General features: G+C 46.9%; 2 protein-coding genes and 1 long non-coding RNA gene across 4 annotated transcripts; 2 read left to right on the top strand and 1 right to left on the bottom strand.

Annotated features, from left to right (window-relative positions):
* Positions 1-2306: 2306 nt before the first annotated feature.
* On the top strand, positions 2307-9718 carry CENPA (centromere protein A). 2 transcript variants are annotated; one of them, XM_030311475.1, is made up of 5 exons: positions 2307-2552; positions 7613-7722; positions 8241-8318; positions 8636-8789; positions 9151-9718. In XM_030311475.1, the coding sequence occupies exons 1-4, from the start codon at positions 2459-2461 to the stop codon at positions 8768-8770; spliced, it is 417 nt and encodes a 138-aa protein (XP_030167335.1). In that variant the 5' UTR covers positions 2307-2458; the 3' UTR covers positions 8771-8789; positions 9151-9718. The 2 variants fall into 2 exon arrangements, with proteins under 2 accessions (XP_030167335.1, XP_030167334.1); XM_030311474.1 differs by having other exon boundaries at positions 8636-9718.
* Positions 9719-37872: 28154 nt separating this feature from the next.
* DPYSL5 (dihydropyrimidinase like 5) lies at positions 37873-140294 on the top strand. The gene is made up of 13 exons (XM_030311472.1): positions 37873-37953; positions 83308-83572; positions 111170-111328; positions 114188-114367; positions 115214-115282; positions 117766-117810; positions 119601-119676; positions 120623-120779; positions 126511-126652; positions 128283-128425; positions 129916-130123; positions 135234-135402; positions 137281-140294. Exons 2-13 carry the CDS (start codon positions 83312-83314, stop codon positions 137364-137366), a joined length of 1695 nt encoding a protein of 564 aa, XP_030167332.1. The 5' UTR covers positions 37873-37953; positions 83308-83311; the 3' UTR covers positions 137367-140294.
* LOC115511030 lies at positions 55547-68365 on the bottom strand. Its single transcript, XR_003967927.1, has 3 exons — positions 68241-68365; positions 61398-61515; positions 55547-55631 (listed from the first exon to the last, which is right to left on the bottom strand). It is a non-coding gene; the product is annotated as an uncharacterized LOC115511030 (long non-coding RNA).
* Positions 140295-209117: the final 68823 nt, after the last annotated feature.

The raw sequence follows: 209117 nt of genomic DNA, 5'->3' as shown, positions 1-209117 counted from the left end.
CTTCTTCATTAGGAACACTTGTCCAAGAGTCTTTAGTAAAGGATTACTATCCCAGAATTTACTGAACTGTGTTGAGAACTGATGTGCTCCAAGGACTGTGGGCCCATGAAAGAAAACAGGAGATGAATGTGGAAGGAAAGAATTCCAGCACAGCATGACGTGCATAAGAGGCCTTTGAGATACAGAGGAGGCAGTACCACTTGAGCTGGGTGTTACAGAACGAGCAGGGAGTCTCCCAGGCCTGTGGGGTTGGAGGGAGCGGGTATTCCTGGAGAAAGGAGAAGCTTGTAAAAAGCATAGAAACATGCAAGTGATGTATTCAAGAACTGTAGGTAAGGAGACCAGTATGCCTGGCAATAAGCACGCAACACTAAAAGTGGCCAGAGTCAAGGTCAGAGAGGTGGGCAGGCGCCCAGATGGTGCTGTACATTTTAGACTTTGCTGAGGGATCGGAACTCAATCTGTAGACCGTAGAGTACCATGGGGAGTTTAGGCAAGGCAGTGACATGATCCAAATTGCTGTTTGGAAAGATCACTAAAGGTAGAGACAAGTAAAACAACATTTGATTATAATTAGAGTCTGAACTAGAGAAACGGTGGAGAGGATGAATACAAGAGCCAAAGAGTAGGCTCACATTATAGAGCCCTTGGCTCTCGGATCTTCTGTCGCACCACCAAAGAGTGGGTCTTCTAGACCAGGCTGTTCACCCCATTCCCCCCACCACCAGTGGACCCACTGAGTATCCCCAGGTACAGCTCCTTCCCTTTTCTTCCCTTCCTTACTTTGCTCCTTTTCCTCCCCCCACCCTTTTTTTTTTTTAATTAAGTAGGCTCCATGCCCAATGTGGGGCCTGAACTCACACTCCTAAGGTCAAGAGTCGCACGCTCTCCTGACTGAACCAATCAGGTGCCCCCTTTTGTCCCTCCTTTTAAAAATTGTGGTAAAATACACACAACCTAAAACTGACCATTTTGAGCGTTATTAAGTGTTCAATGGCACTGAGTCCGTGCACATTGTTGTGCAGTATCACACCATCTCCAGACTTCCTCATCTTCCCAAACTGAAACTCCATACCCATCAAACACTAACTCCCCATTCCTCCTTTCCCCTGGCCCCTGGCAACCACCATCCTACTTTCTATGAATTTCGTGAAAGTGGACTCATGTAAGTGGAACTATACAGTATTTCTCCTTTTGTGTCTGTTTTACTTTGCTTAACATAATGCCTTCAAGGTTCATTCGTGCTGTAACGTGTCATTTCCTTTTTAAGGCTGTATAATATCCCATTGTATGTGTGTACCACATTTCGCTTATCTATTCATCTATTTGGACATTGGGGGCTGTTGTGGGTAACCTTGCTGTGAGCATTAGTGTACCAATACCTGTTCAAGTCCCTGCTTTTGAGTGTATACCCCGAAGTGGAATTGCTGGATCATATGGTAATTGCACATTTAGTTTTTTTGGCCAGTCAACATACTGTTTTCCACTATGGCTGCAGCATTTTACATTCCCACCAGTGAACAAGGGTTCCATGAAATCACTGATTTTATAATGACATTTTCCCCTGATTACAGTTAACTGTAGAACGTTGAGGAAATGCAAGAAAACGTGTGTAAAATAAAAATTCCCTTTATTCTAACTACCCAGATGTACATTTGACCTGAATGCGTACTATCCTCCATAGTAAAGGGAAGGGAAAGGGGTCGTTTCTCTAGGAGGATTCCATTGCAGCGCTGGAGAGTGTGATCCAGAGCCCGGATCCTGGCTGCCCCGCGACCCCAGTCATCAATAACGTCCATGCAGTTAAACTGGCTTCTGAACCATTTTCGTGGGGTGTTCCTGGGAGGGTCACAGGGGCGACATGTGGTTGTCACATTCTCGTGTGAATCTGCCTCTTGTTTAAAAGCCACCTCAGGGGTGATAGGGCAAAACATAAAATGTCTGAGCAAAGTGATTTTTCTAGAGAAACGTGTTCTACTAACTCACCGTCTCCATCTTCAGAATAGAGCTTTCCTTTTTGGACCATTGGGCACTCAAAAATGAGCACCACTACAAGCAAGCAGAGGGCGGGAGAAGTTCCCGCCTCCTTTCATTTCTCCAAGTTCCCATTGGCTGATTCCTACCGTCGAACCGCCACAGCCCCGCGCTCTCCTCTTATCACCGCGCGCGCAGCTAGCCTTCCGTCCTGTGCTCTGATTGGTCCTCTCCGCAGTCGCTCTGCGCTAGGGGCGTTCCAGAGGCAGCCACTGAGAGTTGCTGAATTCGGGTTTTAAAAAACGCCGCCAGTGAATCAGTGGTGCGGGAACTTGGAACCGCGGAGGCGCCGGTAGCGGCCGAGCACGCACCCCGTCGGGGCACGCGGCCAGGACGCTCCCGGGCTTCTCCCGGACGCCAGCCTCTGTCCCCGGACCCCGAAGGCCGAGAAGGAGCCGCGGGGCAGCCACCCTCCGCGCCCGCCATGGGCCCGCGCCGCCGGAGCCGCAAGCCCGAAGTCCCGAAAAGGCGCACCGTGAGCCCGACCCCCAGCCCCCCCCGGCGGGCCCCCTCCTTAGGTAACCGGCCGCGGCCCCTCGCCCCCGAGCAGCCGGGGTGAGGGGTGGGCACGGCCGCATCCGCGTGCCCATTTCACGGAGCAGAACACCGAGCTCGCGGGCGGAGTCCGGGGTGCGAGTCTCCGGCTGGCGCTCCTCTGCGGGCGGGCACAGCCGCGCGGCCGGCGAGCATCTGCTCGGGCCGGCCCAGTCCAGGCCCAGCGAGGAACCGGGGAAAGCAGTTCCGAGGGGGAGAAAGGGCTGGCCCAGGCGGCCTGGCTCCTAATATTAATTCTTACTACTAGCATTTATGGAGTACCTACCACCAACTAGACCTTGTGTTCAACTCTTTACGTGAATTACCTCAACTTTATAGTGTGCCCATTTTACAGACGAGAAAACTGACGCGCGGGCAGGCCGGGTAACTTGAACAAGGTCACACACGGCTTGCGCCAGCAGACAGGAGTTTAAAAAAATAAGTGTTTGTGCTTTTTTAAATTGCAAAGTTCTTGTCCGCTTTTTGTGACCATTTCAAAGAACTATTGTACTTTTAGAAGGTGCCCTTCCAGGTATTGTATGTATTTTTGTTTTTTCTTCATTGAGGGCTGTGTTGGACCTTAAGTAGAGTGCTCTCGCCTTGTTCTCTTCCTGAGATCATGGGCTGGGACGGAAGACTGGTCTGTGGTCCTGTTTCTGTACTGAGGTCTGGTGGGTGGCAGACCCACGGGGCGAGAGCTGTGCCTTTGTGGCAACAACTGGTTTACTTGTCTTCTGCCACATAGTTAAGAGCAGGGTGAAAAAAATATATTCTGGGTTATTTTCTTTCCTGAACGTTAATAACCTTTGCATCCAGGCAACTTGCTGACTTCTCTCGTTAGTTCTAACTAGCGTTCAGTTACTTCAACTGAAATGTTTAAGTAGGCTATTATATCACCTGCAGATAAGGACCTCTGAGTCTCCTTTTTCATTTTTACACGTTTTATTTCGTAGTGTATTGTACTAAGGAGGCCCTGAGATTAGTATTGAAATACGAGCAGCGTTTTGACCATCCTTGTCCCGTTCCTGATTTTAACGGGGTGCTCTTAAGTGTGTTTGCTGTTGCTTTGTGATATGGAAGCATCCTGCTATGCCTGGTTTATCTCCACGCTTCCTAGCAGTCCCCCTGCACCTGTCTGGCAGTCCGGCTCTTCCATTCTCCCCAGTGACTATTCCACACCTTTGTTTTTCTTCTTGAAATTCCTACAACTCCAGCCGCCCCCTGTCCCACTCACGCTCAGCTGATGATGACCTGGTCTCATGCTTGCCTCACTGAGGAAATAAGAAGCCTCCAGACTGGATTCCCTTGTCTTCTCACAGCAGAGAACCCACGTATCCCCTTCCTAGTAAAAACCACTCCTCCTACCTGGGCTTTTGGTCATATTTTTCTCTCTCCGTCCCTGGGCTTTCTCTTATCCTCTCCACCTGCATTTAGAATTACATTCTTACTCCCCACATTGGCATTCCACAAATGCTCTGTCTAAAGAAAAAGGGCAGGGGTGTTTCCTGCCCCTACCTTCCCTGCCTCTCGCATACTCCCCATTTTTCTCTACTGCCTTTCATAGCTACCTTTTTTAGAAATAGCCAGATGTAAGAGTACACACACGTGTGTCTCCCCTCTTCCCAGGCACCCTTGAACCCATTCCAGTCTGACTCCCCCACAACTACTTCCCTCCCTTCTAGTGCACTTGAAGTCCTCTTGTCAGGGTCACCAGCTACTTTAGTGTTGCTAAATCCAATAGACATGCCTGTGTCCTTTTCTTGCTCCGAGAAGCATTGGACACAGCGGGCCATTTTCTCCTGGAAACACTCTATCCCCTTGGCATCCGTGACCCACACACCCTGCAGTTCCTGCTTGGTGTATTTTACTGTCTGTGTCACCTCTTTAACAACTTGATGTTGGACTTCCTTGCTGTCCTGTTCCTTTCTCCCCACCCCCCCGCCCCCCGGCCCCCCATGTGGTCTCATCCCATCCTGTGGCTCTGCATACCACCCCTACAGACGGCGCTCACATTTACGTGTCCAGCCCAGATCTCTCCTCTGACTCCACATCCCTGTGTCCAGCTGCCTTTCTGCCTGAGAGCTCGTGGTTACGTCTGGCGCAGCCTATCTGAAGCCGAACTTTTGATTACTCCCTTCCAACCTCTGCATCCCTGGTTTTCCCCATTTCGGCAAATGGCACAGGCACGTTCCCCACCTGCAGCTGTTCAAGCCAGAACCCTGGGAGACGTTCTTTTCTCTTGTCCCCGTATACAAGTAAGCTCCAGCAATTCTACCTCCAAATCACATCCTTAATCGCACCACTTGTCATCTCTGCTCCCACCAGCTAGTCCCAGCCACCAGCACCCTAACCTGACTGCACTCCACTTCCACTCTTGTCTCTTTTCAGTTCTTTCCTTACACTGCAGGTGGACTCCTCTTTAAAATGTAAGGAGATCACCTCTCCGACTCCCTCAGCTCCCTGTTATTTAGGATCAAATCCCAACTCCTTATGTTGGCATCGCCAGACCCAACTGTTGAATTTTTTTTTTTTTTTTTTTTTTTTTTTTTTTTTTTTTTGAAAGTAGGCTCCACGAAGGCACCTGGGTGGTTCAGTCAGTTAAGCATCTGACTTCGGCTGGGGTCATGATCTCGCGGTTCATGGGTTTGAACCCCCATCGGGCTCTGTGCTGACAGCTCAGAGCCTGGAGCCTGCTTCGGATTCTGTGTCTCCCTCTCTCTCTGCCCCTCCCCTGCTCATGCTCTGTCTCTCTCTGTCTCTCAACAATAAATAAATGTTTAAAAAAAAAAAAAAGTAGGCTCCACACCCAACAAGGGGCTCAAATTCACAACCATGAGATCGAGATGCTCTACAGCCAGAGCCAGCCAGGTGCCCCCCAACTACTGAATATTTAATCCCAGTTCTTTCCCATGATCTTTAACCGCTTAAAGATCATGGGATCTTTCCCATGATCGTTTTCATAACCGCTTGTTCTGGGTCATAGATTACATGCCTTCTCTTACCCCTCTGAGGTTATTACATATATGGCTCTCAAAGTCTTTTTTCTCTATTCACTCAGATTCCTCCAGCATTGGTTATTTGTTGAGCTCGGTTCCTCCCGCGGTGTTGTCCTTCTTGCACGGGTGATACCTAGTTGTGCTAATCTTTCCATTCTCTGCGACTGCTGCGCCGGTCTGTTAAAGGCTGCCTCCAGATGACCGTGGATTGTGGACCAGTGGTCGGGAGAGGCAGATGCCAGCAGCTTGACTCCTGAAGTTGAGGCCTCCCTCTTTCTCCTAAATGTCCGCAGTCCCCTGGACACTGCCCCTGTTTCTCTGACCCACATTCCCCACCACCAGAGATAAAGTCTCCAGGGCCAGCTGTGTGGCACAGGCGTCTCTGGATTGTCTCACTGGCCCCATCTGCTCATGCAGCTCTTCTAACACTTTGTAATTAGTTCACTATGAAATCCCTTCCACAGAACTACTTGGTTTGCTTCTCTCTCCTTGACTGGACCTTGAATAACATTTCTTTTTTTTTTTAATGTTTATTTTTTGAGAGAAAGAGACTGAGCACGAGGTGGGGAGGGGCAGAGAGAGAAGGAGACACAGAATCTGAAGCAGGCTCCAGGCCCCACCCTGTCAGCACAAGCCGGACGTGGGGCTCGAACTCACAAGCTGCGAGATCATGACCTGAGCCGAAGTCGGACACTCAACCGACTGAGCCACCCAGATGCCCCTTGAATAACATTTCTGAAACAATTTTATCCTTCAAAATGTTCATTTTCATGGTTTTGTTTCTTTTTTTTTTTTATTCTTTGTTCAGCTTATGAGAGGTTCGTTCATTTTTGTTGGTCCTTGTTTTTATTGACCTAGCAACAGTATTGTTTTTTATTTTTTTTTCATTAATTTATTTTATTATCTTGAATATTTGGTTGTCTTCTTTTGGTTTATTTTAATAATTCTGTTGTTAACACTTGAGTTGAACACTTAGCTGTCTTTTAACATCCTTGTTTTCTAATAGAGAATCAATCTGGAGACTGTACATTTTCTTCTAGTACTATTTAGCTGCATCTCATAAGTTTTGAGATGTAGACTTTTGATTCATTTCTAAATAGTCTAATTTCAGGGGCGCCTGGGTGGCTCAGTCCGTTGAGCATCCGACTTTGGCTCAGGTCATGACCTCATGGTTCATGAGTTCGAGCCCCGCGTCGGGCTCTGTGCTGACAGCTCGGAGCTCGAAGCCTGGAGCCTGCTTCGGAATCTGTGTCTCCCTCTCTCTCTGCCCCTCCCCTGCTCGCGCTCTGTCTCTCTGTCTCTCTGTGTGTCAAAAATAAATAAACATTAAAATAAATAAATAAATAAATAGTCTAATTTCAATTAAGTTTCCTTGAGTTAGAAGATTTTTTTTTCTTGTGTTTTTAATTTCAGATCAGAGAGTTTGGCTTTTTGACCTCTACTTTGGGGAATATTTTAAGATCTTTTTTCTTTTTTGTTGTGGTTGGAACCAGGCCAAAGGCTCTGGCTCCATTAGCCCAGTGACCCAGCACTGGCACTGAGTTATGCCAAATCTGAGGTCCCTCCTTGGCCACACATAAGCTCTAGCTAATTGTCTTCACCTCTCCGCCTCAGGGTAACCGAGACAGAGAGTTGTGCTAGATAACCTCTCCAATTCCTTCCAGCTCTAAAAATAGACCTGAACACAAAATCACTGAGTTTCCAACCTAGATGGCAAAGGTAGAAGAGATGCCCAAAGTACCAGGGGGCTCAGAGGAGGGAGGTAACCTATCATTTTGGAAGGGACTGGGAATCAGGAGAGGCTTCATGTAAGAGTTGGCGTTTAAGAGAATACCCTCAAAGGATCACGCGTTCATTGAACAAATATTTGTTTGGCATCTGACTACTATTTCTAGTTGCTGAAGGTAATGGCAGGAAATAATGGACCAGAATGCCCGCTTCTGTGGAGCGTATTACAGACTAGTGATTTGACAGTTTGCCTATCTCAGGCAGGCTGCGAGGCCCCACCTACTGACCACTACACTCTATGACCGAACTTTTTTGCTCAGGCGCTTCCTCCCGTCAGCGTGGTCCCCGGAGAAGTCGGGTTCTGAAGGAGATCCGAAAGCTTCAGAAAAGCACAGACCTGTTGTTAAGGAAGAGCCCCTTTGGCCGCCTGGTGAGCTCCACCAACCCCCGTGCTGCCTTCTTCTTTCTTTAAATCCCCCAGGTATTGGGGACCTCATCATCTCTTGTCTGAATGGCTAGGGGTCCTCCCCTCCAACCTGGCAGAGGACTCTTCACCTTTTGAAAGCATGAATCCGCCAAGGGCTCCTTATGGTTCTTCATGGAATCAATTTCTAACCCTACCACCTCTGAAACCGTGTTCTTGGATTATATAAATAGGAGCCCTCTCATCCATCCCCGCTTTGATCCCTCTTCCTGCCCTGGGAGATTGCCTCCCCCTCTCCCCACCACCGATAGGAGACATACCAGTTCCTAAGCTCCCAGGAGTTGACACCGGCTACTGCTTAGGTTCTAAGATTAAGGGGCAGGAAGGTGTAATAGAAGTGAAGATTCATGGAAACTCATGGAGAGAGTCCGTCTTCGCTTGAATCTCTCTTCTTTAACTCTTCACTCCTCCCCACACTCCCCTTCTCCCTTACCCCCCCCCCAACCATCCCCACTCCTTCACAGGCAAGAGAGATATGTGTTAAATTCACTCGTGGTGTGGACTTCTACTGGCAAGCCCAGGCCCTGTTGGCCCTACAAGAGGTAAGAAGGGGGGCCGAGGTACAGCTGGGTGACGATGGGAGAAAGGCACTCTGGAAATCCACGGGGCTGCCCGAGGAATGTCACGCGCTGACTCTTGCCTCCTGAGAGAGAGCATCACGGAACGCCTGGGTTTGGAGGCCAGATCCTCATTTGCTGGTAGCAGGATTCCCAGGCAGGGTTCCCCCTCGTTCTGTGACGGTCTTTCACACAGTCCCGTGAGCCCTCGGAGACAAGGTGCAGCAGGGCTCCAAGAGAACAGCAGCACATGCCCCCTCCCTCCCATGTGGCAGTCTTTGGACTTGTCTTTCTGCCCCCAGGCTGCAGAAGCATTTCTGGTTCATCTCTTTGAGGACGCCTATCTTCTCTCCTTACATGCCGGCCGCGTTACTCTCTTCCCGAAGGATGTGCAGCTGGCCAGGAGGATCCGAGGCATTCAGGAAGGGCTTGGCTGAGCTCCCGCCACCTGTCTCTGTAAGCCTTTCCTGCTTGCCAGAGAGAGCGCTCTCTGGGGAGGAAGCACCCAGCATCGCCGGGATGGGAGTTGCTCTGAAGGAGTTTCCATCCTTGGTCCCTTGCTGTCTCACCTTCCCTTTGTTCTCTAGGAAAGGTTTGACTTGGTTTTAGCTTGAGTGCTTGGGATTCTATGGCTCATGCGCTTTTGTACAACGTTGAATAAAGATCTTTATCTATTTAGTAATCACCAGGCGACATGAATCTGTCAGAGTTCAGCCTCTATCTCACAAGGACCAGATGACTCGTTTTGATTAAGAAGAGGTTTTCTTAACTTTTGAAAATGTCTTGTTTGGTGTCAAATGTGATGCCTGAATTTCAGGGATGATACCAGGGACTCTGTCCGGAGCCAAGAACCGATCCACGAAGTGCAAGGAGATGCCTGGACTTGTTTCGGAGAGGGGTACATGTTGCTTTTGTAACTGGTTGTTTTAAGAAGGAGAAGGCTACGTGGCTTTCCTCTGTAACAGAGGTGATCTGTGAGAAAATCAACATCGTTCCAAATGACTCAGTTCTTTTTAGCTAATGAGACTCCAAGGTTCACTTCGGTTTGCAAATTATTCACATGACTGCTGAATGATTTTGAAGACCTTAGATTTTCTGGGTTATGGGAAAAAAGGATATTTCCTTATGGTTTTAGATCTTCCTGTACCGTTTAAATTTTTTGCCCGATGTGTATTTACTTTTCTTTAAAACATAAGGGAAAAAAATAAAAGCCAACCGCTTCCATCGGTTGCAGGAAGAGCCGGGCACACCTAGTGCTTACGTCCCTGTCCCTCGGTTACTGTCATCATTAGCGGCGGCGGCCAGTTCTCATGTGAGCTTCACCTGTCCACAAGTGTGTAGCTTTTTAAAAACCCAATTCAGGTTAAAATAGGAAATCTTTAAGTTCTGACAAAGACATTCAGAAATTCTAGCTTTGCAGGTTTTATTTTATCCTTCTTTGTGAATCATAGAAGATGTGTCTTCATTTTTATACTTTAGAATTTGTCGTTCCAGGATTGTAAAGCGCCTTTTCAAAGTTTTTACAAGTGTTTCTTATAATTACTTTGCGGAGAGAGAATAAAAATTAGACTAATTCTTTAATGGCAAAAATGTAAAGCAAAGTTTCAGTTACAGCGTATAGAGATACTACGTGTCGTATGTGTGAATGTTCAGTTCTTCATTCGTACGCTGTTTTGCAAGTAGCCACTCCTTAAACAAGAGAATTGAGGGGTGTGTTTTTGCCTCCCGTGGAGTAGAGTATGTATGAGCAGGTAAAAACGTTGCCCTTCCGTTGTCATAACTGAAAGCAGTGTAAGAAGTTTGCAGAGAAATGGAAAGCGCCACCAGTAGGCTTTTAAGATTTTGCGTGTGATGGAAATGATTAGCGAGGGTGGACTTCTGACACGGATATGCCTGGCAACCAAATTCCAAGACTAGCGGAAGGGAAGGACCAAGTTCTATCATTGAATAAACTTTAGCCCTTTGGAAAAACTTCTTCCTGTTCGACATCAATTCCTATTTATGCAGACATCTGAATAACGCTTATCTGTCAATGAATATATTTAAAATGCTTGTCAGAGTATTATTAATTAGAAGACTGTCTCCTCTCTTAAATTGTACTTAGCAGGGTTGCCTGACTGGCTCAGTCAGCAACGCATGCAACTCTTGACTTTGGGGTTTGTGAGTTCAAGCCCAGGTCAGGCATGGAACCGTTTTTCCAAAAAAAAAAAAATTTTTTTAAATAAATAAATAAAATGTACTACCCAGGACACACATGCAACACTGGTCACACGCCAGGCAGGACCCACCAAGTAGTATTTACAGGGTAACACCAGAATAAGTAATTTAAATCATGATAATGTTATATAATAATGTTACAGTTTACTATAAACAGTACTTAACATTGTTGGAGTTCTGCGTTTGTTTTTCTGGGTGATTCCATCACCATCTTTAACCTTTCCGTTCGAACCTTCCGATTTGATCTCTGCTTTCACATTTTTAATGTCTAAGTACTCTTAGTTTTGTAAATATTTCTTTATTGTAGCATCCCAATCGGTGTTCCCTCAAAAAAAAAAAACAAAACAAAAAAACCCAGAAACCAACCTGGATATTTCCAACAAAGAAGAACTTAGTGGAAAGGACTGGATAAATAATACCAGGAGGGCTGGAAGAGCTGCCGGGAAGAGAGGATACTACCCAAAGATCAGGAAGCTGTTGGCATCCACAGCCCCCACCGCGGGTGCTCTGCCGGAAGCACCCCCACCAGCACCGTGGAAGCCGCACCTGCTGCCTACCGACCAGGAACTCGGGGAGCCCCTGCTCCATCCGGTGCTGCTGGAGCCACCACTGACCCCAAGGATGCCCTTCTCCTCTGCTGCTTCTGCCCCAGGCCCCGCCAAACCGCAGAAGAAAAACCTCCCCTTTTTCCTCCCACCTTCCAGCCCCCACCAGCATCTTCCACTGGCAACCAGAAGCAGCTGCAGGAGAGCCTGGGAATACAACTGGCCGCCTCCTAACCCCTCTGTGGTTCAGAGAACTCAAAAGGGCAAGAAGGAAGCTTGGAGCCTACAGAGACCTCATCTGCACAACGTCCCAGTCTGGTTTTGTGGGTGTAATGCCCACGTTCAAGATGCAATATTTTTGTTACTGGTTTTTGTTTTGCCACATGGTCTCTGATTCTTTCAGGTTGATTTTTTTTTTCCCCTCCTCTTTGTTCTCGTCTCTCGCGCGAGGTTTTCCTTTAATGTTTAACAACCCTTGCAATGAAGAATGGCACACGAGGAAGCTACTGGGGAGTCTGAGTGTGCAGACAGACCGGCCCGGCAGCCGTGCGGCAGGGGGGCGGTCGCCCGGGCCCTTTTTGAGCAGCCCTGTTCTCTCAAGCTCACCAGCAGCCCCCGGGAGCGTCCTCCAGCCTGCGGGGAGGAGGCAGGCCTAGCTGGGTCTAGCTGCTGGCTGCAAGAGGTGAGAACATCCATATTTAAAATCCGCTCTGCATACACTTCCTTATTCTCCCTGGCCTTGCCTCCCATTCCCCTGGGGTCCAGAGACCCTCATTTCTTTCTTCTCTTGAGAATGAGTCTCCAGGCTGGTGCTGGGATGGGGGGAGAGAGTCACCCAGTGACAGTGCTAGGAGAGGAGCACCAGGGGAGCTGCCTCCTGAACAGTGCAACCAGTCCTCTCTGCTAGCCCACCCCGTGCACACCGCGACGCAGAGGGACCCGGTGCCCCCGGTTGTCGAGCCTTAAGAAGATTCTGCTGTGTGGGTTGTGATGGTCCTGACTTTCCCCACTGCTGGCTTGGGGATCCCGCTCTCGTGGGCTTGTGGGGGCAATTTCTGTTGTCCATCTGCCTTCTGGCTTTTAGGATTGTGTTAGTTTTCCTCTCTCCTCATCTCCCCATCCCTTGAGTTCATGTTGAGGTTCTGACTGTAGAGAATTGTAGGTCGACACCTATTTTCTCTCTTCGCATGAGAAAGCCGATTCCGCTGTTTTCTGGGTTCTGTTTCTGCTGTTGAGAAGTCAGCCAGCCGTCAGTCCGACAGTTGCCCCTTTGAAGCCAGTGTTATTTTTCTGACTTATCTTTCCTTAAAAGATTTTTCTGCGCTTTTGGTATTCTGCGATGTCATTATGGCCTGTCTTCTGTGTGGACTTCCTTTTATTTATCTAGCTTGGCATTCATTGGGCTTCCTGGATAGGGAATGATGTCTTTTCATCAATTTTGGAAAATTCTCAACCGTTACTCTCCAAATAATGCCTCTCTCACCATTCTCTGTCTTCACTTTCTGGGTCACAGGTTTTCTGCCTGCCAGACTTTATCACCACATCCTCCAAGTTTCCTTCCCGCCTCTGCGTTTCATCCTTTTGTCTATCAGTGCTGCACACCTCATTGTTCCTTCTGCCCTAACTTGGAATTAATTGATTTCCTTTCAGTTATGTCTAATCCACTTTTAAAGCTGACCGATATCTTAATTTCAGTTACTGTATTTTTCTGTTCTAGAATTTCTATTTGGCTGTTTTTAAAATTGTGATGTCACATTGTATTTTATTTTTAAGTAGTCTCCACACCCAACATGGGGCTCAAACTCCAACCCCAAGGTCAAGAATCACATGCCCTACCAGCTGAGCCAGCCAGGCTGTCATGTCACTTTTCATAATGGTTCCCGGTTCCCTGCTGAAAATGTCGAGCTTGGTTTTTATATCTTTTAGCATAGTAAGCACAGTGCCTTGCAGACTGTGTCTGATAACGGGTCCCTGTGGATCTGTTTCTATTTGTGTTTTCTGTTGATGCTCACTCATTGCTTTTTTCTCTTTGGTGCTTGATTACATTTGATAGTATGACTGACACATCTATATGAGGAAATAATCTGAAACTTAGAAGGAGATCTTTCTCTAGAGAGCATTTGTTTTTTGTTTTGTTTTGTTTCCTACCAGGTGCCAAGAGGCACTAAACATTTAGAACCAACATATTCCATTTCAGAGCTTGAGATTTTCTGAAGCACCCAGATGATTCAAAGCCAAGGTCTATCTCACATCTGAATTTCTTCTCATTCACCTTATTCCCAAGGTACAACCAGTCCGCTTATCCTGCTTACCTTGGTAAGCTTGTACTTCACCTTTTGCCTCCCTAACCCCCAAGGCTGTCAAAAGCATGGCTCATTTCTTGGCTACTTCTTTTAGGACTGGCAAACATCCCCACGAGAAACAGTTAGGCCAAAGCTGCTGTTAAGCTCATCTCTAGATTTCCAACCTCTCTGATCTTGGATCAGTAATGACTAACAATCGCTCTCTTGTTAGCAGTTTAATGCTTTTAAGAAAAAAATACATTTGTCCATTTTTTTTTTTTTCAGTTATCTTCAGTAGGAGAGTGGTTCAAATGACCACTGGCATAAAGACAGACAAACCAATGAAATAAGATACAATAGATAGCCCAGAATAAACCCTTCCATATATGGCCAAATGATTTCCAACAGTGGGGAAAAGACAGTCTCTTCAACAAATGTTGCCGGGAAAACTGGATATTCCCCTGCAAATGAATGAAGGTGGACCCTCACCTAACACCATCTAGAAAAATCAAAACGGACCAAAGACCTAACAGTAAGAGCAACAATTATAAAATTCTTAGAAGAAAATGTAGGATAAAATCTTCATGACATTGGATTTGTGATTTCTTGCATATGACACCAAAGGCACAGGCAACAGAAAAGAAAAATAGACAAATTGGGCTTCATGAAAATTCAGAATTTTGTGCATCAAAGGGCACTATCAACAGGGTTAGAAGGCAACCCCCAGAAAGAGAAAATATTTGCAAATCATATCTGATAATGGGCTAATGGACTAATAGAACACACAGGGAACCAAAACTCAAACACAAACAAAAAAAAAATACCTTGATTCAAAAATGGGCAAAAGACTTGAATAGACATTTCTCCAACAGCGATATTATTAATGGCCAATAAGCCCATGAAAAGATGCTCTGTATCACTAACCGTTAGAGAAATACCAACAAAAACCACAATTTACCACCTCATGTCCGTTAGGATGGCTACTAGTAAAACAAAACAAAAACAAAATAACAAGTGTTGGTTGGACGTGGAGAAATTGGAAGTCTTATGCACCTCTGGTGGGAATGCAAAATGATACAACTGCCATGGAAAACAGTAAGTATAGAGGCTCCTAAAAAAAAGTTTAAAATAGACTGACCATATGATCCAGCAATACCCAAAAGAATTGAAAGCAAGATCTCAAAGATTTGTATACCCATGTTCAGTGCAGTCCTATCCATAGTAGCTACAACGTGGAAGCAACTTGTGTCCATCAACAGACGAATGGATAAGTAAAATGTGATATACACATACAATGTTATATCATTCGGCCTTAAAGGGGAAGGAAGTTCCGACACTACAATGTGGGTGAATCTTGAGGATACCATGCTACATGAAATAAGCCAGTCACAATGAGACATACTGTATGACTCCACTTATATGAGGTACTAGAACACTCAAAATCATAGGAACAAAAGTAAAATGGTGATTGGCAGAGGCTAGGGCTTGGGGGTGGGGGGGAGGGAAAGGGGAGTTAGTACTTAATGGGTACAGAGTTTAAATTTTGTAAGATGGAAAGAGTTCTGGAGATGGATGGTGGTGATAATTGCACAACAATCCAAATGTACACCTAAAAATGGTTAACTTTTATGTTATGCATATTATACCACAATTTAAAAAAAGGTTTTTTAAATAGTATCCATGAGCCAGTTTATATTGTAAGCATAAATTGAGCCTCCATCCAGCAGAAGGCGCCAGGCACCTGAAGAGACCTAACAATGGAACCTGCCTGCTGCTGGCAGATAGGGTGCGTCTGTGGTTCCACTGGGCAAACACCCATTGTCAGCTGTCTGCAGCGGTGGAATAATGGCTCCGGATGCCAGCGGAACACCACCCCTTTTCCATGGTCCTAAGATGGAGACAGTCACAGTTATGTGACAAAGAGACCATATTTGCCACTCTCTTCACCAAAAGAGTTGGGTAACACCTGTGCCCTGGGAAGCCTTAAATGCATTCTGCATTCAGTAAATGCAGAATTTTAGAATCTTCATAATCGGAGCTTAGAAGCCATCCTGCACAGCCTCTCTATTATAAATCAGAAACTGATGGGCGCCTGGGTGGCTCAGTAGGTTGGTTGAGCATCCAACTTCGATCCAGGTCACGATCTCACGGTTCATGAGTTCGAGTCCCGCATCGGGCTTACTGCTGTCAGCCTGTCAGTGTGGAGCCCACTGGGATCCTCTGTTCCCCTCTTTCTGCCCCTCCCCCATTGCACTTTCCCAAAAATAAATAAATAAAAATTAGAAGCTGAGAGGCACCTGGGTGGCTCAGTGGGTTGGGCATCCAACTGTTGATTTCGGCTCAGGTCACGATCTCCTGGTTTCTTGAGATCAAGCCCCACATTGGGCTCTGCACTGGTAGCATGGGGCCTGCTTGGGATTCTCTCTCTCTCTCTCTCTCTCTCTCTCTCTCTCTCCGCCCCTCCCTGACTCGTGCACATGAACACTTGCACTCTTCTCTCTCTCTCTCAGAATAAATAAATACATTTTTAAAAAATTAGAAACTGAGCCACAGAGAGAGGAAAGAGCTTTTCTTAGCTTTTCTTCACTCACAGAGCTGGCTGGTGAGCAACCCTGCTGGCCTCTGAGCTCCTGGAAAACAGAATCTCTGTCATCCCTGTCTCCGTGTCCCCACTTCTTAGCCCGGTTCTCAGCTTAGAATAACTACTTACTGAGCCAACAAATGAATGAGGGAGTGGATGAAGGAATGAGTTGTGGCTACAACCCATATTATATTACAGATGTTAGAGATTTTGAGACTACCTGTCTGGGCATCTATCAGCCTCTGGAAATTTCTCCAAAGTCCAAGAGGTCTAAATGAGGCAGATTTTTGGGTGCCTGGCTGGCTCAGTTGGTAGAGCATACAACTCTTGATCTCAGGGTTGTGGGTTCGAGTGCAATGTCAGATGTAGTGATTACATTAAAAAACAAAATCTTGGGGCGCCTGGGTGGCGCAGTCGGTTAAGCGTCCGACTTCAGCCAGGTCACGATCTCACGGTCTGTGAGTTCGAGCCCCGCGTCAGGCTCTGGGCTGATGGCTCGGAGCCTGGAGCCTGTTTCCGATTCTGTGTCTCCCTCTCTCTCTGCCCCTCCCCCGTTCATGCTCTGTCTCTGTCCCAAAAATAAATAAAAAACGTTGAAAAAAATTAAAAAAAAAAAACACAAAATCTTTAGAAGAATAAAAATAAACTAGGCAGGGGCATCTAAGTGGCTCAGTCAGTTAAGCCTCTGACTCTGGATTTCGGCTCAGGTCATGATCTCACAGTTTGTGACCCGAGTTGGGCTCTTCACTGGCAGTGTAGCACCTGCTTAGGATTCTCTCTCTCCCTCTGTCTGCTCCCCAGCTTTTGCTCTCTCTCTCTCTCTCTCTCTCTCTCTCTCTCAAAATGAATGACATTACGAAATATATATATTAAAAAATAAACTAGGCAGATTTGTTTCTAAATTATGAAAATTATGATGTCTGGAACCCAAAGTAACCAAGAGAGGACTGAAGAGGTGGGTGTGGACAACAATACGTACTTGCTTCTATGGTCAAGCAAGTTATCCATTACAGAAGACCCATAAGCAGAGGGTGCCAGATCATAGCGTGGAAAAAAGAAATAGTGTTGACTGTCCCCTGTTGGGAACAACAGCAATCCATAGAGAAAGTAGACTGGATATCCAAAGGGAAGCCTACAGCCCCTGTTCTTCCTCTCCCCACTCACTTCCCACTCACTGCCTCCATGAAGTTTCTCCATCACCACCCGTCTCCACACCACCCCCAGGTGCATCCCACGCAATTCCATGAGTTTGCCGGGACTTACAAATCTACTTTGCTACTGTTCTTTGGGTAGTATGAGAGCTGTCATCATCTTCATCACATTAGTATTCTCCTCTCACTCAGGTACCCTTCATTCATGACCTACCTCCAAGTGTCCAATTAGCCACCGTTGCTGCCTGGCTGGGCCATAAACCAGCTTGTGGAGAGTCCCCTGTAGACTGTGGCTCTGTGGCCCTGAGTGGTAAACCCTCAGGTTCCCAACCGGGAGGGGAAGACACCTGAGCCATAGATGCAAGTATGAAAAAAGTGGTATTTTATTGTCTGTTATTCATATTTTCCTAACCAGCAGAAAAGCTGAACGCAGGTTTATTGGCCATTTACGTTCCCTCCTTATAAACCCTACGTATTCTTTTCCTACTTTCCTTTATCAGTTTATAGAAACATATATATTAGAGATACTAACCCTTACTAAATCAAATACATTGCAAATATTTTTTGACTTCTGGGAAGAATTTATTTGTGTATACATGGTATGAGATAGGTGTCTAATTTTATCTTCTTCCAGATGGCCAGCAAAATATGCCTGCATGATTTATTAAGTAAAGTGCCTATTGAATTTTCCTCTATAGGATGAAAAGGCCTCCTTTACTATATATTAAGCTCCCAAAGATACTTCCATTTATTTCTGCTCACTCTTTATTCTTCTGTTAGTTGTAACAAAAAATGGGAAATTACCTGAATGTTTAAATAGACCATCGTATATCCATACAATGAAATATGGTATGCCCATATACCCATATACATATTACCTATGTAGCTATTAAAAGTAATAAATAAAACCTATATCTATTGGTCAGGAGGGACTTTCGTGATATAATAAAAAGTAAAAAAGGAAAATTACTAAGTATTATGGATAGACATGTGAAACATAGTATTTATTTTAAGAGGTAATAAAACTATCGTGTGTGGGTATACAACTCTGTGAATGTACTAAAAACCATAGAATTCTGCACTTTAAAAGGGCGAATTGCACAGCATGTGAATTATATCTCAATAAAGCTGTTTTCTTTTTTTTTTTTAATGTTTATTTATTTTTGAGAGAGTGAGACAGAGCATGAGTGGGGGAGGGCCAGAGAGAGGGAGACACAGAATCCGAAGCAGGCTCCAGGCTCTGAGCTGTCAGCACAGAGCCCGATGTGGGGCTCGAACCAGGAACCGTGAGAACATGACCTGAGCCGAAGTCAGACGCCCAACTGACTGAGCCACCCAGGCGTCCCAAAGCTGCTATTTTCTTTAATAAGTTTATTTTTTTTTATTTTATTTTTTTTAGAGAGAGAGATAGAGTGCACAGACGAGGTAGAGGGGCAGAGGGAAAAAGAGAGAGAATCCCAAGCAGGGGCTTGGGGCTCAATCCCACAGCCCTGGGATCATGACCTGAGCCAAAATCAAGAGTTGGACACAACCAGGTGAGCCACCCAGGCGCCCCTCCTTAATAACTTTAAATTTGTGTTTGTGCATGTTTGCAAGGGTATAGAGAAAACGTAGGAAGATCCACCCCAAGCTGTCCATATGGGGTTGGGATCAGGAAAGGAAGAGGGGATAGTTAACTTTCCTTTATACACCTCTGTATTGTTGAATATTTTGCACAGAGAATGTTAGTTTTGTCATTTTAAACATTCAATAAAATAGCTTTCCAAATTTTGTACTATTACATCTTTCCAATGGGAGAAAAAAAAAAAAAAAGACTCGGGCCTCAATGTTTATATGTTTGAATCCCTGCTGATAACAGCTGTTGTTCTTATTGGCTAAACTGATGAGAATGTACAACTGGTTCCAAATGCCCAGCCTCTAGAGGCGTCCAGAAAGAACCAAATGCAGTTCAATCCAGCAGAGAAACAAGAAACTTTCAGAGTCCCCAGCTGAGCTGAAGAGAACTCACAAGATGGCTCTCACTGTACATTCACTAAGTTCTAGACAGACCGCACACCACTCCAGACCCAGAGGCCCACGTGGACACCCTCTCTAGTCTTACCGTCAGCTTGCGTGGAGGCAGGGCTCATCAGAGCAGAAGGCAAAGGGCCATATGCTGAGATGCCAGCCAAGGCTGTGGAGAGAGAACTGTAATTCAGTCCACTGTAAGATGAAACCATCCCTGCATGTAACAAGTGTCTCTCCAAGCCTCTTCAATCTTTCAAGCTTCCTCAGTTTCCTCAGTGTACAAGTATATGTACACGGGGCACACCCTGTGTGTGTGTGTATGCACTTGCTTGCTGAGTGTGGAGCCCGTTTAAGATTCTCTCTCTCTCTCCCCTCTCTCTGCCCCGCTCCCCCGCTCCTGGGCTCTCTCTCTCCCTCTCTCTCAAATTAAAAAGAAAAAAGAAGCACAATCCAAGTAAAACTTACACAGAGGTGTCCCAGGCATATTAGTAATACGTACGACAGTGAAGAGATGGCCTGGTAATTTGGTGTGCTGATGAGCAGGCCGTACGTGGGTGACCCCCATGCTAACTGCTGGACCAGGATTATGACACACCAAACCCAAGGTCACCAACCCCAGAAGGCTTACTGGGGAAGAAGGAGCAGCTAGATGGGTGGGTCGGCACACCCAGCCCCAGGGGCCGTTAGCGGTAACCAGTGTGCCCAGCCCCAGGGGCCGTTAGCGGTAACCAGTGCGTCTCATTCTCTCTCCCAGAACCTAGACCGACGGGGAGAAGCCAGTCCTGCAAGAACCCACAAGAGATTTCCAGGGGTCACATAGGCCTGGGGCCTCACTGGGCTCTCCTCCTGGGGCCTCTTCCAGCCTCCCCATTCCACAGCCAAGGAAACAGAAGCCCAGGGAGCGTAAGTGAATTCTTGGGCAAAGAGTTTCTCCTGCCTGAGGTCAAGGGGACTTTGCAGGCATGAGGTGGGACAAGGGAGGGATTCTCAGTCCTGCTGCAGCAATGGGGACGACCCACCAGGGAGACAGGGAGGGGAGAGAAGTGACAGAGAAAAGAAAGACAGCATTAGACTATGACATGAGTCAGCCCCCAATCACCCTGCCAAGATCCTAGGGGATCTTGTGTTCCCCAAACCGACTCCCACCAAAAACAGAGTCCAACCCTCCTGGGGCCCCAGGGAGCACTCCAGCCCCTGGCCCTCTGTGAGGAGAGAAAGAGCTGAAGCCGTAGCAACCACCAGGTACTGCAGAACAAGGCAGGAGTCAGGGGACCTTCCCAGTCCCCTCCCTGCTGCACTGTCCTCACTTGTGCAAGATTCTGACTTCGGAGATCCCTCTAAAATATCCCTTTGGCCCTTGCTATGGACTGAATTATGTGTCATCCCCCCAGTTCATTTTTTCAAGTCCTAACCCCGGTACCTGGGAGACAGGGTCTTTAGAGGTCATTAAGATAAAATGAGGTCATTAGAATGGGCCCCAAGGCAATGTGATTGGTCTCCTTATAAGAAGAGGACAAATGGACACAGATGGGTATAGAAGAAAGATCAGGCGGAGGTACAGGGAGAAGGCGGCCATCCGCAAGCCAAAGAGAGAGGCCACAGAAGAAACAGCCATGTTGGCACCTTGATCTTGGACTTTCCACCTCCAAACTGTGAGAGAATATGTTTCTGTTGTACCCCCAATCTGTGGTACTTTTTGTTGTGGTTTTAAGTAAAAAAATTTTAAGCCATCTCTGATGAGGGACCATAAGGCAAGCTGAGGGCAAAGTACAGGCTAAAACCCCACCACCACCACCCCCCGCCCAGGTGGGATATGGGCGATATTCCTCAGGCACTCCTGGCTGCCCAAAAACAAAGGGGAGGAAAGGAAACAAATGAGTAACTGATAGAAATCACAGTCATGCAGGACAGGAGTCTCCATCAGTTTACAAATATCTTAGTAAATTACAAGAAAAAAGCAATCTTATCAATAGCCTCATCTCCAGAAACGTATAGACTCAATTTCCTGGAGCCCCAACATCACCCCTCCATAGGCAAGAAGGAAATGGCACGGTAAAGTTAAATTTCCTAATAACCTGCAGCCCATTGACAAATACTTGAGGCAAATACAGAGTATATAACATTTCTCCAGGAACCCCCTGCCTTCACAATGTTAATGTCTTACTAAGAGGATAAACAACCTCAGCTTGAAGTAGCAAGGCCTCAGGTATCTTAAAGGATCCTCTTTAGCATATCAAAGTCCCTCTGGAGGCCTCCCTTTTGTCTTTACCTCCCAATTCCATAGTCTATAACCAATCACTCTTTACAACCCCCGGGCACCATTTTCTGCCCACCAGTCTTGTCCCCGTGCTTGAACAAAATCACCTTTTTTTGCACCAAAGAGGTCTTCAGGAATTCTTTCTTGGCCGTTGGCTCTGGACCCCCACCGTCACCCCAAAACTTCATCAATCTCTACACCCAACATGGGGCTTGAACTCACAACGCTCCACCGACTGAGCCAGCCAGGCAGGCGCCGCCGAGTCTGTGGTACGTTGTAAGTCAGTCAGCCCTGGCAAATGAAAACAGCCCTCATCTGCCGCCCGGATCTCACTGTTCTAGGGGCATCCACAAGAAGACAATCCAGGTGTGACAACAGGAAGGGACCCTGGGCTCACTACAGAGAGCGGAGTATGTAGGCTGTGGGGTGAGAAGGTGAAACGTCACCATGGCAGACATGTGGCGTGGGCTGTTGAGGGCAGCAAAGTGGGGGTGCACAGAAGAGCATGTCCTGAGTGGAAGGAATGGGTCCCTGCGTGCTCGGGAGGGAGTCCCAGACTCGTCTGGGGCCTTTTCCACTGGAACCCGCAGGCAGAGAACCTTGAGTAGGAAGAACTGTAGAGCTCATGGTAGGAAGAGAAGCCTGCCACCCCTCAGCTCAGGTGCACCTTCTCTGGTGGCAAGAGCAGCAGACCACAGGTCCAGGGGGAAATCTGAAGGAAAATAAGCCTCATTAGACCATCCCACTGGCGACACCTGTGCAGACATTGAAATTAGAAAGTGATTATAAAAAGGAGAGGCAGACCACATCGATAAAGAACTTTCTATGTTCCGAGGGCTTTCACGTGAGCGGATATGCACCCATTCCTCCTGACAGGCCTGAGAGGTGAGCGTCGGGATCTCCGTCTTCCATCCAAGGTAGTAAATGACCAGGAGAAGGGAACCGAAGCCTGGCACGGGACAGCCCCAGGTTTGGACCCCGACTCTGGCCGCAGCTCCGTGACCCAGGCAAGTAGCTCATTCCCTCTTAAGCCACGGGGATGAGAGATCCTTCTCGCTGGGGTACTGTGAGGGTTGAACACATTGATGTGGGGGAAGCGTCTGCCCCCAAAAAAGGGTAGCTGCTACTATTCTTGGGATTCTGCCATACCGCAATCCCACACGGACGCGTTTCGCGAGGCTGAGGGGCCGCGGCAGGAGTGGGGCTGGAACAGCCGGCAGACCCAAGTCCCAGGAACGACCACCAGGAGCAGACCCCCTGGTACCTAGTGGTATGATGTGAGGTCCGGGAGTGAATGACCAAGAACGAATTCTTGAGATGTTTTCAGTTGGGTGGGGGGGGGGGGTGAAGTGATGTTATTAAAGCACAGGGATGGGACCCCTGGGCAGAAAGAGCTGCATTGGGATTGTGAAGGATATACTTGTAAAGTGGGGGGAGGGGTGGGTAGAGACCGAAGGAAGTTTCCAAATCCCCAGAGGATTTTCATATGTTAAAGAAGACTTACGAGATCCTGGAGGCCTGGCTGTTGTCAAGCTAAGGGTTGTTTTTTTTTTGCCTCTAGCGAAGCATTAACATGAAGACACTTGGGAGTCTGGAGGAATGTCATACACTAGTGGCCTCAAGTATTTGTCAATGGGCTGCAGGCTGGAAGAAAATTTAATTTTATCTACATTTCCTTTTGCCTTTGTTCTCCACATCACCAAGCAAGGAGCACAACCACACAAACGGGGGTGCTGGCCTTTGAAAGTCCTTCAAGGGTAGCCCCGGACCCTATTTCAGGATGGCTATGCAAGGCTGGCTCAGAGGAGAGCAGTCTCAGAGGCTAGGACTCGGTGGGGCTCAGGGGTTTTAAGCAATTCTGAAAGGTTGTCACCAGCTATTGAGTAAAATTGGTCACCCTCAGCTCCACAGCAAAGAGACTAATCTGCCATGACATCTTGAATTTATTCAGTGCTTTTCTGCCAAGGAGATCAAAGTACTTCAAAATAATTTCCGCTAAACATCTCTGAGAAAGAAGCCAGTGGGAAAAAAACCATTTCACCTATGAGCTGTGCTTGACATCAGTCATAGTCTCTGAAGTTTTATAATTCTTCATGATTTACAAAATGCCTTTGTATACAATCCCCAGTGGCACTCTGGGAAGTAGACAGATGGGTGAGATTGACCCCACTTTACAGGTGGGTAACTGGGAGCCCAGGGAGCTTGAGCGCATCTCCAAAGTGAGGGCAGCACGTTAGTATTGAGTTCCACGCAGATCCCAAGCAGGGCGCGGTTCCTGGAAGGCCTTTGAATCTAGCAGCTGGGAACAGTGCCGGAAGCACCCACTCTCCGAATCCCGAGAAGCCAGTGCTGGATAGAGTGGAAGCAGCCATCTGCAGTGCCTGATGGGGGTGGAGGGCCAGAGCCATCCTGGCTGCAGGACCCTGGGACCCCAGCCAGTCCCACACTGGGAGGTATCTTCCAGGCATGGCCATGTTTGCTATTTTCTCCTTCCCAGGGTGCCCCCAAATCCCTCCCATGTTGTCAACCCGGCCCTCTCTCCCCTCCCCACAGGACTCACCTTCTCCAATCCTACCCCTCCATCTCCCCTCTGCTTTTCGTTTCTTGCTCTTCACGGGACATTTCTCCTGGTCTGTGGACTTGGCCAGGGCCACGTCCTGAAGCTGGAAAGAACCTTCCCCGACCCTGCTGGCCCTCGCCTCAGCTGCTGTCTACACCACCAAGGCCATTTCCTCTCCCTGCCAACTTTCCCCTGGCCCCGAGACAGTGCTTGCATCCATTGTCTCCCCACCTACCCCTGAGCCTTCGAGGGACCTCCACCCTCTCCCTGTACTGCGACTGCTCACCTCACACCGTCACGACGGCCTTCTACTAGGGGGTCTCCCACTGCGGGTGCTGTGCCAGCCACCCTGAAACTGACCTTGAGAGAAGGGTCCAGGCGAGGCAGCACAGGCTCACTCAGCTCAGGGCTGGAACTCAAAACCACTGTGGCTCCCTGCTCCGCCACAGCCCCACTGGTTGGGCCGTGTGTGTGCTTGGCCCAGGGGAGGCCTCCCCCATGTTAGAAAAAAAGCCCACTGACCCAATCAAAGGAGGGATGCGGAGACTGGGAGCACAGTGAAGAGAGGCTTTAATCAACATTCTTGGAAGAGCAGGTGACGGACAGGCACTGTCCTGGGCAGTTACAGCAGACAATTTATCTCCTAGCATGCAAGTCCCTCCCCTGGTTCCTCATTGGCTGAGTGTTACAGAGGTTACAGCCTCACCCAGATGTGGCCTATGCCCATGTAAGGCAAAAAGTAGTCTGATCGGAACAAATGTACATTCCCTGAGGAATGAGACTTTCAGTCCCTCTTCCCTTTGTTCTTTGGCACATGCTCATTGCAAAGCCTGTGAAAATAAGCCCACTAACCAGAGAGGGGAAACAGAATCAGGAAGTGCAGTGTCTAAGGCTTTGGGACTCCATTGTGGGGGGTGGGGGGTGTACACATTTCCAATAGGTTGTAAACCTATTGTTAATTAGCACAGCTTTGATTTGGTATTTCTGAGAATGAATCATCTCCCTTCTCACACCCCACCCTCAGCAGCTTCCTGTCTCCTGCCTACCTGGCCTGCTGCAAGTGTCCCAACGTTCCTCCTTTGTCCCTTTGCACTCACTCCTACACTCTCCTACACTCTCCCAGGCTTCAGCTGAGGGCTCTCTGCAGATGGCCTCTGAATGCTCCGTTGGCCTCCCGGCACCTCCTAGTTCCAAATCCTTGAGGTTACAGCTCCTTGGCTGCTCAACTTCCTGAGATCGTGCAATATAAGGTCTCCAAACCTAGACTCCTCCTCTTCCCCTCAAAGCCGTCTCCACCTTGCAACTTCTCCACTTCTGCCAGGGATGCTGGAATTCTCAGTCATTTGGGGCTTTTGTACAAGCCGGGCCTTTCCACAGGCCTGGCCAGTCACATATTCCTTCTCCCTGTAGCTCCTCAAACCACGGCTTCTTTATTCACTTCACTTGCTTACAGCTGATCTATGGTCACCTTCCCACTGGCCTTGCCTACGCCTGGGAGACCCCCAGCCCTGGGCCCCCCAAGTCTCCTGCACATGCCCTGGTTTTTTAAAATCATTCTAGTATACATAACGAGGTCAACCCAGGAAAGGGCCAGGGAAAACCCAGAAGCTGTGGTGTCTCAGGAGCTCCACATTTCCCAGCACAAGCTAAAAAGCAAAATGTTGGGGGCACCTGGGTGGCTTACTCGGTTAAGCTTCTGACTCTTGACTTCAGCTCAGGTCACGATCTCACAGTGGTGGGATGGAGTCCCACATTGGGCTCTGCACTGAACGTGGAGTCTGCTTGGGATTCTCTCTCTGTCAAAAATAAATAAATAAACATCTTTTTTTTTTTTTTTAAGACTCATCATTTATTTTTTTTAATTAAAAAAAATTTTTTTATTCTTAGAGAGAGGCAGAGTGCAAGCTGGGTAGGGGCAGAGAGAGGGAGGCACAGAATCTGAAGCAGGCTCCAGGCACTGAGCTGTCAGCACAGAGCCCAATGTGGGGCTCAAACTCACAAACTGTGAGATCATGACCTGAGCTGAAGTCAGTTGCTTAACCTACTGAGTCACCCAGGCCCCCCAGATAAATGTTAAAAAAAAAAAAAAAAAAAAGGCAAAATGTTGGCCTCACACCTGCTCAGACTTTAACCTTCTCCCAAATCCAAACACTCTGACGGTGTTATAGAATTTAAACCCCTTCCTGAACTGACTTCTCCAGGGAGGCACAGGATTCAAAGTCAGGCAGACCTCAGCCTGAAACCTACCTGCCCCACCCACTTGCTGCATGACCAGTAAATTGGTAACTTAACTTCTCTGAGCTTCAATTCTCTCATCTGAAAATTTAATCGAGTTGTTGAAAGGATTAAACTTAAACCGAGTAATATGTATAAAGCATACTTCCTGGCACCTCACTCAGGAAGTAGTGGCCTCTGTCTTTACTGGAGACCAAGATATACCCCAGCCGCACCCCCGCTCCCCGCTTCTACACTCTATGCCTCAGCCTTGGAGACTTCCCCCAGTGCAGGAAGGGCAGACATGGCTCCTCAGGAGTCATCAGCAAGGGGAGAGCATGTGACAGAAAACACCTTGATTATTTTGTTTACGTTTATTTATTTTGAGAGGGGCCAGGGGCAGAGAGAGGGAGAGAGAGAGAATCCCAAGCAGACTCTGCACTGTCAGAGCAGAGCCTGATGCCGGGCTTGAACTCACAAACTGCAAGATCATGACCTGAGCTGAAATCAAGAGTTGAGTGCTTAACTCACTGAGCCACCCAGGCACCCCCTTAATATTTTCTATATCAAAACTCTTCAAAAAAAAAAAAAAAGCTTTATTCTTTTTTTTTTTTTAAGTTTATTTTGAGAGAGAGAGAGGGAAAGAGCATGCACGAGGGAGGGGCAGAGAGGGAGAGAGAATTTCCCAAGTAAGGCTCCGTGCTGTCAGTGCAGAGTCTGCTTGGGTCTCTCTCTCTCGCTCTCTCTCTCTCTCTCTCTCTCTCGATGAATAAATAAACTTAGGGGGGAAAAGGGCTGGAAAGCCATTCTTAAAAAAAATAATAAAGCTAAAAAAAAACCTCTTAGAAGTATGAATCCCCAACAATCCTGCCATTTGGTTTTCCTTAATGAAATTAGACAAGAGGGGCGCCTGGGTGGCTCAGTCAATTAAGCATCCAACTTCGGCTCAGGTCATGATCTCACAGTTTGCGGGTTGGAGCCCCGCATTGGGCTCTGTGCTGACAGCTCAGAGCCTGGAGCCTGCTTCAGATTCTGTGTCTCCCTCTCTCTCTGCCCTTCCCCTGCTCATGCTCTCTCTCTCTCTCTCTCTCAAAAATAAATAAACATTTTTTAAAAAATGGAAACAATTAGACAAGGATACCCAGATAGCTGTTCACAAATGTTTGTTCTGGGCTGTTTATAATAGTAAAAAAATGCAACAACCTGGTCCAAAAATAGTCTAGTCTATAGGTAGAGTTCCTAATTGCAAGCAAAAGAAACCATTTCTGGCTGATCTGGGTGGAAAAGGGATTTATTAAAAGGATATCACATAGCTCTAGGTATGTAGCCAGGAGTGGTCGATGATGTGGGAAAGCAAAGGCAAATGAAAAATTAAATTTCCTTACTGCCTACAGCCCGTTGACACATCCTTGAGACAGCCAGAGTGACCTTCCTCTAGGGGCTCAGCTGCCTCGATGATGACACTTTGCTAAGGACAAACAAAAAGGAATCCTAGCTTAACATTCTTCTGACCCCTCAGGATCCTGTAAGTCTACTTTAACATATAAAAATCCCTTTGGAAACTTTCTTTATCTCTACCCCCCCAAGATATACATTGGCAACCATACTCTAAGCCTATGGCACATATGCTTAGATATACATATACAGCTGAAGGGTCTCATGACTACGGTTTTACTAGACAGTAATAAGTGACCTTTTCCTAACAATAACTAACCCCCTCAAGGTCCTGGATACCTTGCTTCCAAAATTCCTTAGAAACTTATGCTCTCCCTAACTCCCTAACCCCCTCCCATCTTGAAGCTATATAATCAGTCACCATTCACAACCCAAGTGCAGCTCTTTCCGCCCATGGGTCCTGTTCCCATGCTTTGGTAAACCACCTTTTTGCACTGAAGGCTGCTCAAGAATTCTTTCTTGGCCATTGGCTCAGAATCCCAACGCTTCAAACGGCATCAGTGGGTACCTGGGTCATGGGCAGAACTGGCACAGTGGGCTTACCACTACATTTCCAACCAGAGAGGTGCCAAGTTCTAGTCATTACCACCAGCCACTGCTGTGGGCTGCCCAAGCAACGCGCCGTCTTGCTGAAGAGTTCCTCCAGGGCCTCTCTGCTTTTATGCCACCAGTTCCTAGTTCAAACATGGGGTGGATGTGCCTGATGGGCAGAATCTGGATCCCATGCTTGTGCCCCACTGGCAAGGGAGCCTGGGAACCAGTTTGGGACTTTTGGTTTCTATAGAGGTAGTCTGGCTCTGTTTCTCCTCACCCTGGAAGGGAATTTGGATGCTGAGAGACCAAAAAGATTGACACATGTGCAGCAGATTAGGAAATGGGTAAAATAAATGATGATGCCTGAATAGAAGAAGTGGGATACTATGGTGAGGGGGCTCAATCTAAATCTACAAACTTTAGTTTCCTAGCTGAACTTGATTCTTATCACAAGTGCCCATTCGGTGGGGGTGAGAGAAGCAATAGTAAATTAATCTCAGAGAATTTATGGCTCCTCTCCTGTGGAGTGTGTTTAAATTCTGGAGGCTTACACAGAGTAACAGCAAACACCCTCTGCTCTAATTTTTTTTTTTTCAACGTTTATTTATTTTTGGGACAGAGAGAGACAGAGCATGAACGGGGCAGGGGCAGAGAGAGAGGGAGACACAGAATCGGAAACAGGCTAAACACCCTCTGCTCTAGATTCTCCGTGTCATTTGGACAATCTCCCATCCCCCCCATTGGCGCGGGGTACAGGGAATAGGCACCCTCTCTTTGGTGTCCACAGAGGCTGTGCTCAGCCCTTGTCACCTTCTCTGTCGCTCTACTCAGCCCAAGTCTGGAAATATTAATCCAACCTCCAGAGCATGAATAAGACTTATTCAGACTTCTGGGGCTCCTGGGTGGCTCAGTCAGTTAAGCATCTGACTTCAGCTCAGGTCATAATCTCACAGTTTGTGAGCTCGAGCCCCACGTCAGGCTCTGTGCTGACAGCTCAGAGCCTGGAGCCTGCTTCGGATTCTGTGTCTCCCTCTCTCTCTGCCCCTCTTCTGCTCTCTCTCTCTCAAAAATAAATAAACTTTAAAAAAATAAAAAAAAAAGACTTACTCATACTCCTATATTCTTCAAAATCTATTGATGATGCCTCAGTTCCTTCCTAGCCTGAGGGCTAGGCTTTGGAAACACTAAAGGCAGGAATTAACTCCTTTTTTATGCTTTCTGCTTTTCCTGAAGCAGTGAATGTTGAGTCCCCTAGCTGACTGAATGGAGAAAGAACCAAGGAAATATGTAGAAATATCCCTCAGTAGACATTTCAAAACAGTCCCCCTTCACACTCTGTACTTACTGATCTCTTTTTCAGAAAGGTAAAATCAGGGATGCCTGACTGGCTCAGTTGGTAAAGCATGAGACTCTTGATCTTGGGGTTGTAAGTTTAAGGCCCACATTGGGTCTTTAAAACTAATTAGTTAATTAATTAATTTAAATAAATAAATATTAAAACAAAATATTTAAAATAAATAAAATTTAAAAACAAAAATAATCTAAGTAATGAAAATATGATTAAAAAAAGAGGTAAAATCATGACACAAACAAATATAAAATGAAGATATGTTCAAATTTTTTTTAACTCACTTATTACTGAGAGAATTACTGAGCTTATCAGCAAGCTATAACAATTATTAACAAGGAGAATCCAAATAACAGAGAGAGACATCTATAGACAGGCTGCTGATATGAATTTGCTAATAATAGAGGCAAGACTGTTCTCTTTCACTGGATGAAATTGATTGCATCTTTACTGGAGAAAATGTATTTACATGTCTGTAAATAGGAATCATTTACAACTACCATCAATTCTTTACATTACATTTTATTCTAGAGAGTTACAGAATGATCGAAGATGAAAGGCACAGACACGATAGAATTGGGTGAGCCCAGAAAGGTCCAAGCCTGGCCTTCCATAGAAAGGAAACTCTATTAATTTCCTAGGGTTGAGTACCACAACCCTAAATGGGTATTATAGAACAATGGAAATGTATATTTTCCCAGCTTGGGAAACTAGCAGTCCAGGATCAAGTTGTCTACAGGGCTATGCTCTCTCCAAAGGGGCTAGGAAAGAATCCTTCCTTGCCTCTTCCAGCTACTTGTGGTTCCTGGCAATCCTTGGTGGTCCTTGGCTTGTAGACATCACTCAGCCTCCATTGTTACATGGCATTTTCCCTGTGTATCTGTGTCTAAATTTCTCCCTTCTGTTTTTTTTTTAAATGTTTATTTACTTTTGAGGGAGAGAGAGAAAGATCATGAGCACTAGCTGGGGAGGGCAGAGAAGGAAACAGAGGATCTGAAGCATGCTCTGCACTGACAGCAGAAAGCCTGATGAGGGGTTCGAACTCACAAACCATGTGATCATGATCTGAGCCAAAGTCAGACACTTAACCGAGTCACCCAGGTACCCCTAAATTTCTCCCTTCTTAAGAGAACAGCAGTCGTATTGGATTAAGGCCCACCCTAATGACTTCATCTTAATTTGATTAAATCTAAACACTTATATTTCTCACAGTTCTGGAGATTGAAAGTCCAAGATCAGTGTGTCAACAGGGCACATGGTCTGGTAAGGACCCTCTTCTAGCTCTCCTGGGCCCCTTTTATAAGACATTAATCTCATTCATGACAGCTCTGACCTTATGACCTAATCATCTCCCAAAGGCCATACTTCCTAATACCATCATATTGGGCATTACGATTTCAATATATGAATTTGGGGGAAACACAAACATTCAGCCTGTAGCAGAGCCCAGTCATAGAGGGGCCCTCACACTTTCATGGGTTTTACCTCCAAGAACCCCACCAGTTTCTCATGATAAAGAGTAGAGAAGATCCCCTTAATGTTTCTGGCATGGTAACCATTTTGAAATAAACCCAGAAGATTCTCCCTAATAGGGACCTCCAAGGGAAACCTTACCAGAACCTTCTCTTACCTGAAGGAAGAACAATTAGCCAGCTATGACCATGTCTAGCCTCCCTGTCTCATGTAAGAGAAGGGAGAAAAAAGGCTGAGAAATCCTTCTGAAGGTCAGAGCCCAGGGGCTCAGACCTGCTAAAAACAATGAGATTTAATCGTAAGATTATGAAACACTTCTCTTTCCAACATCTTTCCACTACATCAACAGGCTTCAGGATACTAACAGTGGATTACCTGGGAAAGCTGCATATCACAGAGTCTATCTAAGAAGGAGTTCTTAGGGAAACCCAAAAATTACAGAGGAAGAAAAAACAAGGAAATTAGAGGAAACAAGCCTGTGGCACTCAGAGCCACAGCAATTCTTAAACACAGCCCAGCTCCTGCCTAGAATAACACAAAGCAGGTTAACACAAAAGTAGGTTTTTAAACCTACTTACCTCAGTTTCTCTTACCCAGTTTGTCATGTCTAGCTTTCAACAAAAACTTACAAGGCTTGTTTAAAAAAGCATGAAAGAGGGGCACTTGGGTGGCTCCATTGGTTAAGCATCTGACTCTTGATTTCGACTCAGGTCATGATCTCACAGTGTGTGTGTTCAAGTCTCGAGGAGCCTGCTTGGGATTCTCTCTCTCCCTCTCTCTCTCTCTGTCCCTCCTCTGCTCATGTATGCATTCTCTCTCTCTCTCTCTCTCTCTCTCTCTCTCTCTCTCTCAAAATAAATAAATAAACATTAAAGAAAAAAGCACAAAAGAGAGGCGCCTGGCTGGCTCAGTTGGTGGAGCATGCAACTCTTGATTTTAGGGTCATGAGTTTGAGCCCCATTCGATGTTGAGATTACTTAAATAAATAAAACTTGATTTTAAAAAAAGCACAAAAGAATACCATCTGAGGAGACAAAGCAAGCATCAGAACCACCGTCAGCTATGACATAGACTTGGAATGATGAGATAGGGAATTTAAAATAACAATGATTATTATGTTAAGACTCTGATGGAAAAAGTAGACAACATGCATGAATAGATGGGGACTTCAAGCAGAAAGATGGAAACTCTAACAAAGAATCAAAAAAAATAAAATAAAAAAGAAGGAAGAAACACTGTAACACAAATGAAGAATAACTTTGATGGGCTCATCAGTAGACTGAACACAGCTGAGGAAAAATCAGTGCGCTTGAAAATATGTCAATAGAAATTTCTCGAACTACAAACAGAAAAAAAATGAAAAAAAAAAAAAACCCAGAATATGCAAGCATGTAGGACAATTCCAAGTGCTCTGAGATACCATAACTTTGAACAGCAGGATACAGGCTCTCTGGGTACCTCACAGAGCACCCACATGGGACTTTTCATTGTGAAAGTCAGGAGGCAAGCTAATCAAAGTCAACAGAATCGCCAAAGTGGATGGGATGGCCATCACTCTGCAAATTACAGTATGAATCCCCCCAAAAAACTAGATTTGCGAATAACACACGGTGTGGTCTAAATGAACAAATATGGATCCTGGAGTCAGACCTAGGTTTTGATCTCTCTCTGCCCCTTTGAACTGCTTGACCTTGGCACGTTACTTGCCTTTGAGATCCTGTTTCCCCCTTTCATAAAGTGGGCGTCATACCTTTCTCACAAGTCTGCTGTGAGGATTAAATGAATCCTATGAATAAAGTATGCAGGAAATTGGGGCGCCTGGGTGGCTCAGTCGGTCGAGCGTCCAACTTCGGCTCAGGTCATGATCTCACGGTTTGTGGGTTCGAGCCCTGTGTCGGGCTCTGTGCTGACAGCTCAGAGCCTGGAGCCTGCTTCAGATTCTGTGTCTCCTTCTCTCTCTGTCCCTCCCCCACTTGTGCTCTGTCTCTGTCTCTCAAAAATAAATAAATGTAAAAAAATTTTTTTAAAATTTAGAGTATTCAGGAAATGCAGGAAATGCTCAATAAATATTCACTTTAATTCCTATTGAGATAAGTTCTGATTAAATGCAACTGAAGAGGACAAATTAGCTGAACTAGGGCTGGCTTCAGGGGCACCTAGGAGGCTCAGTCAGTTAAGCACCTGACTCTTGATTTCAGCTCAGGTCTTGGTCTCAAGTTCGTGAAATCGAGCCCTGTGTCTCCCTCTCTCTGCCCCTCCTGCTTTCTTTCTCAAAATAAATAAACATTTTTTTAAAAAGAAAGCCTTTATAAAATAATATCAGGAAAATTCAAATGAAGGCAGTAATGGGAGTTTTTAGTGTTGTTTTCTTTAGACTCCTTTTATAAATGAAAATCCAACTTGGTGGCAGGGTAAGGGGACTCTTTCCAATATTCTCAGCTTCCCGGCCCACTCATCCAGGGTTTAATAAAGCATTGTGCTGTGGAGTGTGACAGGTGGGGAACAAAAAGATGATTAAAGATGTGGCTCTTAGAGTAACTGTTTTGTTCTCTGAAGGTGGTTGTATATATTTAAGTTGTGTTTCTTGCTGTCACTATTATTCTTGCTAATGCCCAGATGAAGTGTATTTGTTAAGGGAGAAAAATGTCTTAAAACAACACCTCCTTATCCTTATCTATAAAATGTTGACATTGTGAGACTATGCAGTTTATAGGTTCCGTTAACTTGGAGAATGTGTGTGTGTGTGTGCGCGCGTGTGCGTGTGTGTGAAAGAAATGCAAATTTCAAATTGTAGATTTCTGCCAAGGGGCTAGAGCAGCTGGAGTCATCCAGCGATTCTTCAGGTTGGTTTGTGGCCATTCTAGTTCCAAGAGAAGACAAACTTTTATTTTAAAATTACACTTTGAGGGGCCCCCTGAGTAGCCCAGTCAGTTAACCATCTGACTCTTGATCTAGGCTCAGGTCATGGTCTCCCAATTGGTGAGATCAGGCCCCGGAGTCTCAGGGGAGCTGCTTGGGATTCTCTCTGCCCCTCCCCCTCTCTCTTGCACACACATTATTCTCTCTTTCTCAAAATAAGTAAATAAACTTAAATAATAAATAAATAAAATTAAACTTTCAGACTTAAAAATAAAAGCAGAAAAAAAAAAAAAAAAGGATTCCTAGGCCAAAAGAAATGATTTAAATTTTTGGAGAGCTCATCAGCATTTCAAGAGCAGTGATAAGCCACTGGAATTTACTTTGATGTTTTCAGCTCCAGCACAGCCACCCCAGCGTCCCTGGGTCCCCTCCCCTGTGTCTCAGCATTGGCTGGGTGACCACAGCACATGGGGACCTGAAACTCTCTTACTCTCATTCCCCACTGCCCTTGTTTGTGTATCTGATTAGCTCTATGCTTTTTTTTTTAAAGATTTTAAGTAATCTCTATACCCAACATGAGGCTCAAACCCACAACCCTGAGATGAAAAGTCCCACACCCTGCCGCCTCAGCCAGCCAGGCACCCTTAGCTCTATGCCTTAATTCTTCTAGAGGCTTCCTCTGTTCAGTCTTTCCCCCAATGTCCATTTGTCCATCCTCCTGACTCCTTTTTTGGTTCCTGCTCCGTGGCACTGACCTGAATATAGAAGTTTGACTGCCGGCTCACAATTGTTTTAGTGACTAAGAAGACGTCAAAATGTGTTCTCCACGCTAAGGTTGTCATTGACTTAGGGGGAGGTTTGGGGGGAGAATGGTGAAAAGAGAATACCAAGGAAGAAATCTAATACACGACTCAGGAATGCTGGAGAACACCCCTTCTCAGAGGATGCCTTCAGGAGGTACAGGTTGAAACTGCAGAAGAAGGGACATAATTCCTAGAGAGTCACTCATGGTCACCACAGTCCCTGCACTGGAGAGTCGGCCTTCTGAAAGACTTGTAGGGGAGAGCATGCCGGTGTAGAAGGGCTCTGCTCTGCATCAGGCAGATGTGGTTTGGAGCCCTGATAATGATATTTACAGCAGGGTGACTTTCTGGGCAGATCACCTGACCTCCTCATCTGTAAGACATGTGGAGTTGTAAAGATCCGATGTGTTTCCAAAACACCTACTAGCCTTTCCCCTCTCCCCCTCTTATATGATACTCCTTCACTTGCCCCTTATTCAGAAGCTTGTCGTTACAGCGATTTGGAACCCCAAACACATTTACTCATAAAAGCCAGTAGCCCTGAGCTTCATGAAGTCTGGCCCCAACACCAGCCTACCTTACTATCCTCTTTCTCTTCCCACCATCCCCATTCACGGACTTGACTTTCAAGTCGTGATGGGTTCCTCAGGTGCCTTCCAAACACTTCTCAGCTTCCCCACCCACAAATTTATACTCCTTCCTCCTGGAATCCCAGACCTTTGCTTAGAATCATCTAGCAAATAAATATGCAGGTGAAATCCAAATCCAGCTCCTCCATTCCCCGATGATCTGTTCAGACCAGATTTCTCCTGCATGGGAATTCCTATTCTATTTCATCTAAGCTGGTCGTATGAGCTTTACAATAAAAGTCACAGCATATTGCTTTTCGTAGCTGTCATAATGGAAATCTTGTCATATTCTTGTTTCCCCTCACACTGTTCCGTGACCATTTGTTGTTGAATAAGTTAATGATAATAGCTACATTTGTTGAGTGCATGCTATAGGCCAGGCAGTGTGCTATGCCCTTTACGTGCGTTTCCTTATGTAATTATCACAGCAAATTTTTTTTAAAAATTAAAAAAAAAATACCATGATCCTCACGTTCTGTGGGGAGCTAAGGCTCAGATGGCATAAGTAACTTTCCCAAAGTCAATTATCCAAAAAGTAGAGCAATGATTCCAACCTAGGGATGTCTGACTCCATGCCCTATGTCCTTTCTACTTCCCAGGAGAGATAGCCTAGATTAAAAGTATATGAATAAAACTAAACTCAAGTACCGGGGACATTTACAACCCCCAGGTCTAAGGTGTGTGACTTTTCAATGCTCCAGGCAGAGAGATGGCCACTCTTTCTCTTACCAGGGGAGGTAGGTCCCAGAAAGCAAAGAAACAAGATTCCAAATTTGAGGTCCACAAAATGCTGCAGAAAACATTTCCTGCCACTAGAGGACTCCCTTCCCCTTAGGCAAAAAGCGCAGCTTCCGAGGAAGATGGTACTCGGGCGATCCTGCTGTTGCTGGCCTGCTGGGGGCTTCCTTCGCCTCCCTGAGGCTCAATCCATTTTGCCTAAAGCCCTGGGTCCCTGCAGAACCTGGCCAGCCTGTGAATCCATAGGGCAGTGCCCCAAGCTGGAGCGGTGGGAGGACAAATCATTCCTGAGCTCCCTGGATTAGGGATGCTTTGGTGTAGGCCCTAGGCTCATCTGGGGGCTCCTTGCATCCGCTCAGGACGTGTGAGGCAGAGGGCAGAGTAGTAAACCTTCCTCCCTGGAGAAGCAGAGACGCAATGTGAGTCATCAGCATGCATCCCGCCTAAAGCCAGCCTGGCCTGCTCCAGGCCCCGAACCCGCGGCAAAGGACTGCAGGGTAAGTGGTCCATGGACACCCCACTTCGGCAGGCTCTGCAGGTGGGATGCCCCTGTAGGTTTTGCTAAGAGGAGGGGAGCACCCTCGGGAATAATGAAGCGCTATATTGGTTGAAAATAACTTGCAGAGAGGCGTGAACTACCTCTCTGGCTGCGACTGTACGGCCCGCTCGCCTGGGAGCTCCCTTGCCTTCCCCCCACCTCTCCCAAGCTGGGAGGAGAGGGGTTTCTGCAGTATTCCATTGGGGTTCCCCTCCCCCCCTCCAGGGACCGTGGGATGGGGTGGGAGGGGAGGACTCAATGGTGCATTTTAATCAACAGCAACACCTTTGAAGTGGCATTAAGTGAAAAGAGGCAAATTGCTAAACCGTATCTAAGCTATTATTACTACAACGACATAAAATAACAGATTACAGCAAAGGCTTGAGAGAGGTTTAGGGAAGTGGTACAAAGAAAGGCCTGATGATCCGCCCTCTCCTTTTTCAGATTTGTTTAGTTCAATTATGCGTGTGTTTAAAACGTGAAGAAAAAAAGGTGAGTAAATGTGAATTGAGTTTTAAAACATTTCCAAAGGCTTCACCGTGTCCTGAAAGGAGGTGTCCAGAAATAGGACAGGCGGCTGGACCTGAGAGCTCCGGATGGAGAAGCCCTAGCTCAGCGCAGCTGAGAGAATGAACTCCAGGTTCGAGCCCCCAGAGCGGACAGACGCGAACTTAGTTGGCCCCGAGTGTCCGTCCACTGTGTACCGTACGTCAGAACATTTCGCTATAACGACCACCCGGTCCTCTCCATCGTGCAGTCCCGCCGAGCGCCCACTTTAGAGGCCTCACACTGGGTCTTGGAGGGAACTGGGCGGCAGAGGGCAGGCCCGGCAGCGGCCGGGGCATTGTTTCAACCCCTCGGGTGGGATCCTGCAGGGAGGGGGAGGGGAGGGAAGGCGGTGTATCCTAGGGACCCGCCCCGTAGCCCTCCCAGGGGACTCGTGCATCAGCGCGTGTGAGCGCTGGGGCTTTGTGAAGTGTAGTGAGTCACCATGGAAACCCAAAGGAACGCGGAGAAGGGCGCGCGGGGGGTCGGCGGGTTCTCCGGCCTCACTCTCCTTCCCCTCTCGGACCCCGGCCCTGCAGCAGGGCCTGTCGGGAGTTGTAGTCCCAAGGCTGCGGCCGCGCGCGGCGGCGAAGATGCGGGGCGCCGCCTGTCCCCGCCTCCCCCTAACCTGCTAGCGCGAGGTGGGGGAGCACTGGGGAGGAGACGTCGGGTCGGTGATTGGCCCAGACCGCCTCCAGCCCCCACCCACGTCCCCTCCCCAGCCCGCGGCTTCCGACTCCAGCGCCCCGCGCGCCAAGGCGGCGATCGAGCGAGCGCGCGTGCTGCCGCCGCCGCCCCGAGCACCCGCAGCTCCTGCGCCGCGTCAAGACCGAGGAGAGACGGACCGACCGACGGACCCTCGCAGCCGCAGCATCCCGGAGGAGTGCGTGATGGCGGGGCGGGCGGTGGGCTTATTCTCCCTGGGCTGGGACATCCATCTCATGGCCTCTGTTTTTCTGGGAGGCGCACAAAAGGGCAGGGATAGGGGTGCGCCCAGGGGCCCCGCTGCAGGGGACGCGGCGGGAGGTGTGGTTTGGGATTGGGGTGGCCATCGGGGCTACACTGAGGCCGGAATGGGGTCCTCTTTGTACGCCCACGGAGCGCCGTGCAGTGCCTGGCTCATAGTAGGCGTTTCATGTGTGCTTGTGGGATTGCAAAGAACTGAGGTGAGGAGACGGCTCGGTTGAAGGGATTTCACTCTTAGCACATAGTAGGTGCCCAGCCTCTCTCGTCGAGGTGCAGTGAATGGCTGGAGGCTGGGCGGGGGCTTCTCTGGCTACCGGCCCGTCCTGCGCGAGTCCCTAGATCGGCGCTATCTCTGGCCCCCCATCACCACCGGCACACACACCCTGCGTCCATCTCGCCTCCGGGTTGGGATTTGCCCAGCCTGTACCAGACCCGACGGCTTGTTCCACTCGACTGGCTAACGCAGCGGTCGCCTAAGGACGGTTCGCCTGCCGCCTCCGAGGCACCTGCCTGAACTACAAAGGCCGCCTGTGGCTGCCCGCCCCAGAGCGGGCGCCGAGCTGGGTCCCTTCGCTGGAGCCCATTGCGGGATCTCTCCCCGCAGCATCGATCTTGGTGGGCGACAGACACCGACGCCCCAGGCCTGGGGAGGGGCAAGAGCCCGAGCCTGAGAGAAGCTGGAATGGGGAGAGGCAGACGCGGGGCCTCCGTCTGGGCAAAGACGGGGAGATGGGGAAGCTGGGTGGGGACAGGTGACTGGGTCTGGGTGGAGGGGGAAGTAGAGACCAGGGTTGGAGGAGGAAAGAGAGAGGGGGCGGGGGGCGGGTCTGAGGCGGGAGGGAAGAGTGCGGTGCAGGTGGCGCGAGGCGGGGCGAGTCTGGGACTGAGGAAGAATGAGGATGGGAGGGCAGACGCTGGAGGGTGGAGACCGCCGGGGTTGAAGAGGGTAGACGCCGGGGAGGAGGAGACCCGCGCCGGCCGGGGGAGGGCCTCTCTGGGGAGGGAGGTCTCCCAGGGGAGGAGGGTCTCCGGGGAAGGGAGGGGGTGGGCGGCTGGGAGGCGGGTCTCGGGCCTGAAGACCCTCTGCTCCAGGCGTGGAGCATGGGGATCCTGGCGGTCCAGGTGGCCAGCTGGGCGTGGCCCTTGGAATGGCAACCGACCTAGGATGGCGGATCCGAGACTGGGCTGAGCAGTCCCCACTAGGAGCTTTGTCTCCCGGCCTGACACAGCCCGTAGGGACTAGCTTAAGGTTTTGCGATAATCCGCAGCGCCGCAGGCACACCCTTTTCTTCGCGGAGCTGAAAGGCTTGGTCCAGTGGCAGATGCTGGCAGGGAGGCGGGATGGGGGAAGTCTCCCGCCGGAGAGACCCGGAGAACAATAGCCGGCACTGGTATCCACGCGACTCCGTACCAGCCCCCCCCCCATCCCCAGAATTTCAAGTGTTCAGTTTTCTGGTGCAGAAAATGCTCTGGTAGAAATCTCAGGGCGTGCGCTCGTCTTTTGGGGTTTGCGTTGGGGACCAAGCCCCGCTGTTAATTCCCTGGTGCGAGTCGCGCGTCCCCCCAGACTGTGAGGCGGGCTGAAAGCCGCCGCCACCGGCTTTGGGTGCCTCCGCGCCGCCGCCTGCCCCTTGCTATTGACCAGGAGCCCAGACCTGGAGGTTGCCTCCGTGCACAGCGAGCCCCCTTGAGCAGTCGGCTTTGTCTGCGGGCTCACGTCTAAGGTCTGCTGTGTGTTCATAGAAGGAGCAGTCAGGATTGGTGCGGATTGTGGTTAAAAACAAAAACAACAAACAACAAACCAAAAAACGGAGAAGTGGCTTTTGGAGACTACCCGCCAAGGGTGCGGCTCTTGGCTTTTACAGCCTGCAGCCTGGGGACCAAAGCTTCCCATTGCCAGTGACCACACCCAAGCCAGTGTGTCCATCCTTTGCAGATTTTGCCTGTATTGTCTGCTGACCTAAGACAGGGACGGCTCTGTGATAGGAGGTGGCTGCTTGCCCATGGGAAAGCGGATGAACAGAAATGGAAGCACAAACCAGGGCTCAGCAGACCTTTCCATGCGCTCATAGTCTTGCTGGCTGTGTAAGCATCTTTCATGCCAGGCTGCAGCATCTTGACATGTGAAAGGATTACCCAATCCTAAAATTTCATTTTATAGGTTTTATTTAATCATTGTTTCGCTTACATTAGAGGTGACTCTTTGGCATCAGGCTTCTACTTTTAAATTGTCATTCATTTAACAAAAAAGATGTGTAGGGAGGGCAAGGCAGAAGGGTTGTTTTCTTTTATTCATATTTTATTTTATGTAGAGTGAAGGAAGCTTGGATAAAAGACAGAGCATCCTAGGACTCAATCATTGTGACTTGTATTTGCCGTTAAGTTAACTGATGAGCCTTTGGCTCTCTCTAGCCTTGAAACCCCAGGATTTTCTTTCTTAACCAGGTTGATGCATAAGGTTGGTGCATAAGGCTGTGATATCACTGTTGGCTCTTGCCCAGAATATTCGATAGTTGCCAACCCGAAAGCCTCCTATTTGGGCAATACCGAGTGGCCATAGGAAAGCAGCAGTCGGCTGTATCTTGCTGGTTTTCAAGGATGGTGTTTTTAAGAGGTGCCTCTCAGAATTTACAAAACTGGTCCGAAAGGATTAATTGGAATGCTGTTCACTGAATGATTTAAACTAAGTTAATAGACCTGTCTATCTCTAGAGTAGATGAAAACCAGGAATCTTAATATTGGAAAACCTACAATCTGACACAGAGGTTTTCTTCTTATGAAAAAGCTCCAGGGGGAAATGTGTCTTCATGTCGTACCCAAGGGGGAAAGTTTCAGAAGGGAATGTTTTGTTGGTTTATTCTTTTTGAAAGAATTTTACGGGTTTATTTAAAGGTGTAAACCTGTTGAGCCCTGTGTGAACATCCATCCCAATAGTTTCCTCCTGGAGAGTCCACAGATGAGGAAGGCCAGTATCTGTATGACCAGCCCATTTGTATAGGGAAGATGGAGAGAAAGCAGCATCCTTCTCCTACCTCCTGTGAAAATGTCTGGGAGACAGGGCGCAGAGGGAAGAATCAGGCGACCCCAGAATTCCGGGGTGCCATTGTTAACTTCCATCTCCCTGACCTCGGGGACCTTGGCTAGGTATATACAAGATGTTCATAGGACATGAACCTGACTGTTTTCAGCATAGCCCCTCCAAGATGGAGTTGTAAGCCAGGATAGTTTCAATATGCTTTATGCACTGTGCGTTTCCTCCTATGGGAATGGTTACGCAGCAAGGCGAGCATACACAATTGGCAGAAGTTAAGTTTGGGGACTTGGTGTTGACTTCCTCTGTGGTACCTCCACACCTCTCTGTCCTTCTACCATGGATACCTGGGAGTTTTCCCTCCTTAATAACCACTCCTCGGGGGCGCCTGGGTAGCTCAGTCAGTTAAGTGTCCAACTCCAGCCCAGGTCACGATCTTGTGGTTAATGGGTTTGAGCCCCGCATCGGTCTCTGTGCTGACAGCTCGGAGCCTGGAGCCTGCTTCGGATTCTGTGTCTCCCTCTCTCTCTGCCCCTCCCCCACTCGCACTAGTCTCTCTCTCTCTCTCTCTCTCTCAAAATAAATAAACATTAAAAAAATAATAATAACTGCTCCTCTGACCCAGGATTCAGCATGATCCTACATAAAGAAAACTCCAGGGAACTGTAGGCTGAGGGCCATCACAACTGGCCACATCTCTGGAGTAAATGAGGATTTAGATAATTATACAGAGCCAGAGAAGTCGGTATTATTATTTTTTTAAGTTTATTTATTTATTTTGAGAGAGCATGAACTGGAGAGGGGCAGAGAGAGAGAGGAAGAGAAGGAATCCCAAGCAGGCTTCCCGCTGTCAGCGCAGAGCCCAACTTGGGGCTCGAACTCACAAACTGTGAGATCACGACCTGAGCCAAAACCAAGAGCTGGACGCTTGGTATCTAAGACCCAGGGTGCCTGGCCGGCTCAGTCAGTAGAGCATGCGACTCTTGATCTTGGGGTGGTGAGTTCAAGCTCCACTTTGGGTGTAGAAATTACTTTAAAAAAATCTAAAAACCTGTCTATCTTGCTGGTGTAAAAATTAACCAAATTCTGATAGAATCTGATCCTGTTCATTTTTGTTTTCCGAGCTATAAGAAAATAATTTCAGAAACGCCTTGTGAGACTTAGTACACAGGAACCTATAGGAGAACAATAATACAGAAAATCTTTGTCAGCATGAAAACCTGTAGGAAGAAGTTGGCATAATGTGAAATCAAATGAGAATAACAAGTAAGGTGTTTGATTTTATTGCACTTCTAGTGAATAAATGAGAAATAATTTTAGGATCACTTTGCCTTAATTTTTTTTTTTTATTTTATGTTTTAAGTTTTTATTTATTTTTTTTAACATTTATTTAGTTTTGAGAGAGAGAGAGAGAGAGAGAGCACAAGCAGGGGAGGAAGAGAGAAAGAGGGAGATATAGAATCTGAAGCAGGCTCCAGGCTCTGTGCTGTCAGCACAGAACCCGACGCGGGGCTTGAACCCAAGAACCCTGAGATTATGACTTAAGCCGAAGGCGGATGCTTAACTGACTGAGCCACCCAGGCACCCCACGTTTTCCCCCATCTAATCTTTCATTGCAAGGGGCTGGGGCAGGCTGCAGTGGGGTATCACCAGTGGGAACAGAAAGAATGATTAGGACCACTTCATGAACCCCCACCCTTGCAAATAGTAGGAATAGCTCTGTGCTGAGTCGGAGCTTCTTTAAGCACAGCTGTTGTCAGCAGCTGAGAACTTGTAGTTAAGAATGTTCCAGAAGTGCTCTGATTCCAGCTTTGCCAAATCATCACAACACACAATGGTGTTGGCCTGGCATTTCACCTGCCCCTTCATCATCTAGAAGATCAGGTACTGGTGAGGGGCTGTTGTTCCAAGGCTGTTCTGGTTTTGGTGTGGGAAAGAGTGTTCATGTTTGGTTGATGGTAATTGTTGGGAATAAAAATATCTGCAGTTTTCCAGCTAAGAAATAAACTCAGCATCACGGAATTACTTATTTAACAAACACTTTCCAAGCACTTACTCTGTGCTAGGGGTTGTTCTAGTGCCTATGAATTAAGTACTATTATTATCCCCAGCTTACAGTACAGAAATCACCCAGCTAGAGGAGTCGCAGAGCCAACCTTCAAACCCCAGGGGTCTGCTTAGAGTCTGTATAACTTGCGGTTCTCCAGAGAAACAGAACCAGTAATGGTTATCTTACATGATTGTGGGGTCTGGCAAGTCTGACATGCCTAGGGCAGGCCAGCAGGGTGGAAACTCTCAGCCAGGAACTGATGTTGAGGTCTAAAGACAGAATTTCTTCTTCCTCAAGGGAACCTCGGTTTTTCTCCTAAGGCCTCTCAACTGATTGTATGAGGCCCACCCATATTACTGAAGAAACCTCCTTTCCTTAAAGTCAACTGATTGTAGATGTTAACCACATCTACAAAATATCTTGACAGCAACATATATAGATGGTGTTTGATTGAATAACTATACTATACTACACCATACTATACTATACTATAGCTTAGCCAAGTTGACATAAGAAACCAACCATCACAGAGTCCATGCTTTATTTATTTATTTATTTTTAACGTTTATTTATTTTTGAGACAGAGAGAGACAGAGCATGAATGGGGGAGGGACAGAGAGAGAGGGAGACACAGAATCGGAAGCAGGCTCCAGGCTCTGAGCCATCAGCCCAGAGCCCGACACGGGGCTCGAACTCACGGACCGTGAGATCGTGACCTGAGCTGAAGTCGGAGGCTTAACCGACTGAGCCACCCAGGCGCCCCTGCTTTTTTTTTTTTTTTTTAATATTTATTTATTTATTTGCTTACTTAGAGAGAGAAAGAGTGTGTGAGCAGGGTAGGGGCAGAGAGAGAGAGAGAGAGAGAGAGGGAGAGGAAGAATCCCAAGCAGGTTCCGCACAGTCAACGCAGAGCCCGGGGCTGGGCTCCATCTCACAAATCGTGAGATCATGAACCGAGATGAAATCAAGAGTAGGACGCTTAACCGACTGAGCCACGCAGGCGCGCCCACAGAGTCCAGGCTTTTGAAACACCACTCCAACCAAGAACCTTACCTGGTGGGTGTAAGGTTTACAGTCAACGAAAGAATTTAGCAATGAGCTGTTCCATGACAAAATGGTTCTCCCTCCTCTTGTTTAAAATAATATCTGGACCTCTTTTTCATCCACATAGCTTCCAGCACGAAATACTGCTCAGAGTGAGCATTCAGTAACGTTGAAAGAACGGCTGAGTGAATGATCTAGATGATGTGTTACAGGATTTTCCAGCCATTGAGACCTCTGGCTCCCCATTTAAATTGAAAATCCTTTGGCTCAAGTGAAGCTGAGGTTTTATGAATGAGGAGATTCTCTTGAGAAAAGAAGAGTATCTACGTTCTGAACTGAGTGTTGTGTCCTTCCCCACCCCCAACATCTGTCCGTTTTCATTGGCAGCAAAGTTTTTCGGGGTCTGTCACTGCCTCAACTCCCTGTGAATGTGTCTCCCACACACCAGCAGTGCCCAGTACTCAGTCACACCATCTTTGTGTCACTTCAGTGTCCATTGACAGGCAGCCCCTTTGTTGATTTCAAATCCGCCATGGGCTCATTCTAATTTCTCAGGCTTTGGGTCTTTATTCTCCCTGCTTTTGTCTGGTCCTGCCCTTCCCTTTGTCCCTCTGCGGGGCATGATCCACTATTGATGGAGAGGTCCCCTCCTTTCTCATTTTTACCACTTCATCCAGATTTGTCTTTGTGGATTGATAGGTTCATTCTGTTATAAAATTCAAATATAGCCTCCAAATTTTTTTCATGCCATGGTTTTTTTAGCCGTGTTTGCAATACATGTGAAACTCAACTTGGATTATTCTAAGTTCGCCCGATTGCCAAGGGTGTGGGCAATACGTAGGCTTAAGATGGTGACTTTGGGAGGGTGGGGTGAGGGTGTATTTTGGAAATACTCTTGTTTTTTAAACTCTTTGGTGAATTATAACAGATACCTAGAAAATATATGAATCATAAGCATATAGCATAATGAATTTTTGCAAACTGAACATACCCAGGTGATCAGCACTAGGCCAAGAAATAGATTACCAGTACCCCAAAGCCCTTCGCCTCCCCCTCCCTTTTTAAGTAATCTCTACGCCCAGTGTGGGGCTTAAATCTACAACCCTGAGATCAAGCGTCATATGCTCCACCAACTAAGCCAGCCAGTCATCCCCCCAAAGTCTCCCTCTTAAGTCGCCTCCCAGTCACTGTCCTTCCTCCAGGGTTAATAACCACCCTCCTGACTTCTTACAGCACAGATCAGCTTTGCCTGTTTTTGAACTGTTTTACAAATGGAATCCTTACAGTGGAAACTTTTTCATGGGTGGCTTCTTTTGCTCAACGTTATGTTTGTTGCATTTTCATTTGCTCATTTTCATTGCTATATATTGTCCCATTGTGTAAATGTACCGTAGTATCCATTGTGTTGTTAATGGGTATTTGGGTAGTTTCCAGTTTGAGACTATCATGAATAGTGCTGCTGTGAATATTCTAGTACGCGTTTTGTTCGTGAACATATGTGTGTTTCTGTTGGGTATAACCTTAGGCGTAGAACTGCTGGGTCGAGGGTTTGCATATGTTATTTTTTAGTAGACTGTGCCAAATAGTAAGATTAATGGTGATTAAAAACATTTTTAAGAAGAGTTTTTTAAAAGACATTCTGAGGGATGTACTGCTGTGATTAAACCATTTTTAGAAATCCTAGAGGCTGGTATAATGTCGTGGCTTGATCAGAGGTTGGTTTCCAACTCTCATTCTTCAGGAAAAAATAGAACTTCAAGCTGTGCCTGATTCCACAGTAGCTGAAATGAACTTCTTTTTTTTTTTTTTCTTTCTTTTTTTTTTTTTTTTTCAATTTGAGAGAGAGAGAAAGCACAAGCAAGGGAGAGGGGCAGAGGGAGGAAGAGAGAAAATCTTAAGCAGTCTCCATGCTCGGGCTTGATCCCACGACCCTGGGATCATGACCTCAGCTGAAAACAAGAATCAAGAGTCAGACGCTCAATCAACTGAGCCTCCAGGTGCCCCTGAAATGAGCATTTTTAAACTAAGGGTTGTGTTTCAGCCTTAGTCTTGCTACAGCGATTTCCTTACTCCTGTTTCTTAAGGAAAAGATGAGAACAGATTATAATTGCAACATGGGTCCCCAAATCATTCCAGAGATGTCCTATCAGCCTTGAACAGGATTAACAAGTGATTTTTTTCTTCTGTTAACTATTTTGCGTTTCTCACATCAAATTGCGATTTTGAGTTGTGTCATTTCTCTGGCTTAAAAAATTCCTCAAAAGGGGGCAGCTTGGAATCACAGAGTTCAGATTTCTTACTTGGGAATTCGAATTCTAGCATAGATTCCCCCCCACCCCCTTTTTTTCGTGGGTTTCTAAAAAAGACTTAAAACGGACATGATTCTTACAACTGGATTATAATGGGACAAAGCCTCTGCAACTACTGAAACCCAATAAAGATGAGGCACAGAGCTAGAGCAACAGCCTTCAGATTGCGGATATAAGGCAAACCCATTTCATCGCCATGGCTGATCTTCACCGTTGGTCTAGGAGAGGTGGCAGTGATAACATGGCCAGTATAGATCAAGGGCGGCAGTTTAGGTGTGATTACAGGATGGTGGTAATGAAGCCTATACTACCAAGGGAGCATGACAAGGTCGTCACGAATTCCTAACCCCTCAGGTTTTTCTTTAGGAGACCCATTCACAGAGAGAAAGATTTTTTTCCTGTCACGTGGCTTGCCACGTCTGTATCCATCCTCGTACAGGCAAGTGAGGGAGACAAGATTTATCCTTGCCTAAACACCTAGGTTTACTGCTTAGACTCTGAGTCCCTTAAGTGCTTAGGCAATACTATAAGATTTAATTTGTACTGTATTTTTTTAAGTGTTTATTTATTTTGAGATAATTTGTACTTTAAAATGTGTAGGGGCGCCTGGGTGGCTCAGTCGGTTAAGCCCTCAACTTTAGATCAGGTCATGATCTCACAGTTTGTGAGTTTGAACCCCGCATCAGGCTCCTTTGCTGTCAGCATAGAGCCCACTTCGGATCCTCTGTACCCTTCTGTCTCTGCCCCTCCCCTGCCTATGCTCTCTCTCTCTCTCTCTCTCGAAAATAAAATAAACATTAAAAAACATTTTTTTAATAAAATAATAAAAATAAATAAAATGTATAATATAATATTCTAATACCTAATCAGTTATAAACCACCCATAGACCATTTTGCTAATACAGCTAACGTAATGACTGCTTGTTTCATCAAAGCTTTGTCCATATGCTCACATAATTTTTTTTATTATTAAATATAATTTATTGTCAAATCAGTTTCCATACAACACCCAGTGCTCATCCCAACGGGTGAATTTTTACAGAATTATGACCACAACATGGATACTATTGGTATTCTGTTGTTTGACATTAAAAAAAAAAAGCTCTTTGGGGTGCCTGGGTGGCTCTGTCAGTTGAACATCCGACTTTGGCTCAGGTCATGATCTCACGGTTCGTGGGTTTGAGCCCCGCCTCGGGCTCTGTGCCAACAGCTCAGAGCCTGGAGCCTGCTTCAGATTCTGTGTCTCCCTCTCTCTCTGCTCCTCCCTGCTCATGCTCTGTCTCTTGATATCAAAAATAAATAAACATTTTAAAAATGTAAAAAAAAAAAGCTTTTTTATGTCTCTACCTAATTTAGAAATGTGAACTTTTATATGGCTATCTACCATTCCATTGGAAGAAACACTGTCGTATTTAAACATTTACTTATTGAGGTGCCTGTGTGGCTCAGTCGGTTAAGGGTCTAACTTCAGCTCAGGTCATGATCTCGTGGTCTGTGAGTTTGAGCCCCACATCGGGCTCTGTGCTGACAGCTCAGAGCCTGGAGCGTGCTTCAGATTCTGTCTCCCTGTCACTCTCAAAAATAAACAAACATTAAAAAAATTTTAAACATTTACTTATTGGTGAACATCTAGATTATGTCCAGTTTTTTCTATTATCTTAAATATTGTTCACATCTTTATGAGCGAACATCACATACATGATTTTATCACCGAGCTGATAATGTTTTTGAGAATTGGAATTCCCTTAAAAGGAATTTTTGGTGTGGGGGATGCAGTTTTAATCATAATACCTGATATAGTTCGCACATAAAGACAAATTCATGAGTGTATGTTAATTCCTTGACTTAAGGACCAACTTCACAAAGTTCCCTGATTGCTTTCTCATCCGTCTTCGTCAGCAAGTTGATCATCAAAGAATTTGTGTAGGGGCGCCTGGGTGGCGCAGTCGGTTAAACGTCCGACTTCAGCCAGGTCACGATCTCGCGGTCCGTGAGTTCGAGCCCCGCGTCAGGCTCTGGGCTGATGGCTCAGAGCCTGGAGCCTGTTTCCGATTCTGTGTCTCCCTCTCTCTCTGCCCCTCCCCCGTTCATGCTCTGTCTCTCTCTGTCCCAAAAATAAATAAACGTTGAAAAAAAAAAAGAATTTGTGTAAATGTAGGAATAAAATTGTCTGAAGTAGTCATTAAAAACAGGGCTACAGTGGAATGGATGCCTGTGTGTCTCAGTTGAATGTCCTACTCTTGATTTGGGCTTGGGTCATGATCCCAGGGTCATGGGATGGAGCCCCATGTCAAGCTCCATGCTGAGTGTGGAGCCTGCTTGAGAGTCTCTCTCTCTCTCTCTCTCTCTCTCTCTCACCCTCCGCCTCCACTCCTCTCTCACGCTCTTGCACTCTCTCTATATATATACATTTTTTTTAATTAAAAAAATTAAAAATAGGGGCGCCTGGGTGGCTCAGTCGGTTAAGCATCTGACTTCGGCTCAGGTCGTGATCTCACGGTTTGTGAGTTCAAGCCCCGTGTCGGGCTCTGTGCTGACAATTCAGAGCCTGGAGCCTGCTTCGGATTCTGTGTCTCCCTCTCTGTCTGCTCTTCCCCTGCTCATGCTCTGTCTCTCTCTCCTTCAAAAAAAAAAAAAAAAAAAAAAAAAAAAAAAAAAAAAATTAAAAAAAATTTTTAATACAATAAAATAAAAATAAAAGATAAATTAAAAACAGGACTGCCGTAATAACTTGGAAGGCAAAGGGCTGTAAGTAAAGCCAACTTTCATCAATAAGTTCTGTAAAAGTCTGCCGTTTCTTAATAGCAAATAGCACCCAAAGTTGGCCACTGTGAAAGACATTCTGTGGTCTCCGAGTTGTGTAGGGATCACACAGTTATGCGGAACACTCAGTATTGAGTTAAATTCTAAATACCTGGGTGGAATGCAAATAGCCAGGAACTGGAAATGAGGGTTGGAGCAGCGTGGCAAGTGAGAGAGGGTTACTAACCATCCAATGGCTGGACTTGGCTTGCATTGAGCTGTCATTTGAGATGGCCATGAACCTCCACTCACGTATTTCCTCAGTGTCTGCAGGGGGCCAAGCAATTTCCAGGAACGAGCTTGCTCATGGGAAAGAGGTGGGTTTGAATCCAGACTCTGCTGCTTTCTAGGTGTCAGAGATCTCAGGCAAAGTCCATCTCCCCAAGCCTTGGTTTGGTGATCTAGAGGAATGTTAATATCTTCCTCACAGGTTTGTAGGGAGGACTACTGGCATTCACGCACGGAGCCTGATGCGTGTGTGGGAGATACTCAGTAAGCGGAGCTAATGGTATTCCCTAGGGGCTGAGTTTGGTGGATATGTAACGGTATATAAAAGTATGCTCCAAGGCACATGACTGTCAAATGAATAGGCTGGACTATATGGTCATTGGTGCAGAGATAATAGCACGTGAGAAATTCGGTCAAAACGGTTTCGTTCCCTCTGTACCATGAGGAAGCGGAGACTAGATGCTATCTGACAGCTTTGATGTTCTGTGACAGCCATGCTGTGTCACTGCTGGGAGTGTCGTGTCGCGATGCCTTACCAGCTAAAACCTGCAGACTGCAGTGGGGCACTATCTGTCGACATTAAAACCGCACATACCCTTTCGCCCAGCAATACCACCTCTAGCAGTGTACCCTAAAGGTATGCAAACAAGTGCACAATGAAAAATACCAAGGGCTATTATTGCGGCATGATTTATACTAGCCAAAAATCAGACCCAACCTAAATTCCCATCATTGGAGAGCTAGTTAAATACATTCTCATCCTTACAAAGAATTATTATGCATCCATTAAAAAGACGAGGCAGACACTTGTTTTTTTAAATGTTTTTATTTTTATTTTGAGAGAGGGACAGAGAGTGAGCAGGGGAAGGGCAGAGAGAGAGAGGGAGACACAGAATCCAAAGCAGGCTCCAGGCTCTGAACTGTCAGCACAGAGTCCCATGCGGCGCTTGAACCCATGAGCTGTGAGATCATGACCTGAGTTCAAGTCGGACACTTAACCGACTGAACCACCCAGGCGCCCCTATGTTCTGATATAGAACAAGGGGCCAATTTATATCACAACGGAAAGAAAGCAGGCAGAGCGATATTTCATGCATGCTGCTATTTTGTGCAATACAAAATAGATAAGTATATGCTTAAATATGCATAGGTTGTCCATGCAAAGAAACACGGCAAAACCTGTGATGGTGCTTATCTCCAGAGGAGGGGACTATTTATATGGTCTTAAATGTTTATCGTGTGTATATTTTACCTGTTCAAACAGTAATAACAGTAATTTGGCAGCTTTTCCTGGCTCTGGCTCACCTTGGAAGGGATTCCAGAAAACTTGAGAAGAGTTGAGTTCTTGGCCCCATGCTCATGGCTTCTGTTCTCAGATGGTCTCCCACATGGAGGACCCCTAAAAATAAGACACAAGCATGCAGAGTAGGGCTTTCGAGCCGCTGAAGAGACAGAATGTGTAACTCCTTCAAAAAAGAAAGGTGCTGGGACCAGGTAGACTAAGGATGAGCCATTACGACAATTAACAAATAGCATCTAGTATTTTCCCTTCCGATCATTTTTATTCAGGAAAATTTGGTGTAAATCTTAGGATAGAAGATGAGAAACACTACCCGGACATCACGATCATTTTTTAATCTTAAAAAATGTCTGCATTCTAATGTGTACAGGTGCTCATTCCTTTATCCCTTCCTTTACGGAAGAGGTGCTATTGAACACCTACTGTGGGCCAGGTGTCATCGTAGGACATCGGAAGAACCTTAGACAACATCTCATCATTTCACAGAGAAGGAACCTCCAGGGCAATTTAACTTCCAACGAGCTATATCAGTGCAGAGAAAGCATCTGGTGATTTTTGCCCTCTTTGGTCTCAAATGACAACAGGTTAAGAAGCCTCCAGATCATCCTGTAGAATTAGTTCCATTCTGCTTTATGGTTTGGTTACTTGCGGGCATGTTTTCTCTGCAAGGATTGTGAAGAGGGACTCTTGGTGTGTCCCGTGCCACGATGCCCAGCTCCTGACGTTCACACCTCTGTGTAATGCTTTCCTGGGACTTTTTTTTTGTTTTTGTTTTTGTTTTTTCTTTAATGTTTATTTATTTTTTTTTTAATTTTTTTTTCAACGTTTTTATTTATTTTTGGGACAGAGAGAGACAGAGCATGAACGGGGGAGGGGCAGAGAGAGAGGGAGACACAGAATCGGAAACAGGCTCCAGGCTCCGAGCCATCAGCCCAGAGCCTGACGTGGGGCTCGAACTCACGGACCGCGAGATCGTGACCTGGCTGAAGTCGGACGCTTAACCGACTGTGCCACCCAGGCGCCCCTAATGTTTATTTATTTTTGAGAGAGAGTGTGCACGTGTGAGCTGGGGAGGGGTGGAGGGGGGTGGGGAGAGAGAATCTCAAGCAGGCTCCGCATGGTCGGCTCAGAGCCCTACACGGGGCTCGAACTCAGATCACAACTTGAGCCGAAATGAAGAGTCGGACGCTTACCCGAATGAGCCAGCCAGGCACCCCTGTGACTTGTTTTTAATCAATAGAAGATGGCAGAGGTGACAATGTCATTCCCCTGACTATATGATACACGACCTCATCTGGCTAGCAGACTTGCTCTAGAGACTCTCCTTGCTCCCTTGAGAAGTAAGTGGTTACGTTGGGGAAGCCCACTTGGCAAGAAATTGGGTGGCTTCTTGGAGCTGAGAGTGGCCCTTACCTGAAAGCCTACAACCGTAAGGAAATGAATTCTGTCAACAACCTGGGGAAGCTTAAGGCAGGTTCTCGCTCATCACCTGAACGTCTTTTTACTTTTTTTTTTTTTTTTAACATTTATTCATTTTTGAAAGGCAGAGAGAGACGGAGCGCGAATGGGAGAGGGGCAGAGAGAGAGGGAGACACAGAAACAGAAGCAGGCTCCAGGCTCCAAGCTGTCAGCACAGAGCCCGACGCGGGGCTCGAACTCACGGACCGCGAGATCACGACCTGAGCTGAGGTCGGCCGCTTAACCGACTGAGCCACCCAGGCGCCCCACGTCTTTTTACTTTCATACCAAGCCAGCCACCTGCATTGCCCTTGTTCCATCCCACCCCTCCGTGCTCAGGTCTGGCAAGCAATGCTCTCTTTACACCCTTTGGCGCAGCTCCGATAGGGGCCGCAGACCTACTCCAGAAACTGGGTCCATGCTTTTGGTGCCCTCCTTGCTTTACACTGGTTCCGTTTCAGTTGCTGACCCGGAGCCGTGGGGACATTACTTGACACTTCCCCTCAGACCTATACCCCAGATGCCCTCCTGGGGACCTGTCTCTTGACTTGTAGACCTGCCTGGAGTTTCCATTCTTTCCTGTTACTGCTTCTCGAAACTTAGAAGCACCCTGATGCAAGTCTGAAATCTTTGAGGCCTTGCTGACAACTTTATGGAGGTATAATTTACGTACCATAAAGTTCACGCATGGAAAGGATACAATGCAATGGTTTCTACTGTATTCATAATTGTGTAACCATCACCGCGCTCTTATCTCAGAACATTGTCATCACCCCAGAAAGAAACCCCTTAGCCATTAGCAGTCACTTCCCATTCCCGCCACCCCACCCCCAGCTCCTGGCAACCACTAATCCACTTTCTATCGATTTGCCTGTTCCAGACATTTCGTGTAAATGGAATCATGTATAGTGTTTCATAACTGTTCTCATTTTTTTAATGTTTACTTATTTTAGAGAGAGAGAGAGAAAGAGAGAGACAGAGTGCGAGCGGGGGAGGGGCAGAGAGAGAGGGAGACACAGAATTGGAAGCAGGCTCCAGGCTCCGAGCTGTCAGCACAGGGCCCAACTAGCGCTCAAACTCACGAACTGCGAGATCGTGACCTGAGCCAAAGTCGGACACCTAACCAACTGAGCCACTCAGGGCCCCTGTTCTCATTTTTTTTTTTTAAGTTATTTATTTACAGAGAAAGAGAGTGTGAGCAGGGGAAGGGCAGAGAGTGAGGGAAAGAAGGAAAATCCCAAGCAAGCTCCACCCCAGCTGTTCTCATTTTTTAATCTTAAAAAAATGAATGCAAGGTCTACACTCCAGTTCACAAAATACCAATTTTTTGTGTGTTCACATGAAATTGTAAAGAATTTGGGAGGGGGGCAGTGCCTGGGTGGCTCAGTAGGTTGAGTGTCCAGCTCTTGATTTCAGTTTAGGTCATGATCTCACAGTTGGTGAGATCGAGCCCTGCGTGGGGCTCCTCGCTGTTGGCTTGGGATTCTCTTTCCTCTCTCTCTCTGCCCCTCTCCCAACACACACACATGCACGTGTTTTCTCTCACTCTCTCTCAAAACAAAAACAAGAAACAAAAAAACACTGAACCCCAAAATTTAAAAAAATAAAAATTTAGAAAAAAGACGAATTTGGGGAATTACCCACCGTTAAAACGTTTAACCCCACCAAAGTGCTCCAGGAAGTGGCGCTCCAGGAATGAGCCCCCAAGGCTCATTCATGCCACTGTCTTTGGGCTCGGGTCTGAAAAAGTGGGCCTAGGTAATTCTGACAGCATCTAGATCTTTCTATCCAGAGCAGATAAAAATCCAAAAGTTGGATTATTTGAGTGGATGCTTTAAGGGGAAGGTGATTAACGTTCTGTGTGCATCTGCCTCTAGCCAGGCACCATGCTAAGTACTGCGGGAAGAGAAAGGTGGAGGGAGGCCGGGCCTTGCAGACTCTGTACCCTCTGTGCAGTGGCAGAGGAGAGCTAAGGTCTCCCTCGGGCTAAGAGAATGGTCCTCGCCCTTAGGATACATCAAAAGCCTTTTCTGACAAGGTGTTAGGGCAGGATTTGGGGAAGAGGACATTAGGGCAGAGGGTTTGGTGTAGAAGCTGCAGGATGGGGCCAAGGAGGTAAGGGGCTGTGCTGGTTGGTGTCAGAGCGGGAGGCTCGGACAGCAGGGGGAGGGGGAAGACTGAAGGTCGTTAGGGGCAACTGAGCACATCCCCCCACCCCCACCCCCCACCCCCGTGCGTCTGTCCCTTCCTGGCTCTCCCCCTCTGGGGGTCTGTGTGCTCAGTGTTGTGACAAAGAGGGGGCCCAGAGGGTGTCAAATGAGGCCTTGTCTTTATCTGCATGAGTTTACACAGACTGACCAGTTCCCTGGGCCCCCAGACCACCCGCAGCGATTTTTCTTTCCTAATGAAAATCAAGGACAGTACAATGACAAGTTTTAAAATATGTTATGTTTAGTGTGTGTGTTTAAAGTAAGAAATTCGTGTGCATAAACGCAATGCCTTTTCTCCTCCTCGGGTTGTGTTAAAATACCCTCTTTTGTTCCTCTTTTATTTTACAGCCTTTTGTTCACGTCCTTCATGCTCCAAATAGCCAATAAATAGCACGGAAAATGTGCTCTTTGCTCCGAATTGTAGAATCCTCTGTTCTCAGCTGTGTAAATAGGTGTATGTTTTTCTTTTTTTAAGTTTATGGTGAGCTTGGAGTAAGCAGCGGATTATCTTGTGTAAGAATTTAAGGTAGGGGCGCCTCGCTGGCTCAGCTGGTAGAGCATGAGTCTTGATCCCAGGGTCATGAGTTCAAGCCCCACCGTGGGCGTGGAGCCTACTTTAAAAAAAGAAAAAAAAAGAATTTAAAGTAATGAACGCAGCTCATGAGAAAGATCCTGTGTGTGAAGAGAACATCAAGAGCATGGAAAACACAGCTCACGTCTTTTCTTTTGTGTTTTTCAACTTTTTTTTTTAATGTCTTTATTTTTATTTTTGAGAGAGAGAGAAAGAGAGAGAGACAGATCACAAGCGGGGGAGGGGCACAGAGAGAGAGGGAGACACAGAATCCGAAGCTGGTTCCAGGCTCTGAGCTGTCAGCACAGAGCCCCATGCGGGGCTTGAACTCCTGAACTGCAAAATCATGACCTGAGCCGAAGTGGGAAGCTTAACTTGACTGAGTCACCCCGGGTGCCTCTGTGTTTTTCAACTCTTAAGTAGCAGTCAACGGACCTGAACATTAGAGATCTGTAATGCACAGTCCTCACCCCTCCGCCCCCCCCCCCCCCGGGTGCTGAAATGCTAACAGGGAGGTAAACTTGAGATTCTTGAAGGCAGAGATTCTGTGGAGCTCATTTTGAAGACTGCCGTCAAGGACAGCGAGGGACTCCTGTGGGGGAAGGACACATGGGTTAGCCAGCCTGAAGGTACACGTCCTGTGACCGGTACAGCCCATACTGAGAGAGTGCAGTGCAGAGGCAGGAAAGAGAACGCATAGGAGTTAAATCTGGGTGCAGATCTTGTCTTCCAGACTTGCTAATAATCTGTGTGATGCCAGGCAAGCTGTCTACCCCTTCCTGAGCACCATTATCCCGATTCCTTGCAGTTTTGCTTCGAGGATTCGAAATGGAACACATCTGGTACAGCGCAGGGCACGAAACAGGGGCTCCGTAGATGTGACTGGCCTTCAAGGTCGGGTGGGTACATTTTCCTTCAGTGAAAGTGATTTTGTTGCTTTCCCCTTCCCCCGGTTTTTATGAATAATACATCTTCACTGTGAAAAACTTAAACAATATTTAAATGTCAATGAAATAAAGTAAAAGTCACCTGAAATCCCAGCACCCTCAGGCAGCTACCGTTAGCATTTGGGTGATCATCTTTATGACACACACACTCGTACACACACACACACACACACACACACTCTCACACACATGTCCATCCTGTTTTACTTGTTAACGTTTTTCTTTCTTTAAAAAAAAAAAAAAGGAAAAGACTTTTCCCTTCTCTTCCACTCCTCTGCAACTAAATGCTCCCTCCTCACCCTCTGGTAATCAGTGTAAACAAATGGATGTTTTCACCCATATTTTGCTCTCTACACATTATCGTGTATAAATAAGATACAAAGATATTTTTTGTCCTTGCACATTTTATCAGAATGGGATCCTATTATGTCTGTGTCTGTGTGTGGATGTCATGGATTACATGTATTGGAGTTCCATTTTGGTAAAATACATTATCTCTACAACTTGTCTTTCTTATCATTACATCTTGGAAGAAGCTTTTTTTAATTTTTTTTTTAAGATTTTATTCTTAATTAATTAATCTCTATACCCAACGTGGGGCTCAAATTTACAGCCCTGAGATCAAGAGTCTCATGCTTTACCGACTGAGACAGCCAGGTGCCCCTGGAGAAGCTTGAAAGCAATTAGTATAGACTTAACTTTTTAAAAATTGCATGCTAGGGGCACCTGGGTGGCTCAGTCGGTTAATCGTCCGGCTTCGACTCAGGTCATGATCTCATGGATTGTGGGTTTGAGCCCCGCGTGGGGCACAGCTCAGAGCCGGGAGCCTGCTTCGGATTCTGTCTCCCTCCCTCTCTGCCCTCTCGTGCTCTGTCTCTCAAAAATAAATCAACACTAAAAAGAAATAAAAAATAAAAAATTGCATGCTATTCTATGGCATGGATAATGCAATACTGTGATATAATAATAAATCTGTTATTTGGTCTTCTTCCCCAGTTCTGGCACAGAGCTCCTACAACCCTTGTAACTTCCAGATTGACCGGGGTGAGGAGAGCGTCTTTTGTTATTCATAATAAGCCTCTAACACCAAACCTGAGTTATGCTAATGAGGTGACTCTCCAGATGGGTGCTAGTTGCCACGGGAACCAGCCAGGTGATTAGAGGGTTGAACTTTCAGCCCCAACCTCCCACCCCTCCTCCTGGGAGGGAAAGGGGCTGGAGATTGAGTAAATCACCCATGGCCAATGATCGAATCACTCTTGTCTTGGTAATGGAACCACCAGAAAAACCCCCGAAGAGAGGCGTTGGGAGAGGCTTCCAGGTCAGTGAACACCTCAAGGTGCGGGGAGGGTGAAGGCACGGCAGCTCCACATCTCTTGCCCTTACGTGGCCCCTCTTCCGTGTGTCTTGCCCTGTCCCATGGGTCTTCCTGTGTCTCTTCCACGTGGATGATCCTGACTTGTAATAGTAAATAAAGCGTTTCTTTGTGAGCCGTTCTAGCAAATTATCAAACTTGAGGAGGGGTTCATGGGAACCTCTGATTTGTAGTCAGGTCGTCAGGGGTAGAGGCAACAACCTGGGCCAGGTGGCTGGCGTCTGCAGTGGGGTCAGTCTTTTGGGAGTGAGCCCTCAGCCTGGGGGGTTTACACTAACGCCTGGTGCTTAGCATCAGAAGTGGCTAGAGGAACACTATTCCTTTATTTTTTTAAATGTTTATGTGTTTATTTTGAGAGAGAGCGAGAGAGTGAGGGGCAGAGAGAAACCTGAGCAGGCTCTGAGCTGTGACCTTGGAGCCCGACATGGGGCTCGAACTCACGTACTGTGAGATCATGATTACTGTGAGATCATGATGTGAGTCTTAAGAGTCGGCTGCTTAACCGACTGAGCCACCCAGGCGCCCCAAACAGTTTTCCTTTAGATAGTACTGTTCCCCATTGATGGGCATTCAGTTTGTTTCCAGGTTTTTGTTGGCTTATTGTCCTCCCCACGTTGCTGCAATGGGCCTCCCTTACCTTCCATCTCCTTATGTTCTCTTGCTTCTGTTTCTATGGATAGAGACCTGGGAGTGGGCTTGCCAAGTCACAGAGCTTTTCAAATTTTAATAGAGGGCTTTTCAGACTGTTCTCTAAAAGCGCGCGATCATCCATATTTTCAGCAGCAGCGGCACCCTCACAACTACCCCCAACCCACTCCCTCCCCCAAGTCCTGTCAAGGTCAGGTATCACCCTAGAATTGTTGCCAGTCTGATGGATGTGGAATGACACCTCACTGTGACTTTCATTTGCATCTTCTTGATTGCTAGAGAGATTGGACATCTTTTCATATGTTGTTGGTTATTTCAATTTGCTCTTCTGTGTCACGCTTATGGATGAGCCCATCTTTCTCTTGGTTGTATTTTTCCTATCGGTTTGTAAGACCTCATAGCTGCCATATGCACTGCGTATGTTCTCTCAGGATATTTTTCTATTTCTTCTTCTTCTTTTTAATGTTTATTTATTTATTTATTTATTTTTTAATTTTTTTTTCAACGTTTATTTATTTTTGGGACAGAGAGAGACAGAGCATGAACGGGGGAGGGGCAGAGAGAGAGGGAGACACAGAATCGGAAACAGGCTCCAGGCTCCGAGCCATCAGCCCAGAGCCTGACGCGGGGCTCGAACTCACGGACCGCGAGATCCTGGCTGAAGTCGGACGCTTAACCGACTGCGCCACCCAGGCGCCCCAGGTCTGGGGATTTAATGCATAACATAGTGACTATAGTTGATAACACTGTACTGTGAAACTGAAATTTGCGAAGAGACTAGAACTTAGGTGTTCTTAATAATAAAATATGTGAGGTGATGGATGTGTTAATTAATGCAAGCTGGGGCAGGGGAGGGTGGGCAGAGTGGGAGACAGAATCCAAAGCAGGCTCCAGGCTCTGAGCTGTCAGCACAGAGCCCGATGTGGGGCTGGAACCCATGAACCGTGAGATCATGACCTGATCCCAAGTCGGATGCTTAACTGACTGAGCCACCCAGGCACCCCTGGCTGTTTTTTTGTTTCTATGATATCATTTACTTTACCAATTTTTTAAACTCATATAAAGTCAGAAATGGGACTTTTCTTTTATGGCTTCTGGGTTTCCAGACTGAGTTAAAAGGGCTTCCCCACTCCTCAATTATACAAGTAGTTTCCTGGGCTTGCTTTTAATATTTTTATTGCTTTATGTTTTACATTTAAATAAATTCCAGATGGATTACAGATTGGGCTATAGGTAGGGAGCCGACTTAATTTTCTTCCAGACAAAGAGCCAGAAATGCCGGCCCCATCTATTAAGTAAATCATTTATCTCCTCCAAATTGAAATACCACTTTTGTTAAATTTAATTGAAATCTGTTACCAGGCACCTTCTTCTTCTCCTTTCATCTTTTGTCTAATCATCTGCTGACACCATACAGTTTTAATGACAGTAATTTCTTATAGCATCTTTTAATATTCCTAGGACAGTCCTTCACCTACCCCATAGTATTCCTTTTCATAATTTTGTTGACTCTTCGCAATTCCATTATTTTCCATTTCAAAATAAACGCCTTATGAATTCTAATAGGGGGCACCTGGGTACTCAGTTAAGCGTCTCTTGATTTCAGCTCAGGTTATGATCTCAGGGCACTGACAGTGTGGAGCCTGCTTGAGATCCTCTCTCTCCTTCTATCTCTACCCCTCCCATGCTCATGCTCTCTCTCTCTCAAAATAAATAAACTTCAAAAAAAATTTTTTTAATAAAAATAAATAAATAAATAAATAAATAGAATCAAAAAAATTTTTAATAAAAATAAATAAATAAATAAATAAATAGAATTAAAAAAATTTTTTTACGTTTATTTTTGATAGAGACAGAGCACAAGTCGGGGAGGGGCAGAGAGAGAGGGAGACACAGAATCGGAAACAGGCTCCAGGCTCTGAGCGGTCAGCACAGAGCTCGACACTGGGCTCGAGCTCACACACTGTGAGATCATGACCTGAGCCGAAGTCGGACGCTTAACCGACTGAGCCACCCAGGCGCCTCTAAATAAATAGAATTTTGAAGAAAGAGAGCTCATGATTCAACACCATTTTATGTCCAAATATGTATACCTTCTAAAGCCATCTGTGCACACTTTCCTCAATTGTGAAACACTAGGCTGAGGGGAGAGGAAATAAAGGACCACAAATTTGGCTTAGGTGACGGCTGGGGTTGTAGTGTTCCCACTAGAGGGGCAATATTTTTTTAAAGATTTAATTTTGGGGGCGCCTAGGTGGCTCAGTCGGTTAAGCGTCCGACTTCAGCTCAGGTCATGATCTCACACTCTTGAGTTCGAGCCCCGCGTCGGGCTCTGTGCTGACAGCTCAGAGCCTGGAACCTGCTTCAGATTCTGTATCTCCCTCTCTCTCTGTCCCTCCCCCGCTCATGCTCTGTCTCTCTCTGTTTCAAAAATAAATAAAAACATTAAAAAAAAAGATTTAATTTTAAGTAATCTGTATACCCAACGTGGGGCTCAAACTCACAGCCCCGAGATCAAGAGTCACCTGCTCTTCTGGTTGAGCCTGAAAGGCACCCCTAGAGGAGTACTATTTAGACACCTTCCTTCCCATTACCAGTTAAAGGATGGAAAGGACATGTTTGCATTCTCTTTATAACATAGGTTGGAGCACCGGATAAAAGCCGATAATTGGACTCTTTTACTTTAACGCCTTTGGACTCTTTAACACTTTAACACAGAAATGTCATCTCTAAGTAAAAATTTAGTGGTATTTCTTCAGCCTTTTATTGATGTTTGCTCTATATTAAAAATGGCTTGGAAAAATATTTCTGCACCTTCTGCAAAATTGCAGTTAAATATATCCGTCATGTTTCTTACTTTCCTTAGAGAGGAATCCAATAAATCCCTTCTAGAATTATCTACATAGAGAGCAGATCTGCTTTCTCTAAAGCGTTCTCTTAAATGTTCAGTTGGATGGAGGGGAGCAATGAATTATTTGGGATTCAAAAGGCTCTTCCTGGTGGGTAAATCAGGGCCTCCCTTTTATCCAGTTATAGAAAGTTTTTCCTTCCCAAACCATTTCCACTTCTGCTTGGACTGCCAGGAAGCTTAGCACTAAATGTAATTCCTATTAAGTTCTGTCTTGTTTTTTTCTGATCCCCCTTTAGCAATTCTCTGTTAAATGTGTTTTGGTTTTGGTTTTGATTTTGGTTTTGTTTTAAGTCAGCTCTATGCCCAGTGTGGGGCTTGAACTCACTTCCCAAGATCGAGAGTTGCATGCTGTACCGGCTAAGCCATCCAGTTACCCCTTTCGTTTGTTTTTCAGTCAGCTTTGTTGGGGTGCAATTTACATATGGTAGACAGCCTCTTACAGTATACATTTCAAAGGGTTTGGATATACTTACATACCTGAGTCATAGGGACAGGAGTCCACACTCCAGGTCGTGTCACCAGGAGAGCGTTGGTGTCAGGAGAGCATGTTAGCAGGTGGAGAGGCCTCAGATGTGGATGGGCAGGCTTCCATTCCCTGGAGAAGGTGACAGGCAACAAACAGGAAGCGTGTGCCAGCCTATTGGCCACGAGATAGTAGGTCATTTACCAAACAGGGAATCAGGTACCTGATGTGCAGTCTGGGGTCCAGTCCTCAGCAGGACACTTATGTATACAAAATCTCACTTATATATACAAAAGTTGATGCTCAGTCAGGGCTTGTCAAGCAAGCACCAGGTGTCCTAATCTTGAGCATGTTGGGCTCCAGTCTTTATTTTTTTATTTTATTATTATTATTATTATTATTATTATATGTATTCAGTTTACATCCAAGTTAGCTTATAGTGCAACAGTGATTTCAGGGGTAGATTCTTTAATGCCCCTTACCCATTTAACCCATTCCCCATCCCACCACCCTTCCAGTAACCCTCTCTTCGTTCTCCATATTTAAGAGTCTCTTCTGTTTTGTCCCCTCCCTGTTTTTATATTATTTTTGCTTCCCTTCCCTTGTGTTCATCTGTCCTGTGCCTTAAAGTCCTCAGATGAGTGAAATCATACGATATTTGTCTTTCTCTGACTAATTTTGCATAGCATAATACCCTCTAGTTCCATCCACATAGTTGCAAATGACAAGATTTCATTCTTTTTGATTGCCAAGTAATACTCCATTGTGTGTATATATACATATATATATATATACATATATATATATATGTGTGTGTATATATACCACACCTTCTTTATCCATTCATCCATCAGTGGACATTTGGGCTGTTTCCATACTTTGGCTATCGTCGATAGTGCTGCTATAAACATGGGGGTACATGTGCCCCTTCGAAATAGCATACCTGTATCCCTTGGATAAATACCTAGTAGTGCAATTGCTGGGTCATAGGGCAGTTCGATTTTCAATTTTTTGAGGAACCTCCATACTGTTTTCCAGAGTGGCTGCACCAGCTTGCATTCCCACCAACAATGCAAAAGGGATCCTCTTTCTCTGCATCCTCGCCAACATCTGTTGTTGCCTGAGTTGTTAATGTTATTAGCCATTCTGACAGGTGTGAGGTGGTATCTCGTTGTGGTTTTGATTTGTATTTCCCTGATGTTGAGCATTTTTTCACGTGTCGGTTGGCCATCTGGATGTCTTCTTTGCCCATTTCTAAACTGGATTGTTTTTCGGGTGTTGAGTTTGACAAGTTCTTTATAGATTTTGGATACTAACCCTTTATCTGATATGTCGTTTGCAAATACCTTCTCCCATTCCGTCGGTTGCCTTTTAGTTTTGCTGATTGTTTCCTTTGCTGTGCAGAAGCTTTTTATTTTGATGAGGTTCCAGTAGTTCATTTTTGCATTTGTTTCCCTTGCCTCTGGATCCAGTCTTTATTTTTAAAGCAGATTTTTAATGTTTGTTTTTGAGAGAGACAGAGCATGAGCAGGGGAGGGGCAGAGAGAGAGGGAGACACAGAATCCGAAGCAGGCTCCAGGCTCTGAGCTGCCAGCACAGAGCCCGACACAGGGCTTGAACCCATGCGCCATGAGATCATGACCTGAGCCAAAGTCAGACGCTTAACCGATTGAGCCATCCAGTCTTTAGATTTGCCTTTAGGAATAGGTCCTCGGCCTGGGCTGGGGGTGGGGAGGAGGCTGGCAGGGACTGGGAACCAAGGGAATCTGGCCCGCTCTTCCGAAGAGTAGAAGGGCATGAACTGTAAGTATTTATACAAGTAATTGGGTATCTGTCATCAGTTCCAACCCCACCTCTCTTCTGGCAGAAGCAGGTGAACCAGAAAACAAGGAAATGCCAGCATTCAGGATGAATTAGGTGGGAGGACAACCATGTGCTCCCATTTACTTGTTTCAAGATGGAGACTTCATCCCTTCTGTTGACAGTTGCTCAGCAGGTGCTCCCTGCCTCTGAAGGCTCATTACCTCTTTTTGTTTAAGTAAATGAGGGCATCTCCACATTTTCAGACTCAACCACCAGGAAAAGCCCTTTGAACCCAGTCAGTCAGTTGGTCCCTGTCTCCACCCTTTCATTTGTGGAAGGCAGCGGCCAGATGGGCCGGGATTGAGAGGGTGTTCTGCTCCTTTAAGCAGCCATCTGAGAAGACACTGCCTCGTCTGGGGCGCCAGTGAACAAAAAGGAGGAAGGGGGCTGCGTGCTATGGCCTGTGGAGCTATCACTTGCTCTCCTCGCCCTTGCTGCTGGCTCGGTCCTGCGGTGGGAGCTGGGGTGTCTTTCCCTGGGATGGGAGACACTGGAAGAGGAGCCGAGTGGAGACCGAGTGTAACGAGCTCAGTTTTAGATGGGATCCGTTGGAAGGCCCAGTGAGATGTTAAATTAGAAGGATCCAATAGGCCGTTAGACGTACCTATTAATGGTGGTTGAATAAATGTACGAGAGACGTTAACTTGCTAGTGAATTGCCCGTCCTGGCACAGACTTCCTCAGAGCCCACTCTAGTGTATTCTGTACTACTGCCCCCTTGACCGGGGCTGTTGTCGATTCCACAGCTCGTTTATGATACAGACATTTTCACAATCAAGTAGTGCAGAGAGATTGAGTCCTGCTGTAGTCCCTTTCTCTGAGACAACTGCAGTCACTAGTTTAGTGAATAACCTTTCCAGTGTTTTATGCAGAAAGCTTGTTTATGTATGTGAGTTTTCACATATATGTGTAAGTGAAGTTTATGTATAAGTGAGAGGTCATATTCATATATATTCAAATATATATGAGATCTCACCTATATACACAAAACTAGAGGCACATACCATGGGGTCTGGTTCTGTAATCTGTTTTCTCCACCTAGTACTGTATCGTATGTAACATCCCATGTCAGTACTTAAAGATCTGCGTGATCGTTTTCAATGGCTGCATCGCCTTCTAGTGTGTGAATGTACCATTATTTATTGAAACAGTCCTTACACTGACACACCCTAACCTTGTTCTCAAATCATTAGCTGTTATAACAGCAGAATAATTATATAATTATATATAATGTTATGATAACGAAACACCCTCATAATCCATTTTTGTGCAATGGTCCGATTATTTCCTAGAAGAAATTCTTAGATGTGAAACGCCCATTTTAAGTTTTCATGTAGATTTTTAGATTTCCTTCTGGTAAGGTTGTATCAGTTTGAACTCCTATGAACAGCGTATGAGAGTGCTTGCTCCTCTCCCCGTGGGCATTATTCTCTTTTTTCTGTGCCATTACGACAGGTGAAAAATGTAATTTTCTTGTTTTCACTCACATTTCTTGGATTCTTAATAAGACAAACGTCTTTTCATTTGCTTATGAGCTATTTACGCCCTCCCCATCCCCACGGATTGCCTGTTTATATTTTTTGCTTACTTTTTCTTTCTTTTTTTTTTAAGTTTATTTTTTTGAGTGAGAGAGCATACGAGGTGGGGAGGGGCAGAGAGAGATCGGGAGAAAGAGAGAATCCAAGCAGGTCCCGCGCTGTCAGTGCAGTTCCTGATGCGGGGCTGGAACCCACGAACTGAGATCATGACCTGAGCCGAAATCAAGAGTCGAATGCTTAACTGACTGAGCCACCTACACACCCCTCCTGTGCCTATTTTTTTCTACCGGAGTACTTATCTTTCTCTTAAAACATGCAAACATGTCTTAACCAGTTTTTGTCTTTTTTTTTTTTTTTAATCTTTTTATTTATTTTTGAGAGAGAGTGACAGAGCACAAGCAGGGGTGGGGCAGTGAGCGAGGGAGACACAGAATCCGAAGCAGGCTCCAGGCTCCGAGCTGTCAGCACAGAGCCCGATGCGGGGCTCGAACTCACAAGCTGTGAGATCATGCCCTGAGCTGAAGTCGGACGCTTAACCGACTGAGCCACCCACGTGCCCCAGTTTTTGTCTTTATTAAAAGTATTTTGTGGCATCTTCTGCTGTATTAGTTTGTTGTTGTTCTATAGTCACACCGGCATCAATCTCTTCTTTTCTGGTTTCTGGCTTTGGATTATGCTTAAAAAACCTTAACCCATCCAAAATTTATAAACATATCTTTCTGTGTGTGCTTCTAATGCTCTGTCCTTTGAATTTTTATGTAAAATGCAAATCTAATCATGTCCCTTCTTTGCTTGCCCTCCCAGCAAGCCTTAGAGTCCACACTCTGAGTGTGTCCCATCAGGCATTGAATGGCTGGGGCTCCTGGGGCTCCTCAAATACACCAGCCATCCTGAAGGCACCCAGCTAGGTCACACCGCCCTGCCTCTGTCTGGAATGCTCAGGTTTGGCTCCCCCAGCCCCCCATGGTGCACTCCTAAGCAGCCCTCAAGACTGACATCCAAGGCACTTCCTCTGAGGAGCAGTCCTCTATCCCACTCAGGGTGAAGTGCTTCTCCCGCCCCGCCCCCCTTCCTGGTACTGACACAGCCCTTCTCTTAACTCATATTGAACTTTTTGTTCATGCCTTTCTTTGCACTCCAAACTTGGGAGCTCGTCGGGGGTTGGTGCAGTATCTGGCACTTAGCATAGTACCACGTAGGTGCTACAAGTGTCTCTGTGATCCTGTTGGCAACTTACAAGCTCAGTATGCTGACAGGGCGGAGGCCGGGAGACCAGTTAGAAGTATCCAGGTCATAGTGATATCATCTTAATGCAGGTAGATGATAGGGCCCGAACCAAGGCAGTTGTTTCGGAGAAAAAAGAAAACATAAGTGGGGCGCCTGGGTGGCTCAGTCGGTTAAGCGGCTGACTTGATTTCTGCTCAGGTCATGAGCTCGCGGGCTCGAGCCCCACGTCAGGCCCTGCTGACGTTGCGGAGCCTTGCTTGGGATCCTCTGTCTGCCCCTCTCTCGCTCACACTCTCATTCTCAAAATAAATAAATAAACTTAAAAAAGAGAGAGAGGATGGATAAGGAACAGATTTAGTAGGTAGAACTGGCAATGCCTGAGTAGAGTGTTTTGTCTCAAGTGTCTCCTAAGTGTTCAACGCAGGAGTAAATCAGAAGGTTAGCCCATTAGCGCAGTCCAGACCTTTTGATTCTTGTATTATTTGGTGTTTCGAATTACCTCTACTCCTTTTCCTTTCCATGAAGCTGTGTGACCTTGACTAGTCATTACCTCCAGTCACTGGCTGTCAAGTGGAGACAGCCCCTCATCTCCAAGAGCAATTGTGAGGTTGTTTCCATTAAATGCCATGTGTTAAGAGCCTTAGCACACTGAGTAGCATTTAGTAGGTGTTAGTTTCCTGCTCCTGCCATCTCCTTACCTTGATTGGGTCAGTTGCCATCTTCTGACTGATCTAAAGATCAGTCTTTCCTAGAGAGGGAAGCTGAAATCGGCTTTCGTTCCTGGGCGTCCATAAAGCACAGGCATGCCCCGACAGCTGGTCTCCATCTGTCCACACCAGCTCTCTGCTCTGCTCTGTTCGCCCGTGCTTCCATTCTTACTGTTTTCCCCAGTCTGTTCTCCCTTTCCTCCGGAGAACCCACCAGCATTCAGTCCTTTCTCGGCCCTGCTCCTTTTCTATTCCATAGGCACCACCTGTTTAGCCCACCATATCCTCATGCCCGGATTACCATAGTCCCCGTTCTCTCGGCCTCCACTCAACCTGTGCCAGGCAAACAAGCGGGGAGATCAGCCCCCAAACCACGTGCTCATCCCCTGACCAGACTCAGGATCCTGCTTTCCGTGCTCCAAGTCATCCTGGGCCACATGGGTCTCATTCAGAAGGCTGGGCCTCTTGCTCTGTGCTCCTTGACCTCCTACCCTGGCTCCCCAAGCTGCTTGCTCAGCCCAGTCTGGCCTCTTGGCCCCAAGGCAGTTCGTCTGCTGGCTGTACCGAGCCCATGCCTGCTTATTCTGCCTCCTGTCTTTTTTTCAGCCCGGCCAACGCCAGCTTTGTTCCTCTGCCCTAAGCTTTGTACCAAACGCCCTCACAACCAGCATGGAACTCTTCTTTGGAGAAGCCTTCCTTCCTGTTGCTAACAGCCCCTTACTGTGGCTAACCCTTTGTGCACACAGACTGCTTCTACCCCGCTCTCTCTGCCAACCCTCGCTTCCTTCAGCTAGCATTTAATGAGCGCCTCTGCATGCCGAGCCCTTAGAAGGATAAAGTGATGCCTGGGCTCTGCTCTCAAGGAGCTCCAGTCTAGTACGGATGAATTCCAACCCACAGTCTCCTCAGCTATAAAATGGGGATAATAATGCCTAACCACCTCACAGGCGGTTGTAAAGATTTCTATGAAATTATGTGGGAGCCTGACACACAAAGAGCTCAGTGGTAACGATGGGCTGATGGTGCTGACATCCACTTTACAGCTGAGAAGATGGGTGTGGAGCAGTTAGTCACGTGGCTAGAGGCGCAAAGGCAAGTTCAGGGCTCCTGGCACTGCTCTACCCATCCCCCCCCTCCATTTCCTCTTCCTGCCCCCTCGCGCCCTTTGCTTCCCCATTTGCTCCTGTTGGCTGCTGTAAAACAGGCCACTGAAATGCAGACACAGGCTAGTGGCCTCACTGCCCCAGTTGAAGGAAGCTGATTATATTCACCCCAGGCCTGCCTTCAAGCCTCCTGGGACTGCCCGCCCGGCCTGCCACTCCAGGCAGGCATGGTGCTTCCCACACAAGCCTGGGGGCATCACCCATGAGAATTTGGCTCCCATTGGAGATGATGGAGCTCACAGTGGTTCCCTGCCTTCTGCCCATCTCCCCAGGGTTGGGCTCCATTAGCCATGTATTGCTACAAGCACTGAGGAGATTTGCTCTTCAGGCTCCGGGGATTCTGGGTTAAGGAAAAAGTACCTCTTCACATTAGTGATGGAGGTGAATCAGGTCCGTAAGAAGGCAGCTGGCAGCCACAGGCGCAGGAAGGAGGTTGTCATTGCCTGGGCGGAAGCGTTATTGGTGAAAAGTCAATGGCAGGTGAAAGCACTTCATTTGGGGGAGAGAGCTGGAAACACATCTGCGGCACAAGATGAAATGCGCGGTACCTCTTTGAAGGAGTCTCACATCACAGAGAAAAAAGTCTGTGTCGTTCTAAAATCTGTTGGAGTCAAAGTAAGGAAGGAGATTGGTTTGTCCTAAAGCCCAGTCCTTTTAGGAAATTTCCCTGGAGGTGGCAGGATGATGGCAAGATTTCCTGAAAAGAAAAGGAAACATTTTTTGCACCTTATTTCAATTTTTTTCCTAACAGTATAAAACAATTTATGTAGTTTTAAGATACCATTATTATTTTTCATTATAAAATCTATATAATATTATACAGGAAGTTTGAAAAATTAGAGGAGTAAGATCACCTATAATCTCATAAACACAAACCTCGTTATTTATTCTCACCTTGTCTGTTTTTTTAAATTATTTTTTTAATGTTTATTTTTGAGAGAGAGAGACAGAGTGTGAGTGGGGGAGGGGCAGAGAGAGAGAGAGGGAGACACCGAACCTGAAGCAGGCTCCAGGCTCTGAGCTGTCAGCACAGAGCCTGACGCGGGGCTTGAACTCACAAACCGCCAGATCATGACCTGAGCCAAAGTCAGACACTTAACCGACTGAGTCACCCAGGCACCCCTCACCTGGTCTGTTTTGTGTGTGTGATATTTTTACATAATTGTAGTAACACATTGCATATCATTCCGTATATTGACATGGAGTTCTTTTTTTTTTTTTTTAATTTTTAAGAGTTTTATGAGATACATACAGAAGAGTGCAGAAAATGTCTAATTTAAAGAGTCATTTAAAGCAAACACCTGTGTAACTCCCACCCTTTTCAACTGAAAGACTAGAACATTTGCAGCTCTCCAGAAGCTTTCCCCACCAGGTGCCTCTGCCCAAACACAGCCCCTCCCTACCCTCCAGAGATAACCACCCACCCTGACTTTTATAATAATCCTTTCTTTGGTTTCTCTTCTTTCTTCAACTTTATGCCTAAACACTGTAGCTCACTTTTGCCTGGTTTTGAAAGTTCTTAAGGACTTACACTGTATTTACTATTTTGTCTCTTGCTTTTTCCTTCAATTGTTGTTTGGGAGATGTTATATATGGTGGTAGTTAGTTCATATCAAGTTTTAGTTTAAAAGGGATAAATAAATAAATAAATAAATAAATAAATAAATAAGAAAAGGTAGAATTTTTGTGTATTTTCACTTAGTATCTATCCCAAATCTAGAGTTTATCAGGTAGCCCAGATTTGGGACACTTTTGATTTGATTTTATTTTATTTTACTATTATTTTTTTTTTATTTTAGTTTTTTGAAGTAGGCTTCATACCCAGCGTGGAGCCCAAGGTGGGGCGTGAACTGGCGACCCTGAGATCAAGACCTGAGCTGAGATCAAGAGTTGGATGCTTAACCCACTGAGCCACTCAGGTGCCCCAACTTTTCTTTGATTTGATTTTATGTTTTAAGATTTTATTTCTAAGTAATCTCTACACCCAGTGTGGGGCTCGAACTCACCACCCTGAGACCAAGAGTTGCGTGCTCCACTGACTGAGTCAGCCAGGTGCCCCTGGGATGCTTTTAGTTAGGAAAATGCATTCTTTTCTCCTGCTTTTACACCCCCCACCTGAGAATGGAGGTCTCAGACAGAGAAGAGTCGTTCCCCACCCCCCTTTCTGGCAGTGGCCGCTGGCCTCTCCGTCCTTTGGCTGGCGTTCTAGGAAGCAGCCACTCTGGAGGCCCTTGAGCTGCAGCTGGTCTCCTTCCAAGAGAGCTGATGGAATTATTTCTGGGGCCTGGAGACAGCTGGTGAGAGCCTGGAAAGCACAGCAGGGCTGAGGAATCTGCCAGAAGGCCCGCCTGGGGAAGGGCTATGCTGGTGATGGTGGCTAGCAGTCACAAGAGCCTGGTGTTTTCTGGCTGAAGCCTCAGTTCGGAGGTTGGGACCCTTGTCTCCAGCGTGTTTACACCTCCCTGACTTTCGTCCAGGGCCCTGGAGCAGCTAGCTGGGCTCACGGGTGGGGATGGACTCATATTTACTGGTATTTGCTGGTACTCGGTCTCCCCCAGCCTCAAACGAAAGCCCCCTGACCTCAGTGAGCAGGCGAGCACTTGAAAGGAGCAAGGGCATGGGCCGAGTGCACCTGGTGCCCCACGGCCGGCCTGTTCTGTCGCGGCGCCATGCCCGCTCGCAAGCACTCAGCTTCCCCTTCCCACAACTGCCCGGTTTCTCGCACAGCTAACCTGGAACGGGCGGTCTGCGGCTCCATTGCTTACCACCCTCTTGGGCTAATCCTTTGGAATTTCACTTTTGCCCTCCGTGCCCTAATGCGCGTGGCCACGCTGCGCCAGGCCAGGTCGGATGAAGCCACGGGATTAAGACTTCTTGCTCGATCTTAGCCTAAGGACTCCCCTCAAGTGGGTCCGCGTACACCTTCCCCAGAAGCCAGGCCCACCTCTTGGGCTTCACTATAGCAGCTCCTTTGTCTTTGTTTGCTTGTGTGTTTGTTTTTAACCCTTCTTAAGAAGAAGGCTTTGTTCACCACACTCTCACCCATCTTATGGACAGATGGGTCCTCTTTGCCTGCCTGTCCTCCCAGTGTGGCCCGGGTGCTGGACTCTTATGGCTGACGGCTACCGGCTGAAGGGTCCAGCGTGACTCGGGGTGGGCATAACATCGGCCACGGCCTGTCCAGCCTCTGCCCTCTGTGTGCTACCCTTCAGCCTGACTGGCCCTTCTTCCCGCCTCCAGGTCCCCCCCTAGTCCCTGGAGATGCCTAAGCCCCAGATCCCCCTTTTACCTTCCTTTTACCCAGTTCTCCTTCCCCGTGGCTGGGTTCCGCCTCCAGAATCCCTCAAGACATTTTGCACGAAACTCCTAGGTGACCCAAACCAGGCCCACCGCTCAGACCAGCCCTTGATGCTGACAGTGGCCTAGTTGGGAGAGGAATTCAGGAAGAGTCTCAGATTTCTGGGTGGGCCATTGGGAATGATGCAGCTGGTTTTGGAAAGGTTGAGTGCATGTGCCTGTGGAACATGCTAGTGGAATGGTCAGTGGGCATTTAGATGTTAAAACGCACTCACATCCTCATTATTAGCATGGAATGGGTTCCAGATTCCTGCTTACCTTAGAAAGCACGGTACTAAGTGATGAAGAAGTCAGTCGTCATAAGGCAGGTGAAGTGTGATCCTGAGATGTTGGGGAGAGGAGGTCATGGGGTGGGAACAGCTGTGATCTTGTCTTTTTTATTTTTCCTTGTCACCTAATTGTTATTGATCATTAGTCCATACAAATTAACTGGGGAAGTGGTTATGTCTGAGGGTGGGGGTGGGTGGGACGAAAGAGGTGTGGGGACTTCCACAGTAATGACAATGGTGAATTCACAGGTGTTTGTCACTTTTCTTTATACCTGACACGTATGTTAGAACTACTGTTTTAAATCTACTCAAGAGTCGATAAAGCCAATTAAGAATGATAAAATTATACGGCTTTCATATTAGTTAAGAATTATTTAGTGCTGTGTTATTTAGAAAGGCAGTTTACTGAACACTTAAATGTATTTAACTTACAGCCTTGGCTGTTTCCCACTCACCTTAAACTTCCCTTTGTGGCTTTTGTGTTCTGTTGAATCTTTCATTTGTTCTCATTTATCATCTCAAAGAGAATCCCCTTCCAGTACCATCCCAGAATGCTATAAGGGCAATGCCCCGCCCCCGCACACCTGTCCCCAACCCCCCTTTAGGGTTGGCTTTCCCCCTGCTCTGTTTCTCTTTCCTATATGCTGATCAGAAGAAGAAAAGCAGCTGTGTATTTTTTTTTTGTCTTCTAACCACTGCCACGTATTGCCTTTTGATCCTTTGGCAAATGTTAGCTGCTTGGAGCAAAGGAAAAGCCACATCATTCAGTGTAGCCCCAGTGACCAGAACTGGCTTCTCCTTCCCCTCCAGTTAGCACTCCATTTACCATTAGGGTTGGCTGAGTAGGTCCTTCATGTCACAAGGTGGATGTGTAGCTCTTGCTTTGCACGTCCCTTCAGATCACAGTGACCGAGTGTCTGTAAAATCACACATTCTTCTTTGGATTTGACCAAAAGAGGACATGTGAGTCTTAAACCAAGGCCTATTAAAAAGAAAATACATATGGGGCACCTGGATGGCTTAGTTGGTTAAGCGTCCGGCTGTTGATGTCGACTCAGGTCATGATCTTGAGGTTTGTGAGATCGAGCCCCGCGTCGGGCTCTGTGCTGACAGCGCAAAGCCTGCTTGGGACTCTCTCTCTGTCCCCCTCTCTCTCTGTCCCTCTCTCAACATGAATAAATAAACTTAAAAAAAAAAAAAAAAGCCAAGAGAACATGACCTGAGCCAAAATTAAGAGTTGGACACTTAAGGGACTGAGCCACCCAGGCACCCCTTTAACAAGTTAGTTTTAAGGTCTTTATGCAAGAAGGATCCCCTTGGCACCCTTCTGGCCCCATGTGTCTTTGTCGAGCCCCAGAGTCCCCCGGCATCCTCCAGCTGAGCTGCTGGCAGGAGGCAGCTGTGCAGGACAGACCTTGCAGACTCTCCTTGTCTCGCACCTCCCTGCAGGCACAGGGGAGCTGGGAAAGGTGATGACAGACACAGGCAATTTCAAGACACAGTGTTGGGGTTGGCATTTCCTTGGCAGGGCTAACCCTGTGCGCCTTTTAGGAGCATGGGCTTGTGTGCATTTCATGAGCGAGAAGCAGCAGCTGCCATAACCTTGACTGTCCACCCGGCAGGATCCCCCCGCTGTGCAGTTCTGCACTGGAACAGCTTACAGCACTAAGCGGGGCAGAAGGGTGGGCGGTGCAGGAAATTTTCCTTTATCCAACAAGACAGTTATTAGATAGCAAATAGCAATTATTGTCACTGTTTTAAACATAAAGAGGCTTTCTCAGGAAAGACTGCACTCCCAGGTTAGACAGGGCTGTTTCCCCAGCTTGCACATCACCTTGTCTCTGCCCCAGTACTAGCTCAGGAGCACGAGGAATCCATGCCACGGAATTAGGAAATTGGGGAATACAAGCTGCATACAGTTGGATGAATCTTGGCATATCAAAGATATCCACCATCTTGCCGTGGAAGGCATCGCTGCTTCCCCAGATATGTTGTAGAATTCCTCAGATCTCCACATTTGCAGTTTACCGGCCCCCCTGTTGGTGCTGGACTGCTTCCCTTCTATTCAAGGTCACCGTTGGTAAAGTCCGGGGACTGAAGGGAAAGTCAGGGTAGGCTTGATGAATCTATGCAGCTCTAGAATTCCATAGTTCTGATTTATTCCTTCTAATACCGTTTGACTATCTGGCATTTTTCCATTTCTGCCTGGGAGGACAGCCATGTGGTTTGAATTCTTTCATTTGCATAGACAACATAGCTGGGTGATCAGAGTTGTTGGTTAGACAAATGGGAATGTGGAATACCGCCAGAAGTCCTTAAAGGAGGTGACATCTATTTTAAGGCACAGTTGTCATTTAATGATGATTTGATGATAATGTTCATTTCTAACGTAATATCTTAGCTTAGGCTGCTATAATAAAAATACCACAGACTAAGTGGCTTAAACAACAGCAAATTATTCCCCACGGTTCTGAAGACTAAGAGGTCCAAGATCAAGGTGCTGGCCAATTTGTTTCCTGGTGAGGACTCTCCTCCCGGCTTGCGGATGACTACCTTTCTCTCTGTGTCCTCGCACGGGGTGGGGGCCCAGGCAGGAGGTGGAGAGAGAGAGAGAGAGAGGGGTGGGGGAGAGAGAGAGATCTCCTGTCTCTTCTGATGAGGGCCCCAACCTCATGACCTAATTCCCTCCCACAGGCCCCAGCTCCAGACACTATCATGTTTGGGATTGGGACTTCAACATATGAATTTTGGGGGTGATACAGACATTCAGTCCACAGCCTATATGGCAAGCCAGTGGGCCAGACATGGGCTCTGTCTACGCAGTAACTGTGTTTGGAATAAACGAGTGATTTGAAGCATCACAAGTAAGTAAATCTGATACTGACCATGACCATGGATAAGAATGTTTTCTGGGGGCGCCTGGGTGGCGCAGTCGGTTAAGCGTCCGACTTCAGCCAGGTCACGATCTCGCGGTCCGTGAGTTCGAGCCCCGCGTCGGGCTCTGGGCTGATGGCTCAGAGCCTGGAGCCTGTTTCCGATTCTGTGTCTCCCTCTCTCTCTGCCCCTCCCCCGTTCATGCTCTGTCTCTCTCTGTCCCAAAAATAAATAAAAACGTTAAAAAAATTAAAAAAAAAAAAAAAAAAAAAGAATGTTTTCTGAATATAGTGCCCCCGCCAGAACAGAGGGAAAGACCGCCATAGCCCGTGGCACAATTGTGCTCAAAGCTTTTCCCTTCTGAGGGACTCTCCTAAGGGAGCCAAGGTATATTCCCCACTCACCCACCCCCTTACCCCATTATGTTCACGAACTCGTCTGTACACAGACAGAAGGCTTGCTGCAGAAAAAGACGCCAGAACATCTTTTCTTCCGTTTAGTTTAGCAAAGACTAGCAGGGAAATCTGTGGGAAGGTGGCGCTAATGAGGTTACTGGGGGAGGTGAGAAGCATAATGAGTGTCAACCGTCAATGGTGAGGGAGGCTAGGTGGGATGAGGCATCTTGGCCACGTAGACAATTTGGAAATCTAAAATTGGGGGGGAGGATACTGGTGTAGCAAGACAGTCTCACCATCATTCATCACACAGCCGGCTCACTCACTCACAGCTCTGGTCTCTGGTACACGGGTCAGAGACACCCAGTTTAAATCAATACCTGTGGGGGTGCCTGGGTGGCTCAGTCGTCGGTTGAGCATCCGACTTCAGCTCGGGCCATGATCTCACGATCCGTGAGTTCGAGCCCCGCTTCGGGCTCTGTGCTGCCAGCTCAGGGCCTGGAGCCTGCTTCGGATTCTGAGTCTCCCTCTCTCTCTGCCCCTCGCCCGCTCATGCTCTGTCTCTCTCTGTCTCAAAAATAAATAAAAACATTAAAAAAATTTTTAAAAATCAATACCTGCTAATTTTTTTTTAATGTTTATTTATTTTTGAGAGAAAGAGAGACAGAGCGTGAGCAGGGAGGGGCAGAAAGAGAGGGAGACACAGAGTCCGAAGCAGGCTCCAGGCTCTGAGCTGGCAGCACAGAGCCCGACGCGGGGCTCGAACCCATGAACTTCAAGATCATGACCTGAGCCGAAGTCAGACGTTTAAACGACTGACTGAGCCACCCAGGTGCCCCTAAACCAATATGTGTTAACTTTGTTTTCAGGTTTTTAGACAAGAAGTATATCCTCTACACTTTAGTTGCTCTGTAACACAATTTGTGTTTCTCTCACCCACTAGAGAGAATGAAATTGAGTATTTTTTTAAAGTTTATTTATTTTGAGAGAGAAAGAGAGAGGCAGAGAGAGAATCCTAAGCAGGCTCCGCACCCTCAGTGTGGAGCCCAACATGGGGCTCGAACTCACGGAACCGTGAGATCCTGGCCTGAGCCGAAACCAAGAGTCAGACCTTAACCAACTGAGCCACCTAGGTGCCCCAATTAGAGTATTTTAGTGCACACAAATGTTCATTTTAAAAAGACAATCTCCGAAAGCATCACGGACAGGGAGTGAGTATACTAAGGAACCGTGCTATGATATTATCCAAACACGACAGCACAGCCCTAGAGTGTTCTGAGGCCTCAGTCGCCCCAAAAGGCTGAAGGCCCGCAGGCAGTTCTGATGACAGCAGTCCCTAGTCTGAAGCCGAAAGTCTGCCAGAGGGTGGGGGAAGGAGCTCAGAGCATCCACCGAAATGACTCCACCAGGCGGCTTGAGATCCAGGCTCTGGGTCGCACGGCCTCCATGTTGGCATATGGCGCATGGCCAGGGATGTCGGCTCTTGTGTTAGTCTGCTCCGGCTGCCACAACAAAATACCGCAGACTGCAGGGCTTATACAATGAAATTTATTTTCTCACAGTTCTGAGGCTGGAAGTCTAAGATGAGGGTGTCAGTGTGGTAGGTTTCTGGTGAGAACTCTCTTCCTCGCTGGTGGACAGCTCCTTTCTTACAGGGCCTTTTTTCAGCGCTTATGCAAAGCACATGGGGGTGGTGGGTTGGGGACTCAGCCCTCTGGTGTCTCTTCTACTAACCTTGTGGGATCAGGACGGCACCTTATGACCTCCTTTAGCCTTAAAATTTTGCTTAGGGGCTCATCTCCAAACGCAGCCACACTGGAGGTTAGGGCTTTAGCGTATGAATTTTAGAAGGACACAAACTTTCGGTCCACAACAGCTCTAGACAAGTGTCTGGCTTTCAATCCCTGCTTTGTTACAAGCTAGCTATGTGACCTTGAGGACGTTTCTTTAACTTTCTAAACCTCAGCCATCTCTGTGGCAGTAATGGGGCAATAATGGTATCTACGTCAGAGCGTTGTAAGGATCAGATAAGATCATGTGTGTGACAGGTTTGGTGAGGGCCCAGTGTACAGGAGGTGTGCACTAATTGTTAACATTATTAACAGGGTCCTCTACGTTCTGAGAATGAGTTCCCTCTAAAGGTATCCTGGGAATCCAGTCCCTTCAGAGCTGGGTTAACCTTCATGGATTTCTACAAGGAAGATGAAAAGACAGGTTGGGTCGGGGACCCAACCCAAGGGTTCTAGAGAAAGGATTGAGTGTTACAGTCGGTAGTAGCTCTATCCGCTGCTCCCATAAAGGAGGCATCGGAAGGAACTGAGCCCTCCACCGGAATGAAGGGTCACATTGGATGCCTCTGGCTTCTTTTTAGCTTAAAAAAAAAAAAGCTTCTCAACATAACTTCTCAGGTTATGAAAGGTAACCCAAGTTTATTGTATATAGTTTGAAAGTACAGAAAACTATAAATAACATAAGAATCACCTGTAACTCTTCTATCCAGAGCGAACTCTGATGACCTTTCTTTAAACTCAGGTAGACCTGACCATGAACCCGATCCTTCTCCTGGAGTGGTGTGGCCTTTAATTTCCAAAACTTGTGTTTCCTCCTCTTAAGATGGGGCTAATGTTCCTGCCTCGTTCCCACTTCTCAGGGTTGCCCCGTGGTTGAATGCATGGAAAATGCCAGACACGGGGTGTTAGCTTACCAAGAGCTATTGCTCTCGTTTCTCTTGAAGAAGATACCCTTGGCTTTTGACAACAGCATCAAAGCTAGGACAAGAATCCCCAGTAATTTATTATCGCATCGCCCTTCAAAGTCCCGACCCTCCAGGTGTATACTCTGAAGTATGTGTTCTAGATTAATAAGCAAGTCAATATTCTCATTTATAACACTGACATAAACAAGTTGCCAGCATAAATATTCCTACTTTTCCTCTTGCCCTAAAGTAGCTTTAAAAGGTGAGGATTATATATTTGCACAGAGGGCTGGGGCGGGGGGGTGTCTTCTTTCGGCCTCCCCTACCACCACCATCACTTCCCTCTTCTAGTGCAAACTGAGAAGGTGCGTCTCTTCTTTCGTGGTCACACTTGGCCTTGACTTCATAATGAGAGAGAGGGAGATTGCATCTCTTAGGCTCTCCGGGCTTCCTTTGGCCAGAGTGCTTATGTCCATCACCTGAGAACAAACTCATTTCCTAGTTGCACATTAAATTAAAACTCCAGGTTTTAGGACAAAAGATCTGAAATAATGTTCAGCTTCCTCCAGCTTCAGGCAATAAGCTTGTGGCTGTGACGGTCCCATTTTCCCATCTCTCCAGCCTGACACCTCACCACCGCCTCTCTGCCCAGTACCTTCCTCACTAGGAGAGAGGCCCCTTCTCCCCAGAGCTTGGAATGATACCTGGTGGGGAGCAGATGTTCCTGGGAAACAGCTGTTGCTGTCCACTCACACCACCTGTGTTGTTCCCCAGCACCGCCCAGCAGCAGCCCCCCAAAGGGCCAGCCCCTCCTAACAGCAGGAGAGCCTGGTGGTTGACGCTGTGAATAGGCACAGTAAACTTTCTTGGTGTTGAGATTCCAGGCACTCCAGACTGGTCATCTTGACAAAAACAAACTGCTTAATCAAGTGTATCTAGGAGAGCAGGCTGAGATCTCCAGATAGCTGACTTACCTCCTTTCAAGAGGTATTCCTTCAACAGGTTCTAAAGCCTTTTCATCCTGGGACACAGCCTCCCCACAACTTATCTGGTGGCAGGCAAATGAAATGGCAAGAAGAAGAGGACATCTGTTGGTGCCTCGGCTCTGTCCACAGGTTTTTGCTGTATTGGAAAAGTGACAAAAGCTGAGCATTATCCTGAACGTAGAGTTGCCAGATATCCCAGGAAACAAATATGGAACAGCCTACCATTCACTGCTTTAAACCACTTGATCATGTTGCGGGTGTAACAAGTGCAGCAAGGCCATTCATTCACTTGTTCACTGGTTTTGAGTATCCTATACAGGAGGCTGGGGATGAGGAGGGAACAGAAATAATGATCATTGATTATACTGTTGACTTGGAGGACCTTAGTTCACAGATGCAGATAGACTCCAGGGCCATGAAGTCTATGAAGGGGCAGGGAGTCAGGAAGCCTTCTCAGAAAGGGGGACAACTGAATTGGGTCCCGAGGAATGAGAAGTTTACCAAGTAGAAAGGTGGGCTTCATCTGAGCCTTGGGGAGACCCTGCAATGGCGAGGTCTCCGTCCCCCTGGCCAAACTTTGTCCTATATTTTCTAGGCCTAAATGAAAATCATTTCTGTTCAGATACCTAAGGGTCAAGAGAGTTGTAGATCCAACCAAAGTGGGCTCCCTGGACGGAATTCTGATTCGCTCACCGTGACCACAGCTGTCTGAGCACTGACCCCTTCCCCTGTGTACCTCCCCCTTCACGCCTCCAGCCCCACAGTGGCTCCCCCGTACACCCCCCACTCTGCTCACAGCCTCTTGCTCCTCGATGCTCCCGGGAGCTCCTGCCTCCAGATGTACAGAGAGAACAGCTGTATATTCTTACCTCTTCTGCATCTTCACATATCTTCTTCCTATGAGCCTTGAACTTAGCCTTTCTTGAGTCTGTTTCCTCTTCTGTGGATGGGCATGATAATAGCTTCCTCACAGATTTGTTGGAAGGATCAAATCAAATAAACTATGTAAGTTGACAGGGACCTGGCTTCCATTGATGATGGCCGTCATTCTTCCCATGCTGCAAGACCTTACATCACAAATAATCTCTTGTTCTCCTAGAACTTCAATCTTTCCTTTGACTCTTTCCTAGCTGCTTGAAAAATCTTGGGTCTTCTCTGTCCTAAATTAGTACCTTACCTCAGCCATATTCCTCAGCCCATTTTATGGCTTCTTTTATTCACAAAGAATTAACAAATTCCCACAAACTTGCCTTCAACCACCATTTATCAAAGACTTGTTCATCTCCAAAACTGGTCAAGATCTCCTTGTGGTCCCTATTGCCCTCCACCGCATGGCCACATTTAATGCTAATGGAAGGGAGCTCCAAGAGGAAGAGAATGGTTAGTGGTCAAACGTGGCCACTCAGTGTATATTCCATTTTGAGTTGATTTTTGTATAAGATTTGAGATTTAAGCTAAGGTTTATTTTTTGTCTATGGATATCCAATTGCGCCAATACCATTTGTTGAAAAGACTATCTTTCCCCCCCACCACCATCGAATTGCTTTTTTGTAGCTTTGTCAGAAATCAGTTGACCATACTTGCATGGGGATATTTCTGGACCTTTATTCTGTTCCACTGATCTTTGTGTCTATCCCTCCATTCATATCACAAAGTCTTGATTACTGTAGCAATGTAGTAAGTCTTGAAATCAGGTAGACCAATCCCTCCCACTTTATTCATCTTTGTCAAAATTATTTTAGCTTTGTCATTTCACATAAACTTTAACAATAAGCTTGCCTCTATCTACAAAATATTTTTGCTGAGATACAAACTACATTAAACATGTATATCCATTAGGGGGAAATTGATATATTACTATGTTGGGTGTTCTAATCCATGAACATGGTATGTCTCTCCACTCACTTAGATCTTTGATTTTTTTCATCAGCATTATGTGGTTTTCAGCATACAAATCCTGTATATGTTTTCTTAGATTTATGCCTAAGCATTTAAAGTTTTTTGCATCATGTATATGTGTTCATTGCTAGTATATAGAAAAACTAACTTTTTATGTTGGTCTTTTATCTTGCATTCTTGCTGAACTCACTTGTACTAGGAGTGTTGTTTTTTTGTTTTTTGTTTTTTTTTTTAAGAGAGAAAGCACGAACAGGCAAAAGGGGCAAAGGGAGAGAGAAAGAGAACCTTAAGAAAGAGAACCTCTATGCTGAGCATGGAGCCTGATGTGGGGCTTGATCCCACAACCCCAGGATCACTAACTACCTGAGCAGAAACCAAGAGTCAGATGCTCAACCGACTGAGCCACCCAGGCACCCCCTAGGAGATTTTTTTTTTTTTTTGTAGATTCTTTGGTATTTTTTACATAGACCATCATGTCATCTACATATAGAGACCGTTTTATTTTTTTCTTTTTTGATCTATATGAAATATATTTCCATTGCTATTTCATTTCATTCGTTTATAGTGCTGGCTAGAATTCCCTTTATTGACTAGCAGTGATAGTGGACTGCTCGCCTTATTTCCAGTGGACACCCTCGCCTTATTTCCAATTATAGGCGGAAAGCACTCAACCTTTTTTTTTCTTTTTAATGTTTATTTTTGAGAGAGAGAGCACGAGCAAGGAGGGGCAGATAAAGGGGGAGAGAGAGAACCCCAAGCAGGCTCTTGTACAGAGCTTGTCAGTACAGAGCCCAATGTAGGGCCCAAACCCACGAACTGTGAGATCATGACCTGAGCCAAAATCAAGAGGTGGATGCTCAACCGACTGAGCCACTCAGGCACCCGAAGCATTCAGTTTTTAATCATTAAGTCTTCTGTTAGCTATAGGTTTTTCACAGGTGTTCTTTATTAAATTTAGGAAGTTAACTTTTATTCCTACTTTTCTGAGAGTTTTTATCACGAATGGATGTTGAATTTTGTCATATGTTTTTTTCTGCATCAAATGATACGATTATGTGATTTTTCTTCTTTAGCCTGTTAATATGGTGGATTACATTGATTGAATTTTCATATATTGAGCCAACATTGCATCCCTGGAATAAATCCCATTTACATGGTGTAGAATTCTATTTACACATTGCTGAATTCTACTTGCTAATATTTTGTTAAGAACTTTTTTTTTTTTTTAAATTTTTGAGAGACAAGAGTGTGAGCAGGGGGAGGGGCAGAGAAAGGGGGAGAGAGGATCCGAAGCAGGCTCAGAACTGACAGCCCAATGCAGGGCTCTAACTCACGCGCTGCAAGATCATGACCTGGGCCAAAGTCTGATGCTCGACCGACTGAGCCACCCAGATGCCCCTTGTTAAGAACTTTTTAATGTATATTCATGAGGGATATTACCCTATAGTTTTCTTTTTTTTGGCACTGTCTTTGTCTGGCTTTGGTATCTGAGGAATACTGGTTTCATAAAATGAGTTGGGAACATTTCCTTCTCTTCTGTTTTCTGGAAGAGATTGGCATTAATTCTTCTTTAAGCATATGGTAAAGTTCTCTAGCTTTTAAAAATAGTGGTTCCAGGGGTGCCTGGGTGGCTCAGTCAGTTGAGCATCCGACTCTTGGTTTCGGCTCAGGTCATGATCTCAGGGTTCATGAGTTCGAGCCCCACGTTGGTCTCTGCGCTGACAGTGCGGAGCCTGCTTGGGATTCCCTCTCTCTCTGCCTTTCCCTCCCCTGCTCACTCACTCTCTCTCTCTCTCAAAATAAATAAATAAACATTATTTTGAGAGAGACCGAGACAGCGCGAGTGGGGGAGAGGCAGAGAGAGAGGGGGACAGAGAATCTGAAGCCGGCTCTGCTGACTGCAGAGGGCCCGACGTGGGGCTCAAATCCACAAACCAGGAGATCATGACCTGAAGCAAAGTCCAACGCTTCACCAACTGAGCCACCCAGGCGTCCCTAAAATTTTTTTATAAGTTTATTTATTTAGAGAGAGAGAGAGAGAGAGCAGGGGAGGGGCAGAGAGAGAGAGAGAGAGAATCCCAATCAGGCTCTGCACTGTCAGTGCACAGGCCGATGCAGGGCTCAAACTTGAGAACCGTGAAATGACCTGAGCCAAAACCAAGAGTCAGACGCGTAACCAAGTGAGCCACCCAGGCGCCCCCCCCCCCAAACTTTTTTTCAAATAGTGGTTCTGGGGGACCCAGTCTGGACCACATAAAGCTGAATCTCTGGGGGTGGAGCTTTAGTGCAGGTGCTTTGCAAAGGCTCTGCCAATGAGCTTATTCATGTGCAGCCAGCTGTGGAGCCTAATGTGGTAGTAGTGGCCTTGAGGCAGACATGGGAGAGCCAGCTGGAGCCGAATCCACCTGAAGAATGACACGGATTCAACAACTGTGAGGCTTGGAGAATTTGGCTCTGTGAGACATGCCCCGGGAGCCCCTGATACCTTTGGGACCATATGGTACAGTGGGGACACTGTTCACACAAGACCTGTGGTTTGACTTGGCTACTGAGAAGCCATAAATTCCTTACTCAGCAGTTTCAGCTTTCTGATTGGTAAAATGCCACTCCTTGGGTTGTTCTGGGACTAAAACAACACAGTAGATAGGAAAATGCTTTAGAACCTACACATCATTTTGGGAAGGTAGACACTGATGTTTCTTTGGGCCCCGGATGCACCCTTACTGCCGCTGTGTCGTGATTCCCAGTAAGTCTCACTATGAGGTCAGTGGGAGGCTTGTGACCCCAGCTGGTTGTGGGACCCGTGTTCTCAGGCCATGGGGAAACCTCCTCCCCTTCCCTGCTCACTTACTCTGCCCATGGGGTTTGGACTCTGATAGGAAGAAGTGGGACCTTGGTTACAGTGAAAAGGGACTTTGACCTTGACTGGTGCCTCCCCTTCACCCTCCATAGGAACATGCTTGCCAATTCAGGCAGCGTGAGGATTCTCATCAAGGGAGGCAAGGTGGTGAACGATGACTGCACCCACGAGGCCGACGTCTACATTGAGAATGGCATCATCCAGCAGGTGGGCCGTGAGCTCATGATCCCCGGAGGGGCCAAGGTGATCGATGCCACTGGGAAGTTGGTGATCCCTGGAGGCATTGACAGCAGCACCCACTTCCATCAGACCTTCATGAACGCTACATGCGTGGACGACTTCTACCACGGGACCAAGGTAATGTTCCTGTTCGCTGAAGGTGCGTTCCTTCCCTCTCGGTTTCTTCTGTTTGTGGGGTTGCTCCAGACTAGACCCATGTGAACAGGATGCCCCTGCTGTATTGCTAAAAGGACGAGGGTGCTCTCCTGGGGCCACTGCGGCAGCTGACATAGGAAATTCCAGGCTAGATGTCATAGATCTCCATGACTACCGAAAAGGAGGGATGTAGGCCTGTTTTACCGATCACATCACTTACCCGTGTGCCGAGGCCGGGAACTGATTTTTATTTTTATATGATTACATCATGTAATGCAGACCTAGAAGAAGAGGAGAATCATCGCTGGTGTTTGTTGCTATGCATGTATGTGACAGGGAGTGTGGTATTGATCTGAAGAACTCCTTTATGGATGATCAGCTAAATTAATTCCGCAAAGATTGTGAAAAATAGATATGCTTCTTCTAGATGATTTTAATGGCAGTAATTATGAAACAAACATGGCTAGCGATCCTGGATTATCTCTCCTAGCTTGTTCATTATTTTTAAAAACAGCTGGAAAAAAAAACAACAAACAACCTGGTAGTGGGGCCTCTTTTAGAGGGAGTTGTCGTGGGCAATATTTACTGTTATTGAGCTGAGCCAGAGCTGTGGTATGTTGCTGAATGCAGAATACGAAAACCAAATGAACTAGGAGGAAATTAACATTTTGCAAAAAAAGTCACGTGTGGATTCTTTTACCCTTCTGTGCTCCCGAACCTCTGTTATTGCTGTCACTCCTCTGTATTGTAATTACCTGTCACATGCCAGCCTCTCCCTGAACACCAGACTATGGGCTCGATATGGCCTTGATGATATTCCTCTGCTTTCCCAGATCCTGGCACTGACCAGAAACCGGAATAACTACCCAGTAAATGTTTGTTGACTGAGTAAGTGAACAGTGCTTATACATCAAAGTTACCTATGAAGGTTTTTTACCTTTTTAAAAAAAAAAAAATGTTTATTTATTTTTGAGAAAGAGAAAGAGAGAGAAGGGGAGGAGCAGAGAGAGAGAGAGAGACGGAATTTCAAGAAGGCTCTGTACTACCAGCACAGAGCACAATGTGGGGTTCACACTCATGAACCAGGAGACCATGATCTGAGCCAAAATCAAGAATCGGACACTCAACTGACTGAGCCACCCGGGTGCCCCTGAAGATTTTTTTACATGTAGAATTAAATCAATTTCAAGGACCACAAGTCCCTGACCCTGGAGGCAGCCTCTTCTACTGTCCGACCTAACAAAGGACTTGGCCTCTAACACTCTCTGGGCAAAAGGGATCCACTAGCTACCGGTCCGGGGGCTGTAGTCAGCCCTCTGTCCTACTTTGGCCCACAGCCTCAAATCCCCACGGCCCTCCACCCTAAAATGCTGCCTCTGCTCTACCGGGGCTTCTCAGGGAGCCCTTCTCCCATGCTGAGGTGTCTCCCCTTAGGATCCATTTTCCTGGGGGTTCAGAGGCTCCTGCTAGGCAGTGACTGATGAGGCTCTGCAAACCCACCCCTGAGGAGTCTGGCTCGGGCAGGCAGAGGCTGGCCTTGGGGTCACAGTTCTATGGGCAGTTGGCCTCTAAGGTCTCCCTGAAGATACGTTCCCATCCTGCTGTAGGAGCAGCAGACCGGACCCCCGGACGGCTGAGCTGTGAGGAGTCACAGTCGCCGTAGCCCAGCCGGTTCTAAGGCAAGGATGGGCTCAGGACTAATACTCCAGAATCCAGGGCCAAATCTGCCTACTCTAGCAGAGCCCAGAGAAGAGAGGCAGTAGGCAGACCCTTCCTACTTTCTCTTCTGAGAATTCCCCCGGGGCCTGTGAGTAAGGCTTCACTGAGGAAATGGGGAGCCCCAGCCCCATCAACTTCTGCAGGGTACACGAGTGGCAGGACTTTTTTGAAGGGAGTGAACACATCCACTTCACCGTCCCCAAGTATTGGAGCCAGGCCAGGCCTGTTTGGTTTATGGTCATCGTACTGTTATTTTTGTTGAAGCAGAGCATATATACAGAAAAGTATGCAAATTGGAAGTATACAGAATTGTCACAACTGAACACACCCTTGTAATCAGCACCCACATTGAGAAACCAGATTTTTACCAGCACCAAAGTGCCCCTCCTTATGCCCCCTCCCAGTCACTACTTACCAAGGATAACCACTATCCTGACTTTTTATACCATTGTTTGAAAAAAACAAAAAAACAAAAAAACAGCTTAGCAATCCCTATCAAAGTAACACCAGCATTCTTCACAGAGCTAGAACAAATAGTCCTAAAATTGGTATGGAATCAGAAAAGACCCCGAATAGCCAAAGCAATCCTGAAAAAGAAAACCAAAGCAGACATCACAATTCCAGGCTTCAAGACATATTACAAAGACGTAATCATCAAGACAGTATGGTAGTGGCACAAAAACAGACACACAGATCAGTGGAACAGAATAGAGAACCCAGAAATAGACCCACAAACATGGCCAATCAGTCTTTGACAAAGCAGGAAAGAATATCCAATGGAAAAAAGACAATCTGTTCAGCAAAAGGTGTTGGGAAAACTGGACAGCGACATGGAGAATGAGCCTGGACCACTTTCTTACACCATACACAAAAATAAACTTAAAATGGACAAAAGACCTGAACGTAAGACAGGACACCATCAAAATCTTAGAGGAGAAAACAGGCGACAACCTCTTTGACCTCAGCCACAGCAACTTCTTACGGAACGTGTCTCTGGAGGCAAGGGAAACAAAAGCAAAAATGAACTACTGGGGCCTCAAGATAAAAAGCTTCTGTACAGTGAAGGAAACAATCAGCAAAACTAAAAGGCAACTGACGGAATGGGAGAAGATGTTTGAAATGACATAGCAAATCAAGGGTTAGTATCCAAAATCTATAAAGAACTCACCAAACACAACACCCAAAAAACAATCTAGTGAAGAAATGGACAAAAGACATGAATAGACACTTTTCCAAAGAAGACATCCAGATGGCTAACAGACACATGAAAAAATGCTCAACATCACTCATCATCAGGGAAATACACATCAAAACCACGAGATACCACCTGACACCTGTCAGAATAGCTAAAATAAACAACTCAGGCAACAACAGATGCTGGCGAGGATGCGGAGAAAGAGGATCTCTTTTGCATTGCTGGTGAGAATGCAAACTGGTGCAGCCACTCTGGAAACAGTATGGAAGTTCCTCAAAAAAATTAAAAATAGAGCTACCCTACGACCCAGCAGTTGCACTACTAGGCATTTATCCAAGGGATACAGGTGTGCTGTTTCGAAGGGACACATGCACCCCAATGTTTATAGCAGCACTATCAACAATAGGCAAAGTGTGGAAAGAACCCAAATGTCCATCGACTGATGAAGGGATAAAGAAGATGTGGTGGATGTGGCGTGTGTGTGTGTGTGTGTGTGTGTGTGTGTGTAATGGAGTATTACTCAGCAACCAAAAAGAATGAAACCTTGCCATTTGCAGCAACATGGATGGAACTAGAGGGTATTATGCTAAAAGAAATTAGTCAGAAAAAGACAAATGTCATGTGACTTCACTCATATGTGGAATTTAAGATACAAAACAGATGAACAAAAGGGAAAGGAAGCAAAAATAAGATTAAAAACAGAGAGACAAATCATGAGAGATTTTTAAATACAGAGAACAAACTGAGGGTTGCTGGAGGGGTGTTGGTGGGTGGATGGGCTAAATGGGCAAGGGGCATTGAAGGAGGACTCTTGTTGGGATGAGCACTGGGTATTATACGTAAGTGATGAATCACTAAATTCTATTCCTGAAATCATTGTTACACTATATGTTAACTAACTTGGATGTAAATTGAAAATAAATAAATTTTTACAAAAAGATCATAGAAACCAAAAACAAAACAAAACAAAACAAAACCCAACAGCACAATTGAGATGTAATTCAGACATCATACAGTTAAGTAAGTAAGTAAGTAACTAAAGTATAGAAGTCCATGATTTTAGGTATATTCACCATAGATTGGTCCTGGCTGTTTATATAAATAAAATTAAGTGGTTTGTACCTTTGCATTAGCTTCCTTTGCTCAGTGTTATTTTTGTGAAATTCATTCATGTTGAACTTATTCACTTTCACTGCTTTATTGTTTGATGTACCACATATTGGCATTATCAATGCCAATAATACCGTTGCTGTGAATGTTCTTGTACATCTTTCAGCAAATGTATGATCACATATCTGTCGAGCACATTCCTAGGAGTAGAATTGCTGGGTCATAGGGGTACATGCGCTCAGCTTTAGGATAGGCCACCAAATTATCTTCCCAACTGATTGTAACAATGAATACTCCCAGCTGTAATATAAGAAGACCATAGTATTTACCACCAACAGGACTCTGATTACCACCGGGGTCCCTGCTGGGGTCAATTCTGTAGTGTGCTCGAGCGTCGCGCCCAAAATTGTAGCCTTCTGGCTCCTGTCTCCACTTGGGAGACCTTCAGTCTAAGGTCAGATGCCATGCTGTCACCACGCTGTCTACCAGCCTCTCAGAGGGCAGGCTGGCCTTCTTTGTCTTATTTTTCACATTGTCATCTGCCGGGACCTCATTAGCCAGGAGTGGCAGGTTTTCCCCTGAGAGCCTTTAGCTCTTTATAGCTGATGAAACCCCAGCACACGCATCTTTGTGCAGGGTGGTGGGTAACTCCTGATCTTTTCCAGGCTTCTCATCCATGGGAGCAGCTGCCTCTGCAAAACACGTAAAAGCCCCTCTGTGATTTAAGGCCCCCCAGTGCATGTCAGGCCCTAGTTGTGCAGTGTTTAAAGGCCCAAAGATCCTACGCCACGCTGGCTACCGGCATCCCCCAAACCAACCCTTTGTTATGTCCGTACTAAGCAAGATTGGATCTTGACGCCCTTGTGCTCGAGCCCTTATATTGAGCATCTGTTTCCTAACGTAGCCCCTGACTCAGCCTTCCCTGGATCCCATCTACAGACCCTGCCCAAAATTCTGCCACAGTCTCCCAGCCTCCCAAGAGCCGGTTTCCTGCCCCAGTACTCCCACCCCTCCATTCCTGGATTTCCCCTTCACCTTGGTGCTCCTACAGGGGGACACTTGGGCTTCCTCTTTCTTCTAGTCGCTGACCATCTCCCAGGGAGAGAAAACGCTCTCCTGTTGCAGTGCTGCTCCAGGGACATGTCGATTTAATTATTCACACGGCCTGTGGCACTCGTTCAGAGGCCGTGCACCCTGATAGACCAACGCTGACCTACTTTGTACATTCTAAGAAAGGTAGCAGTTGATTGGCTTGAAGCATCTGGATTTATAATAGACTAATAATCCTAAGGAAAAGCTCACCCGAGTGATTAGCCTAGAGAGAAGGAGAGATCAAGTTGCATCTTTTTGTTCTTGTCCGACAGATCCGCGGGGCCTTGAACTCTGCGCCCCCTAAGCTATTGCGTGCCTGTCAATTTGGCGGCAGCCGCCGGGGCTGGGAAAACAAAACAGTTGAAAGCCTGGCTCTTCCGAGAGCATCTGGGTCTCCATTGTACTGGGTCTAAAGGGATTTCTCTAGCACTTTAACAAATGCTTCGCCTGCTTTCAGACGCTGTGGCAGGCGCTGCCTGGCACCCCTGGATCTGCCTCCCACGCGCACAGCGGGCCCTTGATCCTCCTCCCCGCCTCCTCACACCCTCCCGACCTGCGGGCCCTGCCCTCCCCGGCCCAGAACCTAGGTTTCCCGGAAGCCGAGCGCCAAGACCACCTGCTTGTTAATAATGCAGACCCCATTGAAGAAAGAGCTTGTCTCCCGCGGGGAGGCAAGGCCAGGATTTCAGATGGGTCATGAGGTCTTTTATTGTTATTCTCCTTAACTTACTCATAAGTTATATTTATTCTCTTGTGTGTAGCTAATGCTACATAATGAAGAATGTTAACGCAGGGTCTTGAGATCCACCCCACCAATGGCTCTCCGCGGCGAGGTGGGAATATCAGAATCAGGCTTTTTAAGCTATAGGCACAGCCCCTTCACTAAGATGTTGATAGAGGGGGCAGGCATGGGCAATCGGAAAAAGCTTCCTAGATGCCTTTTCTGCTTTCCCGCTTCTCCGAAAATATATTAAGCACCACCATCTTGGCCAGTGGTTTTCAACCCTTAGAAACAAATTACAGTAGAACGACTCGGGGAATTTTTTACGACACCGGTACCCAGGGCCCATGCCAGACTGGTGAAATCCGTGCCTCTAGGTCTGCCTCTTCCTCCATCAGTATTTTTTTTTAATCTTTTATTTTATTATTTTTGAGAGAGAGAGTGTGAGCAGGGGAGGAGCAGAGAGAGAGAGGGAGACAGAGAATCCAAAACAGGCCCCAGGCCCTGAGCTGTCAGCACAGAGCCCGACGTGGGGCTCGAACTCACAGACCGTGAGATCATGACCTGAGCCGAAGTTGGACGCTCAACTGACTGAGCCGAGCCACCCAGGTGCCCCTCCATCAGTATTTTTTTTAAAGCATCCCTGATGATTCTGACATTGGCAGGTGAATTAGTAAGGAACTTTCTCCGCTGTTTTGAATAGTGTATTGTCCTGGCTGTTACTGCTGCCGAGCTGGCCCTCACGTCCTCTTTGAAAGCTGGGGCCTGCTTTGCCTGCCCTTGCCGGTCTTATTTATTTGCTTCTCTCCTTCCATTCACATTCCAGGGTCGTCAATGGGCTCCCAAATCCCAGCCTGGGTCTTAGAATGCCTGTACTTGCTAGAATTCGCTGGCCCTGTGTTCTCCCCTCCTGTCTGTATCCCATTGACATCATCAGTGAGCGAGAAGTTGGCCATGATAGACGTGTCATTAAACGGAAGTCCGGCTGGGTCTGTTCCTCTTTGTGGTCCCAGAGACTCCCTCTCGCCTGTGCCAGGACCATCTGGTCACAGAGACAGCCTCCCATTAACTCAAAATCAACATCAGCAGGACATCTACTCTTTTCCACAAGAGAAGCCAAATCCAAGAAGAGTGCTTGGGCCAGCATGAGATCAGCCAAGGGGCTGTTCGATGGCATAGGTTTGGAGAGCCTGCCACATCCCACCCCCCAGTGGAGGGTCCTGATCCTCCCTCCCCTTCTGTCACTGCAGAGGACCGGGCCCTATCTGGCAGAGTCATGAAATGGGACAGGCTAGTACATAAATAAATTCCCTTTGGTGTCCAGCCTGCCAGCATCCTTACCAAGGAGCCCATTTATCCACTGGGCAGGCTGTTTTTCTACTTTGCTTTTGAAATTTGCTCTTTTGGAATTAAACCTTTCAATGGTGTTCACTTCCTTTCTTTTCTTTTCTTTTTTTTTTTTTTTTCTCTTGACTCCAGTACTCTGTCCATTTCTGTTTAATTCGGGCCAAAATGTTTTTCCAGTCTTTTAGCTCTGCAGTAACTCTGTTTATCAGGACCCAGGTTCCTATGGTCTGGCTTATTAATTAATGCTCCCGAATTCACTTATGTCTTCATTCCTGTAAAAAGCTGGAAGGGACCTTAGCAATCTAGTTCCACCCTCCCATCGATGGAAAATGCATGAGTTGCCCCAAGTCTCAGAGATAACTGGGCCAGAACGCAGGTTTCTCAGTCTGAGGGCCTTTTCACCATTTTCACCAGGCCACTCAGGGGCTCTCCTGAAACCCCAGAGTTGGATAGTCACCCCTTTCGGACCGCCAGCTACCTCTCAGTGGGCTGCATACAGATAGTTTCCTTGACGCTATGGCCTGGACCCGACGAAATCGTCACAGAACTGACGTGCATTGCAGACCGCGGAGTGAGCTCTTTGCCATCCTGAAACGGTGGCTTTATAAAACCCCACCCGTCACTGGAGGAGTAACAAACATCCTCCTTAGATGTTGACAGTTTCTGCCATTTACAAACAGGTGTCGTAGGGCTTAAAGGAGGATGCATGAAAGACACTTCCCCCAGTGCCTGGCACAGAGCGTGCGTACGATAAATGATAAATGTTGGTCCCTAGGGTGTGACTGCCTGTGTCCACCCTAGGCCTGGCCTTGGCTCTGTCTTCGGTCTCTTAGACCCACCCATTTTAGCTTTGCGATGAAACTGTTCCACTGCCCGTCTAGTCCCTGTGCTGCCTGGGTCCCTAGCTTTGCCAGCAGGACATCCTGACGGGCCTTCTCTCAAAAGCCACCCCCCTCCCATCCTGGGCCAGATGCTGCCACACCATGCCTGTTCTTCCCACCGGCCTGCCACCCTTCTGGCACGGCTGTGCTGGTCGGGATCAGCACAGCTGGGCTCCCCTCCCTCCTCTGAATCACTTACAGTCACACTAAAGATCTCCATGAGTGCCTCATGAAGTGGCTTCCCCTTCTGAGCCACCTGGAGGTCATCCCTTCTCCTGCCTCTTCCAGTGGAACCTGGCACCCTGGCAGGCGTCGTATTGGCTTTCTACTTCACGACAAATTAAAACAATACCTATTTACCAGCGCCCAGTTCTGTAGGTCCGAAGTCCGGGCACAGTGTGGCTGGGTCCTCTGCGCAGGGTCTCACAAAGATACAGTCAAGGTGTCTGCTGGGCTGCTTTCTCATCTGGAGTTCAGAGTCCTCTGCCAAGCTCACCTGCCTGTGGCAGAATTCGGTCGCTAGCAACTTGAGGGCTGAGGTCCCTGACTCCTTGCTGGCCACGTGCTGGGGGCCCTTCTCAGCTCCTCGAGGCTGTCACCATTTCCTTACCACGTGCCCACCTCCATCTTCAAAGCCAGAAGGAGACTTGCACTTTGAATCCCTCTCCTGTTTCAAATCGTTCTGACTTAGAATCTCTTTTGCCTTGGGGCGCCTGGGTGGCGCAGTCGGTTAAGCGTCCGACTTCAGCCAGGTCACGATCTCGCGGTCTGGGAGTTCGAGCCCCGCGTCAGGCTCTGGGCTGATGGCTCGGAGCCTGGAGCCTGTTTCCGATTCTGTGTCTCCCTCTCTCTCTGCCCCTCCCCCGTTCATGCTCTGTCTCTCTCTGTCCCAAAAATAAATAAACGTTGAAAAAAAAAATTAAAAAAAAAGAATCTCTTTTGCCAGAAAGAGCTCGCCTGGTTAGCCTCGGCGCACGGAGATCCTCAACTGTCCCATATGACATAACCCGTGGGTAATGGCGTCCCATCTGATTCACGGGGCCCCTTCCACACTTAATGGGAGGGATGTACAGAGTGTGGTTCCCTGGGAGTCCCCTGCCTACGGTTGGTGAAGGGGAACACATACAAAACCATGGCCATCCTACAGACTGTTACCCTCGTCTACCCCTACCTCACCGATTTTGCTTAAACTACTTAAGATTCCACATTTACTTTTAAAAAAAAAAAATCAAAAATCACCTTGGCCACCCTTCACTTCACAGCTCTCTGTGCCTCATGTCACGTTCCTGCTTGAGACCCTGCTGTGACTCCCTGTGGTCTCAGATGTCAAGTTCGGGTGTCTGGGTCTTCACCCTGGGCAGCTCCCCATCTGACCTTACCTGTCCATGCAGTCCGCATTCCCAACACGTGCCCGTACATCAGCAAGGTGATTTTCTCTCCCTGTGACCATCCCATGCTCCCCACTGCTGTCCCTTCCCACCATCCATGGAAACGTTCGAGGCCTACCAAACTCCTGTCATGTTCTTCCTCCAGCTAATTCAGATCCTGGATCCCACTATCTCCTCCCCAGCCGAAATAATTTGTCATCTGGGGCTTTCGAATTGTTTTGTGTGGAAAGTTTGTCTTCCAGCTAGATTGAAGAATATTCCAGGGGCAGAGACCACCATTTATCTTTAGCTCATGACCCACCACAGACCCGCATGGCTTGAAACATAGAGTAGTTGTTCTCAGAAATAGGTGAATGTCAGCAGTGTGGTAGTAATGAGCAAAGACAGGGGGAGACCACTGGAATCTGCATTTCAGTGCATGTTTACTAGATGTGTGATTTGGACAAATTCATCTCTCTCTGTCTCTCAGTTTCCTTCTCTGGAAAATGGAGGATTATAATAGTATTTTATGCATGTTAATTGAGTTCCTATTTGTAAAGAACTTAAAATAATACTCAGTGCTTACTAAGGACTCTATGAGGGTCCATTAAATCAATCCATCAATCACCCAGTTGTGCTAATCAAGGACCAACCCTTGGAAAACCATTTGTACAGTTTCCTCCTGAGCCTACTACATATTCAACTGTTAGGCATCACACAGGAACTAAAACATTGGATTCCGTTTCTACTGTTAGGTTAATGATGTGTGTTTTCAATTTCAAATGGAGTCTAATAGTAATGGTGATGAATTCTAGATAATTTTCTCTCTTCTCTCTTTCTCTTAAAAGCAGAAATAGCCAGTCAAACTCTGCAGGCACTCAGGAGCTATTTAAAGATGCCCTGCTTCAGATCAGTTATCTTGTTTAACAAAACCTTGCCAGCAACTTCTTTCTATGTCCACATTAATTGGGAGGCAAAATGTAGGCCAGGTTGACCCTTCTTAGAACAAATGTAAGAGGAGATCTATCGTTTCTTATAAATTTTATATCTCGTATTGGAAAAAAATCTCCTGTGGTGACCGGGCAACTCCTCAATTTCTAGAATAGTGTTTGCAAAGAATTTATCTATACAGAGATTATTGAATCTTAATAGAATAGAAATAAACGCCCCCTCTGTGATCCTAGACGTACTGGAAACCTCTCATACCTCGTATGAGAAGTTCTGCTTTTATATTCTCATCCTTTGAGGTTTAAAAAAAGAAAATAAAGGGGCGCCTAAGTGTCTCAGTCGGACTCTGCTGAACGCTTGCTCAGAACCTGGAGCCTGCTTCAGATTCTGTGTCTCCTTCTCTCTCTGCCCCTCTTCTACTCGTACTCTCACTCTTTCAAAAATAAATAAATGTTAAAAAAAAGAGACAAAAAATACATCATCTACTGTATGTATATTTCAGTGACACGTACGTAGTACATGAATGATGTGTTTTTTTCCTTTCTCCTTTTTCTTTTCTTAAAACCTGCATATTTTTTAGTCGTTCTAGAAATAGTTGAACACAGCCCATGGAAAGCTTCAAAAATCTTTTTTCTTTATTTATTGAGAGAGAGAGAGAGAGAGCACGAGCTGGGTAGGGACAGAGAGAAGGGGAGAAAGAGAGAATCCCAAGCAGGCTCTGTGCTGTGAGATTCACAGACTGTGAAATCATGACCTGAGCCCAAATCAAGAGTGGGACACTTAACCCGCTGAGCCTCCCAGACACCCCGAAAACTTCAAAAATCTTCACTGAAAATATCTCTTTTCCCAAACCTCGCTGTAGTTGCCTCGGGTCTGAAGTTGTCCTGTTGTTGTGTTGAATGTAAGGCGTGTCTTAAAATCCCACACTGACTGACAGGTAGAAATGTGTTGAGATGCCGCATCTCTTCCTCCGGTGGTTTCCGCCTCACCATTCCCTCAAGTTATCACTGCAGCCAAGCACATTTTTTCTCCTTCTGATCTCCTTTATTTCTCATTAATTAAAAACTAGGAGCTATAGTGATCCTCAATTAGTGACTACGCCCAGACAAAACTATGGGTCAACCATAGTAAGAACTTTGTCACTGATCAGTTTTTCTCTTTCATACACACGTTCACACACTTTCACATTCTCACACACACGCTCAATCACACACACACAATTTTAGAGCTAGAAGTGCCATTAAAGATTAAGGAATCCATCCCCTAATCCATAAATAATTTTCGTGTTTAGATTTAAACTCTCCACAGTATTCTCAATATTTAAAAATAAAATTAGGGGCACCTGGTTGGCTCAGTCAGAGGAATATGTGACTCTTGATCCCAGGGTTATGAGTTCAAGCCCCACATTGGGTGTAGAGATTACTTAAATAAAACTTGAAAAAAATAAAAATTAAATTAAATGAAAATTAAACAATATCTGTGGGTGAACTCTTTTGAGGAGGAGTATGAATAGAATAAAGAAGTTCATGATTAGGTAACCTAGGAAACCATCTTTTTTTTATTTTAATCTGTGGGTTTTTTTTTTCTTCAACAAATTAAGACATACAATAAGCCACACATCTTTAAAGTCTATAGTTTGACACATTTTAACATATGTGAAGCCATCACCATTGATATAATAAACATATTCATCACCCCCAAAAGTTTTTTGTGGCCCTTGTAATCCTTCTCTCTCCCAGATAACCACTGATCTGTTTTCTGTCACAATAGATTAGTTTGCCTTTTCTCATGTTTTCATGTAAATGGAATAATACAGTATGTATTCCTTTTTTTGGACTGATTTCTTTCACTCAACATTGTTAAGTTTTTGGTTATTGCAGATAAAGCTACCATGAACATTTGTGTACAAGTGTTTATGCAGACGTATGTATATTTCCCTGGCGTAATTACCTAGCAATGGAGTGTCTAGGTCATATGGTAGGTGTATATTTAGCTTTTTAACAAATTGCCAAACTAGTTTCCAAACTGATTGTAACATTTTATATACCTTACGGGCTCTACATCTTTACCGTCTTGTTATGATCAGTTTTTTGTTTTGTTTTGTTTTGTTTTTGAGAGTGAGAGGGAGTCAGAGGGAGGGAGAGAGAGAATCTTAAGCAGGCTCCACGTTCAGCACTGAGCCCCATGTAGGGCTCGATCCCATGACCCTGGGATCATGACCTGAGCCGAAAGCCATTCTAACAGGTGTGTAGTGATACCTCATTGTGAGTTTTTTGTGTTTTGTTTTTGTTTTGTTTTACGAGATCACCAGTTTGTTACAAAAGGATATAACTCAGGAACAACCAGATGGAAAAGGTGCACAGGGCGAGGTTGGGGGAAGAGATGTGGAGCTTCCATGCCCTCTCCGCATGCACCATTGTCCCTCCACCTGCATGTGTTCACCAACCCAGAAGCTCTCCTTTGTGGTTTTAATTTGAATTTCTCTAGTGGCTAATGTTGAATGTCTTTACATGTATAGATTCCGTATGTCTTTGGTGAAGTGTTCACATCTTTTGTCCGTGTCTTAATTGAGTTGTTAGTCTTTTTATTAGGTTATTGAAGTTGTTTATATTTTCTAGTTACAAGTCATTTATTGGGTATATGTTTTGCAAATGTTTTCTCCCCGGGCTGTGACTTACCTCTTTATTTTCTGAACAGTGTCTTTTGAAGAGCAAAAGTTTAAAAAAAATTGTTTTAGAGAGAGAGAACACGCAAGTGGGTGAGAGGGGCAGAGGGAGAGAGAGGGAGAGAGAGAGAGAGAGAGAGAGAGAGAGAGAGAGAGAGAGCGCACGTCCCAAGCAGGCTCCACGCCCAGCACAGAGCCTGACGTGGGACTCCATCTCACAACCTTGGGATCATGACCTGAGCCGAAATCAAGAGTTGGATGCTTAACGAACAGAGCCACCGAGACGCCCCAAAAGTTTAAAATTTTGAAGTCCCAATTTATCGATTTTTTGTTCATAATTTCTTTTTTCACTGTGATCAAGGAATATTTGTGAAATTCCAGGTCACTAAGATTTACTAAATTTTCCATTAGAAAACCCTAGCCCCTACATTTAGGTCCGTAATCCATTTTAAGTTGGTTTTTGTATATGGTATATGGTAAGGATGGAGGGATTTTTGTGTATGGCTGTCCAATTGTTCCGTGCCATTTGTTGACAAGATTATTATCCCTTGTCAAAAAAGCAGTTGACCATCTATGTGTGGGTTTATTTCTGGACTCTCTTTTCTGTTCTTTTGATCTATTTGTCTATCTTTACACCAATACCTCCCTGTCTTGATGCTCGTTACAGTAAGAATTGAGAGCAGGGAGTGTAAGTCCTCCAGCTTTTTCTTCGTTTTCAAAGTTCTTTTGGCTACTTTGTCTTTGGGAGCAAACTCTTTCAGTGCAGGCAGTAAACCAAAAACTGAAGAGAACTGTACACCGAGTGCATTAATCACCTACTTGGTAAACATTCTCTGCCCTTAGCGTGGTCCCTTTCTGTCAGCTAAAAGTTAAGACCTTTCTTTAAAATTTTCTCAAGTTGGGGGGTGCCTGGGCAGTTCAGTTGGTTAAGCATCTGACTTCGGCTCAGGTCATGATCTCACGGTTTGTGAGTTCGAGCCCCGCATCGGGCTCTGTGCTGACAGCTCAGAGCCTGGAGCCTGCTTCGGATTCTGTGTCTCCATCTTCCTCTGCCCCTCCCCTGCTCGCTCTCGCTCTCTCTCTCTCTCTCTCTCTCTCTCTCTCAAAAATAAACATTAAGAAAATTGTTTTAATTTTCTCAAGTTGGGGCTTCTGGGTGGCTCAGTCGGTTAAGCATCCGGCTCTTGATTTCGGTTCAGGTCATGATCTCATGGTTCATAGGATCGAGCGCCACGTTGGGCTCCGTGATGACAGCATGGAGCCTGCTAGGGATTCTCTCTCTCCCTCTCTCTCTGCCCCTCCCCTACTTGTGCTGTCTCTCTCAAAATAAATAAACTTTAAAAAAAAACATACAATTTTCCTAAGTTGCTTGGAGGTGGGGCGGGGGGAGGAAGCTATGAGTGAGTGAGTGAGTGAGTGTGTGTGTGTGTGTGTGTGTGTGTGTTAAAAGAAACTTTATTGGGTGTTGGGGGTCCAGGTCCATGGAGGATGTTGTCCTCCATGATCCTGGGCTATGACGTCATGGGGAAGAGCCATTCAGCTCCCTCTCTGCCTTACAGTTGGTCAATGGCAAATAGGGGTAGGCTGGGGAGTACCGAGCGAACTGGAGGAGTATAAAACTTTTGCGGACTGGAATTGCAACCACTGAGCCATTGCCACCCCATCCTTGCCCCCGTCAGGTTTCCATTCTTTTTGGTGTCCCTCCTTACCACCAGGCCTGGTGGACTGGCCTGAGTCACTTGCCAGGCTTAAGATACTCTAGAACTCATGTTTGGGAGAGTACTCTAGCTCCGAATCTCTATGCCCTAGACTTACTGGACCATCAAAGAGCATTTTTTTTTCCTGCTGTGTGGAAAATAGTTCACAATGGAGCACATTGAGCCTCTGACGGGCTCTGGGGTCCCAGGCCCCCAGGTGGCTCCTGGCGGTGCATGGCTCTCCACCGGGACCCACAGATGAGCTTCTGTCCCCTGCTTCCTACAAGAGGGGTGTGCTGAGCTGTCAGGCCTGGACTCAGGCCCATTTGTCAGAGCACTTCTCTATCCATCATCCACTTATTTTGATCTTTAAAGCCCCCCCCCACTTAATATTATCTTATTATCCTTCCTCTCCAGGGGGGGAATGCTGAGTCTCAGAAGAGTGAAATTCTTGCTATCCATGCTAATCGGTGCAGGGACAGGTCTGCCTGCCTCTCAACCTTGACTCCAGCCCCATTCCTGGACACCATGTATCCAGGGAAGCCCCAAGGCAGCCTCCCTCGGCAGTTTGACGGTATTGTTATCAATTAGCTTTGGAACCAAAATGAGAACTCACCCACATCAGAGTAGACGAGGAAAGGAGAGCAAGGTGGGTGACATGCGGCTTATTTCTGGATTGTTGATAAATCCCTCCTCTCTGGCATCCATGGGCAGCCTGCACTTACAATAAAGATGGTCGTGGGGCGCCTGGGTGGCGCAGTCGGTAAAGCGTCCGACTTCAGCCAGGTCACGATCTCGCGGTCCGTGAGTTCGAGCCCCGCGTCGGGCTCCGGGCTGATGGCTCGGAGCCTGGAGCCTGTTTCCGATTCTGTGTCTCCCTCTCTCTGCCCCTCCCCCGTTCATGCTCTGTCTCTCTCTGTCCCAAAAATAAATAAACGTTGAAAAAAAAAAAAAAAAAACAATAAAGATGGTCGTGCCCTGATGCCTGTAAACTTTCCCGCTTTGGGATTAGAAGGGGCTCTGCTAAGGAGGAGGATGACAAAGGGCCTCTCTGTGCGGCTCTATTTTAGAATGGTTTCCCCAGGCCCCTTGGCTTCTTAGAAGCTGGCAGCACATTCTCTCCGCCACATAACTCCGTTTGAGGATCATCTCCAGTCTCCATGGTAACTGCATGTCGGGAGACAGCCTGCTCTGTACTGTGGCTTTGTATTAAACACAATGAATTTAAATTGGATGCTCGGCAGTGAAGATAATCATTCTGGATCAGAGAGAAGCCTGGAGCTCCTCATTTCATAATTTTGGATGTTGGCACAATTCTCAGATTGAGCCCTGTAATTCAAGCCCAAGCCCCACCTACCCCTCTGTTTCTAAACTGCAGTTAGGTCCAATTTCACTTGGGCGTTTCTCCAGCTTCTCACAGAGGAGTCTTGGAGCCAGGGAGCCCCTCAGTCAGGTCAGGGCTATCCTGAGCTCTAGAAGGGGCAGCATAATGTAAAAGAAACTTGGGGGCTCTAGAATCAGATGGACCCTCATTCAGTCTGGCTGTGTGACTTCCTCTGAGCCTGTTTTCTTTTTAATTAAAAGAAATGTTTTAGTGTTTATTTTTGAGAGAGAGACACAGACGGAGTGTGAGCAGGGGAGGGGCAGAGAGAGAAGGAGACCTAGAATCTGAAGCAGGGTCCAAGGTCTGAGCTGTCAGCACAGAGCCCGACATGGGGCTCGAACTCACGAACTGTGAGATCATGACCTGAGCTGAAGTCGCATGCTTAACCAGCTGAGCCACCCAGGCGCCCCTACCTGTTTTCTTATCTGTCTCCATAATTTTTTCATCCTCCCTGGCTGAACTCTGTACCCATCATAAATATAACTCCCCCATTCTCCTCTCCCAGCCCCCAGCCTCTGGCAACTACCATTCTACTTTCTGTCACCGTGAGTTTGACCACCCTGGGTCCCTCCTATATGTAGGTTCATACAGTCTTTGTTCATTTGTGATGGGCTTATCTCTCTTAGCGTAATGCCCTCAAGCTTCAACTGTGTTGTAGCACGCGTCAGAATTTCCTTCCTTTTTAAGGCTGGATAACATTCATATATACCACACTTTATTTATCAGTCTGTCCACCATTGGACACTTGGGTTGGTTCCGGCTTCTGGCTGTCATGAATAATGCTGTGCACACATATATCTGTCTGAGTCCTTGCTTTCAATCAGAGACTCATTTTGAGGAGCAAATAAAATCAATGTTAAGGGGCACCTGGGTGGCTCAGTAGGCATCCGACTCTCGGTTTCGGCTCAGGGCATGATCGCAGTCTTTGTGAGTCTGAGCTCCACATCGGGCTCTGCGCTGACAGTGCAGAGCCTGTTTGGGATTCTCCGCTCATACCCTACTCCCTGCGTGCGTTCTCCCTCTCTCTCCCTCTCCCTCTCTCTCTCTCTCTCTCTCAAAATAAATAAACGTTTAAAAAAAAGATAATAAATATTAAGAACACTGCACACAGTAGGCCATCAGTAAACGTTAATTTCTTTCCTGAGTGTGAGTTCAGGCGCCGTTAACTGCCACAGTGGTCTGCTGGCTTCGGTGAGAATGATGTCACTTTCTACTGAGCAAGCTGCTTCTGTGTCCCCGCAACATGCTCATCTGCCGTGTCTGGGAATTAACACAGTTCGTTCCATGGTTTAAAGGAAATGTCTTAACCATGAAAACGGGCATCGTCTCATGCATGCTTTTACATTCTCCCACCAGTTGGTATGCATGTATCCCTGCTTCCAGAAACGACAAGATGTTAGGGCTGATGTATATACTTCCTTATCGGTTGTCTATTTTAAGTCTTCCCTCTGGGAGACCCTGATGCAGGGGTGAGATCACCCCAGGCTGTGAGATTCTGTGCTTCGTAACTGTTTCACAGGCGTCAGATCTGCTCTGAGCATTACTGAAGAGTATGGGATTTGGAGGGAAGATACCTAGACCCCAGTTCTGGCCCACCTCTCAAACACTGAGGTGAGGAAAACGTCTGTCGCCCGTGGTGGTTGTGAAGATTAGATGAGGGAAGTACTTTGCTGTGTGACCCGCTCCTGGAGCAGCCCGTGCCCTGGGGGAGAAAGGGACCAGGTCCTTGGGCTGGGGGGGGGGGGGGCAGCTGTCCAGGAGATCCTCCCTGGGTCAAGTTTCATCCAAAGTCCCGATAGTAGGGGTGACTCTCCACTGCCTTGGGCGCCTCCAGGGATGGGAATCCCAGAGCTCAGGAACTGTCTTTCCTGCGGGGTAGCCCTTCCAGGCCACCTGGCGGCTGCAGCCCCCAAGAGAGTCAGCGCCCCTTTGTACTCAGGAATTTGAGACAGAAGGGGAGGAGGAGGAGGGCTCTTGCCAGCCTCCTGACCTGCGTGCGACCCAGCGGCTCCCTGCAGCAGGCTGTCAGGCCTGTTCTTTATTGCTGAGGCTGGCGGGAGGAGGGGAGATGGGGCTCTCACACCGCATCCCAGACCCTTCGCTCACTCCTCACACGTGGTGGTAGCGTGTGCGTCCCGAGTCTACCTGTTGAGATCCTGCCTCCACGCACTGCTAACGAACGCAAAAATGCAAATGCCACTCTAAGCCCCAACCAAACTCTGGGCCAGCCCTGAGATGCCTCCCTCCTGATGCTGCGCTGGACCTCTGCCTCGAGCCAGCCCTGTTCCCTGGGCTCCCCGCTCCCTCCGTTCTCCCAGGCTGCTTCCCCTGCACCCGCTGCCGGCCTCACCGGTCCCTCAGAGCAGCATGTTGGTTCCAGCCCTCCCTAGTTGATTCTGCGTGTGACTCCCATAGGAGCATTGGCTCAGTGCCACACTCCTAATTTTCCCACCCCTTGCCTCCGGGAATTTGATTCCACTTCCCGTTTTGCTAAGGGGTCTGGGACCCCTTCTGATCATCTCCTCCTTTCTCTGTTACCCGCCCCTCTTGAATGGATGGAAAGAGGGGCGCCTCCCAGCCTAATAGATATGAAGATCAGCCCTCAGGTTTCCTCATCGGAGTAATGGGCACAATAACGCACCTCTTTCGCAGGGTCGTTGTGAGAATTCACGGGGCACAGAGCACACGCTCAGGGGGCGTCGGTTACCGTTAGCGACGTTCGCCTCCACTGGGTTGACACTCAGCTCTATCTTAAGGCAAACGAAAACTCCCTTTCTTCTTCTTTGTCTTCTGAGAAACAGCTTCCACCTGTCTCTTCCGTCCCCACCCCCAAATTCAGGGCCATGACAATGCAGCCGGCACCCCACAGCCAGAGTCATGTTCCGAAGCCATACGTCACGTTCTTCCCCTGCCCAGAAGCCTGCTGTGACCACAGACGCGTCCAGGGCTGGGGGTGTAGCCAGCGTCCTGTCTGTAAATGTGCTCCTAACCGCCCCCTCCCAAGCTCCCTCAGGACCCCCAGCGGCACAGCACACGAGCTGCTGAACTTTGCTGACCGGACAGAATCCAGGTTCGGCAAGGTCCTCACATGTTTGGTCCTAATCAGACCTGCCTTGGCCCAAACCAGACAGGTGTGCTGTCTATCCTCCATCACGCCCGCCTTCCGGCTCTCGGCCCGCCTATTTGCACTTGATGGTGTCATCAGGAGGAATGCTATCTTTGCCCTGTACTCTTACAGTACTTTGCAGTCGTTTCTATTACAAATGAAGCTTTTTCTTGTCCTGTTTGCCAGCCACACTCTAAGTGCCTCAGGTGCTTACATTTCTCGCCTTTCTGGACCATCTGATACACGTGATAGAGGGCACACGGTGTGCACATTAGTGCTACCTACAAGTTATGCTTACTGGTGATAATCGCTACCATTTATTGGGCTCCGACTCTGTGCAGGCACTGCACTAGGTACTTTACATGCATTATCTCATTTAACTATTGTGACCCCATGGGTATATATTATTATCCTCATTTTACAAATAAGGAAATGGAGGGGCACCGGGGTGGCTCAGTCGGTTAAGCATCCAACTTCGGCTCAGGTCATGATCTTATGGTTGGTGGGTTTGAGCCCCGCATCAGGCTGTGTGCTGACAGCCTGGAGCCTGGAGCCTGCTTCTGATTCTCTGTCTGTCTCTCTGTCTCTCTCTCTGCCCCTCCCCCACTCATGCTCTTGTCTTTTTCTCTCCCTCTGTCTCTCTCAAATATAAATAAACATTTAAAAAATGAGGAAATGGAGCTCAGAGATTAAACAGCTTGTCCGAGGTCTTACAACTAAGTGTAAGTGTCTTACAACTAGGATTTAAACCTGGATCTGCCTGCCTTAAAGGCTGGTTCTTGTCACTATACCGTTTTGCCTCTAAATATGACATTAATATGCCTTTACGTGACAGGCGGATTAAATGTGGGGAAATGTCCTTTTCTCGAAATGCGTTGTGAACTGAAGGTTGCCTGTTTTCTCTGCAGAAGAACCAAAGAATGAAGTGCGAGTTTTAGATACGGTAATGTTTAGGGTAAGAGCGTTGCAAAATCAGAGGTGGGACCAGGCCCCGGATGGTGTGGGAGAGGCCGTGGACCCAGAAGGTAGGCGTGGAAAGTAAAAGGAAGTCTGGGAGTGCGATTAATTGCGAACGCACAGTTTGGAGGAAACTCAACAGGCTGGAAATCATGGGTGGAGAAAAGACGAGAGCTGTACGTAGCGGGAGGGACAGAAAGGGTAGCCCCAGGGAACTGATCACACATCAAATGGATGCTCTGCAGAAAAGCTAGGGTTGATTTTGTTTTTGTTTGGTTTTGTTTTGTTTTGTTTCACAGAAAAGAGGCATTTGATAGAAAGAGGTTGGGGTGACTCCGAAGGAGAATGGATGGGGCAGTGGTCAGAGCAGAGGTCAGCACTCAAGCGGCCCGGAAGGGAATTGTCAGAGAGCCGGCTTGAGTTGGCAGTAAAGCTAAGTGTAAGCCTGTTAAGAGTCTCATCACCCTACATCAGGCAAGTGTCATGAATAAAGAGGTGGGATTCCTTCTTAAAAGATTATTAAGAAACTTAAGATGACGACAGCAAAGCATTAAACAATCCAGGCACAGAGCCCTTCTAAATGCAGGGCACTGTGGGCTGCACAGCCCACAAAGCTGGCCCTGGCTGGTGGGCTTGTGTTTCAGGATGAGAAAGATATTTACTGAGTGCCAGGCATGGTTCTAAGTACCATAGATGTATCATCTCACTTGATGAAGTGCTCAGGTCCTCCTTTTGGAAAGCTTCTCAAGTTCCAGGACTTGAGTGGTATTTAAGAACTGGCTTTCTGGGGCGCCTGGGTGGCGCAGTCGGTTAAGCGTCCGACTTCAGCCAGGTCACGATCTCGCGGTCCGGTCCGTGAGTTCGAGCCCCGCGTCGGGCTCTGGGCTGATGGCTCAGAGCCTGGAGCCTGTTTCCGGTTCTGTGTCTCCCTCTCTCTCTGCCCCTCCCCCATTCATGCTCTGTCTCTCTCTGTCCCAAAAATAAATAAACGTTGAAAAAAAAAAAAAAAAAGAACTGGCTTTCATGGGGCGCCTGGGTGGCGCAGTCGGTTAAGCGTCCGACTTCAGCCAGGTCACGATCTCGCGGTCCGTGAGTTCGAGCCCCGCGTCGGGCTCTGGGCTGATGGCTCAGAGCCTGGAGCCTGTTTCCGATTCTGTGTCTCCCTCTCTCTCTGCCCCTCCCCCGTTCATGCTCTGTCTCTCTCTGTCCCAAAAATAAATAAACGTTGAAAAAAAAAATTGCTTTAAAAAAGAACTGGCTTTCCAGGGGCGCCTGGGTGGCTCAGTCGGCTGGCTGGGTGTCTGACTTCGGCTCAGGTCATGATCTCACGGTTCGTGAGTTCGAGCCCCGCATTGAGCTCTGTGCTGACAGCTTGGAGCCTGGAGCCTGCTTCAGATTCTGTGTCTCCCTCTCTCTCTGCCCCTCCCCTGCTCATGCTCTGTCTCTGTCTCTCGCTCTGTCTCTCTCAGAGGTAAATATTAGGGGGGGTGGAGGGGAAGGCTTTCCAAAGGGCCAGTAAGCAACCAACAGATCCCTGATGGTGCAGGAAGTTACTCCGAGCAAGAGAGGAACCACCGAGCTGGTGATTTTATTTCTCTTGTACTTTGGGAGATTGTGAATAAAAGAAGAGAATTTTCACGTGCAAAGAAAAAGAACTGGTTCGGTGATTCCAAGAGAAGCAGATCTAGCTGAACCGACGATGGCTTTCCCAGCTGCATTAGGAAATGTAGAAATGTTTGCTTGACGCTCATTAGCCTACAAAACACATCCAAATACTTGTTATTTGGTTCTCAGTGCTGTAGCGTCCCCCCTTTAAGATAAGTTGCCCTTGATCGATAGGTCTAGGTAGCGGCAGATCCCGCTTTTCCGATTCCAATCACCTCCCCCCCAAACACACCCCTTTTCTATGCGCTATATGAAAATACACTCCAGGAAGCCTCTCCCTCTTCCCCAGTGAAAAACCCCACGAATTATCTCTGGCTCAAGTGCCTTCTCAACAGCAGAGCACAAAGTTTGTGCCTTGACTTACTGGTTCAGCCTTGGAACAAGCTGCTTCTTTGACGGAAGGGTTGCAGGGCAGGGGCAGGAGGGTGAAATTGGAAGATTAAAAAAAACCATTGCTACTGGGAAACCAGCAAAACGTGATTCGAGCTGCCGCAATGCAGAAGATGACAAGTGAGTGATTCTCCAGAGAGCTCTGTCCTGACAAAGGCAAGGAGGGCCAGTACACTCTTCTCTCCAATACTGTGACGGCAGCAAATAAGTCCTATTTTTCTGAAGTTTCTTTCCAACTTGCTGAGCATGGCCCTGGTCAATACAGAGACCCTGCGTGCCCCACAGGGGTCCGTCCGATGACTTCCGAAGCATAAAGATGACATTTATATCCGGTTTGGGTTTAGTTTCAGTACAAGTTCTTGCCAAGTGTATGCCTGGAAAGTCGGTCAGAAAATGGATCCCATTAAGCATGTTGGGTTTTATTAGGAAACAAATGGAGGTGACATTACTGGGCATCAGACAAATCCAGACTTATCCAGCAGAATATCAAATATGTCAGAGACAAATCATGGTAACCCTTTGGAACACTAAAATTATGTTTCATCTCTGCCAAATGTGCATCATGATGCTGTGTCTGTGGTTAAATAAATAGTCCCAGTGTCCGTGTTAACTTAATAGTGAGAGATGTGTAGTCCCACATTCACGATTAAAACAAATGCCACATTCTCAATGGGGATGCTTGGCTGGGCAGCAGTGTATGTAAAAAAATTAAGGGCTTGCGTTGGTAAATGGGCAGACTTCGTAGCCACCAGGCTCCAGGAGGCCCTGGTGAGTTAGCCCTCCGTGGTCCGGCGTGGTATAATTGGGGGTGCGCATGTGCACGAAGCTACAACTCCACTTCCGGGCGACGTATACCCTGAAAATGGGCACCGTTCATGTGTGTGCAAGAATCCTCAAGCGCCATGTGTAGTGGTAAATACCCATGAATTAGAACTGAATATGTACCTGGAGGAGTATTCATACAATTAATTAATTAGAATGGAAGAAACAAATCTTAAGATGTTGAATTTTTAAAAGCAAGTTGCAAAAAGGTACGGATAGTACTTGGTGTAAATTTTTAAAATTCACGAAACAAACTAGTAAAAGCATGAAAACAGAGATGGGATGATCAACCTCAGGGGAGAGGGATAGGGAACAGGATGGAGGGTTTTGGTTGTATTGGTTTTATTTTTTTTTTTCATTTTTTTTAACATTTATTCATTAAAAAAATTTTTTTAACATTTATTTATTTTTGAGAGACAGAGAGACAGAGCATGAACAGGGGAGGAGCAGAGAGAGAGGGAGACACAGAATCCAAAGCAGGCTCCAGGCTCTGAGGTGTCAGCACCGAGCCTGACGCGGGGCTCGAACTCACGGACCGCGAGATCCTGACCTGAGCCGAAGTCGGTTTTGCTTAACCACTGAGCCACCCAGGCGCCCCTGTATTTCATTTTTTTTAAATGTGTTTTAAACAACGGCAAAATGTTAACATCTGTTATGTTTGACTAGTGGGTTCATGCCTGTGTGTTATTTTCTATACTTTTACCGTATGGTTGAAATGTTACATAACTTTAAAAGAAAATATTTTAAACACACAAGCGTGGTTAACTAAACTTTAAGTAATTTTTAGCTTCTTCCAAATTTATGTTTAAAATAGATATTATAATAAAGTAATGATTCTATTAAGGTAAATTTTCAGGAAAACTAGAAAAAAATAACTCAGACTCTCATCACTGAAACAGTCCTTGTTAATGTTTTGGTATATTTCCTTCCATGTTTTTCCTTGTGTGGGTGCCTGTGTGTTTAAACATCCTTCTAAGCATCTTGGGTACACATATTGAATTCTGTCTTTTTCGCTCATTACAGTATCACCCTTTTCCATGTTATGACTTAGCCTCCATGAACATCATTTCTATGACTTCCATTAAACATTGTCCACAGCTTGCTTAACCCACACCATTTTTTGCAGAAAAACAGGAACATTCAGTAGTCACACGGTCACATATTCATAAACATAATCCTTTGAAATCCTCGGGAACAGGATTGGGTCATGCTCCCTGTTGATTTCTACAAGGATGTTTTATGTGGGATGACAGTAAAAAGGTCTGTCACATCTGTGATATCACATTCCCAGGAAGACAGAGCTTGTCGTCATTCGTCCCGTGGGTTGGAACTGTACATATTTTAAAAGCCAGCTCTGTGTGTCTCTTGCCTGAGAGGAAACAAGTGCTCATACACCCTTGTACATCCAGCATCTGGTCTGGGCTCCTGAACCCGCAGCTGGGGGAGTATTTGCTGATCCTGTTAAACTCTTGTTTTGAGGCCTGAGGTTAATAGTAGAAATAATTATTGCAGATATTTATGTGCTCCTTCGAGCTTATAAAGGCTCTCACATCCATGGCCACCTGATCTCCTCTGGGAGGGGAGGTCCGAGTGGGTATACAGCTGGCGCTGGATTACAGCCAGAAAGTGGGAAAGTCAGGACCACTGCCCAGTGACACCTACCTGAACTCTTCAGTGACTGTCCTTAGACTCAGGCAAGAGGAGCCATGTCTGCCCAGAGCCCCCTGTCCTCTTCCAGACCACACTCTGGGTCCCTGGAATCCCCTAACAGATGACCCTGAGCACTTCTAGGACCTATGTATGCTTGAATCTGCCCTCCTTGGGGGCCAGACCACCAGTGCCTGTTCGCCTAGGTCCACGGGCAGCATTTTGCAAGGAGTGAGCAGATGAGAGGCCTGCGGGCTGCAGGATGAACCCAAAGCAGGGGTGTGGGCTGGGGGCGGTGCAAAGGCTGAAGGCCAGTATCCCCTACGGTGTAGCTCAGAGCTGCAAGGACCCCAAGAACTCCAAATTCAGGCCTGGTCTTCTTGGTCAAGTATTTGTCAGAGTAGGAGGATAGGAGGTGTTCTGTGTAACAGTTAGCTTGATCTGTAACTTTTAACTATTTAGAGATTCAGCACTTGGACCTCCTTTTCTACTCTCGCTCTGGGACCCACAGATCTTAAGAAGTCTTGCTTCTCTTATCATCCTATACCGTGCTGTTTCCAGGTCTCCTTTTTTCTACCCAAGGCTACAGACATACTGAGGGGAGTGCAGAAGAAAGCCATCGAGGGGCACCTGCGTGGCTCAGTCGGTTAAGCATCCAACTTCCGCTGAGATCATGATCTCACGGTTCCTGAGTTCCAGCCCAGCGTAGGGCTCTGTGCTGGGCTCTGTGCTGGCAGCTCAGAGCCCGGAGCCTGCTTCGGATTCTGTGGCTCCCTCGCTCTCTGCCCCTCTCCCACTCATGCTCTGTCTCTCAAAAAAAAAAAAGTGAATAAACGTTAAAAAAAAAAAAAAAGAATCTAGAACCACAGAAAAATAAAACAATTTAGTGTATAAAATCCCAATAGATAACCCCACCCCCACCCCCATCTCTGCATATAAAGGCAAAAAATGCATTTCGGGGCAGAATAGAGTACAACCACCTGCTATGAGGATGAATCAGCCTGACACGATCGGGATCACAAATAGAAGCCAGCTAGTAAAGCTACAATCAGCGGCTCTTCCCCTTCTCTCATTTCCCCCCCCCCCCCCCCCCACCGCGCCCGCCATTCTGGTTACCCATCTCTGCCCACAGAACTACCGCCCTCTGTTGGTTGCTTTAAGCCATGCAAGAAGTTGGACCTCTGAACTCACGGCAACAGGGGAAGTGGTCTCCCAGCCAGGGACAACAAGGAGAATCTGTGTTGCGAGAGTTCTAATTGTTTGGCCGCTGAACTTTTTTTTTTTTTTTTTTCAGTTCCCCATTCCCCAGCAATATTTCTGATCTGATTTGTGATCAAGGATTTGACTGACTAGAGAAGCAGGAATCATTAAGACAATTTCATTGTCAGAGATAAACAGTCCAAATCTGGATGATTAAACACACACATTAGGACAGACTTCACTCAGTCCATTTTATTAGAGAACGGTTCAGTTGACTTTCCCAACGATCCAGGGAGGAAGCTAATTTAGGTAAAGCTTAGAGAGGTTAAGTAGCTATTATAGTAGCTATAGGTAAGCATCTCAGAGAGGTTAGAGTTAATGTGGCTGAAGTTATCCAGCTGGGAGGTGGCGAGCGGGGACTCAAGCTTGGGCTCATCTAAATTATTGCCAGGACCCAAAAAGAAAGACAGGTTTTGTCCAGACTTACTCATTGGAAAAAGAGAGTCACCTTCTATCGGATCACTCCGAGTAGTGGAGCTCTCTCTTAATTATTCTATTTTGATGAAGGTTTGTTGGGGAACAACACATTAACGTGGAACAACCTTTGGTCAGTGCTAGTTCTGGAGGCTTGTGCAGGTCACCTGACAAAATTGGCTTAAAAAAAAGTGTATGTGTGGGTGGGGGAGGTGGAGCTTTAATACAGATTTAGCCATTATTCCTGGAATTACAAGAGAGGCTTTTTAAAGATTTCTTGTTAAGTGATGTCATGTGGAGATTTTGAATAGGATAATTTTTCGTTGATAAATCATACAGGGACCTCAAAACTGCTCCATCTCAAACAAGATATATGGAAATGAACTTAACGTGCTTGGAGAAACTGAACACAAAGGCCTCGATGTTGAAAATGCATATGAAAACTTTGAATAAAATTGTTTCATGGAATATGAGAGAATAAAACAAAACAATGTATCCAAACTAACATTTTATTCATTAGGATTTAAATATATATGTGTAATAGGGCGCCTAGGTGGCTCAGTCGGCTACGCATCCAACTTCGGCTCAGGTCACGATCTCACAGCTCGTGAGTTCGAGCCCCGTGTCGGGCTCTGTGCTGACAGCTCAGAGCCTGGAGCCTGCTTCGGATTCTGTGTCTCCCTCTCTCTCTGCCCCTCCCCTGCTCGTGCTGTCTCTCCCTCTCTCTCAAAAAAAAATTTAGAAATTTAAAAAATCTGTGTGTATCACTAAACATTATAAATAGACGTATTATATTGCACTAAACATTTGGTTATGTCATGTGTATATTCAAGTTGGTCAAAATTGTTGGGGGTGGAGGGACTCTTCTTTTTTGGGAAATAGAGGCTGGCTTTGAGGCTCCAGTGACACACTAAGTGGTTTTTCCAAAGCACTGAGCCACAACCCAAGATGAGGAAGAGGCAGGTGTGTGTACTGGATCCAATGGGGTGATGAAGGTTGACACATGACCTCCAGTGTGTGTCTAGCTCCTCAAAATTTCCCAAGCGTGGCTGCACTGGGGCCTCACAGCCTCTCGCTTAATAGGGTCCGTGGTTGTCCTGAATGTCCACCCAAGGACCTCAGGTGTCTCCCTGCGTCAGTGACTCGGATGTGAGAAGGGATGTGACGAGACTGCTTTTCCCGTCCCCCACAGGCGGCACTAGTCGGAGGCACCACCATGGTCATTGGCCACGTCCTGCCTGACAAGGAGACCTCCCTCGTGGAAGCCTACGAGAAGTGTCGGGGTCTGGCCGACCCCAAGGTCTGCTGTGACTACGCCCTGCATGTGGGGATCACCTGGTGGGCACCCAAGGTAACAGTGCTGGGTAGAATCCTGAAAGAATAAGTGCTTTTTTTAGGGAGAGGGGCCATTTGGGTGGAGTCAGCTGGGGTGGGGTGCCCTCCCACAGGTAGGGGACGCCCCCCACCATCCTAACTCCCCAGATGCCAAAAGAAAAGAACACATGATTCCACAAGGGGGTGACAAGGCTTGTTCTGCTTAATTTCAAGAGCCAGTGTCCCAGCAGACCCAGAGGCCTGGGGAACGCCGGCTGACTCCTTGCTCAGACCACAAAGCTCTCAACGTGTCTTGATACTCTTCATCGGGTGCCACTTCTGCTGAGTAGCGGGCTTGGCAAGAGTCAGGCTCCAGGGGACGTATTGTTTTCATGCCGGAAGTGACGGCATGGACCTGAGGTCTCCGAACAGAACAAGAGAGTCCTGTCCTGGCTCCGTGCCACCTGGATAAATGGGACTGGGCCACTTTTTTCCTCCTGGGGCCCGGCTCCTGCTCTGAGAGCCCCGAGGCTGCTTCTGGCCTGTGGCTGAGGCTGGCTCCCACTGAGCCCTTTCTCACTTCAGCCCCTGTGCCCCTTGCTTCTGGCTTTCCCGTCCCCCCACTGCCCCAGGCCCCAGGGGCAGAGTCCAGTCCCCTCCACCCAGATTCCCACTTCCTAAAAACAGACATTTAGATTTTGCTTCATTTCTGGAGTTTTACCACTTATTACCCCAGAGAAGCAGCCTGGATGCCCGTTCTGCCACCAATTCTGTACTGGTACAGGTGCCAGGACCTGCGTGGGCATCCTAAGCAAGCACTGGGGCGCCTGGCTGGCTCAGTCAGTCGAGTATGCGGCTCTTAATCTCAGGGTGGTGAGTTCCAGCCCCACATTGGGCATGGAGTTTACTTCAAACAAACAAAAAACAAACAAACAAACAACAACAACAAAACAAGCATTGATGTTTTACAAAGTTCTTCAGCTAGGGAGCCTGGTCTAAAGGGCCTGCGTCCCTTCTGAGATGGTAATTAAAAGCCTTGTGTCCTTCTGCCCTTGGGTTTTAGCTTTGAGCGTGGGGCTCCCCCACTCTCCCCTGTTATGTCAGACATGGTCCTTATGAAAGGCCTTGGAGCCCTCCAACCTTCACACCATGAAGACCTCCCTGCTGGCATTGGGTAAAAGTGCAGACCCACCCTGAATGGCAGCCGGCCCTTATCGGAGGAGGGGGTTTTGTTTATTCTCGACACCCTCCTGGGGGGACGACCTTACCCCGAGCCTCTGTATTCCCTCCCCCCGGAGCTGGCCTGGAATAGGGCATCCATTCAGATTCTCAGCAACACTGAGGCCAGGCCAGCCCTCCCTAAGTCCCCAGAGGTTGTGGGGACTTCCATGCATCTAGAATTTTAAATTCTGTTTTGTTATTATCAAATAATTCTTTTCCTAACTATCGATTTTAAAAAGAGAAAAGAAGCCCATCATTCTGGTTATCCCAACACAACCACTCTTGTTACCTTGGCTTATTTCCCTCCAGTCTTTTTTTTTTTTTTTTTCCCATGTGTGCTTTTTACATAGTAACTCCTTCACTTAAGTGTGAGCATTTTCTGTGTGGCGCATGGTCTTCATGACCATCGGTGCGGTGGCCGCTTCATGTCCTATCAAGGAGATAAAACTCAATTTGTTTTCCTGCTGTCAGACCAACGTTGCTTCCATTTTTCCCCAATGTAAACAACGTTAGGATGAATCTCCATATTCATATAGCCAGGCGGGCCAGCCAGGCGCCCTGGGTCTCAGGAGTTTCAGCATTATTGTGCCTTCTTTGAAAATTTTTTTTTTAATGTTTATTTATTTTTGAGACAGGGAGAGACAGAGCATGAACGGGGGAGGGTCAGAGAGACAGGGAGACACAGAATCCGAAACAGGCTCCAGGCTCTGAGCTGTCAGCACAGAGCCCGACGCGGGGCTCAAACTCACGGACCGTGAGATCATGACCTGAGCCGAAGTCAGACGCTCAACCTACTGAGCCACCCAGGCGCCCCTATTGTGCCTTCTTTGTAACACCACTTCCATTATGGGAGTGGGGAGCACAGGCCTTGGGGGTAAACGCTGTTAATGCATTCACCGATAAGGCTGACTTGGAGTTAGAAACACAAGACAAGCCTATACGACAGCAGAAACATGCCTAGATGGTCACAATATGGTTCCTACGTTTGTGTCATGCTTGACAATTTTTTTTTAATAAAAAATGTTTGTTTTTTTTTTTTTTTTTTTTTTTCAACGTTTATTTATTTTTGGGACAGAGAGAGACAGAGCATGAACGGGGGAGGGACAGAGAGAGAGGGAGACACAGAATCGGAAACAGGCTCCAGGCTCTGAGCCATCAGCCCAGAGCCCGACGCGGGGCTCGAACTCCCGGACCGCGAGATCGTGACCTGGCTGAAGTCGGACGCTTAACCGACTGCGCCACCCAGGCGCCCCAAAATGTTTGTCTTAATGTTTGTTTATTTTTGAGAGAGAGAAAGACAGAGAATGAGCAGGGAAGGGGCAGAGAGGGAGACACAGAATCCGAAGCAGGTGCCAGGCTCCGAGATGTCAGCACAGAGCCCGACGCGGGGCCCGAACTCACAAACCGCGAGATCATGCCCCGAGCCGAAGTCGGACTCTTAACCGACTGAGCCACCCAGGAGCCCCATGCTTGGCAATTTTCAAAGTCCTTCTGCATCCATTTGCTCACCTGACCTCACAGAGGCCCGGGGGGTGGGAAGAAAATGAGATACTGCAAGGTTGCAGGTGGCCGTATGGTCATTCCTCCCACTGGCCCCCATCTCCTCCATCCTGGGCCCGTCAGCCTCTTGAACATCTGTACTCACGTGGCATTGCCTTTGCATTTTGCTCTCCAGGTGAAAGCAGAAATGGAGACACTGGTAAGGGAGAAGGGTGTCAACTCCTTCCAGATGTTCATGACCTACAAAGACTTGTATATGCTTCGGGACAGTGAGCTCTATCAAGTGTTGCACGCTTGCAAGGACATTGGAGCGATCCCCCGAGTCCATGCTGAGAATGGGGAGCTCGTGGCTGAGGCAAGGCCGTAGAGAATATTGGGGAAGGGGGGGCTGGGGCACCAATAGAGACAGTTCTCAGGGGGATTCCTGACCACCCATCGCCCATCCCACAATTTCGTCCAGACAAAATGAGTTATAAAAGGCAGTGTGAGATGTTAACACCCCAGATGACAAATCTTTGTCAGAAAATCCACTTGTCTACTGTCTGTCTGTAAAAAAAAAAAAATCTCTTCATAGTCCAAAAGGGTTTCTAAGTCTTAGATGATAATGTCTTAGTTCTGGTGATATGGTATTTAAATTCCATGATAGCAAAAGAACTTGGAGCACCTCTAAGAAATATTTTTAATGAGATTTGACATCAGAATAAATGACAGTCAGCTCTCCTCTTTCCTCTGCTTTCCTATCACCTCTCCCCCACCACCCCCGAGGAACTGAGATATTATAGCAATCTGCTCACTGGTAGATGAATCCCTTTGTACCTCCTGGATCTTAACTAGGATGCTTGGTAAGGGTTATTCTAGGTGTTGCTGGAAACTAGAGATTTGACTAGATTTCCGGTGGGGAAATTCTGATTTTTCAGACCGGTGTTCTTTGATGTCCCAAGCCTATTGGCTAGTTACAGAACTGGAATTTTAAGAGGAAGAAAATACGTTCAGTCCTTAGGAAGTGAGGTGCAGGAGAGCCTGGCTGCCAGGGAACCCCATACTCACCCTGCCCTCTTTGGAAGGCGGATACTGCAGAAGTGAGCAAAGCGGCAGGCCTATTGGAATGCACGGTGTCCGGCATGGTTTCGTGTCCCTGGGGTTCGTTATTTTCTCGTATCTGTATGGTTCTCTCAATTTTCTTTCTTTTGCCGTCATTCAGGGTGCTAAGGAGGCGCTAGATTTGGGAATCACGGGCCCAGAAGGAATCGAGATCAGCCGCCCAGAGGAGGTGAGGAAAACTGACTATGCCTCTTCTCAGCTTCTTTCCTGTGGATTCACAGAACCTTTAGGACAGAAGAGACATCAGTAAATATAAGTTGCATATTATCGCTTTCTCCATGGGTGAAATTCGCATCTGGAAGCTTTTCAGGGAACAGCCATCGCCCTGCGGAGGCTGACTTGGCCTTGAGCTTCCTTGGGAAAGACTGTTTGGAGGAAACCAGACCCACCTAATTTGATTCTGATTTCAGGGATCTGAGGGAGACCATGTGAGCCCATCGGGGGCTGCGTTCCCCAAAAATTGAATGGGGAAAGAAAAGACAGAGTGAAAGCGCTTTCGGGTGTAAGAAGAAATTCCAGGTTATAAGCCAGTGATTTAGTGTTGTAGGAATGAGAGCATCCGAGGAAAACTTTGGACCCTTCCCACCAGAAACCAGAAGCACATACGTGTCTATACTCTTGCCCCCTTGTTACCTACCATATTAACCACTGCGGTGATCATGAAAAGCCCTGCTCTCCTCTGCCCTCTGGTTTAATCCTGGCACAGTTTGGCAAGGTGCCCACACAAATCCCCAGCAGTCCCCCCGCTAAAGCTGTCTGTTCTGGAGGGGACCTCACTGGACAAATCGTGCCTTCTCGTCCTGCGACCCCATTCCGACACCTGCCGTTTGTGAAGAGAAAGCTATTTCCCATTTCTTCAAAGCGTTCAATGCAGAGTGGTGGCTGGATGTCCATGAGGGATCGATGGGAGGCCCTGAGGGACGAGGAGCCAGAGACCAGATGTCATGGCACTGCCATCAGACATGCAAGGCCCTGCGCGGACCTGTAAGGACAGGAGTGGGCGGGTGGGCACAGGACTGGGCTTTGTTCAGTTGTATGAGGGAAAAAGCCAAGCTCTGACTGTAGGGTATTAATAGCGAGAGTCACCACTGTTACCATCTACTGGTTAAAGGCTCTACGCCAGGAGAGATTTTGCCCTCCAGCAGACATCTGACAATGTCCAGAGGTATTTTTGGTTGTCCCACCCGGGGGGGGGGGGGGGGCGGGGAAGAGGGGGCAGGGGGAGGGTGTGGTACTGCTGGCATCCAGTGGAGAGAGGTTAGGGATGCTGCTTGACGATCGATCCTACAGTGCCCAGATAGCCCCCCGCCACAAGGAGTTACCCGACTCAAAATATCCATGGTGCCGAAGTTCAGAAACTCGGATCTAGGTTAATTTCCAGCTTGATATTAGTGAGTATCATTCCTTGCTACTGCGCTGAGGTGGCTGTGGAAAGAATACCCCAGAAAACACGGAGGGGTTTCTAGGTTTCTGTTTCCTTTTGTTTTGTTGCCTTTTTCTTTTTTTGAGAGAGAGAGAGAGAGAGAGAGAGAGCATGAGCTAAGGAGAGGCGGAGAGAGAGGGAGGGAGAGGATCTCGAGCAGGCTGCACACTGCCAGCGCAGAGCCTGGTGCAGGGCTAGAACTCATGAACCACGAGATCATGACCTGAGCTGAAATCAAGAGTCAGACACTTAACCGACTGAGCCACCCAGGTGCCCCAGATAGGGAAGAATTTTTAAAAATTTGTTTTAGGGGCGCCTGGGTGGCGCAGTCGGTTAAGCGTCTGACTTCAGCCAGGTCACGATCTCGCGGTCCGGGAGTTCGAGCCCCGCGTCAGGCTCTGGGCTGATGGCTCGGAGCCTGGAGCCTGTTTCCGATTCTGTGTCTCCCTCTCTCTCTGCCCCTCCCCGTTCATGCTCTGTCTCTCTCTGTCCGAAAAATAAATAAACGTTGAAAAAAAAAATTTTTTTTTTTAAATTTGTTTTAATGTTTCGGTTTGACAGAGAGAGTGTGTGTGTGTCAGAGCGCCTGTGAGTGGGGGAGGGGCAGAAAGAAGAAGGGCGGGGGGCGGGGCGGGGGGAGCGGCAGAGGATCCAAAGCAGGATCCAAAGCGGGCTCCGGGCTGATAGCAGAGAGCCTGAGGTGGGGCTCAAACTCGAGAACCGTGAGATCGTGACCTCAGCCAGAGTCATATGCTTAACTGATTGAGTCACCTAGGCGCCCCCCCAAATTTTTTAAAGTTTATTTATTTTTAAGAGAGAGAGAGAGGGGGGCAGAGAATCCCAAGCAGACAGCACAGAGCCCCATGCAGGGCTCAATCCCACGAACCATGAGATCATGACCTAAGCTGAAGCCAAGGGTTAGATGCTTTAACTGACTGAGCCACCCAGGTGCCCCTCGTTGCCTGTTATTTAAGGCCTGATTAGCACCCAGCGAGGGTATGCCTGGTGTAGTAAATCCTCAGATCCTCTCAGGGTGAGAAGAGGTGGTTGGAGCTTGGTGCCCCTGCCCAGGGCTTACCCCCCGAGCCAGCCCCTATGGGTGCATTTGGCCCCTCCGGCCCAATGTTGGATATTCCAGCACTTTCTACAAAGTGGGCTCTTGAGCAGAGGTGGGCTTGCTTGGGAGAGAGGCTGAAGCTTGTTTTCTTCCTGTCCTTTGTTTCTTACAGCTGGAGGCTGAAGCCACTCACCGAGTTATCACCATTGCAAACAGGGTAAGTAGACCCCGGCTCGCCCTAAACCCATTCTTGACCCTGGGATCAGAAACCAGCATCTTCAGTCTACACAGTGGAGTCCCATTCTGCCCTGGGTGCCACCACCATGCCTGGCTCACAGGACCCCAAAACCGTTTCCTGGGTGTTGTTATTCCCACAGACCTGGCAGAAGTCCTCCTAGCTGCCAGCTCTCTGTCCTCCCCCCCACCGCCGTGAGCTTGCTGAGTCCGGCTTCATTGCTCAAGTGGAAATGGCTCCCGTGGGAGGCAGGGTGAGTTGGGTGTCCACAGAGCCTCACTGCAAATGAACTCTGTTTCCTGTAGAGGAATTCGGTAGATGGCTTGCTTAGAGAACCGTGATCGAACCCTCTGCCTCTAGACCACTTAGAAGTTCTCCTTGGTATTGCTTAGGGCGAGGGGGTGCTGACACGGTGTGGGAAACGAACAAGACGTGAGACCTTTACCAAACACGAAGCTCTCAGCGTATGCGCATCGCTCAACCACTCTGATATACTATTTTGTTATCTAACATTGGGGTGATAATATCACTTCTCACAGGAGGATTGTGAGGGTCAAAGGGGGGCAGAGAAAGAAAGGCACTTTATAAACAGTAGATATATACCAAGAAATTACGAGGTTGTTTCTCCTAAACCGTCATTAAAGAGTTCGATTTGCTCAGTTCGTGGTCACCTCGAGAATACCAGTTTCTAAAGTGTGGCGCCTGGACCAACAGCAGTGTTTTGTTAGAAATAGAACTTAGAATTGCAGATTCTCGGGCCCATACCCATTGAATCAGGAACTGGGGACGATGCCCAGCAGTCTGTTTTAAGAAGCCCACCCATGGTTTTAGCGGGCACTAACGCTCGAGAATCTCTTCTCTGAAAAGACATGGGCGATCCCGAAGGATGTAAGTAAGCATGAGGGCGTGGTGTTAGGAATGCTGGGGACGAGGCAGAGGTTGGAGGTCCAGCGGATCTCAGAATTAGTAAAGTTGCACCAAGCACGTCAAATGTCAGGCCAGTTCCTAAGCTTTCTGTCCTCTCATTTTGATGAGCAGAGAAGGCATCAGAGTAACATTTGGGAAAAGTTTCCCATGAGCAGTTTACAAGTCTGGGTGCCGGTCGAGGACATTGATTTACTGGCACACCAGTGGTTATGATACCAATGATTTCCTGACGGAGACCGACCCCAGGAAAAGGAAAGATGTCAACAACAAAAAGCCAGCTTCCTGTTTTTTAGCTCAAACATATGCCCAGGCAGGTGAAGCCAGGGACCATTGTCGCACCGCTCAGCAGAGGAAAAGCTCATCGATATTACAACCCAGGCGTCCATTTGTCCAGTCCTGCCTGACATAGACCCTGAACCCCAAACCTCTTACATTTTGTTTCTTCTCAGGGTACATTCTGTCTACTGGTAAGGCAGCCCTTGTTGTAATTTTAGATACGAAGTATGATCCACGACTGTCTCTAGGTCGTCACGTTCATGAGCAGGAAATTTAAAAAGTCCCTGGTGTTAGGTTATAAATCATCTTGACTCCGGCTGGTGGAATGTTTGAGGCTCAGCCCTGACATTCCCCTTGGGCCCTGGTGCTTGCCTCCTCCGTGCTTCCCCTAGTCTGTGCTCTGGCCGCCAGCCTGCCTTCCCGGTAGAAGACCCTCTCTCCCTGCTAAGTGGGGCTAAGACGTGCAGAGGGAGGTGCCGGGGCCCAGACTGGTTTGGCTGGGGCTGTGCTAGTGCTTGTTAGGTTCATGGGGCTGATGCGCTCTCCTTTCTGCCGGTTTCCTTGTTTAGACTCACTGTCCAATATACCTGGTCAACGTGTCCAGCATCTCGGCCGGTGACGTTATCGCAGCTGCTAAGATGCAAGGCGAGTCCTTGGGCTGGAGTGGACCGTGCGCACGTGTGGTGGGGTTGCAGCCCTGCGGGGTCCCCCGGAGTACTCCCTTTTCTCTCCCGCCGCCCGCAGAAGCACTGCGCTAGCCTGGGTTCGGTGCGCTAGAAGCAGTGTTTTCCTCTGTGCATTTGCATGCATAACAGCTCTGCAGAAGTGTCTGTCACCTCTCCCGGGTCTGGTAAAGTTTTCCACGTTTTCAGTCAGCTCCTTAATTGGTATCTTTTTGGCCTCTTGGGTTTTACTGGTCGTTGCCTTGGCAACTAACATAAAATCCTGGACCGGTTCCAGTGGACATTTCAAGGGGATGCCTGGGAAGTCCCCGAAGGAGTAACAGTGTATGGACCCAGCTTCCCTTCCAGCCACCCCACACCCTGTGTGCGAGCCCCGATACCTGTGTGTCGGCTGCTGCTGAGCACTGGGCGGCACCTGAAGGTTTTTATACTTGCTTATAGTCTTGGCCCGGCTCAGGGTGCCAGTGGGGTCCTGGAAACGGGAGAAACAAAGTCATGGTCACAGACCTGGGGAGATAAATCAGAGCAAGGGCTTTCAGCCTTCTGGTAGAACTGCCCGCGAGATCCTGCCTCCCGCCTCACCCCCAGTGGGAGCCCTTGGGTGTCTCACCCGCACCGCTGGCCCTCCTTCCTCCCATCAGTGCCCTGAAGCACCCGTGGTCCCCCCAAACGGCGGTGCTGCCCCTCTTCGGCACCCTTGCCCTTCTGTTCTCCTTGCCTGGAGCCAGCATGGCAATATGGAGCTCTCCGGCCTTGAACCCAGCTGTGCCCTCAAACCCCCGTGTAAGCTCGGGCAAGTCCCTTCCTCTCTCTGACTTCAGCTCCTCCGCCTATGAAATGAGAAGCTCAGACCAGTGATCTCTCAGGCCACTAGCTTCCTAGTCACGGTTTGACGTTTCTTCTTCTAGGGAAGGTTGTGCTGGCCGAGACCACCACCGCCCATGCCACTCTGACAGGCTTACACTACTACCACCAGGACTGGTCCCACGCGGCCGCCTACGTCACGGTGCCTCCGCTGAGACTGGACACGAACACCTCCACCTATCTCATGAGCCTGCTGGCCAAGTAAGGCATTTTGGCAGAACCTCTGTGGGCCCCGTAGCACATCCTTAACTCATAATACATGCCGTCCTGGGAACGTTCACGTCTTCGAGGTGATGTCGCAGAGGCCCCAAATCTGACCTAGGTCTGGTTCCATTGTGCCCGTAGGATGACTCTGCTTTTGTTACCTTCTCCAGAGCCCATCAGCTAATTGCCATCCCAATTATCTGTCGGCTTCTCCGACCACTTGATTTGGAGCGAGAGCTTCTGCAGTGTTAAGAGTCAAGAGCATACATGAAACGGTGAATGGTGGTTGTTCAGAATTTCCAAGGACATTGCTTTTACACTGAGGACCACCTCAGGGCTGTAGGATGTGGCTGCTGACTTATTCTAGAATATATGTGGGCCTTTCTGTCTCTTTTTTCTTTACCTCCCCCTCCTCGTTGTTTCGCATGTGGTGTCCCCTTTCTTTCCCCTTTTTCCTTTCCTTCTGCCCTCTCTTCCTCTTTCCCCCTCATTCTTCCCCTCCAGATCTCCTTTTCTCCAGCTCCTCTTGTTCTAACACGATTTTTTCCCATATGATCCAAATCTAAAGGAAAAGTTTTAACGAATAGTCTGAATTCAGTGGGACACAAAGATGAAAAGATTTTGTTTTGTCCCAAACTGCTTGCAGCTTCTTTCTTTCCTTTAGTGACATTTTGCATAGAATCCATTGTTTTCTCTCCCTCTTGGTTATTAAAGTCTAGTTTATTTTTTTTCTTAAAATGTTTATTTATTTTTGAGAGAAAGAGAGAGCTGGGGAAGGGCAGATAGAGAGAGAGGGACAGAGGATCCAAGGCCGGCTCCACACTGACAGCAGAGAGCCCGATACGGGGCTGGAACTCACAAACCATAAGATCATGACCTGAGCTGAAGCCAGACACTTAACCGGCTAAGCCACCCAGGCGCCCCAAGTCTAGTCTAGTTTAAATGTCAGTCTCCTCCCTTCCCTGTGCCCAGTCCCGGAGTAGGGGGATTCTTCTCCATACCCAAGCACCAGTCTATACTCCTGCTTCTCAGACTCAACGTGACTGGCCTTTGGGGCCCTCCTTATGTAGGACACATGCCCTTGTGGGCTCTCTTGTGCAGCCCTCATACAATCCCCTGATATGGAAGATGGATTCCAGCCCAACCTCTTCCACCTACACCTTCCTTGCTTCTAGAACTAGTGGTGTCCCTGTGAACAAGGACCCTGGAAGGCAGCTCCAGCCTGACCACCTTCTACAGTGTCTGGGGCCCAGAGAAAGCTCACACAGCTTTGCCACTCTCGACGGTGGGAGGGCAGTCTGTCCCCATCCCACTGGCTCTCCTCTCCTAGAGGCTCAGGGCGCGTCCACCGGCCCCCTCCCAAGCAAGAAGCCCACAGCCATCACCTCTGTTTTCCGTGGGTGAACCTGTTGCAATGTCCCCTCCTTGACTATGGAGGAGACTGCTAGGAGAGAGGGTAGGGAAACCGCACTCGAACACGAAAAGAAGGAAGAGGAAAAGACTACAGGACTCTCCATCCTGAGATACCTCAGTCTCCCTCCCGTCGTAGGCTTTTATATACCTGGGGGGAGGTGACAGCCCTCTTCTCTTCGAGGGTGATGGTGAGGATGATTGAGGGAAGTAGCCAGCCCCGACTGAAGATGGCTGTCTTGAGAAAAAGGGGCACTTATTTTATCCAGGTCCTTAATGTTCCCTCCCGGTCGCCGACAATTGGCAAATTCCCACTCAGCATCCTGCTGTGTTAACACCTGAAAGAGGAGTATAGGGTGCAGTCAGTAAGGTCTCGGGGCGCAGGTGGCCCCGGAGGGCCAGTATATGCGTGGCCCAGTGCAGCACCTGCTTTCTGTCCCACAATATTGCTGTGATCCTGAGCAGCAGCACCCCTTACACATTTAGATAAATTAGGGTGTACGATGGGGCGCCTGGGTGGCTCAGTCGGTTAAGCGGCCGGACTTCAGCTCAGGTCATGATCTCGCGGTCCGTGAGGTTCAAGCCCCGCGTCGGGCTCTGTGCTGACAGCTCAGAGCCTGGAGCCTGTTTTCGATTCTGTGTCTTCCCTCTCTCTGACCCTCCCTGTTCATTCTTCTGTCTCAAAAATAATAAAACATTAAAAAAAAAATTTTTTTTTTTTAAATTAGGGAGTACGAGAGAGGAGAAATGCCAGATCATCTCTGACTTAAAAATGCTTTTTCACTGCGAGGGCACCTGGTGGCTCAGCTGGTTAAGCGTCTGACTCTTGATTCAGCTCATGTCGTGATCTCACAGTTTCTGAGTTCGAACCCCACCCCCGCCCTCAGGCTCTGCGCTGACCTGCGGGAGCCTGCTTAGGGATCCTCTCTCTGCCCCTCCCTGGCTTTTCCTAAGATAATAGTAAACTTTAAATTATATATTAAAAATAAATAAGGAAATAATTTGTAAAAATGCTTTTCACAGGGAATGCCAGCCAGCCTCTTTTCCATCTTTATCAACACAAAACAAAACAGACAAGAACCAGGGAGCCCACTGTAGTAATTTGGGCTCAGTGGCCAAGGTCAAAAAATCTTTTGAAGTACATCTGCTTGCCACAGCATATTTGCTGGAAGACAATGGCGGGCAACTGCCCCAACCTACCCAGATGACAGTGGCCCGACACCATTCAAATAGGCAGGGGGAGAATAGTGCTGTGAATGGAATCATTCAGGTTTTATATCTAGCCTATTTTTTAAGGGTAACTTAAATCATTTAATTCGCTTCAGTTTGAATTGCAGTTTCATCTAACTGTCCTGAGAAGAGTTGAATCCCTTTTGAAGATCGTGGCATATTGTAAAAGTGTGTAATTTTACGGAATTTGGAGCAGCGTTTGAACATTTTTGTTGTGTATAGGAATTTGTGGTACTGTCGTTTCGTTTTTAGGACACCTTGTTGTGATAATTGATATCCTACAAAATGCTTGACAGAAAACCCAGGCACCAATTCCATATTCTTATAAGAAAACGTGCGCTGCTTTGTTACGACCCACGTTAGCATGTGACTTCTTCCGTATCAGGGGGAAAGCACCGTCTATGGGTGTAAGGATTTATCCTTTATTTAAAATCTAATGTCACTAACTAAAATTTCAATTAAAAAATTAATTAATTAATTAAAATTTGGTGTTGACATAATAATAAAATAAATAAATAGATAGATAGATAGATAGATAATAAATCCGATTTCTTGGGGCACCGGGCTGGCTCCATCGGGAGAGCACGCAACTCTTGACCTTGGGGGTGTGAGTTCCAGCCCCGTGTTGAGGGTCGAGACGACTTAAAAATAAAACCCCTAAAATCAAATCTAATTTTTTCCTCCTTTTTTTTTTCTTCTTTTACTGACACGTGGTTGACACACGATGTGACGTGCTACACGCGAGTACAGCAGCGACTTGGCACTCTCTGTGTTATGCTGTGCTCACAAGTGTGGCTACCTTCTGTCACCCTGCGACGCTGTCACAATACCATGGACTGTATGCCCTACGTTGTGCCTTTCGTGGCTGTGACTTACTCGTTCCATAACTGAAAGCCTGTACCTCCCCCTTTCCTTCACCCATTTTGCCCAGTCTCCCAGCCACCCCCCGCCTCTGGCAACCACCAGGTTGTTCTCTGTGCAAAATTTCATTTCTGAAAGGGGCCAGAAGTTCTCTTCATTTGAATATGTAAAATTTTAAAGGACTTGAGGGGCGCCTGGGTGGCTTAGTCGGTGGAGTGTCTGACTTCGGCTCAGGTTATGATTTCCCGGTTCGTGAGTTCGAGCCCCACGTTGCTCTCTGCGCAGACAGCTCAGAGCCTGGAGCCTGCTTCGGATTCTGTGTCTCCCTCTCTCTTGCCCCTCCCCCATTTGCGCCCTGTCTCTCTCTCTCAAAATAAATAAACATTAAAAAAAAATTTCTTCAACTACTTAAGATAGTCATGTTCTAAACTTTAAAGGGTATGGATGTGGGTGTCGAATTTCCTAGATTCTGGGCAGCACTAGGAGACCTCAGAAACCCTTCTGGAAGTGACCACACTCCCCGAGGGGGCACCTAACTTGTGTAGGAGCCTTTTTTGAAAGGTGGTTGCTCAGTAGGACTTGGTTCAAGAATGGGAGTTGAGGTCCCTGACCCTGAGCCAGTGATTCTGACGGGCACCTCTTCTGATCTGAGCCCTGCCTGGGGGTCTGGAGGACCCCTGAGGAGAAGGTGAAACTCTGATGGGTTCTGCAGGCCCGGGGAATGTGGGCAGCACTGGGGCGCCCTAGAACAAACCCTCTGCTCTGTGGAGAGTGTCCCCTGCAATCTCTGAGAAGGCCCAGAGCAGCGTGTTTGGCGAAGGGAGACACAGCCCATGCCACAGGAAGGGCTAAGTCATCTCACTGTGGATTTGGCCAAGGAAGTCAGTCATTTGGCAACAGTTGTGACTGATGAACCCTGCCAGGCCCCCAGTGGAGACAGCCCAATATGCAGCCTGACCCTGAATTGTCTGAGAGCCTTAAGAATATGCCTCGTCACTGGGGCGCCTGGGTGCCTCAGTAGGTTGGGTATCTGGTTCTTGGTTTTAGCTCAGATCATGATCTCATGGTTCCTGAGTTTGAGCCCTGCGTCAGGCTGTGTGCTAACAGTGTGGAGCCTGCTTGGGATTCTCTGTCTCTCTCTCTCTCTCTCTCTCTCTCTCTCTCTCTCTCTCAAAATAAATAAACTTAAAAAATATTTTTAAAAAGGAGATGTCTCATCACCAAGTCTGATGTGGGCAGCTTAGATGGCCCACAGGCATTCACAGGCTTTGGTGCCTCCTACAAAGAAATTAGATTCTCAGGGCCCCCGCTGTGTGGTCCCAGCTGTTGTCCCCCTCTCCCACACGACCCCCATGCTCCAGCCAGGACCCTCCCTGCCCTCCAGTGGTGTTTCCTCATGAGGTTGCCCTGGCCTGGGCGATGTGGGCATCCTTCCCCCTCTGCCCCTCACCACCTCTGAGCCCTCGGCCTACAGAGATCTCTGCACATGGGCCAGCTATCTGCCGCCCTCATTTGGTAGAGGGTCTGCTGCCTCGTGTACTGTCGCACCGTCCTACTAAGTCTCTGCCCTGAATCCTAGCGAGGCCGGAACCCCCGGAGAGCCCCACCATGCCTTAGCCGCCCACAGCCTCGCACGGAGGTCGGCCTCAGTAACCTTCCGAGGACAATGGTCATAGAGGGCGGGGGTGATGAACCGGTTGGCTTGCATAGCATCGCTGGTTTATTAAGGCAAACATCTCTTCTGTCTTGTCCCTCCTTTCCTCTTCTGTGCCGTCAGAGTCCCCACATCCAAGAAAGGCTATGGCCGCAAGTTATTTAGCAATGCTTAACATTGAACTTGTAAATGTCCAAGCACATGCCTGTCACCAGGAGGGACTGGTAGGGGTTGAGGGAGAAGACAACAAGAGCTTGGCATCTGAACCTCTGACAGTAAAACCACCTCAGGTTAGCAAAACTAGGATTGAATTTTCTCTGCCTGCTGCCTTAACTCTTAAAAGTTGATGCCCAAAGTCTCCCTCAATGTCTCCTGTGACACTGACAGCCAGTGTCAACCCTCAGCCCACAAACCCATTCTACAGATGAGTAAACTGAGGTTCACACAAATGAAGTAACTTGTTAGAGGTCAGCTTTGCCTGGATCCGAAGGGAAGGCTTTTTCCTTGCACCCGTCCCCACCCTCCGGGACCCTGGCCTCCCTCCCTCACTGGCCCATCTTTCTCTTTATCCAGTGATACTCTGAACATTGTGGCATCAGATCACCGGCCTTTCACCACGAAGCAGAAAGCTATGGGCAAGGAGGACTTCACCAAGATCCCGCATGGAGTGAGTGGTGTCCAGGACCGCATGAGCGTCATCTGGGAGAGAGGAGTGGTATGTTCTGGGGACCCCCCTCTGCTCAAGTCCTCGCAAGGGTTTTCACTCTTAGGAGAGCTATAGCCATGGCTCCTTGTTTCACTCAAAAACAAAACCAGAAAGTTTGTATTTTCACCCAACCAGAAAGGTAGTACAGCTTCGTATAGAAATTTGGAAAACACAGAAAAGTGTGAGGAAAAAAGATCCCCCTAATTCCATACCGAGAAGTGAAAGTATTAATGTTTTGGTCTCTTTCTTTCTAGTTCTGTGTATGTTCTGGATGTTATTGTAATAACGGGGTTCATCTTTTTTTTTTCACATAACAGCGTATCTTGAGTGTCTTTCTATATCAGTGAACATTCTTTAAAAGCATCTCTCTCTTTTTTTTTAATGTTTATTTATTTTTGAGAGAGAGCATGAGCAGGGGAGGGGCAGAGAGAGAAGGAGAGAGAGGATCCGAAGCGGGCTCTGCACTCACAGCACAGAGCCCACAGGGGGCTCAAACTCACGAACTTTGAGATCATGACCTGAACCAAAGTCGGACGTTCAACCCGCTGAGCCACCCCGGTGCCCTGATAGCATCTTTTTTTTTTTTTTATTTTTTTTAACGTTTATTTATTTTTGAGACAGAGAGAGACAGAGCGTGAACAGGGGAAGGGCAGAGAGAGAGGGAGACACAGAATCTGAAACAGGCTCCAGGCTCTGAGCTGTCAGCACAGAGCCTGACGCGGGGCTCGAACTCACAGACCGTGAGATCATGACCTGAGCTGAAGTCGGACGCTTAACCGACCGAGCCACCCAGGTGCCCCGATAGCATCTTTTTAGTAGCTAAATAGTATTTCCTCCGGTGGAAGTAGCACATTTCAGTTAATCCTTCCGTGAGTTTGGAGCTTTTAGTTGTTCCGGAGTTGTGCACTTACAAATAATGTTGCAGAGAGCTTCTTTGTTCGGAAGTATATACGTGTGAGCGTTTCTAATTATTTCCTTAGGACAGATTCCTAGAAGCAGATTTCTGGGCCAAAGGGAATGAACCTTTTTGAAGGCTCTTTACATATTTTGGCCAGTTGCTTTTTGAGAAAAACAGGGACTAGGACTTCATTTGAATACCACCTGTTCTCCCCACGAAGAATAAGTATTTTTGGTCCTGACCTATCACAGATTAGCTGCAGCAAATCCGAGCCTAAGGAGATTTGAAGTCCTCAAGAGTAAGCCAGCCGCTCAGAGAGGCCCATGAGTGGCTGTGGAATCCCCCTTGAAGGGAGTTCACGGTGCTCTCACTGGTGGGTGAGGCAGTAAGATGTTTTTCAAGAGCCCAGAAATCTGTGTCCCTTTGTGGACGAAGGAAGGCTCCCGACCCATCCCTAGTAGACACATGGGTAGAGCCGGTTGTACAAACAGGAGGTAGGTTTCCACCAGGTGGGTGGCCTTTGGCGAAGAGCCCACTCACCACTGTTGCCGGAGGAAGGATTGAGGCGATGGCCGGGAACCCGGCCAGCAGGTTGGCTCAGCTGAGACGGTGCTCACATCATCGTCCTTCTCGGCACCGTTGTCGTGACCAACTAAAAGACCGCAGGCCCGAGTCAAGGGTGGCCGTGGCTTTGAGGCACGCGCAGGGTTTGGGTGACGTGGCACTGTTGCAATGTTTCAGGTTGGAGGAAAGATGGACGAGAACCGTTTTGTGGCCGTTACCAGTTCCAACGCGGCGAAGATTCTCAACCTGTATCCCCGCAAGGGCCGCATCATCCCTGGGGCCGATGCCGACGTGGTGGTGTGGGATCCGGAAGCCACAAAGTAAAACCTGCTGCTAGTCGCCGGGGCTAGAGGGACTTGGGGTTTTAAGGCGCTCGCGTTGCAAAACTCCACCAGCTTATCGTCTCTGCGCTGCATCTAGCGTAGCGAAGTGTGACCCTGTGGTGTGTTCGGTTCGACAAGTATTTGAGGGCCTGCCATAGTCTGGGCACTAGGAATGCGGCAGTGAACAAGACAGGCTCAGACCGGCTGCAGGGTATCACCATGCGCATAGCGCCTTACAGTGATGCGGAGCGGCTTCACGTCAGGGGGCTTCACGGCAGGGATCTCGTTTGGTTTTCACGCGGCCCCAGGAAGCACTCATGCTGGCATTCTTATTTCCATTTTCCTATCGAAGAAACGAAGACCCAGAGAGTAGAGGGGCTCCCCGCATCACATAGCTAACACGCCCTTGAACCAGACAGATGTCCTGACGCTCCGGGCTCCTCCGCCAGCCCCCTGCTCCCCTCACTGAGGGTGTTGGGTACTCTGGAGTGCACAGAGCTTGACACCCACAGCATTAGCGCACGCGAGTTGAGTGAACGAATGAAGGGGGTTACCAGGCCACGGGCTACAGAGCCTGGTTTTACTAAGAGATTTGGGCAGGGGAGATGGAAACCGCTCTTTCCGATTAAATTTCATTAATCGCTCAGCAGATTTTTGTTAAGTGCTAACTGGTGGCCAGGTACTTTTCTCGGTGTACAGGCTAGAAGTAAAGAAGATAAGCAAAAATTTAATGGAATTTTGAAAATAAAAAGTTGAATTGGAAAGAAGGTTCGCCTTCTTTGGTGCACCGCCACCCACCCCGAGGCCGGGATACCCATGCTGTCTTCTCCATTAGAGCATTCGAGAAGCCACGTTCTGCCTCCTGAAGCCTGGGGCTGGTCCCTGTTGCTGCAGAGGTGTGGGTGTTCATGATCACTGTTGGCAGAAAACTCGCTAGAGTTTGGCTCAGTTGATCCATTTCCTAGGGCTGCTCCGGCCCTACCACAGACTGGTGGCTTAGACGCACCAGAAACGTATGTTCCCCCAGTTCTGGAGGCTGGGAGTCCAAGGTCAAGGCGTCAGCGGGTTTGGTGTCATCTGAGGCCTCTCTCCGTGGGTTGTAAATGGCTGTCTTACGCCTCCGTCCTCACCTGGTCTCTCCTCTATGGGTGTGCATGCCTGGGGTCCGAATTTCCTCCTCTTATAAAGACACCAGTCAGATTGGATTAGTGAATCATCCACTCGTATGATCTCATTTTACTTTAATTAGCTCTCTAAAAGCCCTGTCTCTAAATGCAGGCACATTCAGAGGCTGGGGGTGAGGACTTCAGTATATACATTTGGGGGGGGTGATGGGATTCGGTCTGCAGCAGACAGCTTTTGGGGACTATTATTATTCCTTGTCACTGAGCATCACCCCCTCCCACTGACCATCGATTCGTCCTGCTGAGCTGTGACATCGTCACCTCTTCTCAGAGCTTTCTCTCCCACCCCTGCCTCTCCACCAGGACCATCTCAGCCAGCACCCAGGTGCAGGGAGGAGACTTCAACCTGTACGAGAACATGCGCTGCCACGGCGTACCGCTGGTCACCATCAGCCGGGGACGGGTCGTGTATGAGAACGGTGTCTTCATGTGCGCTGAGGGCACTGGCAAGTTCTATCCCCTGAGGTCCTTCCCAGACACTGTCTACAAGAAGCTGGTCCAGAGAGAAAAGGTAAGAGGAGGGAAGGGGAAGAAGGTGTATACGAAGAGGTTAAAGCCCCCCGTTGGGGAAATTCTATAATGACTGTTTTAAACCTCAAAGATGTTCTCATTCCATTTTCCCACTGAACCTTATCGCCTAGAATGGTCACTTTGGGGACAACCAAAATAGCAGAAAGGGCGTACCTATAACAGAGTAAAAATGTATTGGGAACAGTCCCTAAATCCCCCTAGAGCTAAGGAAATACTACAGGATGCTCGCAGATGTCCCCCACATCTAGTCTCTGGGAGGATTCTCACCAACCCTCAGATGGGACTCCCGGCTCGGCCTGGGTTACCATATTTGCCCTGGACTTGTTCTTTCCCTGAAGCCTCCCCCTCCCTTGTGACCAGAGTGAGGTTGGTAGGATTTTCTGGGTCTGGACGCCCCCCAACCCTGATGTGATCAGGCCGAGTCTAGAATACTTCATATCCCAGGGGTCCTACCCAGCCCTTGGATTCCACAAGCACACTGGATGTTCCCTAAATCTTTGGGCTTCACCTCATCCCCAGGGGTTCCTGTCCTCTAAGTAGACACATTCACCCAAAAGAAGACTGGCTGTCACCTCGTTGCTTAGGGATTGACTGCCCAGACTTATCTTCGAGAGCTGCCCTGGAGAACCTGGCCTGAGTTCTTGCTGACAACTCCGGGTGCTGGGGACTCCAGCTGTGGCCTCTGCGGGGACAGGAAGGGGTCCCAGAGCCTCGGAAAAGAACAGATCTAACACATTGACAGCTGAAAGCACGTGGTTCTCATCGTGGTTTCTCCTCCCCTTCCTCGGGCATAAAGCAATATTATTGTGACTTCAGAAGGCTCCTGTCTAGAAAGGGTGGATGTTCTTCTGTCACGCCTGAGGGCCCAGGAGCCCCAGCCTCACTGGTCCAGCCGCACTCCTGCCTAGGCTCATGGTTGTAATCATGGCGCACTTAAGAAACGTTGATACTTTCTTTTTTTTTTTTTTTTTTTAATTTCCTTACCCAGCTTCTCTTGTTCTCTTGTTCTATTCCTTTTGCCATTCTAGTCCTCTGTACACAGCAGGTGCCTGCTATATGTTCTGAAGGTAGTAGCAGAGAAATTTTCTTGTAAACTGCCCAGTCTGGCCTTGTCGGTCAGCTGCTTGTCTGTGCCAGAGGTGAGACCCAGGAAAATGGTCTGTGTGTTTTTTAGCTGGAGGCCCTAAGTAGCAGCTGGTGGGGAGGCCTTTTCTGGCCCCTTCCAGGTGACCTCTCCACCCCCCACCCATATTGTGGTTACTGTCCCAGACCAGCATCAACTTCTTCCCATTCCCAGGCCCCATGCTCTCCACTCATCATCAGCTCTGGCCTGTAGCAGGGACCAGAGCTATAAAGCACCTTGACTGAAAACAGACTCAGCTGCCATTATTACTGAGCTCTAGAAATCTGCTCAATAATATCTTCGGAATAGGCCTTTTAAGAGCTGCCTGTGGCTTAGCGCACTTTGCCACGAGACGGTCGCATGACCTCTCCTCTTCAGCCAAACTTTCTTAGCATCGCGATTCTCAAGTCCTTTATGCAAAAGCCAAGCTTCTTTGCCCAGTGCCTCGGACCTCCCCTCCTTGTTCCCATTCTTGTTCCTTCCTTGAACCGCCCAAAGGCTTTCGGGGGAGCAGCCGCTTCAGCCTGTGTCCTTCCAGCTGTTCTCTGTCCACTGCTCAGGTGGCCTATGAGGCCCCAGCCCTAGAAGGAAAGCTCTACCAGGACGGGGGGTGGGGTGGGAGGAGGAGCGGGGGGCAGGTAGGCTTTCCTTCACTCTCCGGGCCTCTAACCAAGACTTCGCTTCACCCTGAGTGTGGTCCTCAGTAGAGCCCCTCTGTACAAGTTCATTCACAAAAACTACAGTATTCTTTCCTAAACTGTGGTCCAGCTCTCCTGGGCTGAGAGGGGTGTGGTGTGACGGGACAGAGGGAACGCCAGAGTCGGATAGTGCTGCTTTCCATTCCCCATCTTTGACTATCACATAGCATTTTAAGTGATCAGGCAAACGGGGAGTTCTGGGCTCCCGAAGGCACAAGAGCGAAACATGAGCATGTCTGTGACACCTGAGTTCCTCTCGATTCGCAGGCTCAGGGGCCTTTGAGGTACTGCCATTACTCGGTTCCTTCCCAGTCTTGAAGTAACAGCACGTAAAACTGATACTTGAAAAGCAGTCATCTGGGGCGCCTGGGTGGCTTGGTCGGTTAAGCGTCCGACTTCGGCTCAGGTCATGATCTCACGGCCCGTGAGTTCGAGCCCCGCGTCGGGCTCTGTGCTGACAGCTCAGAGCCTGGAGCCTGTTTCAGATTCTGTGTCTCCCTCTCTCTCTCTGCCCCTCCCCTGTTCATGCTCTGTCTCTCTCTGTCTCAAAAATAAATAAACGTTAAAAAAAAAAAATTTTTTTTTTAAAAAGAAAAGAAAAGCAGTTCATCTAAAGCCTAAAAGTAAGCAGGCCATGTTAACACCAGAAGATCAATTCTGCCGGCTTTCCACGCGTGAGGGCCCAGAGTTCTCAGAATGACTAAACACCCTTCTCTCCCAAAGGCCAACAAAGGAAGAAATCCAAAGCCAAATCTGCTGTGAGGGAGCAGACTTGGGTTCCCTGAAAAAAAAAAAAAAAACCCATGATTTCAGTTATCACCGCATTCAATCCAAAAGCAAACTCAGGGTCTCTCAGGATCTCTCAGGAGGCGAATGGTGCCATCTATCTCCAGAAAGCTCCTCAGATGTGAACCCGCAGCACAAGGCCTCAGCCAGCCTCTGGAGGGAGCGCTGGCAAGAGCAGTGAGAATGATTCGTTCATACAGCACAATGTCTGACCGAGGGTGGCTGTCATTTTAAAAAGGAAACTGGAAAACAAGTGTCGGTTGGGATGTGGAGAAAGGGGAACCCTGGTTCGTTGCTGGAAGGAATGTCAAATGGTGCAGCCGCTTTGGAAAACAGTTTGGCATGTCCCCAAAAGTTAGATGTTAGAGTTACCAGAGAAGCCAGCATTTCTCCTCTTGCGAGAATCCTCAAGGAAGTAAAAATAGGTGTCTACACAAAAGCTCGTACACGTCCATAACAGCATCGCTCATAGAGGCCGAGAAGTGGAAACACCTCCAATGTCCATCAACTGTTGAATGGATAAACATAATGAAGTATAGCCATTCAGTAAAATATTATTTGGCCCGAGAAGGAAATGGAGTCCTCGTAGATGCTGCATTCAACACACGTGAACCTTAAGAGCATTATGCCAAGTGAAAGAATCTCGTCACAAAATACCACATAGCTTAAGATGCCATTTATGTGAAGTGTCCATAATGTCCATAGACAGAAGATCCATTAGTGGTTAGTTAAGGCCGGGGGGTGGGGAACAGGAGTGACTGCAGACGGGTGTGGGATTGCTTTTTGGGGGCGATGAAAATGTTTGGGAATTAGACAGCGGTGGCCCAAAGTTGGGAATGCGCTCAACACCACTGAATTGTGCACTTTCGAATGGCAAGTTTTATGGCATGTGAATTATATTTCAGTATGAAACAAAAAGAATGATGGTTCTGCGGTCTTTCCAAAAAAAAAAAAAAAAGGCATTTGGTATTCAGGAAATTGGGTCAAAAGAGAGCGGAGAGAGTATTTCAAGCCCTTCTAAAAGGCAGCCTCATAAAAAAGTGAGATAGATCCCAATTCACAACACACCGCTCCCCTCGGGTCAGCCACCATGGAGGAGCCCCAGTTTCCAGGATTGGTATCAATTCAACCCAGAGTCTCTTTATCTAAAGCATTTATTACAACGACAACGTCAGGGTCCCAAGAAAAAGCCAGTTCTGTTAAAGTAAAGGAGCACTTGCATGCAGAAAAAGAAAACTATCAAAAAGTCTCATTTTCCAAAAATTGTCAGTGATCAGTCCCTAGAGAGCGTGGGTCTCAGGGAAGAAATCCTCTCTGGGAGGGTGTGGTATACAGCCAGTAACGAAGGGGCTGGCAGCGGCTGTCACCTGCCAAGGTTACAAACTCCGTTTTCACTCAGCTGGTGTTTCCACCTTTCACCACTGGGACCCCAGCTTCCCAAGCCAGGATGCTAACGTGCAGCCTGGTAGAGGCCAAAACAGTTCAGACCAGGCTTGACATTCTGAGGGCTGAGCTAAACCCTAGGTCTGTTGTTGGAGAATATAAAGGAATACGGAGGCTGAAGATCCTTCAAGAAATCCCCCATTGTCTATTGTTGCAACAAGATTTTCAGGAAGCAGCAAGGAGGTGGAGGTTGTGCCCCGGACGAGTGCCTGGCATGTAGATCATCCACGCTGCTCCTTCAGACTTTGTGAGCACACCCCAACTCACTTTGTCCTCACAGCAGCATGAATAAGCACACGTAAATGACCTCTGCCCTAATTGCAGCTCCCGGTGCTTTCACATCACTTGCCATGAGCCAGAGCAGTTCGAGGAGCTGTATGTGTATTAATTCATTTGATCCCCTAACAATTCTATATGTAGTACTAATAGGCACTACGGTCAGCCCATTTTTACAAATAAGGAAACAGGCACAGAGATTAGGTAACTTGCATAAGGTCGCAGAGCTGCGATTGGAACCCAGGCTGTCTAGATACCAAACATAGGCTCTTAACTTTGCTGCCTTTGTGAGTACAAAAGTGACTGACATTGCCACTGGGGATTCTCCTCTCCAAATCGGCTGTATTTGGTTTCTTTCCCCACAAAGTTGTCAGATCACAGTAAAAGGCATGGCCTCTTGGAAGCCTGGCGTGTGAGGGGATAACATTGCTCCGTGGGTGGGGAATACCCCAGAAATCCATCTGCCGCCTTGGAAAGGATTCCACCAATGTTGAGGGGGAGCCAGCGGGGGCCCCTCTATGCAAGGGCGCCCACACACACGTACACACGTGCACACACTGGGAGGTAAAAGACTCCACTCCTGAGCTCAAGACGTAAGAAACTTTTGTCGCAGGCAGTCATTTGGGTCCTGAGAAGAGTGGCAGCATCCAACCTCCTGCCGGCCATCGAGAAGGCTCTGGTGGAGATGGCATCTGGGCTCTGATGGTGTCTGGGCTCTGATGGTGTGCTCTTTTCCCATTTCCTCCTTCTCCATCCTTCGCTAGACCTTAAAGGTTAGAGGAGTGGACCGTACTCCCTACCTGGGGGACGTAGCTATCGTTGTGCATCCCGGGAAAAAAGAGATGGGAACGCCACTCGCAGACACTCCTACTCGGCCCGTTACCCGACACGGGGGCATGAGGGACCTTCACGAGTCCAGCTTCAGCCTCTCTGGTAAGAGCAAGGGCCGCTCCGGCTGGGATGCGTGGCTCTACCTCAGCGGGGTGGCCGGAGGACAGGCCCACCCTGGCAGCAGGACTTCCGTGGCTTTTTCTCTTTGTCTTCTCCCTCCCCCCACCACCCCATCCCACGTCTGCAGTTGGGTGTTGGGTCCCACATAGAGACACAAATATTAGGAGGGGCGGGAGGGCTCTTCGGGTCCCTGGGCACCAGTCATTCCAAGAGGCCGTGGCTTGTCTGCTGCTCGCCCCGCAGTTTCTAAGTTCAGAAAATTTTTCCCTTGAAACGTCTTCGGGGCCCTGCACACAGTGGGTGCCCCGGGGGTGATCAGAGCTCTGAAGGGTTAACCCTCTCTGCTACATGGGACTATACCCCAATGCAGTCTCCCTGTCCCCATCCCTGCTCCTTGCCAGCCTCTAAAAGAGGTATTTCCCTGTTCCCTTTCCTCCCCCGCCTCAGCCCCGTGTTTGTCCCTCTGGCACCTTCTTTTTTGTCAGCAATTGTAGTATATGTAGTACCACATATAATATATGGGGGGCGGGGTTGTTCTGGGACTTTACTGTCAATAACTCACATCCCAGGTGCTCTGCAGTAGCGAAAGGTGGGGGTCGTTGCCACAAAACTGGTAGCCCTCCGTGGAGAATGAGCACGGTAAGGTGGCCTGGTCCTCCAGGCCGCTTTGATGGACACTGGGACCCCACCCCCGACCCCAGCTTGAAAGGGGCAGGACGGGGTCTCCTTGAACACGCTGAGCGGCCTTCAGAGTCGGACCGGGTGGAGGCCTGGCATCACTCTGCAAGGGCCACACCGGGACCCAAACGGTGAGAGGACCAAGATCCAGATCCTTCCACACAGAGTGTGGCGTTTACTGTTATGATAGGAAAGGCCGAGGGAGGGGGCTGCCCGCCGAGCTTCCTGTGTGTCCCCCTATGTGCTGGGGGCAGAAGACACGTGGTTCCCGTTTAGAGGTTTTGAGGACTTTGTGGTCTGTGGGGAGGGGTCCTCTCCACCACTCTCTCCATCCTCAGAGGCGATCTCAGTGCCAAGATAACTATCCCCCTGCCCCCGCCCTGAAGGCCACTGCCAGTCCCACCAGGGACAAGACACGTGTGCTGGGAGTCGGGAGGGAGTCAGTGGTGCCGAGTGTCGTGGTCAGGCCCTGCCATCCCAGGAGGTGTAGGCTCCCACGGCTGCCTGGGCACGGCCCTTCCTGCAGCAGCCAGGCCCACGAGAAGCCACGAGGCCCTCGGAGCGGCCAGTGGCTTCGGCGCTCAGGTCTCGGGGCAGGCCTCTCTCCAACTCGGCAAATATCCTTCCACCCCAGTCTCCTCTCTCCTGGGCAGGCTGGGCTGAAGAATGTCCCGCTCGCTCCCTAGGGCACCAAGCCACTTTCTGAGTCTTGGGATTTCAAGATGCTGGGCCTTTGGGGTGTGGTTCTTTGATTTTTCCAGAACAACGGAGGGCCCAGCCGTCTCCCTGTCTTACTCACTGAGGCTTGTATACAAAGGCACACGTGCTAACGGGCTGACTGACGGTCCGGGTGCCTGACAAGAGACCACATGTGCAGGTTTGGGGTGCAGGTTTGGGAGCAGCGAAGGTAGCAGAGTAGCAGTTCATCGGAGAGGCCCTCGATCAGAAAGACCTGGGTTCAAATCCAGGCTCTGCCACCTACCTACACGCTGCGTAACACTGGGCAAGTCACTTAACTTCCCTGAGCCTCGTTTTCCTCACCTGTAAAACCAGATGGGGTTGTGAGGGTTCAGACAGATCGTCCCCACAGAGGGCTGAACGGACTCTGCCGGGGAATGGTGGCCGTGCAGTCATAACTCAGGCAAGAGCAGCTGAGCTCACCCCCTGCTTCCTTCTCTGCAGGTTCTCAAATCGATGACCATGTTCCAAAGCGAGCTTCGGCTCGGATCCTCGCTCCCCCCGGAGGCAGGTCAAGCGGCATTTGGTAAAGGCACTGACCAGCCCCCCGCGTGAGGACGCACCACTGCCACCAGCCCGCACACCCTCCGGCCGCAGCTGCAGGGGGCGGGAGAGGCTGGGCTGGGCAGTACACCACCTGAGGGGGCCACGGGACCCGGGGAGCCCTCCCCATGTCTGACACGCGATTCACTGTGCTTCGAGCCAACCCTAACAGGCACTTTGAGATGTGTCCCTCCCGCTGCAGTCCTTTCCTGCCTTGGCCTCGGCAGGCTTTGGGGGGCCCGGGAAACCCACACTATGCACAGAGCCCAATGCATAGAGCCCGGCCCAGCCCCTCCTCTTACACCCGCCTCCATGCACTGGCTTTGGGGAAGCCCAGACTTTAGTGCCCTGCCCCCTGGCTGACCCGCCAGCTGTCCGGAGCACTTTAGCAGATGTGTGTTAGAGGAAAAGGACCCCCTCCCCCTGAGGAGGCCCCGCGGTCGCTTTTCCCAAGTCAGACAGGTGTTGGCTTCCCGGCCGTGCCCAGGGGGTCCCGTTTTTTTCCTGACTCCACGCTGGCCCCTCTGTGGGTGTGGTTGGGGCGCTCCGCACCCTCCGCCAGCTTCTTCCTCCCCCCCCCCCACCCCACCCTCTGGGAGTCACAGGCCCGGAGGGGCTAGCTGGGTGGGGCACGGGGCTGGTGCCAGGCGCGTGTACATGATTTTGTTTTGCACGTTTGGTTTGCGCAGTGGTTTGGTTTGACTTGTTTGTGCATCCTGTGAAAAATAACGGTGCTTCGTGTCACTAGCATAGCATAGAAACAGGAGTAGATGTGGACCTTAAGAGATGCTGCACTCGACACCAACCAGACAGCCTAGGGCACAGACAAGGAGGGGGCGGTGAGGGGTTGGACTCACAGGCCCTTCTTCCCCCAACCTGGGGCCTTCCAGGCTGCCGAGGCCTTGTCCCAGGCCCTCCTCCCATCCCCTCCTCTCTTGGTATAGTTCCCTACAGTCTGAGAGGGTGCCCCGGGGACCGTCGGGGAGCGGAGTCACCTTTCCCATCTCTGGCTCTGGTCACTCCCAGCCCTGACACCCCCACACCCCCAGCCAGCTTCCTGTAACCTCCCCCTGCTGGACGGAGGCCCGGCCGCTCTTCCTGTGTGATTGGCAAGAGGCCTCGTGCCTGCTAAGAGAGGGGGAGCGGGACCAGGGAGGGAGTGGGCTGGAGGCCAGGCCAGCGGGACGGGGCTGGAGAACCCACATTGCTGCACAGGTGCCGTGGAGCCCCGTGGTCAGCACCTCACCTTCACCTGCCCGTGGCCTCCCTCTCCTCCCACCTCCAGCCGAGGCGCCCTCCCTGCCTCGGAAGCAACGGGAGGTCTCCATGGAGACGCTAGAGGCCGGGTGATCTCCATCCACCCTGAGCGAGCTGGGAAGCAGCCCAGCCACCTGCCCTTCTTAAGCTTTGCCTTCCCCTCGGGGAAGTGATTTCACGTTCCACATCGCTTTGCGCACCCCAGGCTTGTTCCAGGACTCGGGCCAGCGGTCCTACCCTGCACGTTTCTTTCGTGCTTTACGTGTCGTCAAAGCACTTGGATCTACGAGCGCTCGCTTGCTCCTCACAACGGCAGAGCGTGTATTGTGGTCCCCATTTCGCAGATGAGACCCAGAAGGTTTAGGCCTTCTGACCCCGGAAGTGTCCAGGACCACCCCTAAGGGCGTGGCTGCCTCCCCCCGCTGTGGGAAGGAGGAGGGGTGACGTCTCTTGTAGATGCCACCCGAGAATTCAACCACCCGGAAGACTGACTCCCTTGGTAGGCGTTCTGCTTTGTTTTGCACAGATAGCTAGATTTTCCTTGTAGACTAATGCGTGTTCACTGCTCGAGCCAGGACTAGATCCGTGTTGGCGGCTTGCCGTGTGGTTTGCGCTGCCCCCACGCCCTCATTTCTCCCTTCAAGCTCATCTTCCTCACTCACTCAGGGGCTGAGAGGACAGAGACGGCACCCCAGGGAGCAGAGGGAGCAAAGGCACCCACGGGGACGGGAGGTAGGGATCTGGGCCTGGGAAACTGTGACCTTGATCCCTCGCTACAGTGCACATCACCATCTTTATCCCTTCCAGCCCTTTGCTGGGTCGCGGGCCTTGGGAAGATGCCAAAGAGCCGAGCAGTGGTGGTGGCCAGCGGGCAGAGTGTCCCTGCTTGGGCCAGGAAAGCTTTACCTTCTCTGAGTGCCTCTGCCTGAGAGATGCATGGTCTGTGGCTCTAGGAGACCACGTCTTGGAGTGGTCCACCGCAGGCCTTCCGCTTCGTCTACCCTCCCCACCCCCACCCCCGATCTTTCATAGACCCCACCCTCGCCCGGGAGCTTCTAGATGAAGATCAGGAGGCTCAGGGGACCACATGAACGGTCCGCTTCCGCCACCCGCTCCTTGCCCCTGTGCAGAGCTCCAGCCGGCTCCATTGGCAGCCCCACTGCCCCTGGTTGGAATGAAAAGGGTCTCTGGTTGCACTGAATGCAGCTCTCAAACTGGTCTTGTACTTGCTGAATAAATACTGTTGTTCTTGCCTTAGCTGCTCTCTAGGTTTGTGGGAATAAGTTACCAGAAAATTGTGCTACTGTGTGTGCGTGTGCGTGTGCGTGTGTGTAGTGCTAGGAGTCCACAGTAGGTCTCTGTCAAGCCGATGCCGCGATGAGGGCTTTTCCGATACTGACCCAGAAACCACAGAACCACGCGAAAACCCAAACCACCCTCTCCAGCTGCCCGGGCGGCAGGCACAGCCTGGGGTCAGGATGGAGCCTCCAGCACCCAAGTGACTTCTCACTCCTCTGTAAACGTCATGGTGCTAAGATCGTGTCAACCCCAAGATGACACATGGTCCTGTGCTTTGGCCACCTGTTTGAGGCAAAAACAAAACAGCCCGACACATTGTGTTCTGGTGCAGGTTTGTATTAAACTGTAGCTACTTCTCACCTGGTCTCAGTCGTGTTTCTTCAAAGAAGAGGGACTTTGACAGGGGACCTCTTCCACAGTGGCAGGGGCGAGGCTTCGGTTGCTAAGAAAATTCAGCTCTGGTTTTTCACTCGTGTCGGGTGGCAGGTAGCAGCTCGCTGAGAGGTGGGAGCCTCAGTGCCCGGCACTCGGGACTCTGTCCTCTTCCTGGTGGGGACAAAAGCAAGGCTTTGGATGCCAGATTCCCAGGACAAGGTTGCTGGGTTAACTGAAACAGCCGTAATTGGGAGAAAGCATTACATACAAAAGGAGGTGGGGGAAACTAGGCTTCCCCCACTTATCCTTTGTTGCCTGTTCTCTTGGCTACCATTTTGGAAACCCATAGACCCCCCCTTTACACAATGGAACTCTTGGCTAATGGAGCTGTGACCTCATAAAATCACATGACAGAGCTGTCCGAAGGCCAGGGTGTCTTTTTTTTTTTTTAATGTTTATTTATTTTTGAGGAAGAGAGAGAGAGACAGAGCGTGAGCAGGGGAGAGGCAGAGAGAGAGGGAGACACAGAATCGGAAGCGGGCTCCAGGCTCTGAGCTGTCAGCACAGAGCCCGACGCGGGGCTCGAACTCACAGACCGTGAGATCATGACCTGAGCGGAAGTCAGATGCTTAACTGACTCAGGCGCCCCGGCCAGTGTGTCTTTGAAGGAACTTCAGGCTGCTCCCTGGTTCTCCAGAACCCCACCTTTTGGGTTGGTCTACTATACCCTCTAACCCCTGCCACCTGCATCACCTCCACTGTCTCTCTAGATCTCAGCCAGATGTTGGAAGGGATTACCAGATCAAACTCGTCCACACTACAGGGTGAAATTGTTTCCAGTACTACGGGGTCACTTGTAGTTTTTTCTTAGCCCCCAAAGACAAAACCCTAGTGGCAAAGGAACTTTCCCACTTCTCACCAAATAAACAACCCTGCCATCAAGGCCAGAACCGAAAGAAATCCCCGGGGTGCTGCGTTGGGACCAAGCACTCGGCTGTAATGAAGTGAGCTGTATGCACAAACTCTGGTGGGGTTTCTGAGCCAGATGGAAACACTGTTACCTGGCTTGCAAAGGATGCCGAGTCCCTGGGATGGTACTGGGCCAAAGTGTCTGTTACCCTGATTTCCCATCACGTGGGAGAATACGAATTTGACTAGCGGCCAAAAATCTTTTGTGTTTGGATGAAAAGCATGCCACATGTTCAGCAGGCCATGTGCATGGTATTGGATGGTGTATGGAGAAAAAAATAAAAGATACCCGGGAAGACACGGCATGCCTTTGTGTGTATGCAGTTGCGGGAAAATAAAAGACCACAGACTTTAAAATAAAGCCATCTAATAAGATAAGGGTTTTAGTGCTTTCTCACTAAAACAGTAAAGGATCTAAAATTTGGTTGGTACTTGACGCTGTCTTACAATGAAAGCTGATTTCTTCACTTTCTTCCCCTGGTATATTTACAAAGTACACATTTATACCTATAGGGAATCTTGTCCTGGTTTTCCCGGGACAGTTCCGGGTTAAGTCTATCGCTCCAGGGTAATTAGTGGTGCCACCTTTTATATATGTCGTGCTTTGGGCACTAACTTATTTGGCCACCTCATGCATACCTATATATTCATTAGGCTATGAAGATGCCTGATCGGGAGTTAAAATTCATTCCATCACTGAAAGGTGAAGAGCAGGGCATCGTGGGAGGTGGGGAAAATGGGTCCTTCTGCTGTGAGTGGGGACAAGGGTGTCCTGTGACAAGCCCCGAGTCTTCACAGCTCTGCCATGGGTACAGCAGAATGGGGAAGGTCTGGGGGCGCTTCCCTAAGCTTTTCAGTTTAGTGTATAGACTTATTATTCCATTAAAAATTATAAGTCTACCACCTTTCATCATTTACTGTTAAGGGGACTATGATCCCATTTAACAGCTTCATTGAACACTTTACGACATTTCTGACTCCATTCGAAATTCCAGCTCCTTCTTAAGCACCTTTCCTAAAAGCTAAATAATTATCGCCAATCTAATCAATTAAACCCACAACTACAGTGAGCTTAGAGGTTCATTAGATGTTTCACTGCCACACATAAACTTAGATTTCATCTCGAAGTCCTAAATCTTTGGCCGGGAGCCTGGGCATCTAAGAGGATGTGAGGAAGTCCTGCTTCCTAGCTCCACTCCAGTGGCTCAAATTTCCAAAGTTAGGTACCAGATTCTCATTCGGTCCCTCTACACCAACCGCATAGTTATTAATGCAAGACTCCTACGTTAAGTTCTAGCCAGATGAATTCTGCCTCCTTTAAAATTTTTCCTGAATACATTAGATGCTTTGTATTTTAAAGTTTCCTTAAATTTTAACTGAACAAATTCTGTTCCTGTATAGCTCTCTTTTAAAAATAGGCTTTATTTTTTTTTTTAGAACAGTTTTGATTTACAGAAAAACTGAAAAGATAGTACAGAGAGATCCCACATACCCCACACCCAGCTTCCCCTATTATCAACATCTCACATTAATATGGCACTTTTGTTACAATTAGAGCACCAATAGTGAGGCATTCTCATTAACTAAAACCCATACTTTATTCATATGTCCTTAGTTTTTACCTACCGTCCTTATTCTCTTTCAGAATCCCATCGAGAACGCCACAGTACATTTGTCATGTCCCCTTGGGCTTCATTTGGCTGTGACCGTTGTCAGACTTTTCCTTGTATTCGATAACCTCGATAGTTTTGAGGAGTACCGGTCAGGTGTTTTATAGAAGGCTTCTCTATTAGAATTGGTCCACTGTTTGTCTCAAATGAATGGTTAGGCTGGGGTTATGAATTTTTAGGAGGAAGGCCACAGAAACGAAGTGTGCTTTTAATCACATCATATTAAGGGTAATACTGCGTACATGATTTATCACTATTGATATTGACCTTGATCACCCAGATAAAATCTGGCATCACTGTTTTTAAAAATTTTTTTAATGTTTATTATTTTTGAGAGAAAGAGACAGACAGAGCGTGAGCAGGGGAGGGGCAGAGAGAGAGGGAGGCACAGAATCCGAAGCAGGCTCCAGGCTCTGAGCTGTCAGCAGAAAGCCCAATGTGGGGCTTGAACCCACCAGTCGTGAGATCATGTTCTGTGCTGAAGTCAGACATTTAACCTACTGAGCCATCCAGGCACCCCTGGCATCACGTTTTAAATTTACATTTTTCCCTTTTAAGACCCCACCAGCTCCTCTTTTTACAAAATGTAACTTTCTTAAGCCACTAAATATATCATACTATGTGCTGAGCTAAATTTTACAGGCATTTGCTAAATGATTCTCCTAGCTATGACTCTTTTTTTATTCAGTATCAATTGTAAAGTCTTTACTTTGACTATGGGAGAACAAGAAGATACTGGTATCTTAGAATAGCACATGATCAACAAGAAATATGCACATTAAACACAGGCTCTTGAGGTTTTATCTGAACTTCTGACTCCTGTGTCAAAATTTAGACATTTATACACACGCACATGCACACAATATTTTTATTTCACTACATAACCCCAACTTCATGAGGCCTTTGGATAAATACAAGTATCCATTAGCTTAATGCTGTTTGAATTATACTTCCAAAATCCAATTAGAAATTCTAGGGAAAGGGGCGCCTAGGTGGCTCAGTCATTGGATTGTCTACCTCTTGATTTCGGCCCTGGTCATGATCTCATAGTTCATGGGATCAAGCCCCGCGTTGGGCTCTGTGCTAACAGCACGGAGCCTGCTTAGATTCTCTCTCTCTCTTTCTCTCTGTCCCCTGCTTGCTCTCTCTGTCTCAAAATAAATAAATGTTAAAACAAACAAAAAACAACAACAAAAAAGAAACTCTAAGAAAAATGGCACTAAACAGATAAAGTTAATAAGCTAATGTTGAGGAAACATTATTTTAATGCAATGCAGGAAGTTAGGTTGCAACTTTTCTATGGATTTATATGATTTTGGATTGTGTGAATTTTACTGAATGAATTGATAAAGGACACATTTTTTCCATATTAGTCTCAATATCTTTCAACGACCATCAAAACCCCATGTCTTGGCACAAAAACAGACACTCCGATCAGTGGAAAAGAATAGAAAACCCAGAAATGGACCCACAAACGTATGGCCAACTAATCTTTGACAAAGCAGGAAAGAATATCCAATGGAATAAAGACAGTCTCTTCAGCAAGTGGGGCTGGGAAAACTGGACGGCGACATGCAGAAGAATGAACTTGGACCACTTTCTTACACCATACACAAACATATACTCAAAATGGATGAAAGACCTCAATGTAAGACAGGAAGCCAACAAAATCCTAGAGGAGAAAGCAGGCAAAAACCTCTTTGACCTCAACTGCAGCAACTTCTTAACACGTCTCTGGAGGCAAGGGAAACAAAAGCAAAAATAAACTACTGGAACCTCATCAAAATAAAAAGCTTCTGCACAGCAAAGGAAACAATCAGCAAAACTAAAAGGCAACCGACGGAATGGGAGAAGGTATTTGCAAACGACATATCAGATAAAGGGTTAGTATCCAAAATCTATAAAGAACTTATCAAACTCGGGGCGCCTGGGTGGCGCAGTCGGTTAAGCGTCCGACTTCAGCCAGGTCACGATCTCGCGGTCCGTGAGTTCGAGCCCCGCGTCAGGCTCTGGGCTGATGGCTCGGAGCCTGGAGCCTGTTTCCGATTCTGTGTCTCCCTCTCTCTCTGCCCCTCCCCCGTTCATGCTCTGTCTCTCTCTGTCCCAAAAATAAATAAACGTTGAAAAAAAAAAAAATTTAAAAAAAAAAAAAAAAAAAAAGAACTTATCAAACTCAACACCCAAAAAACAATCCAGTGAAGAAACGGGCAAAGAAGACATCCAGATGGCCAACCGACACATGAAAAAATGCTCAACATCAGGGAAATACAAGTCAAAACCACAACGAGATACCACCTCACACCTGTCAGAATGGCTAATAACATTAACAACTCAGGCAACAACAGATGTTGGCGAGGATGCAGAGAAAGAGGATCTCTTTCGCGTTATTGGTAGCAATGCAAACTGGTGCAACCACTCCGGAAAACAGTATGGAGGTTCCTCAAAAAACTGAAAATCAAACTACCCTATGACCCAGCAACTGCACTACTAGATATTTATCCAAGGGATACAGGTATGCTATTTTGAAGGGACACATGCACCCCCATGTTTATAGCAGCACTATCGACAATAGCCAAAATATGGAAACAGCCCAAATGTCCATCGATGGATGAATGGATAAAGAAGGTGTTGTGTATATATATATATATATAAAACGGAGTATTACTCGGCAATCAAAAGGAATGAAATCTTGTCGTTTGCAACTACGTGGATGGAACTGGAGGGTATTATGCTAAGTGAAATTAGTCAGAGAAAGACAAATATCATATGACTTCACTCACATGAGGACTTTTAAGAGACAAAACAGATAAACATAAGGGAAGGGAAGCAAAAATAATATAAAAACAGGAAGGGGGACAAAACATAAGAGACTCTTAAATATGGAGAACAAACAGAGGGTTACTGGAGGGGTTGTGGGAGGTGGGATGGGCTAAATGGGTAAGGGGCACTAAGGAATCTACTCCTGAAATCATTGTTGCACTATATGCTAACTAACTTGGATGTAAATTTAAAAAAATAAATTAAATGTTGGGGCGCCTGGGTGGCGCAGTCGGTTAAGCGTCCGACTTCAGCCAGGTCACGATCTCGCGGTCCGTGAGTTCGAGCCCCGCGTCGGGCTCTGGGCTGATGGCTCGGAGCCTGGAGCCTGTTTCCGATTCTGTGTCTCCCTCTCTCTCTGCCCCTCCCCCGTTCATGCTCTGTCTCTCTCTGTCCCAAAAAAATAAATAAACGTTGAAAAAAAAAATTAAAAAAAATAAATAAATAAAAAAATAAATAAATTAAATGTTAAAAAAAAATGCCTTACATCATATTTACAAAAATGCTTTAGCTATTTCATTTTAGTGCAAAAATTCAAATTCGTGTTGAAATCAATTATGCCATATTCAAAATTCCTGATTTCACATTCTATAGTATCACCTTGAGGGGAGGGAGGCAAAATTATGTTTTAAAGAAACAAACTCACTGAATTTCCCAGCTTTGTTAATGTTTTAAACACCTTTTGAATCTGAGAGGCAGTTAATCCTGAATTCCCAAACTTGAAATCTTAAAACTGCATTAGGGTGCATTTTAAAACTGCAATAAGGGTGTGCCTGGGTGGCTCAGTCGGTTGAGCATCTGACTTTGGCTCAGGTCATGATCTCACGGTTCATGGGTTCGAACCCCACATCGGGTTCTGTGCTAACAGCCCGGAGCCTGCTTTGGATTCTGTGTCTCCCTTTCCTCCTATCCCTCCCCTGCTCGCTCTTTCTCTCTCAAAAGTAAACATTTAAAACTTTTAAAATAAATAAAGCAGCAATAAGAATTATAAATGATTCTCTTACCAATAAAGGGAGTGGAGATGACTGAGTCAACCACCAACTTTCTAGAAAGTTCCTTTTGCCTTTTATTTATTCTTTGCCCTGTGACCTGTTCTTATCAGGAAGTTTTCTTTTTGAGCTTAAGAATATGCTAAAAATTTGGCTTAAAAACATCTTAATTATCATAGTTTACAGCTTTACCAAAATACGCACATGCTGTCGGACTGTCTTTCTGGCTCGAATCACACAAGTGCATTGAATATTTTCCTGGAAATGCAAATGCTTCACATTTTTTTACTATTAAAAGCAAATTATCTTTCTTGAGACCCTGAGCTTTTCTGAACACTAGTTTTCTTTCTACAGACTGACTACATGTTACATGAATTACAGCCCTCTAAGCCCCCTTGGGAGGAAATAGATTGTTCAACTGTGAATTAAAGATCGCCTCAAAATGAAAGGCAATTGCTTACAGTGATGCATATTTAAATTTAATCGGCTACTCAGTGCCTCTCCCTTTATTAGAATTCTTGGTTTTAAACTATCCTTGGAAGCTTTGCAGCCCCCTTACCTTGAAGGGAGCTGATCCCTTTCGATCAATTCCCAAAGACACTAAGTTTCAAGGCACTGGAGCAGCCCTTTCCAGTAAACCAGACCTTCTCCCCGAGTTAGTCTTTGATCCTTTCGCTGCTGTGGGAGCAGAAGTCACCGGGGAACAATGTCTCCGGGGAGGACCCTTGGTATTTTGAACCCCAAGGGAAAGGAGACATCGGTGGCAGGACCTCAAGGGCCTGTTCCTGTCTCTGTTGTACAACAGATTTCCTGACACCCCCAGAAGGAGAGATCTGGAAGCTGCATCAAAGGTATTTTAGGACAAAGCACCGCAGGTGGGGGTTGCTGAGGGTTATTTGCTCATTTTTCTAATGGCCAGGGCTGTACAGTGAAATTTTCCCCACTGTGGGCTGGTGGACAGTCAGGGCCTGTCTCTTTTTTAAGTTGTGAGGATTTAAACTTGTGCCTTGGGGGCACTTTATAGGTTTTACTTGATGTCCATAAGATGGTTTTGAAATTTCTCCCTGGTATCTGGGTGGAAACACATGAAAGGGTTTTGCCTTTCTTTGTTAACTCGCCTTTTCATAGCTATCAGACTTTCAGCTGGCATCGCGGTCATAGGAGCTATCAAGGCGAAATTGTCATTTTGGATATCTCTGCTGTACCAGTTCCATTTTTTAAGCAAATTGGATAGGTTGGGGGTTTATGACAGTTAAACACGAACTGAGCAGGGATGGGGCCCCTTCCAAGCTCTTGAGCTGAAGTTACCCATTAAGTCAGTCTAGCTCAGTGGTTCTCAACCAGGGGCCATTTTGTCCCCCAGGAGACATTTGGTAACATCTGGACACAGTTTTTGGGTTGTCAAAACTGGGAGCGTGAGAGAATCCAGTGCGTAAAGGTCAGGGGTGTTGCTGAACATCCTACAGTGCACAGAACAGCCCCTCACAATAAGGAATTATCTGATCCAAGATGTCAATAGCGCCAAGCTTAAGAAACCCTGGTCCAGCCTAAGGGTGAAAACAGGGCATTCAATCATTTTTTTTTTTTTAATCATGTGGGAAAAATTTAACAGGAGGGGAGAAGTAGCTGCGTTTATGATACCTATCTTATATGGCAAAGCTTTTTAACTAAAAACACCCCAGGAGTGGAGCTGAACCATAGCATCCCCAGGCAGCAGAGGGGAGGTAAGAAAAATGCCTACAGAGTAAGACATCAACAGGTCTCACCATGTGTATGCCCGGGCCTCATCTGACAAACCGCTGTCAGGGTCCATGTTGTGCCAGATCCTGCCATCATTACGTTAAAATGTTGCGGGAAATAAGAGACCACAGATACAGAATTGATAATTATTAGGTTTTGTCATTTCCTGGGACTCTGCCTATAGGAAGGAAGGAAGTCGAGCACTCACCAAGTGGCAGCTTGAAGAACTGTCGTGTCTCAAATCCTTAGCAATCAAAAGTATAGGCTTTCTTTGACCCATGGGTATAAACTAAGATCCTCTCCAGAAACTGCCTTATGCCCACTAAAGGAAGGAGGCTTCTTAAAACTCAGGAAAGGGAAGGAAGATCTGATGATACTCAGTTGGAGGAGGTTATATATCATGGTTACAATCAAGATTGGAAAAGGCCATTTGAAGGAGTGACAAAATATGCATCCGAAAAGGGTCACAGTGTTTGCCCGGTAAAATATTAAGAATGCACCTTTTTTTTTTTTTTCTCCATTGAAATGCTTTACTTTGAGTATAACAGGTTTACAGTAGAGTGCATGGCTGTGACCCGTGCTGCATATAAGGAGCTCGGACGTCACCACTCCAGCCTAACGATAAGAAAAAAGCTGAACAGACTGAAAAAAATCAACAATGATTCTTGGATCTGTAAAGAAGGGAAAGACAGGAAAAATACCGCCCCAAGATGGGAGAGAGAGGAATGCCACTTCCTGATTTTATTTTATTTTTTTATCCTGGAATTTATTTTTTTTAATATTTTTAATTTTTAAAAATTTGAGTACAATTGATACATAATTTTTTCCACTTCCTGATTTTAAAAGCTACTACACTGGGGCACCTGGGTAGCTCAGTCAGTTGAGCACCCAACTTTGGCTCAGGTCATGATCTCGTGGTTTGTGAGTTCGAGCCCTGCATTGGGCTCTGTGCTGACAGCTCAGAGCTTGGAGCCTGCTTCGGATCCTGTGTCTCCCTCTCTCTCTCTCTCTCTCTCTCTCTCTGCCCTTCCCCTGCTCACGCTCTGTCTCTCTCTCAAAAGTAAATAAACATTTAAAAAATTGTTTTAAATGTAAAAGCTACTATGAAGCAAACTGGTGGTTACGAGGGGGGAGGTGGGTGGGAGAATGAATGAACTAGGCGATGGGGATTAAAGAGCACACCGCGATGAGCCCTGAGTAACGTGTGGAAGTGTTGAATCACGGTACTGTTCGCCTGAAACCAACATAACACTGTACATTAATTATACTAGAATTTGGAAAACAAATAATTTTTTAAAAGAAAAACTACTGTGAAGCACCGGTAATCAAGACAGGACTCTACAGGGGGCACCTGGCTGGCTTGGCGGGTGGAACACGTGACTCTTGATCTCGGGATTGTGAGTTCCAGCCCCATATTGGGTGTAGAGGTTACTTAAAAATAAAATCTTTTTTTTGAAAGACTGTAGAGATCTAGATCAATTGAATAGAATATTGAGAGTCCATTAAGAAACAAGAAAACAGGGGCGCCTGGGTGGCACAGTCGGTTAAGCGTCCGACTTCAGCCAGGTCACGATCTCGCGGTCCGGGAGTTCGAGCCCCGCGTCGGGCTCTGGGCTGATGGCTCGGAGCCTGGAGCCTGTTTCCGATTCTGTGTCTCCCTCTCTCTCTGCCCCTCCCCCGTTCATGCTCTGTCTCTCTCTGTCCCAAAAATAAATAAAAGTTGAAAAAAAATTAAAAAAAAAAAAAAAGAAACAAGAAAACAAGTGTCTATGGTCTCCTGATTTTTGACCAAGATGCCAAGATGATTTAATGGGGGAAAATAGTGTTTTCAACAAATGGTGCTTGGACACCTGGATATCCACCTGCAAAAGAATGTAACTGGAACTTTACCTGAGATCATATGCAAAAAAATTTACTCAAAATGGGGACCCCTGGGTGGCTCAGTCGGTTAAGCATCTGACTTCGGCTCAGGTCATGATCTTGTGGTTCATGAGTTCGAGTCCCCGTCAGGCTCTCTGCTGTTTGCACAGAGCCTGCTTCAGATCTTCTGTCCCCTTCTCTCTCTGCCCCTCCCTCTGCTCTCTCTCTCTCAAAACTAAATAAGCATTAAAAACGAAAAAGAAAAAAATTTACTGAAACTGGATCGAAGACTTCACTGTGAGAGCTACAACTGTAAAACTCCTGGAAATATACCAGAGGAGTATATCTTCATAACCTTGGATTTGGAAATGAATTCATAGATATGGCACCAAAAGGCATAAGTAACAAAGGAAAAAAATAGATACATTTGAGTTCATCAAAATTAAAAACCTTTGTATTTCAAAGGACACTGTCAAGAAAGTGAAATGACAACCCAGAGAAAAGGTTCATCGCATTATTCACAATCACCAAAAGGTAGCAGCAACCCAAATGCCCACTGACAGATGAATGGATTAACAAAATGTGATATGTGCACACAGTGGAATGCTAGGCAGCTTTAAAAACGAAGGAACCCTTGTCACATGCTACAACTTGGATGAACCTCGAGAACATTATGCCAAGTGACATAAGCCAGTCACAAAATGACAAGTTATATACGATCCCCCTTATATGAAGTATCTAAGTAGCCAAACTCATAGAAATAGTAGAATGGTAGGTACCAGGGGCTGAAGAACAGGTAAAAGGAGAATTGTGTAATCGAAAAAGGGTTTCAGTTCAGCAAGATGAAAAAGTTCTAGAAATCTATTTAACAATAATGTAAGTATACTTAATCCTACTGACCTGTACACTCAAAAATAGTTAAGATAGGGCGGCGCCTGGGTGGCTCAGTCTGTTGAGTGTCAGACTTCGGCTCAGGTCATGATCTTGCGGTTCATTAGTTCAAGCCCCACGTCAGTCCCTGTGCCGACAGTGCTAAGCCTGCTTGGCATTCTCTCTCTCCCTCTCTCTGTTCCCTCCTCCACTCGCTCATGCTCTCTCTCTCAAAATAAATAAATTTAAAAAGAGGGAGAATTGTTTATAAAAATTGACCATTTAGGGGCGCCTGGGTGGCGCAGTCGGTTAAGCGTCCGACTTCAGCCAGGTCACGATCTCGCGGTCCGGGAGTTCGAGCCCCGCGTCAGGCTCTGGGCTGACGGCTCGGAGCCTGGAGCCTGTTTCCGATTCTGTGTCTCCCTCTCTCTCTGCCCCTCCCCCGTTCATGCTCTGTCTCTCTCTGTCCCAAAAATAAATAAACGTTGAAAAAAAAAATTTTTTTTTAAAAAATTGACCATTTACTACACCACAAAGCAAGATTCAGAACATTGAGAGTGTACAGACTTATTTAAAAAGACCAGAAAAAAAAATTGGAGACAAAGCCAAGAAAAGTCAATGATCAGTCTGTCTAACAGCAGTTTCAGAAATAGGAGTACAGAAAAACCAAAGAAAGGGAGTTTATCAAAGAAATAATAGAAGAAAATTTCCAGATTTTCTGAAAGATAAGAGTCTCCAGGTTAAAGAGACATCATCATGACATTTCTAAACAATGAAAATAATGCTTCAAGAGCCAGCAGGAAAAGAAAGCACAAACTGCATACAAGGAATTGGAAATTGAATGTCACCTGACTTTGTCAACAAAACTATGAAAAGATGGAAAATCATGGAGCTTGTTTTCTAAATCTTGTGGGAAAATCATTTCCATCCTAGAATTCTATACCCAATCTGTCTACCAAGTGTCAATAACAAGTCATTTTCAGGGGGCTCCCGGGTGGTTCAGTCAGTTAAGCATCCAACTTTAGCTCAGGTCATGATCTCACTGTTTATGAGTTCAGGCCCCGCATCGGGCTCAGTGCTGACAGCTCAGAGCCTGGAGCCTGCTTCAGATTCTGTGTCTCCTTCCCTCTCTGCCCCTCCCCTGCTTGCATTCTGTCTCTCTCTCTCTCTAAAAAATAAACAAACATTAAGAAAAGGTCATTTTCGGACAATCAAGATTGAAAAGATTGACTTTCCTGGTAATCTTTCTTGGGAATTTACTTGGTGACGTGCCCTGATATATTAAACTAATAATAAAAAATAGAAAAATATGGGATGGAGGAAATGGGAGATTCCACATAGGTAAGAGGGTAAGGAGTGGTTGTAGAGGGAAACCTCTGGAAGGCAGAGCAGCCCTGAGAAAATCCTGAGCGGGAAAACTAGAAAAGCCATTTGCTCTAGTATTCGTTAGCCAAACACGGTTCTCAGACAGGGCAGAACAGCCAGGAAGTATTGCTCTTGCTCTCGATAAGAGAAAAGAGGGTCTGCAAGAAGAATTCATCGTGGATTCTCGCAGTTGGGAGATTCCTTACATCTAATTTAACCTCTGCAGAAATTTCTACGGCATCCCTAACTGGTCATCTGGCCCAGGACACCGTACGTTTAGTCCAGTGATGGAGAAGTGCCTTCACCAGGCATACGTCACACTCCCCCAAAGTTCTATTTGTTCAACGGTATCTCCTTGATGAAAACCGAATTCTGTCTCTCTGCAACTTGTGCCCCCACCCCCCTCCAGCTCTTCCTCCGGAGGCCGTAGAACAAACGGTCTCACTCACATAATGGCTCTTCCAGTATTTGCACATTTTTGTGGGCTTCTCGCCTGCCCACCCTACGCATGTTTCCTCTAGGTGTTCTCAAATGTCAGCATGCGTCAGAATCACCTGGAGGGTTTGTTTAATTTTTTTTTAATGTTTATTTTTGAGAGAGAGACAGACGGAGTGCAAGTGGGGGAGGGGCAGAGAGAGAGAGAGGGAGACACGGAATCGGAAGCAGGCTCCGGGCCCTGAGCCGGCAGCGCAGAGCCCGTCGCGGGGCTCGAACTCACAGGTCGCAAGATCATGACCTGAGCCGAAGTCAGACGCTTAACCGACTGAGCCACCCAGGCGCCCCTGGAGGGGTGATTTGAACACAGCTTGCCAGGCCTCACCCCCAGAGTTTCGGGCTCAGTAGGTCTGGTGTGGGGCCTGAGAATTTGCACTTCTAACAAGTTTTCAGGTGTGCTGAGGACCAAACTTTAAGAGCCGCAGCGAAGCAAATAGCTCCCACTCCTTCAGCTGCCGGTCCATGGCGTTGTTTCCATGCTGCTCACCATCATGTTAAAACGTAGCATCAAGCCTCCAGGATGGAGGTTATGATGCTTCTCATAAGCCAATGACTTCCAGCCTGGAGACAAGCAAGGAACAGCTAAAAAGGCAGAGGTCACGGGAAAGTAAGTCTCTAAGCAATGACCTCCTCCGGAAGGCGAGTGCCTTCAGTTCCTAGGCAGCCAGAGCAGCAGCTGTAAACTGAAAATGCCTGGAAGGTATTTCCTCACCTGCCGCTCTCCACTGCTAGACAGGCCTCCCCTTCTGCCCTGTCTCTGCCTTCTTTGGCCTTTCCCTGCTCCCTCAAATCCCGGGTCCGTGGGATGGCCCCTGGCCACAGTACTACCCATAAGGGCCTCCAGGTGGCGCTTTAAGCCCATCAGCGGCTGCCTTTTCCGTTTAAAAGTGCCAAGGGGACCTAACCTAGGTGACCGGGTAAAGGCTCGGGAAAGGCAGGCACACCCAGGTTACCGCGGTCTCAACCCCAGCCCCCAGAGCAGCTGGGGATGGGGTCAGTCTTGAGCGTGAGTGAGGGGCCATCATGGCCCTTCTCCCCGCCAGGAGAACGCCTGGGGGATTTGTCCCTTTCAAGGCCAACCTCGGGGGTTAGGTGAAGGTTACCAGATATAGCAAATAAAAATATAGAATGCTCAATTAAATTTGAATTTCAGGTAACAAATACATTTTAGGGTTTTTTTTTCCTTGGTGTAGATGTATCTCAAGTAGTGTCTGTGGCAAACTTATATTAAAATATTGTTTATCTGAAATTCAAATTTAACTAGGCATCTCAAACTGATCTGGTAACTCTAGTTCGGGTTTACTTAACATTTTCCACCTTGCATTTAATGCATGCATACGGAATATGTGCCAGGCATGTATTAGATACTACAAAAATGAAGCAAGTATGGCTCCTGCATTTACAGATTAGTTTGGAGAAGACATATTGACAAATGATTATAGCATAGAAAGTGCAGGAAGCAATGGGATGGTGGAAGAAGTTTGGATTTTGGTGTTGGCTTTAGTTCCAATCATGCTTCTGATGGTCACAAGCTGTGTGATCTTAAGCAAGTCAGTTAACCTCTCTGGGCCTCGGTTGTTTATTGTGAAAACGGAAATGATACCAACCTCAGGAGGTGATCAGCGAGGTTATAGGAAACTCATCCAATGAATCCCGGCCTTTGTTACCCACCTGATTGTCACGGTGGGCACTTTCTTCAAACAGCAGGGTAACAACTTGCCATCTAAGCCACTGGTCCGAGGTTGCTGTTCATTCTGGATACGGTACATCATTACTGTTCACACGAGGCTTGTCTTAAGATGGTTGCAAATTTTAAATTTGCGTATTGGCCCCTATGTCATTTAATAGAATATAACTGAGGGGGAAATCAAGTGAGCTCTTGACCCTAGTGAAAGTTTGGTCATTACTCATAGTTACCATTCACTAGGCATTTACTGTGTATAAGGCACTGCTGGACATTTTTCATACATTATCACATTTGACCTTCACAACAACAGATGAGAAAAACCAAGGTCCAAGGTCACATGGCCAGGAAGTATTGGACCCACTGCTTATGCAGTTCCAGCAGGGTGAAGGGTTAGAGTCACTCTCTAGATAAGGACGCAACTGTGTCATGTCATGTGATTAGAATTCATCCCTCAGCAAAATTACATACTGCCTACACAGGTCCCTTGTAAATTTTAAAACCATGTCAAGGGGTTCCTATATGTGGGAATCAGTCGTATGTGAGTGCCTGTTCCACTCTCAGCTAGTTTCAAATGAATAATGAACACGGCTGGGGACGCTCACCGGCTTCACAGCTCCCTGCCTCCCCCTCACCACCAGGCAGAGCACCCCTGCATGTTCCCATCTAAAATCTAGCCCCCCACCAGCCAGAGTTAACCCGTTCACTCAGACTCCCTCCACCACTTGGCTTCCCCAGTCACCCTGGGAAAAGTGCAGAAAGGTCAGATTGTTTTCAGCTTGCTTGGCTGTTTTTAGTGAGGTGTTTTATGTGAGGTGCTAAGAATACAAAGATAAAAACAAGATGTGGTCTATGAGTGTGAGCACCTTGGAGCATGATAAAGAATATGCCTGCTGCCAAGGAGAACATGCCAGCTCTCCGTCCCACATGTCTGGTAAGGACCAGAGTATAATACAGCTTGTCCACCGTGTGAAGGAACCTGAACTTTATCCTTTTACCCTCACCAGTGTTTCTTAAACTTTCCACTGAAGTCCCCCCAAAGGCAGTGGGTGGTACGGGCATGGAGGTGTCTTGAGTTCAAACTCTCTTGAAAAGTTTTGCCTTTAAACTCTTGTGATTCTTGTATTCTACGTCATCACACGCCAGTTTGTCTTACTAGTTTTAAATGGTTTACTGACTCGCCAAATAAAAATGAAACTTGAGGGAGATGTCACTATTCCCTAGCTGCTCCCTCTCTGTCTCCTTACATGAATCCCCCGTGGCCAGTGGTTGCTTCAGCTGGTTTGAAAAGGACAACCATAGGGATTTGAGCTGAGACGTTACGTGATAAGATTTACCTTCTGGAAAGAGCTTTCTAGGAGTGGCGTTGAGGATGGGTCGGAGGTGGGAGAGGTTGGAGGCAGAGAGACCAGGTGGGAAGCTCTGCAATAACTCAGGTAAGAGAGGGTAGAGGTGATGGGGATAAAGAAGGGTCATATCTGAAAGACATTTAGAAGTGTGATTGATAATATTGGAAAAACGTTCTGGTATAGGGAGCTGGGAGAAGATGTGGGATAGGATCATCCTCACGTTTTTCCTAGTGACGCCATTAACAATAATAAGGAATATAGCAAGGGGGGGTTTGGTGGGGAGAAGGGTAAATAAGTTTAACTGAAACTCACTGAGCTTGAGGTGCTTATGGAACACAGGGTTGGAGGAAATCTAGAAGACAATTACATGAACAGGTCTGATAGCTAGGAGAGCTTATTGGGCTGGAGACCCAGATGCAGAAGTCACAGGAACAGATTAAGGCACTCAGGGAGTAGGTACAGAGGAAGGAGAGAGAAAAATGAGATGGGAACTCAGGGAAACGTCGAAGTCTAAGGGCAGATTTAGGGAGCAAGAGGGAATGGAAAAAGGAACATCAAAAAGTCAGGAGGACCCAGGGTTCCCTGGTGGATGGCCAGTTCTGGGGCGGGGCAGGAAAGGCACAAGATGAGCCTGGAACATCTTGTGTCAGAAAGCAAGGAAATGTTCAAAGAATGATGAAAACAACTCCAAAGGGCACAAGAGCCAACTTGGAATTTCTTTCCCTGGCCAAATCGGTGACAAATTGCATATCAAAACAAATAATCATAGGCAAGGATTATAACCCACTGAGGGAAAAAAATCCATGCGAAGGCTAATATAAGTAAATGGTAGTGGGTCCGAGCACTACATTGGGAATTGGCAACATGTGCCCGGCTAGATTTCAGAATCGCTATGAACTAGTAACTGCTGTGTGTGCCTTCTGTTTTTCTCCTGTTTGAAATGATAATATCCATAGAAATTACCCCCATGCTTGTGCCACTAGTGTTTTCTGGGCATATATGAGGCACGCGGTGTGTTTCTTTACTTCGCAAGGTCTTCAGGTCAGGAGGATTGATACTCAAGGAGCCATGCCCAAGGAACTGGATGTGAGGAGCTATATCCACACGGGGACCCGATTTAGAAGAGGGGATCCTGGGCTTCAGGCTGGTGCTGTCATGGAATGAGACTTGGGGGGTTCTTGGGGGAGGGGATGAATGTATTTTGCATTGAGTGGGATATGAACGGTTGTCATCAGAGAATAGGGAAACACAGATGATGTTTTCCAAAGATGATTTCGACAATCTCTTCCATCCACATTCTCTTATTATATGACTTGGATATTCTTCCCATTAAGAGGTGGGGTCTGGGTTCCCTCCCCTTGCTCTTAGGTAGATTTTTGGGATTTTTTTTTCCAACCAAAGGATATGCCACAAGTGATGTCTGAAGCTGGGTTATAAAAGGGGATGCAGAGTTACTCTTATTCACTATCATTCTCATCCTGAAACCTTCGAGATGAGTAGTCCAACAGCCCTGAAGACACCATGTGGTTATCAAGCGTGCTCTAAGACAACTGGGAGAGGGTTGTCTAGCTGACCCCCTACCATTTAAGCTCCTGCCACCATGTGACTGCTGCACTTGTGGGAGAAACTCTGAGCCAGAACCACCCCGCTGAGCTCTTTTTGAATCCCCATCCCACAGAAATGGAAATAATGAAACAGTTATTATCTTAAACACTGGGAGTGATTTATTTTGTAGCAACAGATAACCGGCACATGGTAAAATGTTAAGGTGGAGAATCTGGGTGAAAGGTATGCAGGAACTCTTTGTATAGTGGTCCTCTATCCCCTGCAAAGATGTGGGGCTACAAGGACATAGTCTCTTCTCACGATTACTTGGGGCAGTCTACACCACCCAAGTCTACACTTACAACCATGGAGCTGAGCTGGAACTTCAGAATGGAGACACAAAATACACTGAATCTGAAAATTTCCCCTTGTCTTTATAGCATCCAGACACCCTACAGATACAGTTAGGAACAATTCCATTCTCCAATTCTGTTGCTAGGAAAAAGTATGGCCTGGGTTTTCACTCTCCTAACTCCTTGATTTGTCCTGGGGACTTTTTTTAATGTTTACTTATTTTCAAGAGACAGACTGTGAGCTGGGGAGGGGCAGAGAGGGAGGGAGACACAGAATCCAAAGCAGGCTCCAGGCTTCAAGCTGTCAGCACAGAGCCCAACACGGGGCTCAAACCCACAGACCGTGAGATCATGACCTGAGCCAAAGTCAGGTGCTTAGCCGACTGAGCCACCCAGGCGCCTCTGTCCTGAGGATTAACCTCTACAAGGAACCCTCTCCATTCTGAGAGTTGCCTTGGATAGGAGGAGACGGTCTTGACTCAACACTTGCTGTGTGCCTCTCTTTTCATACTCTACTTTTTTTTTTTTTAATTTTTTTTTCAACGTTTATTTATTTTTGGGACAGAGAGAGACAGAGCATGAACGGGGGAGGGGCAGAGAGAGAGGGAGACACAGAATCGGAAACAGGCTCCAGGCTCCGAGCCATCAGCCCAGAGCCCGACGCGGGGCTCGAACCCACGGACCGCGAGATCGTGACCTGGCTGAAGTCGGACGCTTAACCGACTGTGCCATCCAGGCGCCCCTTCATACTCTACTTATGATAGGCTGCCTTCTCCTTCTCCCCTGAGAAAATGGGCCCAGAATCCTTTAGCACCCATAGTCCTGGGATGGAATCTCTGAGAGCCAAGCAGGGACACTGGGAAAAGAATGAATTCTTACTTCTGAGTCATTTGAAGAGAGTGCAGTGTCTCCAGTATGCCAACGAGCCCAGCAGCATCCAGGGATGCACACCTCGAGGGCTTGATCCAAGCTGGGTCAGCAGATGATAGAATGGTAAGGTGTGAAGGGCTTACACTGATTATAGAGGCTGACAGGAGTCATGGAGGAGATCAGTACCCAGTGAGGTAATTTTCTTTGGTGGATGCATTTGGGATAGTGTAGAAGGGACACTAGCTAGAGGCGAGGATTCAGGAAATACAGAATGCTAGAGTTTCAGTTAAGAGATGACTAGAATTTTAGCATTCAGATGGAGAGCTAAGGGAGTGAGGGAGTTCTAACAGGAGTATTAAAGATTAAATATGCATTAAGGTCATAAGGAAAACACTGATGGAGACTCTGAGGCAGTTTGGCCAGAGAAAGTGAGAAAGAATGAAAACCTTTTTTTTTTTTTTAACCTTTTGACTCCCTTCACCCATTTCTTTGGGGGTCAAAGAAAGTCTTGAAGAATTTTCAAGGAAATCTTTGTCTTCATTCGATTCAGTTACATCAACACTATGTATTTATGGGGAAATCTACTATGTGTCACATTCTGTGCTAGATGCTGAAGGAATTCCTGCCCACAAGGGGCACGTAGTCTGATTGGGGAGACAGAATGTAAACCAAAGACAACACTGTCTTTGGATGTATGTAATAAAAGAGCTATGTTCATGGTGGGTACAGAGGTGACCTCAGACATCTGTGGGAGTCAGGGCTGAGGGAGACAGAGCCAGAAATCATCTGCAGGAAGAGAACCAAGCTGATGAAATCACAAAGCGGGTGAGCACAGTGGAGCCCTGGACAGAGCACTGAAGAACAAGGACAGCAGGCGTGGAGAGGAAGAAGAGGGCTCTAGAAAATATGGGGAGATCCATAAAAGCAGACTTGGCATAGGGAATTTGGAGACACCAGTGAACATATCAGGGAGGGAACTAGTTATGAGGAGATAGAATCTCAACCAGCTAATGGACAAGATGAAGACACAAGAAATGCTCACAAATGCATTGGGAGAGACAATGAGGTTGATAAAAACTCAAGAGATATGTGTATAGGCGATTCTGTTAGCTCGATTTAGGGGTAAAGGTATAGACTTTCTGGCAGAAGACGAAAAGGTATGTTTAACACGGGGAGGGGAAAATTGAACTCGGAGATTAGAGTAACGGGCTGTGATGAAAAACCATAAACCGAGAGGAGCTTAGCCTTAGAGCTCTCATGCGTTGCTGAAAGAGAAGAAATAATGCGCGAATTTTTTCCTTTGCAGTAGCCGTGAGGCAGATAAGAATCCGTCATCTGGCTACTACGGAATCAGGTGTAAATGGTTGTTCCTTCTGCGCTTCGTTAGACAGGGCGGAGGAATTGTTACCCTGTTGCTAAGGAAAAAGGAAGGGGCTGTTCCCAGTTGCCATGGTGACAAGGTAAGAGCGCTCCCTCGGTACCACCATAAATTTATGAGGTGGTTTCTTCTCCTTGTTGCTATGACAATGTAGAGAGACTGTTCTCGTTGTCCCCCACCAACCCTCCCCCCCCCAACCGCCGCCGTCGCTAAGAGGTGGAGGTTGGGGCTGTCCTTTCCCCGCCGCCCAGTTGCCTTGGAGACGGCGGGTGCCCCGGCCCCGCCCCTCTCGGACTGACAGCGGTGGCCGCATCGCGCCTGCGCAGTGCTCTCTTCCCCCGCAGTCCCTGTGCGTTGAAGCCGGAGACCGCGGCGGCCTCTGCCAGGACCCCTCGCCCCGGAGCCTCCGGCCGGAGCCGCAGCCTCAGCCGCAGCGCCCCCGCCGCCTGTTCCCCGCCCCGCCGCCTCCGCCGGAGCCGCCTCGCGCACTGTGAGTCCCGGCCGAGGCGACCGACGCCGTGGGGCTGAGTCAGCGAGAGGCCCGGGCCCGGGCTGGGGGAGGGGAACCGGGCTGCCCCCCTCGCCTCCCCACCCGCGCCCCCGCCCCCCCAGCCGCGACTCACCCCCGCCGCCTCTGTCCCTCCATCCCTCTCTCCTGGGTTCCCGGCGGCGGCCGTCAGGCCTCCGAGCCACTCCCCCTCCCTGCCGTCCCTCCGGACCCACCCCAGGGTTGGGGAGTCGGGGCGGGGGGGGGGGGTCCTTCCCCACGAGATGCGGCGCCACCGCACCTCCACGCGGGACTGATTCTCTCCCCACAGCCCCAAACTGCCTCCAGTCCGCCCTTGTCTCTTCTCCTTACTCCTCTTGGGCCTGACACCTCCGGCCTCTCTGGTTTTCCCCAGTGATATGCCAGAAAAAGAGTGACAAGGGAGAAGGCGAGGGGAGACTGGGGGAGGGGGGACATTCTGCCTGCCCAAACCTTGGGGCCTCAGGTTTCTTACCCCACAAGCTCGTGCCCTGGCTGGTGTGGGGAAGCAGGTTTGGACAGTTCTGACTGGCTGCTAAGAGCTCGTGGGGCTTTCAGAATAGATTTTGCTGAGGACTCAGCCCCATGGCGATCAGCTAGTGTTTAGTGAACACCCGCTAGTGCATGGTGGCCTTCTAGTGGGCTGGGCTATGGCCTTGGCTGGTGCTACGGACAGGGACTAGAAGTAGTGGGGGGGGCGGGAGGAAGGTTGCATTGGGGAGCTGAAGTTACTGCGCTTCCGGTGTGGTGTTGTGAATAAGCATCTTTCGGTACTATTTAGTATGCTTTTCTCTCTCTCTCTCTCTTTGTTTTTCTTTTCGTTTCTACTTTTTTTTTTTTTAATACAGTACAACCCTGGTGTACTGTGAGGTTTAGAAATAGGCCTGATTTCATCCATAGCAGGTGCTTACTGTTTGTGTGTTGAGGGCTTGTGGCAAGACAATCTCTGATACCTGTAAATTCCATGTAGTAACCAACTGAGCGATAGTGAGTTTGAACATAACATGTGCAGAGTGGAGAGGAAGAAGAACTGAGGTTGCTCCATGGTGTAGGTCTGAGGCCTGTACCCCCTGCCTCCTGCAGCTGTGAATCTTTGTGGGGGCTGTCACCTGATAGGGGTTCTAGCATATTTGGACAACTCCCTGGGTTATGTTTGTTACCAATCCACCTGCCCACCCTGCGTTTCCTGATCTTGGAGGATCCAAACTGTTTTCTTCTTCCAGCAGAAATGGAGCTGAAGTCATAGTTGGTGTCCATAGCCAGAAGCTGTCTGTTAATAAACGTGTCTCAACTTGAGGGCTCTTAACTACTAAGCATGTACCTCATTCCTCATTGCCAGCTTCCTTTGATTCTTTTTTTTTTTTTTTTTTTGGCTTCCAGATTTCAGTGTGCTGTTAGCAAATATGTGTAACTATCAGCCAGTTAAACCCTAAAAGAAGCTTTGTGGTTTTTTTACTCCAAACTACAAAAGGAGTAGAGAGTTTACTTCGAAAAATCATGGTGAAGGACTCACCAATTTGGAGTCTGGGGGATTGCAAACAGTGAGAAATAAAGGTTGTGCTCCTTGACTTTGCTCAATCATGGCCTATTGGCAGCCTCCTCGGAGCCACTCCCCACCCCCATGCCCATCAGATTAGTTTACAGTAGCAAAGACGGCTGTCGCCCTAGTTTTAAACATAGAGATGAAGTTCAGGAAAACTACAGCCCCCATGCAGCCATGCAGTTTCTTCTGTTTCGAATGCCAGTCTGGGGTTTGGCGGGATGCACCTGCCTGTGGGGCGATGGGAGCTGTGGGGGCCTGAGAGTTGCATTCCTTCTGTGTGGTCCTCTGTGTTGCATAGCTCACCGAAATACCCGGGCAGGGCAGGAGCAGACAGCTGTGCTGGAGAGCTGCTCCTCCTGGGTCGAGTGTATTTTGGGAATCGGCGATATTACTGGGGTGGAGGGTTGTGAATTAAGAAGCAAGAAAATGTGTCGAGGCTAGATAGATGAGGAGGGTGTGAGTAAAATGTTCCCTTTCCAGTTTGCTGTGGGACGGTACGTTTTCAGAGCATCACAGTGATTTTCATATGGGTTAATTTGCCTTTGAAATCCATACCGATGTTTTATGGGATAATGATGGAATGCCTTTGAAATGGCTACTATTGGGAAACAGAACTGATCCCTGTGCCTTATACATTGCCTATCCAGTTGTTACTGAATGTAATTGTTAGGATCAGGGAGAGGGGCATGATTTGAATCAAGTTAGACCTACCTCTATGTAGTCCATGTGGTGGTTTCATAGCATTATATTTCCCTGATTCTAAGACACCCCAGCAATTTACCGACAGCTCTTAGTAAAATCGTTTAACACAACCAGATCAAAATATATATGTTGATTCTAAGGCATATCCTAATTTCAGGACCATTAACATAGCCAGGAAGTGGCAAGACTTGAAGGAGGCTTTATGTGTCTTAGAACTGAGAAGGGATGATGTTTGTAATATCTCTGGGTATGTGATGATGCCATTACTGCCCTACCATCCAGAGGGTGCCTGCACTGTGAGGACGGATTTCGTCAAATCCTTCCCCCAAGCCAACCTACTTTATGGGTTTATGTGTGTAAGATGATTGACTGCCAGTAGGCATAGGAGTTGACTATTGAACAGAGGAAACTCCTATGTAGGCATCCAACCCAAGACCTTAATATGGTACCTTCCAGAAGCTGAGCCAACTAGCTGGCAGCAAACGTCTTATGAGCTATATGTGAACTTAGCTGGGTAACATCTTTCAGAAGCTGAACAGAAAATAGTATTTTTCTAAAGTGGCATGCGTCTGCCCTTGTTTACAGACACGTTCAGAAAGATCCTAAAGCACATGCCCAACCCCTGTGTGATGTTAGAAGTAGAGGGGACTTCAGTTGATGTAGTTCAATGTTCTCTTTTCCAGATTTTAGCGTGAGACATTAAAAGTTAAGTGATTTGCCTGAGGTCATCCAACTAATGTAGAAAGTATGTAAAAACACTTTGTAAACTGTATATACCATACAAGTGAATGTTGGTGGTTATTAGTGGCTGAGTCAGGATTAGAACCCAGATTTCTAGACTAGAGCTAGTCTACACTACTACCTTGCCCCACCCCTCATGTTTAATATTCCAAAGGCTTTTAATAAAAATAATTTACTAGTCTGTAATTAGTCCCACAGACAAAGACTTGTTTTATTGTCTGAGATGTTGCAAAGCTAGGTAAAATCTAGTGTCCTGCTGTCTAATTAAATATTTATTCTTGCTGCCTTAAAAATAATAATTTTGTCTCACACACTCTGACCTGAGGAAGGTTTTGCTTTCAAAAATTTGCATCATCTAATATAAAGCAAATGGGAAGGTGGGTATTTGAAGCCCTCTCAACTCCTCATCTGTGAGGCTGCTGCATCCCAGGAAGCCGGATGCAGAGGGCTGAAAGGGGCCAAGAGGAGGAGAAAACTGGGTTATCTTCCAGCTCCCAGACCGTAACCTTCTGTAGTTCCTGGAAGCCCCGGTGAGATCTCTAACCCCTCTCCTTGAGAAAGTGAGGTGGTCTGGCCTCTGGAAGCAGACAGACCTGAATTCAAATGCCAGTCCTGCCACTTCCTGGCCTTGGGGGGCTGTGGAACGTCCGAGTGCCAGTTCCTCACCTGCAAGCCTGGGGTGATAACCTACCTGTTTTTCAGGGTTGTTGTGGGGATTACACGAAAGAAAGTACGTAAAGTACCTGCTGAACAAGAGATAGCAACCACTATTTTGTATTGCTAGTGTATAAAATAAAAAACCCTACTTTCAAAATTGTATCATGACTTAAATCCATCTTGGACCCTCAATTCAGCAGCCCCCATCTCCCAGCAGCTCTCTCGTCATGTTTGACATGCACAGAGAGAAGACTTGTCCTGTGAAACCTGGCACTTGCAGTGTTATTCCAACTGCCAAAACCAGAGTATATGAAATGCCCCTTTGTGTCCGTGGATGCAGCTGACCTGGTTGTCTGAAGGCCTGGCAGGGCAGGAGCACTTGACTAGGAGAGTGCCGACTTGGTGTGTTTGTGTGTGTCTTGGGGGCAGTGGGTCCTACAGTTGGGGAGGCCAGTCTGGGGAGTGAGCTTAATTTGAAATGAAAAAGCCGCTGAGCTCTCCGTTGTGACTAGAGTTCCCGTGGCTTTCATGCACTTTCTCGACTGTTCGAGATGGAGCCCGCGTGGGCGACCTTGCTCAGGCCAGCTTCTGCGCCTGCCCGGGAGAGCTGGAGGGCCAGGGAAGGGAGCTGTCCATCTTAGGAGGGAAGCCTTCTTTCTAGTGAGGAGAGGTAGAGGGAGGTCATCTTGGAAGGCAACATCTCCAGATGGGAAGATGGGATCAAGGCAGAGACTACCGAGTAATTAAGGAGCCAGGGCAAATCAGTCAGGCCCAGAACACAAGTGAACTTGAAGTCCTACAAGTGTCACTTGGGAAGAAAATGCCCAGGTGTAGGCATCTAAAGACTGAAAAGATAAACACAGTAGGTTTTACCTCTTGGAAGCAGAACTTGGGTGTGGAGGAGGGAAAGGGAGACTCAGAGGGGAACTTTTACTTTATGTGCTTCTGTATGTGAATTGTTTTGAGAGACATGTATGCTTTTTTAGTTTAATGCAGACCAACAGAGTTAGCAGTGGTTGTTTTTTTTTAAGTGTATTTATTTATTTTGACAGAGAGGGGGAGGGGGAGAGACAGAGAGAGAACCCCAAACAGGCTCTGCGCTAGAAGCCCACGTGGGGCTCAATCTCACAAACCGTGAGATCATGACTTGAGCCGAAACCAAGAGTCATATGTTTAACCGACTGAGCCACCCAGGTGCCCCATCAGTGGTTGTTTTTCACTGAGCACATTTTGGTACCAAAGAAGCCGTTGCCTTTACTCGGAGCCTTCAGTGCACGGGACAGACAGGGTTAGCCTGCTTCCCTCCGGTCGGCCGAGCCAGTTTACACGAAGCCAGCCTCTTACGTAAGGGCAGGAAACTCCAAAGTGGCTGCTTCCCTGGCAGCCCAGCATGCTTCATTGACCTGCTACCTCCCCACCTCTTCCTCGTCTTTTCCTTCCCTTCTTAAGAACAGTCCCTTCCTCTTGCCCAGTTGAATTCATCATCAGTATTCCAATATTCAATTGTGTTTCCTAGCCAAATGTCCTATCTAGTATAGAAAGAGGGCACACCTACCATTCAGACGCATGCTTTGACTCGCTCAACCAGGAGTTAGGATGGGTCATGCTGAGTAATCCACATTCCATCACCTAATCTTCCCCTTTGGCCAGAAGTACAAATTTGCGACAGTTGGCTAAGGTTGGAGAGGCATCCTGTGGCCAAGGATGGTTTTTCCTCTGTGTGGAGTTGACCAGCCAATACCAGCCTAAGCCCTGTGTCTTTTTCTCACTAGCGTCACGTCCTATCAGCTTTGCTAAACAGGCGTGATGTAACATCAGCATTTTGAGCTCTGGATGCCTCATTTGCCCAAAGTAAATAGGACGTGACCTATCTAAAATGTTTCAACTCCAAGTAAAATTACTTTTTTTACTGAAACTCTTTCGTGTGTATGGGAGATACACGCCACTGTGTGGTATGTTTAAAATAACTGAGCAAGAAACATTGCTTCAGTAATGTTGACAATGGATGTCAAAAGCCTTAAAAGGACATATATCCTTAGATGAAAAATTACCATTCTAAGAATATTTAGAAAATCAAGGGTGTATACAAAAATACTTATACAAGGAGTTTTATTAATGTAACATTATAAATAATATCAAACAGTTAAAATAGCCAAAGGATCAACAATTAGGGATTGGTCAGGCTTACCCAGATAAAATATTGTGCGTGCACACACACACACACACACACACACACACACCGCACGTACATTAAAAATCTTGTAGAAGAATTTTTTTAAGTTTATTTATTTATTTTTGAGAGGGGGGAGGGGCAAAGAGAGAGGGAGAGAGAGAAGATCCCAAGCAGGCTCCGCACTGTCAGTGCAAGGAGCCAGACGTGGGACTCGAACTCACAAACTGTGAGATCATGACCTGAGTTGAAATCAAGTGTTGGATGCTTAACCAACTGAGCCACCCAGGCACCCCAGAATATTTATTGATACCGGAAACTTTAGATATAATAAGTGAAAAAAACGGATGCAAAATAGTATGTCAAGAATGATACCATTTTATAAAGAAAAATGTGAAAAGAGGTTAGAAGGGCATATGCCAAACCATAGGTGATAATCTTAAGTGATATCACTTAAGCATGGGATTATAAATAGATGCAGTTTTTTCATAGTGCTTTTTACGGTTTCCTAAAATTGTTCTGTTAAGCAATTATAACTTTTATTATAAAACTTTTAAACTAGTGCTTTATAGGGGCTCCTGGGTGGCTCAGTCGGCTGAGTGTCCGACTTCGTCTCAGGTCGTGAGCTCATGGTTCATGGGTTCAAGCTCCACGTTGGGCTCTGTGCTGACAGCTCAGAGCCTGGAGTCTGCTTCGGATTCTGTGTCTCCCTCTCTCTCTGCCCCTCCCTTCCCCTGCTCATGCTCTGTCTCTCTCTCTCTCTCTCAAAAGTAAATAAACATTAAAACAGTGCTTTATAGATTCCATGTAGTAGACAATCTCAAAGAAAATCACGAGATATTTAATTTATTTATCATTATTTGGTTTCACTATTATCAAAAACACTTTTTGAATGTGTTTCTTTAGATACCACTTTATTTCTTCTTTGAGAGAGAACATGCCTGGAATATCGTGTAGATGTGTGACTCAAAAACATGGCCTAGATGCCCAAGTCCATCATCCAGAGAAGTACTCTCGCTTGACTCAAATGAGATGTAAAAAAATATACATATGAAAAGAAAGTATCTTAAGATAGTCTTCCTTGCCTCTTACCTTTTGCTGTTTAAATTTATCAGAAGGTTTCAGTAAAACCTGTATAACAGAGCTCTGTTTTGGGTGGGCTTTCTTCCCCAGTGTCCTGGAGGCCTTATCTGAGGCTCGCTGTCATGTTTTGGTGGTTGTGTACCTATCTGAACTCTTTTTGAAAGGCTGTGCTCAAGCCTGCGCAAACTCCTTTCTCCCTTTGCCTTTGGCATGTTCCGTTCAGCCATCAGCTCAGAGGTCCTTTTTCTTCCAAGGATAGAGAAAGTTGGGTGCCCACCAGTAGCCACCTGATGGGCAGAAGCCCCCTGCAGGAACAGACTGGGCAGCTCCCCTCTTTGCCACACCAGGTCCATGGAGCTCCTGGCTGTGAAGGGAGGGGTGGCCCAGTAGCTGTCCTCTCGCCTCGTCTTTCTTGTGCACACACATCGTGTGTTGCCTCCACGGCCCAGCCCAGAGGACTGATACCTGCCCTCCACCAGTGGTGGTGTCTACTCACCTCTGAGCACTGGGGATTCAGGTCTTAGAGTTGAGGGACATACGGCCCGTCACACAACTTGGCATATGCTGCCATAAATGTTTGCTGAGCAGAATCTGCCTCGTCAGGATGGTTCTGACTACCCAAACCCTTGTCCCAGATGGGGTGGAGGCCTTCCTAGCCACCTGGGATTATTAGTGAACAAATCTTTGGGCATGGCTAGCTGGAGATGCTCCATCACCTGAGAGAGTAATTAGCAGAGAGGCATTCATCTTGTCTTGAGGGTGTGATTGTCCTGGTCACCTTGTCATTTAAGTGGGGTTTCCTGATTGGTAAGAATGAAACCTTAGCTGCTCTGAGTCAGCAAGACCATAGTTGGACTAACATGCATTGTGCCATGTGAAAGGGGCAGGCCTTGGACCGCTGGATGGAATTAAATATCTGTTCCCATGTGAGGAGTGTCTCACTGAAGGCTTATCTCCAGTGGTGTAATATGTACTGTGTAGCTAGACTTTTCTGCAGCACCAGTCTCTTGGCAGACAGCTGCTAGCCCCAACCCCTTTCCTGTGGATTATTGCCACTTATCAGGGACTCTGATTTAGTCTCTGATTTGTTCTGATTTTAGATGGGTAGGGTTCACGGCTGAGAGCTCCCAGTTTGGGCATCCTATTAACACCTTTAAGTGACAGGACCACTGCTAAGTACAGAGATGTGTTATGCTGGCCCCAAAATAGCAAGGTGCAGTGTTTTGAGACTTGATAAGACTTGTATTCCCCAGAAAGTACAGTTTCCAGGTTTATAGGTTATTCATACCAATTTACATATTGTCTTCTCAAGGCTTTATTCTAAGTATATCTCAACAAGTACTCCCCAGGTCCTTTCTGTTTTGTATTCTAAGTCATATGCAATTTAAAAGAAGTGAGATTTAAAAAAAGAAAAAGAAAAAGAAATAAGCTTCAAACCCTGTCTCCATAAGGAGACCATAGTCTGGTTTGGAAGATAAGACACATGTGTGAAATGACTAGTGTATATGACAACATCGAATGTCAGCAACATATTTGTCGTGCTTTGTTGTATAAGATGTGGTCTTTGTCCTTAAGGAACTTGTCTAACATTCTGCCGAGAGTCAAACAAAAGTGGTACAAGTCACTACAACACAAGGGTGTGGGAACCCCAGCAGCAATAGGAAGGGGTGCTTTGGTAAGCACTTCCAGAATGCACTATTAACACACTTGCAGAGTGACCCTGAGCTTGTGGGAACAGGGAGGGCTTCAGAGAGGGAGACATACTGGGGCTGGGTGAGCAGGATGATGCCGGGTTCTGTCCACCAGAGGACAGATGAGTAAGAGAGTTCAGGTAAAAGAAATGAAAAGAACAGTACATTGCGTGTACTAGAGAGTCTAAATTCAACAAGGATTGTGAGAGGGAAATAATCATTGTGAACTGGAGTGATTGGAAAAGACTTCACGAAGGAGCAGAGCCTGAACTTTCCCTGAAGGCAACAAGCAGGCTTTCAGGAGACAGGAGCCCAGAGAGGGCTTTCTAACAGCCAAGGAATGACTGGGAGCAAGTGTGATGAGGACTGTAAGCAGGTCACCCTTACCAAATTGAGGGTGTGACAGTTTGGGACAATATTGGTGACATTAGCCAGAAGTCAGGAAGTTGAAGAGACGGTTTGGAGAGAAGTTGCACTTCAGACATAGAGAACTAGAGGTGACAGTTGGAGACCTCTAAGTGGAGTGATCCCATAGACCCAGAAGCTGAGGGTGAGGCCGGGAATGGAGCTACAGAGATGAGAGTCAACAACACAGGAGGAGGGACGGCTTCCCTGAAAGGGGCTCTCTCCAGAGGTCTTGGGTATAGAGCACGAAGATGAGTGCTCCGAGTTACAGGCCTCGAGAGTTGTCCGTAATTAGGGAAAGAGCAAAGAGAGGTGGGAAAGTTAGGATGATTCAGTAGCAAGGGAAGAGAAAAGAGGAGATGTCAAGAAGAGAGCTTTGGTGCTGCTGGCTTGACTAGACTCAAGGATCTATCCAGAAGAAGATCATGATGATTGCTGCGAATGTCAGTCCAGTAAAACCCTGGAGATGGAAGCCAAGTTGGGTAGTGTTAAGTGGGGAATCGGTAGAGAGAAGATAGAGGCAATGGATGGTCACCAGAGAACGGCAACAGGAAAAGAGAGAAAAGTAATAACAGAAGAAGCAGCACGATCAAATTTCTTATTGTTATAATTCTATTCCTTATCAGCAAATGTATATAAAAATTTAATAAGCAGGTATTTTTGTTTATATGATTTTATGTATTAAAATGACCTCATCTGCACATTTCTCTGTATCAGCATAATTCATGTATTTGTCACTTCAAATATCCCATTGCAGTACACTTATCTTGATGAGCACTGAGTAATTATATAGAAGTGTTAAGTCACTATATTATACATCTGAAGCTAATACAACACTGTAGGTTGACTACACTGGAATTAAAATTAAATAAATAAATTAAAATAAAATAAACAAATATCCCATTCCTTCTGTGGTATTCTATTATATCGGTACCAAAATATGCTTAATTATCAATCTATTATTGGGCAATTGGGGTATTTCCAACATTTTGCAAGTTGCAAATATAAATATCTCTGCTCTGAACATCACTGCACAAGCTACTATTTTTCTTTTGTGGGTTTTTTCTTCAGGGTGTATCCCATAAAGCGGAATTACAGAGGCAAAGGGTACAAACAATGTTGGGCTTTGTTTTATTTTGTTTTTGATTTTCCCATTTGGCCCCTCCACCCCACCCCTCTCCCTCTGGCAACCACCAGTTTGTTCTCTGTATTTGTGGGTCTTTTCCTGCAGCATTTTTAAAAAATGTTTGTTATTGAGAGAAAGAGCGTATGCGCAAGTGGGGGAGGGGCAGAGAGAGGTGGAGACAGAGGATCTGAAGCAGGTTCTGTGCTGACAGCAGAGAGCCCGATGGGGGGCTCCAACTCATGAACAATGAGATCATAACCTGAGCCAAAGTTGGACTCTTCACCAACTGAGCCACTCAGGTGTCCCATTTCTGTGGCATTTTTTTAATTGAGATATAATTGACTCATAACATGATAGCAGTTTCGGGTGTACAACATAGCGATTCTGTGTTTGTAGAATATATGTCTAGTTAACATCCATCACCACACACATAGTTGCAAATTATTTTTTTGTTGTGATGAGAACTTTTAAGATTTGCTGTCTTAGCAACTTTCAAATATACAGTACAATAAATAACTACAGTCACCATGCTGTACATATCCCCAGGACTTACGGTTTTTATAACAGGAAGCTTGTACCTTTTGACCTTCACTCATTTCCCCCACCCCTCATTCCCCATCTCTGGCACCCATCAGTCTCTATTCTGTATCTATGAGTTTGGTGTTTTTAGATTCCACATGTAGGTTTTTGCCTTTCTCTGTCTGATTTATGTCACTTGGCACTATGCCCTCAAGATCCATCCGTGTTGTTGCAAATGGCAGGAATTCCTTCTTTTTTGTGGATAAGTGATACTCCATTCTGTATATCACCACATTTTCTTGATCCATTCTTCTATCAATGGATATTTAGGTTGCTTGCATGTTGTTGTTGTTTTTGTTGTTATACATTGTTCTCCATGGGGATCCAACCAACTTACAATCAGAGTAAGAGTTGAGTATTGACTTAGAATGATTTCTGATAATAAGGAGGTCTGAATATGTGGAATGGCAGAAGGGAGACGGAGTTATTGGAGGAAAATAATTGGGGTACAAGAGAGAAGGAGAGCAAAATAGGAAAGATCTTAGGGACACCAGGGAAGGGGTAGCTTTGCAGAGGAGGGAAAGGTTCCCTTCTACTGAGACTGGTAGGAGGAGAGGGTATGGCTCTTTCTACCCATGACTTACAGGGTAAAGCCCAGGGGAGTGACTGGAGTTCCTGCTAAGAAGAGACCTTTTCCTCAGTGAAATGGAGCCAGGGCCCCTTGCTGAGGTAGAGGGTGAATGAAGTCTTGAAGGTCTGAATTCACTGCTGTGAGAAATGAGCCTGGGCGTACGAGAGATGAATGAAAGTCTTGTTCAGGGCGGAGGGCTGACTTGGACCCGGGGATTCATAATGGGCTAAATCTCTGAAGTCCTTTGGCCTAGGGAAGCAGCAGCAAGCCGTGAGCAGCGGGGGTGCGGGGCATGGGCATGTTCGAGGCAGGGTGTCTGAGGAGGCAGAATTTAAGGTGGCATTGACACCGCGGGCCCTAAGGTCAGAGGTGGAGGGAAGCGCTACAAATCTGAGGCGTGCTGGTTGTCAGCAGGAGGAGGGGGCAGAGTGATTACAGGCTCAAGTGAGAACAGAGCAGGTTTGGAATATGAGGGATGAGGAGTAAAGAGGTTATTGATGGAAGATTTTAATTTAAAAATTTTGAAGAGACTGTTTTTACTTTTAATTATTTACCACTGTGTAAGATTTGGGTGTTTTTACATGGGCATGTATCACCAGTAACATTAAAAAAAATTTAATATTTATTTATTTTGAGACAGAGAGAGCACATGCATATGAGCTGGGGAGGGGCAGAGAGAGGGAGAGAGAGAATCCCAAGTAGGTCCTATGCCGTCAGTGTGGAGCCCCACACGGGGCTCGATCCCATGAACCATGAGATCATGACCTGAGCCAAAATCAAGAGCTCAACCAACTGAGCCACCCAGGTGTCCCAACGTTTTTTTAAACTGATAATTAAAATCTCAGGCGTAGGGGCACCCAGGTGGCTCAGTTGGTTAAGTGTCCAACTCTTGATTTCGGTTCAGGTCACGACCTCATGGTCTCGAGATCGAGCCCTGCGTCAGGCTTCTCTCTGGGCGTGGAGTCTGCTTGGGACTCTCTGTCTGTCTGTCTGTCTGTCTGTCTCTCTGTCCCTCAGTCCCTCTCCCTCACCTTTTTCTCTCCCTCTGCCCCCCACCCTCTCTCTCAAGTTAGAAAATAAAATCAAATGGTTAATTTAAAAAAAATCTCGGGAGTAGAGCTGTGCCTTCAGGGGCGGCTGGCTCTCTGAGATTGATGAAGGAGAGATGAGGATTGCAGAGGATCCCAGAGTCTGGCCTGTTAAGTGTTAAAACTGTGAGGTGTCTCTGCTTGACAACCAATAGCTCCTGTGGTCACAGCTTGTCACTAGAGAGCAGCACCCAGCCACCGGCCCTTCCCCACCCACAGACCAACACTGTTTCAAACCTGAGGACACCCGCCTTCCCTAGGCCCGGCAGCATTTTCGATGTGAGGTGGTGTGGTTCTGGCTGTTTCCAACCCCCTGACCAGGTGCCCTACAGAGCCATTCCTCTCTGGCCTCTGTCAGTGAAGGTTCTTCCTTCAGGCAGATACAGCCTCTCGCCAGGAACACAGTTTTGTGAGTGGAATATGGATTCCATTTCAGCCTCAAGCATCCCCTCCCTGAGTGCTTCGTGCAGTGTATGAACGGGTACATCTGTATATTCAGCCCTGTTTCTCTTCTTGCCTGATTTGAAAGAGGCCCTTCCCTCCTGGTCCCTGTTTTTCTCATGTCCTCCTGGATCATCCACTTTGACCCTGACCCAGACTGACACCCATGGTTGTGGCCTGCATTTCACTTACCGGATTCACATTACCTTCAGGCTGCACCACCGAGCTATCTACACGGCTAACCAGGCACAGCAGTCGCAGGGGCTGATAGCAGGGAACTGAGCAAGGTGGAAATGCGTGGAAAGTCAGGTGCCAGCGTCAACATGGGGAGATGGAAAAGCGGGGGCGCTCTGCATTCTTTCCAGGGCTTTCCACTGGGTCTAAACCTCGCCTGGCCATTTTGTAAATGCTGTTTCATTAAAGCCAGGACTGAGCAGGAGTATGGCTCCCTGCCAGTCCCTACCGGGAAGGAACAAACAGCTTGCAGTGCAGGCCTCGAGCCAGGTGGGGTAGGAGCTAACGTGCACTGTTTCGCATGTAGAATTTAATGGGCTCTTTGTAAACACAGCCTCCTGCCGTTGTTCCTTTCTCTTTTCTCCTAGGCAGCCTAGGTGAGAATAATTAGTGCTTGGCCCATAATTACTAAATGAAGAGGAAGACTACACCTGGTAGGCTGCAGTGCACGAAAGAACCTTGAACCTAGAGTCAGAAGACCTGGGCTCAGAGTTATGTGACCTTGAACAAATCACATCTCCTCTTTGATTCGTTTCCTTTTCTGTAAAATGAGAGGTCTTTGTATATGCTGTTCCCTCCCTGACACCCCCAACCCCCACTCCGGAACAGTCTTTCCTGGCCTTTTTGGGCTAACCCTCCTTAACCTCACCTGCCTGGGCCTAAGTATCATTCCCTCAGGGAAGTGTCTCATGACCTCCACCCCAGCTCCATTACAGGTTGGGGCCTCCAAGACAGGACTTTTCAAATTGTGGATCACAAACTTTAATTGGTTGTGAGATCAATTCACTGAGTTATAACCAGTACTTTGTAATGAATAGACCAGAAAATGTCAGAGTGCATAGTTCATAGTAAGAATAAGAATTGTTTGAGGCACCTGGGTAGCTCAGTTGATTCATAAGCGTCCGACTTCGGCTCAGGTCATGATCTCACAGTTCATGAGTCTAAGCCCCGCATGGGGCTCACTGCTGTCAGCACAGAGCCTGCTTCGGATCCTCTGTCCCCTCTCTGCCCCTTCCTTCTGGTTCTCTCTGTCTCAAAATAAATAAACTTTAAAAAAAAGAATAAGAATTGTTTAATTAATGAAGCTTTTGTTTTATTATACATGTCTGTATGTGTATATATGTATTCTGGATTATAATGTAAGATGTATTGGGGTGCCTGGCTGGCTCAGTTGGTTGAGCTTCCGACTTCGGCTCAGGTCACGATCTCGCGGTCCGTGAGTTCAACCCCCGCGTCGGGCTCTGTGCTGACAGCTCGGAGCCTGGAGCCTGCTTCAGATTCTGTGTCTCCCTGTCTCTCTGCCCCTCCCCTGCTCACACTCTGTCTCTCAATAATACATAAATGTAAAAAACAAACAAACAAAAATGCTTTAATGTAAGATGTATTTTTTACTAAAAGGCTGAAAGCCATTGCTTTCAAAACACTCTAGTCATGTATTTTTCCTCTATAGCACTTAATGTGATTACATAGTTATTTCTGTGATTATTATATTACTGTTTGTCCACTTCACTAGACAACATGCTCCATGAGTCAAGGACCAAGACTGACTTACTCATCAGTATCAGACCTAGAAATAGTTGAGGCTCAACAAATAATTGCTGAACGAGTGGCTTTCTGAGGTGTGTTTTGTTGCCATCAGTCCTTAGTTCTATAGAGTCATTCCTAGGAGTGAGTAAGTAGTGACTGTAATGATAAACTAAAAAGCCCGCACATTCATCCCTAATGGACAAGACCTCTGACGTTCATCTCCAGATTGGTAGTGGCACTAGAGACCAAGAGGTCTCAACCCAGCTCCTCTCAGAGGGAACTAGGAAGCAGATACCACTATCACCACTCTATTTAACAAGGTCTCACTTGAGCAGTGTCAACTTTCCAGTAAGATGGAGACAGAGACATTCAGAGAGCAAGACCCACCACATAATTTTGTACTTACATAAAAAGAAAATTGACTGGTCTAGGGTGGTCTCTCCCAGGGGTGCATTTCTGGCTCTCCCGGGTGTGGGTTACCAGACCCTGACCTAGGAGCCCACCAGGTTCCAAGGGTAAATTCAGAACTCCTTTTCTCCCTGCAGCACCTCCACCCTGCCCACCAACTGATCTACTTCCCAGGGCATCTTTCCAAACCTAGCCAGTCTGACAGCAAATAGACTACGCCTTCCACAACATAACAAGCCTCTGATTGTAGCCCGGAGAACCTCCTATGGCCGGGAGGCCTCCATCAGCAAGACCCAGCCAGGCACTGCTCTGCCCAGAGCTGTTCTGGGATGTGCTGAAGGTTGTAACTCAAGAAGACTTGTGACTCTTGAGGACATTGGGAACCCACTGATAACACAGGCCCTGTGAGGAGTATTTATCTTTATCTTTAAAGCTTACCATTAGAACTCAGATGGCCTTGCCAGCATCTAGCTGTTTTGTGGAAATTATGTTGCTTGCTGCCTGGAGCAGATGACCTCTTTGGGGGGGTGGGAGGGGACAAGGAAATAGCTAGTTGTTTTAGAGCTCCCAGAACTGTGAAGCATCTTAACTTATACATTGCTTTCAGCTCGGTTTTCTGGAATTGGCAGCCCTTTCTAACCGTCTCTCCAAAGAGGCTGCCTGTCAGCTTCTCTCAGAAGCTTTCCCAGGTATCTGAGCCACAGTTGGGTTGTTGTAGGCATGAAGTGAGCTGAGAGAAACAACTGGGAAGCCTCGATGACAGCTTGTCCCTGGGCGGCCGTTGCCTCTCCCCTCCGGTCCCTTCCCAATGGCGGGGACTGGGGGTTTGGAAAGGCATTCCTCCAAGACTGCTGGGTCTCCAGCTGTTTCTCTGAAGGACACTTTTAGGAATTTGGGATCGCTTGTCCCACTCTCACCCCTGATTTGTGTCCATGCATTAGCTTTCCCATGAATTAAAAAAATTCTCAGAAATCACTGTTAACTTGCCCATATTTTCAGAGAAGCTTCTAAGAATACTGTGTGTTTAACTAAAAACTTTAGTGTATAGCAATCCTCAAATCTCCTTTTTTGGATAGCAAGTGTAAGTCAAAATTGCCTTTAAAAATATTTTAAAATTAAAACACTACAGAAACACTTTAAGCAGAAATATATATATACATATATATATATATATATATATATATGTACACATATATATGTATGTATATATATATATAATGGAAGGCACAGAGAAGAGAGAGAGGGAGAAAAAAATCCCAAGCAGGCTTTACGCTGTGAGCACAGAGCCCAACGCAGGGCTTGAACTCACAAACTGTGAGATCATGACCTGAGCCTAAATCAAGAGTCTGACACTTAACTGACTAAGCCATCCAGGTGCCCCTACACGCATATTATTTCTTTTTAAAAACATGACAGCTTATTATTTTTCATATGCAAATAAATTGGAAAAGATAGAAAAGAGTAAATGAAAACATGAAACCCATTTGTAATTCTACTACTTGGACAGTAGTGGCAACCATGGGGTGGCTTAGGCGCTGCCCCTCTCCCAGAGCCACCCCAAGGAAACCTACGATCCCAATGCGAATCGGTGCTAGTCCTGCAAGGCAGCTTTAAGACCCACTTCTAGCTCCCTCTTCCCACCAGACCACGCGCCCTAAGCCCTCCCTACAGAAAACCTGTTGCTGTCATTGCCATTGACTACAGTGACCATATCACTGCCTTTTCTTCCAGTTTTTAACTACATTAGAATCCTATCCGTTTACAGTTTTTTCCAGCAGTCACTTTTAAATCCCGGTGTAGGACACATGTAGAAAGCACTTCCCATTGCTCCAGATAGCATTGTATTTGGTTTTGTCCCCAGTAGCACTGTTTCCAAGACACTGACATAACATGTTGGGGGACTTTGTTTTGAACTCATTCGTAGAAGACACTTTCACTGTGCTTGTGGAAAAACTGAAACCTAGGGACAATGACTTGTTTTAGATCAAAATAAAACTCTCGCATAGCTCAGCTTACCTACAGGTGTCTCAGTGCCCAATATCACTGGTTGAACTGCCTATTTTCGCTGATATTTGTGTAAAGAAATAGAAGGGACATCCTAAATTCTCCCTTCCCTAGCCTGGGTATCAGCTGCTTAGTACCATTTAGATACACGTGCTTCAGCGCTGAGACAGATTGTTAAAGGCCATGTGCCATTGAAACTTTTTTCCTCCCTTTGGGGAAGGATCTTGGCCTTTCCCCAAAGTAAGTCAGAATCCCACCTGGGCCATCTTGCCAGGTCTTGACATGGTTCACAATGCTCTCATTCTCGATTCTCTTCCATGCATCTCATTTCACCATGTGCAAACACAGCCAGGCAGAGTTCTGACAGTGTGGGTCTGAGTGGGTGAGGCCATTCTCACAGAAGGAACCCAGCAGAAGTAGGTTCCAGAGACCCACTCCACCAGCTCAGGTTTGGCCCATACCAGTGCCAAGACCACCAGGCAATCACCATAACCTGGAGAAACCTCCACAAGTGAGAGCAAAGAGGGGCTCTGCAGCTTAGAGTACAGCTGAGGACAGACTAGATCAGTCTGTGGAGTAGGTTCCTCTAGCTGCTGCAACAAATTTCCATGAGCTTTGTGGCTTAGAACAACTTAAATCTGTTTTACAGTTCTGGAAGTCAGAAGTCCAAAATAATGGGCGGAATGCTAGCTCCCCAAAAGTCCTCCCTAGAACCTATGAATGTTACCTTATATGATGAAAGAATGAATTTTACCTTCTTAAAAAATGTTTATTTATTGAGGGAAGGGGAGAGAGAGAGGGAGAGAGGGAATCCCAAGCAGGCTCCATGCTGTCAGCAAAGAGCCCCATGTGGGGCTCAATCCCATGAACCATGAGATCATGATCTGAGCCAAAATCAAGAGTTGGATGCTTAACTGACTGAGCCACTGAGATGCCCTGAAAGAATGAATATTACTTCCTATGAGGAAGGGTGTGGTTTCGGATCTTGAGAGGAGGAGTTTATCCTGGATTTCCTGGGTGGGCCCTAAATGCAATCACATGTATCCTTGTAAGAGGAAGGCAGAAGTTTTGAGAGAGAAGAGGAGACAGGGTGACCAGAGGCAGAGATAGAGTGATGTGGTCACAAGCCAAGGAATGCCTGGAGCCACCAAAAACTAGAAGAGGCAAAAACAGATTTCCCCAAGAGCCTTTGGAGGGAGAACAACCTTGTTGACACCTTGATTTTGTACTTCTGGCCTCCAGAACAGTGAGAGAATTACCACAGTGTGGTAATTTGTTACAGCAGCCAGAGGAAATTACTATAGAGGGTTAAGATCATGGTGCTGACTTTTGGGATGAGCACTGGTGTTGTATGGAATCCAATTTGACAATAAATTTTATATTAAAAAAAACTGAAAGAAAAAAAGATCATGGTGCTGACAAGGCTCTGTTCCTTCTGGAGGCTCTATGAGACAATTCATTTCCTTGCCTTTTCCAGCTTCTAGAACTGCCCGCCTGCCCTCCTTGGCTTGGGGCCCTGCATCCCTCCAGCCTCAGCTGCCATCATCACATCTTCTCTCAACCCCACCCACTGGCCTCTTATAAAGACCCTTGTGATTACATGAGGCTCACCTATATTCCAAAATGATCTTCCCATCATAAAATCCTTAACTTAATTACATCTGCAAAGCCCTTTGGCCATTTAAGGTAACCTCTTCCCAGGTTCCAGGGATTAGGACAAGGACACATTTGAGGGCCTACCACCATCTATATAATCCTAAAGGGTGTGAATAGGAACGGTGGGTCTGTTCACCACATCCCTATGTGTTCAAATTAGATGAACTTATTCACGTGAGAAAGAAAATATCAAAGGAAAATTTTCTTGAACAGAGGCAGGAAACATGGAATGCATTGCCCCCACAGGTTCTTTTAGGCAGAAATTGTAGAAGGGCTGAGGTCAGCTGTGGTAAAAAGATGGGGGTATGGATGTGAGCTAGGCAAAGTGAAGTTCTCCCTTTAAGCTTTCAAGGTGACAGTGTGTGTGTCGGCGTGGGGGAGTCTTCCACAGCACTCACCTTTGGTGCTTATCGGGCAGACTAAGCTAAATGGGTCTGTAGGGCATTTCATGCAGCCATCAGTCATAAAGCTGGTGCCTGTGGAGACACAGCATCCTGAAGATGAGCCAAAGGATGAGTCACAAGAAGTGTACATGGTACTGGGATTAGAGGTCATTGTAATGGGAGACCTACAGAGAATGTGAGGAATGTATGAGAAATGTACGGGTCCATCGTAAAAGACGGAAGTGTTTCGTGCAGAGTGTTGGTCAGAAGGGAGAGTAAGGAGCTGAAGAGCCACCATTTGGAACAGGTTTCCATCTAGAAGCAAGAATTGAGGAGAGACCAGTCCAGTAATAGTTACTCTTGAAGGCAGGTGGAGCGACTTGAGGCAGTTTGAATCCTCATCTAGACCATCAGAAGCAGTTTCATTCTGCTTCTGCCTGTCTCTCTAGCTCTGAGAAATAATACTTTCGTCCTCAGAAGTAAATAAAACTTCCTACTTGGAAAAGGATGAGAAGACATTAATTATTAACGTTTATTTTCATATTTACGGATGAAAGGCATGCCAACTTCAAAGAAGTAGGGTTGGGAGTGGGGAAGATAATTAATTCACAGCATTACAATGATCTACTAGGAAACACTTGTGACTATTTTGAAAGTTTTTCATGGCTGAATATAAAGTTGGAGAATTTTTCAAAGAAATTTGACAACCAGAGAAGAGTCTTAAGACAGCAATGTTTGTGTTCCTAACCACTCAAACTCATTTCTAGGACAAGGCATCAGAAGCGTCCTGCATGCTTGCAAGACACGACGAGGAGTTATGGCAAATGCCTCGGAACCTTGCCAAATAATTAACGACTTAATTCTGCTTTAGCTCCTCTTTTTATAACACAGAGGTCTGAGACTGCAATTAATGAATTGCACTTTAAAAAGCAGCAGCCTGCTGGATACGTGCTCTAGTTTAGAGCATAAGGTACAAGGTCCGGGACGAAAAGAGCCCATCATCCTGGGGCATCTCTCTGTAGTCAATCCTGGCAGAGGGGCCACCTGGGGGCTGGGTTCTAACGACTGAGGCCATTGTTACATAGTGTGTCTCTTGGCCAACTGGGCTGAGCAGCCACAGCGATGGGCGCCAGTGTCTTTCTTGGGACCAGCATCCTGACTTGATGGAAAGGGAGGCTTCCCCTGGACAGTTCTTTAATACAAGGACTTCCAGTGTTTCAGCATTCTGGGATGGTGTGAGGTATTATCTGCCCTAGTCTCTAGCTCTTTTTTTTTTCATTTGCATACGTGATCTTCAAGAAAGAACACTGTGTACATTTGGCTTCTTTTTAAATGTTGGCAAAAGAAGCCAATTAGCTAAAGTGATCATTAATAGCTGTGACCCTCCATTGAAATTTTTTTCAGCATCCATATAGGAAGTCAGCGTATTTCTTTGTATTTGTTTCTGAAGTTGCTTTACCCCATCATAACATTCTAGAATCCAACCAGAAAGGAGACTGAAGCTTTTTGGAAATGAGGGGGGCCTGCAGTATAAGATTCATGCTCTCCCATGACTCAGCTTAATGCTGGTCAGGCCACTGACTGGTTCACAGTGACAGCAGCAGTTCTGCCTCAGAGCTGGTAAATGGGAAAATCTTGCACATATTCCCTAGAGCAGAGTGGTCTCTAGTGTTGTCCTGCCACAGACTCGTGAGGAAAGGCTGTGAAAAATGCAGACTTCTGAGACCCAGACCGTATTTGTCTCTCTCAGGGCACAGGCTCAGGATTCTGCATTAATAATGGAGCACCAGTCAGATGATTCTTGTACACAGTAAAATTGGAGAACCTCTGCTCTGGAGAGTTTTCCTTCTTGAGGTATTGGGGGGGGGGGGGACGTTGGTTTGCAGGTCTTCATTCAAAGCCAAATGTGACCCTGGCCACGCCTTAGCAGAAGAATAACCCTGCTCTTCTTTTTGTATCCCCTTGGATCTAGAGAAGAGTTGTGGCCTAGCTCGGCACCTTATGTACTGTGAAATCCCAGGTTTATTATTCATTCTTCCTGTGAGCCAGGCAGACAGCTTCACCTCCTTAACTGTTTTTATAAACAGCTCTATAATTACAGCATCCTTATCTCCCAAATTGACACGGAAGTGAAGCCTTGAGATGCAACTCTCTTTGTCTTTTTCATTATTTGATGGCATTCTAAAGCTTTTCTTGACACCCTTAGAAGAAAAGTCTTCATGGAGTTTCTTTTTTTTTTTTTTTAAGTTTGTTTATTTTGAGAGAGAGAGCGCACTCAGAGGAGGGGCAGAGAGAAAGGAGAGAGATTTCCAAGCAAGCTCCACACTGTCAGTGCAGAGCCTGATGCAGGGCTTGATCTCACGAAGCATGAGATCATGATCTGAGCTGAAATCAAGAGTCAGACGCTTAACTGACTGAGTCACCCAGTCTAGAAAGGCTATGTGGAATTTCTGATGACTGTTTTGCAGACCATCAAGAAACAACCACTAAGCTCCAGAGCCCATGAGCAGCCTTTGTTTTGTTGTGGTCAAGGAAAGAAATGACTTTTCTCTGCTGTGAGCTGGGCCCTATGCAGGATGCTTTCCATACTTTGCCTCAGTTAATGAGAAAAGTGATACAGGGTTCGCATAATTCAAGGGAAAGGACAATAGTATCATGAATGGAATGAGAGACAGGCTTGAATTCTGTTCTCAGCTTCAATTTTGACTCAACATGATAGGAGTCCCCCAGTGCTTCTGTTTATCCTTCTATAAAATGAGGTTATTACCAGTTTCCATTGCTTAATCATGAGGTTAGCATTGGGAATACTTTGAACTTCTCAAATGAAAGACAATATAAAATTACAAAGTGAAGAGTTGGTGGGGAGAGGATGCTAGAAGGCTAAGAATGAGATGACTAAGTGAGAGAACAACATAAGGGTGTCAGGGCTTTCCTTTTTTTTTTCCTTTTTATATTATTTTATTTTTTATTTTTATTTTTTTTATTAAAAAAAATTTTTTAACGTTTATTATTGAGACACAGAGAGACAGAGCATGAACAGGGGAGGGGCAGAGAGGGGGAGACACAGAATCTGAAGCAGGCTCCAGGCTCTGAGCTATCAGCACAGAGCCCGACGTGGGGCTCGAACTCACAAACCACAAGATCATGACCTAAGCCAAAGTTGGACGCCCAACCCACTGAGCTACCATGCACCCCCCCCCTTTTTTTTCCTTTTTAAAATGCTTTTACTTATTTATTTTTTTGAGAGAGATAGAGTGAGTGGGGGGGAGGGGGCAGAGAGAAAGAGGGGATAGAGAATCTCAAGCAGGTTCCACATTGTCAGCACAGAGCCCAATGAGGGGCTCAAACTCATGAACCATGAGATCATGACCTGAGCTGAAACCAAGAGTCAGACACTTAACCTACTGAGCCCCCCAGGCACCCCAGGTGTCAGGACTTTCTACTCCATTATCATGGGGACTTTCTGGCCTCCAGTTACCTTCCTTGCCTTATGAAGGATGAGGGGAATACACCCTCATAGAAGGAAGGCAGTCTAGTGTAGTGGTGAAGAGCAAAGACTTTGGGGGACATCAGCCTATTGAATCAGAATCTCAAGGTAGGGGATGGGACAGCTGCAATTTTAAAAAATTCCCAGGGTGATTCTGATGCACACCAAAGTCTGAGGAACAGCATGTCCTCACCAGACCACTGGTGGTCCCCAAAGAGATTGTGTACTTCCACACCTCTCTTACATGCTCGAGCTGTCCACTCTCCCTGAACCACCTTTCATACATCGCAAGCATTATCTCTTGGCTTTGCTTTTTACTAAATGAACTCCAGCTCCTCCTTCAAGGCCCAGATCACAAATCACCTTTTGCTCAAAACTTTCCCTAACCTTTTCAGAGAAATTAACTATTCCTGAATACAAAAGAATATGTAATCATCAAGGAGAATGTGGTGAATCTCTATATACTGCATAGAAAAGTAACCACGATATTTTTAGAGGAAAAAAGTCACAAGGTTTTATTGTTTTTCTTTAAACAATGGAATAAATATGTGTATATGTTTTGAATACATATATTAAAAGGTCTGAAGAATATATGTACCTGATATCAGTAAACTTTACTTTTTAATTTTATACCCATCTGTGTTATTTGAATACTGCTTTTGTAATTTTTCAAATTTAATAACAATTAAAGTAGTTACCAAGAGAGGAATTGCTCCAATAATTACCAGGGAGGAATTGATTGATGTTATAGCTCTCGTATATGATGTTGTCATTGGGATGTCTGTCTCCACAGTTCATCTATGAGCTCCTTGATAGCAGGGGACTCATCCCGTTCATCTGCCTATCACCAGTGCCCAGCGCTGTCCTTGACACTCAGTGGGTGCACAGTGCATAGTTACCAGATTTAAGAGATCTAAAACAGAGTCTGGGGAGGCTTAGTTAATCAACCCCAGGGACAATCAGGTCTGCCGCTGAGGCTCAGCCTATCCATCAGTTGGCATGTCTAGTCCTAGAAGAAGGACAGTAGCAAAAAGAAAGTGATAGTGGTGGCTGAACCAATACTGCCTACAGCCTTGATCACTATAAATATAAAGAGCTTGACAGTGGTGGTAGGGAGAAGAAGACTCTGGAGATTGTAATTGGCTACAAAAGGTCTGTGGGTCACTGCCATTCGCTTTATTAAAAGTCACTGCTCCATAGTTATGATCCATGTCTGCTTGCTTGAAAGTAACTCCTACTGTTTTTGAAAACAGAATAAAACTCCTCATTCACTTTGTAGAACCCTACATAAGTAAAATAAATGGGTTAATTTTTACACATTGTCCATAGTATCTCCTTTCTATCCCTAATCCCTCCAGAATCCTGCAATCAGGATTACCTAAACAATCTCTCTGAGAGGCCCTGGCAACCTCTAGGCATCTACTCCCTGTCTTACATATCTGGATCAGACTCTCAAACTCTAAATTAGGCCAAATGTAAACAGGTAACAGCTCTCTGTATTTTCTCCAATCCTCTAAAATTAGTGGCATTCCTCCCCTCCTTCCCCCATTGAAACCACTCACTCTCATAAATCATGTTCGACCTTAACCTTGGCCTTCTTAGGCCACACATGTGAGAATTGGTTCCCTGTCCTTCGCTACCACCACCCCCCACACACTCTTCCTTTGTGCCAACTTCCAGTGAGAAACTGGATATGTATAAATATTGAATCTCATGATTTGGGGAAATCATAAACCTATTCCTCCTATAATTAAGGGAGAAGAATAACGGAGGTATGTTTGTATTTATTATGTTTACATCTAAAAGCTATATAAATTTCCTTTTTAACCAAAAATGTGATTTTAAAGTCATAAGGGAAGCAGGACGCTCATTCTCACCGAGTAATGTTGTCAGATAATTTTTAAAATTTTTTAAATTAAAAAAAATTGTAATGTTTGTTTATTTTTGAGAGAGAGAGAGAGACAGCCTGTGAGTGGGCGAGGGGCAGAAAGAGAGGGAGACACAGAATCCCCAGCAGGCTCCAGGCTCTGAGCTGTCAGTACAGAACCCGATATGGTGCTGAAACCCACAGACTAACAGATCATGACCTGCCAAATTCAGATGCTTAGCCACCCAGGCACCCCCAGATATTTTGTTTTTTACATACTGACCTATTCTATGAGTTGGAGATGGGTTATTTAAGGGGAAGAGAAGACAGGTCATTCAACAAACATCAAGCGCCTACTTTGGACCATGCTTTGGAATTAAAAATACAAATATGAGACACTGCCTCTGCCCCTAAGTTCATGTTAATACATTCTGCTATAATTACTTGGTGCATGTGGGTATGACTTCCTGTCTAGTGAAATGGCCAAGTTAGGGACCAGCTGCTGAGCCCTCTGCTCCCTTCTCAGCCTTACCAACTCTGTTTGCTGGATTCAGGAGACAGGGCAGCTCTGGCACTTTATCCTACTACTCTAGGCCCAGCTTGGTCCTGGCCACTGGTCAGGTCCAAACGTTAATGTCTGGGAGGAAAGCCAGGACTGTGGACAAATTGAGAACCATGCTCTCCTGGGTAGAGGGTGGGCTTCTCCCACAAGACACAGACTTATTGGGAATATTGACTTCAGGAATGCTCCCAGGATACCCCCAGGATTTGGCTGGAGCCCTAAACTTTGTGAATGGGAGCTGTCCAACATTTCAGCATACTTTTGCATCTGCATACTTTGAAAAATATATAATAATCCGTCAGTTTGACTGTTTTATTGTGTGCCATGTTCTAAGAGAATTTACACAGTTCAGGACCTAGCATCTCAGGTCTTTAGTTTTGTTTAAGATTTTATTTTTAAGTAATCTCTACACCCAACATGAGGCTCAAACTTAAAACCCTGAGATCAAAATTCTCACACTCTACCAACTGAGCCAGCCAGGCACCCCTCTCAGGTTTTTAGATCTGATACCTTAGTGTTCAGTTCTCCTTAAAGTCACTGAGACCTGAAAAAAACCTGACTTATTATTTGTTTAGGCACATTGGTACCAGAAAGCAAATTGAATATAGAAAAGGATATACTTCTTTCCTATGTCATGGTGACTTGACAATCAGAAAGGTAATCAGAGCTTGCTTTGCTCTGTCCTAGTGACCAGAATACCAATGTCAACTAAACAGAGTGCCACTTCATTGGACAGTGTTAAAATCGTACTAACATAGTTTTACTTTCCAGCTATCATTTTTTCTAGATTCCATAATAACCAACCCTGATGTTTATAATTGCCTTTACAACCAGATTCTACAGCATGCTGTATGACAGTTTTTACAATTTTATATTTCATTCTGCATTGATAAAAGTACTGCCTGGTGACATCTAGGGAAACATAGGGAGAGATATTAATCTTTTTACGGTATCTCCAAGTCACACTATTCCTCTTGAAAGGGATCCTGTCTACAGCATGTAAATACTTGTTAGCAAGGATCAACAGCCATTTTCTGCAAGGGCCAAATAGTAAGTATTTTACATTTTGCAAGCCATACAGTCTCAGTCAAAATTACTCAACTCTTGGGGCGCCTGGGTGGCTCGGTCGGTTAAGCGTCCGACTTCAGCTCAGGTCACGATCTCGCGGTCCGTGCGTTCGAGCCCCGCGTCGGGCTCTGGGCTGACGGCTCAGAGCCTGGAGCCTGCTTCCCATTCTGTGTCTCCCTCTCTCTCTGCCCCTCCCCCGTTCATGCTCTGTCTCTCTCTGTCCCAGAAATAAATAAAACGTTAAAAAAAATAAATAAATTTGAAAAAAAAATTACTCAACTCTGACATTGTAATATGAAAGCAGCCTTAGATAATAATAGGTGAATGATTATGGCCATATCCCAGTAAAACTTTACTTACAAAGAAAGAGGGGGCTCTAATTCATAATTGCTGACCTCTGCTTATTAGTCATAATCAGAGAAGGGATCTTTCTTGTCCTTTCTTGACTTTGCTTTGGTCCTCTTTTATCATAAATATTAATATGATGGTTAAGTCTTCAAAAGTGGTTTTCACTCTCCCCTAAAAGAACAGGAATCCTTTGAGAAATGGCTTCTTTTAAGATGGAGGCAAGGAAAGTACAAGTTGAGCCTGGAACATCTTGTTCCACCAGAAAGTAAGGAACTTTTCCAAGAATGATGGGAATGTGTCAAAAGGACATGGGAAGGGGCTCCAAGGCCAATACCAGGACAATTTGAGCATAAAAACAAATGATAGTAACATATTTTAACCCATAAAATAATCTATGAGTTTATACTGATTTAAAGAGATAAGTAAAAAAAAATAATAATAATGGGATAGGAAGGGAAAGCTCTTCCTTTTTTCAAAAAAATTTTTAAATGTTTATTTATTTTTGAGAGAGAGGGAGACAGAAAAAGTGTGAGCAGGGGAGGAGCAGAGAGAGGGAAACACAGAACCCGAAGCAGGCTCTGAGCTGTCAGCACAGAGTCCCACGCGGGGCTCAAACTTACAAACTGTGAGATCATGACCCAAGCTGAAATCAGATGCTCAACCAACGGAGCCACCCAGGCACCCCAGGAAAGCTCTTCCTTAATGATAGGGTTAGGAGGAAAAACTGTTTCTCAAATGTGGGAGAGCAATCAGAACCACTTGGGGAGCTTTTCCACATACCTGAGCCTTTTTTTAGAGGGCTGTGTGTGTGTGTGTGTGTGTGTGTGTGTGTGTGTGTTTAGAAAAGCTCTCCCCGATAATACTGCTCAGCCTTCTCTGTTTAGGGAAAACTGATACGTGGGCTTAGACCACAATTCTTCTTCCATTGAAGACAATGAAAAGACAGCAAATGGGAGTGTTGTCTCTTGAGACTGCTTGGCCAAATCATGCCTGCTTCTTACCTCTATTCCTTCTGTTATCCTTGTCAGTGTATTTGGTCCTCTTGGAACCTGGTGGGTCCAAACGGAGGAGCTCTTGCCTCTAGGGTCCTTGGGCAGCCATGGGAAACAGACAGGTACTTCCTTGGGGTGCTTGGGTAGCTCAGCTTGTTAAGTGTCCAACTTTGGTTCAGGTCATGATCTCACAGTTTGTGAGTTCAAGCCCCACATTGAGCTCTGTGCTGACAGCTCAGAGCCTGGAGCCTGCTTCGGATTCTGTGTCTCCCTCTCTCTCTGCCCCACCCCAGCTTGCACTCTGTCTCTCTGTCTCTCAAAAATGAATAAATGTTAAATAAACAAATAAATAAATAACAAATAAATAAATAAATGACAAGCATTTCCTTAACTAGCAGAGACTGCCTCTTCCCATGTTTCCTTTTTAAGCTGTTAAAAGGAATAGGAAAATACCTGGAGGAAAAGTAGCTAATGAAGAATTAATTCTTTCCTAGGGAATTTTTAGGAGATAAAAGACAATCCTGTTAACAGACAAATTAAAGTCAAGTCACAAAGTGAACATTTAAAATATTTTTCTTCTATTTTGAACAAGTGTAGATATGTGAGACCAAAGATATTTAATACATGTTATATGATCCGTGACTTCAAGGGGTGTATCTGTTTAGGAATATGTTGGGAAAAAATTAAATGAAAACATAAAGGATTGGTAACTTAAATATTTTGTGGCAAGCTACATTTGTACTTAATCACCAAATGAACTATGTAAACTCATAAAATTTATTAAATATGGAGGAGTAAGAGATTGCCAATAGCTAGAGAGGGCAGACAGGACAGAGTAATAGAATCCGCATCTGTTGAAGGGACCTTAAGAGGTCACCTAAAAATAAAAGCTCACCTAGTTCAGCTCAGCCTTCCACCTGGTTCTTGACCCTACTAGAACATCCCACATGGTGTCATCCAGCTTAAGGTGAGGCCATGATAGGACCTCACCCCTTCCTGGGATAGGCTTGTTGCATTTAACTAGCCCTGCTGGGAAAGTTTTTCTTCAGTGGGTCAAAATCTGTCTTTCTATACCTTTAAACCTTGATCAGTTTTACCCCTTGTGACCACAGAGAAGAAATCTAATCTTTACTCTTCCCCTCATAGCCCTTCAAGTAATTAAAGACAGTTCTCTGGTCACTCCAAGTTTTTCTTCCATCTCTAAGCTAAACCCTCAGTTTCTCCAGCAGATCCTCACAAAACCTAATATGAGTATATTTGCTACATTCACCATCACAGTCACTTTGTTATTCGAAAAATAGGCTGCCCATGAACTGGTATTCCATGAATTCAGTATTCCAGGGGAGAAGGGGGAACATTATCCTAGAAAGATCTTATAATCACTTATCTGGCTTCAAACCAGTTCTAACCAGCTGTTACTTTGGGCAAGTTACTTAAACTCTCTGAGCCCCAGTTCTGTTCTGCTGAGAACATACCATGTGCTGGGCACCATACTAGACATTAGGGATGCAAGGACTTAATGCCAGCCCTCAAGAAGCTCATAGTGAAGTGGAAGAAATAATTATGGTAAGTACTGTCTGCATTAGACGTATGCCCACACAGTATTACAGAAATACCTAGAAGGCCAGCCTAACCCAGCCCAGTAGAAAGAAGTAGGAATCAGGGCCAACTTTCCAGGTGAGTTGACACTTGACATGAATCTTGAGATTAGGTGGGCATTTACCAGGTGAAGATCAATGGCAAGGAAGAAAAGCATGAATAAAAGGCTCCCAAGTTTGTCTCAGTTGGTACGGTGTCTTACAGCTGGAACATGGAGTAGTGAGAAGGGCGAGAGGTGATGGGAGGTGAAGCTGGAAAGGCAGGCAGGTGCCAGTCACAGGGAGTTCAGTGAGGCGCAATGAGAAGACGCTGGGAAGACATTGAATCAGGGGTTACTTTAACGGTGGTCTGCAAAGAAGTAGACATGAAGCCTATAAAATGGAGCTGATGATGCCTTCAGCCCATTAGTACCTCCCCACGTTGTAAGGAGCAGATGAGACAAATAAAATGCACAGGGGGTCAGGCGCATGCCAAGGGCTCAGTCAGTGTGGTCCCTTCCCCAGCTTCTGTCAGTTCCATCACAAAGACAACTCCCATCAAGCCCGTATCCTTTTAAAAGGCTTCTGTATTTTTGCACACTCTGTTGCAAACCCTTATGTCATCTGCCTAATCTCTTCCTTCCATTTGGTGTTTCAGATCCAAATTCAGAACCTCATCTGAATCTCTTTTGAGTGGTTTAGCCTCTTGCCATAGCCTGTCACAGCAGTTTGGGATCCTGACTCTGTCAGCCAGTGCTCCTGGGAATGGTGGGGGGGTAGAAGCATCACCTTAAAAGGAGTAGGGCATTCAGGAACAAGTAAGGGCAGGGTGGGAGTCAATATCAGGACCGGAAGAAGGAGAACAGTCTGAAGCTGAGGGTTTAAAGGGTGGACAAGTCAAAGAAAAGAATGCAGGGGGAGGGGTTGGGTGGTATGGAGTGAAATTGTGCACACCAGGCCAAGACGTTTGGTCTTTATCCTATAGATAGACATAAAAGGCCACCGGAGCTTTGCAGGGGTTTGATGAAAGCAGTGTTTTGGGGAAGTTTGTCTTGCAGCGAGGGGCCACAAAGTTGGAAGGAGACTAGAGGAGGAATACTGTTGGTCACAGAATGACAACAATCTGGACAAGGATGAAGTCAGTGAGAATGGTTGGGACGAGCTGGGTGAGAAAAAGCAATGATTTGACAACTTGGCCAAAGCAGGAGGGATAAGATTGGTTCCCACGACATGCACTTTCAATGCAGCATTTCATGGATCCTCACAGACTTTTTAAAAACATTTCAGTGGTGGGGCACCTGGTTGGCTCAGTCAGTTAAGCATCCAATTCTTGATTTCAGCTCAGGTCATGATCTCACAGTTTGTGGGATCAAGCCCTGCATCAGGCTCTGCACTGATAGCATGGAGCCTGCTTGGGATTCTCTCTCTCCCCCTTTCTCTCTGCCCCTGCCCTGCTCACTTGCTCTCTCTCAAAACAAATAAACTTAAAACAGAATAAAATGTCTCAGTGGATAATACAGATTTAAAATATAATTTAGTTCTAATATTTTGCCATTAAAAAAACACTTTTTCTAAATTACCATTATCAATGTTCCCAGTATTTTTAAACTACAGTATTTTTAAACTGCAGTTTGGAAGAAAAAAATCATTTTCCAACTTACTAATCTTTCTGCCAGTTCTCAGTTATTGGCTCATAAAAATAAAGATTCCATAAGACCTTAATTTTTAAGATGCAAATAACACATCTCCACTCATTTATGTGGATGGCTGATTTTGCACATAAATGAGTGTCTCTGTGTCATATTGTGCTTTATCCAGATAACAAAACAATAGAAGTGTAGTTCGCAGTATCGGGCAAACAAACATTCGCCAGGGGTGTACTTTGAGTCAGGTGTCACGAAAGGTTGTCGGGAGTATAAAGGCATGGTCGCTGCTCACGGACCACACTGGTGAGCAAGGACGAGAGGCCCGTGAGCGGATAAGTACAGTGCAAGGTCACATGAAATGTGATTAAAGTACAGATACAGGGCTGCGGAGGCCCCGCACGTCCTTGTTATGCCGTGGCCAGAGGAGGCAGGAGGAAGAATGAAAAAGGAAAGACGGAAGAAGAGCGAGAAGAAGAGTGAAAGCTTTTTAAACAGGGAGAGAAAAGAAGGAAGAACAAAGTATAAAGTACAAAGAAAAATACCTTGTCCTTTGTGACACTTTGTAACGTACAAAGTCCTTTCAGATAGGTTATCTCATTTGATTCTGCCAAGAAGCTTATGAGAAAGCAAAAAATGTGAGACAGAGGGGAGGCGATGGGAAGGGAGGCCCACAGGGAAGAGGAGAGCAGAGCTAGGGAGAGCTCGGAGGCCCTCACGGCCTCTCCTGGCCATCCCGGAGGATAGCAGCCTGCTGCTGGGACCAGGTCTCGGCCACCCGGTGACAAGCTGGTGCGGACCTCTTATCACCAGACAGACTGGCAAGGAAGGGCTTGAACCACCACTTCAAAGAAGTCGGATCCACCCGGACAAAAAGCAAGAGAAGCCTTTAAGTGGTTATTTTGGCAGCTATTATCAAGGACTTCTTGCTGGCTGACTGACCACAAGCTTCCTTCCATACTTCTCTGCCCTGTTTTTTAAAAATATTTTTATTGAATTTTTTTCTTGTCACAAAAGTTACACGTGTTCACTGTAAAAAATTTAGAAAATCCAGGTAAACCTGAAGAAGAAAATAAAAATCCCCTATAACCCTGCCGTCAGATAGAACCACAATTATTATTTTAGAACATATCTTCACATTATTCTTCTGTGCCTATTGGAATATTTCTGCTCTGTAATGCCTTCCCTTCGCTTCATATATTGTAAACGTCTTTCCACGTCTTTATCAGTCGGGATTGTGTTTTGATACAAATAACAATAAACTCTAAGGACAACTAGCAGTGTTCGTTAATAGCAAACCCCAATCTAAACTAAGCATGGCTTCAACAAATAATAGGGGCATTTTTCTCACGCAGCAGGAGTCTGAAAGTAGGAGGTACAAGCCGGTACCACAGCTCACGACACCGTGAAGGACCTTACAGCCCCTTAGCCAGTTGGGTGTTAACCTCATGTCTCAGGTGGCTCTTCGCTGTAAGAGAAGCTGTGAAAAAAGTATTTCGTCTTTCTGACCCCTCTAGCGGAGACAGGCAAGGGAGAAGGGTGCTGGGAATGGGCGCTGAGCCAGCGCTCTCTTAAGCAGCTGCAGTTTAGATGTACCATGATTTATTTAACTGTTCGTTATTGTTCATCGTTTTAGTTGTTCCCAGTTTTTCATGATTATAAATATGCTTACGTCTAAAGTTTTACACATACTCACAATTATTGCTTTAGCACAAAATTCCTAGAAATAGAAATAAGGTCAGAGAATATAGAAAATGTAAAGGCTTTTAATGTCTTTTTTTTTTTTTTTTAACCAAATAGCCATCCAGAAGGACTGTGCTAAATTACACTCTGACCAACCACGTTTAAAAGAGCACATTTCCCCGGACTCTCAATAAAAGGTTTTTGTTTGTTGGTTTGTTCATCATTAAGCTATTATCCTATGACCATTTAACAGATTTAACTTTGAGCTAGCGTGGACCAGATTCTAAAGTGCTCAGCAGCCTCTGGGAACCCAGAGCAGGGATGCTGAGAGCTTCAACCAGCCCCCACCCTTCTCCAGTGCTGCCTGGAGGTAGGGGTTTGCAGGGTGGCCTGTGCTCCCAGGCACAGGTGTGGGTCCTCATCTTGGCAGGCACCGCAGAGGACTCGTGAGGTCCCTGGTGAGCATAGACCTCACTCATCTGTCCTTTTTTTGGAAAGTTCTTCCTGCCACCATGAAGCCATCGTCTGTTGCCATCTTAGTCCTAACTCAGGGCTAGCTTGGCTTATTTGGAATTGAGGTGCACCCGGTATCTGGCCTCTTTCAAAACAGCCCTCCCTATATCTTCACACATCACTCTTCCCTGAGGTACCTCAAGTAGGGTAGCCTCACAGGCCTACCTCATGATCTGCAACAGAGAGAGGGCTAAGAAAACAGTATCAGGAGATTTGGGGGGCGTTTTAATCATATTAAGCCGCTTTCGTGACACGCTGCAGGTTCCCGGGGAGGTGGTCAAAAGAGTAAATCATCCCTAGATGTCACTACCCTTTGAGATAGTTATTAACTAGTCAGGAGTTGGCCACTGTGTACAGTCCTACTCCTTAAACGAGGAGCCATCCATGGATGAGAGAAGAATTCCTCTGGCCCAATCATCTTTATGTACATAGTAGGTACATAGTATCTTAAATATTCATGAGTGTAGACATATATTCACGTGTGAACAAATTAGGGAATGATGAATCCAAGCAACACTCGTGCTCGGTGCAGGAACACAGGCCAGATCTCAGCACCACACCGTGACCCTCTAAAATAAGAAAAGGAAAATCCCAGAATTCTGGTTCCAGGAAGGAAATGATAAGGATCCTATTTTGGTGGTCGCTTTAGGACCTCACCCTGACCTCCGGAGAAGTGACTCGTAAGACGTGAGAAGCCCTATCTTAAGGAAACGGAGTTCCGCGTGAGCTCTCCTTATGGGGCATGGTTTGGAGCTCCTGTCGGTTATTACCACCACAAGGGAAGAGAAAGGAAGAGAAACTAAAACTTATGAAGCCCCTATTCCAAATCCAGCTAAAGCAGGATCGTGATGCCCTGGCCAGTCACTGCTGTTAAATGCCCACCTCGGGGCCTTTACCCGGATCCCTCACTTTTCCAGACTCCGGAATGCGACTTCATAAGACATCCACAAAATAGATCCACTCACAACTGACTGTATTTAACTGTATTACTTAGAGTCTTCAACCGCCTCTCCCTACCGAATTACATTGTTACTGGTTCTATGTCAAAGACTTAAAAATTCTCTGTCAGAATTGCTTTACCAGCCTCTCACCAATAACTGTAACGATAAAGCTGGACTGGTTAGGTCCTGTGTGAGTGCCCCACTCAGGTTAGCTTTAACCTTCATGACGGTCCAGCAGCATAGCTACTTAGAAATCATTAGTAAAGTTGAACATGTTTCATATTTCATGTTTGTTAGCCATTTGTACTCCTTCCATGAATGCATCTGTGTTTTGGGTGCCCATGAGCCATACACATAGTGAGTGATGTCCGGAAGGCATTTCTATTTCATGGTAAGAAACTGAGGCCTCGAGAGGCCACCTTTGCCCAGAGCCGAGATCGTGAGAGGCAGGGCTGGAGCTGGGTCCTTTGGAGTCTTTGTGTGTGTGTACCATGCTGTCTGTTCACACAGCTAAACATGCCAGTATATTTCTTAGGAAATACGCTGTAAGGCTCCCTATTTTTGGAGATGCAGTTAAAGTTTGCTTTCTTAATTCTCTATTTCTCCTACTTTCAGCAGAATCTTGGGAAACCCTAAGTCATTTTCCCTTTCTTAACCCCTTTCCCCCATGTACTAGGCAAAAATATGAAGGGGGTGCGTATCTAGGGTAATGTCTAACTTTATCTTGGTTCCCTGGTCATGTGCGTTCTCTCCATTGCTACCAAACGTCCACTCTTTTCAAACCAAAATGCATTTTAGCATAGCTGCAGTATAGCAACAGTATTTTCTTTCATTTTATAATTACTTAAGTGAATCTTCAAAACCTTCATATAGGGACATTTTCTAGTATCTCATGTTCAGAATAAATTACATGGAGTATCAGGGATTTAGTTTTTTAAAAAAAAGTAACTTCCATTTAGTAATAAATAAATAAATAAATAAATAAATAAATAAATAAATAAATAAACCAGCAAACAAATAAATAAATATATCTGGGGCCAGTACAAATCCATCCCAGAACCCTAGATAGATCTTCAGTAAAGGTGTGAATAGTGAGAATTTACTATCAGAATATCCAGATGTTTCTTAGACCACATCAATGACCTGTGGGTTCCCCAAACTCTACAGCCCAGACAGTTCACAAAAGAATACATTTATATGAGTAATAAATGTGGAAATAATGTTCTCCCTCACTAGTAATCAAAGAAATGTTTTTTAAAAGAACAACAAAAAAAGTTGGTTTTTATTAAATCAACACATTTTCTAAAATAATAACATTCCGTGTTGGTGAGAGTGTAGTGAAATGAGCACTCTTTCCTTCTGGAAGGAAAATAAAAGGTACAGTCTTTTTAGAAAACTGTTAAGCCTTAAAACATGCCATGCCCTTTGACATAGTAATTCCCTCCCCACAGGTAGTAGTATATTTAGACAAAAATTGAATGTTCATAGATGTTAAATCTAGCACTATCTAAATACCAAAAATGTCTAACTACCGGAGACTGATTTAATAAAGCATGGAAGGGGCGCCTGGGTGGTTCAGTGCGCCCCATTCTTGATTTCAGCTCAGGTCACAATCGCATGTTTCATGGATTCTAGCCCCACGTCAGGCTCTGGGCTGGTGGCACAGAGACTGCTTGGGATCCTCTCTCTCCCTCTCTCTCTCTCTGGCCCTCCTGTTTGTGCTCGCTCTCTCTCTCTCTCTCTCTCTCTCAAATAAACTTTAAAAAATCTTATAATAAAGCATGGAATATTGTGCTCCAGTAAATATAATGTTTCCTAATACCCCTACCTATTCTTCCCAGTGTTCGTGTATGATATTAAGTGAGCCTGAGCCCCTGGTCTCCACCCCACCCTTAAACCTGCTCCTCCTGTAGTTTCCTCCATCCTTCCAGGGCTGGGGCCAGAAACTGTGGGGTCATCTTTGACCTCTCTCTTTCACATCCCCCAGCTGGCCTGCTGCATTCTGTCTGTTTCACCTTCAGTAGGATTTGCCCTATTTTCCAGGCCTCTTGTAAAGCATGAACTGAGAAGGCTTGAGGAGAAAAGAAAGCAACCCTAATTCCCCCTTGAGTGGCTAAGGTTTTGATTCTTAAATCGAGGCCAGGTTTTTCTCCTTCTTGAATTATCTAATGATCTCTTTTTCCTAGAGCAGAAGCCGGTGGGCCAAAATCACCTCATTGAGAACATGACATCTAAAGTAGGATAGCAGGATTCAAAGCATTACTGCAATGAATAGAAAAATATGTGAGGAGAAAGTAATAGGATTTCACTGGTGGTAAGCCTACTTACTGAGAAATGTTGTGTGTTTTCAGTGAGCTACAAATATTGTATACCATGAAGGACCATCCAATTTAAAGGAGACCCTAAAACGAAGTGTGCAGAAGCCTCCAATAACTTAGCTGCTGGGCTGTTGCCCTTAGGACAGGTGAGTAGACTCTGCCACAGGGGAAGAGACGCTGCAGTAGATTGTTGATGTCTGATGGTTCCCACGAAGTTGAGTCATAAACACCAAAAGTTTGTCCGGATCTCACATGTACAAATAGGTAGAACGGTTTTTGATAACTACGTAAGCCCAGAGTGGGAAGATGTTGAAGGGCTAATTTAATTCGCAAAAGGCCTCTTCATGTTTAGATTCCTAAGGAAGAGGTTTGCAGACTGAGGGCTTGGTGAAGTTGTAAGTGTGATGATTTAGAAAAGTTGGAAAGTTGGAACGGCCTGGAGTCTGTCAAAAGTATAGGATTTACCTCCTGGGGATAAATCATGTCCTGGGTAATAACCTTTACTTTGACCAAATTGTAACTTCTCTTTGGAACGCTGTGCCCTTTCCGAGAGAAAACAGCAGATGGCTGGAATCAGTCTTAGAGTTTACTTGTCTTTAGAACACAATGTAACGTCATCCACGTGAAGAATCATGCAGAAATTTAAGGTCTTTAAGGTTGTGGCTGGGGACTTGTGAGAAGTAGGTGAGGCCTCAGGAAATCTTTAGGGCATTTAACAGTCCAGGTAGATTGGTGAGTTTCCCAGAAGAAGGCAAACAAATGTTGACCCTTTCGACCTAACAGAACACTAAAGAAAGCAGAACATGTATCTGTAACTGTAAAATATGCACCCTCTGGAGGCACTGGAGATAAGAGTATTTGGTTCTGGCCAGGAGATGACTATTCTATTTATGGCCCCAAGGTCCTGAGTAAATCTATATCCCCACCCACTGGGTTTTTTGACTGAAGGGTAGGGGTGTTATAAGGACTGTTCAGAATATGATGAGTCCTTTCTCTGTTATGCTTTTGACTACTTTAGTCCTTCTTTAGCTTTAAGAGGGTATTGTGTAGGTTTGGGTAGAAATTCAGACAGGCTGTTCTGAGCCTCAGTGGATTCAGCCCCAGTAACCCTGCAAACAATTATATGTTTGAAACTTTGTCCCCTTTTTGTGCTAAAGCACTTCTCAATTTTGTACATATTGAAGGTTCCCCAAATTGATCACTATAATTTTAAAGTATCCTTGATAAAATTGGGCCATCTAGAAAGATAAGTTCACAAATTTGAGTTACAGAGTAAATGTATATAAGAAGCAAGAACCTGGCCTACAGGGGTACAGTCTTTAGATCGAGCAAACCCATAGTTTTGAGAATAGTCAGTCCAAAGAGTTGCTTGTGTACCTGTGTCCCCAAACCTAATGCCTGGGCCTTCCAGCTACAAACCCCAACCAGCTTTGTGGTTCCAGAGGACAAAAAACCATGGCGAGATCTCTCCCAGAGCCACACTTTCATGGACAAAGCAAGAGAAGACTGAGGAAAGTTCTCATAGGGTTTTTAGTAATCACCCCAAACTGGAAACACTCAGATATCCTTCAGTGGGTGAATGGATACTATGTGGCCTATCCATACTTGTACCATTGTTTGGAATACTACTCAGCAACAAAAAGGGCTATTAATGTATGCCACAACTTGGATAGAACCCCCAAAGGCATTATGCATGCTGAGGGGAGAAAAGGCCAATCTCAAAAGGTTACTATATAATTCCATTTATATAACATTCTTAAAATTATAAAATTATAGTGATGGCAAACAGATCTGTGGTTGCCAGGGGTTAGAGTTGGGGACGAAGCATGGCTATAGAGGGGCCACACAAGGGAGTTTCCTTGAGGTTATAGAACATTCTGTGTCCAAGTAGGGTGGTGATTACATGAATCTATACATGTGATAAAATTTCATAGACTGTACACCAAAGAGAAAGAAAGAAAGAAAGAAAGAAAGAAAGAAAGAAAGAAAGAAAGAAAGAAAAAGTGCATGTAAAAGCTGATTAAATCCAAATAATGTCTATAGCTTAGTTAATAATGTACCAATGTCAACTTCCTGGCCTTCACAATTATTATGTAAGATGTTACTGGGGAAGCTGGATGAGGGTGCATGGGAATTCTCTGTCCTATTTTGCAATTGTGAGTCTAAAATTATTTCAAAATAAAGTGTTTCCAAAAATTTGGAGGGCACTGATTTCTGCAAGCAGCACTTGGGAATCTCTTCAATTTTTACTAGAAAAGATAATATAAAATAAAGCCTCAAGAATTACAAATTTAATGCAGTTTCTATTCACTGCAATTTCATTTGCTGCAATTTTGATTTGGAAATTATGCTCCGTTTTTTTAACTATAGTATGGTTACAAGTATTTTTGTATCGTTACCAATATGTTATATACAAGGGAACAAAATTTCCTTGAGTTTCCCCCCCCGGATGGAATACCCCCTAACCTCTTTACGGAGCTCCTGGTGTGTAGCTCCTGTGTACCCTTCTAACCTCATCTCCGCCGGCATCCAGCATGCATTCTGGGTGAACTATTTGTAATCCTCGCCCTCTTCCCCCTAGTCTTCTCTCCTCTTAACTCTTGGCTCGATGACCTTCTCTTTCAAGACCGCATCAAACTATGCTTCCTCTACAAAGGCTTCCCTGACCCCGGAAGCAGGCCTGCTCCAACAGCGCGCCCTTCCTGCCCGTGGGGTTCTAGCATAGTGTGGAGCCCTTTGGCTATTTGTTCACTGGCCTAGCTCCCACCCTATCCGTGAACGCCTTGAGGGCCCCGACTGGATCCCATTCCTTTCTAGAGGCCCTGTGCCTGGCTCCATGCCTGCAATATACACTCCATAAATGGTGGTAAGTAAGTGAGTGAATCTGAGGCTCTGGAAAGTCCTTAGTAATAAATTTTGTGCATTCCACCCTGCCTTAATAGACCTTTCAACAAGATTTTCAGCGAAACTGAAGATCAAAAGGGGTTCTGTTCTGATTAACTACAGGTAAACAGGACAGTAAATGAATACTTAAAACATATTCCAAACATTCAAATTAGTTAAGATTTTATTATATTTAAGGTCTTCCCCCATTCTTTCTTTCATTCATGACACAGGGTTGTGATAAGCTTTAGAAAAACGAAGACGTTGTACTTGTGAGCCTCTGTGGACAGATACAATCTAGAATTTAAGAACAGGATATGGAGTCTGAAGGAGGATGTGTGGGATGTTGAGATTAGAGCACGAGCCTACGTTGAATCTGTATATTGCTTCGGCCTTTACTAAGAGTAGCGCAGTGTCCCCCACCTTGCAGGCAAGTCTCTCGTTACTTCACCTGTGATATGGCAGCAGACATAAATGGCCTGGATGACAAACTCCTGATTTCCCCACTCAGCATCCATCTGGGCAGATGGTCTGGGACTCTGTAACTGTCTTTGGGTCTAGCCTCTCTCTCCACCCTGCAGCAAGGTGACTCAGATGTTCATCATTTCTTCTTGCACAATCTAATGACCATTTCTCCATCAGAGGTCTGTCTGGTAACTTCATTCAACAGGGTCGAAGACCTCCTTGAAACTGGTGTCTCCCTTGGCTTAGACACATCACCTACCTCTCCTACCTCCTCTCTTGATCGAATCCCCTAACATTCCTCTAAGATTGAATCACTGGTCTCATGCTCATTTTAAAAAATAAAAGTAACAACAAACCTCTTTTCTGTGTCTCCACTTTCGCATTTTCTCTTCACTGCTTTCTGATACCCTGTCATCAAGGTGTTAGGTGCACCTTCCCCCAGCAATCATCTAACTGAGCCCACACTCATCCTTTGCGCTCTCTTGGAGCACTTAAAAGCCAAATGTACTTTCACTGGGTAGCACTTCCTCTGTTCTGGTTTGTGGGATCCCTTGTTGTTTTATGAATTACTCTTATTTCTTCAAACGAAGGCTCCTTAAGGACAAGACCCGTGTCTTAAAATGATCTTGTGTCCTCATGGTGCCTCACCAAGTGTTTAGCACCTTGTGTCAGCGGTCAGTAAATAGTTGGTGACTGAGATTAAGACAATGCTGCAGTAGCCAGCAAAAGGAAACGTAAAGAAGAAAACCTTTGAAATTTCTTTTCCCTTCTCCTAATGCTCAGGGGCCTAAATCATTAGATCAAATGATCACGCACCGCACCGGGGCTGTGCAAGATCAAACAGCTCTTCTTGCCACAGTGTAGTGGTAAAGCAAGAGCATAGACTTCAGGTTCAAATGGAAGGTGTTCATGCTCTAGTCTTGCCAGTGGTTGATCTTGAGCTTGAGCAAGGCACTTACTTGAACCCAGAGCCTTCATTTCCTCATATTCAAAACTGAGATGATAACTAAGGCTTTTCAGAGATGAAGGCTATCATCCAGAAGAGTATCATCTGTGGTGGGAATTTCAGGAACCATGGCAGACCGGGGGAGACGCTATTTGAAAGGAGGCACTGTACCCCGTCCAGCGCATATCCCCACTGAGGGGGGGCCACTGTCTCCTGCGGGGCAGGCAGCTAGAGTCTCGGGGACCTGAAGAATGACAGTCTGCACGAGAAGACAGAAGACCAAACACTGAAGCTTGTCAAGTTCTAGACATAACCAGGGTAGACTTTCTGGTGGAAAAGCTAGCAGATGAAATGAGCAGTCTGTCAAAAAGGCAAGGGAATAAAGCTGGAGAATTCTGAGAGGGGTTGGCTATGGGGCAGGAGGAGCTATGAGGGCAGAGGAGGGCTGAGCCTGGGATAGAGGGAAAGCAGGCTAAACAACCGGTCAGATCCACTTGTTCCAGAGGTAGGGAGAACATGCCACTTGGTCCAGTGACAACTGCAAGGCATACAGGCTGACAAAACATCGTTTTAAGGAAGATAAAGTGACACAGCTTGTATGTGCCCCCTGGGAGACACCTGCTTTTGAAGCGCGAGGGATCATTAAGGAAAATCAGGCACACCAGGGCTGCAGGAACCAACGTTCTCTTCTTAACATGTCACAGCAGCCGCTGCTGCCTCCTTCCCTGTCTGTCCTCAGGCTAGCCACAGATGGGCCAGCAACCCACCCCCGGCAGAGCAGGGCAGGGGGAGAGGAGCTGAACACAGCCTCCGGGGATATGGCAGCATCACCCGGACCAGCCTGGGGAAGCGTCTTTAAGAATTGAGATCGGGGGGCGCCTGGGTGGCACAGTCGGTTAAGCGTCCGACTTCAGCCAGGTCACGATCTCGCGGTCCGTGAGTTCGAGCCCCGCGTCGGGCTCTGGGCTGATGGCTCAGAGCCTGGAGCCTGTTTCCGATTCTGTGTCTCCCTCTCTCTCTGCCCCTCCCCTGTTCATGCTCTGTCTCTCTCTGTCCCAAAAATAAATAAAAACGTTGAAAAAAAAATTTAAAAAAAAAAAAAAAAGAATTGAGATCGGGGCACCTGGGTGGCTCAGTCGGTTGAGCATCCGACTTCTTGATTTTGGCTCGGGTCATGATCTCAGGGTTGTGGGATCAAGCCCCGTGTCAGGCTCCGTGCTGAGTGTGGAACCCATTTAAGATTCTCTCTCTCTCTCTCTCTCTCTCTCTCTCTCTGCCCCTCTCCCCAACTCCCGCTTGCTTGCTTGCTCTCTCTTAAAAAAAAAAAAAATCAATAAATAGAGTTGAGATCATTGTTCAGCAGGACATGTCCCAGACCCTGGAAGCTGGGACTTCTGTGGGATTCGGGATCTTAGAGAACAGCCACAGCCACATGACCTAAAAGTGTTGTGAGAACAGAATCCTAGAGAAGCTCCAGTCCCCACCTGAACCAGTACCATCCAGATCCCTGTCCTGGATCTGCTGGATTGGGCGTATGCTGGTTCCCCACCAGCCCTGGAGCTGTTCCACCTGCCCCCTCTCTACCTTTGACGAATTAAACTGTGAGAGCTGAGCCTCCATATGAGTCAGGTCCCTGCTCAGCCGTGTGAAGAAGGTGATTGGCTGGGTCTGCCAGGGCTTTGTGACCCGCTGGCAGGACTCCTCCAGGCCCTCAGAACCCTTCATGCCTGCCTGCACATATTGCCTCCATGCAACCCCGGAATAACCTGGATGTGTGACCCAAGGGGACAAGGGGTAGCAATTTTGCAGATTTTCCAGACAGGTGACTTCAGCCCCCCTGGGCCTGGGCAGGAAAGGTTAACCCAGTGACAATGGGCATAGCCCCATGTCAGGAGCAGGAAACGTTTTGGCAGACTCCTCAGAGTTGTCCTCTGGTCCCACAGCTTCTCTTCCAGTCCTCCTGACCGGTAGGATGAATCTACAAAGCCAAATATGTGGGAAATCTGGAGTTGGGGAGGGATTGTGGTCAGAGGCCCAGCTTCAGGAAGCCCAGATGGCTGTCCCCAGGCAGAAAGGGCAGAGCTCTGTAGTCTCTCTCCCTCCAGGACTGGTCTTCCTTGGTCTCGGAGACCTGAAGCTGGGTATGTGTTGAGCCCCTGCTTCCCAAACAAGTGCCCTTGGAGTCCCCGCTGTCTGCCCCAGTGGTGCTGACAAACACTTACTGAAAACTGACTACGTGCTGGGCTCTGCTCAGCATTGTGTATGTGGTTCACTTAATCCTCATGAAAGCTTGATGGAGTGGGGACTGTCCCCATTTTATAGATGAGGAAACTGAGGCCCAAAGCCAAACTGCTAGGAAATGTTAGAGCCAGGATTTGAACGCAAGTGTTCTGACTGGAGCTCTGTATGCTTAACATAGCACCTTTTTGGAGGCTGCCGAAGGCTTGCCCAACACCCACTGCAGGACTGAAAGACCCGGTGTGTCTTTCATAGCCGTGCTGGCCGGAGGATAGAGTCCTGGGAACTGCAGGGGGTTCTTGTAGGGACCAAAGAACTGGGGGCTGGATGTCCCTGAATTAGCTTCAAGACACATTTGTAGAAGATAGATTTCCACTGAAGACCTGAAAACGAAAAGCCAAAATCAGATTTAGGCTCGTGATACTATTATTAAATATCAGAGGGTGAACTTTCAGAGTTCTGTAGACTTATTTATGATTTAGGAATAAATACTTAGAGCTAATGTAGTCCTGGGCATCTGGGAAGGAACTGGATGATTTCTAGAAACTCTGCTGACCATGGGATGTTGAGATGTAGTCATTTTGAAGTCACTAGGCTACAGAATGACCAGCGGCTCTGCCTCTCTGGACGAGACCTGTGGCCACCTTTCCCATCTCCAGTAAACGCACCGTGAACCTTACGGTCCTAGCACAGGAAATGATTTAGCAAAATCATCAGCTTAAACCTCCTCAACTTGTCTTTCCCATGACTCCAGACCTGTAGCAGGAGTCATGGCTCTGAAGAGCAGACTTTTCCCGAGGCCGCATTTTCAGTCTGGTCCCGGAATGGGGTTTACAGCTGGCTCAGACGGTGACATGCCACAACCCCATCAGGGGCTGTTCCTCCTGATATTCACCATGTGCCAAAGATGATGGTAGAAACCCAGGGACAGGGAAGACCTCGCTGTGGTAGCCTTTGAAACAGAGCCTGACCCCTTGTGGGGGTGGCTACCATTGTCTCAGAAGAGAGAAAGCAGCTCTTGGTAACAGGTGTGTTAACTTCAAGAGTTTTCTCAGACTGTTTCTCTGCTTTAATTGGAGGCAGTTGGACCACGAAGGGCCAGATGCTTGGATAAATGCTCTATATATCTTTGCCCCCAGAAGCTGATCTGGTTTGAGTCTAGGTCTGAGTTAACACCCAATACAAAACGTCATCCGAAGGTGGACCAATTGATGAGTTTAATGTGTAGCTTTGAGGAATAGAGAGGTTGGTGTGGTTCAGTCCAGAATCTCAGACCCAGCGTTCCAGGCCACTCCAGCTGGTCCAGCTCTCAGAGGACGTCTGGGTCAGGAATGAGCACTCCATCCCCCCCCCCACCCCCCGTGCCCTGACACCACGAGCTTTTGACAAAACCAGGCTTTTTCTTTGAGGGCCCAGATCCAAGTTAGGGGCTCTCTTTTTCTAAATTGAGCTAGGGAGAGGAGGATTTGGGGATGGGGGAAATGTTTGAGAAGGTTTTAGCTCAGGACCTGGGTGCCACCTGCTGGTCATAACTTAGTCTTATTTACGGTGTCAAATCCAGGAAAGGAAAATGAAATCCTGCCCTCCCTACCAGGATGGGGGATAAGGGAGCTAGGAAGCCACTTCTTTGGGACCCTCTAGCAAGTGTGACAGAAAATCCTTGCAGAGACCCCTGGGTACCTTAGATGAGTCCTCTTGAGCTAAAATGGACCCTGACCAAGGCAGAGAGTGGCCAGTCCTGAGTGGAAATAATGGCTCTGTTCCTAGTATCAGCCTCCCACCTACATTCACCCCACTCTCCCACCCCACTCCACCACACCCCACCCTCTTTCCCAAAAGCCCCACAGGAGGCAACAACGTGATTGTTGGGCCTCAAGGAGACATTTTTTCCAGCTTCCTTCTTACAGGCCCCATTGCCACTTTGGGGACCCTAGATTCGGAAATGATCAAAGGTGTGGAGAATGCCCTCCCATCATCAGGCACAGACCGAACTGGGAATTTCTGGCCAAGCTGAGAAGACTTTGGCATTTTTCAAGTACCTGTATAGCTCTTGGTGGCTCTTGGAGCCCTGATAGCAAGGTCTTTGGTTGTATCCTGGAAGGAAAACTAGACATTTCTCCCATGTATCAAGGAGGAAGATGGCTAACACTTTCCCCCCCAAGGGAGGTGGCAAAACATCCCAACATCCCAGCGTATGCCATTGCAGTGTAGGCTAGTCAGTCCCAGCCAAGCCCCTGTATCAGATGAGGATCAGACCCACCTGAGGGTGTGTGTGTATGTGTGTGTGTGCATAATATATGTAATATTTGTGTGTATATATGTATGTGTGTGTAACTGTATACAGTTGACTCCTGAACAATACAGGTTTGAACTGTGCAGGACCACATATACGTAGATTTTTTTTTGATACATACAGTGGGCTATACTGTAAGTGTATTTTCTTTTCCTTGTGATTTTAATAACATTTTCTTTTCTCTAGCTTACTTTATTATAAGAATACGGTATATAAAACATACACAAAATGTGTGTTGATCAACTGTTTATGTTATCAAGAAGACTTTTGGTCAGCGGTAAACTATTAATAGTTAAGTTTTGGAGAGAGTCAAAAGTTATACACAGATTTTCAACTGTGGAGGGGGGTCAGAGCCCCTATCCCATGTATTGCTCAAGGGCCAACTGTATATATACTCTACATGTTATATATTATATATAAATATGTATTAATAAATTGTATACATAGTATGTTATATGTAGTTATATATGTAGCATATATAATATAGTTATATATAATACATATATAGTTATACACACACACACACACACACACACACACACACAGGATGCACTTGGGCTTTACTCCGGCCTACTGAATGTCTCTGAAGGAGAATCCGATGTACTCTTCTAGTAGAGAATGTGAACTATCACCTGTTCAGTCCTATGGAACCCAAAGAAAGCTGGGAGACTCTTGAATTAGTTCTGGAGGACTAATTTTGACCTAGACCAATGCCTCTGCTTTTTATTCAATAATCAGCCCTTGAAACTCATACACTAAACAGGAAAAAAAAATCCCTAGAGTGGCTCAGGAATCCCCAGGGCCAACCTAAGACCCCTCCCCCCATTATCTCCTAGATCCAGCCCTGACCAGCCTAGACCCCCCTGAGGCAGACACCTCCTACAGAATGCAGAGCCACAACCCTCCCCCTCCCCACCCCTCCCATCACCCTGCCTCAGGGGCCTGGGGGAAGAAATCATTCCCCTAGCTCAAGCTAGTGGAAGGCCAGTATCCACAATAGCTTGTCTCCTCCCGCACTGAACTCCTGGAGGCCTCTGCAACCCCCCTGGAGGCCTGGAAGGGTCTGACCACTCAGATGGGGTCCTTTCAAGCCCATTTCTTTCTAACTCTGCCCGCTCTCTCCTTCCTGACTTCCTGTCACAACAGTAGGTGACACTACGCTTTGGGGCATTTGGTTATATTATTCTCCTGTGAGTTTTCCCAGTAAGACTATAAACTCCCTAAACTCAGGAGCAAGTCTTTTCTATTTCTCACAATCCCTAACTAAAGAGTCATCAAAATAAAATGCACTTTCCTTGATCCTACCCATTCTGCCTCTTTGTCAAGTTTGGTGTCCATCCATTCCCCATTCCCACTAGCTTACTGATGTTAGGTGAGTTTCCTAGGAACTCAGAAGCACTCTCCTAAATCCAGTCTCTGCAATTATTGTTCATGGAGAATTGGCCCGGAACCCACAAGTGAATGAAACAGCCTGTCCATGAAGGAACTTACATCTAGGTGGAAGGGACAGACATATAAGTGATTTCAGGAGAATTGACAAATGCTGTGAATGAGCATGCTCAGTGTGCTATAGAAACAGAGAGGGGCAGGGCAGGGGTTCAGAGACAATGTCCTGGAGGAGATGATGCCCAAGCTGAGTCCTAAAGGTTGAGTGGGGGTAGAGGGTCCAGGCCAGAGGTGATGAAAGATGAGTCAGAAAGAGGAGAGGCCATGAGGAGGCATCACTCAGTCATTCAACAGTTTTGCTGAATACCTTGCCTGTGACTGGCCTGAAAACCCCAGCCCTGGCTTTAAGGCCTTTACTGACAAGGGGGGCAGGCATTTAGACAAGTCTTGTGGTTAGAGCAAGGGTCAGAAGGGCAAAGGCACTGGGCTCAAAACCACTGTGTAAGAGGAGACCCAAGTGCAGTCAAAATTACCCTCAGAAATCTCTGGAATTCCCAGCTTCTGAGTCCTTAGGAGCTCCCAAGACAATGCAAGACAATACAATAATTTTTGTTTCTGTTGGCTTTTTGGCCTGCCGGACCTCCCTTTCCCAGGGCAATGAAGGGCAAAACAGAGGGTTTCTCTCTCGATTTTTCTCAAAAATGCCATTGAAGTTGAATGTGCATCTAGTGAAGTTCCATTATGTATACTTGGGGTGGAGGCCATGAGGGAGCAGAGCCCGGCGGATGTCACCCAAGCCTCCTCTCTAAAGCAGCTTCTCCAATCTGCGCCTGCAGACCCTTTGGGCATCTTGGTTGGGAGCAGATCCTGACTCAGTAGGTTGGGGTGGGGCTCCAGGATTGCAATTTCTAGCAAGCCGAAGCCCAGACAGCACCACTGCTACTCCTGCAGGGACCATGGTTTGAAAACCATGGGAGCAGAGAACGAGTGGACTTTGGGTGGGGGCAGCATTCCAGACGGTGAGTAGGCAGCTGCCAGAGGCTCCCAACTCGGGGAGCAAAGTGAGAGGGCTGGAGAAGTGGGGCCCAGTTAGGAGTTTGATAAGTGGTGGGGAGGGTCACACGATAAGGGCAGGTGCCTGCTGGGGGGAGGAGGGAGGAAGGGAAGTGGTCTGGGCATATTTTTCCTTCACAGAGACATTTTATGTATTAACCTAGAGAAATATTCTTCAGTCCGAAGTAAGCACTCTCACAGTTCTCAAAATACGCTGTCCTTTGTCTATCTTCTGCTTCTCCACTTCTGATAAAGACCTAGTTACAAGGTATACTGTGTGCTTAACGGTGCAAGTCGGTGACACTTGGCTGACCGTGGCTAGGGGGAGGATAAGGAGGAGCTCATATCCGCTGGCCAGAAGGGGGCGCCTCTGCCCAGCTCCAGCCATTGGTTGCTGTGCAGGAACAAAGGCCCAGCGCTGCCAAAAGCCAGAAACCTCAAGTTGTTTGTGTGAAACATCCCAACGTTAAAATATTGGGCACTAATTCAAAAATGCTTCCAATGCTGGGAGTGCTGAACAGCTCAAGTCTATAAGGCAAATTCAGCCAATGGGGGTCTCGTTCATGACTGCGACGGAGAGTGGTGTGGTTTGGGCTGCTTTTACATGGATTCTGATCGGAGCAGTATCAGGGGTGGGCAGGAAAGACTGGAGGCTCGGGGGGCCTTTAGGAGACTACTGCTGGCCTTGGCCTGAGAGAGCGCATACATAGCCCCCAGGCAGCAGGAGACTAGTCTGAGCAGGGCATACTGGAAAGGACTTGATGGATGACTGGATATGAGTGTGAGGGGGCGTAGGCTATGTAGGATAACCCCAGGTTTCTAACGTGCGTGATTGGGTGATGGTGGTGACGGTCGCTGGGATAATGAGTATAACAGGAGACGCACGTATTGAGGGGAGGTTCTAGACAAGCAGAGTTTAGGTGCCTGTGGGTCAGCCAGCAGGCCACCGGCCACAGAAATACGGGGGTTTCAAGTCAAAGGAGAGGACAAGATTGGTCAGCTTTCTAAAACACAAATCTGGTCAGGCTACTGCCGGCTTAAAATCCTCTAATGGC

Source organism: Lynx canadensis, chromosome A3 (genome assembly GCF_007474595.2).
Source record: "Lynx canadensis isolate LIC74 chromosome A3, mLynCan4.pri.v2, whole genome shotgun sequence".
Classification (NCBI taxonomy): Eukaryota; Metazoa; Chordata; class Mammalia; order Carnivora; family Felidae; genus Lynx; species Lynx canadensis.
This window is presented reverse-complemented; position numbering and strand designations above follow the sequence as displayed.

Excerpts from the sequence above, each read along its gene's own strand:
- CENPA (XM_030311475.1), top strand. The coding sequence starts at position 2,459 with ATGGGCCCGCGCCGCCGGAGCCGCAAGCCCGAAGTCCCGAAAAGGCGC. Across the intron at positions 2,553-7,612 it reads CCGGCGGGCCCCCTCCTTAG|GCGCTTCCTCCCGTCAGCGT; the intron begins GTAACCGGCCGC and ends TTTTTTGCTCAG. Across the intron at positions 7,723-8,240 it reads AGAGCCCCTTTGGCCGCCTG|GCAAGAGAGATATGTGTTAA; the intron begins GTGAGCTCCACC and ends ACTCCTTCACAG.
- DPYSL5 (XM_030311472.1), top strand. The coding sequence starts at position 83,312 with ATGCTTGCCAATTCAGGCAGCGTGAGGATTCTCATCAAGGGAGGCAAG. Across the intron at positions 111,329-114,187 it reads TCACCTGGTGGGCACCCAAG|GTGAAAGCAGAAATGGAGAC; the intron begins GTAACAGTGCTG and ends TTTGCTCTCCAG. Across the intron at positions 117,811-119,600 it reads TTATCACCATTGCAAACAGG|ACTCACTGTCCAATATACCT; the intron begins GTAAGTAGACCC and ends TTCCTTGTTTAG.